At 46.6% G+C, this 245,212-nt stretch overlaps 10 protein-coding genes, 1 non-coding gene and 1 pseudogene across 21 annotated transcripts; 9 read left to right on the top strand and 3 right to left on the bottom strand.

Moving 5' to 3' along the window:
- The first annotated feature begins 31,091 nt into the window (after positions 1-31,091).
- On the top strand, positions 31,092-32,090 carry LOC105727695 (ras-related protein Rab-18-like). Its single transcript, XM_064366787.1, has 3 exons — positions 31,092-31,283; positions 31,520-31,628; positions 31,813-32,090. Exons 1-3 carry the CDS (start codon positions 31,092-31,094, stop codon positions 31,944-31,946), a joined length of 435 nt encoding a protein of 144 aa, XP_064222857.1. The 3' UTR covers positions 31,947-32,090.
- Positions 32,091-43,580: 11,490 nt separating this feature from the next.
- NICN1 (nicolin 1, tubulin polyglutamylase complex subunit) lies at positions 43,581-50,217 on the top strand. 2 transcript variants are annotated; one of them, XM_012467726.2, is made up of 6 exons: positions 43,581-43,800; positions 46,597-46,773; positions 47,038-47,151; positions 47,908-47,979; positions 48,286-48,390; positions 48,465-50,217. In XM_012467726.2, the coding sequence occupies exons 1-6, from the start codon at positions 43,669-43,671 to the stop codon at positions 48,504-48,506; spliced, it is 642 nt and encodes a 213-aa protein (XP_012323149.1). In that variant the 5' UTR covers positions 43,581-43,668; the 3' UTR covers positions 48,507-50,217. The 2 variants fall into 2 exon arrangements, with proteins under 2 accessions (XP_012323149.1, XP_064223170.1); XM_064367100.1 differs by lacking the exon at positions 48,286-48,390.
- Positions 50,218-50,317: 100 nt separating this feature from the next.
- Positions 50,318-56,931, top strand: AMT (aminomethyltransferase). 2 transcript variants are annotated; one of them, XM_064367098.1, is made up of 9 exons: positions 50,318-50,804; positions 50,894-51,061; positions 51,854-51,934; positions 53,968-54,099; positions 54,502-54,580; positions 54,882-55,027; positions 55,138-55,318; positions 55,702-55,857; positions 55,953-56,931. In XM_064367098.1, the coding sequence occupies exons 1-9, from the start codon at positions 50,715-50,717 to the stop codon at positions 56,129-56,131; spliced, it is 1,212 nt and encodes a 403-aa protein (XP_064223168.1). In that variant the 5' UTR covers positions 50,318-50,714; the 3' UTR covers positions 56,132-56,931. The 2 variants fall into 2 exon arrangements, with proteins under 2 accessions (XP_064223168.1, XP_064223169.1); XM_064367099.1 differs by lacking the exon at positions 51,854-51,934.
- Positions 51,942-54,061, top strand: LOC105727692 (ubiquitin-ribosomal protein eL40 fusion protein-like; annotated as a pseudogene).
- Positions 56,932-57,229: 298 nt separating the features above from the next.
- Positions 57,230-62,166, bottom strand: TCTA (T cell leukemia translocation altered). Its single transcript, XM_012467728.3, has 3 exons — positions 61,724-62,166; positions 61,248-61,302; positions 57,230-59,238 (listed from the first exon to the last, which is right to left on the bottom strand). Exons 1-3 carry the CDS (start codon positions 61,944-61,946, stop codon positions 59,196-59,198), a joined length of 321 nt encoding a protein of 106 aa, XP_012323151.1. The 5' UTR covers positions 61,947-62,166; the 3' UTR covers positions 57,230-59,195.
- Positions 62,167-62,409: 243 nt separating this feature from the next.
- Positions 62,410-115,362, top strand: RHOA (ras homolog family member A). The gene is made up of 5 exons (XM_064367097.1): positions 62,410-62,553; positions 95,272-95,429; positions 102,865-102,985; positions 112,545-112,675; positions 114,132-115,362. The coding sequence occupies exons 2-5, from the start codon at positions 95,274-95,276 to the stop codon at positions 114,303-114,305; spliced, it is 582 nt and encodes a 193-aa protein (XP_064223167.1). The 5' UTR covers positions 62,410-62,553; positions 95,272-95,273; the 3' UTR covers positions 114,306-115,362.
- LOC135270901 (U6 spliceosomal RNA) lies at positions 68,721-68,827 on the top strand. The gene has a single exon (XR_010339055.1). It is a non-coding gene; the product is annotated as a U6 spliceosomal RNA (small nuclear RNA).
- Positions 115,363-116,166: 804 nt separating the features above from the next.
- GPX1 (glutathione peroxidase 1) lies at positions 116,167-117,258 on the top strand. Of its 2 annotated transcripts, none has more exons than XM_012471387.2 (2): positions 116,167-116,430; positions 116,687-117,258. In XM_012471387.2, the coding sequence occupies exons 1-2, from the start codon at positions 116,182-116,184 to the stop codon at positions 117,044-117,046; spliced, it is 609 nt and encodes a 202-aa protein (XP_012326810.1). In that variant the 5' UTR covers positions 116,167-116,181; the 3' UTR covers positions 117,047-117,258. The 2 variants fall into 2 exon arrangements, with proteins under 2 accessions (XP_012326810.1, XP_021523245.1); XM_021667570.2 differs by having other exon boundaries at positions 116,668-117,014.
- Positions 117,259-131,901: 14,643 nt separating this feature from the next.
- USP4 (ubiquitin specific peptidase 4) lies at positions 131,902-191,490 on the top strand. 7 transcript variants are annotated; one of them, XM_021667587.2, is made up of 22 exons: positions 131,902-132,019; positions 135,125-135,252; positions 139,627-139,757; positions 143,117-143,243; positions 144,218-144,363; positions 144,493-144,554; positions 157,203-157,343; positions 158,231-158,348; positions 163,139-163,312; positions 168,515-168,673; positions 171,361-171,585; positions 172,798-172,881; positions 173,459-173,553; positions 175,808-175,999; positions 177,218-177,306; positions 181,864-182,091; positions 183,856-183,926; positions 184,191-184,309; positions 184,945-185,094; positions 187,745-187,848; positions 190,672-190,760; positions 191,126-191,490. In XM_021667587.2, the coding sequence occupies exons 1-22, from the start codon at positions 131,919-131,921 to the stop codon at positions 191,282-191,284; spliced, it is 2,892 nt and encodes a 963-aa protein (XP_021523262.2). In that variant the 5' UTR covers positions 131,902-131,918; the 3' UTR covers positions 191,285-191,490. The 7 variants fall into 7 exon arrangements, 6 of the variants coding, with proteins under 6 accessions (XP_021523262.2, XP_064223162.1, XP_064223163.1 ...); XM_064367092.1 differs by lacking the exon at positions 157,203-157,343; XM_064367093.1 differs by lacking the exon at positions 163,139-163,312.
- On the bottom strand, positions 158,933-160,709 carry LOC105727688 (large ribosomal subunit protein eL31-like). The gene is made up of 2 exons (XM_064367322.1): positions 160,690-160,709; positions 158,933-159,311 (listed from the first exon to the last, which is right to left on the bottom strand). Exons 1-2 carry the CDS (start codon positions 160,707-160,709, stop codon positions 158,933-158,935), a joined length of 399 nt encoding a protein of 132 aa, XP_064223392.1.
- A 481-nt stretch (positions 191,491-191,971) lies between the features above and the next one.
- CUNH3orf62 (chromosome unknown C3orf62 homolog) lies at positions 191,972-198,152 on the top strand. Of its 2 annotated transcripts, XM_012467717.2 has the most exons (4): positions 191,972-192,745; positions 193,079-193,493; positions 194,862-194,953; positions 197,661-198,152. In XM_012467717.2, the coding sequence occupies exons 1-4, from the start codon at positions 192,427-192,429 to the stop codon at positions 197,924-197,926; spliced, it is 1,092 nt and encodes a 363-aa protein (XP_012323140.1). In that variant the 5' UTR covers positions 191,972-192,426; the 3' UTR covers positions 197,927-198,152. The 2 variants fall into 2 exon arrangements, with proteins under 2 accessions (XP_012323140.1, XP_012323143.1); XM_012467720.3 differs by lacking the exon at positions 191,972-192,745 and having other exon boundaries at positions 192,832-193,493.
- A 10,594-nt stretch (positions 198,153-208,746) lies between these two features.
- IHO1 (interactor of HORMAD1 1) lies at positions 208,747-241,331 on the bottom strand. The gene is made up of 7 exons (XM_012467716.1): positions 241,276-241,331; positions 232,577-232,751; positions 227,921-228,084; positions 222,544-222,592; positions 222,296-222,383; positions 210,260-210,363; positions 208,747-209,916 (listed from the first exon to the last, which is right to left on the bottom strand). Exons 1-7 carry the CDS (start codon positions 241,329-241,331, stop codon positions 208,747-208,749), a joined length of 1,806 nt encoding a protein of 601 aa, XP_012323139.1.
- Positions 241,332-245,212: the final 3,881 nt, after the last annotated feature.

Raw genomic sequence — 245,212 nt, 5'->3', positions numbered from 1 at the left:
ACAAGAGCGAAACTCCGTCTCAAAAAAAACAAAAAAAAAACAGGGCCGGGCGCGGTGGCTCAAGCCTGTAATCCCAGCACTTTGGGAGGCCGAGGCGGGTGGATCACGAGGTCAAGAGATCGAGACCATCCTGGTCAACATGGTGAAACCCCGTCTCTACTAATACAAAAAAAATTAGCTGGGCATGGTGGCGCGTGCCTGTAATCCCAGCTACTCAGGAAGCTGAGGCAGGAGAATTGCCTGAACCCAGGAGGCGGAGGTTACAGTGAGCCGAGATCGTGCCATTGCACTCCAGCCTGGGTAACGAGAGCGAAACTCCATCTCAAAAAAAAAAAAAAAAAAAAAAAAAAAAAATTAGCCAGGTGCTTGAGCTTGGGAGGTTAAGACTATAGTGAGTACAGTGAGCCATGATCGCACCACTGCACTCCACCCTGGCCAACAGAGTGAGACCCTATCTCAAAAAAAAGAAACAAGCAGCATCACTCTTCAGACCTCACTGACCATTCAGAGATGCCAGAGTAGCTCTCTGTCTTCCTTTTTGGGGTTGGTCTTGCTAGATGAAGTATAAGGACTCATTGTGGTGGCCTACAGGGCTCCAGTACCCATGCCCAACCATTCCCAGAGTTCCAGTGGAGAGAGGGGCTCTACTTGAATTATCTGGCACCCAAGGATAGGATAGGCCCTTCCTAGTACTAAGGACAGAGAGAAAGAACCAAAGTTTGTCTAAAGCCCTGATAGCCAAATCCTTTCCAGTCCTTGCCTTCCCAGGTTTGGGGTTCAGGTGAAGGTGCTGAGGCCCCAGGCTGACTGGGATGCTTTCCTCCTCCCTCTTCTCCAGCCCTCCAACCTTGGCAGATCCCAGACCAGAATAGCCTAAGCTCTGGGCTTCATTGCTGTCTTTCTTCCTTATTTTTGGAGTAAGGATTCCCCAAACCCACTGTTCCTTCAGACCTTAGAAGTCAGGAGGCTTGGCTAGCCAGACCTGAACAAGCCACTTGGGGGGTCTAACCACCCCCCAGCAGAACCCAACCAGCCCCCACTGGAGTCCATACCAACGTTGAGATAGAACTAGCTGTCTTCAGCCGGGCGCGGTGGCTCAAGCCTGTAATCCCAGCACTTTGGGAGGCCAAGGCGTGTGGATCACGAGGTCAAGAGATCGAGGCCATCCTGGTCAACATGGTGAAACCCCGTCTCTACTAAAAAAAAAATACAAAAAATTAGCTGGGCATGGTGGCGCGTGCCTGTAATCCCAGCTACTCAGGAGGCTGAGGCAGGAGAATTGCCTGAACCCAGGAGGCGGAGGTTGCGGTGAGCCGAGATCGTGCCATTGCACTCCAGCCTGGGTAACAAGAGCGAAACTCCGTCTCAAAAAAAAAAAAAAAGAAAAAAAAAGAACTAGCTGTCTTCATGGTGCCCTAGACTGGGTTGGGGTTGTAAAGTTAAGGCCTCATTACTCCCTTTAGTTCTAAGAGTCAAGGCCTTTACCCTCAGTAGGAACTGCGCAGCCCACGCTAGAGCTCAGCACAAGGTCCCCAGTAACTCACCTTCTGAACCCCAACAGAGCCTAGGCCACTCCAGGCCAGGCTTGGTGCTTACAACCAGTTGGAGGGTGGAGCCAAAAGTGAAGTCCTGGCCAAGCGCAGTGACTCGTACCTGTAATCCCAGCACTTGGGAAGACCAAGGCAAGTGGATCATTTGAGCTCAGAAGTTCGAGACCTGTCCATGGCCAAACCACCCTGAATCCACCTAATCTCATCTGATCTCAGAAGCTAAGCAGGGTCAGGCCTGGTTAGTACTTGGATAGGAGAAGTTTGAGACCAGATTGGGCAACATGTTGGCAAGACCGCCATCTCTACAAAAAATTTAAAAATTAGCCAGGCATGACGGCATGCACCTGTGGTCCCAGATACTCAGGAGGCTGAGGTGGATCACTTGAACCTGGGAGGTAGAGGTTGCAGTGAGCTGTGATCATGCCATTGCACTCTAGCCAGGTGACAGAGCAATTTCCTGTCTCAAAAAAAAAAAAAAAAAAAGTTCATGGTGGCTCACACCTGTAATCCCAGCACTTTGGGAGGCTGAGGCGGGTGAGTCACAAGATTAGGAGTTTGAGGATTTCCAGCTCTTTGGAATCCCCTCCCACATACTGGGAGCTCTCAAAAAAAATAAAAAAAAAAAGAAGAAGAAGATCAGGAGTTTGAGACTACCTGCCCAATATAGTGAAACATCATCTCTACTAAAAATACAAAAATTAGCCAGGCATGGTGGTAGGCGCCTGTAGTCCTACCTACTCAGGCAGCTGAGGCAGGAGAATTGCTTGAAACTGGGAAGTAGAAACTGCAGTGAGCCGAGATCACGCCACTGCACTCCAGCCTGGACAACAGAGCAAGACTCCGTCTAAAAATAATAATAATAATAATCCCAGCACTTTGGGAGGCCGAGGTGGGCAGATCACCTGAGGTTGGGAGTTTGAGACCAGCATGACCAACATGGAGAAACCCCATCTCTACTGAAAATACAAAATTAGCTGGGCATGGTGGTGAACACCTGTAATCCCAGCTACTCAGGAGGCTGAGGCAGGAGAATCACTTGAACCCAGAAGGTAGAGGCTTTGGTGAGCCAAGACTGCACCATTGCACTCCAGCCTGGGCAACAAGAGCAAAACTCCTTCTCATAAACAAAACAAAGCCGGGCGCGGTGGCTCACGCCTGTAATCCCAGTACTTTGGGAGGCTGAAGCGGGTGGATCACGAGGTCAAGAGATCGAGACCATCCTGGTCAACATGGTGAAACCCCGTCTCTACTAAAAATACAAAAAATTAGCTGGGCACGGTGGCGCTGCCTGTAATTCCAGCTACTCAGGAGGCTGAGGCAGGAGAATTGTCTGAACCCAGGAGGCGGAGGTTGCGGTGAGCCAAGATTGCGCCATTGCACTCCAGCCTGGGTAACAAGAGTGAAACTCTGTCTCAAAAAAATAAAAATAGGCCGGGCACGGTGGCTCACGCCTGTAATCCCAGCACTTTGGGAGGCCGAGGCAAGTGGATCACGAGGTCAAGAGATCGAGACCATCCTGCTCAACATGGTGAAACCCCGTCTCTACTAAAAATACAAAAAATTAGCTGGGCATGGTGGCGCGTGCCTGTAATCCCAGCTATTCAGGAGGCTGAGGCAGGAGAATTGTCTGAACCCAGGAGGCGGAGGTTGCGGTGAGCCAAGATTGCGCCATTGCACTCCAGCCTGGGTAACAAGAGTGAAACTCTGTCTCAAAAAAATAAAAATAGGCCGGGCACGGTGGCTCACGCCTGTAATCCCAGCACTTTGGGAGGCCGAGGCGAGTGGATCACGAGGTCAAGAGATCGAGACCATCCTGCTCAACATGGTGAAACCCCGTCTCTACTAAAAATACAAAAAATTAGCTGGGCATGGTGGCGCGTGCCTGTAATCCCAGCTATTCAGGAGGCTGAGGCAGGAGAATTGCCTGAACCCAGGAGGCAGAGGTTGTGGTGAGCCGAGATTGCGCCATTGCACTCCAGCCTGGGTAACAAGAGCGAAACTCCGTCTCAAAAAAAAATAATAATAAATAAATAAATAAAAATAAAAACAAAACAAAACTAAGGCCTAGGTTACTCCCAGGAGCAGCTACTCAAAGAACCCATGTGGTATGGATTTGGGAGGACTGATCAAGAGGCAAAGAATGAGGATCTTCGGGCCTGTCAGTCCCCAACTCTCTAAGGCCTTCAGCCCCCAGTGTTTCCTCCACTTAAACCCTCAGCCTGAGGCTCCAGGAAGATTATCTGATTAAGTATCTGATACTGAAGTCTGAGCCCTTGATGCCAGAGGCCAATTTGCTTGGCCCCACATTGTAACCACCACCTAACAGCAAGTGGCATATAGCAGAGGCTCAATTTTGGTTTGGGAAGGAAGGAAGCAAGTTCCTACTTGCTTGACCTCCTCAGAAGTTATCTCCAAGGGTTCATGCCTTGTGCAAGACCCAAGGCAAATGTCCTAGTGTTTGCTTGGGACTCATGTGACTTAAACTAAGACCATGGTTCTAGTCAGAACAAATCCAACGGACATTACCTGGCCCAAAATTTCCTATGGTCCTCGGATTCCAGGGCTTTTTACTCTGGCATGTTTTCAAGAAGCCTAGGGTCAGGGACCAGTGCTCATCCTCAGATTCTTCCCATGGGAGGGAGGCCCCTGCTGCTGATTCCTCTCCAGGCCTGATAGAGAAGGGCAGGGGCCAGTGCTGGTGAAGGGTGGAGGCTCCTGACCCAAATGCCAGACCCACAGGCCTGCCTGAGGCAGGGGGCTAGCAAGCAGGGCCAGCCAAGTCAGGGCAAGGGAGGAGCCCCTTTTGTCTGGATTTAACAGAAGGCAGATTGTTTGGCCGCTCTGGCAGAAAGAAAAGACTGATAAGTTCATCTGGGAGAAACTGCCAGTAGGCGTGTTTGTGGGTCACCACCAGCCTTCCCGGAAGCCAGTTCCTCCCCTTGCAGGGCCCTCCACTCCAGCACTTCCACCAGACCCCTCCATACATGGCTGGCAAAGAGCCTTCCTCCAGTCAACTGGGCCACAGCTTCCACACCTGTCTCTGTAGGAACATAGGGTCCTATGGGACAGGAACCCCATAGCAAGGGGGAGTGTTGGTTGAATAACCTAAAAGACATCTTTCCCTGTGAGTGGATGTATATGTCCAATGCCCCCTCCCTTAGCTACATTCCGCTCCCTGATAGCTCTGGGATAAGATAGTCCCCCAAGGCTGACTTTGCATGGCTATTCCCAAAACACTGCGTCTGTGGCCTTGAGCACTGGACTAAACATTAGATTAGGTTCAGTCTAGCCAGGCAGTCAGTGGAAGCAAGCAAAACTGGGGCGGTCTCTTTGTTCATTCTCTTCAGTTACTGACCAGCTAGCCCCTAAACCCAGAGTCATGGGGACACCACCACATTTGTCCAGTTTAACAGAATTGTTCTGTTCTCCATTGCATGGAGAACAAATCTAGCTCAGTTCAAATCTGGCTCAGGGGTCAGCCAGGGGCGTTTCTTTCTTTCTTTTTTTTTTTTGAGACAGAGTTTTGCTCTTGTTACCCAGGATGGAGTGCAATGGCGCGATCTCGGCTCACTGCAACCTCCACCTTGCTCACCGCAACCTCTACCTCCTGGGTTCAGGCAATTCTCCTGCCTCAGCCTCCTGAGTAGCTGGGATTACAGGCACGTGCCACCATGCCCAGCTAATTTTTTTGTATTTTTTTAGTAGAGATGGGGTTTCACCATGTTGACCAGGATGGTCTCGATCTCTTGACCTTGTGATCCACCCGCCTTGGCTTCCCAAAGTGCTGGGATTACAGGTGTGAGCCACCGCGCCAGGCCAACCAGGGGCGTTTCTAGGGCAGAAACACCTCTTCCTTTCAGAGATGGCCAGATCTTATCTGGGCCTGTCCTTCTCATCAGCCTGGGCACCCCTCTGTGGCCCTTTAGTCAGAGACACTTATGGGCCACCAAGCAAACACTGACTCTGACCCTGTTGTCATGGCTGATGAGTATGCCCCTGGAACACTGGAAAGTGTTGGATCCAGGTGAAAAAGGCTTTGCCTCTAGGCTGAGTGCTGACAGAGACAGGAAGGGCCTCTGAGAGCCCTACCTCTAGTCTAGGGAATCCTCAACATTTCTGGGATAAATGAGAGCGGTGTTCTGGCCATCTTGAAGTGAACTAATAAAGCAATAAAAGATGAATGTTAGCTAATCAGTCACATTCCCCAGTTTGTCCACGTAAAGAATGAGCCCCTGCTGAGGCCAGGCACAGAGGCTCATGCTTGTAATCCCAGCACTTTAGGAGGCCAAGGTAAGCAGATTACTTGAGGTCAGGAGTTCAAGACCAGCCTGGCCAACATGACTGAAACCCTGTCTCTACTAAAACTACAAAAATTAGCCAGGTGTGGTGGCAGGTGCTGCACCTATAATCCCAGCTACTTGGGAGGCTGAGGCAGGAGAATTGCTTGAGGCCAGGAGGCAAAAGTTGCAGTGCGCCAAGGTTGCACCACTGCACTCTAGTCTGGGCCACAGAGCAAGACTCTTAAAAAAAAAAAAAAAAAAAGGCCAGACACGGTGGCGCGTGTCTGTAGACCCAGCTACTCGGGAGGCTAAAGTGGGAGGATCACTTGAGCCCAGGAGTTCTGGGCTGTAGTGCTCTATGCCGATCGGGTGTCCACACTAAGTTCGGCATCAATATGGTGACCTCCCAGGAGCAGGGGACCACCACATTGCCTAAGGAGGGGTGAACCGGCCCAGGTCAGAAACGGAGCAGGCCAAAACCCCCGTGCTGATCAGTAGTGGGATCGCACCTGTGAATAGCCACTGCACTCCAGCCTGGGCAACATATCGAGACCCCATCTCAAAAAAAAAAAGAAAAAAAAAAGCAAGACGCGGTGGCTCATGCCTATAAACCCAGCACTTTGGGAGGCTGAGGCAGGCGAATCACAAGGTCAGGAGATTGAGACCATCCTGGTCATGGTGAAACCCTGTCTCTACTAACATACAAAAAATTAGCTGGACGTGGTGGCATGTGCCTGTAGTCCCAGCTACTCAGGAGGCTGAGGCAGGGGAATCCCTTGAACCCGGGAGACGGAGGTTGCAGTGAGCCGAGATCATGCCACTGCACTTCAGCCTGGCAACAGAGCAGGACTCCGTCTCAAAGAAAAAGAAAAGAAAAGAATAGCTGGTCGTGGTGGCTCACACCTGTAATCCTAGCACTTTGGGAGGCTGAGGTGGGTGGATCACCTGAGGTCAAGAGTTCAAGACCAGCCTGGCCATCATGGTGTAACCCCATCTTTAAAAAAATAAAGAAAGAAATAAAGAACAATCCTCTGCTGAGACCTACAGCCAAGTTCATTGTATGACTTTACAAAAGCTGGTTGCCCTCTCTAAGCCTCTTGGTCACCTCATCATCAAGTGACCTCATATGTGGGCTGTGGTCCTGCCTGCTCACTGAAAGTGACAGAAGACCAGATTATGCGACTGAGTCAGGGCCAGGGTGAAACATTCATCCATGCCTCCTTGTTCAATCCACAGATATTCACTGAATTTATTTATTTATTTGTTTTTTAATTTTTAATTTTTTTGAGACGGAGTCTTGCTCTGTCGCCAGGCTGGAGCGCAGTGGTGTAGTCTTGGCTCACTGCAGCCTCTGCCTCCCGGGTTCAAGCCATTCTTCCACCTCAGCCTCCTGAGTAGCTGGGACTACAGGCTCGTGCCAAACGTCTGGCTAATTTTTGTATTTTTAGTAAAGACGGGGTTTCACCATGATGGCCAGGATGGTCTCAATCTCTTGACCTCATGATCCACCTGCCTCGGCCTCCCAAAGTACTGCATTTATTTATTTATTTATTTTGAGACGGGGTTTCACTGTGTTAACCAGGATGGTCTCCATCTCCTGTCCTCGTGATCCGCCCACCTCGGCCTCCCAAAGTGCTGGGATATGTGCCCAGCCCCTACTGAGTCTATTTTATGCTGGGAACACAGCAAGAAATAAAAGAGACAAGCCCTGCCATTGTAGAGCCCAAATTCTAAACAAATAACATAGACAGTAAATAAAATTAGTAAATACAAAATGTAATAATCAGGTAGTTACAAAGGGGATGAGAGGGAAGAGGGGAACCAGGGTGTACTATGTGGTGCAGAATATGAGAAATTCACTCTTTTTTTTTTTTTTTGAGACGGAGTTTTGCTCTTGTTACCCAGGCTGAAGTGCAATGGTGCAATCTCGGCTCACCGCAACCTCTGCCTCCTGGGTTCAGGCAATTCTCCTGCCTCAGCCTCCTGAGTAGCTGGGATTACAGGCATGCGCCACTATGCCCAGCTAATTTTTTATATTTTTAGTAGAGACGGGGTTTCACCATGTTGACCAGGATGGTCTTGATCTCTTGACCTTGTGATCCACCCGTCTCGGCCTCCCAAAGTGCTGGGATTATAGGCGTGAGCCACCGCGCCCGGCTGGCTAATTTTTTTTAAATATGGAATTTCGCTTTTGTTGCCCAGGCTGGAGTACAATGGCGCAATCTCAGCTCACTGCAAGTTTACTGCAACCTCTGCCTCCTGGGTTAAAGCGATTCTCCTGCCTCAGCCTCCTGAGTAGCTGGGATCACAGGTGCCCACCATGACGCCCAACTAATTTTTTTTTTTTAGTATAGATGAGGTTGCTTCTTCATGTTGGTCAGGCTGGTCTCAAACTCCCAACCTCAGGTGATCTGCCTGCCTCGGCCCCACAAAGTGCTGGGATTACAGGCCTGAGCCACCGCACCCAGGCTTTTTTTTTTTTTTTTTTTTTTTGAGACGGAGTTTCGCTCTTGATACCCAGGCTGGAGCGCAATGGCGCGATCTCGGCTCACCGCAATCTCCGCCTCCTGGGTTCAGGCAATTCTCCTGCCTCAGCCTCCTGAGTAGCTGGGATTACAGGCACGCGCCACCGTGCCCAGCTAATTTTTTGTATTAGTAGAGACGGGGTTTCACCATGGTGACCAGGATGGTCTCGATCTCTTGACCTCGTGATCCACCCGCCTCGGCCTCCCAAAGTGCTGGGATTACAGGCTTGAGCCACCGCGCCCGGCCCCTTTTTTTTTTTTTTTTTTTTTTTTGATACAGTCTTGCTCTGCCACCCAGGCTGGAGTGCAGTGGCATGATCTCGGCTCACTGCAACCTCTGCTTCCTGGGTTCAAGCAATTCTCCTGCCTCAGCCTCCTGAGTAGCTGGGATTACAGGCACGTGTCACCACACACAGCTAATTCTTATATTTTTAGTAGAGTGGGGGTTTCACCATGTTAGTCAGGCTGGTCTCGAACTCCTGACCTCGTGATCTGCCTGCCTTGGTCTCCCAAAGTGCTGGGATTACAGCTGTGAGCCACCACACCCAGTGTCAGCACTAGATTTAACCAGGCTGGGCTTTGTCAGAAATGTAGGATCCCAGGAGCAAGGGGCATAAAAGCTGAACGATGGAAGCAAGGAGGAGGAGGAGAAGACAGAGGGTGAGAGGGCCAGGGCAGGCAGTGCCCTCAGGCCTCCAGGAAGGAATGCAGTTGGGTGAGGGGTGAGGGAACAGCAGCTGAGTGGCAGGCCTACAGCCCTTCCTTCCCCTGTAGGTGGAGAAAGAAATGAGGAAGCACAGAGGGGGATGGGGAGGAGAGATCAGGCAGAATCGGGGCAGAGATGGGGGTCATGTGGAGGAGGGGCAACAGGCGCCAAGGAAGTCAAGTCAGAACAAGCATTTAGAGAGAAAATGTCTCACTTTCCCTACCTCCAGCTTCCCTGGAATGCAGAGAGGCCACTCCCCTCCTTCCAGCCCCAGGAGAGAAAGGTCTAAGGGGAAGGGACTTGGTGGAGGAAGGGCTCCATAGGGCCTGGATAACTCCTGTTGTACTTTGTATGTGAGGACTTCAGGGCAGACCCAGCATGGCCCATCAGAGAGGGCCCAGTGTCAACTACCTGGGGAAAGGAAACCCATGGAGCCGGCCAATGGCAGAGATGGGGAGAAAGGAAAGAGTGGAGAAGAGTGGGCAGTTGGGGAGCAGGGAGCAGAGGCAGAAGGTCCTGCCCTAAGATGGATTCCAGGGCAACCCCCCACCTGCCTCCCCCTGAGCTACTGCCTGACACCAGCACGCAGGAAGCCCTCAGGACAGGTGCAGGGTAACCTGGTAGGCACAAAGCCCCAGTCAGCTGTCCCATCCATCTCTGGGATGCTCTGGGCCGGTGACCCTGAAACATCCCCCCAACAGCTGTCACTTAACCAAGCTGGACAGAAGTTCTGGCTGGGGTCTCCTGCAAATAGGTCTGACCCTCAGGAAAAGGTCTATGTCCATCAGATGAGTTAACTATGCTGGACCTGGCAAGGGACCCCAGCGACTAGGAAGGCCTGGAGTGGGAAGTATCAGGGGCTGAGCTCAGGACTGGCCCTTAAGGTAAGAAAGAGAGAGACCCCAGCTTGAAATTCAGGCTGTGGGCCTTCAAGGGTGGGCATGACTGGCTATGAGCATGGTAGTGGCTCTCTGCAGAGGCACTGACATGTCCCCAGTGCCATACAAAAACCCATTCATGGTGTGTGGAGGGTTTTCCCAGAAAAGATTAAAAGAAATATTTCATCATCTCCATGCCCTGGGATACTTAAAAGAATGTAGCAGCTGATACAGTGTAAAGGTGAAAACACTTAAGTGTGAGGAAGGCTGCTCCAGGGCCCAGCAGCTGCTCCTCCTACTTTGGGGAAATCCCAGGGAGAAAGCCTGGCCTCAGCTGACCCCCTACCCAAAACCCCCCTGTACTCACTCTGCTGCCTGGGGCTCTCAGCAATTAGTTCAAGGTCAGCAGCACTGAGGCCCTGGGCGGCAGAGAAGTGGGAAATCCCAGGCCTCCTCAGGACACCTACAACCACCGGGAACAGACTTGTTTCTAGTAAGAACCCTCACCTCACAGGAGGCAGAGCCCAGGGGTACCCAGGCCCACTTGCTCTTACAGTCAAGGTCTTACCCAGGGTCAAGGCCCCAAGGCTGGGTGTATACAAGCAGGTGCCCTGGTCCCTGCCTCTGACTGACTGTGGGGCCTGTAGGGCCTTGGGCAAAGACCTCTCTCTGTATTCTTCCACTCCTGTGGACCAGAGCTTTCCAAAGGGCCCTTAGCAATCCTAGGTTCTGTTTGCTTTTCTTTTTTTCTTTTCATTTTTAGACAGAGTCTCACTCTGTCACCCCAGCTGGAGTATGCTGGCACAGTCTCTCCACCTCCTGGGTTCAAGTTATTCTCCTGCCTCAGCCTCCCGAGTAGCTGGGATTACAGGTGTGCACCACCACACAGGCTAATTTTTGTATTTTTAGTAGAGACAGGGTTTCGCCATGTTGGCCAGGCTGGTCTTGAACTCCTGACCTCAGGTGATCCGCCTGCCTCGGCCTCCCAAAGTGCTGGGATTATAGGCATGGGCCACTGCACTCAGCCTTCTTCTGTTTGCTTTTCTTCCTAGGAATAGGATCAAACCACAGGAGTGGATAAGAAAAGAGGAGGGTGAGGAAAGAGGAAAATTCAATCCGGGAATGAGGCGAGGGGAGGGGTCTGAGAGGGGGCAAGCAGCCTAGGAAGATGGCCTTTAGGGGAACCTCTGGAAGGAAGAGGAGAGCACTTGGTTCCCTCCCTACTCCAATCGCCCACCCATACATTCTTTCCCTGAAGAATTCCAGCAGCATTTGTATTCATGAGAACCAGGCAGTCTGTTTGGTATGGACATGCTTCTATCCCTGTTTCCTGGGTCCCCTCCCTTAACTCCCTCCCACTCGCACCAGCTCTCCTTTCCCATGCCCATGCAACTAGAGAGCTTCCTCACCTGCTGCTGCCAGGCCTCCTCCCTCCCTCTTCCTGCAGCTGTTCCCAGACAACTGGATCAGGGTGGGACACTGTCCCTGGCTGACCTGCCAGGACCTCCTCTTCCCTTGTCTTGATGGCTCTGCTGCCCACCCTTTCAGATGTCCTTGGCCTCAAATCCTGGAGACCCTGGCACCCACTGGCCACCACAGACATGGGTTGCCTACCCGCTTGCCTTGCCAGCAGCAACAGCTGCTGCTGTTCTCAGGCTCCTCAAGGGCCAAGGTCTCCCTGCCTCCTATCTGCCTGAGGTGCCAGCCTCTACCCTGCACTCCCCTCTTTTCTTCTTGGGCCTTGGTTGTCTGAATACCTTCTCCCTCCGAAGAACAGTGGTGTGCAGAAAGGAGGGGCTACAGGGCCCTGTCCTCAGCTGGAGAATCTGTGTGCAGCACACTGCTTATCCAGTCCACTGTGGCAGCAACCAGAGCTAACTTTCAAACCCAAATCTACCTGTGATCCTGCCCTGCTCAGTGTTCTTCCCAACTTCCAGCTGCTGGAGGATAAAAATCCCTCACTTCCCCCGAGACCAGCCTCCTGGTCCTATCCCCTCCACTTTACTTACCTCCTCCTGCTTCTTCACCCTCCACTTCTCCCCATACCTCTCTACTTCCACTTCTTTCAATACCTACCCCAACCTCTTTCCTCCAGCTTTTCTTTGCACATAACTCCAGCCACGTGGTGCCTCTTTAAGTTTCTATAAACATGTCAGGCATCTGCTGGCTCCCTCAAGGCTTCCCACATGCTAACCCTTGACCCATAACTGTCGTTGTTTTTTTTTTTTTTACGACACAGGGTCTCCTCCCTCTGTTACCCCGGCTGGATTGCAGTGGTGCAATCACCACTCACTGCAGCTTTGACCTCCCAGGGCTCAAGCAAGCCTCTCACCTCAGTCTCCTAAAGTGCTGGGATTATAGGCATGAACCACCTCACCTGACCCATCTGTAGCTTTCTTTACCCACTTGACCTACCTCAGTCTTGCTCATTCTGTCTCAGCTTCTGGAATGGGCAGAGTTTCCATGCACTAGACCCCCACTTAGCCCACTATATAATTATGTGTGAGATTATGTGTAATTTTTTTTTCTTTCTTTTTTCTTTTTTTGAGACGGAGTCTCACTCTGTTGCCAGGCTGGAGTGCAGTGGTGCAATCATGGCTCACTGCAACCTCTGCCTCCCAGGTTCAAGCAATTTTCCTGCCTGCGCCTCCTGAATAGCTGGGATTACAGCCTTGTGCCATCACGCCCAGCTAATTTGTGTGTGTGTGTATTTTTAATAGAGACGAGGTTTCATCGTTTTGGTCAGGCTGGTCTCAAATTCCTGACCTCATGATCCACCCGCCTCAGCCTCCCAAAGTGCTGGGATTACAGGTGTGATCCACCACACCCACAAGGTTATCACTAGGACATACCAGAGAGTGTGTGTCTGTCTGTTTTGTTTCCCCATCCTGGGAACCCCTAGCACCGGAGACAGTGCCTGGCACTTAGAAGATACCCGATAAAATTGGAATTGTCCAAAGTCAAAATTACAACAGATGAGATCAAGCACGTTCAGGGTGGTATGGCTGTAGACAGAAGTCAAAATTACAACAAATTTAGTTACTGATCGAATTGGTTTTTATTTGCCACTCAAGGATTGGGACAGGCCAGGTATGGTGGCTAATGCCTGTAATTCCAGCACTTTGGGAAGCTGAGGCAGAAGAATTGCTTGAGCCTAGGAGTTTGAAACCGGCCTGGCCAATATGGCAAGAACTTGTCTCTATTTAAAATATATATATATATTTGGGACAACCTCCATTCTATAAAACAGAGTGGGGCTCCCACTGGGCAGGAGCAGAAAAGTAGGGAAAGTTTATAAGGTGAGAACAAGGAAATAGAATAGAAAAAAAATTGGTTAACATCGGATTACTTTAGGATTAAAGCAGAGGGAGCGTCCTAATTACACTAATACAGGTAGATTAGAATTTCCTGTTTTTAGAAAAAAAACACTCATCTGGCCGGGCCTAGTGGCTCACGCCTGTAATCCAAGCACTTTGGAGGCCAAGGCGGGCGGATCACCTGAGATCGGGAGTTCAAGACCAACCTGACCAACATGGTGAAACCCCGTGTTGAAAAAACAAAAGAAAAAAAAACTCATCTGTTTTGGGATATATCTGCTTCCTTAAAGTTTCAGCTTAATTACATGGCATTTAACATCATTGACTCCATTTTGGTTTGGTCTTATCTGTTGAGGCCTAGTGCAGGCACTTAGTTCAAAACAATGGCCTTCCATAATGTTTTTTTCTTTTTTTTTTTAAGATGGGGTTTCACCATGATGGCCAGGCTGGTCTTGAACTCCTGACCTCAGGTGATCCACCCACCTCAGCCTCCCAAGTGCTAGGATTACAGCGTGAGCCACCGCACCCAGCTTTTTTTTTTTTTTTTTTTTTTTAAAGACAGGGTTTCACCATGTTGGTCAGGCTGGTCTTGAACTCCCGACCTCAGGTGATCCACCCGCCTTGGCCTCCAAAGTGCTTGAATTACAGGCGTGAGCCAACATGCCCAGCCCAATTTTTTTTTTTCAAGATGGAGTCCTACTCTGTTGCCTAGGCTGGAGTGCAATGGTGCGATCTCGGCCCACTGCAACCTCTGCCTTCCGGGTTCAAGAGATTCTCTTGCCTCAGCCTCCCGAGTAACAGGGATTGCAGGCGCGCACCACCACCCCCGGCTAATTTTTGTATTATTAGTAGAGACGGGGGTTTCACCCTGTTGGCCAGGCTGGTCTCAAACTCTTGACCTCGTGATCTGCCCGCCTCAGCCGCCTGTGCTGGGATTACAGGCATGAACCACTGCACTGCACCCAGCCCCATAATTTTATTTAACACAATGAGTGCATAAACTCTGTGTGTGTGTGTGTGTGTGTGTGTGTGTGTGTGTGTGTGTGTGAAATAGCGTCTTACTCTGTCACTCAGTCTGGGGTGTAGTGTTGAGATCCTGGCTCACTGTAGCCTCAACCTCCACATGCTCCAGTGACCCTCCTGCCTAACGGCCTCTAAGGTAGCTAGGACTATAGGCACGCACCACCACACACAGCTAATTTTCTAATTTTTTGTAGAGATGGGGTTTTGCCATGTTACCCAGGTTGGTCTCGAACTCCTGGGCTCAAGCAATCTGCCCACCTCAGCCACCCAAACTGCTGGGATTACAGGCATGAGCAACAATGTCCAGCCATGAATACACTTTTGATTGAAAATTAGGCCTCTAGGCCTGGCACAGTGGCTCATGCCTGTAATCCCAGCACTTTGGGAGGCTGAGGTGGATGGATCACCTGAGGTCAGAGATTCGAGACCAACCTGACCAACAAGGTAAAACTCTGTCTCTACTAAAAACACAAAAATTAGCCAGGCATGGTGGTAGGAGCCTGTAGTCCCAGCTACTCAGGAGGCTGAAGCAGGAGAATCGATTGAACCTAAGAGGCAGAGGTTGCAATGAGCCAAGATTGTACCACTGCACTCCAGCCTGGTCGACGGAGTGAGACCCTATCTCAAAAAAAGAAAATTAGGACTCTTGGCTGGGTGTGGTGGCTCATGCTTGTAATCCCAGCATTTTGGGAGGCCAAGGTGGGCGGATCATCTGAAGTCAGGAGTTCGAGACCAGCCTGACCAACATGGAGAAACCCTGTCTCTACTAAAAGTACAAAATTAGCCTGGCATGGTGGCACATGCCTGTAATCCCATCTACTCAGGAGGTTGAGGCAGGAGAATCACTTGAACCTGGGAGGCAGAGGTTGTAGTGAGCTGAGATCGTGCCATTGTACTCCAGCCTGGGCAAAAAGAGTGAAACTCAGTCTCAAAAAAAAGAAAAAAAGAAAATTAGGACTCTTGTTGGGTGCAGTGGCTCATGCCTGTAATCCTAGCACTTTGGGAGGCTGAAGTGGGTGGATCACCAGAGGTCAGGAGTTCAAGACCAGCCTGGTCAACATTGTGAAACCTCATCTCTACTAAAAATACAAAAAATGAGCCGGGCATGGTGGCACGTGCCTGTAATCCCAGCTACTCAGGAGGCTGAGGCAGGAGAATTGCTTGAACCTGTGAGGCAGAGGTTGCAATGAGCCAAGATCACCCCATTGCACTCCAGCCTGGGCAAGAAGAGCGAAATTTCGTCTTGGAAAAAGAAAGAAGAAGAAAAAATAGGCCTCTTGGATCTCTTAGTCTGTTCTAGGGACTCCAGGAGTCTGTAGCCTCCTGGAGAGACCTTCCAGGGAGTCCTATTGGCATTTTTGAACCCAAACTCCACAAGCTTGCACACCTTCAAGTACGTTCAGGGAGGTTTAGCTACCTGCAGAATAAATTAAGCCCCACCCTCATCCCACCCTGGGTAACAGGGACTTGTCCTGGGTTGGTCAAGACTTACCAGTCTGCCGGGCGCGGTGGCTCACGCCTGTAATCCCAGCACTTTGGGAGGCTGAGGCGGGTGGATCACAAGGTCAAGAGATCAAGACCATCCTGGTCAACATGGTGAAACCCCGTCTCTACTAAAAATACAAAAAATTAGCTAGGCATGGTGGCACGTGCCTGTAATCCCAGCTACTCAGGAGGCTGAGGCAGGAGAATTGCCTGAACCCAGGAGGCGGAGGTTGCGGTGAGCCGAGATCGCGCCATTGCACTCCAGCCTGGGTAACAAGAGCGAAACTCTGTCTCAAAAAACAAAAACAAAAACAAAAAAACTTACCAGTCTCCTCCTCTCTCCTTGACCCCCTATGGATACTCTCACTTGTGAGGGTTCTTCTTCTTCCACCTATCCAAATTTTGCCCATTCCACTCAAGAACAACACACCCAAGACTTCCTGACATCTGACTCTGTAGCGTCCAGCTCTACAGGGTCTTTGGGAGCCCTTTCTACTGGTGTGGAGACGAGAAATTGTAGAAATAAACAACACAAGACACAGAGACAGAGAAAAGAAAGTTTGGGCCCAGGGGTCCACTGCCAACCAAAGCGTGGAGTCCAGTAGTGGCCCCGAGTGTCCGCACATTCTGACTTTTATTGAGCACAAAGCTGGGGGCAGGGTAGGTAGGGCATGGCACTGGTGGTCAGTGACTGGGGGCAGGGTAGGTAGGGCATGGCACTGGTGGTTGGTGACTGGGGGCAGGGTAGATAGGGCATGGCAGTGATAGGGTCAAGTACATCACATGTCATACAGGTAGGGCTCGGGAATTTCTAGTAGCCGAGATGAGGGAAGGAGCATAATGCGTCAGTACTTTTTCCATACTGGTCAAGAAAGAACAGACATTAAGATTTACATTACACCAGGCGCAGTGGCTCACGCCTGTAATCCCAGCACTTTGGGAGGCCGAGGCGGGTGGATCACGAGATCAAGAGATCGAGACCATCCTGGTCAACATGGTGAAACCCCATCTCTACTAAAAATAATACAAAAAAAAAATTAGCTGGGCATGGTGGCACATGCCTGTAATCCCAGCTACTCAGGAGGCTGAGGCAGGAGAATTGCCTGAACCCAGGAGGTGGAGGTTGCGGTGAGCCGAGATCGTGCCATTGCACTCCAGCCTGGGTAACAAGAGCAAAACTCCGTCTCCAAAAAAAAAAAAAAAAAAAAAAAGATTTACTTTACTTTTACTGATTATCTCTTCTAAGAAAAAAGGAACCAGGTGCAAAAGCGGAACATGAGAGGGGACATGAAATGTGAGCACTGAAGCACAACGTCACATAGAGACAAGCCCCCGGATGTCTGCAGGCCTACCTGACAGCGTCAGGCCTACCACAAGAGCTTAGAGAAGCAAAGTTTTCTCCTAACTCCCCCGAGGAAGGAGAGGTCTCAGCCATCTTGGGTGTCTCCTTCCCTAGCTGGCTAAATAGCAGGCGCTTTCCCAGCTCTGGGGCCGCTGCACAGCTGAGGCGCCCTCCAGCAGCCCTTACAGGGGCGTGACAGAGGGCTTAAAGCATCTTGCCTTAGGGTCATTCATTTCACAATGTTGCCCCAGGTTCACACTTCCAACCTGAGAGGTATTAGTAAAAGAATTAGGATCACCTATGAATAACTAAGATCACATAGGAATAACTAATAACTACTATGGTTTTATTTCTAGTTACTTTCTTCTTCATTATTTATATGGAAATAGGCTGAGGCCTCTGGCTCCTGCCTATACACTTATGGGGTCTCCCCGCTACATGACTCCCCATTGTCTAGGAAACCTCAAGCTTCTAGAAGGCAAAGATTGCCCTTGATAATAACAGTTACCATCACTGAGCTCTGTCCTATACTGTGGGCACACAGTATCTCACCATGTCTTCCAACAACCCTCTGTCGCAGTTATTATTGGCCTCACATTACAGATGAGAAAGCTGAGGCCCAAAGGTTAAATTACTTACCAAAGGTCATGTAGCCAGTAAATGGCCAAGAGCTTGCTGAATGAGTCAATGAATGGATACAATTTCATCAAAACTGTAGCTACCAGGACCTATCCAACCCTGGGGCCCAGGACACAAAGGCCTTGGAGTCACCTAAGGGGCTTCCAGGCCAGTCCAGGAGGAATAAGGCTAGGTTTATGTCCCTCTCCCACCTTTGGCACATGGCCATGAACTTACTTTGGTGGAGTCTTGACACTGTTGAATTGTGAGAGTAGTCAGGATCCAGAGACAGAGAGAAGAGGCTGCAGGGTAACCTTAGTAAGGAAGAAAAGGCAGAGGCCTCCAGGTTTGTTCACCCCCTTAAAAAGGCAGCAAAAAGACCTAGGGGCCAGTGGTTGAACAAAGGTATTCTCAGGGTGGCCTGATTATAGGATCTTCTGCAGTTCTGGGGTTTAATCTAAGCCCACTTAAGTAATTTTGTTGTTGTTTTTGAAATGGAGTCTCGCTCTATTGCCCAAGCTTGGAGTGCAGTGGCGCAATCTCGGCTCACTGCAACCTCCACCTCCCAGGTTGAAGTGATTCTCCTGTCTCAGCCTCCTGAGTAGATGAGATTATAGGCACCCACCACCATGCCCAGCTAATTTTTTGTATTTTAGTAGAGACAGGGTTTCACCGTGTTGCCCAGGCTGGTCTCAAACTCCTGAACTCAGGCAATCCACCCGCCTTGGCCTCCCAAAGTGCTGGGATTACAGGCGTGAGCCACTGTGCCCGGCATTATTTGTAATTAGGGTAAGGAATTGGGAGGAGAGCAGGGAAGTAGCCAAATCAAATTATAAAGCCCTTTACTTTAGCCGGGAGCCGTGGTGAGTGCCTGTAATCCCAACTACTTGGTAGGCTGAGGCAGGAGAATCACTTGAACCTGGGTGGCAGAGGTTACAGTGAGCCAAGATTACGCCATTGCACTCCAGCCTGGGCAACAGAGTGAGAGTCTGTTTCAAAAAAACAAAAAAAGCCCTTTACTGAGCACCTACTCCATTCCTAGACATTCAAGAAGGCCAAAAGCAGAGAAATAGAAGTCACAGCCAGGGCAGCTGAGAAGCATGTGTTTCTGCTCTTGGGCAGCAAAAGCTGCATCCAGGAAACAAGGAGGTGTGAGGACCTGGTCTGAGAAGGCCACATGGAGGAGGAGTCACTTCAGTGGAGTCTTGGGTGAGGAGAGCAGCTGAATTTCCTGCTGGCTTGGTGAACTCCCAGGAAGAGTTCAGCAGTAGCAGGACATGTCCAAGCCTGGCCAGATGGACAAGAATGGGGCAGAGGTGATTGCCCCAGCAGGCCTTGACCAGGCATACTAGACTTTGCTGGGACTTGCCTGACTGAGCAGAATAATCTGGAGTAGGGGTCAAGCAGAGGGAACACAGGGAACAAGATAGGGAAACTGGCAAGAGAGACAGCTGGGCAACCTCCGGCTGGGCCTTACATTGCCTCATACTAAGGTCATCTCATTCCTGATTCCTTTCATAATGGAATAAAATGTGCCCACAGAGAGGCCTATGGTGGGACCTGGGGGGGAGCCCAGTGACTTCAGCAGCAGGACGTGGGTCCCAGAAAATCCAGGGAAGGACAAGCATTCCTTGGCTCCCTGTTCCCAGCAGCTGCAGGAAGCTGCTCCAAGCTGCCGGCTCTTCCAGCAGCCCCCAAGGACCGGAGAAAATCTTGTTTCCTGCCCTCCCCCTGATTGGACACACAGAGTCCTGGATGGGGGCAGCTGAGTACTCCATGGCATGCCCCAGGGAGATCACGGGCTGCCAAACTACATTTAGGAAGATGGTGTGGGGCCTGTCTCGAGACCAAGCCTGGGAAGGGGATGCCATGGATCTCATACCTTATGGCAGGCTCCAACCTTCTTTATCTCCATTATCTGAAAAAGCTATAGACAATTTTTTCAGAAACACACCCTTTACACACACCATTTTGCTGTGATTTAAAAGAGTCTCTGAAAGTTCTGCAGTACTTACTTGCAGGGACTTCAGCCTAGGAGCCCCTGCAGTGTGCTTAAGGTCAGAGAAATTCCGGTCTGGTTCTGCCCAAACTGGCTGTGAGCCCTGGGCCTGCCCCTGGCCATTTTGACTTGTACTGCCCTCTAGAGCCCAAGGGGTTGGGCTAGGAAAACCTTGAGAGACTCACCTCCTCTGCCACCTGCTTAGAGCTACTTCAAATCATCCTAAAGGAGACAGGGGAAAAGAAATGGCAGCTTCTGGCTGGGTGTTGTGCCTTGTGCCAGTAATTCCAGTGCTTGGGGAGATCTAGGTGGGAGAATTGCTTTGCTTGAAGCCAGGAGTTCAGGACTAGCTCGGGCAGCATAGCAAGACCTTATCTCTAAGAAAAAGAAAAAAAAGTTAGCCAGGCATGGTGGCATGCATCTGTAGTCCCAGCTACTCAAGAGGCTGAGCTGAGAGGTTCCTTTGAGCCCAAGAGGTTGAGGCTGCTGTGAGCTATGAACATGCCACTGTACTCCAGCCTGGGTGACAGAGACTGAGTTTCTTATGTATGTATGTATGTATTTATTTTTGAGACAGGGTCTCACTCTGTCACCTAGGCTGGAGGGCAGTGGCTCGATCAGGTCTCAGTCTAGCCTCAACTTCCCAGGCTTATGCAATCCTTACCCTCCCACGCAGCTAGAACTATAGGCACATGCCTATAGCTGAGGCAGGGAGGCCGAGGCAGGAGAATTACTTGAACCTGGGAGGCAAAGGTTGCAGTGAGCTGAGATCAAGCCATTACACTCCAGCCTGGGCGACAGAGCAAGACTCTGTAAAAAGAAGAAGAAGAAAATAAGAAGAAGAAGAAGAGAAGAAGAAGAAGTAGAAGAAGAAGAAGTAGAAGAAGAAGAAGAAGAAGAAAGAATGAAGAGGAAGGGGTAGCTTCAAATCCAGGCGAGAAGCTAGTCCTGCACTTGTGAGTGCAGAGCTGTCCATGCACATTAGACCTGCCCAGACCCTTGACATTGCTTCCTTACCTTCTACCCGTCCAGATGAGTCTGGCTGCCAGCTTTTGGACCTCTGGAGGCTTTTGAGGCTCTGAGCTCTCATCCACAAACACACTCATCATCACCAACCCTTCTGTTTTTCTTTTTATTTATTGGCAGTATCAATCACTCACCACATTTACATATGTGTGTGTGTGTATGTGTGTTTGTATATGTGTGTGTGTGTATACATATATATATGTATTTTTTTTTTTTTGAGACAGAGTCTTGGTCTGTTGTCCAGACTGCAATGCTGCAATGCAGTGGCATGATCTCAGCTCACTGCAACCTCTGCCTCCTGGTTTCAAGCGACTCTCCTGCCTCAGACTCCCTACTATTATTTTTTCTTTTTTCTTTTTTTCTTTTTTATAATTTTTGTCTTTTTCTTTTAATGTGCATATCTCATCTAATTCTTACAGACTCCCTACTAGCTGGGATTACAGGCACAAGCCACCACATCCAGCTAATTCTTTGTATTTTTAGTAGAAATGGAGTTTCGCCACATTGGCCAGGCTGGTCTTGAACTCCTGACTTCAGGTAGTCCGCCCACCTGGGCCTCCCAAAGGACTGAGATTACAGATGTGAGCCACTGTGCCTGGCTTTTTTTTTTTTGGTTGGGGGGCGGACACATCTTGCTTTGTCACCCAGGCTGGAGTACAGTGGTGCAATCATGGCCTACTGTAGTCTTAAACTCCTGTGTTCAAGTAATCTTCCCACCTCAGCCTCCCAAAGTACTCATTTATTTTATTTTATTGAGACAGAGTCTCACTCTGTGGCCCAGGCTGGAGTCCAATGGTGCAATCTCGGCTCACTACAACCTCTACCTCCCAGGTGCAACTGATTCTCCTGCCTCAGCCTCCTGAGTAGCTGGGATTACAGGCACCTGCCATGATGCCCAGCTAATTTTGTGTGTGCGTTTTCAGTAGAGATGAGGTTTCACCATGTTGGCCAGGCTGGTCTCAAACTCCTGACCTCAGGTGATCCAGCCACCTCGGCCTACCAAAATGCTGGGATTATACTGCACTCCAGCCTGGGGGACAGAGTGAGACTCCATCTCAAAAACAAAGAACAAAACAAAAAAACCTCTTTGAGAGCAGAAACTTTGTTGTACATTTCTGTGAGAAAAGTGCTCAGTAAATAGTTTTTTATTATTTAATTTGTGTGTATATATATATATATATATATCCATATATATATATTTTTTTTGAGACAGAGTATTGCTCTGTTGGCCAGGTTGGAGTGCTGTGGTGTGATCTTGGTTCACTGCAGCCTCTGCTTCCTGGGTTCAAGCGATTCTCCTGCCTTAACCTCCAGAGTAGCTGGGACTACAGGCCATCACGCCCTGCTAATTTTTATATTTTTAGGAGAGACAGGGTTTCACAATGTTGGCTAGACTGTTCTCAAGCTCCTGGCCTCAAGTGATCTGCCTGTCTTGGCCTCCCAAAGTGTTGGGATTACAGGTGTAAGCCACCGTGCCCGACCTAAATTTAATTTTTTTTTTTTTTGAGATAGAGTCTCACTACATATTGCCCAGGCTGGCCTCAAACTCCTGGGCTCAACAATCCTCCCACCTCAGCCTCCCAAAGTGCTGAGATTACAGGTATGAGCCACTGCATCCAGTAAAATATTTGTTAAATAAGCAAAATCATAAAGCTAAAACTAGATTTACAATTTGGCAGAAGGATTCTTTTTTTTTTTAATTCTTTTTTTGTTTGTTTGTTTTGAGACAGAGTTTTGCTCTTGTTACCCGGGGCTGGAGTGCAATGGCGCGATCTCGGCTCACCGCAACCTCCACCTCCTGGGTTCAGGCAATTCTGCGTCAGCCTCCTGAGTAGCTGGGATTACAGGCACGAGCCACCATGCCCAGCTAATTTTTGTATTTTTAGTAGAGATGGGGTTTCACCGTGTTGACCAGGATGGTCTCGATCTCTTGACCTCGTGATCCACCCGCCTCAGCCTCCCAAAGTGCTGGGATTACAGGCATGAGCCACTGCGCCTGGTAATTCTTTTTTTTTTTTTTTTTAAAGACAGGGTTTCACCATGTTGGACAGCCTGGTCTTGAACTCCTGACCTCAGGTGATCCGCCTGCCTCGGCCTCCCAAAGTGCTGAGATTACAGGCGTGAGCCACCACGCCCGGCCTGGCAGAAGGATTCTATGATCACTCATCAGCTATATGGCTTTGAGCAAGTTATTCAATCTTTCCATTCAGTTTTCTTACCTTTCTACTCAGTTTTGTTTGTTTGTTTGTTTTTGAGACAGAGTCTTGCTCTGTTGCCCAGGCTGGAGTGCAATGACCCTATCTCGGCTGACTGAAACCTCTGCCTCCTGGGTTCAAGCAATTCTCCTGCCTCAGCCTTCCGAGAAACTGGGATTACAGGCTCCCACCACCTTGCCCAGATATTTTTTGTATTTTTAGAAGAGACGGGGTTTCACGATGTTGGCCAGGGTGGTCTTGAACTCCTCACCTCAGGTGATCCACCTGCCTCAGCCTCCCAAAATGCTGGGATTATAGATGTGAGCCACTGTGCCTGACCACCACTCAGTTTGTGACATGGGAATGATTATGATTTCTACCTTGAAGGGGAGTGAGTTGAAGTGAGAACACACACAAATCGGGAAGCTCTTGGTACATAGTAAATAGTAAATAAATGCTAGCAGTGATTATCGTTGCTATCATCATCCCACTTTATTCCTTTAACATTGCTAGAAGTTTTCTCCACTTGGATCAGAAACTTGATTGCCACTGGGCATCCCCTATACCATTGGACTTAGGTGCCATTTATTTACTACAAGTTTTGTTTTTTTTTTAGTTGGAGTCTGGCTCTGTCATCCAGGCTAGAGTGCAGTGGTACAATCTTGACTCACTGGAACCTCCTCCTCCTGGGTTCAAGTGATTCTCCTGTTTCAGCCTCACAAGTAGCTAGGACTATAGGCGTGCGCCACCACACCTGCCTAATTTTTGTATTTTAGTAGAGACATAGTTTCACCATGTGGGCCAGGCTGGTCTCCAACTTCAGACCTTAGGTGATCTGCCCGCCTTGGCCTACCAAAATGCTGGGATTACAAGTGTGAACCTCTGTGCCTGGCTCATTTATACATACTTACTCTGAGGGCAGGAGTTCTTACCTTGATGGCTGTGGGCAGCCTTTATGGATCTCTGGAAAGAAAGAGAGAAGAAAGGAGGAAACGCTGGGTGTGGTGGCTCACACCTGTAATTCAAGCACTTTGGAGGCAAAAGCAGGTGGATCACCTGAGGTCGGGAGTTCAAGACCAGCCTGACCAACATGGTGAAACCCCGTCTTTAAAAAATAAAAATAAAAAAAAGAAAAGAGGAAAGAAAAGTAGGAGGGAGGGAGGGAGGGAAAAGAGGAAGGAAGGAAGGGAGGCAGGGAGGGAAGGAGGGAGGGGAGTGGCTAGGCACGGTAGCTCACACCTGTAATCCCAGCATTTTGGGAAGCCAAGGTGGGTGGATCACCTGAGGTTTGGAGTTGGCGACCAGCCTGACCAACATGGAGAAACCCAGTGTCTACTAAAAATACAAAATTAGCTGGGCATGGTGGTGCATACCTGTAATGCCAGCTACTTGAGAGGCTGAGGCAGGAGAATCACTTGAACCCAGGAGGCGGAGGTTGCGGTGAGCCGAGATCGCAGCACTGCACTCCAGCCTGGGCGACAAGAGTGAAACTCTGTCTCAAAAAAAAAAAAAGAAAGAAAAGAAAAGGGCTGAGCAGAGAATGAGAGAATGAATGGGCTTGCAAAATGGGCAGAGAATGAATGGGTTTGCAAAACACTCTTTCAGCCACAGAATTCAGGTGTGGACTATGCAAAAGGGAACCTGTTGTTTTTTGTTGCCTTGGTAATATTAGGACATAAGAGCTGGGAAAAACCTTTGGAAAGTTGGGGATCCAAGGCCAAGGTAAGGAATATTATTCCAGGCCCCACCAGCTTTGGATAGAGGAGCTTGATTCTCAGAGGCAGGTGACGCTCCATCCTCCAGCAGGTGGCGCTAACTGGCTCGATTATATCTGAGGGTTGCCGGGTTTAGAGACTGTTCTGAGACCTGAGACGGGGACTGGACGCTGGAAATGGTGCCAAAGAATGGAAACCCATGCATTCACTAATTACATAAACATCAACTAAACACCTATGTGCCAGGGCCTACTCTAGGCGCTGAGAATTTGGCCATGATTAAGACAAAGTTAGGGCTCAAAACAGTTTCACATGATAAAAGATCAGAGATAGGTTAAAAAAAAAAAAAAAAAAGGCAAAGTCCCACTTTTACAAGGTATGCATTTTAGAGATGTGTTGTCAAATATGATAGTTACCAGCTACTGAGCACTTGAAATATGGCTAGTCAGCGGGTGCAGTGGCTCACACCTGTAATCCCAACACTTTGGGAGGCAGAGGCAGGTGGATCACGAGGTCAGGAGTTCAAGACCAGCCTGGCAAGCTCAGTGAAACCCCATCTCTACTAAAAAAATACAAAAAATTAGCCAGGCATGGTGGCACACCCCTGTAATCTCAGCTACTCGAGAGGTTGAGGCAGGAGAATCTCTTGAACCTGGAGGCAGAGATTGCAGTGAGTGGAGATCATGCCACTGCACTACAGCCTGGGCAACAGAGCTAGACTCCGTCTCAAAAAAACAAACAAAAAAACAGATGTGGTTAGTACAAATTGAGATGTACTCTAAGTGTAAAATATACACCAATGTCAAAGATTTAGTGTGGAAAAAAGTCTAAACCAATATTTTTTTTCTTTTTTTTTTAAAGATGGGGTTTCACCATGTTGGCCAGGGGGGACTTGAACTCCTGACCTCAGGTGATCCACCCACCTCAGCCTCCCAAAGTGCTAAGATTACAGGCATGAGCCACCGCACCCGGCCTAAACTATTATTTTATTTATTTTTTATTTTTTTATTTTTATTTATTTATTTTTTTGAGACGGAGTTTCGTTCTTGTTACCCAGGCTGGAGTGCAATGGCGCGATCTCGGTTCACCGCAACCTCCGCCTCCTGGGTTCAAGCAATTCTCCTGCCTGAGCCTCCCGAGTAGCTGGGACTACAGGCGTGCACCACCATACCCAGCTAATTTTTGTATTTTTTAGTAGAGACGGGGTTTCACCTTGTTGACCAGGATGGTCTCGATCTCTTGACCTCGTGATCCACCCGCCTTGGCCTCCCAAAGTGCTGGGATTATAGGCGTGAGCCACCACGCCCGGCCCCTAAACTAATATTTTAAACATTAATTTTTTTTTTTTTTTTTTTTTTTTTGAGATGGAGTCTCACTCTGTCACCAGGCTGGAGTGCAGCAGCTCAATCTTGGCTCACTGCAACCTCCGCCTGCTGGGTTCAAGCAATTCTCTTGCCTCAACCTCCCGAGTAGCTGGGATTACAAGCATGCACACCATGCCCAGCTAATTTTTGTCCTTTTTCTTTTTTTTAATTATTATCTTGGTCCTTGATTCATAATTTTTGTATTTTTAGTAGAGAGGGGATTTCACCATGTTGGCTAGGATGGTCTCAATCTCCTGACCTCATGATCTACCCGCCTCGGCCTCCCAAAATGCTGGGATTACAGGCCTGAGCCGACGCACCTGGCTCTTAAACATTAATTTTTATGTTGAAATGATCATCTTTTATATACAAATGAACTATCTTATTAAAATAAATTTAACCTATTTCTTTTCTGTTCCCAGCCTTTTTTTTTTTTTTTTTGAGACAGGGTCTCACTATGTTGTCCAGGCTAGAGTTTAGTGGCATGATCATGGCACACTGCAGCCTCCACCTCTCTGGTTCAAGCGATTCTCATGTCTCAGCCTTTCTGAATAGCTGGGACTTACAGGGAGACGCTACCACACCCAGCTAATTTTTTGTATTTTTAGTAGAGAGGGGATTTCTCTCTGTTGGCCAGGCTGGTCTTGAATTCCTGGCCTCAAGTGATCCATCTGCCTTGGCCTCCCAAAATGCTGGGATTACAGGCGTGAGCCACTGTGCCCAGTCAAGACTTTTATTTATTTAGTTATTTTAAGACAGGGTCAGGCTGGGCGTGGTGGCTCAAGCCTGTAATCCCAGCACTTTGGGAGGCCGAGGCAGGTGGATCACCTGAGGTCAGGAGTTCAAGACCAGCCTGATCAACATGGTGAAACCTCGTCTCTACAAAAAAAAAAAAAAAAGACAGGGTCTTGCTCTGTTGCCCAGGCTGGAGTGCAGTAGTACAGTCATGGCTCACTGCAGACTCAACCTCTCCAGCTCAATCAATCCTCTCCTGCCTCAGCCTCCCGAGTAGCTGGGATTACAGGCATGTACCACTATGTCCAGCTAATTTTTTTTTTTTTGTAAAGTAGAGATGGGGTCACCCCATGTTGCCAAGGCTGGTCTTGAACTTCTGGGTGCAAGTGATCCTCCTGATTGGGCCTCCGAAAGTGCTTAGATTACAGTCGTGAGCCACCTTGCCAGGCCTAAGAGAGACCATGATTATGAGTTATATCTATAGATGTTTATGGCATTAGAAATTAAAACTGAGAAAATTGGACGGGCATGGTGGCTCACACCTGTAATCCAAGCACTTTGGAGGCCAAGGCAGGTGGATCACCTGAGGTCGGGAGTTCAAGACCAGCCTGACCAACGTAGTGAAACCTCATCTTTAAAAAAAAAAAAAAAAAAAAACTGAGAAAAATTTAAACTATTTTTTTCTTTGTTTGTTTGTTTGTTTTTGAGATGGATTTTTGCTCTTGTTGCCCAGGCTGGTGTGCAATGGTGTAATCTGGGCTCACCGCAACCTCTACCTCCCAGGTTCAAGTGATTCTCCTGCCTCAGCCTCCCACCCACCTTGGCCTCCCAGAGTGCTGGGACTACAGGCGTGAGCAACCGTGCCCAGCCTGTTTGCTTTTTATTGATACAGGGTCTCACTCTGTCACCCAGGCTGGAGTGCAGTGGTGAGATCATACCTCACTGCAGCCTTGACCTTCTGGGCTCAAGCGATCCTCCAGGCTGGAGTGCAATGGCGCCATCTTGGCTCACTGCAACCTCCACCTCCTGGGTTCAAGTGATTCTCCAGCCCAGCGAGAGACTTCGTCTCAAAAACAAAAAAAATTAATAATAATAAAATAAAATAAACAATATAGGCCATGTGCAATGACTCATGCCTATAATCCCAACACTTTAGGAAGACAAGGCGGGCAGATCACTTGAGGCCAGGAGTTCAAAACCAGCCTGGCCAACGTGGCGAAACACTGTCTCCACTAAAAATACAAAAGTTAACCTGGTGTGGTGGCACATTTCTGTAATCCCAGCTACTTCGGAGACTGAGGCATAAGAATTGCTTGAACCCAGAAGGCGGAGGTTGCAGTGAGTAGAGATCATGTCACTGCACTCCAGCCTGGGTGACAGAGCAAGACTCTGTCTAAAAAAATAAAATAAGATAAACAATATACCAGTAAACCTATTCTATAAAAAATGTAAAAGAGAGATTCACTAGATTATCCAAAGGCCCAGAGTCAAAAGAAGTTAAGAAGAGCTGGACAGGCTGAGTGTAGTGGCTCGCTCCTATAATCAGCATTTTGGAAGGCAGAGATGGGAGGATCACTTGAGACCAGGAGTTCAAGACTAGCTTGGGCAATATAGTGAGACCTTGAATCTACAATAAAATAAATTAGCTGGGCCTGGTGTTGTGTGTGCCTCTAGTCCCAACTATTGAGGACCTGTAGTCTCAGCTACTTGAGCCTGGGAGGTAGATTTAAAGGGGAAATATGGCTGGGACAAATTTTGACAGTGCTAGGGGTGGTGGGAGGCCAAGTTGGGAAGATTGCTTGAACCCAGGAGTTTGAAATCAGCCTGAGCAACATAGTGAGACCCTGTTTCTACAAAAAAAAAAAATTAAAAGTTAGCCGACAGTGGTGGCATATGCCTGTAGTCTCAGCTTCTTGGGAGGCTTGGGCAGAAGAATTGTTTGAGCCCAGGAGATCAAGGCTGCAGTGAGCTATGATGGCACAACTGCATTATAGCCGGTGTAGCAGAGCAAGATTTTGTCTAAAAAATAGAAAAGGCAAACACATAAGACAATTATTATAAACCTATGTTAATAATCATAAAATGTGCCGGAGGCAGTGGCTCAGGCCTGTAATCCTAGCACTTTGAGAGGCTAAGGCAGGTGAATCACCTGAGGTCAGGAGTTAGAGACCAGCCTGGTGAACATAGTGAAACTCCGTCTCTACTAATAATGCAAAAATTAGCCAGGCATGGTAGTGCATGCCTGTGATCCCAGCTACTAAGAAGGGCTGAGGCAGGAGAATTGCTTTAACCCAGAAGGTGGAGGTTGCAGTGAGCCGAGGTCGCGCCACTGCACTCCAGCCTAAGCAACAAGAGCAAAACTCTATCTCCCAAAAAAAAAAAAAATGGCCAGGCAGTGGCTCATGCCTGTCATCCCAGCACTTTGGGAGGCTGAGGTGGGCAGATCACAAGGGCAAGATATAGAGACCATCGTGGCCAATATGGTGAAACCCTGTCTCTACTATACAAAAATTAGTTGGGCTTAGAGGGGCTTGCCTGTAATCCCAGCTTTTTGGGAGGCTGAGGCAGGAGAATCGCTTGAACCAGGCAGTCGAAGGTTGCAGTGAGCCAAGATCACACCACTGTACTTCAGCCTGGCAACAAATGGAGACTCGGTCTCAAAAAAAAAAAATCAAAAAATGTATTAACATTATTTTTTTCAGACAAGGTCTCACTCTGTCACTCAGGCTGGAATGTAGTGCCACAATCACGGCTTACTGTAGTCTCAACCTCCTGGCCTCAAGCGAACCTTCCACTTCAGCTTCCCAAGTAGCTGGAACCACAGGTGTGCACCACCACACTTGGCTATTTTTAAAAATATTTTTTTATAAAGACAAAGTCTGACTATGCTCCCTAGGCTGATCTCAAACTCCTGAGCCCAAGTGATTCTCCGACCTTGGCCTATCAAGATGTAACTTGTGACAATATTAACATAAAGAGAGAGAGACCGAAGTGTATAGGAGCAGAGTGCTTGTATACTATTGAAACTAGATGATATTCAAACTAATCTGTTATAAGTTTAAGATGCTAATTGTAATCCATGAGTTACTCACTAAAAAAATAACCAAAACAGCTGGGCATGGTGGCTCAAGCCTGTAATCCCAGCACTTTGGGAGGCCCAGGTGGGTGGATCACCTGAGGTTGGGAGTTTGAGACCAGCCTGACCAACATGGAGAAACTCTGTCTCTACTAAAAGTGCAAAGTTAGCCGGGTGTGATGGCACATGCTTGCAATCCCAGCTACTCAGGAAGCTGAGGCAGGAGAATTGCTTGAACCCGGGAGGCGGAGGCTGTGGTGAGCTGAGATCGCGCCATTGCACTCCAGCCTCGGCAACAAGAGCGAAACTCCACCTCAAAAAAAAAATATATATATGTATATACAAAAACAGAAGATATAATTGTTCACTGCAAAAAAATCAACTAAATACAAAAAAGACAGAAGTGGAAGAACTGAGGAACAAAAAATATATAAGATATATAGCAAACAATTAGCTAAGTGCCATAAATATATATATATTTTTTTTTGAGACAGGGTTTCACCATATTGGTCAGGCTGGTGTCGAACTCCTGACCTCGTGATCCACCTGCCTCAGCCTCCCAAAGTGCTGAGATTACAGGTGTAAGCCACAGCACCCGGCTGGATTAAATTTTTGTATTTTTAATAGACACAGGTTTTCACTGTGTTAGCCAGGATGGTCTCAATCTCCTAACCTCATGATGCACCTGCCTAGGGCTCCCAAAGTACTGGGATTACCGTGCCCGGCCTAAACTTGTTTTTTTTTTTTGAGATGGAGTCTTGCTCTGTCGCCCAGGCTGGAGTGCAGCGGCGCCATCTCGGCTCACTGCAACCTCTGCCTCCCAGGTTGAAGTGATTCTCCTGCCTCAGCCTCCTGGGTAGCTGGGACTACAGGCACGAGCCACCATGCCAGGCTAATTTTTGAATTTTTAGCAGAGATGAGGGTTTTATAATATTGGCCAGGCTGGTCTTGAAATCCTGACCTTATGAACATCCTGCCTCAGCCTTCCAAAGTGCTGGGATTATAGGCATGAGCCACCCCGCCCGGCCAGATTTTTTATGAAAAGAGAATTCTAGATGGGTGCAGTGGCTCGCTCCTGTAATCCCAGCACTTTTCGAGGCCAGGATGGGAGGATTGCTTGAGACCAGGAGTTTGAGACCAGTCTGGGGTCAATATAATGAGACCTCATCTCTATAAAAAGTTAAAACAGTCCCCCTGCTGAAAGACTGAGAGGCACACCCAGGCAGCCAGCTGAGCTCAGAGTGGAGTGGGGTCAAGATGGGTGAGGATGTGCTGACCACCCTGAAGATCCTCATCATTGGTGAGAGTGGGGTGGGCAAGTCCAAACTGCTCTTGAGGTTCACAGATGATACATTTGATCCAGAACTTGCAGCAACAATAAGTGTTGACTTTAAGGTGAAAAAAACTTCCGAGGATGGAAATAAGGCTAAACTTGCAATGTGGGATACTGCTGGTCAATAGAGGTTTAGAACATTAACTCCCAGCTATTACAGAGGTGCACAGGGTGTTATATTAGTTTATGATGTCACAAGAAGAGACACATTTGTTAAACTGGATAATTGGTTAAATAAGTTGGGAAGCATACTGTATAAAAAATGACATAGTAAACATGCTAGTTGGAATTGGAAGCATACTGTACAAGAAATGACATAGTAAACATTTCCTTATCAAATAAAATTGATAAGGAAAATCGGGAAGTCAATAGAAATGAAGGTCTGAAATTTGCACAAAAGCATTCCATGTTATTTATAGATGCAAGTGTAAAAACCTGTGATGGTGTACAACGTGCCTTTGAAGAACTTGTTGATTAGCTGGGCATGGTGGCGTGTGCCTGTAATCCCAGCTACTCAGGAGGCTGAGGCAGGAGAATTGCCTGAACCCAGGAGGCGGAGGTTGCAGTGAGCCGAGATCGCGCCATTGCACTCCAGCCTGGATAACAAGAGCGAAACTCCACCTCAAAAAAAAAAAAAAAAAAAAAAAGAACTCGTTGAAAAGATCATTCAGACCCCTGGACTGTGGGAGAGTGAGAACCAGAATAAACGAGTCAAACTGTCACACAGGGAAGAAAGCCAAGGAGGAGGAACCTGTGGTGGTTATTGTTCTGTGTTATAAACTCTGGGAAATTCCATCTCTTGCATATTTGATCAGATAGTGACATCTTTCTGTATATAAACTCTTTAACTGCTATTTTAGGGACCTTGCAGTTTGCACATAATTGTTTTATATCATAGCAGTAAATATTTGCAAGAAATCCCACTCATCAGCCCCAGGTAAAACGTTATGGTAAACATGCACAGTTTGCAGTCTGCGGTTTTTAATATAGCACAAAATAGGTGTTCCTTTATAAGTACATTCATTTTTATGATTTACATTTATCACGTAATTAAAAAAACCCATCTATCTAGTATATGTTGATACAGTCTGCTTTTGGTATCCTTTTTGCTTCAATACTCCTGTTAATTTCTGAATTACTTGGTACGTAGAACTCCTAGAACCACAGGGAAGAATAGAGGTATCATCAAATGTGGCAAATTTTCTTTCAGGAATAATAAAGAGCATGATTCCACAGATTTTCTAGGATGTTTGAGATTGTTTATATATACATATATATATATTTTTTTTTTAATTACTTTTTTTATTTTATTTTTATTTTTTGGAGACAGAGTTTCGCTCTTGTTACCCAGGCTGGAGTGCAATGGCACAATCTCGGCTCACCGCAACCTCTGCCTCCTGGGTTCAGGCAATTCTCCTGCCTCTGCCTCCTGAGTAGCTGGGATTACAGGCACGCACCACCATGACCAGCTAATTTTTTGTATTTTTAGTAGAGACGGGGTTTCATCATGTTGACCAGGATGGTCTCGATCTCTTGACCTCGTGATCCACCTGCCTTGGCCTCCCAAAGTGCTGGGATTACAGGCGTGAGCCACTGCGCCCGGCCCCAATTTAAAATTTATTTTTTTATTTTTTTTTATTTTTATTATTATTATTATTTTTTTTTTTTTTGAGACAGAGTTTCGCTCTTGTTACCCAGGCTGGAGTGCAATGGCGCGATCTCGGCTCACCGCAACCTCCACCTCCTGGGTTCAGGCAATTCTCCTGCCTCAGTCTCCTGAGTAGCTGGGATTACAGGCATGCGCCACCACGCCCAGCTAATTTTTTGTATTTTTAGTAGAGACGGGGTTTCACCATGTTTACCAGGATGGTCTCGATCTCTTGACCTCGTGATCCACCTGCCTCGGCCTCCCAAAGTGCTGGGATTACAGGCTTGAGCCACCGCACCCGGCTAAAAATTTTTTTTAATAAAGACAGGGTTTCACCATGATGGCCAGGCTGGTCTTGAACTCCTGACCTCAGGTGATCCGCCCGCATTCGCCTCCCAAAGTGCTGACATTACAGGCGTGAGCCACCACGCCCGGCTGAGATTCCTTTTTAGTATTAAGCAAAATTCTCATTGCAGAATGTAGCCCAGGCCAATTTATAACTAAATCTCTATTTGTTCTGATGATGTTTCTAAACAGCATTGGTAGGTTAAAGAAACTTGGTATTTTTAATTTACTTCAATGATTAGCTCAGTTGCTTAATTGGAGTTTTAATCCTGTGATATGTACATTGGATTCATGACTCTGTGCAGAATTTTTAGTTATATGGTGTTTGGCAGAATGACAATAAAGTTTTTGCCCATTTTGGTTTCAAGAGGACATGAATGGTGTGTTTATTCTAACTCCTAGTACTAACCACTTTTAAAACCAACATCTTTTTTTCATAAATGTTGGTAGTGTTTGTCCAGGCACCTCAATTGTAGCTTGTGTAATGTTGATGAATATCTGTATCTTATGGCTTCCATAATGGCTAGTTGATATTCAAAAACCTATTTCTGTGTTTTGAGGGGTAGGGGAAAAAAAGGCATATTGCTTCCAGATTCTGATGCGTGAGGGAAAATGCTGTCACAGTGAAAATCTTGACAATTTACTGTAACAAGTAACCAACAGTTTATCAAAACCAACTAGTACAGACTAATAAGTCTTTTTCACAGTATTCAGTTTTCTCACCTCTTGCTATTGTATATTGTATATTGTATATTTTTTCTTTTTTTTATTTTTATACCCACACCCCTTTTATTCTTTTTTTATGTATATAGGATATTTTTTCACTCATGTGTTATTTAATTTACATTGATCTCCGCTATTTTAACTCCCCAAATAAGTTATTTGTCCTTTAAGGTTGGTTACTATAATACTTAATTTCTGGGCAGTTTGTTCTCTGTATACAATTGCAAATGATAAGCATTTTAGTGAGTGACCACCTTTGCAATATGTTTGTTAATGGATTTACTTCATGTTGGGTTCTTTCTGAAATGCACATCTTCACATATAAAAACCTCACATTCTGCTTGATTTTACACTTCTTAGTCTATGTTACATGTGGTTGAAGGTTTTATACATTCTATATGGTTTTACTAAATATAAAATATTTACTATTAGAAATTTGGAGAAAGAACACTAACACATATACTTGTGACTTGCTCATGTTACATTAAAACTTGAGATTTGTGTATTTATGTAGTCTGTATTGACAAGACTTTTATGTTTGGGGTTTTTTGCTCCTTGAGCTATATAATAATCTGTGTATTGCATTTTTGTCTTGATTTGGTCTAAATTTGAATACATAGGAATTACTTGAATATAACAAAAATGAATTTTGTTTGATAGATTTATATTGTAACCTTTTTCTAGTTCTTAAATAAATATAGCCTGCTTTCCCTAGATGCATTTGTGCAGGAAGTATATACATTTCCCATTACTCTAATAGGCTGAGGAATATTTAATACTATGTTATTCAAATTATATTATGTGGCTTTCATTTTATTATTTTGTTGCAGGCTTAGTATTTTGTAGTAGAGGTTTTTTAAGTGAAACAATTATAATATCTAAAGTCGGGCACTTGTGTAACAGGGTTTTGTTAATTCTTTTCAGAATCATTGAAGCAGTGTTTTGTTTTTTTTTTAAATTATCAAGACGGGGTTTCACCATGTTGGTCAGGCTGGTCTTGAACTCCCGACCTCAGGTGATCCTCCCGCATTGGACTCCAAAGTGCTTGGATTCCAGCGTGAGCCACCACGTCCGGCCTGAAGCAGTCTTAAAGGGTCTTTTGCAGATGGTACAAATTAGAACAATTAGAATATAGTATTTTGAGTTCTAAGAGTACTGAGATTGACCCAAACAAATAAAGAACTATTCAATTAAAAAAAAAAAAAAAGTCAAAACATGGCAGGGCTTGGTGGCTCATGCCTGTAATCCCAGCACTTTGGAAGGCTGAGGCCGGCGGATCACAAGGTCAGGAGTTGCAGACCAGCCTGACCAACATGGTGAAACCTTGTCTCCACTAAAAATACAAAAATTGGCCGGGCGCGGTGGCTCACGCCTATAATCCCAGCACTTTGGGAGGCTGAGGCGGGTGGATCACTAGGTCAAGAGATCGAGACCATCCTGGTCAACAAGGTGAAACCCCGTCTCTACTAAAAAATACAAAAATTAGCTGGGCATGGTGGCACAGGCCTGTAGTCCCAGCTACTCGGGAAGCTGAGGCAGAATTGCTTGAACCCAGGAGATGGAGGTTGCGGTGAGCCAAGATCGCGCCATTGCACTCCAGCCTGGGTAACAAGAGCGAAACTCCGTCTCAAAAAAAACAAAAAACAAAAAACAAAAATTAGCCGGGCATGGTCGAACATGCCTATAATCCCAGCTACTCAGGAGGCTGAGGCAGGAGAATTGCTTGAATTGGAGAGGTAGAGGTTACAGTGAGCTGAAACAGCGCCATTGCACACCAACCTGGGTGACAGAGCAAGACCCTGTCTCCAAAAAAAAAAAAAAAAGTAAAAACATTAATCAAGCATGGTGGTGCATGCCTACATGCCTATAGTCCTAGCTACTCAAGAGGCTGAGGTGGGAGGATTGCTTGAGCCTGGGAAGCAGAGGCAGTAGTGAGCTGAGATCACGCCACTGCACTCTAGCCTGGGTAACAGAGTGAGACCTGTCTCAAAAAAAAATAAATAAAATAAATAAAAGAGAGTATTAAATTGTATTTATAGCAAGCCATTGGTTTGGGCAGAGCTCCTGTACTAGGCCCAAAAGACCAAACTAAAATTGAGTTACTTGTGCTGAAGTGCCATTCTACCAAGCTGAAACTAAACTCCTTACCTAATCTTCCAAGAAATCAGGAGAGAGAACAGCCAAATCTCCAAACAAGCCAATTTTAGACAACATGATAAAGAAATTCCCTCTATTTTAACCTCTACAAAGAAAGTACCTTTGAAAGAACCAATCCACTTTTGTTCACTGTTTCTGCTTTCCTCAGCCCTTTTCTGCCTACACAGCCAAACTCCTCTGCTCAGTTCATTAGAACACTGATTCTATTCTATTTTATTTTATTATTATTTTTTTTGAAACAGAGTTTCGCTCTTGTTACCCAGGCTTAAGTACAATGGTGCGATCTTGGCTCACCGCAACCTCCGCCTCCTGGGTGCAAGCAATTCTCCTGCCTGAGCCTCCTGAGTAGCTGGGACTACAGGTGCGTGCCACCATGCCCAGCTAATTTTTGTATTTTTAATAGAGACAGGGTTTCACCTTGTTGACCAGGATGGTCTCGATCTCTTGACCTAGTGATCCACCCGCCTCGGCCTACCAAAGTGCTGGGATTATAGGCGTGAGCCACAGCGCCCGGCCTATTTTATTATTTTTTGAGACAGAGCCTCACTCTGTTGCCCAAGCTTGAGTGCAGTTGGGCAACCCTGGTTCACTGCAACCTACACCTTCTGGGTTCAAGTGATCCTTGTGCCTCAGCCTCTGAAGTAGCTAGGATTACAGGCATGTGCCACTACACCTGGCTAATTTATGCATTTTTTGGGGAGAGACCATGGGTTTCACCATGTTGGCCAGGCTGGTCTTGAACTTCTGGCCTCAAGTGATCTACCTGCCTCAGCCTCCCAAAGTGTTGGGATTACAGGCGTGAGCCACCATGTCCAGCCTCATTCTAATTTATAGAATGAGGTGTTGCCTGATTCTGGAATCATAATAAAAGCCAGTTAAGATCCTTAAACTGCTGGGCGCGGTGGCTCACGCCTGTAATCCCAGCACTTTGGGAGGCCGAGGCGGGTGGATCACAAGGTCAAGAGATCGAGACCATCCTGGTCAACATGGTGAAACCCCGTCTCTACTAAAAAAAAAATACAAAAAATTAGCTGGGCATGGTGGCGCGTGCCTGTAATCCCCGCTACTCAGGAGGCTGAGGCAGGAGAATTACCTGAACCCAGGAGGCAGAGGTTGCGGTGAGCCGAGATCGTGCCATTGCACTCCAGCCTGGGTAACAAGGGCGAAACTCCGTCTCAAAAAAAAAAAAAACAAAGAAAGATCCTTAAACTAGGCCAGGCGTGGTGGCTCACGCCTGTAATCCCAGCACTTTGGGAGGTGGAGGTGGGAGGATCACCTGAGGTCAGGAGTTTGAGACCAGCCTGACCAACAGGGAGAAACCCCATCTTCACTAAAAATACAAAATTAGCCAGGTGTGGTGGCGCATGCCTGTAATCCTAGCTACTCCAAAGGTTGAGGCAGGAGAATCACTCAAACCCGGGAGGCAGAGGTTATGGTGAGCCAAGACCGAGCCATTGCACTCAGCCTGGGCAACAAGAGTGAGACTCTGTCTCAAAAGAAAAAAAAAAAAAAAATCCTTAAACTCATAGGCCTGCACCTATAGTCTCAGCTACTCAGAAGGCTGAGATGGGAGAGTCACCTGAGCCTAGGAGTCTGAGGCTGTAGTGAGCCACTCCACTGCATTCTGGCCTGGGCAACAGAGAGACTCTATCTCAAAAAAAAGAAAGAAAAAAGAAAAAAAAGAAAAGAGATCCTTGCCAGTCAAGGTGTCTCATGCCTGTAACCCCAGCACTTTTGGGAGGCCAAGATGGGTGGATCAGCTGAGGTCAGGAGTTTGAGACCAGCCTGGCCAACATGGCAAAACCCCATCTCTACTAAAAATACAACAATTAGCCAGGTGTGGAGGTGTGCCTGTAATTCCAGCTACTCGGGAGGCTGAGGCAGGAGAATTGCTTGAACCTGGGAGGCAGAGGTTGCAGTTAGTGGAGATCACACCATTGTACTCTAGCCTGAGCAAGAAGAGCAAAACTCCGTCTTGACAAAAGGAAAAAAAGAGATCCTTAAACTAAGTTTGTTGTGATTTTGGTTTTGACAAGATTGGCAGATTGGATTAACAGACAAGATCCAGCTATATGCTGCCCCCAAGAGGCTCACTTTAAATATAAGGACACTTTCAAGACCAGCCTTGGCCATACCTTGAAATCTAATCTCTACAAAAAATACAAAAATTAGCCAGGTATGGTGGCCTGTGCTTGTAGTCCCAGCTACTCAGGAGGCTGAGGTGGGAGGATAGCTGAGATCATGCCACTGCACTCCAGCCCGGGCAACAGAGCCAGACCTTAGCTCAAAGAATGAATGAATGAATTAATTAATTAATTAACACAAAGAAATTGTAAGAAAAGGGGCCAGGTGCAGTGGCTCACGCCTGTAATCCCAGCACTTTGGGAGGCCAAGGTGGGTGGATCACGAGGTCAGGAGATCGAGACCATCCTGGTCAACATGGTGAAACCCCGTCTCCACTAAAAATACAAAAAATTAGCTGGGTATGGTGGCGCGTGCCTGTAATCCCAGCTACTCAGGAGGCTGAGGCAGGAAAATTGCCTGAACTCAGGAGGCGGAGGTTGCGGTGAGCCAAGATCGCGCCATTGCACTCCAGCCTGGGTAACAAGAGCGAAAACTCCATCTCAAAAAAAAAAGAAAAGAAAAGAAAAAAAAGAAATTGTAAGAAAAAAATAGCTCAGAGCAGTCTGAGCTATCTGGTGTGCAGAGAGACTTCAGTTTGGAACTTCAGTCATGCCCCCTCCCTCAAGCCCATGCCTGGGGGGAGTTGTTTAAGGTTATTTTGGGTCAGGCACAGTGACTCATGCCTGTAATTCCAGTGCTTTGGGAGGTGGAGGCAGGAGGATTGCTTGCGGCCAGGAGTTTGACACCAGCCTGAACAACATCCCGAGACCCTGTCTCTACAAAAATATTAAAGAAAATAAACTTTGCTGGTAGCCTGAGCAGGTAGTCCTATTTACTCAGGAGAAGTACTTGAGCCCAGGAGTTTGAGGCTGCCATGAGCTATGATTAACCACTGCACTCTAACCTAGGTGACAGAAGCAACAACTTGTCTTAGAAAAAAAAAAACAGTCATAGGTAATTCTTGACTAATAGCCTCACCCATTTACTTCATGTTCTTGGAATCTGTGATATAATGAAACAATGGGGCCTGGACGGGGTGGCTCAGGCTTGTAATCCCAGCACTTTGGGAAACTGAGGCAGGAGGATTGCTTGAGTCCAGGAGACTAGCCTAGGCAACATAGTGACACCCTGTCACAATTAAAAAAACAAACAAAGAAAAACAATGTATAACCAATCAACTGGCTTATGTTATTGTAATGTAAGTTAATGGTAACTATGGGTCAAGATGGCCGGGGGAGACCTATGTTAATTCTAGCTAAATAATTATAAGCAGCCGGGCGCAGTGGCTCACGCCTGTAATCCCAACATTTTGGGAGACCGAGGCGGGTGGATCACAAGGTCAAGAGATCGAGACCATCCTGGTCAACATGGTGAAACCCTGTCTCTACTAAAAATACAAAAAATTAGCTGGGCATGGTGGCGCATGCCTGTAATCCCAGCTATTCAGGAGGCTGAGGCAGGAGAATTGCCTGAACCCAGGAGGCGGAGGTTGCGGTGAGCAGAGATCCTGCCCAGCCTGGGTAACAAGAGCAACTATATTATTGGTGTAATTAGAAATCAAGCAGCAACAGGAGGCCGAAGGTAAAGACCATCTGAGAGCACAGTAACACCGGGGAGCACTGCGGGGTGGTTGCGGAGCAGGCAATACTGCTTTGGTCCCATGAATGGCTTCTCAACATGGAGACTACATGAGGGTCTTGTAAAGAGGGCTTGTGCAAAGGACTCTGAGAAGGGAGGCAACCTCTGCTCACAAGATCCAGGAGGGTCTTTGCAGATGGGAGCTGGTAAGGAGGAGAAAAGCCTTGCATGGCAGAGATAACTAGATCGCCTCAGGCTCTGCCTAGGTTCTCTGAATATGGAGTGATTTTAATTGCTCTATGTCCTCAATGCTCAGGAGATAAAAGCTCCTTGATGCATTGGGTGTGGTTAGACCTGGTGGTTCCTTATCCGCTATACTTCTGATACAGCTGCACCCTGATAACAATCGGTGATAAACTCAGAGTACTAGTTTAGCATGTCTTAGAAGGATCTCAAGTGCTGTTAAATGCTCAGAGCACAGGCCAGGCGTGGTGGTTCACGCCTGTAATCCAAGCACTTCGGAGGCCAAGGCGGGAGGATCACCTGAGGTCGGGAGTTCAAGACCAGCCTGACCAACATGGTGAAACCCCATCTTTAATTTAAAAAAAAAAAAAAAGAAAAGAAATGGGTGTCTCGGCCGGCGCAGTGGCTCACGCCTATAATCCCAGCACTTTGAGAAGCCGAGGCGGTGAATCATGAGGTCAAGAGATCAAGACCATCCTGGTCAACATGGTGAAACCCCATCTCTACTAAAAATACAAAAATTAGCTGGTCATGGTGGTGCACACCTGTAGTTCCAGCTACTCGGGAGGCTAAGGCAGGAGAATTGCTTGAACCCAGGAGGCGGAGGTTGCGGTGAGCCGAGGTAGCGCAATTACACTCCAGCCTGGGTAACAAGAGCGAAACTCCATCTCAAAAAGAAAAAGAAATGAGTGTCACTATGTTGCCCAGGCCAGTCATGAACTCCTGTACTCAAGCAATCATCCCACCTTGCCCTTCCTTTTTTTAAATTTATTATTATTATTATTATTTTCTTTTTTTTGAGACGGAGTTTCGCTCTTGTTACCCAGGATGAAGTGCAATGGCACGATCTCAGCTCACCGCAGCCTCCGCCTCCTGGGTTCAGGCAATTCTCCTGCCTCAGCCTCCTGAGTAGCTGGGATTACAGGCACGTGCCACCATGCCCAGCTAATTTTTTGTATTTTTAGTAGAGAAGGGGTTTCACCATGTTGACCAGGATGGTCTGGATCTCTTGACCTCGTGATCCATCCGCCTGGGCCTCCCAAAGTGCTGGGATTATAGGCGTGAGCCACCGCGCCGGGCCGCCCTTCCTAACTGTTGTGATTATAGGTGTGAGTCTCTTTGCCCAGCCTTATTGAAAGCTTTTGGACATGGCTGTAAAACAGAGAGACTCAATGAGGATTTCACACTGAAAAATCAGCCTGCAACAGCTGGGCAGTGGATTGAAGGGAGTGGAGTGAAAGTGGCTGTTTACCAGCAAGTTAAGAGGTGAAACTCATGTGCAGTGAGGGGCTGCACAGGTCTATGTCTGCTGGTGGCTGTGCTCACAGAGATGGAACCTAAGACCAGAGCTTGTCTGTATTGTCCTGATGCCCAGGGGTCCATACTGTAATCCGTGGGATTTGGGAAGACCTCTGCTTCAGCCCAAGCAGGCTTCCTAAAGCGGAAAAATCTCAGGAACACGAAGGGAGCTACTCAGTGAATCATTACCCTGGGTCAAAATGGAGATGGCAATGGCCAGTCCAGGAGTCCAACATTAGAAATTATTTTCCCCTGACAACACCCAAGGAGGAGGCAGGGAATGTTTTCTGTCATGGAAGGTCACCAGGCCTGGAGTGGGAAGGCCCCGTTCCTCTAGGCTATTCCTTGGGCTGGTCTGGAATCATGCACCTGGGCTTGTTTGACCTCATGCCATGAGAGCCCCATGGGCTGTGCAGGACCTGTGTCTCTGGGGGCCCTCAATACAGAGGAGGCACAGGTTACCTGAAGTTGACCATTGCCTGAAGGGTTCTGACCTGTGAGATGGGAGCCAAAGAGAGGCCAGGGTTCCAGTTTTACTCCACACTGCTTCCCTGGTTTGGGGAAATCTCTGGACCTCTCTGTCTCAGCTTTGTCATCTGTAAAACAGGCTTAAGTGACAATCTCTGAGACATTTTTCCACAAATATCTGGAAGAATGGCAATGATAAATATGATGGTAAATTGTGTGTGTGTGGTTTTTGTTTTTTGAGACAGGGTCTCACTTTGTCACCCAGGCTGGAGTGCAGTGCTACAATTTCAAGGTTCATTGTAGCCTTGATCTCCTAGGCTCAAGTGATCCTCCCACCTCAGCCTCCCGAGTAGCTGGGACTACAGGCCCACCCTCCCACACCCTGTTAATTTTTTTTTTTTTTTTTTTTTGAGATGGAGTCTTGCTCTGTCACCAGGCTGGAGTGCAGTGGTGCAATCTCAGCTCACTGCAAACTCCACCTACTGGGTTCAAGCGATTCTTCCACCTCAGCCTCCCGAGTACCTGGGATCACAGGCGTGTGCCACCACACCCGGCTAATTTTTGTATTTTTAGTAGAGACGGGGTTTCACCATGTTGGCCAGGATGGTCTCGATCTCTTGACCTCGTGATCCACCCGCCTCGGCCTCCCAAAGTGCTGGGATTACAGGCGTGAGCCACTGCGCCCGGCTTTTTTTTTTTTTTTTTGAGACAGAGTCTTGCTCTGTTGCTCAGGCTAGAGTACAGTGGCAGGATCTTAGCTCATTGCAACCTCTGCAATGAGGCGAAAGTCTGCCTCAAAATAAATAAATAAATAAATAAATAAACAAAACTAGCAGGATGCGGTGGCTTGTGCGTGTAGTCCTAGCTACTCGGGAGGCTGAGGTTGGATCCCTGGAGCCTGAGAAGTGGAGGCTGCAGTGAGCTGTGATCGGGGCACTGCACTCTAGCCTGGGTGATTGAATAAGACCTGTCTCTAAAACAAACATAAAATCCCAAAGTGGTTGGAAATCAGCAATGGATGAGGCTTCAAAGCACTCCACATCCTTGTCAATCTTTAATTTTGGCCTAATGACTGTGCGGAGGTTCTAAATTGTATTTTCCTTTATAAATGTTAAGTAACTTTTCAATGGGCTTATTGGCTATCTAATTTTGCAAAGCGTGTGTTCAAATCCTCTTTGTTTTCCAATGGCTAATACGTATTTTTCAGGTTAATGTAGGCTAGTCACTGCTGATTTGTGTCGATGGCTTTATGTGCTTTAACAGACTACCGCCCTACGTAGTGAAAGAAACCCAAAGGGAGCCGAAAGGCTTGCAAACAGAAAGGCAAGGCAGCCGCTGGGCGCGGCCCGCGGGTACGCTCTAAGATTTGCGCAGTGATTAGCTGAAGAAGAACTTCCGTGGGAGGAGCGCGGTGACTCACGCCTGTGATTCCTGCACTTTGGGAGGCCTAGGCGGGCGTATCACTTGAGGTCAGAGGTTAGAGACCAGCTGGGCAACATGGTGAAACATAATTTAAAAAAAAATCCGTTTTCACACTACTAAGACATACCTGAAAAAAATTAGCCGAGCATGGTGGCAGGCGCCTGTAATCCCGCTACTAGGGAGGCAGAGGCAGAAGAATTGCTTGAACCCGGGAGACGTAGGTTACACTGAGTAGAGATGGCGCCACTGCACTCTAGCCGGGGCAACAAAGCGAGATTCCGTGTAAAAAAAAATAAAAAGAAAGAAAGAAAGAAAAAAACTTCCGCAGGCACTTCCGATTCCCGGCCCACCGTGAGCTTCGGTGATTGGCTGGACAGGCGGTTCGCGGAGCCTCCCGGGAGTTGTAGTTCTTGATGGTCGGCTGAGGATGCCGGGAAGGGCTGGTGGTCCGAGGCCTGGAGCGGGGGTTGCAGTTAGTCGCGGCTGCTGGCACCATGTCCCGCGTTTTGGTGCCTTGCCATGTGAAAGGCACCGTAGCCCTGCAGGTGGGCGACGTACGGACCTCCCAAGGCCGGCCTGGCGTGCTAGTCATCGATGTCACCTTCCCCAGCGTCGCTCCCTTCGAGGTGAGCAAGCCTGGTGGGCGCTACCGAGGCTCCCGGGCGGGGCCGACCTGGAATCTCGGTCGTTTCCTAGGCATTTAATCTTTTACAGGAAAGCCTCTGCAGCCTTCCTTGCCCTTGCAAATTGGTTAATCATTAATTTGTTTAGTCCTTCAGTTAACACATTTTCCCTAGAATTGATCTTCCTACTCTGTTCTCTGCTGTCTCTTGCCCACGTCCAGGACAGCGCTGGCATGCAGGTGCTGAGAGTGGGCTAGGTGGTGCTAGAAATACCAAATAGTGAACCAAAATAGAAGTTAGGGGTCATTTTGGCCCTGGCCACTGTTGGGGATCGCTAAGAAATGATTTACCCGAAAACCTGCCTCCTTCCCTTTCTTATAGTCCCTGCCAGAGGTCAAGTACCTCATCACCATTCCCCCAATGACTTGAGTTGCCAATCTCCAGTCTCCAGTTGCACCACTTAAGCGTCAGTTGGTAGAGGGACTGGACACTGCATGACTCAACGCAGAGGGCAAAACCTACCTCAGATGGCATGGCATTGAGAGCCCTCTATGTCTGTGCCCCACTTGTCTCTCTGATTTTTTTTTTTTTTTTTTTTTTTGGGACGGAGTTTAACTTTTGTTGCCCGTGCTGGAGTGCAGTGGTGTGATCACTGCAACCTCTGCCTCCTGGGTTCAAGCAGTTCTCCTGTCTCATCCTTCCAAGTAGCTGGGATTATAGGAACCCACCACCATGCCCGGCTAATTTTTTGAATTTTTAGTGGAGATCAGGTTTCACCATGTTGGCCAGGCTGGTCTCGAACTGCTGACCTCAGGTGATCCACCTGCCCCAGCCTCCCAAAGGGGTGCGATTACAGGCTTGAGCCCTATGCCCAGCCCTGGCTCTTTGTCTCATGAGCTTTGTGCTGTAGCGTGTGGTTCTCCCCCAAGCTGTTCCTTACTAGCAGCTGGGAAACTTAATTAAGGAACCCAACTTTAGGCTGGGCGCGGTGGCTCAAGCCTGTAATCCCAGCACTTTGGGAGGCTGAGGTGGGTGGATAACGAGCTCAAGAGATTGAGACCATCCTGGTCAACACGGTGAAACCCCGTCTCTACTAATACAAAAAAAAAAATTAGCTGGGCATGGTGGCACGTGCCTGTAATCCCAGCTACTCAGGAGGCTGAGGCAGGAGAATTGCCTGAACCCAGGAGGCGGAGGTTGCGGTGAGCCGAGATCGCACCATTGCACTCCACCTGGGTAACAAGAGCGAAACTCCGTCTCAAAAAAAAAAAACAAAAAACCACTTTGGAAATCCTGATTTAGTAGATTAAGGTGGAGCCTGGACAATTTATTTGGTAACAAATTTTCTTTTTTTTTTTTCTTTTATATATATATATATATATTTTAAAGACAGGGTTTCACCATGTTGGCCAGGCTGGTCTTGAACGCCTGACCTCAGGTGATCCACCCGCCTCGGCCTCCCAAAGTGCTGAGATTACAGGCGTGAGCCACCACGCCCGGCCTAGTAACAAATTTTCTTGGGTGATTCTGGTGAGTATCCAATGACAAGAACCATTGCAGTAGCCAAGCTGAATCACTGGCTGTTCCGGTGGTACACCAGGTTCTCTCACCCTCTTGTAATTATTTGTATATGCTACTTTTTTTTTTTCTGATTCTTCTGTATATGCTACTTTTATATTGTCTACATTTTTTAAAATGTATTTATTTATTTATTTTGTAGAGATGGGGTTTCACCATATTAGCCAGGCTGGTCTCAAACTCCTGACCTTGAGATCCACTTGTCTCAGCCTCCCAAAGTGCTGCCGCCTCCGCCTCCTGGGTTCAAGCAATTCTCCTGCCTCAGCCTTCCGGGTAGCTGGGACTACAGGCATATGTGAGCACGCCCAGCTAATTTTTTTGTATTTTTAGTAGAGATTGGGTTGCACTATTTTGGTCAGGATGGTCTCAAAGTCCTGACCTCAAATGATCCACCCGCCTCAGCCTCCCAAAGTGCTGGGATTACAGGCGAGAGCCACCGCACCCACCTATGTTATCTACATTTCTTAGTCCACTTGGTGAACTCTCCTTCAGGCCTCATATGCACATTTTCTGCCTCTTTCAGGGTTAGAGCTCTGCCCTCTAGGAGCATCTTGGACATGTGGCAAGATCTGTGGTCATGGTTTGTTTCCATGACCTACTCATTTAGACTGTGAGCACCTTTAGGAAACCAGAATCGGCTGGGCGCTGTGGCTCACACCTGTAATCCTAGCACTTTGGGAGGCCGAGGTGGGTGGATCACCCGAGGTCAGGAGTTCAGGAGTTCACGACCAGCCTGGCCATCATGGTGGAACCCCATCTTTAAAAAAAAATAAAGAAATAAAAATAAATAAAAAGGAAACCAGAATTGTCTTTGGGCCCCAGTGATGCTTGTTGAAATTGTTAATTTACTAGAAGAGTGCGTTCAAAAAGGAAGAGGCAGGTGGATCACCTGAGGTCAGGAGTTTGAGACCATCCTGGCTAACATGGTGAAATCCTGTCTCTACTAAAAACATAAAAAAATTAGCCTGGCATGGTGGCACGTGCCTGTAGTCCCGGCTGCTTGGGAGGCTGAGGCAGGAGAATCACTTGAACCCAGGCAGGGTGGAGGTTGCAGTGAGCTGAGATTGCGCCACTGCACTCTAGCCTGGGCGACAGAGCAAGATTTCCTCTCAAACAAAAAAAAAAAAAAAAAGGGAAGGAAGAGGTGGTGCCTTTGACCTTTGAGCTTTTCAGTCCCTGGGCCTGGGTCTGACTTGTTGCAATGGGTTGTATGTGCTCTAGTTGCAGGAGATCACGTTTAAGAATTACTACACAGCTTTTCTGAGCATCCGTGTCCGTCAGCACACCTCAGCACACACACCGGCCAAGTGGGTGACCTGCCTGCGGGACTATTGTCTGATGCCTGACCCACACAGTGAGGAGGGAGCACAGGAGTATGTATCGCTGTTCAAACATCAGGTCAGCTGGGCCTCAGGATGGCCAGGGCAGCCCAGATGAGGACTTACCACAGGTGGGGGGAATGGGTCAATATACTAAGAGGGAAGAGGGGGCCAGTCTGGCCTGGACTGTGACTGTGAGGCAAGTGCCTTGGAGGGACTGAGGGACTACTGTTCCTTCCTTCCCAAAGGCCTGCGGGGTGGGCAGCATTTTGGCTCATTGTTGGTTGAGAGGCTTCTGGGCAGTGAGCTGGGTCCTCGCTGGGTCCTTGTGTGTGTGTGTCAGATGCTGTGTGACATGGCCAGAGTATCGGAGCTACGCCTGATTCTGCGGCAGCCATCACCACTGTGGCTGTCTTTCACAGTGGAAGAGCTGCAGATCTATCAGCAGGGACCAAAGGTAAGTGACTAGCTCAGCTGCTGGCTGGCCCTTTACCCAGAAGGCTTCTATGACTGGGAAAGCTAGGTGGTGGGGTGGGTAATGGGTAAAGATGGTGAAGGAGGCCTTCATGGAGGTTAGCTTGATGTGAATGCTGGAAGCTCATGATGAGCGGTGAGGCCATGTCCCCATATCCCTTGACCTTTGGGGCTACCAACTACTTTCAGAGCTGGAGCCTTTAGGTGCTAGGAGACGTTTTTATTTTTTATTTTTTTTGAGACAGAGTTTCGCTCTTGTTACCCAGGCTGGAGTGCAATGGCACGATCTCGGCTCACCGCAACCTCCGCCTCCTGGGTTCAGGCAATTCTCCTGCCTCAGCCTCCTGAGTAGCTGAGATTACAGCCACGCGCCACCATGCCCAGCTAATTTTTTGTATTTTTTGTAGAGACAGGGTTTCACCATGTTGACCAGGATGGTCTCGATCTCTTGACCTCGTGATCCACCCACCTTGGCCTCCCAAAGTGCTGGGATTACAGGCGTGAGCCACCGCGCCCGGCTTGGCAGACACTTTTGAGCTTGTGTTTCTGCGGACTCTGTCTGCACAGCAGGAGAACTTAGGTAGTCTGACTGCCCCTTTAGGTTTCTGTGGGTTCCCTAAACAGAGTTTTCCCAGTGTCTGAGGCTCAGGGGCCCTTCTCTCTGCTCCTAGGACCTTGGAATCTAGTCCCAGAGCTGTCTACTTTGTCTCACTCAGGGCAGTTCATCTTTGCTTTGCAGAGCCCCTCCATGACCTTCCCCAAGTGGCTCTCCCACCCAGTGCCCTGTGAGCAACCTGCACTCCTCTGTGAGGTAAGCCCTCACCCTAGGTAAGAACCATGTGTGAATGGCTCTAGTGTCCAGCACAGGCCAGGTGGACCCCTTCCTATAAAATTCTGGGGCTGGGCCTAGGACCCTTGGGTACTATCTTCCTCTTGGGGTGGGATTTGAGGCTTCTCTGGTGTGGCACTGGGCTGCCTACTGAACATCAGGCCCTAACCTCATGTTTCATAAGCCATCCGAGAATGTTACTGGTCTCAGCTGGAGGGCCCCTAGCCCAGGTTGGCCTCTCTGGAGCCCTAAGGGCACCATGGCCACTGACCCCTCCTTCTGGAGCAGGGTCTCCCAGACCCCAGCAGGGTATCCTCCGAGGTGCAGCAGATGTGGGCACTGACAGAGATGATCCGGGCCAGTCACACCTCCGCGAGGATCGGCCGCTTTGATGTAAGTGATCGCTTCCCTCTGCTTGGCTTGCTTTGTCCTGAGCAGATCAGACCTGATGGTCTTTTATATTTCAGGTGGACGGCTGTTATGACCTGAACTTGCTCTCCTACACTTGAATGGTGGTTCCCAGCCAAGATGTTGGCCTTTCTGTGCCCACCCAGACTTGGTTTGGGCCACCAGAGGCTGAAGTGTGTTTCCTGTGCATTCCAAGTATTGCCTGCGTGCCTGTTCTGTCTGGGCCACATTCACAGATTCAAGATTCTTGAGGGCTTACTGTGTTGCTTCAGCATGAGCTCCTGGCAGGGGTGTGCTCTGTCTTCACCTGGCTGCAACTAAATTCTTCCTTCTACCCAAAAACACTCCAGTTAGTTGTACTTACTAAGAACCCCTGAGTGCCCTCTGCTCCTCCTGCCAACGTGCACATTCCTGTCTTCTGCCTGCTCCCTCACCTCAGTGCAGTTGGGCTGGGCTGATCTCCTAGAACCTGCTCCATTTATGGACCTGGAAAGGCATTGCTGCCATGGCACTTGGAACACTTGAGGAAGAAACAGAAACCTTATTTCTTCCTGTGTGTCCCCTAGTGGTTTTCTTTCCCTTTGTGTTATGTCACAGAAAGAAATTTTCCGCCTAAACTCTTCTGCTGCCTGCCTAGGAAGTAAAGCTGAAGATTTGGGCAGCCTGAGTCTCTTGGTTTCTGAGCTGGCTTCTGAATATATGTTAAAATGGGTGTGCCTGTAGGGCCTGGGCAGGTGTCTCTAGCAAAGCCAGAGCCTGAGAATAAGAACTGGGACCTCTCTGCCATCTGATATAGCCCAAAGCACATCCCTATCCTTTCTGCTAGTTGCCCCTTTGCTTTTTTTTTTTTTTTTTTGAGACGGAGTTTTACTCTTGTTGCCCAGGCTGGAGTGCAGTGGTGTAATCTCCGCTCACCACAACTTCTGCTTCCCGGGTTCAAGCGATTCTCTTGCCTCAACCTCCCAAGTAACTGGGATTATAGGCATGTACCATGACGCCTGGCTAATTTTGTATTTTTAGTAGAGATGGGGTTTCTCCATGTTGGTCAGGCTGGTCTAGAACTCCGACCTCCACCTGCCTCAGCCTCCCAAAGTGCTGGTATTACAGGCGTGAGACACTGTGCCTGGCCTGCCCCTTTCCAAGACACATGCTCGGCATGATGAGAGCTCAACCATGGTGGGAAGTGAGTCCAAATAAGGGTTCTCATTGGTGGCTTTTTTGTTTTGTTTTTCTTTTTGTGGAGAATGGGGTCTCACTATATTGCCCAGGCAGGTCTCAAATTCCTGGGCTCAAGCTCTCCTCCCACCTCTGCCTCCCTAAGAGCTGGGATTACACCTGTGAGCCACAGCGCCCGGCCTCATTGGTGCCTTTTAAGAGGCCTAGGTCCTCCATTAACTCAGACCAACGATTAAGTGATGCAGGCTGCTTTTCCTTCATGTGAGAAAATCCTGTGTCTCTCTGATTCTTCCTGGCTTTGCCCCTGGTGGCTGTTATGAAGCAGTACTGGAGTATGTCTTGGACCTGGAAAATTGGACATGTGTGGCGCTCAACAGTTTTCTTGGGGGAGTTCAGTGACCTTTTGGTGGCTACCCTCTGCTCTCACCCATGAGTTCCTGCAAGTGGTGACTTTACCTGCAAGGTTACTTACACAGCCCCACTCAGCTGCTTCTGAAAGGGTGATGGAGCAGTAGTCTTCAGTGTGTGTTTGAGTGAAGAGGACCTTGTGGTAGCAGGGACCATGCTTCATTTGTGGCTGTGTCGGCAGCCCAGATTCTGGTATGCAGCAAGATCAATAAATACTTGTGGAATGCATGACTGCTGGCTGACCGTGTCTGCCTGGTGGGAGAGCTGGGGACCCCTACGTGAGGGCAGACTACTGTGGTGCTGCTAGCCTGCCAGGCTGGCTCCACCCAGCTGTGACCTCTTCACTCTTCCCACCCCTATTTGACCTTACTCTTGAGGTCCTAAATGTGAGATTGAGACCTTTCAGCCCTTTCTAGAACTTTGACCCTTTGGAGACAGGGCAGTTCTGCAGGGGGCGGTCTAGCCCCTGGCTCTGTTCTGGGCAGCCCAATCAGCTCTGGATTGCCTGAGCTTCCCTGAAGAGCCAGCCGGAGGCAGTTTCCCTGATTTGGGAGTTCCCGCATTCTCTGCTCTAAATCCCAGCCTGCCCTTGGGGCTGCCCGCCCCCTCCTTTGATCCTTTGCTCTGGAGCGAGACCTGTCCAAGCAGAGGCCTGGACTACATCTCCCGGCGTGCCTGGCAGTGTGGTGGCCTCTGTGCGCCGTCTGTACTCGTTGCTGGCGACGATGCAGAGGGCTGTAAGTGTGGTGGCCCATCTGGGCTTTCGCCTGCAGGCATTCTCCCCGGACTTGTGTCGTCCACTCAGTTTCGCACAGGTGGGATAGAGGGTGCTGATCTTGGAGGGTGGGGGAGGGAAGCGGCTGGGGGCTAGGGTCCTGGTGGCACTAAGCCCAGCCCCCTGCAGGACGTGCTCCGCAGGACACCGCTCTATGACTTCCACCTGGCCCACGGCGGGAAAATGGTGGCGTTCGCGGGTTGGAGTCTGCCAGTGCAGTACCGGGACAGTCACACTGACTCGCACCTACACACACGCCAGCACTGCTCGCTCTTTGATGTGTCTCATATGCTGCAGGTGAGTCAGGGGAGCACGCTGGCTGCCTGATCAGGCCTTCCTCCCCACTTACAGTGGTGCCCTCCTTGGGTTTGTTTGCTGGGAGCTGGATTCCAAGGACAGCCCCCCAGAAGAGCTAGAGGTCATGGGGGTGTCATGGATAGGTCAATGGCCCCAAGGAAATGAGCTCAGAGGGCCTCATCATCTCTAGCCTGCTCTGACTAAGTGGTGTACCTTAATGTCTTGAGTTTTCTGTGGGTGACACCCACTCTAATGTATTGGGCTGGGTGTTGGTTTGAAAAGGGTTATTTCAGGAAGATGCGAGGTCCTGTCCAGTTCCCTGGCAGTCCCCCTGCACAGGGTGACTGGGGGAGGTCAGGAAATCAGAAGGTGATCCTTTGCCACTTGTAGAACCAAAAGACTGGTTAGTCACTTTGGCTGGGCTGGACTGCACCGTGGATGGCAGGGAGGATGCATCCTTGCTTTCTTTTTTTTTTTTTGAGACGGGGTTTCACTCTTGTTACCCAGGATGGAGTGCAATGGCGTGATCTTGGCTCACCGCAACCTCCGCCTCCTGGGTTCAGGCAATTCTCCTGCCTCAGCCTCCTGAGTAGCTGGGATTACAGGCACGCGCCACCATGCCCAGCTAATTTTTTGTATTTTTAGTAGAGACGGGGTTTCACCATGTTGACCAGGATGGTCTCGATCTCTTGACCTCGTGATCCACCCGCCTTGTCCTCCCAAAGTGCTGGGATTACAGGCGTGAGCCACCGCGCCCGGCCCTGGCCTGAGGCTTTCAATCTCTTTCCCCAGACCAAGATATGTGGTAGTGACCGGGTGAAGCTGATGGAGAGTCTAGTGGTTGGAGACATTGCAGAGCTAAGACCAAACCAGGTGGGCCCTTCTTTTATTTCTGCTCTATGAGTTTTCTTAGTCACGAGGCAGCAAATGGGCAGAGTCCCTACCTCAGGCTTAGGGGCACAGAGATGAGTCAAACACGGCTTCTCAGGCTTGCAGTCTTGGAGAACGAAATCTCTTGAGTCATTTCCAGAGACCCAGCCATTTGTAGGGAGGAGAATATCCCAGCCTTACCACATTAGGCCAGGAAGCCAGAAACCAAGGTCAGTATTCTGCTCTCTGATCATCCCTGCTGCCTAACCCTTCTCTATTCAAAGTGTGGTCCCTAGCCAGGCACGGTGGCTCACGCCTGTGATCCCAGTACTTTGGGAGGTCAAGGCAGGTGGATCACCTGAGATCAGAAGTTCGAGACCAGCCTGGCCAACATGGTGAAACCCCGTTTCTACTAAAAATACAAAAATTAGCTGGTGTGGTGGTGTGCACCTGTAGTCCCACCTACTCAGGAGGCTGAAGCAGGAGAATTGCTTGAACCCGGGGAGGCAGAGGTTGCAGTGAGCTGAGATCGCACCACTGCACTCCAGCCTGAGTGACAGAGTAAGACTCTGCCTTATAAAAAAAAAAAAAAAAAAAAAAGTGTGGTCTCTAAACCAGCAACCTTGGAGCTTGTTAGGAATATACTCTCAGGCACTGCTCCAGACCTGCTGAATCAGAACCTTCATTTTAACAAGATCCCCAGGTGATTCATGTACCCTTAACCTCAGGTTCTTTGTCCATCTAGAGGGGAGGCTAAGGCCAGTATTTTGGGGGTACTGCCATGGAGTACTTAGGAGAGCCTGGGATCATCAAGATGGCCTTTGAAGCTTTTGTTCTATGGGTTGGCACATGGGCTGAGTTGTTCCAGGTTTGGGTAGGTGAAGCAGCAAGTCCTAGGTGTTATAGATTAAGCATGAGATGGGGCTCTCAGTAAAGAGTGGGGAGGGGGAGGCGGCTGAGTTGCAGATGCAGAGATGCAGATCTTTGTGAAGACCCTCACAGGCAAGACCATCACCCTTGAGGTCGAGCCCAGTGACACTATATTGAGAATAGTGTCATGACCAAAGCCAAAATTCAAGACAAGGAGGGTATCCCACCTGACCAGCAGCGTCTGATATTTGCCGGCAAACAGCTGGAGGATAGCCGCACGCTCTCAGACTACAACATCCAGAAAGAGTCCACCCTGCACCTGGTGCTGCGCCTGTGAGGTGGCATTATTGAGCCTTCCCTCCGCCAGCTTGCCCAGAAATACAACTGCGACAAGATGATCTGCCGCAAGTGCTATGCTCACCTGCACCCCTGTGCTGTTAACTGCCGCAAGAAGAAGTGTGGCCACACCAACAACCTGTGCCCCAAGAAGAAGGTCAAATAAGCCTCTTCCTTCCTGGAAGGGCAGCCTCCTGCCCAGGCCCCATGGTCCTGGAGCCTCAATAAATTGTCCCTTTGGCCAGGCGCGATGGCTCACACCTATAATCCCAGCACTTTGGGAGGCCGAGGCAGGTGGATCACGATGGTCAATAGATTGAGACCATCCTGGTCAACATGGTGAAACCCCGTCTCTACTAAAAATACAAAAAATTAGCTGGGCACGGTGGCGCGTGCCTGTAATCCCAGCTACTCAGGAGGCTGAGGCAGGAGAATTGCCTGAACCCAGGAGGCGGAGGTTGCAGTGAGCCGAGATCGCGCCATTGCACTCCATCCTGGGTAACAAGAGCGAAACTCCGTCTCAAAAAAAAAAAAAAAAAAAAATTGTCCCTTTGGTTGACTGGAAAAAAAAAAAGAGTGGGGAGGGGTGCAGAGGTCTTACCAGATCAGTGAAGTACCTACCCCAAGGTAGGGAGGGGATGAAAACTTACTTGGTACATGAGGATCAAAGACCGTGGACTTGGTCCCAGTCTTGCTCTTTGCACACTCTGAATCCTTCACATTATGGTTCATAACCTTGTAGTAGCTAAGTGGGTCCAGGGGTGTGTCTGGTTCACCCTTGGCCTTGGCCTCCTGGACCTGGAGGCCAAAACGTTCCACTTTGGTCCTAGGGGACACTGTCGCTGTTTACCAATGAGGCTGGAGGCATCTTAGATGACTTGATTGTAACCAATACTTCTGAGGGGCACCTGTATGTGGTATCCAATGCTGGCTGCTGGGAGAAAGATTTGGCCCTCATGCAGGTACACCCCCTCTGTGTTCTAGGCACCTTGTCTTCCTTGTTCATACAGCAGCATCCTCGTTGTCCAGGACAGGGTTGGCGCAGACAAGGGGCCTGGAAAATGGCTTTTTGAGTGAATGAATAGCTATGAGACTTCAGAGCAGGCCCTCTGGAGCATGCCAGAGTTTGGTGGTGGGGGATTACCAGGGATGGGGAAGGGGGCCTTGGCTCCTCTGATGAGGATGTGAGGTGGCAGACCTGGGCTTGGGTGACCTTGTAAGATGGGAATCAGCCCACTACCTTTTTTTTCCCCCCTTCCTTCTCCTTTCCACTATCTTACTACTGTTCAGCTCTGCAGTGTCCAGCCCATGGTAGGTGCTCAGTAAGTGGCCCCAGATGCTCATGTGGTGTTTCTGTCTTTTAGGACAAGGTCAGGGAGCTTCAGAACCAGGGCAGAGATGTGGGCCTGGAGGTGCTGGATAATGCCCTGCTAGCCCTGCAAGGTGAGAGGGCTGGGCTGAGGTTGGAGCCAGCCTTTGCCTTCCTGGTTTCGTTGACTGCTTAGCACAGAGGCCATACCAAGGAGGTATAGAAAGTGTGATATTTGTGTGCCATAATTTTAAGTTTGCTATCTTGCCCTCCTCCTACCTACCACAAGGCTTTATGGGCTAGGGACAAGGCCATCTTTTCCCACTTGCAGAGTAAGACTTGCTCAGGGCTTGTTCTGGTCCCTGAATAAGGCTTTAGTCCAGCTTTGAGGGGTGCCGGGACCTGGATACTTGGTCACTGGCTCCCTGGGCCCAGGCCCCACTGCAGCCCAGGTGCTACAGGCCGGCGTGGCAGATGACCTGAGGAAACTGCCCTTCATGACCAGTGCTGTGATGGAGGTGTTTGGTGTGTCTGGCTGCCGTGTGACCCGCTGTGGCTACACAGGAGAGGACGGTGTGGAGGTACGTCAAGAAGTGGGTGTAGGAGGCAGTTCAGGGCACGAGATGGGGGTGAGGGGTAGGGGGTGTGCGGTACAGAGAGCTTCTCATCTGCCCGCTGTTGTTTCATACAGATCTCGGTGCCAGCAGTGGGAGCAGTTCACCTGGCAACAGCTCTTCTGGAAAACCCAGAGGTGAAGCTGGCAGGGTTGGCTGCCAGGGATAGCCTGCGCCTGGAGGCAGGCCTCTGCCTGTATGGGAATGACATTGATGAACATACTACACCTGTGGAGGGCAGCCTCAGTTGGACACTTGGTGAGCTGGGCCAGCACTAAAAGGAGGGGGTTCTGGAGGTTGGGGTGACCCTTAATAAGACTAGCCAGCCCATGACTCCTCCTAAGGTTGTGTAGCCTGGAGCAAGTGACTCAGCCTTCCTGAGCCTCCTTTCCCTGAAGGTGCCACTGTGGCTTGCCCATTAGAAACTGAAGATGCTCAGCAGGTGGGCAGTATGGCCTTTAGAGGGCAGGAGAGGTGGTTGGTTGGCTGACTCACGGCAGTGCAGGGGAGGAATAGAGCTTGGAGTAGCCCAAGCAAAGGGGTCGTGACGCTAGATGGGTGTTACTTGAAGTCCTCATAAGGGCCTCCAGTGGCCAGGGCTTCTATGTGCTGTGGCTTATGTTTCATGTGTCATTCTCCAGGGAAGCGCCGCCGAGCTGCTATGGATTTCCCTGGAGCCAAGGTCATTGTTCCCCAGCTGAAGGGCAAGGTGCAGCGGAGGCGTGTGGGCTTGATGTGTGAGGGGGCCCCGATGCGGGCACACAGTCCCATCCTGAACATGGAGGGTACCATGATTGGTAGGTGGACCAGGGAAGCTGGGAAGCCCTGTCTCTTCCCCAGGAGGGTGGGGGCACTTGCAGGACAGTGCTGATGCATGGCTTATGCTTGACAGGTACTGTGACTAGTGGCTGCCCCTCACCCTCTCTGAAGAAGAATGTAGCGATGGGTTACGTGCCCTGCGAGTACAGTCGTCCAGGGACAAAGCTGATGGTAGAGGTGCGGCGAAAGCAGCAGATGGCTGTGGTCAGCAAGATGCCCTTTGTGCCCACGAACTACTATACCCTTAAATGAGGATGGCTTAGGCTGGGGCTGTCCCCTCCAGGAATCTACAAGGGGTTAGTCAAGAAGCTGAGGCAGAACTCACTAGGGTTGGGCAGCTAAGGTGGAGGCTGATTCTAATTGTCTGGTTGAGGGGCCATACCACCTATTCTCCCCACCTAACTCATGCCACTCTAGCTTCCTTCAGGACCCTGCTTCTGAGTGGTGGACCAGCTCAATGTCTTGTTTTAGTCCATGATCCCACTGACCTACTCTTACCTGCTGGAGGGTAATAAGCAGCTTTGGTTCTGCCATCTCTCCCACCCTGCCAGGTGCTGGCTGTGGAGCAAAGGCTCACCTTTGTGGGGAGGATAAAACCTGCCCAACCTACCTCACCATGGTTCTTCACATTGCAAAGGGTAGTAACATGGGCAGTGTGGACTTAGGCTATCCTCTCCAGTTTGCTTTCCATAAATGCAAATTGTCCCTACTGCCAGTCAGAAATAATTGGTGACTCATAGTAGGGCTGCTATGCCTATGTGTAAACTTGGGGATGGCTGAGGGAACAATGATTTACTCTTCCACATTTCCAAGTTGGTCTAGTGTGCTGCCCAGTAGCAAACCATGGCAGGCTAACCACCTGTTCTGAGCTCCAGGGCTGTTGTAGGGCAGGGTGAGCTTCCTCCTGGACTTGCCTTACCCTGGGCTGACCTTTGCCCCATTATCTATTAATGGACTCCACTGAATTCTGAAAGAAAAATTAAACTTCCTTCTGCACTGGCATGGATGGAAAAAAAAAATAAAGAAAAATTAAACTTCCTTTTTACTTGCCATTCTCTAGCTTCATTGTTCTTTGTTCACGGGGTTCCTGAAATGCCAACCCAATGCCTGCTTTCCTGGCTTCCAAGACAAACTTAGAATAGGTTCCCCTTGAAAGGGGCCAGTCTATGAATGGAGATATTGCCCCTGTTGGGCACCCCATCGCTGCTCCTCCAGGAAGCTGGCATCACCTCTCCCCTCCCTGCAAGTTATTGTATCTGGGTACCAAGGGGGAATGGCCTCCAGGATGTTCCCTCTCTCTGCCCCTGTGCATGCACACCCTTGTTCTGTCTGAATAACCACAACAACCAATGCGCTTCCATGTTTAATAAGCCACATCCTCAGTTGAGCCTGGGGTGAAATGTGAGAACCTGATTCTGTGCAGTAGTATTAGAGGGTTGGCCTGGGGCTGTGAAGAGCATCATGCTCAGTATAGCTGCAACTCCAGTGCACCTCTACCACAAAGATGGCTTAGGCAAAGGCAGCGTGACATCCAACAGAGGGGAAGTAGGCAGGGGTCACTAAAGTGGCTGGTGGCCCAGCAGATAGAGGCAGAAGTATGGCCATCAGGGAAGGAGGCAGGTCCAGGGTTACAGTGCTTCCAGGTACTGGTGTTTTTTTTTTTTTTTTTTTTTTTTTTTGAGACGGAGTTTCACTCATTACCCAGGCTGGAGTGCAATGGTGTGATCTCGGCTCACCGCAACCTCCGCCTCCTGGGTTCAGGCAATTCTCCTGCCTCAGCCTCCTGAGTAGCTGGGATTACAGGCACGCGCCACCATGCCCAGCTAATTATTTTTTTTTGTATTAGTAGAGACGGGGTTTCACCGTGTTGACCAGGATGGTCTCGATCTCTCGACCTCGTGATCCACCCGCCTCGGCCTCCCAAAGTGCTGGGATTACAGGCTTGAGCCACCACGCCCGGCCGTTTTTTTTTTTTTTTTTTTTAAATATTGCTGAGTCCTGATGAAAGGTACTGGTGTTTCTATAGGGGCATTTGTCACCCACACTTTTGGAAACTCCCCTGGCCTTTTGTGACATGGCAGGACTGCCTGGTTCGTGAAGGTGGAGATGCTAGTGGGGAAGAGCTGAGCCTGTGAGGTGGTTTGTACCAGGTCTAGATGGGAAATGATGAGGCTGCAGGCTATGATGGGGCCACTGTGCACTAACTGCTTGGTACCATCCTATGAGGGGACAAGGTACAGACTCAAGTTCCCATAGGTACTTAAGCATTGGGGGGTAGGAGGCCACCCCCGGGGTTCAGCTGTGCTCCTTCAGGCACCCAGCTTACCCCCAAGAAGGACTGAGAGGAACATGAATAGGACAGTTGGCAGATGACAATTTCCTTTGCCTGGCTCACAGGAGATGTCTGGTTGGGCCAGGGATGTGGGTGTTTGGTGCCTCCATCTGGATGGTACCTGCAGGGACACCACACTGCCTTATACCTGAATGGCTAGCTAAGTAACCACAGAGCTTCAGGTCTGGCTCAGGTCAGGATTCCCTGGCTCCTTGCCAACAGAGCAAAATGAGATTCAGAAAACTCAGGGCTTAGGAGAAAATAGACCTGCCTTACAAACCCCAGAGCTGGTTAACCTCAGGCTTCCTCTCAGGAATTATTTTTTTTTTACACGGAGTCTTGCTCTGTCACCCAGGCTGGAGTACAATGGCACAATGATATTGTCTCACTGCAACCTCTGCCTCCCAGGTTCAAGCAATTCTCCTGCCTCAGCCTCTGGAGTAGGTGGGATTACAGTCGCCTGCCACCATGCCTGGCTAATTTTTGTATTTTTAGTAGAGATGGGGTTTCAACATGTTGGTTAGGCTGATCTTGAACTCATGACCTTGTGATCTGCCTGCCTTGGCCTCCCAAAGTGTTGAGATTACAGGCTTGAGCCACTGCACCCGGCCAACTCAGGAAAAATTTTTATCGGGTTATATTTCAGGGGAATGTGAAGAGGGACAGAAAAAGAAACTCAAGACAAAAGAACTGTTGGCCTTCCCAACTCAGAGGCTTCCTGAGTTGTCACCCCTGAGAGAGGAGGAACACAATTTCTCTACTTAAGGCACCCAGAAAAGGTACAGGCAAACTTCACTTGCCCAGTGCCTGGGCAAGAGAGCAAGGCCAAGGGGCAGAGGAGGCTCAGCCCCGCGGGCACTGGGGTACTCCCTGCTACCAACCCTGAACCCCTGGCAGTTGTCCCTGGGGTCTGGTAAACAGCAGAACTCAGTGTAGAAGCCAGCAGACCCAGTGATGCCCTTGGAGACCCTCTGCTGCCTTCTGTTATTCTCTGTGGGTTTTGAGAGGTTCGTTTGCTGCCATTTCCCTGAAAGTGATGGAGAGAGAGAGGGGGGTTATTCCATGGGCAGAACAGTAGCTGAAATTGGCTCTCCCAAACTCCTTGGGGGCTAAGCTAGGCTCACTAAGGTCACGTAACAATCTAGACCTCTCTGCTGATCTCCCACAGCCCGCCTGGGGCCTAGCACCTTCTCCCTGCAGACCCATTCTTCCTCCTGGTTCTACATGTGAGTATGGCATTGCCATCCTTCTCTAGTTTTTTTATTCTTTTCATTTATTATTATTATTACTCTTTTTCTTTTTTTGAGACAGAGTTTCATTCTTGTTGCCCAGGCTGGAGTGCAATGGTGAGATCTCAGCTCACTGCAGCCTCCACCTCCTGGGTTCAAGCAGTTCTTCTGCCTCAGCCTCCCAAGTAGCTGGGATTACAGGCGCCTGCCAACACACCCAGCTAATTTTTATATTTTTAGTAGAGACAGGTTTTGCCATATTGGCCAGGCTGGTCTTAAACTCCAGGCCTCAGGTGATCTACCCTCCTTAGTCTCTCAAAGTGCTGGGATTACAGGTGTGAGCCACCATGCCCTGCCTATTTATTTATTTTATTTTATTTTTTGAAACACAGTTTTGTTCTTATTGCCTAGGCTAGAGTACAATGGTGTGATCTCAGCTCACTACAACTTCTGCCTCTTGGGTTCAAGCGATTCTCCTGCCTCAGCCTCCCATTTAGTGGGGATCACAGGTGTGCACCAACACACCCGGCTATTTTTGTATTTTTAGTAGAGACAGGGTTTCTCCATGTTGGTCAGGCTGGTCTTGAACTCCCAACCTCAGGTGATCTGCCTGCCTCGGCCTCCCAAAGTGCTGGGATTACAGGTGTGAGCCACCACACTCGGCCTATTTTTTTTTTTTGAGACAGAGTCTCACTCTGATGCCCAGGCTAGAGTGCAGTGGCTTGATCTCGGTTCACTACAACCTCTGCCTCCCGGGTTCAAGTAATTTTCAGGCCTTAGTCTCCCAAGTAGCTGGGATTACAGGCATATGCCACCATGCCCACCTAATTTTTTTCTAGTAGAGACAGAGTTTCACTATGTTGGCCAGGCTGGTCTCAAACTCCTGACCTCAAGGATCTGCCCATTGTGGCCTCCCAAAGTGCTGGGATTACAAGCGTGAACCCCCAGGCCTGGCCTCTTCTCTAAGACAGAAACCTGGGCAGTGGCAGCTTTTCTAACTGACCTTTAGCCCTCACTCTTGGACCCCTTTATCTACTTGCCATGAAGTAGGCAGTTATAAAGGCAAATTAGATCAGATCACAGCCTTGCTGAGTTAGTCTTTCAATTGCTCCCAGGGTCCAACAAGCTCTCACGTTCAAGCTCCAGCATCACAGTCTCATCTATTCTTCTAATATATCACCTTTATCCTTCCCTTTTAGCCTTGCTCTATCCATTCCCTTTGCCTGGTATACTTTGTCAGCCTGTGGCCTTTGATCTCAGCTTAGGTGTCTTTCTTGGGAGAAGCCCTGACCACCCTTGCCCCATGCACTACTGCCCTCTCCTAATAAATTCCTGGTTCCCCCTGAGCAGGGCCTGGGGTTGTCTTTGTTCTCTGGGCCTAGTGTGGCCCCCACCATGTGATAGGGGCCCAGAGATTATCTGCATGAATGCCCTGATTAGTGAGGCCATGTTTTACAGAAGAGGAGGCTGACCCTGATGAGGTCAGTGTGCTAAGGACAGAGATTCCTGCCTTCCCAACTGAGGGGATTGTGTGGAGCAGAATCCAACAAACCTGCTATTTCATCTCTTTGAAATTACGACAATACCACCACCCATCCTACAGGCTGCTGAACAGCATGCTGATGAACTGTCCAGACCCTGGTGTCATCCAAACTTGAAGCCTGAGCTCTATGTGCAGACTTGAAGCTTGCTGCAAAGGCCATTAAGCTGGTGGGCTTATAGCCTGAGAACTCCCCTCTCTGTCACTAGGACAGGAGTGTCCTTGGAACGCCAAGCATGGGGGTGCGTTATGGACAAATTTACTCACCACGAAGGGAAATGCGTGGAGCCATCAGGCGTGGATCCATTCTGACCACCCAGACCTGGAGGCAAAAACACATCCAGGGCTGCAGCAGGCTGGGGTTGGGATCTGAGCAGGCATCAGCCCAGGTCAGGTTAGAGGCCACTGGTATTGTTTGGTGGAGTCTGGTGAGGGTCCTAAGGGACTAATGGTATTGTCAGGTGAGAGTTCCGAGCAATAGATACAATGCGATGGGTGGACTGGTGGAGATTCTGGCGTAAAATGGTATGGTGGCATGAGTCAGGGTACAACGTTAGGTTCTCCCATCCAAGTACCCTGCTTAGCTTCCGAGATCAGATACATTCAGGGTGGTAAGGCTGCAAACCAATACGATTTATAAAATCTCATGAGCCTCTTGCAGGATAGTGGGGAACCCAATAGTACAGTTCAGAGAGGGTAGAGGCGGGGGCAGCCAGCCCACGGAGGTTCGTAGGGAGCCTCACCTGGACGGTGATACAATCCGGTCACCGTATTCCCGTAGAACCCCCACGCCAGCTGGATGCCCAGGAGACTTAACACCAACCACAGTAGCAACAGCTTGAAGAGGGTCACGCGCATGTCCTGTGCCTCCCACTCCCGCAAGAACTCGCTGCCCAGCGCGCCCAGCACGCCCAGCACCGTGGCCGGCAGAGCCTGCAAGGCCTGCCCAGACCAGGGTTCCGCCATGACTGGCCCACGCCCCACCCGGAGTACTGTCACCGTAGTCCCCAAGACGCAGGCGTGCGGTCTTCCCGGGCCCGGCCCGTTAATGCGCACGCGTAAATTCAGGCAGGGAGTGGACTACTTCGCATGCGTGAAGAGTTGGCAGTTTGGGGAGGAGTAGTAAAACCGCGCACGCGCACCTAGACCCACCCAGCTTGCTTAAGGGATGAGCGACTCCGGGAGTATAAAATAGCAACCAGGTCTTTTATAGCCCCAGAGTTCCCGTGATGCCCCACGCGGCTGCAATGATTGGTTAACCGTTTTGCTTTTAGGGCGTGGATGAGCTCCCGAGCAATCGTGGATGAGCTGTGAGTGCGCGCGCGTGTGCGGGGCCGCGAACGGGGCCGGCTCGAGCCCGCTGGGCACTCGGGAGCGCGCACGTCGTTCCCCGCCCTCCCGCCGCCGCCCGCCCTCGCTCTCTCGCGCTCCACTCCCGCTGCCCGCGGTCCTCCGTCGGTTCCCTCGTTAGTCTGCGGTTTCGTCTTAAGCTGCCCGTCTTCGTCTCCGAGCTTGCGACTCGCGGACCGGCGTCCCCGGCGCAAAGAGGCTGGACTCAGATTCGTTGCCTGAGGTGAGCAGAAGGGTTCCCTTCAGGCGCCGCGGCGCCCCAGGTCGGCCCGCCCGGCACTCTTCCGGCCCGCAGGCCGCCGCCCCGCCGCGGCCGCGCCCCACCGGCTGCTTCTGGCTCAGCCACCCCTGGCCCCTGACCCTTGACCTGACTCCCAGCCCCGGCCCCGCGTCCCAAAGCGGCGACCCCGCCCGCGCAGTCCCCGGAAGCGCGCCCTGTAGTCTCCAGTGCCCCTTCCCCCGCCCGGCCCGGCCTGGCCTGGTGGAGCCCAAGCCGCCCGCCCGCCCTCGGTCCCCGGCGCTTCCTCTCCCGGCAGCCGGGCAGGGCGGGGGCTCTAGGCTGGGCCCCGCGACCGCGCAGTGTGGTCGGTCGCTGAAAGCGCGCGTGGCTGTTGGAGTTGAAATGGGAAAGAAACTCTTTACAACTCCATTTGCCTTTTGCATTTAACGAAAAAACATGATCACCGTTTTATATTGATTGAAGTCCAGTTATACTTTGGGTAGGTTTTCTTTTAATGCAGACTTCTTGAAGACTGTAAGTAAAAGATTGTATTGAAAGCTTGGGGGTCTGGTCTATGGCCATATCACCCCGAACGCGCCCGAACTCACCTGAAAGCTTTGGGGTCTGTGTTGAGTGGAAAAGGGGTTATTTTCCAGTTGAAAAAAAAAAAAAAAACTAAATGATTTAAGCGATGTTGCATGAAAATAGATGCAGTATGCTTAGTTTAAGTCGTTGTATTGATTAGGAATCACCTAAACATTCTGTATCTTAGTTATTGATTGGATCTACAGTTACAGGTCGTCTTCATTGAATAGCACCATTTACATACAAATTGATTTGTTCACAAACCATGTTTAGTAGTTTACGGTGAAAAATTGGAATCCTTTTTACCTCAGAGTTGGTTACACTTGTGTTTTTTAATAGTTCTAATTTTAAATTTCTACCTCTGTTGACTTGTTGGGTTCTTTTTGTCTCGAAGAAAGTCTTTTAAAATAAACGTTTCTTGCAGGTGTGTAAGCCGATTATGTTTCACTCTGCCTTTCTGAAGGAGAAAAAATTCAAAAACCAAAAAACTTCCATAATTTCAAATGTTGTATGTAGTGGGAATTTTTCAGCCACTTGGTGTCACCCACCCAGATGTGTAATGTGTACCATGTGGATGATTGTCACCTTAGATGTGGCTAGATTGGTGGAGATACTGTTCTGAGCATTTGGCACAAGTGACATTGGACTGAAAAAAGACTAGTTTTTAATTGTAAAGAATGACTTCTTGAAGGATCTCTGGATAACTTGTCTCAATTGGTTCCATCTACTTTTGTGGAGCACTATTGGCTCTTGGAGACATTAAATATGTAAAGGTGCACCTTGGTTTGAGTTGAAGTCTAGCGCTAGACTTACGCTCTCTGTTCTCATAAAAATCTGTGTTGGAGGGAAGAAGAGAGTAAGAATACTTTGTAGTTCTTGAATTTTAGATCGAAGAGGAATCTTTCAGGACTGAGTGTCCAGCAAATGATGTCAAACCCCATTCGCAGATGAGCAAAGTGAGTCCCAGAGACTTAAGTAAATTTCCCAAGATTATATATCTAGTCAGGAGCAGACCATAACTGTCTTCTCTTTTAAGGTATTATTTTCCATTTACTCCCGATCAGTTGGCCTGCAGTCAGCTGAAATTCAGGACTTGCAGCTTATTCCAGTGTTTCTTCTTTTATACCTTGTTGATGGTGAATAGTTCTGAAAATTCAGAACTGTAAGAAATTCTATTCTGTTCAAATTCAGAACTGTAAGTAAAAGGCTGTATTGAAAGCTTAGGGGTCTGATATACAGCCATACCACCCTGAACCCGCCGGAACCTGTCTGAAAGCTTTAGAGTCTGTAATGAGTGGAATAGGGGTATTTTCCAGTTGGGGAAAAACAAAACTATAATGAATAGAATCTGAAAAATTCATTTGCCAAACAAATTTCAGTACATTAGCTTTCTTTCATAGCGTTCTCCCCTTGTTAAGTAGATGGTCCTGCCTTCAACTGAGGGAGCTAGATGAATGTACAAGGGTCCCTGACTGGCCTAATCGTGGCTTTGTTTGGATTTTTTTTAAGGGACCAACTTTTAGAGCAAGGCCCACACTTCACTGCTTCAAAACCAAGATATTTAGGTCAGGCTAAGATATATATATATATATTTGCTCAGGACATGCTGGAAAGGCTAAGATAGTTTTAGGTAACTGTGGGCACTTTTAACTATTGATTTGGGGTACTGCATATATAAGTAAACAGTTCCCTCTGCACATGTATGTGGTGGTGGTGGAGTGTTTTCATAGTCTTGATTTCTTTCCATTTGTCAGTTAACTCCTTTTAAAGGTTTAATCTGGTCGTGTGGGGGTGTAAGTTATTAGGAGAGTAAAAACAGGTAGTTCTTCAAGTGTTTCTTGTCCGTGGGGTGGAGTCCATGCAGTGACTAGAGAAGGCGCTAGTTTGTGTCTTCTTAATTGTCTTAGAGAGCCGAGAGATTTATGTCAACTCTGAGAAGAAAGACTGATAGTTCAGCTTCTAAGAGAGCTAATTTGAGCCTCCTGGCCTTCTGTAGATAGCACCTTGCGTTTAATTGCATTATGGTATTACTAGTGATTATGATAAATGGTACATAGTCACCGAATTTTTTTGTTGTTTGTTTTTTTATTATTATAAACTTTTTTTTTTTTTAAAAGATGGGATTTCACCATATTGGTCAGGCTGGTCTCGAATTCCTGACCTCAGGTAATCCACCCTCCTCAGCCTCCCAAAGTGCTAGGATTACAGGCGTGAGCCACCGTGCCCAGCTTTTTTTTCTTTTTGAGATGGAGTTTTGCTCTTGTTGTCCAGACTGGAGTGCAGTGGTGCCATCTCGGCTCAACAAAACCTTTGCCTCCTGGGTTCAAGCAATTCTGCCTCAGTCTCCCAAGTAGCTGGGATTATAGGCACATGCCACCATGTCTGGCTAATTTTTTGTCTTTTTAGTAGAGACAGAGGTTTTACCATGTTGGCCAGGCTGGTATTAAACTTTTATCTTGTGATCCACCCTCCTCAGCCTCCCAAAGTGCTGGGATTACAGGCGTGAGCCACTGTACCCGGCCTCTATTTTTATTATTTTTAAGATGGAGTCTCACTTTGTTGCCAGGATGGAGTGCAGTGAGTGGTGTGATCTCTGCTCATTGCAACTTCTGCCTCCTGCGTTCAAGCGATTCCCCTGCCTCAGCCTCTGGGAGTAATGGGATTACAGTTGCCTGCTAATAAGGCTGATTAATTTTTTTTTTTTTTTTTTTTTTGAGATGGAGCCACCCGGCCTGGCCTTAATTTTTGTATTTTTAGTAGAGACAGGGTTTCACCGTGTTGGTCAGGCTGGTCTCGAACTTCTGACTTTACATGATCCTCCCGCCTTGGCCTCCCAGAATGTTGGGATTTCAAGTGTGAGCCACTGCAGCCTGCTGGAAGAGAGATTATTATTAATGTAAATTCTAGGGAAATATGGGCATTCTCTTTTCCACTGATTTTGAGACCTTTGTATTACTCCAGAACTTTTCTCTGTATTTACTTTCCTACTTCTCCATCAGATAGTTCTCTAACTTCCTGTCTGTTTTCTAAGCAACATACTCTTTCTTAGATGAACATGTATTTCCAAACTTCTCCCTTACTTAACCTTTAAAGAGATGAACTCACTGTTTTACATACATACTTCTCTTACTGTGGACCATTCCCGTCTTATCCCTACTTTTCTTTCTTTCTTTTCTTTTTTTTTTTTTTTTTGAGATGGGGTCTCGCTATGTTGCCCAGGCTGGAGTGCAGTGGCTATTCACAGGTGCGATCCCACTACTGATCAGCACAGGAGTTTTGACCTGCTGTGTTTCTGACCTGGGCCAGTTCACCCCTCTTTAGACAACCTGGTTGTCCGCCACCCCTGGGAGATCACCATATTGATGCCTAACTTAGTGCGGACACCTGATCGGCATAGTGCACTACAGCCCAGAACTCCTGGGCTCAAGCGATCCTCCCACCTCAGCTTCCCGAGTAGCTGGGACTACAGGCACGCACCACTGCACCCAGCATTACCCCTACTTTTCTTCTTTTTTTTTTTTTTTTTGGTAGAGTTTTGCTCTTGTTGCCTAGGCTGGAGTGAAGTGGCAACCTCCCAGGTTTAAGCAATTCTTCTGCCTCAGTCTCCTGAGTAACTGGGATTACAGGTGCCTGCCACCACACCCAGCTAATTTTTGTATTTTTAGCAGAGACAGGGTTTCACCAGGTTGCCCAGGCTGGTCTCAAACTCCTGACTTCAGGTGATCCACCTGCCTCCATCTCCCAAAGTGCTGGGCTTATAGGTGTGAGCCACCGTGCCTGACCAGCCCTTTTCTTTTTTTTCTTTTTTTGAGACGGAGTTTTGCTCTTGTTACCCAGGCTGGAGTGCAATGGCTCAGCTCACCGCAACCTCCGCCTCCTGGGTTCAGGCAATTCTCCTGCCTCAGCCTCCTGAGTAGCTGGGATTACAGGCACGCGCCACCATGCCCAGCTAATTTTTTTGTATTAGTAGAGACGGGGTTTCACCATGTTGACCAGGATGGTCTCGATCTCTTGACCTCGTGATCCACCCACCTCAGCCTCCCAAAGTGCTGGGATTACAGGCTTGAGCCACCGCGCCCGGCCCACTTCTTATATTTTTAATAGAGATGGCGTTTCACTATATTTGCCAGGCTAATCTTGAACTCCTAAATTCATGGTCTGCCTGCCTCAGCCTCCCAAAGTGGTGGGATTACATGTGTGAGCCACCGTGCCTGGCCCCAGATATTTTTAAATGGTTATCAATAAGGGAAATAGATGTGTGTGTATTTATGTATGTATGTATGTATGCATGTATGTATGTATGTATGTTGGAGACTGAGTCTCACTCTGATGCCCAGGCTTGAGTGCAGTGGTATGATCTTGGCTCACTGCAACGTCTGCCTCCTGGGTTCAAGTGATTCTCCTGCCTCAGCCTCCCAAGTAGCTGGGATTACAAGTATGTGCCACTATGCCCAGCTAATTTTTATATTTTTAGTAGAGATGGGGTTTTGCCTTGTTGGCCTGGCTGGTCTTGAACTCCTGACCTCAGGTGGTCCTCAGGTCTCAGCCTCCCTAAGTGCTAGGAGTACAGGCGTGTGAGCCACTGTGCCTATCCAGATGTTTTTAAAAAATATATATATATATATTTATTTATTTATTTAGAGATGGAGGTCTTGCTATGTTGCCCAGGTTGGAAGGCTGACTCATAGCACACTTACAGCCTTGAACTGCTGGGCTTAGGTGATCTTCTCATCTCAGCCTCCGAAGTAGCAGAGAGCTGAGATCACAGGCTTATGCCACCTTGACTGGTTCCAGAGGTTTTTTTTTCAAAATTTAATTAACTTATTTAGAGACAGGGTCTCATTCTGTCACCCAGGCTAGAGTGCAGTGGTATGATCATGGCTCACCGCAACCTCGAATTCCTGGACTTAAGCAGTGTACCTACAACAGCTTCTCAAGTAGCTGGCCCTACAGGTGCAGACCAGTATGTCCAGCTATTCCTGCCCCCACCACCCCCCGCCCCCGCCCCCGCCCCCAGAGATGGAGTCTTGCTTTGTCTCCTGGGCTGGAGTGTGGTGGTACGATCTGTGCTCCCTGCAGTCTCTGCCTCCTGGATTCAAGCAATTCTTCTGTCTTAGCTTCCTTAGTAGCTGGGACTACAGGCACGTACTACCATGCCCTGTGAATTTTTTGTACTTTTAGTAGAGGTAGGGGTTTCACTATGTTAGCCTGGATGGTCTTCTCCTGACCTCGTGATCCACCTGCCTCGGCTTCCCAAAGTGGTGGGATTACAGGTGAGAGCCACTGCACCTGGCCAAATTTTGTATTTTTTGTAGAGACGGGGTTTTGCATGTTGGTCAGGCTGGTCTTGAACTGCTGACATTAGGTAATCCTCCTGCCTTGGCCTCCCAAAGTGCTGGGATTACAGTTGTCAGCCACTGTACTCAGCCTTTTTTTTTTTTTTTAATTGTAGCCACAGGGTCTCTCCATGTTACCCAGGCTGGTATTAAACTCCTGGGGTCAAACAGTCCTCTTCCCTCAGCCTCCCACAGTGCCTTGATTATAGGTTTGAGCCACTGCGTCCAGCCCATGAAATTTTGAAATTTGTGCTCGCTTCGGCAGCACATATATTAAAATTGGAATGATACAGAGATGATTAGCATGGTCCCTGCGAAAGGATGACATGCAGATTCATGAAGCATTTCCGTAGTTAAAACAATCTTTAAAAAAAAAATTTTTTTGAAATTTAATTAATAACATGATAAGAATCCTTGTCTTGTATTTTCTGCAGAGCGTACAGAGGAGTAGATGGAGAGATGGAGATTTTTTTCCCCGCTATTATCTGCTTGCATCACCTCTTTGTTTTTTTTTTTTTTTTTTTTTGAGACGGAGTTTCGCTCTTGTTACCCAGGCTGGAGTGCAATGGTGCGATCTCGGCTCACCGCAACCTCCGCCTCCTGGGTCCAGGCAATTCTCCTGCCTCAGCCTCCTGAGTAGCTGGGATTACAGGCACGCACCACCGTGCCCAGCTAATTTTTTGTATTTTTAGTAGAGACGGGGTTTCACCATGTTGACCAGGATGGTCTCGATCTCTTGACCCCGTGATCCACCCGCCTCGGCCTCCCAAAGTGCTGGGATTACAGGCGTGAGCCACCGCGCCCGGCAAGAGGAGGGTTTGTCATGTTGGTCAGGCTGGTCTTGAACTCCTGACCTCAAGCAATCCACATGCCTTGGCTTCCCAAAGTGCTGGTATTACAGGCCTCTTTGTTTTATTTTTTTGAAGCAGTGGTCACTCTCACCCAGGCTGCAGTGTAGTGTTGAGATCTCAGCTCACTGCATCCTCCGTCTCCTGCGTTCACGCAATTCTCTTGCCTCAGCCTCCCATGTAGCTGGGATTACGGGCGTGTGCCACCATGCCTGGCTAATTTTTGTGATTTAAATAGAGACCGGGTTTCACCATGTTGGCCAGGCTGGTCTTGAACTCCTAACCTATGTAATTCTCCTGTCTTAGCCTCTGGGCTGGCCCTTACCACTTTTTTTTTTTTTTTTTTTTTTTGAGATGGGAGTTTCGCTCTTGTTGCCCAGGGTGGAGTGCAATGGCGGGATCTCGGCTCACCGCAACCTCTGCCTCCTGGGTTCAGGCAATTCTCCTGCCTCAGCCTCCTGAGTAGCTGGGATTACAGGCATGCGCCACCATGCCCAGCTAATTTTTTTATTTTTAGTAGAGACGGGGTTTCACTTGTTGACGAGGATGGTCTCCGTCTCTTGATCTAGTGATCCACCCGCCTCGGCCTCCCAAAGTGCTGGGATTACAGGCGTGAGCCACCGCGCCCCGCCCCCCTTATCACCTTTTTGAAAATGAAGGGTTCTTAAACAACTCTGTGTCAATTCTGTTGTGTATTTGGTGAACTGTGGCTGAGAGGCTGCAATTTTGAGGTCAGAAGCATTTATTTGATACATACCAGCTATGCACACTTTATCTTTCAAGCTTATTATTTAGAAAGTTACATTTTTCATCACATTTTCCAATGTTACTTGATTTTGCATCTTTTTTTTTTTTTTTTTTTGAGACAGAGTCTTGCTCTATCTCCCAGGCTGGAGTGCCAACTCACTGCAACCTCTGCCTTCTGAGTTCAAGCAATTCTTGTGGCTTAACTTCTTGAATAGCTCTATTACAGTCGCCCCCACCACCCCCAGCTAATATTTGTATATTAGTAGAGACAGAGTTTTACCATGTTGGCCAGGCTGGTCTCAAAACTCCTGACCTCATGCGATCCACCCACCTCAGCCTCCCTAGAGTGCTAGGATTATGGATGTGAGCTACTGCTCCTGGCCAAGGTTTTTAACTTCTGAAGCTTATAGCTGCTCTAAATCACAAGGACTCAATTCCATTATTTAAAAAAATTGCTTCTTTTGACTTCAGGTATGTGGTTGAACATTCTAACTTTTGTTATGTGTACATTTTTATTTTATTGTATTCTCATGGCTGTTGTATCCTACTCTGTGTTGCAGATGCGTTGTGATTCTCTGGTATCTTTTCTATGGACCTAGAGATCACATGTTCTACTACCAGGGTACCTTTTTGTAACTCTGTTTGTTGTTGGGGATATAGGCTTTGAGAGGTTAAGGAAGTACATTTAAGGTAGATATTTAATGTTGTAACACTTTGTTCTTTTTTTTTCTTTTTTTTTTTTTTTAGAAGTGGGGTTTCACCATGTTGGCCAGGCTGGTCTCGAACTGCTGACCTCAGGTGATCCGCCCACCTCAGCCTCCCAAAGTACTGGGATTACAGGCGTGAGCCACCGCGCCCGGCTCTGTAACACTTTGTTAATGCTTTTCTTTGTACAAGATAATTTTATTTGCTATGGCAACTTTGTTGGAAATAACCTTGTTCAGAGGGTGTATGTGTGTGGAAAAGTTTTTTTCTGGATGAAATCTCTTGTTTAACTTTTCCAGTTACTCATAGTGAAGCTCTGTTTATCTTTGAAGATCTTAAGTTCCGAAAAGGAAGGCAGGATGTGTGTGGTGGCTCACACCTGTCATCCCAGCACTTTGGGAGGCCTAAGGTGGGTGGATCACCTGAGGTCAGGAGTTCGAAACCAGTCGGGCCAATACGGTGAAATTCGATCTCTATTAAAAATAAAAAAATTAGCTGGGTGTGGTATCCAGCACCTGTAATCCCAGCTACTCAGGAGGCTGAAGCAGGAGAATCGCTCAAACTTGGGAGGCAGAGGTTGCTGTGATCTGAGATTACTGCACTTCAGTCTGTGACAGAGCAAAAGGCCATCTCATGGAAGGAAGGAGGGAGGGAGGGAGGGAGGGAGGGAAGGGGGAAGGAAGGGGAAAAGGAAGGGAGGAAGGGAAGAAAGGGAGGAAGGAAGGGAAGGCAATAGAGTATCTTATTTAAGAGCATGGATTCTGGAGAGAGACTGACAGTTAAATACTAGCTCTGATACTTGATGGCCTGAGACCCTTGACTGTAATATGACCCCTTTGTGATTCAGTTTTTTCTTCTGTAGAAAGGGAATAGTAAGGGAGCTCTTTTAGAGTTCAGCGAGAGAGAAGCACTTAGCTCAAGTGCTACACATGCAGCCCTTCAACTAACTTTGGTTTTGTTTTTTTGTTTTTTTGTTTTTTTTTGAGACGGAGTTTTGCTCTTGTTGCCCAGGCTGGAGTGCAATGGCCTGGGCTTGGCACATTGCAACCTCTGCCTCCCAGGTTCAAGCGATGCTCTTATCTCAGCCTCCCAAGTAGCTGGGATTACAGGCGCCCACCACTACACCTGGCAAATTTTTATATTTTTAGTAGAGGCAGAGTTTCACCATGTTGGGCAGGCTGGTCTCGAACTCAGCCTCAGGCAGTCTGCCCACCTCAGCCTTCCAAAGTGTTCGAATTACAGGCGTGAGCCAGCATGCCCGGCCCATGCCCAGCTAATTTGTGTATTTTTAGTAGATAAGGGGTTTCATCATGTTGGCCAGGATCGTCTCTATCTCCTGACCTCAAGATCCACCTGCCTCAGCCTCCCAAAGTGCTAGGATTACAGGTGTGAGCCACTGCACCCGGCTTTTTGTGTTTTTTTTTTTTTTTTTTTTTTTTGAGTCAGAGTCTCACTCTGTTGCCAGGCTGGAGTGCAGTAGCGTGATTTTGGCTCACTGCAACCTCCACCTCCTAGGTATGAGCAATTCTCCTGCCTCAGCCTCTTAAATAGCTGGGACTGCAGGCATGTGCCACCCTGCCCGACTAATTTTTGTATATTTAGTAGAGACGGGGTTTCACCATGTTGTCCAGGATGGGCTCGATCTCTTGACCTCATGATTCGCCCACCTCAGCCTCCTGAAGTGCTGGGATTACAGGGGTGAGCCACTGAGCCCAGCCTTCCCCCTACCCCCTGACAGATTCTAGCTCTGTCGCCCAGGCTGGAATGCAGTGGCACGATCTTGGCTCTCTGCAACGTCTACCTCCCAGGTTCAAGTGATTCTTCTGCGTTAGCCTCCCAAGTAGCTGGGATTACAGGTGCCTACCACCATGACCAGCTAATTTTTTTGTAGTTTTAGTAGAAATGGGGTTTCACTGTTGGCCAGGCTGGTCTCGAACTCCTGACCTCAGGTGATCCACCTGCTTCAGCCTCCCAAGGTGCTGGGATTACAGGTGTGAGCCACAGCTCCTGGCTCTATTTATTCATTCATTTATTTTTGAGACAAATTCTCGCTTTTGTTGCCTAGTCTGGAGTACAATGGCATGATCTTGGCTCACTGCAAGCTCCGCCTCCTGGTTCAAGTGATTATTCTGCCTCAGCCTCCCAAGTAGCCGGGATTACAGGTACCTGCCACCACACCCGGCTAATGTTTGTATTTTTAATAGAGATGGGGTTTCACCTTGTTGGCCAGGCTGGTCTCGAACTCCTGACCTCAGGCAGTCCACCCATCTTGGCCTCCCAAAATGCTAGAATTACAGGCATGAGCCACCGCGCTTGGCCTAATTTATTTATTTTTTATAGAGATGAGGTTTTGCCATCTTGTCCAGGCTGGTATTCAACTCCTGAGCTCAGTTCTCACAAAATGTTGGGATTACAGGTGTGAGCCACTGCATCTGACCTAGTTTTTTTGTTTTAAGAAATATATATACTTGGTAAAAGTAAAATCCTACAATAAGGTTTACAATAAGCACATACAAATTCTTAACCAGCTCACTGGGTGCTTACCTAATGGTTCATTCTTCTCTGTAAGTTTTGCCGGACGAGCACTGTCTTAGAGGAGACGTAAGTTGAAAATTAGACCAAACAAAGTCAAATCCTGATTCTCTGTATTCATTGAAGGTTAACCTTATAATATTTATAATATTAACTTAACAATATTATAAGTAACAAAATATTTATTGGAATATAATATTTATAATCTTATAATATTTATTTTATTTTATTTTTGTTTTTGGTGCCCTGACTCGGATACGAATAATATTTAAAAAGATGATTTCACGCTCTTATTTAGGGAACCTGAAGGTATGTTACCTCAGGGAGTGTTCCTTACCTCTCTGTCCCCAAAGAACTTAAATTTGAAGTGATTTTTACTTGGCAGTCAGTTGAAGATTTTCTTCATTGCTTGCTGCAATATGTGTTACGCCTGCTGCTCTTGATCTCCAAGTGCCCTTACTGCTATAGAAGGGAAAGCTCTTAACTAACAGCAACCCTTGGCAGCCACTTTATCAGGGTAACCAAATAATGGCATTACAGGTTGAGTATCTGAAATGCTTCAAAATCCTTTTTGGGTGCTGACATGGGATTCAAAGGAAATGCCTAGTGGAGCATTTTAGGCTTAGAATTTTTGGATTTGGGATACTGAACCAGTAAGTATAATGCAGATATTCCAAAGTCTGAAGAAATTCTGAAATCTGAAGCGCTTCCAGGCCCAAGCATTTTGAATAAGCAGTACTCAACCTATACCAGGCTCAAGTTCGTTATGGACAGATAGATGGATGATAGTTGGGCTCTTTCACCAGGAATTTCCCATGCAGCCAGTAAACAAAATAAACAGCTTTATGTTTTCAACTTCATTTCCTTTTTTTTTTTTTTTGAGACAGAGTTTCGCTCTTGTTACCCAGGCTGGAGTGCAATGGCGCGATCTCGGCTCGCCGCAATCTCCACCTCCTGGGTTCAGGCAATTCTCCTGCCTCAGCCTCCTGAGTAGCTGGGATTACAGGCTTGCGCCACTATGCCCAGCTAATTTTTTGTATTTTTAGTAGAGACGGGGTTTCATCATGTTGACCAGGATGGTATCGATCTCTTGACCTCGTGATCCACCCGCCTCGGCCTCCCAAAGTGCTGGGATTACAGGCTTGAGCCACCGCGCCCTGCCCATTTCCTTATTGTTTAATTTTTTTTGTATTTTCTGAGACAGAGTTTTGCTCTTGTTGTCCAGGCTGGAGTGCAGTGACGTTATCTTTGCTCACTGCAACCTCTGCCTCCTGGGTTCAAGTGATTCTCCTGCCTCAGCCTCCTGAGTGGTTGGGATTGCAGGCGCCCATCACCACGCCTGGCTAATTTTATTTTTGTATTTTTGTAGAGACGGGGTTTTGCCGTGTTGGCTAGGCTGGTCTCAAACTCCTGATCTCAGGCGATCTGCCTGACTTGGCCTCCCAAAGTGCTAGAATTGCAGGTGTGAGCCACTGCGCCTGGCTCTATTTCCCAAATGTTTAATGGTGTTTCCTCTGTGTGAGGCACAGTCCTGGGTGTGGGTGAACTTGGAGTTGATAAATAGGATAGGTTTCTACTAATTGGCACTGAAACCGTTTTGGGGTTTTACTTATTTTTAATTTTTTTTTCCTGTTTTGAGACAGTGTCTCACTCTGTTGCCCAGGCTGGAGTACAGTGGTGCCATCTTGTCTCAGTGCAACCTCTGGCTCCCGAGTTTAACTGATTCTTTCACTGTGGCATCTGAAATAGCTTGGATTACAGGTGTGAGCTGCCACGCCTTGCTAAGTTTTGTATTTTTAGTAGAAACGGGGTTTCGCCATTGGTCAGGCTGGTCTTGAACTCCTGGCCTCAAGTGATCCACCTGCCTCAGCCTCCCAAAGTTCTAGGATTACAGGTGTGAGCCACTGCACCTGGCCAAATTCTTGACCTACTAAAATATCCTAAGGGGTAGCCTCACCAGTATGGTGCACAGCTGATTGACTATGATGCGCAGTCAATATATTGTGAAACCATTTTCTTTTTAAAATCTTTGTGCCACAAATTGATTATATAATGTTTCTTTGCTTCTAGAAATTTGTTTTTTCAACAGCTTATTTGAGCCCACCACTCTGTGTGCTTGTGCCGGTGCTTGTCCGACAGTGGTGAATAAGACGGATATGTTTCTTACATTAATGGCGTTTGGCAAGTAGAAACTTTGTAGGGAAATTATGTGCCCTTATTTTAGACAAATCTGCAAGTCTGATTGGTCAGTAGCACAGTTCACAGCAGTTTAGAAAAATGCATGCTGCCGGGGGCGGCGGCTCACGCCTGTAATCCCTTCACTTTGGGAGGCCAAGGCAGGCAGATCACAAGGTCAGGAGTTCGAGACCAGCCTGACCAACGTGGTGAAACCCCGTCTCTACTAAGAAAGAAGAACAAAAAAAAGAAAAATACAGCTTGAGTGAGAAGGTGGTGTATGTAGCCTGTGTATGAAACCCCGTCTCTACTAAGAAAGAAGAACAAAAAAAAGAAAAATACAGCTTGAGTGAGAAGGTGGTGTATGTAGCCTGTGTATAAGAATGTAGGAAAGCCAGGCATGGCGGCTCACGCCTGTAATCCCAACACTTTGGGAGGCCGAGGTCAGGGGCGGGGAATCACCTGAGGTCAGGAGTTCGAGACAAGCCTGACCATGGAGAAACCCTGCCTCTACTAAAAATATTTAAAAAATTAGCTGGGCATGGTGGCGCATGTAATCCCAGCTACTTGGGAGGCTGAGGCAGGAGAATGGCTTGAACCTGGGAGGCGGAGGTTGCGGTGAGCCGAGATCACGGCATTGCACTCCAGCCTGGGCAACAAGAGCGAAACTCTTGTCTCAAAAAAGAAAAAGAGAGAGAGAGAGAATGGTAGGAGTTGGGCAGGGCTCAGTGGCTGACACCTGTAATTCTCGCACTTTTGGAGGCCGAGGCGGGCAGATCACTTGAGGTCAGTAGTTTGAGACCAGCCTGGCCAACATGGCAAAATCCTATCTTTACTAAAAATACAAAAAAAAAAAAAAATTAGCTTACTATCTTAGATTTGTCTTAAAAGAAAAAAAATTTAGCAGGGGCGTGGTGGCAGGTGCCTGTAATCCCAGCTACTCAGGAGGCTGAGGAAGGAGAGTAGCTTGAACCCAGGAGGTGGAAGTTGCAGTGAGCCGAGATTGCGCCACTGTACTCCAGCCTGGGAAAGGAGAGCAAAAACTCTGTCTCAAGAAAAATTATAGTAAAACCCAAAGCATATAATCACCCTCAGCCAAAACAATAAAACATCCTAAAATTTGGGCTCTTAAACCATGATTTCTTCTTCCTTTTTCCAAGTAGCTGGAATTACAGGCATGTGCCACCACGCCCAGCTACTTTTTGTATTTTTAGTGGAGATGGGGTTTCGCCATGTTGGTCAGGCTGGTCTCGAACTCCTGATCTCAGTAGCTCTGCCTGCCACAGCCTCCCAAATTGTTAGGATTACAGACATGAGCCACCATGTTGTTGGGTTTTACTATGATTTCTTAAGTCAGTTTCTTGGGATTCATGGTTATTTCCTTATCTGCAGTATGACACTTTGTACCTAAACTTCAACCAAAATACTTTTTGTACTGCTTACGTTGACACCACTCCGTCTTGCAGAAACTAACATCAACAAAACCCACATTTGGGATGAAGATACTATGTATACCAATCTCATCATTTCTCTTAATGAAATTCACAGGACTTTTTTCCTTTTTGGAGATGGAGTCTCTGTTGCACAGACTGGAGTGCAGTGGGGTGATCTCTGCTCATTGCAATCTCCCTCTCCTAGTTTCAAGTGATTCTTCTGCCTCAGCTTCCCAAGTAGCTGGGACAACAGGCACGCGCTACCACGCCTGGCTGATTTTTGTATTTTTAGTAGAGAAGGGGTTTCGTTGGCCAGGCTGGTATTGAGAAGTTTAGTCTCCAAAAGACTAGACATTTGCATTTATTTAGTATTTTTATTTTATTATTATTTATTATTGCTATATTTTAGACAGAGTCTCGCTCTGTTGCCAGGCTAGAGTACAGTGGCGCGATCTCGGCTCACTGCAGCCTCCACCTCCTGGGTTCAGGCAATTCTCCTGCCTCAGCCTCCCGAGTAGCTGGGACTACAGGTACACGCCACCACGCCCAGCTAATTTTTGTATTTTTAGTAGGGATGGGGCTTCACCATGTTGGCCAGGATGGACTCGATCTCCTGACCTCATTATCCGCCTGTCTTGGCCTCCCAAAGTGCTGGGATTACAGGCGTGAGCCACCAAGCCTGTCCATTTTTTATTTTTTGAGACAGTCTTGCTCTTTTGTCCAGGCTGGAGTGCAGTGGTGTGATCTCATCTTACTGCAACCTCCACCTTCTGGGTTCAAGTGATTCTCCTGCCTCAGCCTCCACAGTGGCTGAGATTACAGTACACACCACCATGCTAATTTTTGTATTTTTTTTTTTTTTAGTAGAGATGGGGTTTCAGGGTATTGGCCTGGCTGGTCTTGAACTCCTGACCTCATGATTCTCCTGCCTTGGCCTCCCAAAGTGCTGGGATTACAGGCATGAGGCACTGCCCCCGGCCTAACGTATATTTTTTTGTGAGTCTTGCTGTGTTGCCCAGGCTGGAGTGCAGTGGTGCAATATCGGCTCACTGTGACCTCCACCTCCACGGTTCAAGTGATTCTCCTGCCTCAGCCTCCGGAGTAGTTGGGATTACAGGCATGCACCACCATGCCTGCCTAATTTTTGTATTTTTAGTAGAGATGGAGTTTCACCATGTTGGTCAGGCTGGTCTCAAACTTCTGACCTCATGCGATCTGCCTGTATAGGCCTTCCAAAGTGAAGAGATTATAGGCATGCACCACTGCACCCAGCCAACATTTGCTTTTGTAATAGCCATCTGTGGCTATTACAAATCCTAGCACTTTGGGAGGCCAATTCTGGTGGATCACGTGAGGTCAGGAATTTCAGACTAGCCTGGACATCATGGTGAATCCCCATCTCTACAAAAAAATACAAAAATTAGCTGGGCGTGGTGTCACGTGCCTATAATCCCAGCTACTGGGGAGGCTGAGACAGGAGAATTGCTTGAACCCAGGAGGCGTGGGCCGAAGTGAGCTGAAATTGCACCACTACACTCCATCCTGGGCAACAGAGCAAGACTCCGTCTCAAAAAAAAAAAAAGAGTCATCTGTACAGTACTGGTTTATAATAACTTATTTGGGAAAATAATTAGAAAACAAAGTTGCAACTGGATTATATAATTGAGGCATATGATGTCAACAAGGTAAGTGTTAGGAATGGAATGACTTCTAATCTGTTGTGTCCTCTGTGTTTACAGTTACCTATCATTTTAAATGTCATTTATTTTGTCATTCTGATTTATTATCAAGCCCCTGGAAAGTGAGATTATCTTTTGAATTTTCTGTTTGGTGTCAAAAGTGTCTAGGATTTTATTTTATTTTTTTCTTTTTACTTCTGTAATAAAATTCCTCTTGGCAGGTATTTTATGTTTTTAAAGTAACAGATGCAGGCCAGGTCCAGTGGCTCATGCCTGTAATCCCATCTTTTAGTGAGGTCAAGGCAGGCAGATCACTTGAGGCCAGGAGTTTGAGAGCAGCTTGGCCAACATGGTGAGACCCCATCTCTACAAAAAAATACAAAAATTAGCTCAGCCTGGTGGCGTGCGCCTGTAGTCCCAGCTACTCAGGAGGCTAAGGCAGGAGAATCGCTTGAACCCGGGAGGCAGAGGTTGCAATGAGCTGAGATTATGCCACTGCACTCCAGCCTGGGTGATAGAGCAAGACCTTGGCTCAAAAATAAATAAGTAAATAAATAAAATAAATGAAAATAAAGTAATAGATGCAGTACAAATGTTAAAATTAAGATATGTCCAGAGCTATGCTGTGTAGATTCCTTCTTGGGCGGTTGAGAGATGGTAGAAAGCTTGCTGTAATCATCACTGTTTCTTTTGCAGAATTTGATCTTTGCAGAATCATGAAGTAAAATTATAATTATCTTAAGTATGTTGAATTAGTAATTTTTTTGAGACGGAGTTTTGCTCTTGTTGCCCAGGCTGGAGTGCAGTGGCATCATCCTGGCTCACTGCAGCCTCTGCCTCCTGGGCTCCAGTGATTCTCCTTCCTCAGCCTCCCAAGTGGCTGGGATTACAGGCACCCATCACCATGCCCAGCTAATTTTTGTATTTTTATTAGAGATAGGGTTTCACCATGTTGGCCAGGCTGGTCTCGAACTCTCGACCCAGGTGATCTGCCCTTCTGAGCCTCCCAAAGTGCTTGGATTACAGGCGTGAGCCATTGTGACCGGCCCAGTTGAATTATAACTACTTATTTCTTGGCTTGAGAACTGTTTTGTGTCTGCTTATAATGATTGATTGGCTGATAAATGTCTTTATAATACATTCATTATAACCTGCTGGCACCACCTCAGCCTTCTTTTGTGCTTTATTATATGCCAAAAGTGAGGTGAAAATTGTGCAGAGGCAGATTTGCTATGAGTGTAAGAAAAGAAGTATTTTAAAATGCATGGTTTGTAAATAAGTTATCGAAATTATTCAGCTAATTTAAGTTGTATTTTATTTATTTATTTATTTTTTGAGGGTTGATACACTTTATTTTTCTTGTATAAAAACCCTATGTTATAGCCACAGCTGGAGCCTGGGTCCTCTGCATGGAGACTGTGGTGTGGGTCTTAATGAGGTGGTCAGTGAATTCCTGATAGGGAGACTTGGTAAATACAGTCTCTTTCTAGAGGTCAGGGGTCACGTAGCTGTAAGTCTTAGAGATGGCATCAAAGGTAGCCTTGACTGGACAGCAAAAGAACCCCAGAAGGATCGGTGGTATGCCTAGGAACAGAGAGGCCATTCTGGGCGGGTCTGTTGTGCATTATTTATTTAGTTAGTTTTTAGAATCAGGTTCTTGCTCTGTCACTCAGCCTGGAGTGCAGTGGCACCATCATAGCTCACTATATCCAACTCTTGGGCTCAAGTGATTCTCCCCTTTCAGCCTCATAAGTAGTTGGGACTACAGGCATACACTACTGCACCTGGCTATTTATTTGTTTTTTGAGACAGGATCTCACTCTCACACCCAGGTTGGAGTGCAGTGGTGTGATCACAGCTCACTGTAGCCTTGACTTCCTGGGCTCAGGTGATTATTCCACCTCAGCCTCCCGAGTAGCTGGGGCTACCGGTGCAAGCCACCATGTTCAGTTGGCTAATTTTTGTATTATTTTCTAGAGACAGGGTTTTGCCATGTTGCCCAGGCTGGTCTCAAACTCGTGGGCTCAAGTGATCCATCCACCTTGTCCTCTAGAAGTGCTAGAATTATAGATACAAGCCACCTTGCCTGGCTGTTTTCTTTTTTTTTTTTTTTAAGAGATGAGGTATTGCTATATTGTTGCCCAGACTGGTCTCCAATTCCCAAAGTCCTGGGATTGCAGGTGTGAGCCACCGCATCTGGTCTGGAGTTTTACATACTATGTGTTGTTACTTGTAGATCTTATTTGTAAAGAAGTAACTTCCTACTTGAATGATGAGATTTAAGGCCAATTCAGAAGTAACTTAGGGATAGTAAATTCGAAGGCTAGTGTCTAATAGTAATTTGGACTTTTGAAAGTTTCTTTTCAAAAAGGTAGAAAATTAACTCTTTCCTATACCATCTCCCCACTCCACCTTTTTGGTAACAGTCTTGCTCTGTCAACCAGGCTGGAGTGCAGTGGCATGATCATAGCTCACTGCAGCCTTGAACTTCTGGGCTCAACTCCACCTACCTCAGCCTCCTGAGTAGCTAGGACTACAGACACATGGCACCAAGTCCCAATATAGCTTTCTTTATACCAGAACAAAGTATTAAGTATTCAAGCTCACACAGGCATGAAACAGCACCAAATAGATGAAGTGCTATAGGAGTTAAGGGATGAAGAAGAATTTGTAGTGAAGTAGTTAGGGAGCCATGGAGGCCTCTGCTGGTGAGGATGTAACTCTTGGCCTTAAATGAGGTAGAGGGGAATGTTATGAGTAGTGGGAATCAGCCCATGGCCTCAATACAGATAATCTTGTTTTATCTCCTTATAGGAAACAGGAGGTGGGGGGTGGCCGGTTTTGGTTAGACTAGGGGAGATGGGGGAGACGGGGGCAGTATGCTTCTGTAGTGTCTGGAGATCAGATCCCAAGATTGATTTTTGCGTATGTATTGCTTTATTTCTTGACCCCTTCATGTTATCTATATGTGTTTTTCCAAGTCCGTATATTTAAAAATTGTAACTTGTTCAAAACAGTAGTTTCATTTGATAAATTCAAAAAGTGCAAAAGGATATATGGCCCCTAGAGGTGCCTGCTGTGTTTCTTGTGGGCCAGTGCATATAATCCCAGCAACTGAGGTGAGCCCAGGAGTTCCAGTTTCTGTGTATTATTCTAGAGACAGTCTGTGCATATACCAGTGTTTATTGTTCCTCAGTGAATATTTATTGTGTACCTCTATCAGGTCCTGTTCTGTATATCTGTACATCCTGCCATTACACAATGGTATGATAGCATATTACATACTTGGCACCTCACCCTTTTCATTTAATAATCTTATTTCTGAGATCATTCATTAATGATCTCTGAGACAAGTTTTTTTTTTTGAGACGGAGTCTTGCTCTCTCATGCAGGCTGTAGTGCAGTGGCCCAATCTTGACTAACTGTAACCTCTGCCTCCTGAGGCATCAGTTCTTCTGCCTCAGTCTCCCAAATAACTGGGATTACAGGCATGTGCTGCCAGTATTAAATCCTTTTAATACTCAAGACAGCAAAATTCTTTGTTCGTTTTTTTTTTCTTTTTTTCTTTTTTTGAGACGGAGTTTCTGTCGCCCAGGCTGAAGTGCAGTGGCACGATCTCGGCTTACTGCAGACTCCACCTCCCGGGTTCAAGTGATTCTCCTGCTTCAGCTTCCTGAGTAGCTGGGATTACAGGTGCCCCCTACCATGCCCAGCTAATTTTTTTTTTTTTTTTGAGACGGAGTTTCGCTCTTGTTACCCAGGCTGGAGTGCAATGGCATGATCTCGGCTCACCACAACCTCCGCCTCCTGGATTCAGGCAATTCTCCTGCCTCAGCCTCCTGAGTAGCTGGGATTACAGGCACGTGCCACCATGCCCAGCTAATTTTTGTATTTTTAGTAGAGACGGGGTTTCACCATGTTGACCAGGATGGTCTCGATCTCTTGACCTTGTGATCCACCCATCTCGGCCTCCCAAAGTGCTGGGATTACAGGCGTGAGCCACCGCACTCGGCCCATTTTTTTGTATTTTTAATAGAGATGGGATTTCACCAGGTCAGCCAGGCTGGCCTTGAACTCCTGACCTCAGGTGATCCACCCACCTCGGCCTCCCAAAGTGCTGGGATTACAGGCGTAAGCCACCATGGTTGGCCTGACGGCAAAATTCTTTAAACCCCCACTGGGGCTTAAAAATCTATTGATACTACTACCCTTTCACTGCCTGTCACCTTCAGTTTATTAATGTAATTACTGCCTTTTATATATTCTCAACTCCCTGTCCTCTCTCTCGTTTTATCTTACCTGGCAAAATCTCAGCCCTTATTTAAATCTTACTTTTTTTTTTTTTTTTTTAAAGATAGACTCTTGCTCTGTCAGGCTGGAGTGTAGTTGTGCAATCTCAAGGCTTACTGCAACCTCTGCCTCCTGGCTTCAAGCTGTTGTTGTGCCTTAGCCTCCCCAGTCGCTGGGACCACAGGAGTGCACCACCATGTCTGGCTAATTTAGTAGAGACGTGGTTTCACCATGTTGGCCAGGCTGGTCTCGAACTCCTCACCTCAAGTGATCTGCCCACCTCGGCCTCCCAAAGTACTGGGACTACAGGCATGAGCCACCTCGCCCAGCCTAAATCCTACTCTTTACCTATTATTATGTGCTTATGACCGAATGTAATGAAAGAAGAAATTCACTGACTTGTCTCACTTTGAACTCATGACCCCTGACCTCAAAGGTGGCTGCTTTTAGCACTGCCTAGCGATCCCACTGAGATTGCTTAGTTTATTTATTCTCCTGCCTTTAAGGTTAATATAGCACCATCTCCTTTAGTTCAAACCTCTTGTTCCCTTTCCTTGCCTCTATCAACTGTCATGATCTTGCTTCTTACTTAATTGAAAAAATGGAAGCAATAGTAAGAGTCTATCACTGTATCTATTGACATAGCTCCATTTGGCTGTTGTGGTCTGCGTCTTCCTCTATTCCTGTGGATCAGTCCCTTGGGAGTCCATTGTTCTACCTATGGTCAGCCCTTCCACTTGGCAAGCTAAATCTCATTCCCCTGTAATCTCATAATGTTGCTCTGGCAGTTCTCCCTTCTCCTGCATCATCATTTTCTGCATGCAGTCCCTTGGTCAGACCTTAATACTCCACCTAGCTGCAGTTAATGCTAGGACATGTAGTCTTTATAACTGGCAGTCATGTGACTATAAAGGGGAAAGCTATCTGACATGGACCTTGAAGATCGAGTGATCCCAGCTCACTGCAGTTTCAACCTCCCAAGCTCAAGCGATCCTCTTGCCTCACCCTCCTGAGTAGCTGGGACTACAGGCCCGTGCCACAATGCCTGGTGAATTCTTTGTATTTTTTTGTAGAGACAGGGTTTTGCCACATTGCCCAGGTTGGTCTCAAACTCCTGGTCTAGGAGTCCATCCACCATGGCCTCCCAAAGTGCTAGGATTACAATTGATTACTAAAGCCAACTTTGTAGGCAGTGGGGCACAGTAATTAATGTGTGTGTGTGTGTGTGTGTGTGTAGAGAGAGAGAAGATACCTAATCGATTTTATCATTGAAATGTCTCTGAATTATGCAGATGCCAAAATTTGAGCAGCTTTCTATTTGTCTTTGCTTTGTTGAACTGTTAGGTGACTTTTTCATTATTCATTAGAGAAAATTTTCTCATTTCTCTAGGCTGAGGCAGGGGAATCACTTGAGGTCAGGAGTTTGAGACCAGCCTGGCCAATATGGTCAAACTCCGTCGCTACTAAAAATTAAAAAATTAGCCAGGCATGGTGGTATGCACCTGTAATCCTACTTACTCAGGAGGCTGATGTAGGAGAATCGCTGGAACCCGGGAGGTGGAGGTTGCAGTGAGCCCGACACTGCACCACTGTACTCCAGCCTGGGCGAGAGAGCAAGACTCTTTGTCTCAAAAAAAAAAAAAAATCATGTATTTTAAAGATAAATTCTAAATGCTTCCGTCCATCCTTTACACTTCCTTCTTAGTCACTCTACCACCCACTACTGCAGTGTAACGCTGATCTTCTCCTTGCTGGGCCCAGTGGCCTTGTCTCAACTTTTCAGAGAGAGCTTCACTCTGTTACCCAGGATGGATGGAATGCAGTGGCATGATCACGGCTTACTGCAGCCTCGACCTTCCAGGCTAAATCAATTCTCCCACCTCAGTATCCTGAGTAGCTGAGACCACAGGTGCACACCATAATGTTTGGCTAATTGTTGTAGAGATGGGGGTTCCATCATATGGCCTAGGCTGGTCTCAAATTCCTGGGCTCAAGCGATCTACCTGCCTTGGCTTCCCAGAGTGCTGAGATTACAAGCGTGGGACACTGTGCTGGCCTTTTTTTTTTTTTTTTTTTTTTGAGACAGCCTCAGCCTCAAGATCAGTTGGGACCACAGGTCCCTTGTCACAAATTCTTATTGCCCCTGATCAGTCTCACACAAACCACTTCTTTTTTTTTTTTGGCAGTCTCACTCTAGTCACCCAGGCTGGAGGGCAGTGGTGCAATCCTGGCTCACTGCAGCCTCTGTCTCCTGGGTTCAGTTGATCTTTTTGCCTCAGCCTCCCTAGTAGCTGGGATTACAGGTGTGCACCACCATGCCCTGCTAATTTTTGTATTTTTAGCAGAGATGGGGTTTTACTGTGTTAGGCTGATCTCGAGCTCCTAACTTCAAGTAATCTGCCCCCCTCAGCCTGCCAGAATGCTGGGATTATAGGCAAGAGCCACCACGCCCGACCCCCTAATCTTTTGTATTAATATCTATGACTCCTTTGACCTTTTCTGAAATAGATTTTTTCAGCATCTCTATTAACACACTATCAAAATTTGTAAATTTTCCTTGGAATCCTAGACAGAAGATTAAGCCATGTGTTTTTCCAGCCTAACTTTTGTGTTATATCTGTAGTTTCCTTTTACATGTTGACTAGTTCAAACTGATTAACATCCCAGGTAAAGTGTGAATTAAATCCTGACATGGGGCCAGGCGTGGTGGCTCACACCTGTAATCCCAACACTTTGAGAGGTTGAGGTGGGTGGATTTCTTGCAGTAAGGAGTCAAGACCATCCTGGCCAGTGTGGTGAAACCCAGTGTCTACTAAAAATACAGGAATTAAGGCCAAGAGTGGTGGCTCACGCCTGTAATCCCAACACTTTGGGAGGTTGAGGCAGGTGGATCACGAGGTCAGGAGTTCAAGACCAGCCTGGCCAAGATGGTGAAACCCTGGCTCTACTAAAACTACAAAAATTAGCCACACATGATAGCAGATACCTGTAATTCCAACTACTCAGGAGCCTGAGGCAGGAGAATCGCTTGAATGCGGTGGCAGAGGTTTCAGTGAGCCAAGATCACACCACTGTGCTCCAGTCTGGGCTGTAGAGTGAGACTCTGTCTCAAAATTTAAAAAAAAAAAAATTAGCTGGACATGGTCCGTGCCTGTAATCCCAGCTCCTCAGGAGGCTGAGACATGAAAATCGCTTGAACTCGGGAGGCAGAGGCTGTAGTGAGCTGAGATCATGCCACTGCACTTCTAGCCTGGGTGACAGAGTGAGAGACTCTGTCTTAAAAAAAAAAAAAAAAAATCCTCACATGAACCCTCAAAGCTGATTGCTTCTCACAGTCTGTGGCTACTATAGATGGACGGGCACCTGTCAATAAAGGAGGGGAAGCCTCCTTTTGTGAAACTGATTTGCCTCTGTCTTCTAAATCAGTGTGTGGACTTGAGCCTACTAATCAAGTCTTACTATTTTTTCTTTTTTTTTTTTTTTTTTTTTTTTGAGACGGAGTTTCGCTCTTGTTACCCAGGCTGGAGTGCAATGGCGCGATCTCGGCTCACCGCAACCTCTGCCTCCTGGGTTCAGGCAGTTCTCCTGCCTCAGCCTCCTGAGTAGCTGGGATTACAGGCACGCGCCACCGTGCCCAGCTAATTTTTGTATTTTTAGTAGAGATGGGGTTTCACCATGTTGACCAGGATGGTCTTGATCTCTTGACCTCGTGATCCACCCGCCTCGGCCTGCCAAAGTGCTGGGATTACAGGCTTGAGCCACCGCGCCCGGCCAAGTCTTACTATTTTTTCTATAACTTTTATTTATTGTAAGTTGTTAGCTATTGGAATTTTGGATAGAACAGAGCTCCTGAGGCTATTCACTGCTGTAAGAAGTAAGAAGTGTCATGACTCTGTTCAGCAGAGGAAGAAGTCTATTAAGGACATGTGGCTGGAAATAGATCTGCCACTCAAAACCTATTCTGGAGTGAGTCCTTCCAGGATGGGCCTAGGGCATCTGAGAAGCACAGCAGGTTCCTTTCAGGAAGTACTGCTGAACCCCTAACTGAGCTCACACATTGTTCCTGGGTTCTTCCTGGAAAGTCCCCATTACCCTCATCCCTAGGCAACCACTAAGCTACTTTTTTTTTTTTTTTTTTTGAGACAGAGTCTCGCTCTGTCACCCAGGCTGGAGTGCAGTGGCATGATCTTGACTCACTGCAACCTCCGCCTCCCGAGTTCAAGCAATTCTTTCACCTCAGCCTCCCAAGTAGCTAGGACTACAGGTGGACGTCACCATGCCTGGGTAACTTTTTTAAAAAATTTCTGTAGAGATGGGGTTTCACCACGTTGGCCAGGCTGATCTTGAACTCCTGACTTCAGGTGATCCACCAGCTTCTGCCTCCCAAAGTGTTGGGATTACGGGCATGAGCCACCATGCCTAGCCATTACTTTCTGTCCTTGTAGATTTACCTATTCTGGATATTTCATACAAATATGGTAAGAAATATGTGGTTCTTTGTGACTGGCTTCTTTCACTGAGCATAGTATTTTCAAGGTTCATCCATGTAGCATGTATCGGTACAGTATTGTACTTCATTCCTTTTTATTGCTCAGTAGTACTCCACTGTATGTCTATACCACATGGTTAGGTATGTAGCTCAAATAGGATTATTTTGTTGATTAAAAGCTAATGAATAAAGATTTCAAAATGGGATACATTAAATTAATTGTAGTGGGCTGAGCATGGTGCCTCACACCTGTAGTCCCAGCACTTTGGGAGGCCGAGGCAGGCAGATCACTTGAGGTCAGGAGTTCGAGACCAACCTGGCCAATGTGGTGAAACCACACTCCTATTAAAAATGCAAAAATTGGGCTGGGCGCGGTGGCTCACGCCTGTAATCCTAGCACTTTGGGAGGCCGAGGTGGGTGGATCACGAGGTCAAGAGATCGAGACCATCCTGGTCAACATGGTGAAACTCCGTCTCTACTAAAAATACAAAAAATTAGCCGGGCATGGTGGCACGTGCCTGTAATCACAGCTACTCAGGAGGCTGAGGTGGGAGAATTGCCTGAACCTAGGAGGCGGAGGTTGCGGTGAGCCGAGATTGCGCCATTGCACTCCAGCCTGGGTAACGAGCGAAACTCTGTTTCAAAAAAAAAAAAAAATGCAAAAATTAGCCGGGCATGGTGATGAGTGCCTGTAGTCCTAACTAAGGAGGCTGAGGAAGGAGAAATCACTTGAACCCAAGGGCAGAGCTTACAGTGAGCTGAGGTCGTGCCACTGCATTCCAGATTCTTGCTCTGTCACCCAAAAAAAAATTTTTTTTTTTTTTTGAAGCGGAGTTTCACTATTGTTGCCCGAGCTGGACTGCAAAGGCATAATCTCTGCTCACCGCAACCTCCATCTCACAGGTTCAAGCAATTCTCCCGCCTCAGCCTCTTGAGTAGCTGGGATTACAGGCAAGCGCCACCGCCTGGCTAATTTTTTGTATTTTTAGTAGAGACGGGATTTCACTGCGTAGGCTGGTCTTGAACTCCCAACCTCAGGTGATCCGCCTGTCTTGGGCTTCCAAAGTGTTGGGATTACAGGCGTGAGTCACTGCGCCCTGCCAAAAAAAATTTTTTTAAAATAGTTATACTAGTCCCTTAGGATATTTGCTTTTGGTCAAGTCAATAATTATTTTAAATTTTCAGTTTAATTGAGGAAGATGGTATAAAGTTACATATTAAACGCTTGACCAAATGAACAGCTTCATTGAACAGGTCCACATGGCCTTCAGGAAGTTGTCCAGGGAAATGTGAGTAAGCATCATAGTCACACAAATGTGAGAAAATCATCAAAGACTGCTGTGTGAAATGCAGAGAATTGCACATTAATGCATGGTTGTGATTTACCTACTGAAGCATAACCAGTAGCCACGGTAGCATCTGAAGAACATCTGATGGACACACCACTCCCGTACTCTGCACCCAAATAAGCAAGGCAGGCAGGTGCACTTAGACTTGTAAAAAGAAGTGTGAAAAGGGTTGGCCTTCACTTATTCTTCCTGTAACAGAGCTTCCTGAAGCTCAGAAAGCCACAACTGGCTAAGTGTGGTGGCTCCACCTATAATTCCAGCACGTTGGAAGGCAGAGACAGGTGGATCACTTGAGCCCAGGAATTTGAGACCAGCCTGGGCAACATGGCTAAATGGCTAAACCCTGTCTCCGCAAAAAAGAAATACAAAAAAATTAGCCAGGAATGGTGGCAACTACTCGGGAAGCTAAGGTGGGAGGATCACCTGAGCCCAGGAATTAGAAGATGCAGTGAGCCAATGACAGTAATTCTCCCAGCTACTTGGGAGGCTGAAGTGGGAGGATCACTTGAGCCTGGGAAGTGGAGATTATGATATGCCATGATAGCACCACCGCACTCCGTCCTAGGGGACAGAGTGAGACCCTGTCTTAAAAAAAAAAAAAAAATTAAAAAAAATTTTAAGGGTTACCGTTACTCGTATATTGTTACTGGTGACTTAGATGTAACTGACTTTTGGTTAAATAAATCTCTACTCCAAACTCTAAGTTATTTCTGAGACTAAACCTAGCCTAGAAAATGACACATCTGGAAGAGCTCAGCATGATTTCCTTTCTTAAGCTGATAAGCCATATACTCATAAAGACGCTGGATTATAGGAAAGTGGAAAGGAGAGATAATTCTGCAAAACTTTTTTCTGTGTTTTTTAAGGAAAAAACAGCAAGTTTGATTTTTTGTGCTTGTACTTTTTACTTCTTCTCAACATCCATGTTTGTATTGCCAGACTCCCAGCATCCCAGAAATCACCTAGGCTTTCATTTTGTCCCATAATCACTTGTAATTTTTGTCTTTGTCACCATCAGTGGCTAAATGATTTTATAATTTTTCTGGGCCAAATGTTCTTCATTGAATATCTGCAACCTCCATCTCCCAGGTTCAAGTGATGCTTGTGCTTCAGCCTCCCAAGTAGCTGGGATTATAGGCATGTGCTACCACGTACAGCTAATATTTGTATTTTCAGTAGAGATGGGATTTTGCCATGTTGACCAGGCTGGTCTCAAACTCCTGACCTCAAGTGTTCCTTCCATCTTCGCTTCCCAATTTTCTGATTACAGGCATGAGCCACCGCACCCAGCCTTTACTGCATGCTCTTGTTTAAAGATTTGTATTGAGCACATTTCCCTATCATCTATATGCTTCTTATTGTGCTTTCATGTTTAGCAGTATCTTCAATCTACTGCCATTTTGCAAAAAAAAAAAAAAAAAAAAAAAAATTGTTAAATCATTAATTAGATCATTTTGTGGATTTGGATAAAATTCTATTATCTCTATATATATATACTTAGTTTAGGTACATATTCACTGCCTTGTGTAATACTGTGCTGAGAATTCACAAATGAATTCAGGAGGGCAGTACCGTCAGCCCTCTTGAGGTTTTTTTGTTTTTATTTTTTATTTTTGTCCTTTTTGTTGTTGTTGTTAGCCCTCTGAGTTGGTACCTCAGTGGGTTGTCTTATCCATTCTGGTTGGGGAACATACGCTTTAGACGACACAGTTTTGATAATGAGTATATATTCTTTAGGATTAGTTTGTCTGTAGGAAACAGATACTTGAAAAATACCACCTTAAACAAGGTGGTCATTTATTTCTTATTTTTATATGGAAGAAGCGTGGAAGGTAGGCAGTCTTAGGGCTGAGATGGTGGCTCCCAAGATCACCTGAGATCCAGGGTCCTTTTGCATTCATTCTCACGTACCAGGATGGCTGCTTAGAAACCAGCCCTTATAGCCAGGTGCAGTGGCTAACACCTGTAATCCTAGCACTTTGGGAGGCTGAGGTGGGTGGATCACAAGGTCAGGAGGTCAAGACCATTCTGGCCAATGTGGTGAAACCCCATCTCTACTATAAATACAAAAATTAACTGGGTGTGGTGGCATGTTCCTGTAGTCCCAGCTACTTGGGAAGCTGAGGAAGGAGACTTGCTTGAACCCGGGAGGCGGAGGCTTCAGCAAGCTGAGATCGCTCCACTGCACTCCAGCCTGGGTGACAGAGCAAGACTCCGTCTCAGAAGGGAAAGAAAAAAAAAGCCCTTACTTCAGGTTTAAGCAGCAGGAAAGGAGGAAGAGAATGAAGAAGGGCATGTGACTTCACTTTAAGAAAGACTTCCTGGAAGTCCCACAACATAGTGCTGATTCACATCTTATGGTACATGGCCATGTCTGCAAGGGAAGCTAGGAAGTGTAGTCTACAACAAAGTATATAACTAAAAATTGAAGTATGGTTTAAGAGAGAAGGGTGGGAATTGTGGTGGTTGACCATCACTGTCTGCCAGATAGAAACAATCTGCAGATTTCTGATTTTTTTTCCCCCACTGGGTACGAGAGGGGTGGAAACAGCTTTATTGAAATATAATCTACATACCTTAGAATTAACCTATTTAAAATGTGAATTATATATACTGTGGGCTGGGTGCAGTAGCTCACCCCTGTAATCCCAGCACTTTGGGAGAAAGGCAGAGGCAAGTGGATCGCTTGACCTCGGGAGTTCGAGATCAGCCAGGGCAACGTGGCGAAATCCTGTCACTACTGAAAATACAAAAAGTTAGCTGGGTGTGGTGGATCACTTGAGCCTGGGGAGGCTGAGGTTGCAGTGAGTGGACATCACACCACTCCACTCCAGCCTGGGCAACAGAGTGAGAACCTGTCTTAAATAAAATGTGAATTATATATACTGTAATCAATAGTTGTTAGTATATTCATAGAGTTGTGCAGCCATCACCACAATAATTTTGGGAAAATGTTGTTACCTGAGGAAGAAACTCCATTATTTCATTAGTCATTTTCCATTTATCTCCACCCCTCAAATCCCTGCCCTAGGCAACTATCAGTCTATTTTCTCTCTGGATTTGTCTATTCTGGACAATTTTATATAAGTGGAATCATGCATGTTGGTTTTTGTGACTCTGTTCTTTTACTTACATAATATTTTCAAGATTGATAGTATACCATATTATCAATACTTTATCCTTTATTGCTGAATAATATTCCATTCCATTGTATGGATATACTGTATTCATCAGTTGGATATTTGGGTTCTTTACATTTTTTTGACTATTATAATGAATAATCCTGCTATGAATATTTATGTAGAGGTACAAGTTGCTATGTGGACATATTTTTTGTTTCTCTTAGATGTATACCTAGGAATAGAATTGCTGTGTCATACCTACTCACATCCTTTGCTCTTTTTTTTTTTTCCTCTGTCATCCAGAATAGAGTGCAGTGCCACCATTTCGCCTCACTGCAGCCTCCACATCCCAGGTTCAAGCAATACTCCTGGCTAATTTTTTTTGTATATTTTAGTAGAGATGAGGTTTTACTGCGTTGCCCAGGCTGGTCTCAAAACAACTCCTCAGCTCAGGCAGTCCACCCGCCTAGTCAGCCTCCCAAAGTGCTGGGATATTATAGGCGTGAGCCACCACACCTGGCTCCTTTGCTCTTTTTTTTTTTTTTTTTTGAGATGGAGTCTCACTCTGTCACCTAGACTGGAATACAGTGGCACGATCTTAGCTCACTGCAAACTCTGCCTTCCGAGTTCAAGCAATTCTCCTGTCTCAGCCTCCCAAGTTGTGGAACTACAGGTGTACGTCACCAAGCCCAGCTAATTTTTGTATTTTTAGTAGAAAAGGGGTTTCACCATGTTGGGCAGGATGGTCTCGATCTCTTGACCTTGGGATCCACCTGCCTCGGCCTCCCAAGTTCAAACGATTTCTCCTGCCTCAGCCTTCCTAGTAACTGGGATTACAGGTGCCCACCACCACATTAGGCTACTTTATTATTATTATTATTATTATTATTATTATTATTATTTAGAAATGAGGTTTTGCCACGTTGGCCAGACTGGTCTTGAAATCCTGACCTCAAGTGTTCTGTTCACCTCAGCCTCCCATAGTGCTGGGATTACAGGTGTGAGTTGCTGTGCCCAGCCCAAAAAGAGTTCTTCATGACTTAAACCTTGCAAGAGATCCTGAGCCAGATCACCAACCTAAGCTACTTACTTTTTTGTGGTTGAGTCCTAAGAGTTTGTTTGAGACAGGGTGTTCCACTCTGTCACCCAGACTGGAGTGCAGTGTGCAGTCATGGCTTACTGCATCCTCTACCTCCTTGGCTCAAGTAGTCGTCCCACCTCAGCCTCCTTGGTAGCTGGGACCACAGGTGCATGCTACCACACCTAGCTGATTTTCTTTCTTTCTTTATTTTTTTTTTGAGACAGAGTTTCGCTCTTGATACCCAGGCTGGAGCGCAATGGCGCGATCTCGGCTCACCGCAATCTCCGCCTCCTGGGTTCAGGCAATTCTCCTGCCTCAGCCTCCTGAGTAGCTGGGATTACAGGCACGCGCCACCGTGCCCAGCTAATTTTTTGTATTAGTAGAGACGGGGTTTCACCATGTTGACCAGGATGGTCTCGATCTCTTGACCTCGTGATCCACCCGCCTCGGCCTCCCAAAGTGCTGGGATTACAGGCTTGAGCCACCGCGCCTGGCCGATTTTCTTTATTTTTTTTAAAGACAACGTCTTATTCTGGTTCCCCAGAACCAGAGTGCATTGATCCAGAACCAGAGTGCATTGATGCAATCTCAGCTCACTGCAGCCTCAACCTCCTAGGCTCAGGTGATTCTCCCACCTGAGCCTCCTAAGTAGCTGTGATTAGCGTGTACCACCGCGCCTGGCTAATTTTTTTGTATTTTTAGTAGATACAGGATTTCACTATATTGCCCAGGCTAGTCTTGAACTCCTGGACTAATCTGTCTGTGTCAGCCTCCCAGAGTGCTAGAATCAGGCGTAAGCCACTCTGCCTGGCCCTTTTCTTTCTTCCCTCCCCTCTCAGGCTTCCGTCCATCCTTCCTTTCTCAGTGTCTGACTGTGTTGCCAGGGCTGGTCTCTAACTCCTGGGCCTGAGTAATCCTCCTGCTTCAGCCTCCCAAAGTATTGAGATTACAGATAAGAACTACTGTGCCTGGCCTCAATTGAATTGACTTTTTAATGTTAATGTTGTATCTTGCAACCTAACTGAACTTGTTTATTCTAAAAGGTTTTTTTTTCCTTTTCTTTTTTTTTTTTCAAAATGGAATTTTGCTCTTGTTGTTCAGGCTGGGGTGTAATGGTGTGATCTCAGCTCAGCGTAACCGCTGCCTCCTGGGATCAAGCAATTCTCCTGCCTTAGCCGCCCGAGTAGCTGGGATTACAGGCATTTGCCAACATCCTTGGCTAATTTTGTATTTTTGGTAGAGAGGGTTTCTCCATGATGGTCAGGGCGGTCTCAAACTCCTTATCTCAGGTGATCCGCTGGCCTCAGCCTCCCAAAGTGCTGGGATTACAGGCGTGAACCACTGCACCCAGCCTATTCTAAAAGTATTTTAATGATTCTTTAGGCTTTCCCACATTGTAAGATCATCTCATATACGAATTGAGATAGTTTTACTTCTTCCTTTCCAATTTGGGTGTCTTTTATTTCATTTACTTATTGCCCTGACTAGGACTTTCAGTATCTTGATGGGTAGAAGTGACAAGAACAGGCCAGGCGCAGTGGCTCACGCCTATAATCCCAACAGTTTGGGAGGCCTAGGTGGGCAGATCACGTGGTCAGGAGTTTGAGACCAGCCTGGGCAATATGGTGAAACCCCGTCTCTACTAAAAATACAAAAATTAGCCGGGTGTGGTGACGCGTACTTGTAGTCCCAGCACAACCCAGGACACCGAGGTTGCAGTGAGCCAAGATCGCACTAGTGCGTTCCAACCTGGGCGACAAAGTGAGACTCGGTCTTAAAAAAAAAGGAATGGCGGCCGCGCGCGGTGGCTCACGCCTGTAATCCCAGCACTTTGGGAGGCCGAGGCGGGTGGATCACGAGGTCAAGAGATCAAGACCATCCTGGTCAACATGGTGAAACCCCGTCTCTACTAAAAATACAAAAAATTAGCCGGGCATGGTGGCGCGTGCCTGTAATCCCAGCTACTCAGGAGGCTGAGGCAGGAGAATTGCCTGAACCCAGGAGGCGGAGGTTGCGGTGAGCCGAGATCACGCCATTGCACTCCAGCCTGGGTAAAAAGAGCAAAACTCCGTCTCAAAAAAAAAAAAAGGAATGGCAAGAACAGACATCCTCGTCTTGTTCCTGATCTTAGGGAGCAGACCTTCTTTTCAGTGTTTTACCGTTAAGTATAAAATGTTATGAGGTTTTGTTGTATAACGTTTTGGTGCCAGGTGGATCAGTGTACTAGAATTTTGAATTTGAGTATGCTATTAGAGGCTTATACCCCATGATTAAAAAAGAATGTGTCATAGCCTGAGGCTGCCTATGGCTTCTTGTGCATTCCAGATAATCCTGTGGTTTGTGTTTCAGCAATGGCTGCCATTCGGAAGAAACTGGTGATTGTTGGTGATGGAGCCTGTGGAAAAACATGCTTGCTCATAGTCTTCAGCAAGGACCAGTTCCCAGAGGTGTATGTGCCCACAGTGTTTGAGAACTATGTGGCAGATATCGAGGTGGATGGAAAACAGGTGAGTATACTTTTCATAACAACTGGTGCCATTTTCTGTGTTAGATTGTTTACGGAGCATGTATAGAACTAAGAGCTTTTTGCTGTTTCAGTATACAATATAACAAAAATGTTGGAAAGAATAATCCATTCTCATACTGCCATCTTAGTCCAAGTTTGTTTGGATTTTTTTGAGACAGAGTTTTGCACTGTTGCCTGGGCTGGTATGCAGTGGCATGACCTTGGCTCATTGCAACCTCCCCGCCTCCCAGGTTCAAGCAATTCTCCTGCCTCAGTCTCCTGAGTAACTAAGATTACAGGCACCCACCACCACCCCTGGCTAATTTTTTGTATTTTTAATAGTGATGGGGTTTCACTATGTTGGCCAGGCTGGTTTTCAACCCTTGACCTCATGATCTGCCCACCTCAGCCTCCCAAAGTGCTGGGATTACAGGCGTGAGCCACTGTGCCCAGCAAAGTTTGTTTGTTTTGTTTTGTTTTGTTTGAGACTTGTCTCATTCTGTCACCCAGTGCCATGACATGATCTCAACTCGCTGCAACCTCTGCCTCCTGAGTTCAAGTGATTTTCCTGCCCCAGCCTCCCAAGTAGCTGGGATTACAGAAATGTGCCACCGTGCTCAGCTAATTTTTTGTATTAAATAGAGATGGGGTTTCACCATGCTAGTCTCGGACTCCTGACCTGAGGTGATCCACCCACCTCGGGCTCCCAAAGTGCTGGGATTACAGTAGTGAACCACTGTGCCCAGCCTCCCCCCGGGTTTAAGGAATTCTCCCTCTTGAGCTTCCCCAGTAGCTGGGATTACGGGAATGCACCACCACGACTGGCTAATTTTTGTATTTTTAGTAGAGATGGGGTTTTACGACGTTGGCCAAGGTTGGTCATGAACTCCTGACCTCAGGTGATCTGCCCACCTCAGCCTCCCAAAGTGCTGGGATTATAGGCATGAGCCACTGTGCCAGGACCTTTTTTTTTTTTGAGATGGAGTTTTGCTCTTGTTGTCCAGGCTGGAGTGCAGTGGCATGATCTTGGCTCACCATAACCTCCATCTCCTGGGTTCAGGCAATTCTCCTGCCTCAGCCTCCCAAGTAACGTGGTGAGTATGTGCCACCACGCCCAGCTAATTTTGTATTTTTAGTAGAGACGGGACTTCTCCATGTTGGTCAGGCTGGTCTCAAACTCTTGATCTCAGGTGATCCACCCAGTTCGGCCTCCCGAAGTACTGGGATTACAGACATGAACCATAACGCCAGCCTGTTTTTTTTGTTTTTATTTGAGATGGAGTCTTACTCTGTTACCCAGGCTGGAGTGCAATAGCGCTATCTTGGCTAACTGCAACTTCCACCTCCTGAGTTCAGGTGATTCTCCTGCCTCAAGCCTGGCTAATTTTTTTTTGTTGTTCCACCCAAATCATCTTCAAACGCTTAGCTATTTTTTTGTATTTTTAGTAGATATAGGGTTTCACTGTGTTAGCCAGGATGGTCTCTTATCTCCTGACTTCTAGATCCACCCGCTTTGGCCTCCCAAAGTGTTGGGATTACAGGCGTGAGCCACGGAGCCCGGCTGCTTACATTTAATTTTAAAAGATTTTTTTTAACTTTAACATAAAGCAGCCTGCCACAATTGTGTTATTTTGTCATTGATGGTGAGAATAGTGCTTCCCCATTTCTGTCCTAAAAGCCCTCTGGTAAGAGTGGAACAAAGCTCTTTTGGAATTGGAGGGGTTTTTTTGTTTTTTTTTTTTTCTAATTTTAGTTTTTTTGTGTGTGTTTGTTTTTTAATTTTCTGCTTCCTTTTGTTGTCTAAATAATGCTTTAATTAAGAGACAGGAATCTTACTTTGTCTCCCAGGCCTTGAGTGTAGTGACATGATCATAGTTCACTGCACCCTTGAACTCCTGGGCTCAAGTGATCCTTCCACCTCAGCTTCCGAAATAGCTGGCACTATAGGTATGTGCCACCACACCTGGGTAATTTATGTTTTTAGAGATAGGGTTTTCCTATGTTGACTCAGCTGGTTTTATTTATTTATTATTATTTTTGAGACAGAGTCTTACTCTGTCACCCTGGCTGGAGTGAAGTGGCACAATCTCGACTCACTGCAACCTCTGACTTCCAGGTTCAAGCAATTTCCCCTGACTCAGCCTCCCGAGTAGCTGGAATTATAGGCATGTGGCACCAAGCCTGGCTATTTATTTTTATTTTTATTTTTTTGTATTTTTAGTAGAGATGGGGGTTTTACCATATTGGCCAGGCTGGTCTTGAACTCCTGACCTTGTCATCTGCCCACCTCAGCCTCCCAAAGTGCTTGGGATTACAGGTACCTGGCGACCCAGCTGGTTTTAAACAGCTGGGCTCAAGTGATTCTCCCATCTCAGCCCCCTTAGTGGCTGGGCTTACAGGTACGAGTCAATGTACCCAGCTCTCCTATACATCTTTTGAAGTGGGTCAACTGAAAGAAAAAAACCCTGGGAGGTTGAGGCAGGAGAATCACTTGAACCCAGGAAGTCGGAGGTTGCAGTGAGCTGAGATCGCGTCACTGCACTCCAGCCTGGGGACAGAGCAAGACTCCGTCTCAGAAAACCCCAAAAACTAGAACAAGGTACTCTTCTCCAACATTCTCATTTTTCTTGGGCATTCAGTTATATATCCCATATGCTGCTAACACTTGATATATTACCTTTCATTAATTCATCCCCTTTCTCCCCTCTTACTCTTTGTTTGTTTGTTTGGAGACAGAGTCTCCTTTGGTCACCCAGGGTGGAGTGCAATGGCACAATCTTGGTTCACTACAAACTCTGCCTCCTGGATTCAAGCGATACTCCTGACAGCCTCCCGAGGAGCTAAGAATACAGGTGCCTGCCACCATGACCATGCCTGGCTAATTTTTGTATTTTTAGTAGAGATGGGATTTCACCATGTTGGCCAGGCTGTTCTCGAACTCCTGACCTCAGGTGATCCACCTGCCTTGACCTCCCAAAGTGCTGAGATTACAGACGTGAGCCACTGCTCCTAGCCACTTCTTACTTTGCTGCATTACTTCTTTCTTTTTCTCCCAGGCTACCTGGCCTCCGTTTGTGGCACTGTGTGAGGAATGTGGGTTAGACCAGCTGCTCAGAACTCCAGGGTCCCTCATTGTAGGGTTTCCTGATAGTTCTTTGACCATCAGTAAGCTTCCTGACCTTTGAGCCTTCCTCATTTATAAAACGATTTAAGCCATTTTATAGGTAACCTCAAGGTTCTGTGAAGTAACATAAAGTGTTTGGAAGCACCAAAGCGCTTTATAAATTGAGGTGAATACTACCATGCTCAAAACCCTCTTTCTTAGTTTGTAGTCTTTTTTATTCAAATACAGAGTGAGCCACGATGGTTGCTCTTTCGCTATTAGGAACTCTAAGATACTTTCTGGCCCAAATATAGATGGAAAAAATACAATAAATACCAGCCTAACAGAGCTTTTGGATATACTCTGAAGGTGGCCCACCAATGCAGAGTGTTAATTCAGCCTCAGTACTCTGCATGGATGTTTGGACATAGGTGTTTTTGTGGTCCTGATAGGAAGACTGGTTTTATGTGGAGACAGGGCCCAATTGTAACAAACTAGGTAGAAATGTGCTGAAGTCTTCAGAATTGGTGTCAAGTAATAGCCCTTTTACCTAACTTAGATTGATACAACATATATAGAAAGATCCATTGGCTTGGGGAAGCAATGTCAGGTTATTTTCATAGCTCATTTCTCAAAAGCCTAGTGAATGTGTATTACTGGTTGTGTCCTAACATTTTCTCCAGAGAGTGGCTGTTAGTTGTTGCATGTCTGTGACCATGAACTGGAATGATGTTTTCCATCTGTGGCAGTGTGTATGTTTTAGAGGCAGCAATAGCTCTTTGGTTCTCTTGGAAACATCATCTCTGCCTGGGCATCTTGGAACAACCAGAATCTTGCCCATAAGAAATTTAGAGACCTTGACCTGAAACCTTGAGGAATGGTCTGTGAGTATCTTGTGCTGCAAACCTTGAACATTACTGACCCTTGCAAGATAGGAGGACACTCCTCACTTGAGGAGAGTTCCCCAGAATAAAAGTGTTTGATTTTGGCCGGGCGCGGTGGCTCAAGCCTGTAATCCCACACTTTGGGAGGCCGAGGCGGGTGGATCACGAGGTCAAGAGATCGAGACCATCCTGGTCAACATGGTGAAACCCCGTCTCTACTAAAAATACAAAAAATTAGCTGGGCATAGTGGCGCGTGCCTGTAATCCCAGCTACTCAGGAGGCTGAGGCAGGAGAATTGCCTGAACCCAGGAGGCAGAGGTTGCAGTGAGCCAAGATCGCGCCATTGCACTCCAGCCTGGGTAACGAGCAAAACTCCGTCTCAAAAAAAAAAAGTGTTTGATTTTGAAGAGCATATCACAGACTAGCTGCCTGCCTCAGAGTCCCCAGGATGGGAGAAGGTGCTGTGTAGGAATGTTCATTCAACAATATGCAGTGCCAGGCAACCATACAAGATTGTAGGTGATCATGGTACCAAGAGCAGGCCTGCTCAAAGTGAAAAGGCCCCGTTTGATATGAGACAGGCTCAGCACCTTGAAAGCATTTTATCAGGTGCCAACAGAGGCTGAATATGTGACTGAAAACCATGGGGCAGAAGGGGCCAGGAGAGTGGGATTTGGCAGGGAGTAAACGAGCTCCATCATTGTGAAGGCAGACAGATTGTGATAATCAGGCATCAGTGTATCTTAGTTACACATGCCAGAATGATGGTGTGCATGACAGAAGTACAGTGGGGGCCTTATGGAGGTTCTTTGTGGTGCATCGTGGGGCAAAAGTTGGAGGGTGGAAGAGCCATCAATTTTAAGGCAGAAATCACGTAGAAACTGAAATTTGGGCTGTGAAGGTGCTAAGAGAAGAAGGATGTGTTGTAAGTATTGTAGGGAGACCTCTTCGGCCTCAAAGGGCCTCTGTACAGAGGATGTTGAACATGGAGTCTGGTGATAAGAAGGGGTAGCAAAGCTGGCTGTAGTGCTGGACAGTGTTGAATGGGACTTATGTTCAGAGACCAGGCATCAATTTTTGTGGGTCAAGATGGCCAGGGGCAGACCTATGTTACTTCTAGTTAAATAATTATAAGCTTGGTTTGCTTATTGTACACTGAAGTTTATACCCCAAACTAAGCTATATCAAATATTAGTGCAGTAAAATAGAAATCAGGCGGCAACAGGAGGCCTAAGGTAAAGACCATCTGAGAGCCTTGTAAAACCGTGGAACACCACAGGGTGGTTACAGAGCAAGAAATGCTGCTTTGGTCCCATGAATGCCTTCTCAACATGGATGCTGCATGAGAGACTTGTAAAGAGGACTTGTCTTGTGCAAGATCTCTGAGAAGGGAGACCTCTGCTCACAGGATCCTGGAGGGTCTTTGCAGATGGGAGCTTGCAAGGAAGAAAAGCCTTGCAGGGCAGAGATTACCAAACGCCACACACTCTGCCTAGGTTCTCAAAATGCGGAGTAACTTTGATTGCTCTGTGTCCGCAAATGCTCAGGAGATAAAAGCCCCTTGATGCCTTGGGTGTGGTCAGACCTGGTGGGGCCTTATCAGATATGCTTCCAAAGCCAAATGCACCTTGTAGAATTCAGTGTTGTAGGTTTGCGTAAGAATCACATCTGCTGGCAAGAATCACATCTGCTGGCACGGTGCGGTGGCTCACACCTGTAATCCCAGCACTTTGGGAGGCTGAGATGGGTGGATCATGAGGCCAGGAGTTCAAGACCAGCCTGGCCAAGATGGTGAAACCCCATCTCTAGTAAATAAATAAATAATCAATCACATCTGCTACAAATACTGCAGACCTCACCTCTCCCCCTGGCTATCTTGCCCACATTAGTTTCAGGGCCTCTCACAATAGTTTCAAGGCCTCCCCTTATCACCCCACCCCCACCCCTCAATTAACAAGTGTGTGCACCTAATAAAAGCCGGTGGAAACCAGAACTTGGGGCTAATGGTCCCATGCTTGCGTTGGTCCCCTGAACCCATGCTGTAAAATTCTACTCTTCTGTCTGTCTTTATTTCCTTTTCTCAGTCCCTTGTCACCGCCAAGACTAAGGGCACGAATGAACAGGGTCGGGGCTGGTACCCAACAAATTTACCCTTCCATTACAGGAGGGTGAGCATGTACCTGGATGTGAAAAGAGTGCTCTCTCTCACCTCACGTGATGCATTATTTCAGCCATTCAGACATTCTTGAGTAGTAAAGGCACAGCCAAAGGGCTTTCCTGTCATCTCAGGCCTTGCCTAACACCCAGCATTGTGTCTTTTCTTTCCTACCAACTCAGAATGCAGATTTGTCTCCATGTTTATACATTGCAGCAGAAAATTTACTTAGTGTGGTATCTCCCTTTCTTGCCTCTGTACCTGGTGGAATGTTATTTACAATTTTATATCTTCCCTCTTGTCTGTCTGCTTTCTTTCCTAGTACAATGTTATTTATAATTAAACGCCTATAAGCTACGTTATTTTTATTTATTTATTTTTTTTATTGCATTTTAGGTTTTGGGGTACATGTGAAAATCATGCAAGGTTGTTGCATAGGTGCATACGTGGCAGTGTGATTTGCTGCCTTCCTCCCCTTCACCTATATCTGGCGTTTCTCCCCATGCTATCCCTCCCCAACTCCCCACCCCTCCTCTGTCCCCCCCCACTCTCCCCCAGCTACGTTATTTTTGACTTGACATTTTGAATTATGCCACTTGGTTCAGTTCTAGTATCTGGGTTTTTTTTGTTTTTTCCTGACGGAGACAAGGTCTCACTGCCTAGGCTGGAGTGCAGTGGTATGATCTCTGCTTACTACAAGCTCTGCCTCTCAGGCTCAAGGAATCCTCCCACCTCAGTTTTCCAAGTAGCTGAGACTGCAGGTGTGCCCACCACACTCCGAAATTTTGCTTTCGTTGCCCAGGCTGGAGTGCAATGGTCTTGGCTTGTCGCAACCTCTGCCTCCCGGGTTCAAGTAATTCTCCTGGTTCAGCCTCCCGAGTAGCTGGGATTACAGGCATGCGCTACGATGCCTGGCTAGTTTTGTATTTTTTAGCAGAGATGGGGTTTCTCCATGCTGGTCAGGCTGGTCTCGAACTCCCAACCTCAGGTGATCCGTCTGCCTCGGCCTCCCAAAGTGCTGGAATTACAGGTGTGCACTGTGCCCAGCCCACACTCAGCTAATTTTTAAGGATTGCTTTGTAGAGATAGGGTCTCACATTTCCAATTTTGAGAAATTTCAACCTAAAATAAATTAAATGTACTCTCATTTGAGCTTGATGCTCTTAAAAGTAACTGCTCTTGTGTTTTACCGTTTTAGACTGTCATTTGACTGTACTATGGTTAGCGTCACTTTTTCTAAAGGTGAGTAGTAGGATTAACCTTGAGCTCTTATGGTTGTTTTTCCCATTACAGGTAGAGTTGGCTTTGTGGGACACAGCTGGACAGGAAGATTATGATCGCCTGAGGCCCCTCTCCTACCCAGACACCGATGTTATCCTGATGTGTTTTTCCATTGACAGTCCTGATAGTTTAGGTGAGTGGCCCTGCGCCCCAGTGTTTGTCACTGCAAGATGTATCCACCTAGGGCTGGGCGAGGCAGGTGCATCACCTGAGGTCAGGAGTTTGAGACCTGCCTGGTCAACATGGCGAAACCCTGTCTCTACAAATACAAAAATTAGCCGGGTATGGTGACATGCACCTGTAATCCCAGCTACTTGGGAGGGTGAGGCAGGAGAATCCGGGAGGCAGGGGTTGCAGTGATCCGGAATCAAGTCACTGCACTCAAGTCTGGGAGACAAGAAAATCTCTGTCTCAAAAAAAAAAAAGAAAGAAAGAAGGAAAATGTATCCAACTTGTTGAGGGTAGTTGCATGTGCCTGTAATCCCAGCTACCCAGAAAGCTGAGGTAGAAGAATTGCTTGAGCTGAAGAGTTTGTGTTTAGCCTGGGATTAGTGACCTGTGGCTCTAAAAAATAATTAGGTCCAGGTGCTATAACTCATACCTGTAATCCCAGAACTCTGAGAGGCCAAGGTGGGAGGATCACTTGAAGCCAAGAGTTTCAGATCAGCCTCAGCAACATAGCAAGACTCCTTCTCTATTAAAAATAAAGATTTTGGTCGGGCACAGTGGCTCATGTCTGTAATCCTAGCAGTTTGGGAGTCTGAAGCAGATGGATCACTTGAGCTCAGGAGTTCAAAACCAGCCTGGGCAACATGGCAAAACCCTGTCTCTACAAAAAATACAAAAATTAGCTGGGCCTGGTGGCGTGTGCACCTGAACTTCCAGCTACTTGGGAGGCTGAGGCAGGAGAATCATTTGAGACTGGGAATTGGAGGCTGCAGTGAGCTGAGATCATGCCATTGCATTCCTGCTTGGATGACAGAAGTGATATTCTGTCTCAAAAGATAAAAGATTTTAGCCGGGCACGGTGGCTCATGCCTGTGATCCCAGCACTTTGGGAGGCCGAGGCGGGTGGATCACGAGGTCAAGAGATCGAGACCATCCTGGTCAACATGGTGAAACCCCGTCTCTACGAAAAATACAAAAAATTAGCTGGGCATGGTGGCGCGTGCCTGTAATCCCAGCTACTCAGGAGGCTGAGGCAGGAGAATTGCCTGAACCCAGGAGGCGGAGGTTGCGGTGAGCCGAGATCACGCCATTGCACTCCAGCCTGGGTAACAAGAGTGAAACTCCGTCTCAAAAAAGATAAAGATTTTATTTGAAAATGATTAATTTGGCCAGACGCAGTGGCTCACACCTGTAATCCCAACATTTTGAGAGGCCAAGGCAATTGGATCACCTGAAGTCAGGAGTTCAAGACCATCCTGGCCAACATGGTGAAACACCCCGTCTCTACTAAAAATATAAAAATTAGCTGGGCATGGTGACACGTGCCTGTAATCGAGCTACTCGGGAGGCTGAGGCATGATAATTGCTTGAACTGGGAGGCAGAGGTTGCAGTGAGCTGAGATCACGCCACTACACTCCAGCCTGGGCTACAGGCCAGGTGTGGCTAAAGGCTCTGCGCGGTGGCTCATGCTGTAATCCCAGCACTTTGGAAGGCTGAGGTAGGCAGATCATTTGAGATCAGGAGTTTTGCCTTCACACAGGTTAACTCTGAAGACAGAGATGCTTTGGCTAAGCTGTTAAAAAATAAAAGTTTTTTTTTTTAAGAAAAAAAAAAGATCAGGAGCCTGGTCAACATGGTGAAACTGTCTCTACTAAAAATATTAAAAAATTAGCTGGGCATGGTGGCGCACGCCTGTAAGCTGAGGCAGGAGAATTGCTTAAACCTGGGAGGCAGAGATTGCAGTCAGCCAAGATTATGCCACTGTACTAGAGAGAGCAAGACTCCATCTCAAAACAAAAATTATTATTACTAAATAATATTAAATATTAATTAAAAAATCAAACTGTCTTGTAAACTAGATGAGTAAACTAAGATCGGGCATGGTGGCTCACTCCTGTAATCTCAGCACTTTGGGAGGCTGAGGCCGGCAGATCACCTGAGGTCAGGAGTTTGAGACCAGCCTTGGCAACAAGGTGAAACCCCATCTCTGCTAAAATACAAAAATTAGCTGGACATGGTGGCGTGTACCTGTAATCCCAGCTTCTCCAGAGGCTGAGGCAGGACAGTAGCTAGAGCCTGGGAAGTGGAAGTTGCAGTTAGCTGAGATCGTGCCATTGCAGTCTAGTCTGGCGACAGGTAGACTCTGTCTCCTAAAAAAAAAGATGAGTAAACTAGATGAGTTTGAAATACAAAGCCATCTCTTTTTGGGGAAAGATGTTTTTTGGTTGCCCAGTCTTAGCCTTTTTCTGAAGTGTCTTAGCTGTTAGAAGTTCGAATCTGATCATTTCATTAGCCCAAACAGCCACATCATTCAGAAGTCCGTGTTCTTTAGAAAAAGACTTAAGAATGCTGACCTGACATTCTGTGAAGCATGGCTTGAAACAGAAATGCTTTTGGTTTGTGCTGAAGATGATGAAGTATCTGTTAATAAACTTGTGGCTACAGCCCTTCCTGTCATGACAGGGCAGCAGGTGGGTCAAGGATGTTGTCATCATTACCACAAACAGCCTTTGAGTGTCTGCTTGTGGCCTGGGATTGGCTGGACAGTTAGGGTTAGTCTGATTGTGTTGTTACGGTTGTCCCCACCTTAATAATGATAAGTAGGGTGGCTCCAAGACATCGAGCCACTTGTTTAAGGTCATACTGGCCCAAGGAGCCAAGCTAAGATTGAGTCCTGGCCAGGCACGGTGGCTCACGTTTGTAATCCCAGCACTTTGGGAGGCCGAGGTGAGTGGATCACGAGGTCAGGAGATTGAGACCGTCCTGGCCAACATGGTGAAACCCCATCTGTACTAAACAAAAATAAATTAATAAAACATAACTAGCCTGGCGTGGTGGCCTTCGCCTGTGGTCACAGCTACTTGGGAGGCTGAGGCAGGAGAATCACTTGAGCCTGGGAGGCAGAGATTGTAGTTAGCCAAGATTGCGCCACTGCACTCTAGCTTGGGTGACAGAGCAAGACTCCGTCTCAAAAACAAAAAACACAAAGATTGAGTCCTCTGTGCAGTATGTCCCAGGACTGAGAAAGAGCAGATCATTTTCAGCAGTTGTGATTTAGTTTTGGTTTTATTTATTTATTTATTTTTTTGAGACAGTGTCTCGCTCTATCATCTAGACTGGAGTGCAGTGGCACAATCTCAGCTCACTGCAAACTCCGCCTCCTGGGTTCAAGCATTTCTACTGTCTCAGCTTCCCGAGTAACTGGGACTGCAGGTGCATGCCAACACACACTACTAATTTTTGTATTTTTAGTAGAGATGGGGTTTTGCCACATTGGCTAGGCTGGTCTCTAACTCCTGACCTCAGGTGATCTGCCTGCCTCGGTCTCCCAAAGTGCTGGGATTACAGGTGTGAGACACTGCGCCCAGCCTAGTTTTTTTGTTGTTGTTGTTTGTTTTTGAGGTGGAGTCTTGCTCTGTTGCCCAGGCTGAAGTGCAGTGGCGCACTCTCAGCTCACTGCAACCTCTGCATCCCGGGTTCAAGAGATTCTCCTGCCTCAGCCTCCCAAGTAGCTGGGATTACAGGTGCGCACCACCATGCCCGGCTAATTTTTGTGTTTTTTGGTAGAGATGGGATTTCGCCATGTTGGTCTAGAACTCCTGACCTCAAGTGATCACCTGCCTCGGCCTCCCAAAGTGCTGAGATTATAGGCGTGCGCCTCTGTGCCCGGCCTGTTTTGTGTTTTGACAGTCTTGTCCTGTTGCCCAGGCTGGAGTGCAGTGGCACAATCTTAGCTCACTGCAACCTCTGTCTCCTGGGTTCCAAGTAATTCTACTGCCTCAGCCTCCCAGGTAGCTGGGATTACAGGCATATACCACACACCTAGCTCATTTTGTGTGTGTTTGTGTGTATTTTTAGTAGAGCCAGGGTTTCACCATGTTGACCAGGCTAGTCTCGAACTCCTGAACTCAGGGAATCTGCCCGCTTCGGCCTCCCAAAGTGCTGGGATTACAGGTGTGAGCCTCTGTGCCCGGCTACCAACTTATTTTCTTTTTATATATGATATTTCTTTCACTCTCACCACTCCTATTTAATAGTTATTTATTTTCTTGATACAGACATTTGACTTCCCGTGACACATGTTACTGAGGCAAACTAATGGTGGGATTCCGGCCCTACTCTTTACTCAAGATAACTGAGCACTTTTAAATGGCCCATAGCAAAATCAAGCTGGGTCAATCAGCTCATCAAAAGGGTCCCACCTATCTATTAACTCTCCTGCAGTGATATCCAGTGAGTGCAGCATTCTCCAGCATCTAGGCCCTATCCTCAGTTGTGCGTGTACATCACAGAGGAGACCAATGTCTTTGTTCATTTTCTACTGTCGCTCTCTTCTCTAAGTCTTGCCCTCTGTGGGAGGGGCCAGAAGGAAACAAGTCATGACTATAGTAAAAGGCAGAGGTTGAAAACCAAAGACCTCCTTTGGGACTTACAGATTTTTTTTTTTTTTTTTTTTTGAGATGGAGTCTCGCTCTGTCGCCTTGGCTGGATTCGAGTGGCGCTATCTTGGCTCACTGCAACCTCAGCCTCCCGAGTAGCTGGGACTACAGACCCCCGCCAGCAAGCCCAGCTAATTTGTATTTTTAGTAGAGACAGGGTTTCGCCATATTAGCCAGGCTGGTCTTCAACTCCTGACCTTGTGAGCCACCACGCCCGACTAAGATACTGTTTTTAAAAGAGAAAAGTAACCAGGCGCAGTAGCTCATGCCTGTAATGGACACTTTGGGAGGCCAAGGTGGGTGGATTGCTTTGAGACCAGTCTGAACAACATGGCAATACCCCATCTTTACCCAAAAAAAAATATATATATATAGGTGTGTGGCACATGCCTGTAGTCCCAGCTGCTTGGGAAGCTAAGATGGGAGGCTGATTGAGCCCAGGAAGTTGAGGCCACAGTGAGCTGTAATCACACACTGCACTCCAGCCTGGGTAAGAGGAATATGCTATCTCAAAAAGAAAAAAATGAAACCTTATTTCTATAGAAAATTTAAAAATTAGCCAGTCATGGTGCACCTATAGTCCCAGCTAGTTGGGAGGCTGGGATGGAAGGATCTCTTGGGTCCAGGAGGTGGAGGCTGCAGTGAGCCGTAGGCACTGCATTACAGTCTGAGAAACAGAGCAAGACTCTGTCTTAAAAAAGAAAGAAAAGAAAATGGAGAGCTGATGTCAACCTAATAGACTTGTTTTTGTTTTTTAATTTTTATTTATTTTTATTTTACTCCACCTTGTATGTGACTTGGTTTTGTTTTTACCTGGCTAGATTTTAGACTGTGGCCTTAAGTCTGTGTAGGACAGTGAGTTTCATCAAGAATGAGAATCTATGTATAAAGTTGCAGCCCTGCTGCCAAGACTGTAACATAAAATAATATGCTTTTTGGAGCCTCTGCAGTTTCATTGTAGTTGGTCTAGAGTCTAGTCAAGACCTGGGATCGACAAACTTCCTCTGTAAAAGCCAAATGGTAAACTTTGCCGGCAGTATGGTTTCCGTTATAACTGTTTAACTTTGCCGCAGCTAGTCACCTCTGACTTTGTAACACAAAAACAGCCATGGAAAATATGTAAACTAGTGGATTTTGCTGTGTTACACTAAGTTTTACAAAAATACACTGCAAGTAAAAAAATGCTCATCATCACTGGTCATTAGAGAAATGCAAATCAAAACTACATTGAGATACCGTCTCATGCCAGTTAGAATGGCGAGCATTAAAAAATCTGGAGACAACAGATGCTGGAGAGGATGTGGAGAAATAGGAACACTTTTACACTGTTGGTGGGAGTGTAAATTAGTCCAACCATTGTGGAAGACAGTGTGGCGATTCCTCAAGGACCTAGAAACAGAAATTCCATTTGACCCAGCAATCCCATTACTGGGTATATATCCAAAGAATTATAAATGGTTCTATTATAAGGACACATGCACACATACGTTCACTGCAGCACTGTTCACAATATCAAAGACTTGGAACCAACCCAAATGCCCATCGATGATAGACTGGACAGGGAAAGTGTGGCACATATACACCATGGAATACCATGCAGCCATCAAAAACGATGAGTTCGTGTCCTTTGTAGGGACATGATGAACCTGGAAACCATCACTCTCAGCAAACTGACACAAGAACAGAAAATCAAACACCGCATGTTCTCACTCATAGGCAGGTGTTGAACAATGAGAACACATGGACACAGAGAGGGGAGCATCACACACTGAGGTCTGTTGGGGGGAACTAGGGGAGGGACAGTGGGGGATAGGGAGGTTGGGGAGGGATAACATGGGGAGAAATGCCAGATACAGGTGATGGGGATGGAGGCAGCAAATCACATTGCCATGTACGTACCTATGCAACAATTCTTTATGTTCTTTACATGTACCCCAGAACCTAAAATGCAATTTTAAAAAAATTATATATATATATGTATATATTAAAACTAAGTTCTGTTAAAAATAAAATAGACTGCAAGTTTAGCTAGGCATGGTGGCACACTACTGTAGTCCTGGCTACTTGAGAGGCTGAGATGGGAGAATTGCTTGAGCCCAGGAACTGAAAGTTAACAATGAGCTGTGATTGCATCACTGCACTCTAGCCTGGGCAACATAGTGAGATCTTGTCTCTATAAAAAATAAACATAATCCTGTAATCCCAGCACTTTGGGAGGCCGAGGCGGGTGGATCACGAGGTCAAGAGATCGAGACCATCCTGGTCAACATGGTGAAACCCTGTCTCTACTAATACAAAAAATTAGCTGGGCACGGTGGTGCGTGCCTGTAATCCCAGCTACTCAGGAGGCTGAGGCAGGAGAATTGCCTGAACCCAGGAGGCGGAGATTGCGGTGAGCCGAGATCGCGCCATTGCGCTCCAGCCTGGGTATCAAGAGCGAAACTCCGTCTCAAAAAATAAATAAATAAATAAACATAATCCAGCCTGACCAACATGGTGAAACACTGTCTCTACTAAAAATACAAAAATTAGGGCCAGGTGCGGTGGCTCATGCCTGTAATCCCAGCACTTTGGGAGGCTGAGGCAGGTGGATCACCTTTGTTCAGGAGTTTGAGACCAGTCTGGCCAATACGGTCAGTGAAAGCCCGTCTAATAAAAATACAAAAATTAGCTGGGCGTGGTGGCGTATACCTGTAGTCCCAGCTACTCAGGAGACTGAGGCAGGAGAATTGCCTGAACCCAGGAGGCGGAGGTTGCAGTGAACCGAGATCCCACCACTGTACTCCAGCCTGAGCCACAGAGAGGGACTCTGTCTCTTTAAATAAATAAATAAACAAATATAAACTCTAGGCAAGATTTTACTTCCTAACTCCTGATCTAGATAGATATTCCTTTCCTCTGTTTCTCTGGAATTCCCAAAGTCTCCCTAGAAACCCTACTGTAAATTCATATAATGTGATATGCTCTGATGTGATCACATTACTTTGGGGCTGGGAGTGATTATAGGTGATTAACATATTGAATTAAACATTTACAATTAAGTTTGGGCCAGGCTCGGTGTTTCATGCCTGTAATCCCAGCACTTTGGGAGGCCGAGGCAGGTGGATCACCTGAGGTCAGGAGTTCGAGACCAGCCTGGCCAACATAGTGAAAATCCTGTGGATACTAATACAAAACTTAGCCAGGCGTGGTGGCATGCACCTGTAATCCCAGCTACTCAGGAGACTGAGGCAGGAAAATTGCTTCCACGCAGGAAGCAGAGTTGCAGTGAGCTGAGATCGCATCACTGCACTCTAGCCTAGGTGACAAGAGTTAGACTCTGTCTCAAAAACACAAAGTTTGAAAATTTATTTACCAAAAGTGATGACAGGCAATTTATTCAAATTCTTCGTACCTTAAACTCGAGGAATGGGGTAGACTACCTATCTATTGGTATAATTTTACATATTAAGGAAATAATTTGAGCACCTACTAATAGAAGTTCTGTTCTAGGCCAGGTGCTGTGGCTCATGCCTGTAATCCCAGCACTTTGGGAGGCTGAGGCAGGTAGATCACCTGAGATCAGGAGTTGAAGACCAGCTTGGTCAACATGGTGAAACCTCATCTGTACTAAAAATAGAAAAAAAATTAGCCAGGCATGGGCAGGCACCTGTAATCCCAGCTACTCAAGAGGCTGAGGCAGGAGAATCACTTGAACCCAGGAGGCAGAGGTTGCAGTGAGCCAAGATCTCGGCACTGCACTCCAGCCTGGGCGACAGAGCAAGACTCTGCTCTAAATAAATAAACAAACTTCTATTCTAGATGAGAGAAGACAGAAGAGGTTCCCCTCGAAGCCCCCAAAAAAGTAAATCAGAAAATAATAGTAAACCCAATAACAATAAATGTTACAAATAACATTTGTAGAGGTGGGTCATGGTTGTATGCTGTTTGGTTTTATTTATTTATTTATTTTTCAGGAAGCAGACTAGGATATTTATTTTTAAGAGATGAAGTCTAATTTTGTCACTCAGGCTGGAGTGCAGTAGCAGTGATCATAGTTCACTGCTACCTTGAATCCTGGGCTCCAGGGATCCTCTCACCTCAGCCTCCCAAGTAGGTGGCAGCACAGGCACATGTACCACTACTGTACACTACTAAGTTTTTGTATATTTTTGTGGAGGTGGGGGTTTTGTGTTTTTTTTTTGTTTTTGAGACAGAGTCTCACTGTCACCCAGGCTGGAATGCAGTGTCTCGATCTCAGCTGACCACAACCTCCACCTCCCAGGTTCACGTGATTCTCCTGCTTCAGCTTCCCAAGTAGTTGGGACTACAGGCACTCACCACCACACCCAGCCGATTTTTGTATTTTTAGCAGAGATAGGGTTTTACCATGTTGGCCAGGCTAGTCCTGAACTCGTGACCTCAGGTGATCCACCCTCCTCGGCCTCCCAAAGTGCTAGGATTACAGGCTTGAGCCACTGCACCCGGCCAGAGATGGGGTTTAACCATGTTCTTGAACTCCTGACCCCAAGCTGTCTACTTGCCTCAGCCTCAAAAGTGCAGGCATTGCAAGTGTGAGCCACCACTCCTGGCCTCTTGGTTATTTTCAAAGGTCACTCTTCAGCTTATACCAGTAATCCCCATAGGGTAGAAGTTATGCTTGAGAGCCCATGAACAGGTTAGAAAAAGAGCATGTAAGACCCTGGTTCAGCTGCTGCCCTAGAAGAATGGGGACCCCTTCTGTAAGCTGTGTTAGAATCATCTAGCAGTGACAGATGTCTGTAAAGACCCTGCCTCTTTTGGACAGGAAGTACCACTGTGAAGCTACCTAGTGTTATGAATCTTTTGCTCCTCCAGAGGCCTTACTTGTGCCCCACCTACAGAGGAGCTCAGCACCACTCTTGACTGAGAAAAGCTGGTGGTTCTCTGTTTAAAGGAAAGGGATTATATTTGCTCTATTTTATGGTTTTGAAACTAGTGGATTTCATTAAATGTCTAGCATTCTTCTCAAGCAACAAAGTATCTATGCAATTTCACTAGGGCTCTGGGAAAGTCTTCAAGGTAGAATTGTATGTATCCCCAAATTCTGTACATTTTTCTTTCAGAAAACATCCCAGAAAAGTGGACCCCGGAAGTCAAGCATTTCTGTCCCAACGTGCCCATCATCCTGGTTGGGAATAAGAAGGATCTTCGGAATGATGAGCACACAAGGCGGGAGCTAGCCAAGATGAAGCAGGCATGATCTGGGGCAGGGTTCTGTCTTGTAGTATTCTTCAACTAGGGCCCCAAGGTTGGAGGTTTGGGGAGCCCAGCAGGAACTTTCACAGGCCAGGCTGTTTTAGAGGCACAGAAGCCCCTCTGTGGCCCTCTGGCCCTCAGTAATTGGGATCTACACAGAAGGATCCCTAAGATATAGATCACTAGTCCTGTGAGATGGAATGTCTTTTATGAGGTAGTGCTATGTCTGCAAGGACTACTGGCCTGAGAATGAACCATTTCATCAGTAGTCAGTAGGCAATGCTTCTAGATAGAGGAACTCTTTTCCTTTTTTTTTTTTTTTTTTTTTTCCTTTTTTTGATTGAATCAAGTGATTCTCCTGCCTCAGCCTCTGAAGTAGCTGGAATTACAGGCATGTGCCACCACACCTGGCTAATTTTTGTATTTTTAGTAGAGATGGGTTTCACCATGTTGGTCAGGCTGGTATCGAACTCCTGACTTCCTGTGATCCTCCCACCTCAGCCTCTAAGTGCTGGAATTACAGGGGTGAGCCACCACCCGGCCCTGTTAGACTCGATTGCCTTCTTCAGCTCTTACTTTGGTACATGTGAGGCCAAAGACAAATAAGTGGCAACTGGAAAGATAAGGAAATCATGAAGGCTGGGAGTCCATATAGAAAGCGCTAATGCCTTCCTTCTCCCCCACCCCCAATGTCTTTTTAAAAAGTGATGATGGAAGTGGCATCTTGGCCTCTCAGTAACCAGGTGACCTAATGGCAGGGCTTCCTCACTGCAGGAGAAGCATTGAGATCTTCAACCTAAGTTCTCTTACTGAGGTTTTTGTTTGAATGTCAAGGGTAGGCTCTATTTCCTTCCATGAGCATTCAGTCCTAGATTGGTAGCTTGAGCAATTTTGCCCTTGATTGGCTCCTTAACCTTCCAGGGTGCTTCTGATCTCTTTTCTTTTTCTACTTCCCAGAGAAGACCATGTTTAATAGAGATTTTATGTTTGGTAGGGGGTAGTCACCATATGTCAGTTTAAAAATTTCGTAACAGAGCACTCAAATCTGGGAGTTTAGCAGCTTTTAAAAGTATTTTAGGCTGGGTGCGGTGGCTCACGCCTGTAATCTCAGCACTTTGGGAGGCCAAGGTGGCAGATCACAAGGTCAGGAGTTTGAGACCAGCCTGGCCAAAATGGTGAAACCAATCTCTACTAAAAATACAAAAAAGCGGGGCGTGGTGGCACACGCCTGTAGTCCAGTTGCTTGGGAGGCTGAGTTAGGAGAATCGCTTGAACCCGGGAGGTGCGGAGGTTACAGTGAGCTGAGATCGTGCCATTGCACTCCAACCTGGTCAAGAAGAGTGACACTCGGTCTCAAAAAAAAAAAAAAGTCTTTCAACTGAATTTGAATACTCTTTACTTAGCATATGTATGTCACACTATTAGCTAAAAACACTATTTTTTCTCTTTGCTAGGAACCTGTGAAACCTGAAGAAGGCAGAGATATGGCAAACAGGATTGGTGCTTTTGGGTACATGGAGTGTTCAGCAAAGACCAAAGATGGAGTGAGAGAGGTTTTTGAAATGGCTACGAGAGCTGCTCTGCAAGCTAGACGTGGGAAGAAAAAATCTGGGTGCCTTGTCTTGTGAAACCTTGCTGCAAGCACAGCCCTTATGCGGTTCATTTTGAACAAGTGCTGTTTATTAATCTTAGTGTATGATTACTAGCCTTTTTCATTTATCTATAATTTACCTAAGATTACAAATCAGAAGTCATCTTGCTACCAGTATTTAGAAGCCAACTATGATTATTAATGATGTCCAACCTGTCTGGCCCACCAGGGTCCTTTTGACACTGCTCTAACATCCCTCCTCTGCACTCCCACCTGATACACCAGGCACTAATTCAAGGAATTTCATAACTACTTGCTTCTTTCTAGAAAGAGAAACGGTAACTTTTGTGAATTAGGCTGTAACTACTTTATAACTAACATGTCCTGCCTATCACCTGTCAGCTGCAAGGTACTCTGGTGAGTCACCACTTCAGGGCTTTACTCGTTAACAGATTTTGTTGGCGTAGCTCTGGGGTGGGCAGTTTTTTGAAAATGGGCTGAACCAGAAAAGCCCAAGTCCATGCAGCTGTGGCAGTTACAGTTCTGTGGTTTCATGTTAGTTACCTTATAGTTACTGTGTAATTAGTGCCACTTAATGTATGTTACCAAAAATAAATATATCTACCCCAGACTAGATGTAGTATTTTTTTGTATAATTGGATTTCCTAATACTGATATTTGTCATCCCCAAAGAAAGTGTATTGGTTTTTTAAAAAAGAAAGTGTATTTGGAAATAAAGTCAGATGGAAAATTCATTTTTTAAATTCCCGTTTTGTCACTTTTCCTGATAAAAGATGGCCATCTTACCCCTTTTAGGCCCCATGTATCTCAGTACCCCTATCTGGAGCTGGGCTCAGTAATAAGAATTGGTTTCATTCCTGAGGCAATTAGACACTTTGGAAGGTGGCATAACCTGTCTCACCTGGCTGTAATTCACAGTGCTCTTTTCTCCTCACTGCATCCAGGTTCTCTCCCAGAGTAGCCACCAGTTCTCATGGGTGGCACTCAGTCTCTCTTCCCTCCAGCTGACTAAACTTCTTTTCTGTACCAGTTAATTTTTCCAACTACTAATAGAATAAAGGCAGTTTTCTAAACTTACTGTATCCTGGTGTTTATGTCACTCTCTCCAGGGCTGGGGGGCAGGAGGACGCAAGGACTTCCTGACCTAGCTCACCCTGGAGAGGTTTGTTAAGGGTTCAAAGGACTAGCTTGTGCCCCGCCTGCCACCCACGCAGCAACTAACCTGGTCCCTCCAAGCAACATGGAAATAATTATCCTGGACCACATTCTAGTTCAGATTAGGGGGTGGGGTGAATGCAGCCTATTGAGGCCAGACAGGGAAGACAGGCCGTGTTTCCTTGGCCCTGACGAGCTGTTGTGCTCCACTTCAGGAGGCTGGGGTGGGGCTTTGTGGATTCTTATCTTGTTAGAAAACCTGCACGAGACCGGAGGCCTAGATCCCTCTGGCTGTGCCCTAGACTGCTGGTAACATGGCACACAGTACGGAAGGGCTGTGTGCGCGGGCAGCTGCTGCTGCCACCGCCCACCAGCCTCCTATGCCGAACCCCACACCCTAATTGAGGAACCTCTGAGAAAGAAGAGAGCCCTCCAGGGCCTGGGCCCCCGAAGTGTAACCCGGACCGCTGCCGCCTAGTTGCCTAGATCAGACCGGGCAAGCCCGCGGCTCCTCCCGTCTTGGGCGGAGCCCGCGTCGCACTTGGGCGCACCCTCCAGCCTTTTCCCGGCTGAGGGGCCGAGCCCGACGGGGAGGGCGGGTGCCGGACGAGGCGGGACCTTCGGGTCCGGAAAACTGCTTGGGTCACGTGGCCCACCGCAGACCAGTTAAAAGAGGCGCCTCCTGGCCGCTCACTGCTGGTTCGGGGCGCTCCCTTAGCTTCTCGAATAGCTGCGCCATGTGTGCTGCTCGGCTAGCTGCGGCGGTGGCCGCCCAGTCGGTGTACGCCTTCTCGGCGCGCCCGCTAGCCGGCGGGGAGCCTGTGAGCCTGGGTTCCCTGCGGGGCAAGGTGCTGCTTATCGAGAATGTGGCGTCCCTCTGAGGCACCACGGTCCGGGACTACACCCAGATGAACGAACTGCAGCGACGCCTCGGGCCCCGGGGCCTGGTGGTGCTCGGCTTCCCGTGCAACCAGTTTGGACATCAGGTGCGCCGGGCGGGGCGGGACGCGCGAGGACGGGCGTGCAGTGGTGGCTGGGGGCGCCGCAGGCCAGGTGCGCGGAGAGTCTGGCTACCCGCTGTTTCCCTTCTGGTGCTTGTAGATGCTGGAATGACGGTCCGCCCTTGGAATTGCGCATGGAGGGCAAAGTCCCGGTGACTCATAGAAAAACTTCCTTGTTTGTCGTTAGAAAGTTTCCCTCCCTCTCTCGATCCCGGCTCCCAGCTGCCCTTCTCTCCCGTAGGAGAACGCCAAGAACGAAGAGATTCTGAATTCCCTCAAGTACGTCCGACCTGGTGGTGGGTTCGAGCCCAACTTCATGCTCTTCGAGAAATGCGAGGTGAACGGTGCGGGGTCACACCCTCTCTTCGCCTTCCTGCGGGAGGCCCTGCCAGCGCCCAGCGACGATGCCACTGCGCTCATGACCGACCCCAAGCTCATCACCTGGTCTCCGGTATGCCGAAACGATGTTGCATGGAACTTTGAGAAGTTCCTGGTGGGCCCTGACGGTGTTCCTGTGCGCAGGTACAGCCGCCGCTTCCAGACCATTGACATCGAGCCTGACATCGAAGCCCTGCTGTCCCAAGGGCCCAGCTGTGCCTAGGGCGCCCCTCCTACCCCGGCTGTCTGGCAGTTGCAGCGCTGCTCTCTGGGGGATTTTCATCTATGAGGGTGTTTCCTCTAAACCTACAAGGAGGAACACCTGATCTTCCAGAAAATACCCCCTAGAGAATGCGCGCTGGTCCTGTCCATCCCAGTCTCTCTGCCAGACCAAGGCGAGTTTCCCCACTAATAAAGTGCCAGGTGTTAGCAGAACTGTGTGTATGTCCTGTATCACTGCCAACTGGGGATACTTTTTTTTTTCCTTTTTTTTGGGGATACTTTTTCTAACCTCATTGTCATAGTGGTGGGAACTTAACCGTCTTCCCCTTATCCTAGCCAAGTTTAAACTTTGTCCTTTTGTCTGCAGTGTGTAGGATCCACTCTTTTTTTTTTTTTGAGACGGAGTTTCGCTCTTGTTACCCAGGCTGGAGTGCAATGGTGCGATCTCGGCTCACTGCAACCTCCGCCTCCTGGGTTCAGGCAATTCTCCTGCCTCAGCCTCCTGAGTAGCTGGGATTACAGGCACGCGCCACCATGCCCAGCTAATTTTTGTATTTTTAGTAGAGACGGGGTTTCACCATGTTGACCAGGATGGTCTCGATCTCTTGACCTCGTGATCCACCCGCCTCGGCCTCCCAAAGTGCTGGGATTACAGGCGTGAGCCACCACGCCCGGCCTACGATCCACTCTTTGCTTTGTGGGAAATCTGGCTTCTGGCCTGCATTTCTGCCTTTGCCAGAACATGGCATAGGGCCATCCCAAGGCCCAGTTAAAACAAAGTCCTTACTTCAAAAAGAAGACACAAGGCAGGGGTTGACTGCCTAACTCAAATAGTAGTAGACTTCTCAGTATTTGCTCCACACTGAAATGACAACAAGATAACATGAGCCCCCACTCACATTCGGAGTCTATGTCCTCTCCTAGTGTTAGGCCCACACAAGCCCATTTTACACAGTTGGAAGCTCATGCAAAGTTATAAATTCTCTGTTACTTGGCTAGATCTTTCCATACTGCTACCAAGTGCTTGTATCTGCTGTGAAGCTGTTCTTAAAAGTTTCTGCCTCATGTATTTGAGAGTGAGAAGACTACAATGTAACTGGCCCTTCTGAGTTTGCCCTGCCAAACACTTAGGTGCAATTGCACATTCAGGCCCAAGATAAGGGCTTGTCTTTGAAGCCAGCTTCTGCTTCTCAGGCACCACTCAGGTCCTGCCTATCCATCTGTTGACCCTGCTGCCAGTAATCTTTCAAGACAGATATGGAGCCATTTCCTACCACAGTGCAGGGAACTGCAGGGCCTGGGTGTAGCTTCTGCTTGGGCAGGCAGGTACCCAGAGACGTGGCAGTGCTGTTCACCCAGCTGAATGTGGGCCAGAGGTTCTGAAGTCCCAGCATTTGTGTTCAAATTGGTAACTCAAGGCCCTTCTTATGTCTGAACCAACTCTCAAGGACCTTTCCTCTTGCCCTAAGTAGGGATCTGTGCTGCTGCCCTCCTACTTTGTATGCCCTTAGGTCACTAAGGATTGTAGGGCCTTCTGCACCTGCTCTGGCTCCCTCTCCTCCCTCCTCAGAACTCCCGAACAGTCCCACCTCCCTCTGGTTACAAGACCTCTTCACCTCAGCCTTTGAGTCCACCTTGAGATAACCCAGGCAGAACTGTCAGCTTCCCCTTTGGACATCAGTCTACCCGTGTTGTTCCTTGGAACTCTGAGGAGTCACACTCTGTCGCTCAGGCTAGAGTGCAGTGGCACAATCTCAGCTCACGGTAGCCTCTGCCTCCCGAGTTTAAGTGATTCTCCTGCCTCAGCCTCCCTAGTGGCTGGGATTACAGGTGCCCACCACCATGCCTGGCTAGTTTTTATTTAGTAGAGATGGGGTTTCGCCATGTTGGCCAACCTGGTCTTGAACTCCTGACCTCAGGTGATCTGCCCGCCTAGGCCTTGCAAAGTTTTGGGATTACAGGCGTGAGCCACTGTGCCCAGCCAGAGTGAAATGTTTTTATTTATTTTTTATTTTTATTTATTATTTTTTTTGAGACAGAGTCTCACTCTGTTGCCAGGTGCCAGGCTGGAGTGCAGTGGCACAATCTCGGCTCACTGCAACCTCTGCCTCCCGGGTTCAAGCAATTCTCCTGCCTCAGCCTCCTGAGTAGCTGGGACTACAGGCGCGCACCACCACGCCCAGCTAATTTTTGTATTTTAAGTAGAGACAGGGTTTCACCATGTTGACCAGGATGGTCTCGATCTCTTGACCTCGTGATCCGCCCGCCTCGGCCTCCCAAAGTGCTGGGATTACAGTCTTGAGCCACCGTGCCTGGCCAAAATGTTTTTATATTAATAGACCAATATATATTCTGGACCCTTTGATGGCTAGCCCCAGTCCCCCTCCTAGACTGTTAACCTCTGAGGGGGGCAGATTAGTCATTCACAGATGGAATGAAGACTCCTGAGTGGCTGGTTGCAGTGGCTCACACCTATAATCCCAGCACTTTATAATCCCAAGTAATCTGAGGTGGGCAGATCACTTGAGGCTAAGAGTTGGAGACCAGCCTGACCAACATCATGAAACCTCCATCTCTACTAAAAAACTAGCCAGGCATGGTGGTGGGTGCCTGTAATCCCAGCTACTCAAGAGGCTGAGGCAGGAGAATTCGCTTGAACCCGCGAGGCTGAGGTTGCAAGAGCCAAGATCATGCCACTGCACTCCAGCCTGGGTAACAGAGCGAGACTCCATCTCAAAAAAAAAAAAAAAAAGTGACAGACTGAAAAGAGGTCAAGAAGCAGCTGGTTAAGGAATAAACAGATGGCAGGTGGGCAGGCAGGGAGTATAGTGTGTGAGAGCCTGAGATGGGAAGGTGGCATTATTAACTGAGTCGGCAACAGGAGAAGCAGGTTTTGGGGGTAGGTGCTGAATTGGAATGTCTAGCGACCTAGGGTCCTACTCAGTGTTCTATGAGCTGGACCTGAGAGAAGAGACATCCCACTTCAAGTCTCCCCTTTCCTGTACAGGGTCAGTGTGGGCTAGGCCACACTCTCTGGTTAGGCTACCAGGATGGGAACCCAGAACTTTCCAAACAGATTCAAACTTCTTCCCTCCAAGATGCCTGGTGATTCAGCCCTCCTTGCCCTGTGCCACCCCCACCCCCTCAGTTTATGCCTTGGGCTACCAGTAAAGGGAACTTTTTTTGGTTTCCCCTGAAATTACTCAGTTTCAGTAAAGGGAACTTCTGAACTCCTAGTATGCCTGATCCTGGCTCGGAACATTCCTCTCAGACTTCAAGCTGTCTACCTCCTCCCTCAACTAGAAGTCCTTTTTTTTTTTTTTTTTTGAGAGGGAGTCTCGCTCTGTTGCCCAGGCTGGAGTGCAGTGGTGCTATCTCAGCTCACTGCAGCCTTCACCTCCTGGGTTCAAGCGATTCTCTAGCCTCAGCCTCCGAAGTACCTGGGACTACAGGTGCCTGCCACCATGCCCAGCTAATTTTCTTGTATTTTTAGTGGCCAGTCCTTTCTAACTCTCTCTTCTCCAGGAAGATTCAGAAAAGACTTTACTATTGGGTGGGCAAGGTGGTTCACACCTGTAATCCCTGCACTTTGGGAGGCCAAGAAGGGCGGATCACCTGAGGTCGGGAGTTCAAGACCAGCTTGACCAACATGGAGAAACCCTGTCTCTACTAAAAATACAAAATTAGCCAGGCGTGGTGGCGTGTGCCTGTAATCCCAGCTACTCAGTAGGCTGAGGCGGGAGAATCACTTGAACCTGGGAGGCAGAGGTTGCAGTGAGCCAAGATCACACCATTGCGCACTCCAGTCTGGGCAACAAGAGTGAAACTCCATCTCCAAAAAAAAAAAAAGACTTCACTATCTTCCCCTAACACACACAGACACACACACTCTCACATATACACATCCATGCAACTGCTATTGCTCTGACCGGTACCAACTGCTATTGCTCTGTGAATCAGCAGCTCAAATGAACAAGTTAAAGAGTAAAATGACATTCAGCCTGTGTGAAGTCCTGGCTTTAGGCAGAAATGGCTGCAGAGCATTTTTTGCACAGAAAACACATACAGCATTTAGGCCACTGACCTAGGTTCAGAAACTTCCATTTTAGCAGTTCTTGCAGAAGGGCTGCTTTGGAGTTCTTTTTTTTTTTTTTTCCAAACATTAAATCTGATAAAATTAGGTCAGGCATTTCTTGCACAATTAGCAGTTGATCAAATGACTTCCTTAGTCTGACTCAATGTAGTCCTATAAACAACATTTAAAACAAGTTTATTTTCAGGCTGGGTACAGTGGCTCATGCCTATAATCCAAGCACTTTGGGAGGCTAAGGTGGGCAGATTGTTTGAGCTCAGGAATTTGAAAACAGCTTGGGCAACATGGTGAAACCCTGTTTCTACAAAAAAACGTACTGGCTGGGTGTGGTGGCTCACATCTGTAATCTCAAAACTTGGGGAGGCTGAGGCGGGTGGATTATGAGGTCAGGAGTTTGAGACCAGCCTGGCCAATATGGTGAAAACCCGTCTCTACTAAAAATACAAAAAGCCGGGCATGGTGGCACACACCTGTAGTACCAGCTGCTCGGGAGACTGAGGCAGGAGAATTGCTTGAACCCAGGAGGCAGAGGTTGTAGTGAGCTGAGATTGCGCCACTGCACTCCAGCCTGGGTGACGAAGCAAGACTCTGTCTCAAAAAAAAAAAAAAAAAATAGAGCCAAGCTTGGTGGCACATGACTGTGGTCCCAGCTACTTACTTGGGCAGCTGAGGCAGGAGGATTGCTTGAGCCCAGGAGGTTGAGGCTGCAGTGAGCCATGACTGTGCCACTGTACACCAGCCTGGGAGACAGAGTGAGACCCTGTCTCAAAATAAATAAAACAAGTTTATTTTCAAAAAAGTATGCCTGGCATGATAAATCTAATAAATCTTACATTTTGGCCGGGCGTGGTGGCTCGCACCTGTAATCCAAGCACTTTGGAGGCCAAGGCGGGTGGATCACCTGAGGTCAGGAGTTCAAGACCAGCCTGACCAACATGGTGAAACCCCGTCTTTAAAAAAAAAAAAACAAAAAAAAAACCTCTTACATTTTAACTTTTGGATAAGATAGAGTAAAAAATACTGGCTAAAGTCCTGGTCTCCTGAGCATCCTTTGTGGACTGCATCATATACCCCCAAAGGCAAAAGGGAATATTAAGTATGCCTTTGCTTTCTACACTAGTTGCTTAAGTTTCCTTCCCAGAGAAGTATCTGCGAGCATGATTCTCTATATTCTTGTGACACTTTTATCACGTAACATACAATACTGTATTACATATGTAACAATCCTCCATCCCTAACCACACTGTGAACCCCTGGAGGGTAGGGACCATGAGCACATAATAGATACTCAAGTACTATTAGTCCAGTGAAGAAATATAGCTGGATAATTCTTTCTTTCATTTAAGCAAGAAGTGCCTATTGAGAATTTGCACTGTGCAAAGGGCAAATGATACGTGCAGATTAACATCTAAATACTGGTTGATGGTTAAGACTGTGATGGTAATAGAATTAGAATAGGAAGACAAGACACTGGCAGCACCTGGGCCCAGGCTGCCACACCCTCTCTGCCCAAAGAGGGCTGGCCACCAACACAGTGGCATAACCAGAATGGAATCTGTCCATTGGTACAACTCCCCAGTGTAAAAAAAATGATCCCACTTCCTCTCTGTGAGACTTAACTTGTTCAGTTTTTTGCCTCACTTATCTTCCACAGTAACCTAATCCTTATATAACAGAGGTTAGAAATCACTGAGAAGACGTTTAATTCTTCTAAAGTGTATTTCTAGAGTCTTTCTTTTCACAGTCCCCTGGGCAGGTTAAGGAGGCACAAGTGAGAAGGAACCAAAAATATTTCTCCCCTGCTGCCACTTCCAATTAAAGTATGTCCAATATTTGTGAATACTGCCATGTGTGCTCTGTTAGTGCTGATCAAGTGAGGACCATAAGTAATTGGGAGAAGTAAGTCCTGTCAGGTGTAAAGAAAGCTGTAGTAGGAGCTAAGACAAAAACCTTATGATTTGGAATCAAATAAAGCTTAAAGTTTACACACCCAGACATTATGAATCTTTTTTGGGACAGTTTTGCTCTTGTTGCCCAGGCTAGAGTACAGTGGCACTTCTCGGCTCACTGCAACCTCCGCCTCCTGGGTTCAAGCAATTCTCCTGCCTCAGCCTCCCAAATAGCTGGGACTACAGGCATGCGCCACCATGTCCAGCTAATTTTGTATTCTCAGTAAAGACAGGGTTTTACGATGTTGGTCAGGCTGGTCTTGAACTGCTGACCTTAGGTGATCTACCTACCTCAGCCTCTCAAAGTGCTGAGATTACAGGTGTGAGCCACTGCACCAGGCCCGACATTATGAATCTTTAATTAGACATCACAGTCCAAGATCAAGCAGTATGTGACCAATAAGCCAGGTTTTCTTCTAGTTCCCTTCCTGCTTTCTCTTCTGTTCTTGTAGCCCAAGGTCCTCTGGTAATGGGTGGATTGTCCACTTCTGGGATCTTGGTGTCCAACTGGACCTATAATTCTCTCTAGGATAAAGTGGCTCAACATAGAACACATCCCTGAGGCCAAGATGTTTCCTGAGCTGAATCACTGACCCTTGTCATTTCCTCCCAAGTCCCTAGTTCATTACCACGACAGTAACACGCAGGCAGATGTTCATTGTTTCCAGTTCTCTTTTTTGTTTTATTTTTGAGACACCCAAGCTGGGTGTCACCCAGCTCTATCACCCAAGCTGGACTGCAGTGGCATGATTACAGGATCACAGCTCTCTTCATCTTCAAACTCCTGAGCTCAAAAGATCCACCCACCTTAGCCTACTTAATAGATGGTTTGATGGGTGCACATCACCATGCCAGGCTAATTGTTTTAATTTTAAAATTAAAAAAAAAAAAATTTTTTTTTTGATGTGGTGTCTTGCTCTGTCACCTAGGCTGGAATGCAGTGGTGTGATACTGGCTCACTGCAACCTCTGCCTCCTGGGTTCAAGCAATTCTCCTGCCTCAGCCTCCTGAGTAGCTGGAATTACAGGTGCGCACCACCAAGCTAAGCTAAGTTTTGTATTTTTATTTTTATTTATTTTTATTATTTTATTTTTTTTTGAGACGGAGTTTTGCTCTTGTTACCCAGGCTGGAGTGCAATGGCGCGATCTCGGCTCACCGCAACCCCCGCCTCCTGGGTTCAAGCAATTCTCCTGCCTTAGCCTCCCGAGTATCTGGGACTACAGGCATGCGCCACCATGCCCAGCTAATTTTTGTATTTTTTTTAGTAGAGACAGGGTTTCACCATGTTGACCAGGATGGTCTCGATCTCTTGACCTCGTGATCCACCCACCTCGGCCTCCCAAAGTGCTGGGATTATAGGCGTGAGCCACCGCGCCCAGCCCAAGTTTTGTATTTTTAGTAGAGACAAGATTTCACCATGTTGGTCAGGCTGGTCTCGAACTCCTGACCTCATGATTCGCCCACCTTGGCCTCCCAAAGTGCTGAGATTACAGGCGTGAGCCACTGAGCCCAGCCAATTCTTTTTTTTTTTGAGACAGAGTTTCGCTCATCACTCAGGCTGGAGTGCAATGGCGCGATCTTGGCTCACTGCAACCTCCGCCTCCTGGGTTCAAGCAATTCTCCTTCCTCAGCCTCCCAAGTAGCTGGGACTACAGGCACACGCCACCATGCCCAGCTAATTTTTGTATTTTTAGTAGAGACGGGGTTTCACCATGTTGACCAGGATGGTCTCGATCTCTTGACCTCGTGATCTACCCGCCTCGGCTTCCCAAAGTGCTGGGATTATAGGCGTGAGCCACTGCGCCTGGCCCAATTTTTTTTTTTTTAAAGACAAAGTCACACTCTGTCGCCCAGGCTGGAGTGTAGTGGCATTATCTTAGCTCACTGCAACTTCCGCCTCCCAGGTTCAAGCAATTATCTTGCCTCGGCTTCCCAAGTAACTGGGATTATGGGTGCCCACCACCATGCCTGGCTAATTTTGTATTTTTAGTAGAGACAGAGTTTCACCATATTGGCCAGGCTGGTCTCAAACTCCTGACCTCAAGTTATCCACCTGCCTTGGCCTCCCAAAGTGCTGGGATTACCGGCATGAGCCACAGCGCTTGGCTCTGTTTTATTTTTTGTAGAGACTGGGTCTTGCTTTGTTGCCCAGCCTGGTCTCAAACTCCTGGCCTCCAAAGTAGTAAGATTATTGGTGTGATACCACCGAACCCAGCCTCTAGTTCTCAATTAAAAAAAAAAAATACATTTGGCTGGGCACAGTGGCTCAAACCTGTAATCTCACCACTTCGGGAGGCTGAAGTGGGAAGATCACTTGAGCTCAGGAGTTCAAGTCCAGCCTGGACAACATAGCAAGACTCTCTTTTTAAAAAATACATAAACAGGCCGGGAGCAGTGGCTCATTCCTGTAATCTAGCACTTTGGGAGGCTGAGGTGGGCGGATCACAAGGTCAGGAGTTCAAGACCAGCCTGGCCAACATGGTGAAACCCCATCTCCACTAAAAACACAAAAATTAGGCAGGCCAACCAGGCACAGTAGCTCATGCCTGCAAATCCAGCGCTTTGGGAGGCTGAGGTGGGTGGATCATGAGGTCAGGAGTTCGAGACCAGCCTGACAAACATGGTGAAACCCCGTCTACTAAAATACAAAATTTAGCTGGGTATTGTGGCACACACCTGTAATCCCAGCTACTCAGGAGGCTGAGGCAGGAGAAACTGCTTGAACCCAGGAGATGAAGGTTTCAGTGAGCCAAGATTGCACCACTGAACTCCAGCCTGGGTCACAGAGTAAGACTCCATCCAAAAAAAAAAGAAAAATACATCAACATAAATTAATTTTTAAAAAGTCGGGCGCGGTGGCTCACGCCTATAATCCCAGCACTTTGGGAGGTCGAGGCAGGTGGATCACAAGGTCAAGAGATCGAGACCATCCTGGTCAACAAGGTGAAACCCCGTCTCTACTAAAAAATACAAAAATTAGCTGGGCATGGTGGTGCATGCCTGTAGTCCCAGCTACTCGGGAGGCTGAGGCAGGAGAATTGCTTGAACCCAGGAGGCGGGGGTTGCGGTGAGCCGAGATCGCGCCATTGCACTCCAGCCTGGGTAACAAGAGCGAAACTCCGTCTCAAAAAAAAAAAAATGGGCCAGGTGTGGTGACTCACACCTGTAATCCTAGCACTTTGGGAGACTGAGGTGGGAGAACTGCCTGAGCTCAGGAGTTCATGACCAGCCTGGGCAACATGGTAAAACCCAGTTTCTACTAAAAATACAAAAAACTGGCCAGGCACAGTGGCTCACACCTGTAATCCCGGCACTTTGGGAGGCTGAGGTCGGCGGATCACCTGAGGTTGGGAGTTTGAGACCTGCCTGATCAACATGGAAAAACCCTGCCTCTACTAAAAATACAAAACCCGTCGGGCACGGTGGTGCATGGCAGTAATACCAACTACTCAGGAGGCTGAGGCAGGAGAATCACTTGAACCTGGGAGGCGGAGGTTGTAGTGGGCCGAGATCGCGCCACTGCACTCCAGCCTGGCGCCTGGTGACGGAGTGAGACTCTTAAAAAAAAAAAAAATTAGCCAGGCATGGTGGTGTGCAACTGTAGTACCAGCTACTCCAAAGGCTGAGGCAGGAGAATTGCTTGAACCCGGGAGGCAGAGGTTGCAGTAAGCTGAGATCACGCCACTGCACTCCATCCTAGGTGAGAGAGTGAGACCCTGTGTCTAAAAAAAACCCAAACAAACAAACAAAACGGGGCTCATGCCTGCAATCCCAGCACTTTGGTAGCCTGAGGTGGGTGGGTCACTTGAAGTCAGGAACTTGAGACCAGCCTAGCCAACCTGGTGAAACTCAGTTTCTACTAAAAACACAAAAATGGGGCTGGGCGCAGTGGCTCACGCCTGTAATCCCAGCATTTTGGGAGGCCGAGGCGGGTGGATCACGAGGTCAAGAGATCGACACCATCCTGGTCAACATGGTGAAACCCCGTCTCTACTAAAAATACAAAAAATTAGCCAGGCATGGTGGTGCGTGCCTGTAATCCCAGCTACTCAGGAGGCTGAGGCAGGAGAATTGCCTGAACCCAGGAGGCAGAGGTTGCAGTCAGCCGAGATTGCACCATTGCACTCCAGCCTCGGTAACAAGAGCAAAACTCTGTCTCAAAAAAAAAAAAAAAACCACAAAAATAGCTGGGTGCAGTGGCTCATGCCTGTAATCCTAACACTTTGCGGGGCTAAGGTGGGCAGATCAGAAGGTCAGTAGATTGAGACCATCCTGGCTAACATGGTGAAATCCTGTCTCTACTAAATATAAAAAAATTAGCTGGGCATGGTGGCATGGTTCTGTAGTCCCAGCTACTGGGGAGGCTGTGGAAGAATAATCACTTGAACCCAGGAGGTGGAGGTTGCAGTGAGCTGAGATGGTGCCACTAACCTCCAACCTGGGCGACAGAGTGAGACTCAGTCTCTAAAAACACACACACACACACACACACAGATTAGCCAGGCATGATGGTGCTCACCTATAATCCCAGCTGTGAGGCTGTGGCAGGAGAATTGCTTGAACCCCGGAGGTGGAGGTTGCAGTGAGCCAAGATCATGCCACTGTACTCCAGCCTGGGCCACAGAGTCTCTGTCTCAAAAAGCAAAACAAAACAAAAAATGGCTCAGCACTGTAGCTCATACTTGTAATCTCAGCACTTTGGGAGGCAGAGGTAGGCGGAGCGCTTGAGCCCTGGCAGGCAGAGCAGAAACTGCAGTGAGCCAAGATTGTGCTACTGCACTCCAGCAGGGGTGACAGAATGAGACCCTGTCTCAAAAACAAACAAAAAACCCCACCATTTATTTTTATTATTTTTTTGAGACAGTTTCGCTCTTGTTGCCCAGGATGTAGTGCAATGGTGTGTGATCCCAGCTCACTGCAACCTCCACCTCCTAGGTTCAAGCAATTCTCCTGCCTCAGCCTCCTGAGTAGCTGGGATTACAGGTGTATGCCACCACACCTGGCTAATTTTTGTATTTTTAGTAGAGATGGGGTTTCACCATGTTGGTCAGGCTGGTCTCGACCTCCTGACCTCATGATCTGCCTGACTCAGCCTCTCAAAGGGCTGGGATTACAGGCATGAGACACTGTGCCTGGTCACCCCCACCACTTAAATCAAACAAACTCGCTAACAAAGTTTAAAGACGTTGGAAATAAAAGTGACCTTGTAGTCCAGGCGCCGTGGCCCATCCCTGGAATCCCAGCACTTGGGAAGCCAAGAAGGGAGTATCCCTTGAGGCCAGTAGTTCAAGACCAGCCTGGGCAACATGGTGAAACTCCATCTCTACTGAAAATACAAAAATTAGCTGGGCATGGTGACGCAGACCAATAGTCCCAGCTATTTGGGAGGGTGAGTTAGGAGGATCACTTGAGCCCAAGAGGTTGAAGCTGCAAGTGAGCCATGATTATACCACTGCACTCCAGCCTGGGCAACAAAGACTCTGTCTCAGAAAAAAAAAATGTTGATCTTTTAACTATGGAGTTCACTTTATTCTTCACATTTCAACTGCTGGCACTTTGTAATCTTTTATTTCTTTTTCTTTTTTTTTTCTCCAAATACTCAGATATCAAGAAGAATACTTTGTAATCCTAATATTAATTTTTAAGGAATTACCAATAATTAGTGCACTATTTTGATAGCTATTAAAAGCACTCAATTCCTGACTTAAAATATTTTCCAAATTTTTCATTTTGATAATTAGGTTTTGTCCCCTTTTCAAGTGGTGCTGAGGACTTGTCCGACTTGTCCTCCTCAAGACTGCCGTAAACAGTATAGGAGAAATTGCTAAAAAAAGAAGAGGGAAGCACTCTGTAATGTAGATTCTGAAGTGGTATCAGTAACCAACTTTCATTTTCCATAAATAACAGGACTAAAGGTAGTGTTTCTTGTTTGATAACTTAATTTTAAGAGTTTCAGCAGGGCGTAGTGGCTCATGCCTATAATCCCAGTACTTTGGGAGGCTGACGGGGGTGGATCACCTGAGGTCAGGAGTTTGAGACCAGCCTGACCAACACAGTGAAACCCCATCTCTACTAAAAATACAAAAATTAGCCAGCCATGGTGGTATATGCCCGTAATCCTAGCTACTCAGGAGGCGGAGGCAGGAGAATTGCTTGAATCTGGGAGGTGGCGGTTGCAGTGAGCTGAGATCACGCCACTGCACTCCAGCCTAGGGGACAGAGCAAGACTCCATCTCAGAAAAAAAAAAAAAGCTTCAAAGCACTTTCATAGAAGGAGACTTGTCAGGGTTGGCTCTGCAGATGTAGAATCATTATGTGGTGGTAACTCTTATCTACAGGGGATTAATTGCTATGTGGTTATTTAAGGCAGTTTTAATTCCACATTTACTTTCTCCTATTATCTATCCAACTGCCAAGAGGCCTTCTTTATCAGATGGTGTGTGATGGATGCCCCAGGGAGTACAAATTCACTTCAATTAGCCAAACCCAACATAAAAATAGTAAATCTGTTCAAATTACCTACCATATTTTCACTGGGCCAGTTCCCCTTCCTTCACCCCTGACACAAAATATAGCTCATCTTTTCAATAGGAATAGGACAGAAAAATAATAAAATAGACAAGGCTCATGTGTTTCTCCTCTTCCCCCTCACAGCCACCTCCATAGTGAGAGGTTCCTAATGGTTCTGTGTCTAAGTTACACCACTGTGGGTATGAAGCACCCTCAGCCATTTGTCTCTGCTCCAAAACTTCCTACAATGCCTGCCTGCCTTTTAAGGCAGAATATATTCTCCCTGGCCTCCTTTCTAGCTTTAGATCCCCTTAGGCTGTTGTGCCTGGCTCAACTGTCCTAGTCCCCATTCTCTGATCCTGTCCTGCCTGTTCCAGAAATTCTCTTCTGATCCATTTAGTCTTCACTCCTGTAACATGCATACTCATCTTTATTCTGCCAGCATTTTTTTTTCAATACCACACTCAAATGCTACTCAAGTCAAAGGCTTCCTATGAGAGTGGGGGCTGTGCCTACAATTTTTTTTTTTTTTTTTTTTGAGACGGAGTCTTGCTCTGTTACCCAGGCTGGAGTGCAGTGGCGTGACCTGGGATAACTGTAACCTCTGCCTTCCGGGTTCAAGCGATTCTTCTGTCTCAGCCTCCCGAGTAGCTGGGACTATAGGTGCACGCCATCGCGCTTTTTTTTTTTTTTTTTTTTTTGTATTTTTAGTAGAGACAGGGTTTCACCATATTGGCCACGCTTTCTTGAACTTCTGACCTCGTGATCCCACCCACACCCCAGCTAATTTTGTATTTTTAGTAGAGACTGGGTTTCCCCATGTTGGTCCGGCCGGTCTCGAACTCCTGACCACAGGTGATCCGTCCACCTTGGCCTCCCAAAGTGCTGGGATTACAGGCGTGAGCCACCGCGACTGGCCAGTTCACACCCTTTATTTGTATTGTTTACTTTTTTTTTTTTTTTTTTTTGCGACAGGGTCTCACTTTGCCAGTGTAGTGGCGCCACCCCGGCTCACTGCAACCTCAACCATAAGGGCTCAAGCGATCCTCCCACCTCACCCTCGGGAGTAGCTGCGACCAGATGCACGCCACCGCCCGGCTAATTTTTGTATTTTTTGTAGAGACGGGATTTCGCCATGTTGTCGAGGTTGGTTTCGAACTCCTGGGCTCAAGCATTCCTCCCGCCTCAGCATCCCAAAGTGCTGGGATTACAGGCTTGAACCATTGCACCCGGCCTGGTTCACCCCCTTTAATGGCACTTACCACATACTACTAGGCACTGAGGTTATTTCCGAACCATCTCTTCTCCTCTACTAGATTGTACGAGGACAGGAACTAGGTCTTTCTTTTCTCTGAGGGCAAGAACTGTTAAGAGAGTGAATGGAGACTTATCTAGGCCAACTGTCTGACTTCCTCTTTCCTCTGGATTTATTTCTCCCTCCAGGAGGAGGGCTGTGTGTTTGCATGAGCGGGTCCACTGGCAAACAGTGTTCAGGACGTTGTATCTAGTTCAAGGAACTAAGATGCTTGAGTACCCAATGTGGAGTACCTCTCCTTCCCCCATTGCTATTGCCCCTCTGCGGCTGCTTGGCAAGTAACTCTGTATGAAGAGCTGACGGAATTCTGTAGTGGGCCAGGTGGCTCTGGCGTCCAGATTGTTTAAGTCGACCGTTAATCACTACAGAACACCGTTGAGTCTTGGTCCCAAGGCGCTGTGCACATGGCACTTCCCGAAATCACTGTAGGGCTGCTGGAGCAGGAGCTTCGATCCCATGTTTGGGCAGCTGACTCGGCTAAGGCCTCCAGCTGAAAACGGAATGGCAGGGGTGAGAATGAGCAGACCTAGCTACGGTGCTTCTCGCACCTGGCGTGCGTTTATTTAGGACCAGGATAATCTCGAAGGCCGGGCTGGGGTGCCGGACCGGTCGTGATGGGGCTTGCTGTCTGACTCCCTGAGATCGGCGGGCTGGACAGAGCTTCGGAGTGTAACGCCGTCCTGAGCGGAAGAAGGGAAGCCCCACGGCCGCATAGGGGGCGGCCAAGGCACGGCCAGCAGTGCGGGAGGAAGTAAAGGCTGCTGCTCCCCGCCTACCCCTCTCCAGTCTGTCTTTCCGCGCCACTGTTTGCAGCAGAGGAAGAAGGCGCGAGCGGAGAGGGGAAAAAAAAAAAAACGGCGGCCTCAAGAGCCGAAGGCCGCTGCGCAACGTGGGGCAGGGGCGGGCGGGCGCGCGTGCGTGCATGCGTGCGTGCGTGGGCGCGGTCTATAGCACGCCCGGCGCGGGGCGGATGTCCGGGCCGGCTGGTCCGGGGCCGCGGACGAGATGGCGGAAGGTGGAGGCTGCGGTGAGCGACCGGATGCGGAGACTCAAAAGTCCGAGCTTGGAGCCTTAATGAGGACCACACTCCAACGCGGGGCGCAGTGGTGAGCACCTGGCTCAACTGTGCGGAGCTAGGGGTTGAGTGTCAGGCCCTTAGGCCAGCCCCCCTTTTCTCGGTTAGAGTAGGGGCCGGGCGGGGATGGTATTTAGTGGTCCTGAAAGAGTAGCCTGACACCTGCCCCTCAGGAGAACTCCAGGATCAGCTCTGCGAGAGCGCAGGCGAGAGCTCGGGGTCTTGTCTGCTCTTTTAGAGCCTCGGGGCAGGCCTGGCGGGGCCAAGGTGAAGGATCTGGAGAAGGGGAGTGTCGGCGGGCCCCTGAGAGTGGGGAGAGCCCTTTACCATCGAGGACTCGCCGTGTGACCTTGTGCGAAAGTGTCACAGACCTGATTCCTCCCTGTTAAAACCAGGATAGCAATATTTGGCTCACTGCCCTCAGTGGGTTGAGGCGAATATCAGAAGTAGATACTTTGTAACTTGTAAACTGCCAACAGATGTCAAGGTCAGAAGCTGAACAAGCGTCTTAGAACTCCAGCTTATTTTGGTAGCAAATGTCAAAAACATTTGTGGCAGCAGTATCTCAGAGTAGGAGAGGAGGATAGTCTAGGTCCTGGAGCTAGATAGAAGATGAAGAGTCCAGAATTTAGAAAACCAAGGCTGAGTTGTGAGCAGTCTTAATAGATTGTTTCGTAGAGGGGACAATACTTTGTACTACTGGAGAGATTCCTGGGTGATATTATTGCGTGGGAGTAGAAAACTAGGGCTAGACTTTGCATTGAGTATGATTGAGTGTTACCTATCTTTAAGAAACCATCTGCAGAGGAATTGAGCGGGAGAATAGAAAAATAGGGTTTAGGAGGAGTACAGATACAGCTTAGGTATTCACCTTGAGCTAGCCAGTTTATGTGTTCACAGATACAGTTTAGGTATTCACCTTGAGCTAGCCAGTTTGTGAAAGGCAGAGCAATCAGAGGTACTTTTTAAATTAACCTCTATAGGGTTCATAAAGGTACTTTTTAAGTTAACCTCTATAGGGCTCCTCAGCAGAAGCAGAGGAAGTTTAAGATACACTAAAATCACACAGTAAAATTGTATGGAAGTTATTGCTCAAGGGATTTGGAAGAAAAATAGCATTTTAGAGTTGGATGTATTTATGAATCCTTGTGACCTCTGGGAAGCTGCCTGACTTCGCACGTTTGTTAGAAAATTTGAAGGATCCACCAATATATTAGTTGATGCTTTGTTGTCCCACAGATTTTTCCCTCTTTCTGTTTTAGTTGTAAAACAGCATAACGATACTTAAAAAATATGAACAAGTCTTGTGCAGTGGCTCATGCCTGTAATCCCAGCACTTTGGGAGGCTGAGGTGGGAGGATCACTTGAGGCCAGGAGTTCAAGACCAGCCTGGGCAACATAGCGAGACATAGTCTCTACAAAATAAAAATAAAAAATAAACTGGCTGGGCATGGTGGTATGTGCCTGTAGTCACAGCTACTCAGAGGCTAAGGCAGGAGGATCACTTGAGCCCAGGAGTTTGAAGCTACAGAGAGCTATGATTATGCCACTGCACTCTAGCCTGGGTGACCCTCTCTCTAAGGAAATAAATAAATAGATAGATAGATAAATAAAATACCAGATTTACTTACATTTAAGTACAAAGTGGTAAGTTGAATATGAAGCACAACTTAATGCTTTTGACAAGATTAACATACCTAAGCACTATTATATATACATGTGTATGTATATGTATATATATGTACATATGTTGCATACTTTTTTTTTTTGAGACAGTGTTTTATTACTGGAGTGCAATGGTGTGATCTCAGCTCACTGCAACTTCTGTCTTCCAGGTTCAAGTGATTCTTGTGCCTCAGCCTCCCGAGCAACTGGGACTACAGGCATGCGCCACCATGCCCAGCTAATTTTTGTATTTTTAGTAGAGACGGGGTTTTGCCGTGTTGCCCAGGCTGGTCTTGAACTCCTGAGCTCAAGTGGTCCACCCTCCTCAGCCTCCCAAAGTGCTGGGATTACAAGTGTGAGCCACCACACCTGGCTTTGTGTGTACATTTTTGGATCTTATTTGGTCCTTAAGGGAAGACTAACGTGGGTGGTATTTCTTTCTCTTTTTTTTGTTTTTTTTTTTGAGACAGAGTCTCGCTCTGTCGCCAGGCTGGAATGCAGTGGCGCGATCTTGGTTCATTGCAACCTCCACCTCCTGGGTTCAAGTGATTCTCTTGCCTTAGCCTCCTGAGTAGCTGGGACTACAGGTGCGCCCTATCACGCCCAGCTAATTTTTGTATTTTTAGTAGAGATGGGGTTTCACCATGTTGGCCAGAATGGTCTTGATCTCTTGACCTTCTGATCTGCCCACTTCAGCCTCCCAAAGTGCTGGGATTACAGGTTTGAGCCATTGCGCCCAGCCTAGTGAGTGGTGTTTCTAACCTATTTTCAGAAAGAACATTAGTTTAGTGTTGTTTATGTCAAGCAAAACAGTTTAACCAAACTGTCTGCTTGGACAGGGACCTCTATAAAGATCATTATGAAATTAATGACTTGTTTATTAACAAACATGATTTTACCCATAGAAAGACTCCATTTAGGCTGGGCGCAGTGGCTCATGCCTGTAATCCCAGCACTTTGGGATGCTGAGGCAGGAGGATCACTGAGGTAAGGAGTTTGAGACCAGCCTGGCCAACATGGTGAAACCCCATCTCTACTCAAAATACAAAAAAATTAGCTGGGCGTGGTGGCACATGCCTGGAATCCCAGCTACTTGGGAGGCTGAGGCAGGAGCATTTCTTGAACCTGGGAGGCAGAGGTTGCAGTGAGCCAAGATCATACCACTGCACTCCAGCCTAGACAACAACGTCGTCTCAAAAAAAAAAAAAGACTCCATTTAAATGAGCATTTTGAAGCCTCTTATTTTCTTTCTTTTATTCACTTTTGAACAATCATTTCACTTAATGGATGCATATCCTGGGCCAGACTCTGCCATGTGGGGCCTGAGCCCTGCTCTTGCTCTTGCGAGAGTGTTTTTTAGTGAGGATTACATATGCCCCAAGTGGAAGGGACCATAAAAAAGATTAAAGAAGCAGCTGCAAAATTTTTAATCTCAGCTTTTCTGCTACAGTAAATTTTTGTCTCTCTCTAGGTATCTTATTGACAGCCGGTGGTTCAAGCAGTGGAAGAAATATGTGGGCTTTGACAGCTGGGACATGTACAGTATGGGTCAACATAACGTATTTCCTGGCCCAATTGACAACTCTGGGCTCTTTTCAGGTATAGTAAATGTTGCTTTTCTAGCTAAACATTTACCTGGGCAAGTGATCTGATGTTATGTGCATCTGTAAAATGGACATTGTGAACTTTCCTAGTGTAAGGAGTTAGAAACAAGAATCCTCAATTTGCATCTTTAGCAAAAGCCTTTGCAAACCCTTAATGAGAAGTTAAGCTACTTTTTTCCACCTAAATTAAGTGTGTCTGACAAGACCATCCTTCTAACATTTTAACTTTTTCTCTTTGCAGTTCTTCTAGATATTTCACATTTTAAGTTACTATATGGAATGGAAAGAAATAGGATGTCATTTTGAAATTGTATCTGAAATTTAAGAACTAGAATTTTTGGGCTAGGCACGGTGGCTCATGCCTGTAATCCCAGCACTTTGGGAGGCCAAGATGGGTAGATCAACTGAGGTCAGGAGTTCAAGACCAGCCTAGCTTGAACTAGAGAAACCCTCTCTCTACTAAAAATACAGAATTAGCTGGGTGTGGTGGTGCATGCCTGTGATCCCAGCTACTTGGGAGGCTGAGGGAGGAGAATCACTTGAACCTGGAAGGCGAAGGTTGTGGTGAGCCAAGATAGCACCATTGCACTCCAACCTGGGCAACAAGAACGAAACTTTGTCTCGGAAAACGAAAAGAACAAAGGAAAACCAGAATTTTTTGTTACCTTTGCAGTGGGAAAAATTGTAAAACTGTGGACTTTCATCAAGAATTCCTGTGATGGTTGTTTTTATCATAGTACTAGTGTGAGGAGAGGTTGAAGGTCAGTAGACAGTTATGACTGTAGTCAGCTACCAATGGGAACTGTGGGGAAAGTATGTAACATACTAGAGCTTTGCTTGCACTTGTACATGTACCGAGATGACAGAGTCAGCTTTTCCCAGGCTTGCTTCTGCCTGACTTCAGACCTCTTTATAATCATAATAGAGGTGATCTATCTTGTGTGTCAAAAATCAGGGCAGTGCCGGGTGCAGTGGCTCATGCCTTAATCTCAGCACTTTGGGAGGCTGAGGTAGGCGGATCAGCTGAGGTCAGAAGTCTGAGACCAGCTTGGCCAACATGGTAAAACTCCATCTTTACTAAAATACAAAAAAGTAGCTGGGTGCCATGGTGGGTGCCTGTAATCCCAGCTACTCGGGAGGCTGAGGCAGGAGAACCGCTTAAACCTGAGAGGTGGAGGTTGCAGTGAGCCGAGATCACACTGCTGCACTCCAGCCTTGAGACACTGTCTCAGGGAAAAAAAAAGGAGACCGGGCATGGTGGTTCATGCCGGTACTCCCAGCACTTTGGGAGGTCGAGGCCGGTGGATCACGAGGTCAGGAGTTCAAGAAAAGCCTGGCCAAGTTGGCGAAACCCTGTCCCTCCTAAAAATACAAAAAGTAGCTGGGCATGATAGTGGGCACCTGTAACCCCAGCCACTCTGGAGGCTGAGGCAGAATTGCTTGAACCCAGGAGTTGGAGGTTGGAGTGAGCCGAGATTGTGCCACTACACTTCAGCGAGACTCCATCTCGAAAAAAACAAAAAAGAATCAGGGCAGCAGGAAGGCAGACAAGGCATGAAACTTGATCTGCATACCTAAGACTAACCTGGATATTTTAATTTTATTTTTACTTTTTGAGACAGGGTTGGTTGCCCAGGCTGGAGTGCAGTGGCGCTACCTCGGCTCGAGGCAACCTCTGACTCCCAGGTTCAAGCAATTCTCCTGCCTCAGCCTCTTGGGTAGCTGGGATTACAGGTGCCTGCTCCCATGCCCAGCTAAGTTTTTGTATTTTTAGTAGAGACTGGGTTTTACCATGTTTGCCAGGCTGGTCTCGAACTGCTGACCTCAGGTGATCCTCCCACCTTGGCCTCCCAAAGTTCTGGGATTACAGGCGTAAGCCATCATGCCCTGTCTTTTTTCTCATTTTTATGAAACTGAGAATTCTTAAAGTTTTAAATTCAGGTATACCTGGGTTTATTGTGTTTTTATTTATTATATGTTGCAGATACTGGTTTTTTAACAAATTATGTAGATACTTGGAAACCCTGCCTTGAACAGTCTGTCAGTGTCAGTTTTACAACAGCATGTGCTCCCTTCATGTCTCTGTTACCACATTTTGGTAATTCTCACAATACTTCAGAGTTTTTCATTATTATTTTTTGTGGTCATCAGGAATCTTTCATGTTGCTATTGTAATTGTTTTGGGACATCATGAAGGGAGCCCATATAAGACAGTGAACTTATTTGGTAGTTATTGTGTGTATTCCCACTGCTCCACCAACCAGCCATTCCATCTCTTTCCTCCTCAGGCTTTCCTATTGCCTGAGACACAATGATATTGAAATTAGGCCGCTTAGTAACCCTAACATCGGCTTCAAGTGAAAAGAAGAGTTGCATATCTCTCACTTCAAATCAAAGCTAGAAATGATGGGTGTGGTTAAGAAATCCAAGATAGGTTGTAAGCTAGGCTAGGCAGGTTGTGAATGTAAATGTAAACCTCCTGGAGTTAAGTGAAACTTTCACCTCAGCCTCTTGAGTAGCTAGGACTACAGGTGCTTGCCGGCAAGCCTGGCTCATTTTTGTGTTTTTTTTTTTTTTTTTTTTTTGTAGAGACAGCGTTTTGCCATGTTGCCTGGGAGACCGAAGAACCCAGGAAATGGTGGTTGCAGTGAGCTGAGATTGCGACACTGCACTCTAGCCTGGGCGACAGAAGTGAGACTCCATATCAAAAAAAAAAAAAAGGCTGGGGGCAGTGGCTCACACCTGTAATCCTAGCACTTTGAGAGGTTGAGGTGGACGGATCACGAGGTCAGGAGTTAGATACCAGCCTGATCAACATGGTGAAACCCCGTCTCTACTAAAAATACAAAAATTAGGCGGGCGTGGTGGCATGTGCCTGTAATCCCAGCTACTAGGGAGCCTGAGGCAGGAGAATCACATGAACCCGGGAGACAGAGGTTATAGTGAGCTGAGATACTGCATCTCAAAAAAAAAAAAAAAAATGCTACTCGAGTGAACAAGTGAGTGATAAGAGAGTGAAACACCCTTATTGCTGATATAAAGTTTTTTATTTTTGTATTTTTTTCTTTTTGAGAAAAGGTGCCACTCTGTCACCCAGGCTGTAGTGCAGTAGCACGATCATGGCTCACTACAACCTTGACCTCCCCACCTCAGGTGATCCCCCAACCTCAGCCTCCCGAGTAATAGACTACAGGTGCCACCACACCTAACTAATTATTACATTTTTTGTAGAGATGGGGTTTTGTCACATTGCCCAGGCTGGTCTTGAACTCCTCAAGGTGAGCTCAAGTGATTCTCCCGCCTTGACCTCCTAGAGTGCTGGGATTGTAGGTGTCACCGTACATGGCCTAAACAACAGATTTGATTTGATTTTATTTTTTTTGAGATGCAGTTTCACTCTTGTTGCCCAGGCTGGAGGGGAATGGCGCAATCTTGGCTCACCGCAGCCTCCACCTCCTGGGTTCACTTGATTCTCCTGCCTCAGCCTCCAGAGTAGCTGGGATTACAGGCATGCGCCACCACGCCCAGCTAATTTTGTATTTTTAGTAGAGATGAGGTTTCTCCATTTGGTCAGGCTGGTCTTGAACTCCTGACCTCAGGTGATTCACCCACCTTGGCCTCTCAAAGTCCTGGGATTACAGGCGTGAGCCACCGCACACAACCGGTCTGGATTTTCTTACTTTGTGATCTGTCTACCTTAGCCTCCCAAAGTTCTGGTATTACCGGTGTGAGCCACTGTGCCTGGCCTGGAGTTTTTTTTTTTTTTTATTTTTTCTTTTACTTTTTTGACCATTATCTTGATCTTGAAGAGTTTTTTTTTTATCCTCTTCTCTCCCTCCAATTATAGAAGAAATACAAGTTCCTCATCAAATGTTCAGAAAACATGAATAAAGACAAACGTCTGCTCTGTATAATGACCAGTAGCAGAATTTTGGAATTTCTTTTTTTTTTTTTTTTTTTGAGGCAGAGTTTCACTCTTGTTACCCAGGCTGGAGTGCAATGGCGCGATCTCGGCTCACCGTAACCTCCGCCTCCTGGGTTCAGGCAATTCTCCTGCCTCAGCCTCCTGAGTAGCTGGGATTACAGGCACGCGCCACCATGCCCAGCTAATTTTTTGTATTTTTTTAGTAGAGATGGGGTTTCACCATGTTGACCAGGATGGTCTCGATCTCTTGACCTCGTGATCCACCTGCCTCGGCCTCCCAAAGTGCTGGGTTACAGGCGTGAGCCTCCACGCCCGGCCTGAATTTTGGAATTTCATACCTATTTCTGTAAATAATTTTCTTCTTTTTGAAAAACATAAAAATCATATAAAACCATCATTTCTGGGGTGAGGAGCTGTGACTTACATGCTCTTTTTCTTTTTCAGATCCTGAGAGTCAGACCTTGAAAGAACACTTAATTGATGAACTGGACTATGTATTGGTCCCCACCGAGGCCTGGAATAAATTACTAAACTGGTACGGCTGTGTAGAAGGCCAGCAGCCCATCGTCAGAACAGTGAGTTAATGTGAATTGTCCCACCTGCTCGTCACTGTCTGCAGGTGCTTTCTGTTGGACACTGACTAGTGTTTGTTTCCTAGGAAAATGAATATACCTGAGTGGTTGAATAGTGGTGCTTGAGGCCTTGTTTCTGGTTCTCTTTAGGAAATTGTGGTTGTGAGTGAAGTTGCTCACCCAGGATGTTATAGTGAGTGACCTCTCAACATCAGAGCTGCCCAGTGGCTTGGAATGTGCCCAGCAGTGCTGTAAGATCACTGTCTGGAAGATTCTATGTGAGAAAGTTCACTAAGGGCATATGGACATATAGTTAATGTCCTGCCTCTTATTTATCTTGTTTTTTTTTTTCTTCTTTCTGCACTGTGGTTTGTAGCGTCCTATTTATCTTAAAACACATTTATGATACTGCTTTACCATGTATGCCTAAGAGTTTTTGATCAGTCCAGGTGCAGTGGCTCATGCCTATAATCCCAGCACTTTGGGAGGCCAAGGTGGGTGGATCATAAGATCAGGAGTTCAAGACCAGCCTGGCCAAGATGGTGAAACCCCATCTCCTAAAAACTACAAAAATTAGTCTGGGCGCGGTGGCTCACACCTGTAATCCCAGCACTTTAGGAGGCCGAGGCGGGCAGATTACAAGGTCAGGAGTTCAAGACCAGCTTGGCCAACATAGTGAAACCACCGTCTCTGCTAAAAATACAAAAATTAGCTTGGCATGGTGGTGTGTGCCTGTAGTTTCAGCTACGCGGGAGGCTGAGGCAGGAGAATTGCTTGAACCCGGGTGGTGGAGGTTTCAGTGAGCCGAGATCGTGCCACTGCACTCCAGCTTGGGCAACAGAGTGAGACTTCATCTCAAAGAAAAAAAAAAGCAAAAAACTACATAAATTAGCTGGGCATGGTGGCAGGCACTTGTAATCCCAGCTACTCGGCAGGCTGAGGCAGGAGAATAATTTGAACCCGGGCGGCAAAGGTCGCAGTGAACTGAGATGGCCCCACTGCACTCCAGCCTGGGTGATGGAGTGAGACTTCATCTCAAAAAAAAAGAGTCTTTGATCAGACTGTTGAGTAATTTAAAAAGCTGGCATTTATAGCCAAGAGAAAATTTAACCTCTTGAGGGAAGGCAGGCCCTGGAACAGATACCAGACTTTTTTTTTTTTTTCCTTTTTTCTTTAATTTTATTTTTTAAAAAACGGATACCAGGCTGTTAACTCCTCTTATAGACAGGACTCATGAAAAAGAAGACCACCACCCCTGACACCTATAGTTGTTTGCCTGTCCTTCCTAAGGGAAAATCACAAGAGCCTACATGTCTGGTGATATTTAGGAACTGGGTAAATTTCTCATTCTACCAGGTCTGTAGTTCTCTTTCTTATCAAAGTAAGGAAGTGCTACAGTTCTGACACCATGCTTCTGAGAGTCACTATTCAGGGCTAAACTGTATTTTTCTCTAACTTGAAATCTGGGACCCTGAGAGGGGTTAAGTATCAGAAGGTCAGAGGTCGTCAGGCATGGTGGCTCACTGCTGTAATCCCATCATTTTGGGAGCCCAGAAGTTTGAGACATGGTGAGATCTTGTCTCTACAAAGAGTTAAAAAAAAATTAGCCGGGCATGGTATATATGCCTGTGGTCCCAGCTACTTGGGAGGCTGAGGTGGAAGGATCACTTGAGGTTGAGGCTTCAGTAAGCCATGGAGATTGAGGCTTCAGTAAGCCATGTTCACGCCACTACACTCCAGCCTGGGTGACAGAATGAGACCCTGTCCCCAAAAAAAAAATCAATGAAAGGTTAGAGGCATGCCAGCTTTTTGTTAAGGGCTTTACCTATATTCTCTAGTCTTCTAATTTAACAAACCCTGCAAGGGAGGAGACATCATGATCCCACTGCAGATAAAAAGTGATTTGCCTTTTGTACGGTGTCTGGCTTTATGAATGAGTTGTGGCTCTTTTCTTGTAATTAGTTCTGAAGTAATGAGTTAATTAGCTTTTGATCTTTGGGTAATGACAAGCTAGTGACTGTCCCAGTGCCAAATTATAGATATGAAAAGTAGTTTCATAGGGCCGGGTGTGGTGGCTCACGCCTGTAATCCCAGCACTTTGGGAGGCTGAGGCAGGTGGATTGCTTGAGGTCTGGAGTTTGAGACCAACCTGCCCAACATGGTGAAACCCCATCTCTACTAAAATACAAAAATTAGCTGGGTGTGGTGGCAGGTGCCTATAATCCTAGCTACTAAGGAGGCTGCAGAAGGAAAATTGCTTGAACCCAGGAGGCAGAGGTTGTAGTGAGCCAAGATTGTACCACTACACTCTAGCCTGAGTGACAGAGCAAGACTCTGTCTCAAAAAAACAAAAAGTAATTTCGTATATTCAGACTTATATTTTAAGGGGAAGGGTAGTTGATTAGAATGTCCTTTTGCCATGTCTGAAACAAGACCTCTGTGTTGAAAGCTGACTTCCTGAGACCTGCCTAGATGCCCTAGTGTGGTATTAAAACCACACTAGGTTTTAAAGGAGGAGCTTGGCACAGTGGCTATTGCTTATAATCCCAACACTTTAGGTGGCCAAGGCAGAAGGATTGCTTGAGCTCAGGCGTTCAGGACCAGCCTGGGTAGCTTGTCGAGATGCCATCTCTATAAAAATAAAAATACCAGCTTGTGGTGGCACATGCTTGTAGACTCAGCAGCTGCTTGGGAGGCTGAGGTGGGAGGATCACTTGAGGCCAGGAGTTTGAGGCTGCAGTGAGCTGTGATTGTGGTACTTGCACGCCAACTTGGGTGACAGAACAAGACCCCATCTTAAAAAAAAAAAGCAGTGAAGAATAGGCTTCTCTGGTTTCGTCAAGATACTCTTGGTCTTAGTTGGTAGAAAAAAGTGTATTTTGTTGTTTTTTGGGACAGAGTCTTGCTTTGTTGACCAGGCTGGAGTGCAGTGGCACAATCTCTGCTCACTGCAGCCTCTGCCTCTCTGGTTCAAGTGATTCTCCTGTCTCAGCCTCCTGAGTAGCTGAGATTACAGGTACATGCCACGATGCCCAGCTAATTTTTGTATTTTTAGTAGAGATGGGGTTTCACCATGTTGGTCAGGCTGGTCTCTAATTCCTAATCTCAAGTGATCTGCCCATCTTGGCCTCCCAGATTGTTGAGATTACAGGCGTGAGCCACTGCACCCAGCCAGAAGAAAGATTTTTAAACTCCTGGTCTAGGCACTGGTGGCTTTAAAAATCTGTCCTTTCGATCCCTTGATCAGTAAAGGAAACTGATTATCATGAATTTTCTGCTTTTTGCTACTGGTAAGATATGTTACATCCAGGACTGCCCAGCTGCAAAACCACTGCACCCTCACCCCTGCCTCTTGTTCATAGGTCGTGGAGCATGGCCTGTTTGTCAAGCACTGCAAAGTTGAGGTGTATTTGCTGGAACTGAAGCTCTGTGAGAACAGTGACCCCACAAATGTGCTGAGTTGCCATTTCAGCAAGGCAGACACCATTGGTGAGAGGCTGGGCTGGGGTCCCTGGTATGTGGTGAGAGAGTGTAGGACATTGTGGCTGATGGGAGGGAAGCTGAGTTGCCTTCTTTAGATTTGTTACCCAGATCCTCTTGAGCTGTGGTTGCCAGTCCTAACCTGGGAGCCTATTCCCTGTTCTTATGGAGATAACACTGGGCCTGCTCCTTGACCATTTGTCTGTGATGATGAAGATAAAGAAATGTAATCCAGAGAAGTTTAAACGTAACTTATTTAAAAATCTCAGCAAGGTTTACAGTGAGCTGCAATCCCATCACTGCACTGCAGCCTGGGCATCAGAAAGATCTCGTCTTAAAAAAAAATCGTGGCTGGGCATGGTGGCTCACGCCTATAATGTCAGCACTTTGGGAGGCCAAGGTGGATGGATCATGAGGTCAAGAAATTGAGACCAGCCTGACCAATATGGTGAAATCCTGTTTGTACTAAAAAATACAAAAATTAGCTGAGCGTGGTGGCACACACCTGTAGTCCCAGCTACTTGGGAGGCTAAGACAGGAGAATTGCTTGAACCTGGGAGGCAGAGGTTGCAGTGAGCCAAGATCATGCCACTGAACTCCAGCCTGGGTAACAGAGTGAGACTCTGTCTCAAATAAATAAATATATAAACAAAAATAAAGAAAATAGATAAAGCCAGAAAGTGGCAGAGCTAGCTTTTGAAGCCATATCTGAGTTGACTCCAAAGATAAGCCTTCTTACTTTCTATGTTGCTTTTGTGCTATAAATGAGACACACGTTAGAGAAGGAGAAGCATAGGGAGACTTTCCAGGTATGAGTGCAAGAGGCCACCCGTGGGAGATGATTGGCCTTAGGAGTCATTGGGAGTTGACTCAGAGCACCTGTGAGCATCTGAAAAGGCAGGAGGATGAGCATTAGTTTGCCATGGCTGTCTTTAGCCTTGCATGTGGACAAAGCCTCAAGTGATGTTTCTCTCTGTTCCTAGCAACCATCGAGAAAGAGATGCGGAAGCTGTTCAACATCCCTGCAGAGCGTGAAACGCGGCTCTGGAATAAATACATGAGCAACACCTACGAGCAGCTGAGCAAGCTGGACAACACTGTCCAGGATGCTGGGCTATACCAGGGTCAGGTAGGAGGGCCCAGGCCATTCCCCAGCAAGTAGCTTTGCCAGTGTGTGTGGCCAGATACTTTCGGCTTCTAAGCATGTTGGAAGTGCAGTGGTTTGAACTCTCTTCATTTGATTTCCCCTTTCACTCAGGTGCTAGTAATTGAGCCTCAAAATGAAGATGGCACATGGCCCAGGCAGACCTTGCAGTCAATGTAAGTGAATGTTTTTTCCCTTGTCATAGGTTCACGTGTGTAAAAGAGACAGTCTTTCCTAAGGCAGTACTTGTACTAAGAAAAATTAGGTCTGATTCAGATGAAAAATGCTTATTCAGTTGTGTATCCAGAGTTCATGCTCCTGGATGAAGACCCTGGCTTTTGGTAGCATCTAAGGGAAACCTGTCAGGATATCTGAGGGATCTAGTGGTCAGGGGTTCGAGACCAGCCTGACCAACATGGTGAAACCTGTCTCTACTCAAAAATACAAAAATTAGCTGGGCGTGGTGGCGCACACCTGTAATCCCTGCTACTTGGGAGGCTGAAGCACAAGAATCACTTGAACCCGGCAGACGGAGGTTGCGGTGAGCCAAGAGTGTGCCATTGCGCTCCAACCTGGGCGACAGAGCAAGACTCCATCCCCCAAAAAAAAAAAGGCCTGGTGTGGTGGCTCGATCCTGTAATCCCAGCACTTTGGGAGGCCAAGGCGGGTGGATCACGAGGTCAAGAGATCGAGATAATCCTGGCTGACACAGTGAAACCCTGTCTGTACTAAAATACAAAAAGTAGCTGGGTGTGGTGGCACATGCATATAGTCCCAGCTACTCAGGAGGCAGAGGCAGGAGAATTGCTTGAACCCAGGGGGCGGAAGTTGCAGTGAGCCGTGATCATGCCACTGCACTCCAACCTGGCGACTGGCGACAGAGCAAGACTCTGTCTCACAAAAAAACAAAAGTGATAGTTGAGGCGCAAGCACGGTGGTTTATGCCTGTAATCTCAGAACTTTGGGAGGCCGAGGCAGGTGGATCACCTGAGGCCAGGAGTTTGGGACCAGCCTGGCCAGCATGGTAACATTCTGTCTCTACTAAAAATACAAAAATTAGCCAGGTATGGTGGCAGGCGCCTGTAATCTTAGCTACTTGGGACACTGAGACTCAAGTCGCTTGAATCCAGGAGGTGGAGGTTGCAGTGAGCCGAGATCATGCCACCACACTCCAGCCTGGGTGACAGAGCAAAACTCTGACCTCCCCACCCACAAAAAAAAGGTGATAGTTTGATTCCACCTGTTTCTGCCCAGTGGCCTGTTACTCATTGTTGCCTTGGGAGCTTGCTGGGGTAATTGTTCAGCTACAAAACTTGGACTACAGCCACATCTATCTCAGGAGATGTTCATGTGGTTTATGGAACTGTGCATGTTCTTAGAAAGGGAGATAAAGAAGTGATGAATTTTTCTTACAGTATAACTTTTGGAAATTACATCAATGTTCCAGTAGTTATGGGAACAATATTGGGCTCTGTCCCTTTCCCTCTGTCAGGCCTTGGACTGTGACCATTACATAGTAGTGGGCGTCTAGCTCATTTGAAAACCATGAAAACTGTGAACTCTTAAAAGAAGAAGTGTTAGACCCCCTGGAGCCCAGTCATGGACTCCAGTTTAAGAAACCCTGGTTTCCAGTTCCTGACAAGATGAATAAAATAGCATGGTAGGCATAACTGTGCTCACTCTCACCCCAAGATGTCTGTATTCTAATTCCCAGCATCTGTTTCACAATCTGTGACTATATCGGGTCACATGGCAAAAGGGAGTTTATAGATGGGATTAAGCACACAATGGTGGGTGCCTGTAGTCCCAGCTACCTGACAGGCTAAGGTGGGAGCATTGCTTGAATCCAGGAGTTTGAGGCCGTAGTGAGCTATGATTCCACTGCACTCCAGTGTCACTGCACTCCAGCCTGGGTGACAGCAACAAGATGTCATCTCCATTAAAAAAAAAAAAAAAAAAAAGGCTGGCCTGTAATCCCCAGCACTTTGGGAGGCCGAGGCGGGTGGATCACGAGGTCAAGAGATCGAGACCATCCTGGCCAACACGGTGAAACCCCGTCTCTACTAAAAATACAAAAAAATTAGCCAAGTGTGGTGGTACGCACCTGTGGTCCCAGATACTTGGGAGGCTGAGGTGGAAGAATCGCTTGAACCCGGGAGGCGGAGGTTGCAGTGAGCTGTGATTGTGCCACTGCACTCCAGCCTGGAGACTCTGTCTCAAAAAAGCAAAACTCCGTCTCAAAAAAAAAAAAATTTGTTCACCGGAGAGTAAAGGCAAGCCATATAGTGAGAGAAGATATTTGTAATACACATCTGACAAGTTGTGTTCAAAATTTTTTTGAATTTCCTGAGACAGAGTCTTGCTCTGTTGCTCAGGCTGGAGTGCAGTGGTGCCATCTCAGCTCACTGTAACCTCTGCCTCTCAAGTTCAAGTGATTTTGATGCCTCCGCTACCCGAGTAGCTGGGACTACAGGCACCCACCACCATGTCCGGCTAATTTTTGCATTTTTAGTAGAGATGGGGTTTTACCACTTTGGCCAGGCTGGTCTTGAACTCCTGACCTATAGTGATCTGCCTGCCTTAGCCTCCCAGAGGGCTGGGATTATAGACATGAGCCAACACTCCTGGCCCTGTATCCAGAGTCTCCTAGTCAATACTAAAAAGTCAGACAACAACAGTAAAAAAAGAGGCAAAAAATGTAGAATTATATGCGCATTCTGCTACTCAACAATCCTCTTGCTAGGCATTTAACTAATAGAAATATATCCCATGTTCTCTTTTTTTTTTTTTTTTTTTTTTTTTTTTTTTTTTTTTAAAGACAGAGTTTCGCTCTTGTTACCCAGCTGGAGTGCAATGGCACGATCTCGGCTCACCGCAACCTCCGCCTCCTGGGTTCAGGCAATTCTCCTGCCTCAGCCTCCTGAGTAGCTGGGATTACAGGCACGCGCCACTATGCCCAGCTAATTTTTTGTATTTTTAGTAGAGACCGGGTTTCACCATGTTGACCAGGATGGTCTCGATCTCTTGACCTTGTGATCCACCCGCCTCGGCCTCCCAAAGTGCTGGGATTACAGGCTTGAGCCACCGCTCCCGGCCTCCCATGTTCTCTTAAATACATATTACAGGATGTTTGTGCTAGCACTGCTTGTCATAGTCACAAACTGGAGCTAACCCAAATGTCCACCAAAAGTAAATGGATAAACTACAGTAAGTGTATGCACACAATGAAATTCTGTATAGCTGTGCACAATAGTGATGAGTCTTATGAAAAATGATGAATGAACGAAGGTGGACACAAAGCAGGGCATAATGATTCTGTTGAAATAAAGCTTTATAACAGGAAAAATTAACCTTGGGGACTCCAGGTCAGGACTGGTTAGTGTTGGAAAGAATTGTGACTGAAGTGTGAGGAGGACACCTATGGGCCTGGGGCTTGTCCTGTTTCTTGGTTGGGGTACTGGTTACATGGATGTATCACTTGGTGTAAATTTCTTGATTTATTCACTCATGAAAAAATAGAGCCTCAGTCTGTCACCCAGGCTGGAGTACAGTGGCATTATCTTGGCTCACTGTAACCTCCGTTTCCTGGGTCCAAGCAATTCTTGTGCCTCAGCCTCCCGAGTAGCTGAGATTACAGGTGCATGCCACTTACGCATAGCCAATTTTTGTATTTTTAGTAGAGACCAGGTTTCACCATGTTGACCAGGCTGGTCTCAAACTCCTAGCCTCAAGTGATCCGCCTGCCTCAGCCTCCCAATGTGCTGGGATTACAGTCATGAGCTACTGCGCCTGGCCACTATACATTCATGAGTTATGTACATCTCTATGTAATACTTCAATTAAAAAGTTTAATAATAGGTGGGGTGCAGTGGCCAACATGGTGAAACCCCATCAACAATAAAAAAAAATTGGCCGGGCATAGTGCTCACACCTGTAATTCCAGCACTTTGGGAGGTCAAGGCGGGCGGATAATGAGGTCAGGAGATTGAGACCATCTTGGTCAACATGGTGAAACCCCATCTCTACTAAAATATAAAAATTAGCTGGCGGCGGTGGTGGTGTGTGCCTGTAGTCCCAGCTATTCGGGAGGCTGAGGCAGGAGAATCGCTTGAACCTGGGAGGTAGAGATTGCAGTGAGCCGAGATCACACCACTGCACTCCCACCTGGTAACAGAACAAGACAATGTTTCAAAAAAAAAAGTTTAATAATAATAGGCCAGGTGCATGAAATCCCATCTCTATTAAAAAACAGAAGAAAATTAGGTGCAGTGGCATAAACCTGTAATGCTAGCTCCTGGGGAGGCTGAAGCATGAGAATGGTGGTAGGGATTGCAGTGATCCTAGATCATGTCAGTGCACTCCAACCTGGGTGATAGAGTGAGACTGTCTCAGGAAAAAAATAAAAGTACAACAATAATAATAATAAGCTTTAAGAAAGCAGCTAATATCTGTAATATTCCAGAGGTAAATTCTGGGTAATGCCAACATAGGCGAGGGAGCAGGAGCTAGTATAGAGCAGACCAGAGGAGAGAGAGAGGAGAATGTCCTGAACTGCTATTCTTGGGGGTGAGAATGGTGAACAGTTGTAAGTTTAAGTAATTTATGGGGAAAAATAAAAATAGAGATCCTAATAAGGTAATAGAACAACTAATAGAAATGGAAAATTGAATGTATAACTTTGAAACATGCTGTGTCAGGAAAGGCTTGCTGGCAGATAAGAAAAACCTGCAAATTAGCGTGTTAAGCAAGATGGAGGCTTACATCTTTCTGAAAATAATTTCTGATGTAGGCAGTCAATCCATTGCTGATATAGCAGCTCCATAGCATTATTAGAAACCCAGCTGTTTTGTTTTTTTGCTTTACTGTGTGTGGCTTCTCCTTCTACTTCAAAGGTGGCCACTTCTGGCCCAGGTGACTGCTAGAACTGCAGTAATTAGACCTGCATTCCAGTAGTGGGGAGAGGAAAGAGGGAAGGAGGACCTACCCCTTCCTTTTTAGGACATTTCTCAGAAATCATACATCAAACCTTCATTTACATCTTAGTAGCCAATCATATGACAATACCTGGCTTCCAGGGAGGCTGGGATGTTCCGTATAGCAGGACTGCATCATGTCCAGCTAAAAATTGGAGTTCTCAAACTAAGGAAGGAGAGGAAAATAGGTATCAGGAGGTGACTAGCAAACTGCCACACCCGCAAAAGGAAAGTTAATGGAAAGCAAGAATGAAGGGGGAAAAAAAACCTAAGAAGCATGGTAATTAGAAAATATGTTAGTACATGTGGAAAAAGGAGAGGGAAAAAAGAAAACCTGAAATAAGGAGACTGAATTAAATTCAGTTAAGTCTGATAACAGTATTAGAATCACCGTAGATGAGTTAAATTTACCAACCTAAAGAGACTCTCAGATCAGACTTTAAAAGACAAACCATGGCAGGGATACAGTGGTGTGTGTCTATAGTCCTAGCTACTCAGAAGGCTGAGGAAGGAGGCTCGCTTGAGCCCAGGAGTTTGAAGTTACTGTGAGCCATGATTGCATCATTGCACTCCAGCCTCTGCAACAGAGTGAGACCCTGTCTCTTGGAAAAAAAAAAAAAGAGTCAGGCGTGGTGGCTCACATCTGTAATCCCAGCATTTTGGAAAGCTGAGGTGGGAGTATTGCTTGAGGATAGCAATTTAAGACCAGCCTGGTCAACATAGCAAAACTCCTGTCTCTACAAAAAATTTTTTTTAATTAGCTGGGCATGGTAGCTTGTGCCTGCAGTTCCAGCTACTTGGGAGGCTGAGATGGGACATCCCTTGAGCACAGGAGTTTGAGACTGCAGTGAGCTGTAATTGTGCCACTGCACTAGGTGACAGAGCAAGAGCTCGTCTAAAAATAAATAAATAAATAAAAGCCTGGCACAGTGGCTCATGCCTATAATCTCAGCACTTTGGGAGGCTGAGGCAGGTAGATCACTTGAGGTCAGGAGTTCAAGACCAGCCTGGCCAACATGGTGAGACCCCCATCTCTACTAAATATACAAAAAATTAGCCAGGAGTGGTGGTGTGCACATGTAATCCCAGCTACTTGGGAGGCTGAGGCAGGAGAATCGCCTGAACTCAGGACATGGAGGTTGCAGTGAGCCAAGATTGCACTATCACTTTCCAGCCTGGGTGACAGAGCGAGACTCTGTCTCAAGAAAAACATAAGACAAAAAATAAAAAAAACATATTTTGTAATACGTTGTGTGTCAAAGACACAGAGAAGTTGAAATTAGGGGAATGAAAATAGTAGTTCACACCTGTAATCCCAGCACTTTGGAAGGCTGAGGCAGGCTGATTGCCTGAGGTTAGGAGTTCAAGAGCAGCCTGGCTAACACGGTGAAACCCCGTCACTACTAAAAATAGAAAAATTAGCCAGACGTGGTGGTGCACGCCTGTAGTCCCAGCTACTTGGGAGACCGAGGCAGGAGAATTGCTTGAACCCAGGAGGCGGAAGTTGCAGTGAGCTGAGATGTTGCCACTGCACTCCAGCCTCAGCAACAGAGCAAGACTCCATCTAAAAAAAAAGGCCAGGCGCAGCGGCTCACGCCTGTAATCCCAGCACTTTGGAGGCCAAGGCGGGTGAATCATCTGAGGTCAGGAGTTCAAGACCAGCCTGACCAACATGGTGAAACCCCGTCTTTAAAAAAAAAAAAAAAAAAAAAAGGGAAAACATATATCAAGGGAATATGTCGTCGAAGGAAAGTCACTAGTTGGCTTAATGACTTTTAAAACCTACCAGTAGAGTCAGTTTTATATATTTGTGTTGTTTATCCCTGCACAGTCCTTCCTCCAATTTTATCTATTTCTTGGCAGAGGATAGTAAATGTTTCCATGGATGGTTTCCTTGGTGGTTGTTTTTTGTTTTTTGTTTTGTTACCCAGGCTGGAGTGCAGTGGCATGATCTTGACTTACTGCAACCTCTGCCTCCCAGGTTCAAGTGATTCTCCTGCTTCAGCCTCCCGAGTAGCTGGGATTATAGGCTCACACCACCACACCTGGCTAATTTTTTTGTATTTTTAGTAGGGACAGGATTTCACCACATTGGCCAGGCTGGTCTCAAACTCCTGACCTCAGGTGATCTACCCGCCTTGACCTCCCAAAAGGCTGAGATTACAGACATGAGCCACCATGCCTGGCTGGTTGTTTATATTTAACTATTTTTTACTGGTGAGGGCCAACTTGTAAATTCTGAGCATTTTCAGAGTTTTCTCTTCCATGTGAATTGCTGCAGCTAACTTAGTATTCATTTCTAAGGGTTTCTGTAGACCTGACTTTGTCTCTTTCCATCTGTTTCTCTCTTGCCCTTTAACTTCACTTGCCTGAGGTCTATAAGGCCCTTCAAGGCAGCCAGCCCAGAGCCAGAGGAGATTGGTGTCCCTGAGGTTAAGAAAGCCACCTTTGTGTATAGATGGGGTTAAGAGGGTTGGGGTAGAGTCACAGCTTGACTTTTGAGAAGGCAGCAAGTATTCTGACTGTTAAGAATTTATTGTGGCTGGGCACTGTTGGCTCATGCTTGTAATCCCAGCACTTCGAGAGGCTGAGGTGGGAAGATTGCTTGAGCCCAGGAGTTTGAGACCATCCTAGCCAATATAACGTGACCCTGTCTCTTAAAAAAATAAAACTAGGTCTGGCGGCATGGTGGCTCATGCCTATAATCCCAGCACTTTGGGAGGCCGAGGCAGGCGGATCACCTGAGGTCAGGAGTTTGAGACCAGCCTGGCCAACATAGTGAAACCCTGTCTCTACTAAAAATAACAAAAATTAGCCGGGTGTGGTGGCACATGCCTGTAATCCCGGCTACCCAGAAGCCTGAGGCAGGAGAATTGCTTGAACCCAGGAGGCAGAAGTTGCAGTGAGCTGAGACTGCGCCACTGCACTTCAGTTTGAGTGATAAGAGTGAAACTCTGTCTTAAAAAAATAAATAGGGGGATCCGGGCAGCGTTGACCCAGCAGGGTATGGTACTGCAGAACTACAACAACGAGCTGGTTGAGTGCATAAAGGAGCTGTGCCAGAAGCAGGAGGAGCTGTGCCAGCAGATCCAGCAGGAGGAGGATAAGAAGCAGCGGCTGCAGAATGAGTTGAGGCAGCTGACAGAGAAGCTGGCTCGCGTCAACGAGAACCTAGCACACAAGATTGCCGTTCGCAACAAGTTTCACCGGATCATTGCAGAGATGGAGGCCACCTTCCTCCAGATCCTGGAGAGCTCCCAGACTTTGCTTAGTGTCCTGAAGAGGGAAGCTGGGAACCTGACCAAGGTTACAGCCTTAGACTAGAAAAGTAGCAGTGGCAGGGACAGCTGACCAGACCACGGGCGGGGCCTGCCTCCATGCATCCCTCACCTCAGCCCCGGCAAGTCTGTCCTCAGAGCATCTTTGTTCTTCATGGCAGCAGCTGCCTTCTCTCACTGTCTTAGGTGCCAAGAGGGGCAGCTGCCAACCTCCACTGGTATCAGTTACAAGCCTGGGGCACAGCCCACTTGGGGGAGTCCTGGCTTCATGCTCACATGGGCTGTGGGGATGGTGGGCTCCAGGTCAGCTCTGCAAGGGGCCTGTCTCTGAGGCACATACACTCCTGGGCTGCCAGGGAGGCCCTGGTTATAGTCTGAGCACCTGCGGGGGGTCCCCTCACCTTGTCCCTCCTCAGCCAGCAGAGGTTCAGGGCAGGAGGCAGGAGTTCTTCTTCACCCCAGAACCCAAACCTCAGGGCTCACCCCTGTGGCCTGTGACTGTCAATAAAGATTATCTTTGTAAAAAAAAAATTTTTTTTAATAAATAAATAAATAAATGAAAAATAAAATTAGCCAGGTGCAGTGGCTCACGCCTATAATCCTAGCACTTTGGGAGACTGAGGTGAGCAGATCTACTGAGGCCAGGAGTTTGAGACTAGCCTGGCCAACATGGTAAAACCCCGTCTTTACTAAAAATACAAAAAGTAACCAAGCATGGTGGCATTCACCTATAATCCCAGCTACATGGGAGGCTAAGGCATAAGAATTGCTTTAATTGGGGAGGCTGAGGCATGAAAATTGATGGAACTGGGGAGGCAGAGGCTGCAGTGAGCTGAGATCAGACCACTGCCCTCTAGCCTGGGTGACAAGAGTGAGATGCTGTCTCAAATAAACTAATCAAATTAAGAGTTTATCATTATCTTAATTATAATTCCAGGTACCAGACTCTTGATACTTAAGGTCAATCTTAAAGGATGGACTCATCCTCAGAGCAGCATTCAATCTGGAGAACATCTGAGAAGCAAGTAGAGTACAGTAGATAAAGGAGGACAGGCATTGGCTCTGCCTGGTTTGCCCAGAGCCTCACATTGGGCCTGGGCACAGGGATGTTACAGGGCCCCACCATGGTTTCAGGCACATGTTTGAGTTGTAATTGATAATCAACTGACATGCCTGGTGAGCAGGACATATCAGTGGGAAGGTGCCTGGGAGTCCAGAGGCTTGACTACAGTGTCTCTTAGGAGCAGAAGGATCCTTGATTGGAGGCATGGTGTCTGTTTTCAGAGTGTGGCATGAGACCCAGTCAGAAATCAGAGTGAGATCTTGTCTTACCTAATACATATGCCTGAGATTCAGACATTTCCCCTGGCTGCCTATTTTCCATCCTATAATGCCCCAGGATGTGTTCCACAGTTGGCCTGAAGGTCTGGGAACAAGTCCCTGCCCTAGTGCTCAGCATTGCCCAGATGCAAGTAAATTTTCTGAACAGAGGTTTTGCTTTTGACTTGTCTGTCAAAAATAGAGTTTTCTTTTTAAGAGATGTGGTCTTGCTTTGTTGCCCAGACTGGAATACAATGGCATGATCATAGTTCACTGCAGCCTAAAACTCCTGGGATCAAGGGATCCTCTCACCTTAGCCTCCCGTGTAGCTGGGACTGCAGTCATGTGCCACTATGCCTGGCTTCTTTTGTAGACAGGATCAGCCTCCCAAAGTGCTGGGATTACAAGCATGAGCCATTGCACCCAGCCTAAGGTAAGAGGTTTTTTTTTTTTTTTTAATCTTACTGTGTAAATTTTCAAGCATATAAAAAGTGTCCTTATAGGCCCTTGATTTGGTTTCTTTTTGATTGAATTTACTATGAAAACTACTGGCAGTATTTTCTAGAACATTTTAACAAATGTCAAAATTTTTCTTGAATTTCTATCACCCAGAAATGTTGTCTCTTTAAGAAATTGACAGGTCTTGGATATTTCAAATGGTTTGTATGGATTTTTGCCCCCTTTTTAAAAAAAATCAATAAATAGAGACAGGGTCTTGCTATGTTGGCCAGGTTGGTCTTGAACTTTTGGCCTCAAGCAATCTTCCCACCTTGGCCTCCCAAAGTGCTAAGATTACAGGCATGAGCCACCAGTCCTGGCCAATTTTTGCCCTTTGAAGCTCAAGAAAATAGATAAGTTACTAATGAATAGTTACTGAAAAGAGGAGTGTCATACCATACATCTGAAGTTCTATGAGTTGGAATTTGAATTTCACTGTTATCTCTTACCTGCCTTCAGTTCTGAGATGACTGAGTTTGCCATTGCATATCAGACGATACTTGGGCAGCAGACTTTCCTTTCTTCCTGAATAGGAAGCTAGGAAATCACATTGGACATCTCACTGGACAGGATTGGACACGCGCATACTTAAGTCTCACATGTGGTGAATGAGAGTACTCTTGGCTGTGATGCATCTCACTTAGTGCAGCTGCTCGAGTTCTTAGACTCCTTTGCAGCATAAGGATGAAACTGTGTGAACCAAATACTCTTTAGTATTAGAAAAGGGTACATTTCCTTATGGGAAGGGAAGAGACTGGGGTGCCCTCTTTCTCCCTCTTTGTGACCTCATTGTGGAGCAAAACCGAGTTCCAATACCTATTTAGTCCCTGTATAGTTTCCTGATGTGCCCGCTGCTGCTATGCAAGATCATACCTTGTCTTTGCTGCCACGTTTTTTCTTCTTACAGGGAAGCCAGGTTGAGATCAGATCCCATGAGGGTGAGCACTTTGTGGGGACAGCACATCTTAGTCATTTCCTGTATTCTAAAAATAACCCAGTATTCTACAAGGGAAATCCCAGTTTTATATTTGAAACAATGGAGGAGGATTCAGTTTCTTTTTTGGCTGAGTGCAGTGGCTCATGTATGTAATCCCAGACCTTTGGAAGGCTGAGGCGGGAGGATTGCTTGAGTCCAGGAGTTTGAGACCAGCCTGGGCAACATAGGGAGACTGTTGCTATGTATTACAAAAAAAAAAAAGTAAAAATTAAACATTTAAAAGAAGATGTACTTTCTTCTTTATGTCCAGATTGATGAAATTGATCTCAATTTAGAATTTGGGCAATTACCCCTTGAATTAATTAATTTGAAAGTAGGAATAAATCTAAAATAAGAGTGTGAAAAATATTAAAACATGAGTTTGATCAGGTTACACTTGGCAAATTTGAAGAAAGAAAATTCTCCATGGAAGGCATAGTGAAACCAAATTGCCATTTTTCTGTTCTCATATCCTTATAGCCAGCTATTTAATTTGCATCAAGCCTTTTTGGGGAAAATCATTTCTTATTGCCATTTTTCTTCCTTTTTTTTTGAGATGGAGTTTCACTGTTGTTGCCCAGGCTGGAGTGCAGTGGCACAGTCTCGGCTCACTGCAACCTCCACCTCTCAGGTTCAAGCAATTTTCTTGCCTCAGCCTCCCAAGTAGCTGGGATTACAGGCATGCGCCGCCCTGCCCAGCTAATTTTTTATATTTTTACTAGAGACAAAGTTTCACCCTGTTGGCCATGCTAGTCTCTCGAACTCCTGACCTCAAGTGATCCACCCACCTTGGCCTCCCAAAGTGGTGGAATTACAGGTATGAGCTACCTTACCCAGCCTTATTGCTACATTTTTTTTTTTTTTTTGCCTTTCACTGGGGAGCCTAACTCTTAAAATTCAGGGAAGCTTATGATTTGTAAATCAAACCAGGATGCTTGAAGATCAGACTTCTGGTTTTTTGTTTTGTTTTTTTTTTAGAGTTGGAGTCTCACTCTGTTGCCCAGGCTCGAGTGCAGTGGCACGATCTCGGCTCACTGCAGCCTCCGCCTCCTGGGTACTTGGGACTACAGGTGCACACTGCCATGCCCGGCTAATTTCTTTCTTTCTTTTTTTGAGATGGAGTTTTTTACTCTTGTTGCCCAGGCTGGAATGCAATGGCAAGATCTCGGTTTACCGCAACCTCTGCCTCCTGGGTTCAAGTGATTCTCCTGCCTCAGCCTCTCGGGATTACAGGCTATGTACCACCTTGCCTGGCTAATTTTGTATTTTTAGTAGAGACGGGGTTTCTCCATGTTGGTCAGACTGGTCTCGAACTCCCTACCTCACGTGATCTGCCTGCCTCAGCCTCCCAAAGTGCTGGAATTACAGGCATGAGCCACCATGCCCAGTCTGGCTAATTTCTTTTGTATTTTAGTAGAGACTGAGTTTCACCATGTTGCCCAGGCTGGTCTTGAACTTCTGAGCTCAGGCAATCCGCCTGCCTTGGCCTCCCAAAGTGCTAGGATTACAGGTGTGAGCCACCAGATCCAGCCAGCCTTGTGGTTTTTCACAGTGAAAGGGTATGTGATGGTGTGGACTGATGTGACAGGAAGACCAATTAATTTCTGGACTCTCACTTAAATAAAATTTATCTTGAAGTAGTATGAATACAGGCTTTTTGTAATTTATTTTGAATTACTGAATAAGAACATTTATTTCTTGAGAAGAGACCTAAGCCATTGGATAGGGCTAGCTCTTTGCAAAAAAGTCAGTAGCATTGTTTCTGCTTCTTTCTCCCAGATCAAGCACTGCGCCTAGCAGAAATTTTGCTACCTCTCCAAAATCATCAGCAAGTCCCTATTCCTCAGTGTCTGCCTCTCCCATTGCAAATGGTGATAGCACTAGCACCTCTGGGATGCACAGTTCCGGTGTCAGCAGGGGGTAAGAGCAGGTTCTTACACTCTGCTTCCTTTCCCTCAGTCCTTTCCCAGGCTGTATCTTGAGAGCTCATCTGCTGCTACACAAAGCATAGTGGGATTAGAGTTCCTCATGGGAACATGCTGCATGTAGTTCTCACTCCATTTCACACCTATAGTGCTTCCAAGTTCTAATCTGTGTTGCTTGTCCTCCTGTGAGCTGGTGTTTTCCCCACAGCCTACATCACAGGCAGTCTAACGGGTTCACTCCATTTGTTTATGAAGGGATGGGCTGGCACATATGGCAGAATAGTTGTGAAGGAGCAGTGCTCAGCTGTGAATGGCCATGATCCTTTCTCTAAGCATTTCAGGCACCTGCCACATGGCATAGATGGGGAAAAGAGGGCGAATAAGGTGAGGAAGTGTGCATGAACGCTCAGGGCCAGGCAGGGCTGGGCGTGGCCTGGTGGTTGGTAGCAGATGCAAGCTCTTGATAACAAATGTTCTCTAAAGTCACCTGGCAAAATTAGCATTTGCCAGAGCCTAATAGGAAAATTCAAATAGTATTTCTTTCCTTAAGATGTGCTTACCGGCTGGGCATAGTGGCTCACGCCTGTAATCCAAGCAGTTTGGAGGCCAAGGCGGGTGGATCACCTGAGGTTGGGAGTTCAAGACCAGCCTGACCAACATGGTGAAACCCCATCTTTAAAAAAAAAGATGCTTACCAACTGCAAGCATGTCAAGTCAAGGGTGGGGCAGGTCTGGAGGGCAGGAGAGGGGGTAGAGGGAACTTGGATCATGGGCTTGCTACCACACATAAGCTCTAGAGGCCCCCATATGAGCCTCAAAAAGCATCTTGAGGGCATGTGTTAAGCACTTGCTTTTATTGCTGATGTGTGTTGTGTTTTCCAGTGGATCTGGCTTTTCTGCTTCATATAGTTGTCAGGAGCCACCGTCATCTCATATACAACCTGGGCTCTGTGGACTCGGAAATCTGGGAAACACCTGCTTCATGAACTCCGCTTTGCAGGTAGAGGAGAGAACTTCCATTCAAATAACATGGCATCTTGAGGCTTGGGTGGGAGCAGCCTGTAAAGGTCCTGGGTGGATACTCTCCCAGGAGTCTCTTCCTATCCTTTGTTAGTGTTTCAGTAGTCTCTACCAGGGCATCTCCCACTAGGTGGTACAGAATGACTTCATCAGTGTTTGTGGTCCCCAGATGTCTTCATAGTCAGTTCCATGTTTTTTTGTTGTTGTTGTTGTTTTTGTTTTCTTTTGTTTTTTGAGACGGAGTTTCGCTCTTGTTACCCAGGCTGGAGCGCAATGGCATGATCTCGCCTCACCGCAACCTCCGTCTCCTGGGTTCAAGCAATTCTCCTGCCTCAGCCCCCTGAGTAGCTGGGACTACAGGCATGGGCCACCATGCCCAGCTAATTTTTGTATTTTTAGTAGAGACGGGGTTTCACCATGTTGACCAGGATGGTCTCAATCTCTTGATCTCGTGATCCACCCGTCTCGGCCTCCCAAAGTGCTGGGATTATAGGCGTGAGCCACCGCGCCCGGCCATGTTTTTTTTTAAGGCAATTTTATAACTTTATTTGATGTATTTGATAATCAGCGGTTAGTTCTCATCCACATGGACTGTAGATTTTTGAAAGTGGTAACAGGTACATAGGTAACCAAAGTATACAGCTTATTTGGTGAATCTTCATCCTCATTATGTTTTCTGGACAACCGCACCCGGATTCGGTATGGGACATTCCTTATTCCTTTGGCCCAGACAGCTTTGTTGAGCCCGGTATCAATGCACACATCTGGAGTTCCCATCTCCATGGCAAATTTCTGAATTTCTTTGAGTGCCCGAGGGGCACACTTCTTGAAGCCCACTCCATGGATGCACTCATGAATGTTTTTGGTGTATTCTTGGGTTACCACCTCGTTGATGGCAAAACAGCCCTTTTTCTTCTTGCCACCCTTCTTTGCAGGAGCTATTCTGTGGGGTCCAAGTTAGAAAGGTTTTTTTTTGTGACAGAGTCTTGCTCTGTTGCCTAGGCTGGAGTGCAGTGGCACAATCTCAGCTCACTGTAACCTCTGCCTCCTGGGTTCAAGCAGTTCTCTGCCTCAGCCTCCCAAGTAGCTGGGATTACAGGCACCCACCACCACGCCTGGCTAATTTTTGTATTTTTACTAGAGATGGAGTTTCACCATCTTGGCCAGGCTGGTCTTGAACTCCTGACCTCTTGATCTACCTGCCTCGGCCTCCCAAAGTTCTGGGATTACAGGCGTGAACCACTGTGCCGGACTGTGTTTGATTTTATAGTAAAATTATTTTGAATTTTATTGACTGTTGAGGTATGATCTGTCTAGGAAATATTGGAGTGCATGCCTGATTGGTCTCTGATAGGATGAGGAAAACTTAACAGCAGCTCACTGTATGCCTTGCTGAAGGCTGACTACCTTTTCACTAAAAATAGCTGTCCCACCCCCTGCTCCTTACTAGAGAAAATCCAAAATCCTGTCTTTGAAACTTTGTTTATTGGTCAGGCACAGTGGCTCACACCTGTAATCACAACCCTTTGGGAGGCTGAGGGGGTACGATTGCTTGAGCCCAGGAGTTTGAGGCCAGCCTGGGCATCATAGCAAGACCCTATCTCAAAATGGGAAAGAAAAGAAACCTCGTTTATTCATGCCTCAAATACTTGGCATATATTATGTGACAGCACTGTGATAGTCATGGTCTACAAGGAGTTGAAGTCCAGTTTTAAAGTTAGGAGGGCACAGTCCCCAAGACTGCCCTCATTTTTGAAACCAACTGAAAGTTTGCAGGTTCCCAATACCACCTTTAGTTTTGATAATTTGTTAGAAAGAGTCACGAAATTCACTTAAATTTATTATACTCAGGATGATGGTTTATTGTAGTGAGAGGATGTAAACTCAAATCAGCCAGAGGAAGAGGCATATAGGGCAGAGTTGAGCATGGTTCAAAATGTGAAGCTTCTGTAATTCTCTTTTTTTTTTTCTTTTTTTTTTTTTTGGAGACAGAGTCTTGCTCTGTTGCCCAGGGTGGAGTGTGGTGGTGCAATCTTGGCTCACTGCAGCCTCCACCTACCTGGTTCAAGCAATTTTCCTGCCTCAGCCTCCCAAGTAGCTGAGATTACAGGTGCCTGCCCCAACGGCCGGCTGATTTTTTGTATTTTTAGTAGAGACGGGGTTTCATCATGTTGGCCAGGCTGGTCTCAAACTACTGACCTTGTGATCCACTCGCTTCAGCCTCCCAAATTGCTAGGATTACAGGCGTGAGCCACTGTGCCCAGCCCACTGTCCAGAGTTTTTATTGGGGCTTTGTAATATAAATATGATTGACCAATTACCCATGTGAACTGATAATCATGTGACCCAAAGCCCCCACCCTAAGTCATTGTTGGTTTTTCTGGAGTGGCTAACCCTCCTCACCCTAAGACTAGACTATACAGTTCTGGTCAGCCTCCTCTCCACCTCCAAAATTGTATTGTTAGATTATCCAGTATGACCCAAGGCCCACCAGGCAAACAGACAGTTCTATCAGGCATAACATTCCAAGGGCAAATAGATTACCTCCCAGAAGCCAGGGGCAAAAGCTAGACCTTCTCTTTGGGCAAAGCAAAATTGCGCAAAGATCCTGCCTCTAAAATATATATATTATATATTTTTTAATTTATATATTTATATATTATTATATATATTTTAGAGGCAGGATCTTTGGGCAATTTTATATATATATTTTAGAGGCAGCATCTCTTTCTGATGCCCAGGCTGGAGTGCAGTGACATAATAATAGCTCACTGTAACCTTGAACTCCTGGGCTCAAGTGATTCTTTCACTTCAGCCTCCCAAGTAGCTGGGACTACAAATGTGTACCAACAGGCCTTGCTAATTGTTTTTGCTTTGTGTGTGTGTGTGTATGTTTCTTTTCTGGAAATGGGGTCTCACTTATGATGCCCAGGCTGGTCTTGAACTCCTGGTCTTAAGAAGTCTTCCTATGTTGGCCTCCCAAAGTGCTGGGATTATAGGTCTGAGCCACTGCACTTGGCCCAATATTCTTTACATAGGGACTCAGTGGTAAGCAAACCAGAAATGGTTTTTGTCCTTATAAAATTGAGTCTGGCTGGGCACAGTGGCTCACGCCTGAAATCCCAGTGCTTTGGGAGGTCCAAATAGGAGGATCACTTGAGCCCAGGAATTTGAGACCAAGCCTAGCTAACATAAGCAAGACCCTGTCTCTAAAAAAAGACTTACATTCTAACTTTTTTTTTTTTCTCTCTTGCCCAGTCTGGAGTACAGTGGTGCAATCTTGGCTCACAACAACCTCTGCCTCCCAGGTAGCTGAGATTACAGGCATGTGCCATTACGCCCAGCTAATTTTTTGTATTTTTAGTAGAATGAGGTTTCACCATGTTCGCCAGGAAGGTCTTGAACTCCTGGCCTCAAGTGATCTGTCTTCGTTGGCCTCCCAGAGTGCTGGGATTACAGGCATGAACCACCACACCTGGCCTGCAGTCTAACTTTGAAGTTTTTTTGGAGTGTGAGGGAAAAGATAAAACATTTTTTATTTATTTATTTATTTTTTTTAGACAGAGTTTCGCTCTTGTTACCCAGGCTGGAGTGCAATGGCGCGATCTTGGCTCACGGCAACCTCCGCCTCCTGGGTTCAAGCAATTCTCCTGCCTCAGCCTCCCAAGTAGCTGGGACTATAGGCGTGGGCCACCACACCCAGCTAATTTTTTTGTATTTTTAGTAGAGATGGGGTTTCACCATATTGACAGGATGGTCTCGATCTCTTGACCTCGTGATCCACCCGCCTCGGCCTCCCAAAGTGCTGGGATTATAGGCGTGAGCCACCGCGCCTGGCCAGATAAAACATTTATTAAAAGATTAGATAACCTTTGGGTTTTGAAATTATTTTCGACTTGTGGTGAGGTGGAAATAGCCTAGTACTGAAGAAGGGATGTGATTTGGCTTTTCATGAACAAGTTTTTCCAAATCTTTATACCCTCAGTTTTCCTCAGCTATCGAGAGAGTGTGATAATGAGTTTTATAGTTCTAAATGTAAATATTAGGGCAAAAAGGGTTAAAATTCTATGATTTAAGGTTCCATCTCATAATGCTAGGAAAAAGAATAAACCCAGGGAAGTAGAAGGAGAGAAATTATAGCGATAAGAACAGAAACTAACGAAAAAGGCCAGACATGGTGGCTCACGACTGTAATTCCAGAACTTTGGGAGCCTGAGGCAGGTAGATCACCTGAGGTCAGGAGTTTGAGACCAACCTGGCCAACATGGTGAAACCTCATCTCTACTGAAAATACAAAAATTAGCTGGGCGTGGTAGCTGTCTCCTGTAATCCTAGCTACTCAGGAGGCTGAGCTAGGAGAATTGCTTGAATGCAAGAGGTAGAGGTTGCAGCGAGCTGAGGTTACACCATTGCATTCCAGCCTGGACAACAAGAGTGAAACTCCGTCTCAAAGAAAAAAAACAAAACTTTTTCATTAAACAAGAATTATTCAATTATTCAGCCTTTTTCCTGAGGTAGTTTGTTTCAGAGACAAAGTCTTAGCCAATGCGTATGAGGTCCTCTAAGACCACGTTCCTCAGAGATTAGCTGTGAGGGGTCCACCAGCTTGGCCTCCTTGAGGCTGTGCTTTACTGTTGTGAGCCTTCAGAGAATCTCCTTAGTGCCTCATTTTTTTGGGTTTGTCCCTCAGTGACCCTTTAGAACTTGGTTTATCTTGTATATCTGGTACTGTCTAGAAGGCGTGTGAGCCCTCATCATGTTCTATTTCAGTGTTTGAGCAACACGGCACCACTGACTGACTACTTTCTCAAAGATGAGTATGAAGCCGAAATCAACAGAATCAACCCCCTGGGGATGAAAGGGGAAATTGCAGAAGCCTACGCAGACCTCATTAAGCAGATGTGGTCTGGAAGGGATGCCCACGTGGCACCTCGCATGTTCAAAGTAGGTATAGATATATATACAGGTTGAGTATCCCTTATCTGAGATGCTTGGGACCAGAAATGTTTCGGGACTTCCGATTTTTTAGGGTTTTTGGAATATTTATGCTTACTAGTTCAGCGTCCCCATTCCAAAATCCCAAATGTTTCAATGAGCATTTCCTTTGAATACCATGTCACTGTTAGAAAGGTTATGGATCTTTGAGCATTTTGGATTTCAGATTTTCAGATAAGGGATATTTTCCTGTGCTTCCTTTTTCCCACTTTGGGTAGAGTGGTTTAGTGTTGTTTTGAGGCATTTCTTTCGTTGCATTTGGGATTAAGATGGGATCTGATGGCTGGTCGCCGTGGCTCGTGCCTGTAATCCCAGCACTTTGGGAGGCCAAGGCGGGCGGATCACCTGAGGTCAGGAGTTTAAGACCAACCTGGCCAATATGGTAAAACCCTGTCTCTACTAAAAATACAAGAATTAGCTGACTGTGGTGGTGCACGCCTGTAATCCCAGCTACTAGGGAGGCTGAGGCAGGAGAATCACTTGAACCCGGGAGATGGAGGTTGCAGTGAGCTGAGATCACACCACTGCACTCCAGCCTGGGTGACATAGTGAGACTATGTCTCAAAAAAAAAAAAAGATGACATCTGAGACTAACAGCACCACATTGTCAAACGCTTTTTCTGTCATTCAGTCATTTAGCACACCCCTAACTGTCCTCAGTGCCACCTCTGGGTTGGGGATGTCCCAGAAGTTATTTGTAAACTAGCTCCTCAGAATGCTGTATTCTGTGGTGGCAGTGTTTAAATAGTCAGTTTCCTAAGCCAGACTATAAAAATTCAGTTTCTTGGAAAGCTGAGGTAGGAGCATCCTTTGAGCCCAGGAGTTTGAGACCAGCCTGGGCAACATAGTAAGACTCTGTTTTTGTTTTGTTTTGTTTGAGACAGAGTCTCACTCTGTTGCCCAGGTTGGAGTGCAGTGGTACGATCTTGGCTCACTGTAGCCTCCACCTCCAGGGTTCAAGCGATTCTCATGCCTCAGCCTCCTGAGTAGCCGAGACTGCAGGCGTGCGCCACCATGCCTGGCTAATTTTTTTTGTTTTGAGACGGAATCTTGCTTTGTTGCCAGGCTGGAGTGCAGTGGTTCGATCTCGACTCACTGCAACCTCCGTCTCCCACGTCCAGGGAATTCCCCTGCTTCAGCCTCCTGAGTAGCTGGGACTACAGGCGCGGGCCACCACGCCTGGCTAATTTTTTTTTGTATTTTAGTAGACTTGAGGTTTCACTGTGGCCAGGATGGTATCCATCTCCTGACCTTGCGATCCACCCACCTTGACCTCCCAAAGTGCTGGGATTACATGAGCCACTGCACCCGGCCTAATTTTGGTATTTTTAGTAGAGACAGGGTTTTGCCATGTCAGCCAGGTTGGTCTTGAACTCCTGATCTTAGGTGATCCTCCTGCTTCAGCTTCCCAAAGTGGTGGGATTATGGGTGTGAGCCACTGTGCCAGCCGAGTCTGTGTTTCTTTAAAAAGAACAAAAAAGGCCAGGCAAGGTAGCTTATGCCTATAATCCCAGCACTTTCAGAGGCCAAGGTGGGTGGCCTTGAGGTCAGATTGAGACCTAATTTGTTATCTGGTGACAGAGCGAGACTTTGTCTCGAAAAAAAAAAAAAAACACCAACAAAAACATTAGCTGGACATGATGACATACTGGTAGTTCCAGTTACCAGGGAGGCTGAGGTGGGAGAATTACTTAAGCCTGGGAAGTCAAGGCTGCAGGGATCTGTGATTGTGCCACACTCCAGCCTTGGTGACAGAGACCCTGTCTCTAAAAAAAAAAAAAAGGAAAAGAAAATTCAGTTTAACTTCTAGTATCATCTGAAAGCTGTTTCCAGGTTCTTTGAGCCTGGATTCTATAGCCTCTGTGGTTTGAGTTGGGATCCCCTGAGTCAGGAATTGGGCTCACATTCTTGGAAGGTGATGTGAGGGACAGTTATCACTGGGATCCTTCAGCCAGGAAGGTTTAAGAAGACCTGGGTGAAGTACAATGGACAATTGGAGGAACTTGGGCTTTCCATTGCCCCAAATGCTTTTTCCTGCTGAGGTGAAGGTGCCTTGCTGTAGGGTCCAGCCCTACAGGGTTCTGTGAGCCCCTCCTGGCTGGTGCAGAGATGAGAAATTGTAGAAATAAAAGACATGAGACACAGAGATAGAGAAAAGAGAGTTTGGGCCCAGGGGTCCACTGCTACCCAAATCGCGGAGACCAGCAGTGGCCCCGAATGCTGGAACACTCTCACTTTTACTGAATTGCAAATCTGGGGGCAGGGTAGGTAGGGCATGGTCTTGGTGGTCAGAGACTAGGGGCAGGGTAGATAGGGTGTGGCAATGATAGTGTCAAGTACATCACGTGTCATTCAGGTAGGGGCTCAGGAATTTCTAGCACCTGAAGTGAGGTAAAGAGCATAATGCATCAGTACCTTTTCCATACTTATCAAGAAAGAACTAAAGCATTAAGATTTATGTTACTATTACTGACTATCTTTTCTAAGAAAAAAGGAACCAGGTTCAGAAGTAGAACATGAGAGTAGACAGGGAACGTGACCACTGAAGCACAGCATCGCATAGAGACAGTTAAGCCCCCAGATGTCTGTAGGTGTACCTGACAGCCATCAGGCCTTACCACAAGAGCTTGGAGAAGCGGAGTTTTCTCCAAACTTCCCCAGGAAGGAGATGTCTTGGCCATTTTGGACATCTCTTTCCCTAGCTGGCTAACAGCGGGCGCTTTCCCAGCCCTGGCACTGCCGCACAGCCGAGGCGCCCTCCAGCAGCCCTTATGCGGGCGTGACAGAGGACTTAAAGCATCTTGCCTTAGTGTCATTCATTTCACAGTGTCACTCCAGGTTCACACTTCCGACCTGAGAGGCATTAGTAAAAGAATTAAGATCAACTATGAATAACTAAGATCACATATGAATAACTAGTGATTACTACAGTTATATTTCTAGTTACTTTCTTCTTCTTCATTATTTATGTGGAAATAGGCTGAGGCCTTTTACTCCTGCTTCGGCGCTTATGAGATCTTCTCCCTACAACTTGCCCCTTCCCCTTCCCCAGTAGATTTAAGCTGAAATCTGAGAGATCCTATTTAGCCTGTACCACTGGGATTCATGGAGCTTCATGAAGCATATGATAAAAAAAAGACATGCATATTTATGATTCAGAGAGGAAAGAAAAAAATAGCATCTTAGCTCATTGAGAAAATTAAAATCTCAGGTGGTTTGTTGAAATTGAAAACTAATTCCCTTTCATCCCCTTGGTCACATTAACCCCTGGGAAATATGTAAATGACTGTTCACATACGAAGTCACAAAGAAACTAGAATTGGGTGGCAACAGCTGGGTGCAGTGGCTCACACCTGTAATCCCAGCACATGGGGAGGCTGAGGTGGGCAGATGACTTGAGGTGAGGGGTTCAAGACCAGCCTGGTCAATATGGTGAAACCCTGTCTACTAAAAATACAAAAATTAGACAGGCATGATGGCGCACTCCTGTAATCCCAGCTACTTGGGAGGCTGAGGCATGAGAGCTGCTTGAACCTGGGAGGCAGAGGTTGCAGTGAGGCCAAGGTCGTGCCACTGCACTCCAGTTTGGGTAACAGAGCAAGACCCCCCTCTCAGAAAACAACAACAACAAGAGAATTAGATGGCAACACACTGTGCTGAAGCTAATGTAAATAAACGACTGGGAGGCAGTGTTTAGGGATGTTAGAAAAGTATGGCGCTTCCTCAGTGATGGATGTGTTATATATCTGCACTGTAATGTAGCCACTAGCTCAGGCACCTCTGAGCACTTGAGATATTGTTCATTTGACCAAGAAACTGAATTTTTAATTTTTTTTTTTTTTTTTTTTTTTTTTTAGACAGAGTCTTGCTCTGTCACCAGGCACCAGGCTGGAGTGCAGTGGCACAGTTGCAGCTCACTCCAGCCTCCTTCTCCTGGGTTCAAGCAATTCTCCTGCCTCAGCCTCCCGACTAGCTGGGACTACAGGCAAGTGCCACCACGCCCAGCTAATTTTTGTATTTTTTAGTAGAGACAAGGTTTCACCATGTTGGCCAGGATGGTCTCGATCTCTTGACCTTGTGATCTGCCCGCCTTGGCCTCCCAAAGTGCTGGGATTACAGGCGTGAGCCACCTTGCTCGGCCTTTTAATGGTTTTTAATTGTAATTAATGTAAATTTAAATTGCCACATGTGGCTAGTGGCTATAGTATTAGACAACAGCTGTAGAACAGTGGTTCTCCAATTTTTTTTTTTTTTTTTTTGAGACAGAATCTTGCTCTGTCACTCAGGCTGGAGTGCAGTGGCACGATTTTGGCTCACTGCAACCTCCACCTCCTGGGTTGAAGTGATTCTCCTCCCTCAGCCTCCCGCATAGCTGGGATTACAGGTATGCACCACTATGCCCAGCTAATTTTTGTATTTTTAGTAGAGACGGGGTTTCACCATGTTGGCCAGGCTGGTCTTGAACTCCCAACCTTAGGTGATCTGCCTGCCTTGGCCTCCCAAAATGCTGGGATTACAGGTGTGAGCCACTGTGCCTGGCCAGTTCTCCATAGGAAGCTTCACAGTCTCTGGGAGTACTTAGTACAACCCAGACTGCTAGTCCCATCCCCAGAGTTCCTGACTGAATAGATTTGGTGTGGGGCCTAAGAATGTGCATTTCTACTAAGCTCCCAGGTGATACTAATGCTGCTGGCTGGGGACCATACTCTGAGAATCCCTGAGAGTAATAGTGGACATATAGTATTTAGGGACCTGAGGGCTGTCATATACAGGAGGATTCCTCCAGCTGATTAAAGTATCATTTGTAATGTCCTTATGGAGTTTAAGACTCTGAACCAAAGAAGGACATGTTGGAGAGGGATTCATGTCAGTACTTGGGTGTGGTTATTCAGGGTACCCCACCCCACTTCCCTAGGACTTAGCAGTAGCCCAGGTTCCAGGTTCATCCTCCTGGCTCTCTGACCTAGGGCTTCTCTCTGGTGGGAACCACTGGCCTCCTGTAGGCTCTTCAGGAGTTAATTGAACTAGTCAACCAAGTGTTCTCTCTCTCTGCCCCAGCTGACTCTGCAGGTTATTTTTGATGACAATTCTCATTTGATTTCACATATTCTTTACATATTATACCTTCTGATGCAGATGCTTTTGTTGTAGACCCAAGTGGGACGTTTTGCTCCTCAATTTTCTGGCTACCAGCAACAAGATTCACAGGAGCTGTTAGCCTTTCTTCTAGATGGATTGCATGAAGATCTGAACCGAGTGAAGAAGAAACCCTACCTGGAGCTGAAGGATGCCAATGGGCGGCCAGATTTGGTATGCTGTTAACCATGTCTGAACAATAATATGCCAAAGAAGCAGCCTCCTATTGAGAATGCAGGGATATCCTTCTGGTCTTTGAGTGTTGCTGCCAGGGTCCTGGTTGCTTCTCACTGTAGCTAGTTATAGGGATATGGTCTCTGGTCAGAAAGGGGCTAACTCTAGTTATTGCCTTTTTTTTTTTTTTTTCTAAATAGAGACAAAATCTTGCTATGTTATCTAGGCTGGTCTCCAGCTCATGAGCTCAAGCAGTCCTCTCATCTTGGCCTCCCAAAGTGCTAGGATTACAACAGGCATGAGCCACTGTACCTTAATTACTCCTAATGCTTCCTCTTGGGCTTTTTCAAATTAGAGTGAGCTTGTTTGATATTTTACTAGTGAACTAGGGACTGAGGACACTCTGAAAACTGTAAAGTGCCTATAGTGAGGACCCCTAAGATTATGACTCACAATAAAATTTATCGATGATTACTTAAATAATTTGTTATTAATATCATTAGGACATTACAGTTTTTGCCTTGATTTTCTGATCAGTGAAAGAGGATTTTAGTATTTCAGCTACCCTAACACATTGGGATAATCAATTTGAATGCTTTAAAGTAACATTTAGACCTTCTTAGAAAAACTATGAGTTAGCTGAACTGTAATATAGATAAAAACTTTATTTTTTATTTATTTATTTATTTTTTTATTTTGAGATGGAGTCTTGCTCTGTTACCCAAGCTGGGGTACAGTGGTATAATCTTGGCTCACTGTAACCTCTGCTTCCTGGGTTCACGTGATTCTTCTGCCTCAGTCCCCCGAATAGCTGGGATTACAGGTGCGTGCCTCCATGCCCAGCTAATTTTTTTATATGTTTAGTAGAGACAGGGTTTCACTGTGTTAGCCAGGATGGTCTTGATCTCCTAACCTTGTGATCCACTTACCTCAACCTCCCAAAGTTCTGGGATTACAGGTGTGTGAGCCACTGTGCCCAGCCAAAACTGTTTTTTTTTTTTCTTTTTGAGACGGAGTCATGCTGTGTCTCCCAGGCTGGAGTACAGTGGTGCGATCTTTGCTCACTGCAACCTCCACCTCCCAGATTCAAGCGATTCTTCTGTCTCAGCCTCCTGAGTAGCTGGGACTACAGGCACGTACCACCACGCCTGGCTAATGTTTGTATTTTTATTAGAGATGGGGTTTCATCATATTGGCCAGGCTGTTCTAAAACTCCTGACCTTGTGATCTGCTCACCTCAGCCTCCTAAAGTACTGGGATTACAGGCATGAGCCACTGCACCCGGCCTATTTTTAAAATGTATTTATTTATTTTGAGTCAGGAGTCTTGCTCTGTTGCCCAAGCTGGAGAGCAGTGACGTGGTCCTGGCCCACTGCAAGCTCCACCTCCCAGGTTCAAGTGATTCTCGTGTTTCAGCCTCCTGAGTAGCTGGGACTACCACGTACCACCACGCTTGGCTAATTTTTGTATTTTTTTAATTAAAAAAATTTTTTTTGAGACAGAGTTTCACTCTTATTTCACAGACTGGAGTGCAATGGCACGATCTCAGCTCACTGCAACCTCCACCTCCCAGGTTCAAGCCATTCTCCTGTCTCAGCCTCCTGAGTAGCTGGGATTACAGGCATGCGCCACCACACCTGGCTAATTTTTTATTTTTAGTAGAGACAGGGTTTCTCCATGTTGGTCAGTCTGGTCTCGAACTCCTGATCTCTGGTGATCCACCTGCCTCGGCCTCCCAAAGTGGTGGCATTACAGGCATGAGCCACGGTGCCTGGCCAATTTTTGTGTTTTTAGTAGAGATGGGGTTTCACCTTGTCCAGGCTGGTCTTGAACTCCTGACCTCAAGTGATTCACCTACCTCAGTCTTTCAAAGTGCTGGGAGTACAGGCTTGAGTCACTGCGCCCTGCCAAAAATCTTACTTTAGATCACTGGAAACACATGGGGAGTTTTCCATGCCCTGGCCATGTCTCTGTATCCACAGTGTTCTCTAGGATTCTGTTTCCTCTTTTTTTTTTTTTCTTCTTTTTCTTTTCTAGGGAATCCAGAAGCATAGGATTCTGTTTCCTATCAGGACACAGAGACCCCTATTTTCCAATAGATCCTATGTTGCCAGCCTTATTAAGTGTGGGGATTAGGACGAGGCACAGTGGCTCATCCCTGCAGTTCCAGCACTTTGGGAGGCTGAGGTGGGAGCATCACTTGAGGCCAGGAGCTCTAGAACCATCTGGTCAACATAGTAAGACCCCCATCTCTACAAAACCTAGAAAAAAATTAGCCAGGCATGGTGGTGCTTGCCTATGGTCCCAGCTACTTGGGAGACTGAGGCAGGAAGATCTATTTGAGTCCAGGAGGTCGAGGCTGTAGTGACCCGTGATTACGCCACTGCCTTCCAGCCTGAGTGACAGAGCAAGACCATGTCTCAATCAATCAATATAATATAAATTTGAAATATATATATGTGAAATATATGTCTGTGTGTGTGTTGGGGTTGGGATTGGATATAGAGCTGGCATGTGGTGTGAGTATGATACACTAAGAATAGTCCTGGCCTTGCTTGTTCTTGACCAAGCTCTTTGCTGTACAGATTGCCACCTGATTCATCTCCAGGTTTGCTCTGAGTCATTCTGGATACAGGGGCAAGGGACTGAGAGATGTTGAGAATGTCCTGTTTATCCCTTTCACGCAGGTGGTGGCAAAGGAAGCCTGGGAGAATCACAGGTTGAGGAATGATTCTGTGATTGTGGATACTTTCCATGGCCTCTTCAAATCTACTTTGGTTTGCCCAGAATGTTTTAAGGTTTCTGTGACCTTTGACCCATTTTGCTATCTAACACTCCCATTGCCCTTGAAGAAAGATCGAGTTATGGAGGTTTTCCTGGTTCCTGCTGACCCTCACTGCAGACCTACCCAGGTAACAGAATCCATACCCTCATGGTGCCCCTCGCTGCAAGTGGTCTTCAGATCCCAGTGGGACTGCTCCTGTCTGCTGCATTGGCTGCCCCTGAGTCCCCTTGGTACTTGCCTGAGTATGGACCCTTGGCCTCCATCAGAACTTCATGTAATTCCGTCTCATTCAAGACCAATTGTGAAGGTCTTTGGGGCTTCTCTGCTTCTCTGTCACTTTTATTTTTTTTTGAGACAGAGTTGCTCTGTGCTCAGGCTGGAGTACAGTGGCACGATAGCTTGCTATAACTCTACCTCCCAGGTTCAAGTGATTCTCCTACCTCAGCCACTCCGTAGCCAGGATTACAGGTGTGTGCTACCTTGCTCAGCTAATTTTTGTATTTTTAGTAGAGACATAGTAGAGACAGGGTGTTACCATGTTGGGCAAAACTCCTGACCTCAAGTAATCTGCCCATCTTGGCCTCCCAAAGTGCTGCGATTATGGGCATGAGCCACCATGCCTGGCCTCTGTCACTTTTTTGGCCATACTTCATTCATGCGAGTAAATAACCTGATCTGCTTAGTGGTTCTTGAATCTGAATGCTGGGGAACCAGAAGCAGGGTACCTTTCATACTCAGATATACCCTCAAGTCAGGTAGGAGAGCCTATCCAGAAGATTAGGTCAGATGAGAGGTGTGAGCAGCAGGTCTTAGTGTCTAACCCTGCTGATGGCTCACTGAGTAATTGTACTGCTTAGTCTTCTGGCTTTGGTTTTTTTTTAATCTCTAAAGAAAGAGGCCAGGGTTGGTGGCTAACACCTTTAATCCCAGCACTTTGGGAGCCTGAGGCGGGAGGATTGCTTGAGGCCAGGAGTTTGAGACCCTGTCTCTACAGAAAATAAAATAAAAAAATAAAGGTAGGACCAGATGGCAATTTAAATTTGTATAATTTTAGCAGTTCTTTAGAGGAAATAGTGAAGTACTCTAAATAATTAAGAATAAAATAAAGCAATGTTTGGAAGAGAGGGATGGCCCAGCCCTCATGCTGCTGCTTATGTATTGTGGAGGGTGCAGACAGAGAGGTCTTGCTCGTTTGCTCTGCTGCTGACTCATCTGTGCCCTGACCTCACCATACCCTGTTTTTGGAAGGGCTTCTCTGCCCTTGGTGATGCCTGCTTCTCCTAATTCATTTCCCACCCTTTGTGGGGCACCCCTGTGACCTTGACCATCTCTCTTGCAGTACCGCGTGACTGTGCCGCTGATGGGGGCTGTGTCTGACCTGTGCGAGGCTCTCTCCAGGCTGTCTGGCATTTCTGCAGAAAATGTAAGGCCGGGTGATCAGTGGCACTCGGACTATTTGGGATATTTCATAGCATTTAGAGTTTACTTTTATCCTTGAAGCCACTTTTTGGGAGTAGTTGTTATTGGCCAGCGCAAATGTGATTATTTGTGTGTGTCTGGATACCTCACTCACTATGCATACTGTGGCTGAGACTGTCCCTTCTATCTCCAGGAAACACCATCTTTTCTTCATTGGGTTCACACTAGCCATGGTCAAAGGGGAAGGAGTAGGGCTTTGCTGTCAGTACTGTGTGATGAGGGTGGCATAGAGACTGCAGGCTACGGAATACTCCAGAGGCTCTGAACAACTGCTAGTCTCTGGTTAGCACCACACTCCTCACCCTTCCTGCCACTTGAGGGCAGATGCTACCAGCATGTTCAATTCTGATGGCAGCCATACTTGACCCTGAGCTCTCTGGGGCTGTTTGTGTGGTGGTTTCTCTAGAGGCACCGCTTGAGTACGGTGTTTTATTATTTATTTCATTTGTTTCTGGGTTTTAAGCAGTTAGTAGGGGCACTCTTAGTTATTCTGTGATCTTTCTGTTACTGTTGATTCTTAGATGGTGGTCACAGATGTGTATAATCACCAATTCCACAAAATATTCCAAATGGATGAAGGTTTAAACCACATCATGCCTCGGGATGACATTTTCGTGTGAGTACTCAGCAGTTTCTGCTGCAGGTCAGGTCAGAGGACACATCTAGAGACTTTGCTGCATTCATATCTCCAGAACAAAAATTTGGTCAGTCGGTGCTCATGTGGATTGGCCCTGACGCCTGAGTGCAAGAGATGGGTGTTGAGGGCATCATGGGCAGCCATCAGTGCTCAACCCCTCCTGCCCTCCAGAGCTAGACATTCTGATAACTCTCTTCAGCACAGATACAGCCTTTTTTCAACAGTTGTTTCCTGTGAAGAAGGCTGATTCAGTGCTCCTACAGTTGGTCCTACTTTCAGAGATGCCTTTCTCAAGAGGAGTCACAGCTGTGTGACACAGCAAGATGGTAGTTGGGGAGTGGTACGGAAGGACTTGTCCTTTCTCAGCCATGGGCCGTGGCTTCTCAGCAGTACCACGATACTACCTACCATTCCCAATGCAGAAATGATAGGGAGGGCTGATTTAGACAGCTGTTTTCAGCTCAAACATTCTGTAAGCTCTGAGACTGAGTTTTTTCATCTCTGTGAGGAGAACATGGAGTAATAACTTCCTTGACGCTCCCATACATGAACTTGCCTGCCATTCCCAGACAGCCATTTGCTAGGAAGTGTGGAGCACAGCCATACTGTCCCTCCTCTTTACCTCACTCAGAAACTTGCCTCTGCTGAGAAAGGGTTTTAGGATTTTGTTTTGGTTTTTGTTTTTGGCTGAGGAATTCAAAGGAGATAGCTCTTTCCCTTTATATTTTTGGGCCTATGACTTCTAGAACACTCTAAAAGGAATAGTTATTAGCCACACCCAAGATCTATTTTTGTTCTCAGTTGCATATAGACACAGCCAAGAGCTTGCACTGTGCCAAGGGCTAGGACATGGGAAAGTCTGCTTTCATAGGCATTTGTAATCCCAAGCACTTAACATGGTCTTCGTAAATTCCAGAAACTAGTTTTTTCACACACTTGAGCTGAAAGGAACTGGATGTTTACCCTGTGGGGAGCTTAGCAGACCACCAGCAAAGGAATTTTCAGAGGGCCTAAGGGCCAACCATTGGAAAAGCAAATTCTTTTATAGATGAATTGACAATTGTTTTATGAAAGCAATAGTAGCATCTGGTGATTTTTTTTAATGTGTTATACACTGTCTACAAATTATTTAATTCTCACCACACCCTTTAAAGTAGGTAATCCCATTGTCCACTGAGTAAATAGACTAGAAGTTAGGTGCTTATTACTGGGTCATAGCAGCCAGAAAATGGCAATGTGGACCTGGAACCCGGGCCAGCTGTACTCCAAGGCGTGGTTCTTGACCACTATGCTGGACCACAGTATTTACTCCAGAGTGCACCTTGGATATTTTTGTGTATTCTTAGAAATTCCTCCTGCATAAACCTCAGTCAGGACTGTTTGCTAGGCATTTGGCATTTGGGGAGGGGGGTGTGTGTGTGTGTGTGTGTCCCTGCACGCACGCGCTTGTGCATGCGTGCATGTTTAGTTTCAAAATTTGAATCGGTAAGTTTGTGTCTCCCCCTGTAGGCAGAGGGAAAGACTACAGTCAGTTGCCAGCAATTTTGGTAACATCTGTTGCAGGATAAAACATCTATAAATCTCCTCATTCCCATGTATTCACTAAGTAAGACACAGTTTTTCAAAATCATTGATTTATATCTAGCAGTTTCTTTGATTATCTCTGATGTTTTTCAAAATTAGTTATGATTCTTTTACTTCAGTGTTTTTGAACAAAGACAACAGTTAGTTTTATAAATTTGCTTGCTGATTTGGAAAAAAAGAGCCTTTGGCTAATATCTTAGGTGTACATCTTTGTATAGTATTTGGTCTTATTAAAGGGAAGGCACTCAATGCATTTTTTTAAAGTTGAGCTCTTTCATGACAAAAGATGAACTTGGTGGCTGGATCCAGCTATGTGCCTTTGTGTTCAGAGTGATGATCTGAATGACGGCTGTTATCTGTGTTGGGTCCCAGTTGAGGGACCACAGAATTTGAGGCCATGGTTGGAAGAAGGAGTGTCATGGTTAGCCCTCAGCCCCAGGCTATATAGGTTCACATTGTGCTGACAACGGTCCTTGGGATTCCTGACTCAACCTCTAGAATCATCTTGGAAATAGTTATAGCCACCTTTTCTACTCAAATAGGCTCTGTCCCAGTAATCATAGCCCTGGCTACCACATAGCTTCAGCTCAGATCTCTGTTGTTCATAGGCACCTACTCCTAAAGGTGCCCTCTTGTGTGATTGATGCAGGTACGAGGTCTGCAGCACGTCCGTGGATGGCTCAGAATGTGTCACGCTTCCAGTCTACTTCAGGGAGAGGAAGTCCAGGCCATCAAGCACTTCCTCTGCGGCAGCACTGTATGGGCAGCCATTGCTGCTTTCCGTCCCCAAGCAAAAGTTAACCCTTGAGTCTCTGTACCAGGCCGTTTGTGATCGTATCAGGTTGGTGGCAGGAATGTGATTTGGTTGTTATCTGAGAAAAAGATATACCCGGTAATAGTAGTGGCAACCCCTGCCAAGTGGCTGTGTTGATCCCACATGCTCCCCTCTGTAAGAAATGCACTTATAGGCCGGGCATGACAGCTCATGCCTGTACTCCCAGCACTTTGGGAGGCCGAGGTGGGTGGGATCACCTGAAGTCAGGAGTTCTAGACCAGCCTGGCCAACATGGTAAAACCCCATCTCTACTAAAAATGCAAATATTAGCTGGGTGTGGTGGCAGGCACCTGTAATACCAACTACTCAAGAGGCTGAGTCAGAAAAATCACTTGAACCTGGGAGGTGGAGGTTGCAGTGAGCCAAGATTGCACCATTGCACTCCAGCCTGGGTGACAGACCGAGACTCTGTCTCAAAAAAAAAAAAAAAGAAAGAAACAACGAAATGCACTTGTGCCAGACCCTGGATGGGCCAGGGCAGGTGTTGTTGGGATGAGCCACCTGGCACATTTTAGACACCATGACCCTGGGAGTCCAGTCCTCTTAGAATCATGTTAGGGGGGCTAGTGCTTTGATGGCATTTGTATTCTATTTCTGAAGTGTTCCACTATTGCTCTGAAGCTGGAAATTAGGATTATTGGGAAATACCTTCAAAAATGATGGTGATGGTGCCACATGACATTCACATAAGACTGGAGACAAACTGTTCTTAGAGTGTTCATTGGCTTGATTGATTAGACACCGAATTTCTTGTGGGTTTTTTTTTTCTTTTTTCTTTTTTCTAGATGGAGTATTGCTCTGTCGCCCAGGCTGGTATGCAGTGGTGCGATCTTGGATCACTGCAACCTCCATCTCCTGGATTCAAGCAATTCTCCTCCCTCAGCTTCCCTAGTAGCTGGGATTACAGGCATGTGGCACCACGCCCACCTAGTTTTTTTATTCTTTGTAGCAATGGGGTTTCACCATGTTGGCCAGGCTAGTCTTGAATTCCTGACCTCAAGTGATCCACCCACCTTGGCCTCCCAAAGTGCTGGGATTACAGGCATGAGCCACCACACCCAGCCCAGTGGATAATTTTAGAGTACTTTTATTTACATAAATTGCTTTATGTAACTGTTCATATAAATTATAATCTACTACTTAGCTGCATGATGGAAAAAATAGGTAAATGTTACAACTAACAAACAATCTTTTTTTTCCCTTCTCTTTTTCTCTTTTTTGAAGCCGCTATGTGAAACAGCCTTTGCCTGATGAGTTTGGCAGCTCACCCTTGGAGCCAGGGGCCTGCAGTGGCTCCAGGAACAGCCATGAAGGTGAGCATGCACCATGCTGTGGGGCTGTGACTGACCAGATACCTCCTGATTTCCCTCTTCTTCTAAAGATGTTATACACATGGGAGAAGGGGATTAGGACAGGGCTGGGGCTCTGCCTGCAGCAGCAGACCTGGGAGCTAGATCTGCACCATTCCACTCTGCCAGTTCCTGTTGTCCAACTTTGCTACCTTGTGGAATCTTCCTTTTTTTTTTTTTCTCCAGACAGGGGTCTCATTCCTGTCACCCAGGCTGGAATGCAGTGGTGCAATTATAGGTCCCTTTAACTTCAGACTCCTGGGCTCAAGCAGTTGTCCCACCTCAGCCTCTGGAGTAGCTGGGACTACAGGTGCATGCCATGACACTCAGCTAATTTTTAAATTTTTTGTAAAGAGGCGGGGGTTTTGCCATGTTGCTCAGGCTGGTCTTGAACTCCTGGCCTCAAGCGATATTCCTGCCTTAGCCTCCCAAAGGGCTAGGATTACAGGCATGAGCCACTGCGCCTGACATATCATTCTTCTTTTGGAACTTAGGTGACTCAGTTGCTTTATTTCTGTAAAACCATATATGTCTTTGAAGTTAGTGCTGTACATTTTTTTTTTTTTTCTTTAAGAGTAGGGTCTTGCTTATCACCCACCCAGTCTGGAGTATGGTAGTGTGATCATGGTTTACTGCAGCCTCAACCTGCCAGACTCAGGCTGTCCTCCCACCTTGCCCTCCCAAAGTGCTGGGATTACAGGTGTGAGCCACTGTGCCTACCACATAAATTCTCAGTTGCAGATAGGTGTGATGGCTGATGTCTGTAATCCCAGCACTTTGGAAGGCCAAGGCAGGCAGATCACCTGAGGTCAGGAGTTCAAGACCAGCCTGGCCAACATGGACCTTGTCTCTACTAAAAATACAAAATTAGCTAGGTGTGGTGGTGTGTGCCTGTAATCCCAGCTACTCGGAAAGCTGAGGCACAAGAATCGCTTGAACCCAGGAGGCAGAGGTTGCAGTGAGCTGAGATTGCGTCTCTGCACTCCAGCCTGGACAGAAAGAGCAAAGCTCTGTCTCATTAAAAACAACAACAACAAAAACGGCGGGGCACGGTGTTTCACGCCTGTAATCCCAACACTTTGGGAGGCCAAGGCGGGCAGATCACAAGGTCAGAAGTTCAAGGCTAGCCTGGCCAAGATTGGTGAAACCCCGTCTCTACTAAAAATACAAAAAAAAAAAAATATTAGCCAGGTGTGGTGACAAACATCTGTAGTCCCAGCTACTTGAGAGGCTGAAGCAGGAGAATCGCTTGAATCTGGGAGGTGGAGGTTGCAGTGAGCCAAGATCGTACCACTGCACTTCAGCCCGAGCAACAGAGTGGGCTCTGTCACCCAGGCTGGAGTGCAGTGGCACAGTCTCAGTCCACTACAACCTCAGTCTCTTGGGTTCAAGCGATTCTCCTACTTCAGCCTCCCAAGTAGTTGGTACTATAGGTATGCACCACCATGCTCAGCTAAATGTTTTTTTTGTTGAAACAAAGTTTCGCTCTTGTTATCCAGGCTGGGAGTACAATGGCACGATCTCAGCTCACTGCAACCTCTGTCTCCCCAGTTCAACTCATTCTCCTGCCTCAGCCTTCTGAGTAGCTGGGACTACAGGCATGTGCCACCACACTCAGCTAATTTTTATATTTTTAGTAGAGATGGGGTTTCACCATGTTGGCCAGGATTGTCTTGATCTCTTGACCTTGTGATCCACCTGCCTTGGCCTCCCAAAGTGCTGGGATTACAAGCATTAGCCATCATGCCCGGCCTAATTTTTATATTTTTAGTAGAGACAGGGTTTCATTATGTTGGTCAGGCTGGTCTCGAACTCCTGACCTCAGGTGATCCGCCCGCCTCGGCCTCCCAAAGTGCTCAGATTATAAGTGTGAGTCACCGTGCTCAGCCTAAATTTTGTATTTTTAGTAGAGATGGGGTGTCTCCATGTTGGCCAGAGCCACTGTGCCCACCTGAGAATTGACTTTAAAAATAATGATCACAAGTCTCTGAAATCAAGAGATATTCCAAATTAGTTTTGGCATTATAGGATTGGGTAAATTTTATTATATTTCGATTCTTTTTTTTTTTTTTTTTTCCGAGACAGGTTCTCACTTTGTCACCCATGCTGGAGTACAGTGGTGCAGTTGAGCTACTGGGCTCAAGTGATCCTCCCACCTCATCCTTTTGAGTAGCCAGGACTATGAGAATGTGTCACCATGCCCAGTTAATTTTTTTTGTTTTGTTTTGTATAGATGGGGTCTTCCCATGTTGTCCAGGCTGGTCTTGAACTCCTTGAGCTCAAGTGATCAACCCACCTTGGCTTCTCAGAGTGCTGGGATTATAGGGGGTGAGCCACCAATATTTGGCTTCTCTTTATTTATTTATTTTTCTTCGTTAAGATGGAATCTTGCTCTGTTGCCCAGGCTGGAGTGCAGTGGGGTGAGCCACCAATATTTGGCTTCTCTTGAGCTCAAGTGATCAACTCACCTTGGTGTCTCAGAGTGCTGGGATTATAGGGGGTGAGCCACCAATATTTGGCTTCTCTTTATTTATTTATTTTTCTTCATTGAGATGGAATCTTGCTCTGTTGCCCAGGCTGGAGTGCAGTGGTGCGATCTTGGCTCACCGAAACCTCCACCTCCCGGGTTCAAGCGATTCTCCTGCCTTAGCCTTCTGAGTAGCATGTTTAAAGTACACGCGCCCCCGTGCCTGGCTAATTTCTGTACTTTTTTTTTTGAGGCGGAGTCTTGCACTGTCGCTGTAGTGCAGTGGTGTGATCTCAGCTCACTGCCATCTCCACCTCCTGGGTTCAAGCAGTTCTCTTGCCTCAGTCTCCCAAGTAGGTGGGACTACAGGCATGCATCACCATGGCGTTTCACCATGTTGGCCAGGATGGTCTCCATCTCCTGACCTCGTGATCTGCCTGCCTCGGCCTCCCAAAGTGGTAGGATTACAGGCGTGAGCCACTGCGCCTGGCCGGGTAAGGACAGAGTTCTTACAAGTATGAGGGTGCTGCTCATTCTTTGAGCAGGATTGAGGCAGTTTTGGGTTCTCTCCTTCTCTGAGAGGCAGCAGGCATGGCAGGGTCTTCCTTGCCAGTGTAGGAAGGGGACAGGCTTATTGTGTGTAAAGCGACAGCACCGTGTCTCAGGAGTTAAGGTGGGAAAGGAACCTCCATGAGAGCCAGGGGTTGTGGGCTTTTAAATAGCACATCCTCTTTTTCTCAGAATTTCCATTTTTACTGATCAAATATATAGACTTTGTTTTAAATATGCTCTTCCTCTGTTACTTTTACACCACCTTTTGGTGTGGTCTCCATCTTTGGTGAATTTACTTATTTGATACTTAGACTTTCCCCTTAGACTGTGTGCTCCCCTTATGGAGCCCTGGGACTCAGCATGGTACCTGCATCTAAGAGACCTTCAGTAAATACTAGTTGAAGGAAAATTCAGGATAGGTTTTTTTCTGGAGGAACTGAATACTTTTACTTAATATTTGTGTTTATTATAATATTTGAAAATAGCCAGGCATGGTGACTGATGCCTATAATCCCTCACTTTGGGAGGCTGAGAGGGCAGATCACTTTAGGTCAGGAGTTTGAGACCTGCTTGGTCAACATGGCAAAACCCTGTCTCTACTAAAAATACAAAAATTAGCTGGATATGGTAGTGGATGCCTGTAATCCCAGCTACTCAGGAGGCTGAGGTAGGAGAGTCACTTGAACCTGGGAGGCGGAGGTGGCATTGAGCTGAGATTGTACCACTGTACTTCAGCCTGGGCAACAGAGTGAGACTCTGCTTCCGAAAAAAAAAAAAAAAAATTGACCTTTAAGTTGTGTTTCTTGGCTGTGCACGGTGACTCACGCCTGTAATCCAGTACTTTGGGAGGCCGAGGCAGGCAGATGGTGAAGTCAGGAGGTGGAGACCATCCTGGCTAACATGATGAAACCCCATCTCTAATAAAAATACAAAAAAATTAGCCGGGTGTGCCTGTAATCCCAGCTACTCAGGAGGATGAGGCAGGAGAATCTCTTGAACCTCGGAGGCGTAGGTTACTGTGAACTGAGATTGCGCCACTGCACTCCAGCCTGGGTGACAGAGTGAGACTAAATAAATAAATAGATAAAGTTTCTCACTAAGCTATCTTCTTGAGTGTTGAGTATATGTTTCATTTAAGCCCTTTTCTTTCTGGGCCTAATGGTATAGTTGCAAGAGTGAGACCATGTGCTGTGATGGCCAGTAGACAACCAAGTGGGGAGGGCCCTTTTAGGATGGCAGGACTGCTGAATCTCGTTGTGCCTGCAGGTGGCTCATGTCAACTCTCTGAGCCTGGCTTCCTCATCGTGGAATAGCAGTGCCCACTGCCTGTCTTGCAAGGGTGTGGTGAGGGTCACTTGTGAGTTCAAGTTAAATGCAAAGGATTAACTTCACATACGCAGAACAAAATCTGGAAGGAAACACCACAGTTACATATTAAACAAAATTTTTAACATTGAAATGGTGGGAAATTATATACCTGTTGTTTTCCATTTATGTGCCAGGAGAAGATGAAGAAGAAATGGAGCATCAGGAAGAAGGCAATGAGCAGCTTTTAGAAACGGAAGGCAGTGGGGAAGATGAGCTGGGAAATGACCCCAGTGAGGCCACCCAAAAGAAGATCGAAGGCCAGCCCTGCCCAAAAAGGCTTTTTACCTTCAGTCTTGTGAACTCCTATGGAACAGCTGACATAAATTCACTTGCAACTGATGGAAAACTACTTAAACTCAACTGTAAGCACTTTCTCTGACCTTTCAAGCTGAGCTTTAGGGACTTAGGATCTGTTTGAAAATCCTCGCACTTGACACTCTCTGCATTGGGCTTTCACAGTCTCTGTGCCTCCAGGAGCAGACACTTGTATGATCCTTGGCTTCAAGCCCCCTAAGGACTGTTCCAGAGATCCCCCTACCTTTCAGGCTTTTCTTCTCGGTCCTCGATGACCTCGGAGGAAAGTAGGTCTCCCTCCACACCCTCTACTCTGTGGGAGTTTGCTGTGGGTCAGTAACCTTTCCCATGGCCACCCTTGGCAGCAACACTTCCCCATACTCACTCACTTATAAGAATAAATGCCTATTTATTTTGTTCATTAATACTCACGAAATGTGACCCACTCAGAGGATGGTCATGGATTTTGTAGCATCACCGACACATGGAGGTTGTAATGGGGACTGCTGTACTGACAGGAAGAGGCATTCCGAGGGGTTGTGTGCAAAGCACAATTGGCCAGTGAGGACACCTGTGCCAGTTGGGGGAGAGGAAGCATCTCTGTCTTACAGCTCCCTTCATTGGAGGAGAAACAAGTTAATTAGCTGTTTTGTGTTTTTTTGAATGGGTGGTATACCTTAGTTTTAATTTTTAATTAATTTATTTATTTTTAATTTTGTTTTTTGTTTTGAGACAGAGTCTTGCTCTGTCACCCAGGCTAGAGTGCAGTGGCACAATCTCTGCTCACTGCTACCTCCGCATCCTGGGTTCAAGCCATTCTCCTGCCTCAGCCTCCCCAGTAGCTGGGATTACAGGCAGGCACCACCACGACCAGTTAATTTTTGTACTTTTAGTAGGGACAGGGTTTCTCCATGTTGGCCAGGCTGGTCTCAAACTCCTAGTCTTGTGATCCACCCACCTCGGCCTCCCAAAGTACTGGGATTACGGGTGTGAGCCACCGCGCCTGGCCTAATTTTCTTTTTCAATTAACAGTTTTATTGAGATAGTTTTGGGTCAGTCTCTGCAGCTCTGTCCTCTGTGGCTTCGCCCTCTGTGGTACAATGCCTTCCAATTTTATTTTTTTGAGACAGGGTCTCACTCTGTTGCCCAGGCTGGAGTGCAGTGGCATGGTCTTGGCTCACTTCACCCTTTGTCTCCTGGGTACAGGCAATCCACGTCAGCCTCCTCAGTAGCTGAGAATACAGCTTTGCACCATCACACCCAGTTAGTTTTTGTAGAGACAGGGTCTCACTATGTTGCCCAGGCTAGAATGCCTTGCAAGTTTAGCCACCTTCTCAAACTCCAGTCTTTGACTCTTCAGCTTAGTCTTCCCCTCTCTCTCTCCTATGCCAAGTCCTGGAAACTGCCTGCAGGCAATAAGCTAGGATGATGTAGGGGTCTCTTTTTTTCCCCTTCTCTCAGGGATCTCCTTTTTGCTCTATCCAAGGTCTGAAAACAATTGTTTCATCAATTTTGTCGGGTTTTTTTGTGGTTTATGATAGGATGATAAATCTGGTCCCTATTACTTCATCTTGACCTGTGCCTTTTCAGAATTCTCCATAGTTAGTTCCTTTGTAGCTTATTTGTATCACTGAGGAAGTCTTTGCCAAAGGCTTTTTGGGGCTGGGGGTCAGAAGGGCTGGCCCATTGCAAAACATTGCTGTTGGCAGTGGTTGCTAATGGGGGAGTAGGTGTTGGGATAGTGTGGCCTGAGTGTGGTCCTTCTCCTATCACTTGGAGAGCCTCTCCTGTTGCTTGCTGTCCCATATAACAAGTGACATTTTGGTCCTCAGCTCGATCTACACTGGCCATCGATTGGGACAGTGAAACTCGGAGCCTTTACTATGATGAGCAAGAATCTGAGGTAGGTTCCTCAGGGTTCGTGATCAGTAGTGTTTGCTGGTTTCTGCTCTGGATGTGGACTGGGATCATTTTCATTAGTTGGACAGCAATTTAACAAGTTATGTTTAAGACTGAGAAGGAAAAGCACTTGAAGATTTTGGCATTTTCTGTTCAGAGACTCTAGAAAGGGTACTGCATTCCACGTGGGAGAGCCTCTGTAGGCCTTCGTGTCTTAAGCCAGTAAGATCTCTTTCTCCAGCAGAACTGAGTGCTTTGTTTCTCACAGGCCTATGAGAAGCATGTGAGCATGTTACAGCCTCAGAAGAAGAAGAAGACCACAGTGGCCCTGAGAGACTGCATCGAGCTCTTCACCACCATGGAGACCCTTGGGGAGCATGACCCCTGGTATGCAGCTCCTCACTCTCTGGGCAGAGGCCCCACACACCCCAGGACTCAGATCTGCTAGGGCCCTCTGTGCACATAAACTCCTTTGTATGGCTGGGCGCAGTGGCTCATGCCTGTAATCCCAGCACTTTGGGAGAGGGAGGCGGGCAGATCACGAAGTCAGGAGATCAAGACTGTCCGACCCAACATGGTGAAACACCGTCTCTACTAAAAATACAAAAAACTAGCTGGGCATGGTGGTATGCACCTGTAGTCCCAGTTACTCGGGAGGCTGAGGCTGGGGAATCACTTGAACCTGGGACACGGAAGTTGCAGTGAGCCGAGGTCGCACCACTGCACTCCAGCCTGGGTGACAAGAACGAGACTCTGTCTCAAAAACAAAAAACTCCTTTGTATTTGGATGTGTCACTTTTTTTATATAGCCATCCCCACAACATAGTCCTCCGTGAGTTGAAGTTTCCTAGGAAAGCCATCACCCTATTTTGGAAGACAGGTCCATGTCTGGAAGTAGTAGCGTTGAATGCTGACTGAAAGGATGGCAGCTGTCATGGGACTGCAGCTGTGCCTCCATGCATGAGTGCCCAGGTGGCACTGGCTGCCTGCCTGCCCTACTAAGTGGAGGTTTCTCTTTTCAGGTACTGTCCCAACTGTAAGAAGCATCAACAGGCCACAAAGAAGTTTGACCTATGGTCCTTGCCCAAGATCCTGGTGGTCCACCTCAAACGTTTCTCCTACAACAGATACTGGAGGGATAAGCTTGACACAGTCGTAGAATTTCCAATCAGGTGGGTCATGGTGACTACATTGTTAGGAACATTTAAAAACAGGCAAAAAAATCTTGACACTGATTGGCTGAGTGGTTTGCCACCAAAAACTTTTCTGAGTAAAGATGTGTGTTGATGGGCTCTAGGAGGTCAGAGTTCAGCTGTAGATATCCCTCCCGTCCCTATCCTCCCGTCTTTGGGGAAGAGACTCTCCAGTGGAAGTATTTGCCCAAACTCAGGCTGCTGCCAGTCAGTCCTGTCCCTTATGCCACCTAACTGGCTTGTTTTTCCTGTCCATCATCTGTCACAGGGAGCCTCACAATAGGGGACAAGGCAACCAAGAATAGCCTGCCAGGGAGAGTTGGATTTCTTATTGGGTGCTACAAGTGGGCTGCAGACCTGCCATGGTTCTGTCCCTGGGAAAGGGGCTGGGACTGGCTGTCTACTCTTATCTTCTCAAGCCCCATATAGAATGTAGCTGAGAATAGGAATGTAAGTCAACAAGACAGGAGTTCCAGGCTGGTCTTGGTGGCTCAAGCCTGTAATCCCAGCACTTTGGGAGGTCGAAGCAGGCAGATCACCTAAGGTCAGGAGTTCGAGACCAGCCTGGCCAACGTGGTGAATCCCCATCTCTACTAAAAATACAAAAATTAGCCAGGCATGTCATAGCAGGCACCTGTAATCCCAGCTACTCGGGAGGCTGAGGCAGAATAATTGCTTGAACCTGGGAGGTGGAGGTTGCAGTGAACCGAGATCGTGCCACTGCACTCCAGCCTAGGTGACAGAAAAAGACTCAGTCTCAAAAAAAAAGGGGGAGCTGGGTGCAGTGGCTCACGCCTGTAATCCCAGCACTTTGGGAGGCTGAGGTGGGCGGATCACAAGGTCAAGAGTTCAGAACCAACCTGGTCAACATGGTGAAACCGCGTCTCTACTAAAAATATAAAAATTAGCTGGGCATGGTGGTGGGCACCTGTAATCCCATCTACTTGGGAGGCTAAGGCAGAAGAATCATTTGAATCCAGGAGGGAGAGGTTGCAGTGAACTGAGATCACACCATTGCACTCTAGCCTAGGCAAAGATTCTAAAAAAAAAAAAGGAAAAAAGGAGTTCCCTGGTGGGGCACAGTAGCTCACGCCTGTAATCTCATCAATTTAGGAGGCCAAGATGGGAGGATCACTTGAGTCTAGGAGTTCAAAACCAGCCTGGGCAACATAATAAAAATTCATCTCTACAAAAAATAAAAAATATATTTAAAAAAAAATAGGCCTGGTGTGGTGGCTCACACCTGTAATCTCAGCACTTTGGAAGGCCAAGGCAGGCAGATCACATTATCAAGAGATCGAGACCATCCTAGCTAACATGGTCAAACCCCGTCTCTACTAAAAATACAAAAATTAGCTGGGCGTGGTAGCATGCGCTGCTACTCGGGAGGCTGAGGCAGAAGAATTGCTTGAACCTGGAGGCGGAGGTTGCAGTGAGCTGAGATCGTGCCACAGCACTCCAGGCTGGTGACAGAGCAAGACTCTGTCTCAAAAAAAAAAGGCTGGGTGCAGTGTCTCATGCCTGTAATTCCAGCAATGTGGGAGGCCAAATCAGGTGGATCACTTGAGGTCAGGAGTTGGAAACCAGCCTGGCAAACATGGTGAAATCTTGTCTCTGCTAAAAATACAAAAATTAACTGGGTATGGTGGTACATGCCTGTAATCCTAGCTACTTGGGTGGCTGAGGTAGGAGAATCGCTTGAACCCAGGAGGTAGAGGTTGCGGTGAACCAAGATTGCACCACTGCACTCCAGCCTGGGCAACAGAGCAAAACTCTGTCTCAAATAAAAAGGGAGTTGCCCACAAAATACAGATTTTAAAATGGTTTCTGGGGGAATGAATATATACATGAAGTATAGCATGTCAGCAGGAGACTGCAGGTGATAGATAATAAGTATTTGTTGTAAAAATTCTTTCTTCTATGTGTTTGACATTTTTAAAATAAAATGTTGGAGGAAGAGAGCTTCTGGGTCCTGTTTTGGTTGAGTTTAAATTATTATGGCACCAATTGTAATTCTGTTAATAGCCATTTCTGCATACTTGCTGAAGCCCTCTGTGCGTGTCTCCAGACCCCTCATCACCATTTTATCTGGTGCTGGAGTTACCCGGAATTTTCTCCCATTTTCTTTTTTCTTTTTTTTTTTTTTGAGATGGAGTTTCACTCTTTTTGTCTAGGCTGGAGAGCAATGGCGCGATCTTGTCTCACTACAACCTCCGCCTCCTGGGTTCAATTGATTCTCCTGCCTCAGCCTCCCAAGTAGCTGGGATTATAGGCATGTGCCACCACACCCAGTTAATTTTGTATTTTTAGTAGAGATGGAGTTTCTCTATGTTGGTCAGGCTGGCCTCAAACTCCTGACCTCAGATGATCAACCTGCCTTATCCTCCCAGTGTTGGGATTACAGGTGTCAGCCACCACACCCGGCCCCACTTTCTAGCCTGAATATGTCAGTTGTCAGAACACAGACCTTAAGGCCCCTTCTGTTGTGGTCTGTTCATTTATTCTGTCTCAAATAGTTTGAGTGCCTTCCTGTGTTCTGCCCTGTTGTGTAACAGAGGTTGCTGGGTTACTGTAACTCCTTTGTCTGGGTTTAACATATTCAAGAGCTGTTTTTGTGTTTTGTGCTTAGAGGATTGAACATGTCTGAGTTTGTCTGTAACCAATCAGCAAGGCCTTACGTGTATGACCTCATTGCCGTGTCCAATCATTACGGAGCCATGGGGGTTGGCCACTGTAAGTATTGGTATCTGCTTCCTTCTGAGATGTTGAAATGCACTCAACCATCATCTCTTCACCAGTGGACCAGGCATTGCCCTAAGTGCTTTGCTTATGCAGTTCCATAGGCTTCACGCTGCAGGCTTTCTTCATACTGATTCATTCCCCTCTCTTCTTTTTTAAATTCTTTTTTCCATTTTCATATTCTTTAATTCAGTACCCCCACCTCTGGGACTCTATCCTAAAGAAATAACTTGACATTGGGGAGAAGCTTTATACACACAAATGTTCACCTGCTTATAACACTGAAAAGTTAGTAACAGCATTGGTGACCAATTGGCACTACTGCCCATCTACTTGATGAAAGAATACACAGCCATTAAAAATAAAATTAGGCCAGGCATGGTGGCTCATGCCTGTAATCTTAACACGCTGGGAGGCCAGAGTGGGAGAATCAGTTGGGACCAAGAGTTCAGGACCAGCCTGGCCAACAATGCAAGATTCTGTTTCTTAAAAAAAAAAAATTAGCCAGATGTGGTAGCACCCCTGTAGTCCCATCTGCTTGAGAGACTGAGGCTGGTGGATCCATTGAGTCTGGAAGATTGAGGCCGCAGTGAGCCATGATTGTGCCACTGCCCTCCAGTCTGGGCAACAGAGCAAGACCTATCTTTTTTTTTTTTTTTTTTTTGAGACGGAGTTTCGCTCTTGTTACCCAGGCTGGAGTGCAATGGCGCGATCTTGGCTCACCGCAACCTCCGCCTCCTGGGTTCAAGCAATTCTCCTGCCTCAACCTCCCGAGTAGCTGGGACTACAGGCGCGCGCCACCATGCCCAGCTAATTTTTGTATTTTTTAGTAGAGATGGGGTTTTACCATGTTGACCAGGATGGTCTTGATCTCTTGACCTCGTGATCCACCCGCCTTGGCCTCCCAAAGTGCTGGGATTATAGGTGTGAGCCACCGCGCCCGGCCAAGACCTATCTTAAAAAGATAAAAAATAAATAAAAATTAAATTAGTACTAACCTGGTGAAATGCTTATGGTATGTTAAATGAAAAACAGCTTTGGTGGCTCATGCCTGTAATCCCAGCACTTTGGGGGGCCGAGGTGGGCGGATCACAAGGTCAGGAGTTCAAGACCAGCCTGAATGATATGGTGAAACCCTGTCTCTACTAAAAAAAAAAATACAAAAATTAGCTGGGCGTTGTGGCACGTACCTGTAGTCCCACCTACTTGGGAGGTTGAGGCAGGAGAATCACTCGAACCCAGGAGGCAGAGGTTGCAGTGAGCCAAGGTTGCGCCACTGCACTTCAGCCTGGGCAACAGAGCAAAACTCTGTCTCAAAAAAAAAAAAAAAAAAAAACTACACAAAATTATATCATTACAAGACGTATTATCACAACTGTATTAACCAACAAGCAAAGAAACTCTGATGGGCCGAGGGATGTGAGCCTAGAAGGAGAGACACCAAAATGTTAATTTTACTTTTTTCCTCTTTGCTCCAGTTTTTTTGCAAAATTTCTATAAGATTTCCTTTTTTTTTTCCTTTCTGTCACACAGGCTGGAGGGCAGTGACACAATCTTGGCTCACTGCAACCTCCACCTCCCAGGTTCAAGGATTCTCCTGCCTCAGCCTCCCAAGTAGCTGGGAGTACAGGCACACACCACCGTACCCGGCTAATTTTTGTATTTTTAGTAGATGGGGTTTTGCCACATTGCCCAGGCTGGTCTTAAACTGCTGGGCTCAAGCGATTCACCCTGCCTTGGCCTCTCAAAGTGCTGGGTTTAGAGGTGTGAGTCACCACGCCCAGCCTGTGTTCATTTTTAATTGCTAATTTTTGCACACAAACATACCATTTGGGCAAGTTTCTCATCCTTAGTTTTCTCATCCATGAGGTTAGGCTGGTTGTGTGAGGGTCCACATTGGACCTACAGTGAGAAGTTCGATTGAAAGCCACCACAGGGCTCTTTCCATTGCTGCTATTGTGCGAAGCCTGGGAACCTTCTCTGTTGCCCTTCCCCATGTTCCTCACCACCACTTTGTGCAGTCAACGCTATGATGAGGAAACTGAGGCTGAAGTGTTCAACACCTTACCTAAAGCCACACAGTAAGTTGACACTGGAAATCAGATCTCCATTGGATTCTGTAGATTCTGAAAGTCTGGATGGAGTAGGAACTGGGCTGGGATTGCTGTAATAAACACATCCTACTTGGAAATAGTGTAAAATCAAGACAGGAAGCATTGCCTATGGGAAATGCTTGAATCATTGTGGGAAACTGTTACCCAACCACAGACTCTGAGAAAGATAAATTTTTAAGGCATGTTGTTCACATCCCAGCTCTTCAAACCCGAACACCCAATGTTCCCCTAACTTGGATTATTCTGCAGGCCAGAGGCACTAGGCATTCTGCTGATGTTAGTAGCCACCTGCCTAGACGAAGTGGGGGAGATTGACTTGGTATGCCCTTGTGTGAGCTGTTGTTTTGCTTAAATCTTAGAAGTTTCAGCTCCTTTTATGGGTTCCCTGGCTCTGGATTATTGCACATAGCCATCCGAAGATTGGCACTGAACAGCTCTATTTTTTGGATTAGTTTCCCAAAATTGTAGTTTAAAACCTTGGTCCCTGACAGCTCCATTTTTAGCCTTTAGATTCTTTTTGAGAAGGAACAGATTAGAAAAGAAGGTGAGTTGTCTTTTGGTTGTTGAGACACACACTGTAAACTATTTTTAATTTTAGGGGTTTTGTTTTGGGGATTTTTGTGTTTATTTAGTGCAAGCCTAATAAGCTAGCCTAATTAATCCTCTGGAGAGTGCTGGACTATTTTCTTTGTTGACTTGGCAGACACTGCATATGCGAAGAACAAACTGAATGGGAAATGGTATTACTTTGATGATAGCAATGTGTCGTTGGCCTCTGAGGATCAGATCGTGGTGAGTAGGCCATGATACGTGGTTCTTCCTTGTCTTCATGGATTAAAGCTGGGAAGGTCCTCTCTCAGGCTAGTTGGTTATTTCATCATCCTGATGTGACAGTGAGAGCTAGGTGTGACGGAGCTGGCTGCCATTCCTTCAGGGACCGTTGTAAATGAGAAGCTCAGCTCTCCTCAGAGTTCTCTGCACAGTGCTCCTTCCATTCCCTACTCCCTGGCAGGGGTAGGGCAGCCATCCTCACGTGGAAGGGTCTCCTCTGTGTTGGATATGGCAGATCTTGAAGGTTCTGGACAGCTAGAGAAAAGCTGGGGAAAATGGGTGATTTTTCCAACCAGTGAATGGTCTTTCCCTCTCTTGTGTTTTAGACTAAAGCAGCTTATGTGCTATTTTACCAGCGTCGAGATGATGAATTTTATAAGACACCTTCACTCAGCAGTTCTGGTTCCTCTGATGGAGGGACACGAGGAAGCAGCTCTCAGCAGGACTTGGGGGATGACGAGGCTTGCAGCATGGACACCAACTGATGCTGACTCCATGATCCTGCCACCCTGCAGCACCAGCGTAATCCACCAGGAGAACATCTTTGGCACTCTGCAGACTGCTAGTGTTCTGTTTAAAAACCAGATGAAGAAATGCCCTTCTTTTATGAGCAGAAGGAAAAAAAAAAAAAAAGACTGTTTGCCTAGAAGAGGCTATGTCAAGAGGCTGAATTATTTTTCTTTTTAAACAGGTGGTGAGAAATTTCTGTGAAACCTTTGAAGCTGAGAAGTGGGGTGGGATGGGGGTACACAATGGAGTATGTCTGATGGATCCCAAAGAATGGAGAGGAATACAGGCACTGAGTATGGAGGATCCTGGAGACCCACCCCACCTGCAGGGCTGCCCTGAGCTCCTGGATTTCTGGTTCTGGTGCCGATACTGGTCACCTAAGTAGTCTGCTCACAGTAACCCAAGCCTCAAGTAAACTCCCCTCTCTCCTTTGCTATGTGCACACATACGGGTTTATAATTTTCTGAAAGTTAGCCACTGAAGCCCATTTCTCCTTTGAGTCATCTTGTAATTTCCAGCTTTCTCCTTGCTAAAGAAATGAAGATATGGCCGGGCGCGGTGGCTCACGCCTGTAATCCCAGCACTTTGGGAGGCCAAGGCGGGTGGATCACGAGGTCAAGAGATCGAGACCATCCTGGTCAACATGGTGAAACCCCGTCTATACTAAAAATACAAAAAATTAGCTGGGCATGGTGGTGCGTGCCTGTAATCCCAGCTACTCAGGAGGCTGAGGCAGGAGAATTGCCTGAACCCAGGAGGCGGAGGTTGCGGTGAGCCGAGATCGCGCCATTGCACTCCAGCCTGGGTAACGAGCGAAACTCTGTCTCAAAAAAAAAAAAAAAAAAATAAGAAGATATTTAGTGTTGGGGGTCTCTGGCCCCTCAACTTCCTGTGGAACCCAGCAGTTCTGTTGACCCCCACTATCCTAGATGAATTAAGACAGTTAAATACTGTGTGGAACTTTTATTAGATAACACTTAAAGGATGTAAGTACATAAAACTGCCCGGTTCTGTGTCCGTCAGTCGTTTACATGTTGGCGTGAGAACAGAAACCTTTGTGGGAGCTGTCAGCTTGGAAAGGGCTCCAGTTCATGTGGATTTAGGGTAGTAATACATTATGGTGTTACGCAGATGCTTTCCAGCCCGGGCTCTTTCCTCAACCCTGCCAAGACTTCTCCCCGGGCCCCCAGTCCGAAAGCCCCGTCCCCACTCCCAATGGGGGCCCAGCCGCTGCGTGTGGGGCCACCAGACCTTAACCGGTTGTACGGGTCTGGGCTTTTATTGTTTGACCTTTAACCTGACCTGTGGGTGTTCGGGGCCTGCCGGTGTCGGGCGCGTGCGTGCGATGACCGTTGGGAGGGTCGGCGTCGCCGCGCTGCGGGTGAGGACAAGGACTTGGCTGCCGACCTGTCCGAGGGCGGGCTGCGAGTTGCGGGGTAGGGCCGGCGGCCTGGGAGCCACGGTGGGGCGGTGGGCCGTGGCGGGGCGGGCTAGGAAGCTGCTGGAGGGGAGGGGAGGGGAGGGGAGGAGAGAGGAGAGGAGAGGCGGGGCGTCCTTAGGGCTTCTGGCAGATCGCGGGTTCCTCCGCGAGAGCCGAGAACCGCCTACTCTAAGAGGAAAGCCCGAGGGTTGTGCGTCCTGCTATAGCTAGGGCCACGCTCCAGGAAATCGTGGCCATTTCGGGGTGGTTTGCAGCCTGATTTGTAACATCATTCTTGTGTTGCCCTGTGCATTTCCAATGCATTACATAAAGACATGGTCGCTTTTAGGAGAAATGTCTGAAAAACTAAGAAGATGCAGAAAGGAACTGACTGCAGCCATTGACCGGGCCTTTGAAGGAGTCAGTAATTCCCAGGAGTGTACAGGCCAGCAGAGGTTGGAGCCGGGCCCCGCTCCGCTTTCCTTCACGCTGCCCGTGCACAGGCTCCTCTGCAGAAGACATCCTCTGGCAGCTTGCTCCTCTGCTGCTCCTTTTGCTGCTGTCTCCTGTGCTCCTGAGAATGAGAACCCTGCCTTTACACCAAACCGTGTCCCGGTAAATGCAGAACCACATGCTCTGTGCCCTGAGAGAAAACCTCTGACCAGCAAGGAAAATGTATTGATGCATTCCTCCATTTTGGCACCTGAGAGCGAGTTTCGGAGAACTGCAGGAGAGGGGACAAACTGGAGAAAAGACAGTTTCAGGTGATTCTAATTTTGATAGCTTAACAGCTACAATTAGGGGATTCTTGTTTCTGCAAAAATGGTTGAAGAGCCTAGATTTAGTTCATGACAGTGCTCTTGCCTCCTCTTAGCAGCTCTGTGACTATATTTGGGGAGTTCATAGACATTCTTCAGAATCCGGCCTAGGAAACAGTTATATTTTGTGTATGTGTCCCAGGTGAGGGGCTAGTTGTCAATCGCTGATGTCAAACCAGTCATGGAAACCACTTTGCAGTACCCAAAGGGGTAGTGGGTATAAAATAACCTGGTTTTTAAAATAACCTTATTTTTTAAGTTGCAGAAACAAAAGTCTTAATTCCATCTTAACTCCTGTGTTTGAACCTGGACACTGGGGCCTTTGGTACCCTCCTTTGCCCATGTTACTGAGAGGGTGAATTGAAAGCTGAGCCCTTCTTCCTGGCTTCATCCTTGCCTCTGCTCCCCACTCTAACCCCAGAGGTTTTTGGACCATCACTAGGTCTCCTCTAGACTTTCTTCTCCCAAGTAACTTGAAATTACCTGGTCCCAGGCACCTTGACTTGGAGAAGGAATGAACATATGAGATGAAACTTCAAAAGTTCTGCCATCTTGACTGCTTCATAGGCAAGGAATAAAGAGCTCATTTAACTGGTTCAACTCCACAAAATTTTTTTTCCTTTCATCTCCACAAGTATTTATATTAGTACTCATAAATAGTGCAGGCCTTGCAGGGTGCGGTGGCTGGCTCATGCCTGTAATCTCAGCACTTTAGGAGGCTGAGGTGGGTGGATCACTTGAGGTCAGGAGTTTGAGACCAGCTGGGATGTGGTGAAACCCCATCTCTACTAACAATACAAATATTAGCCAAGCGCTGTGGTGCATGCCTGTAATCCCAGCTACTCGGGAGACCGAGGCAGGAGAATTGCTTGAATCCAGGAGGCAGAGGATGCAGTGAGCTGAGATCTTGCCACAGCACTCCAGCCTGGGCAACAGAGGAAGACTCCATCTTAAACAAAAAAAAAATGCAGGCCAGGCGAGGTGGCTTATGCCTGTAATCCCAGCACTTTGGTGGCTGAGGCGGCTTGAGCCCAAGAGTTCGAGACCAGCCTTGGCAACATGGCAAAACCCTGTCCCTAAAAAAGAAAAAAATTTAATACAGTCCGTGATGCTCATGAGTCATTATGATAATGCTGTTAGTCAATTTCTCCACTGATGTGGCAGTTTCTGATTGTCCTCTAATCAAAGCAAAAATGACAAGGTCACCATTAAGTTTCTGTCTTTGAGATTATCTAAAACTGAGTTTCAATATTTTCTTGAAAGAGAATCTAATTCCCCACCTTTTCTCCCTCCTCCCCCACCTGGGAGCTACAGGAAAGATATGGAGACAGATTTGAAGGCTGACTCAAACGTGCCACTCAACAATTCTAGCCAAGAGGTCACAGAGGATCTGCTTGATGTGATTGGTGAGTACAGAGGGCCAGTCCATTCTCTCCTTGGGAAAATAGGTCCTTCACATGGGTCCCTGAGTCAACAAATACCTCAGATTTAAGAAACACTTTCTTCTAGCTTGGGTACCATAGCGAGATCTGTCTCTAAAACAACTTTTAATTAGCTGGGCACAGTGTTGTGTACCTATAATCCCAACTACTAGGAAGGCTGAGGTAGAAGGATCACTTGAGCCCAGGAGTTCAAGCTATAACCACACCACTGTACAGCAGCCTGGGCAACAATGCAAGACCCCATCTCAAAAAAAAAAAAAAAACCCACCACCACCACTTTTTGCAGGGAGAGACAGAGTCTCATTATGTCACCCAGCCTGGAGTACAGTGGCGCGATCACAGTTCACTGCAGCCTCAACCTCCCTGGGCTCAGAGGATCCTCTCAGCTCGGCCTCCAAAGTCGCCATAGTACTATAGTAGTACTATAGGTGCATGCCACCATGCCTGGCTAATTTTTGTATTTTTTGTAGTGACAGGGTTTTGCTATGTTGTCCAGGCTGGTCTTGGAACTTCTGGGCTCAAGTGATGCGCTCACTGTGGCCTCTCAGTGCTGGGATTACAGGCATGGGCCTTATATTTTTATTTGATTGATTTGTGTTGCTCACAGCATACTCAGCATTGAGAACTGAATGTTAACAAATCTTTTCCCCATGTACCCCAAAACCTAAATTGAAAAAACAAACAAAAAAACCAAATCCTTTCCCTTCCCCCATACAACTGATCATCTAGTAAGGTGATACATCAATCAGGTCATTTCATAAATGTCTAGATACACTTGAGTCCCTGAAGGCAAGGGATGGTGACCACTAGGACATGGTGATTGAGCTTAGATTTTTTAGGAGACTGGACAGAAGCAAAAACGAGGAGAGTAGTCCAGCGAGGGTAGGTAATTGAAGATCGGGAGAAAAGGGCTGGGTGCAGTGGCTCACATCTTTAATCCCAGCACTTTAGGAGGCTGAGGTGGGTGGATCACTTGTCAAGAGCTAAAGACCAGCCTGGGCAACATGGCAAAACTCCTTCTCTACTAAAAACACAAAAAATTAGCCAGGTGTGGTGGTGCACGCCTGTAATCCCAGCCACTTGGATGGCTGAGGCATGAGAATTGCTTGAACCCAGGAGGCAGAGGTTGCAGTGAGCCGAGATCGCACTGCTGCACTCCAGCCTGGGCGTCAGAATGAGAACGAGACTCTGTCTCAATTAAAAAAAAAAATTGGAGAAAAATTAGAAGCCAAAAGCTTTCCTATAATTCTACCACCCAGAGATAACCACTGTTAATATAGTATAACATATATCCTGTCAGACTTTTTTTTCTACATAGAAATCTGTATGTTCTATATGTGAACTACATGTGCTCTATTTTTTATTTATTTTGTCTTTTTATTATTAGTAGTAGTATTTTTTATAAATAGAGACAAGGTCTTGCTTCGTTACCCAGGCTGGTCTTGAACTCCTGGTCTCAAGTGATCCTCCTGCCTCAGCCTCTCAAAGTGCTGGGGCTTACCAGCCAATGTGCCCTGTTTTTACAGGCTTACCATGCCAGTGTGTCCTGTTTTTACAGGGTTACCAGCCAATGTGCCCTGTTTTTACAGGCTTACCATGCCAGTGTGCCCTGTTTTTAAACAACTCATACTACATAGTGGACAAACAGCTCCTAGTAAAGGGCTTTATAGCCTTGGGTGCTGCCTGAAGCTGTTGTTTCTGAAAGGTCTCCAGGTTATGGGGAGGAAAAGGAGGGCTGGTAAGGATAGGTACTCACCCTGGGCCACAAAGTAAAACCCCTGCCAGCCTGTGACTTCAGTGGCCTGCTCCAGTAGCCCCAGGAGGTGAACTGAAATCATTACTGCCTCTACCCACCATCTTCCTTGGCCTTCACCAACATCAGGGAGCATTTTTTTTTTTGAGACAGGGTCTCACTCTGTTGCCTAGGCTGGTCTCAAAACTCCTGGCTGCAAGTCATTCTTCTACCTCAGCCTCCCAAGTTGCTGGGACTGCAGGTATACACCACCACTCCTGGCTAGGAACATTTTGGTTGTTACCCTAAAGACCTTGGTTTTTTTTTTTCACATTGTGTCTTGTCATCCCTGAGAACCAGGACAACCATGTACATTTCTTTTTCTTTTTTTTTTTGATACTGAATCTCGCTCTGTCTCCAGGCTGGAGTACAGTGGCGTGATCTCGGCTCACTGCAACCTCAGCCTCCAAGGTTCAAGTGATTACCCTGCTTCAGCCTCCTGAGTAGCTGGGACTACAGGCGCACACCACCATGCCTGGCTAGTTTTTTGCATTAGTAGAGACAGGGTTTCATCATGTTCGCCAGGATGGTCTCGATCTCCTGACCTCTTGATCCGCCTACCTCAGCCTCCCAAAGTGCTAGGATTACAGGCGTGAGCCACCGCGCCTGGCCAACCAGGTACATTTCGGTATCCTCCCACTTATACCTTTCTTGGGGACTGGCATATAGTTGGAACTCAGTAAATGCTTGGGCCTGAAAGGAGGATACCAAACCTACCTTAATTTGGCAGTCTAGCAGCTTACCTGCCCTGGGGCAGAAATGTCTGCTTTTCCACAATCCCTGAAGAATGACAACCCATTAATGGTTTTTAACTTGTGCCTGAAATGTCTTCAGGAGCCTTCCACTGGAATTGTAAAGCTGAATGTTCTTATTTTTAAGACCATACAAGCATCCGAACTATCGAAGAATTGGCTGGAAAAAGAGAATTTGAAAACGAATTGAACCACGTGTGTGGCCATTGTCAAGATTCACCCTTCGGGGAGGAAGCCTGGGCCCTGCTCGTGGACAAGAGTCCTCAGAAGGCCTCAGATACTGACTCTGGCAGCCTCAAACAGGCTTTTGATGATCATAACATCATTGAGACTGTTCTGGACTTGGAAGAGGACTACAATGTGATGACCTCTTTTAAATATCAAATCGAGTAAGGACAGTTGATCTAAGCCTTAGAGCAGGAGGTGGCCCTTGAGCCTGAGCAGAAGCAGCCACAATGGCTGTCAGGGGCCACATTTCTCAAAAAGTTGGCAGAACCTGAATTACCAGACCGTTTTTAATTCCCAGTTGTGTCCCTTTTTAAGCTGTGAGACCAGTTTTTTGAATTCTATTTCTTTGAAGTGTTTCCTATTATTATTATTTTTTACTTGACATCTTGAATCTGTTTTTTTGATTGATGTTCAGTATACCCAGTATCCAAGGTAGGTGTGGGTCGTGGGCCTCTGCTGTGTCTCTTGGTGTTCTTTTCCATGGGCCTCTAAAAAATACAGGAGTGGCTGGGTACAGTGGCTCACGCCTGTAATCCCAGCACTTTGGGAGGCCAAGGCAGGTGGATCACTTGAGGTCAGGAGTTCCAGACCAGCCTGGCCAACATGGCGAAATCCCATCTCCACTAAAAATACAAAAATTAGCCAGGAGTGGTGGCATGCACCTATAGTCCCAGCTACTCAGGAGGCTGAGGCAGGAGAATTGCTTGAACCCAGGAGGCGGAGGTTGCAGTGAGCCAAGATTGCGCCACTGCACTCCAGCCTGGGTGACAGAGCAAGACTCCGTCTCAAAAATAATAATAATTTAACTGGGCGTGGTGGTTCGTGCCTTTAGTCCCAGCTACTTGCGGGGCTGAGGCTGGGGGGATCACTTGAGGCCAGGAGGCGGAGGTTGCAATGAGCTGAGATCACGCCACTGTACTTCAGCATGGGCGACAGAGTGAGACCCTGTCTCAAAAAAAAAAAGGAAACCGAATCTCAGGGAAGTGCCCACCTCCTGAGCTAGTAAGAGAGGAAGGAATATGGGGGTGAGGCAGAGCTGGCAAAAGGCTGTTTTTTGTTTAGTTTTTAAAGACTAGTGAAGTTTAGTATAAGAAGTGGGGAAAGAGTAGAACAAGGAGTTAGATCCATAACTGTGAATAGTCAATTGAGATAACTCACTACCTTTGGACTAGCCAGGGCTGTTTATAAGCGCTAATGCCTGAACAAACCAAAAGCTGGGAAGAAAGGGCTAACAGCTGAGTGACTGCCCAACAGGCTCTTTTAGGCCAGTGACTCTGGCACAGGGCAGGCTTCCCAGCCAGCAACACCCCTTACCACAGGTCTAGTGATTCCTTTGGGCTCGCAGGTGGAGGCTACACACCCACTCCTTAGCAGAGCTTGGCCTAGCACCACTGGTGCCTCAAGAACTATGGCATGGTTAGACCCTGGCCACTTGATTGGATGTGACTTCCCAGTGGGCATGGCCTGGTTCCCAACCAGTTATGGCCACTGCCACTGCCCTGTCTGGGACAGTAGTAGAGGTCAAGGCTAACTAAAGGCTCCTTCCAGGCCACCTACCACTCAGTCCCTGCAGGAGGTAGCACGCTCAATAAGCATTCACAGCCTGTGGAGTCAGAGGCCAATTTCTTCTCCCTGAGCAAGAAGAATGGAAGCAAATGAGAAGTGCTCACAGCATGCTTGACTGCCCCTGCTCAGGTGAAGAATAGGCTCTCTGGATGGAGAAATGTCAGGCTAACTTGATACTCAGAAAAACAGGTCTCAAAACAATGCCTTCCAAAGAATACATATGGATGTGGATGGATACTCTCCTATAGATGAGGTGGAGCTTAATTCCTGTCCTTCCTCTCATATTTCCCACCTCGTTACCACCCTTTGAAGATGAACTAGACTTAGTGATTCTTCCCATGACTAAAGTAAGAAAAGTCACAAACTTATAGTGGGGAAGCCTGGCAAACACCTAACCAAGTGATGTCATGAGAGGGGTGCATCACTTCTTCTGGTATTCCTACCAAAAACCCAAATTCCCAGTATATGATCGTGAGACAAATGTCAGACAAATCCAGACCTGAGGGACATTCTACAGGATACCTGCCAGAACTCAAGACTGTCAAGGTGGCCAGGTGCAGTGGCTCATGCCTATAATCCCAACACTTTGGGAGGTCAAGGCAGGCGGATCACTTGAGGTCAGGAGTTCGAGACCAGCCTGGCCAACATGGCAAAACCCCATGTCCACTAAAACTACAAAGATTAGCCAGGTGTCATGGCATGTACCTGTAGTCATAGTTACGCAGGAGGCTGAGGCAGGAGAATTGCTTGAACCCAGGAGATGGAGGTTGCAGTGAGCCAGGATCCCACCACTGCACTCCAGCCTGGGCAACAAGCAAGACTCTGCCTCAAAAAAAAAAAAAAAGAAAAAAAAAAAGACTTGAAGTCATGAAAAATAAAGAAAGGCTTGGGCCGGGCATGGTGGCTCACACCTGTAATCCCAGCACTTTGGGAGGTCAAGGCAGGTGGATCACAACATCAGGAGTTCAGGACCAGCCTCACCAATATGGTGAAACCCTGTCTCTACTAAAAATACAAAAATTAGCCAGGTGTGGTGGCGCAAGCCTGTAGTCCCAGCTACTTGGGAGACTGAGGCAGGAGAATCACTTGAGCCCAGGAGGCGGAGGTTGCAGTGAGCCAGGGTCGTGCCACTGCCCTCCAGCCTTGGCGACAGAGTGAGACTCCATCTCAAAATTAATTAATTAATATTAATTAATTAATTAATTAAGGAAAGACTCCAAAAATTATCTACAGACCACTAAAGACTAAGGAGACACAATGGCTAAATGCAACATGGAATCCTGGAGTGCATCCTGGAACAGAAAGAGAACATTATTGGAAAAACTGATAAAATTTGAATAAAGTCTAGTGTTTAATGTATTGACATCAGTTTCTTAGTTTTGATAAATGTGTCAGAGTTCTGTAAGATGTTAACATTGGAGAGCCTGAGTGAAGGGTATATATGAGGTATCTTTTCTGTAAATCTAAAGTTATCCCCAAACTAAAAATGTACATAATTGCACTTTGGATCAAGTGGAATTGATCCTAAGTTTGTGAAAATGTGTATGAGCTCACATGTGCAAAAAAACTGTTGGGGGTAGTGGATAAGAGGGTAGTCTTTCTGTCAAATGTATTTTCTAATTTATCTGTAGTGAACATGTATTGCTTCTGTAAAGACAAAAGCAGGGTTTTTTTTTTGTTTTTTTTTTTACTATTTTGTCCTTTATTTTACATTTCAGAAATACCATTTTAATTAATTACTTATTCATAGAGCTGTGGATGGCACTCTTCGTTTTTTTGTTTTTTTTTTTAAGGCAGAGTTTTGCTCTTGTTGCCCAGGATGGAGTGTAATGGTGCATCTCAGCTCATCACAACCTGTGCCTTCCGGGTTTGAGCCATTCTTCTGCCTCAGCTTCCCAAGTAGCTGGGATTACAGGCATGCGCCACCACGCCTGGCTAACAAAAGCAGTTTAAAAACACTCATCTCCAGTCAACTAGCCACAGACATCCTTCACCAGGTACCTGTCCAGACTCAACCTTCAGTTTCTGGAGTGGAGCCTAGTGCCATAACAGGAGGGCTTGGCAGGACCATGACTCGGGGGCAGTCATTTTTTGGGGGAGCTGGATCTGCAGGAGCTGGATTCTCTAGGTCTGAAAGAGCTGTTTCTCAGAAGCTCAGTTAGTTCACTGGTTTACTGGTCAGGGCCTGGCCCCTACCAGGTGGGGCTTTGCAGAAGTGGCTGTATTAAATGGGGTTCTAGCCAGGCTTGGTGGCTCACACCTATAATCCCAGCACTTTAGGAAGCCAAGGTGGGTGGATCACTTGAGGTCACGAGTTTGAGACCAGCCTGGCCAACATGGTGAAACCCCATCTCTACTAAAATTACAAACATTAACCAGCATCATGGTGCATGCCTATAGTCCTAGCTACTCGGGAGGCTGAGGCAGGAGAATCGCTTGAACCCAGGAGGCGGAAGTTGCAGTGAGCTGAGATTGTGTCACTGCACTCCAGTCTGGGCGACACAGCAAGACTTTGTATCAAAAAAATAAATAAATAAATAGGGATCTATCCCTAACTCTAGAAGACTTTGAAATAGATTTTTTTTTTTTTCCTACCTGGAGTAGAGACTTGGGAATGAGGGCCCAGCACAGGGTGGGGGTGGAGAAGAAGGGAGAGTAGAGGCTCTCCCTGGCCCGAGAGACAGGTATGCCTTTGCTTAAGCAAAGCCTTTATGTAAAAATTCAGATTTGCCAAACAGGCAATTCATCCTGGAATCCTTGAATGTGGAACTTTTCCTCACTGTAGAAATGTAGCTGTACAGTCAAAGCAGGTGAGCCCTGAGCCTCTCCATGCCAGTCCCAGATTAGCAGGGAGTGGGCACATAGGCCTCCTTATTTCCCTGGTGACACAGACTACTCCTGTCTCTGCATCTTGGGCTCCCTGAGGTGCCCAAGAACTTCCCGCCTTCATCGTCTGTGTCTAGGCAGTGGGCAGATACATGCTCATTTGCTCAGAACAGGGTTTGGGGAGCTCTTCTCCAGGGATTTAGTTGGAGGGAAAACAGAAGCCCAGAATTTTAATAAAACTTCCTTAGGTTTGCAAGGAGCTAGGACCAAAGCCTTCTCAGGGAGACTCGATAGTTGACCTTGGTCATGACTGAGAAACTTAAAATGTTTTACATCATTCAGTTCTCTCCCCCACAGTTCATCTTGGCAAGCCAAACAATCACTGAATTGTTTCCGTGGAAACACCAAACTGCAATTTGGATTACCAGAATCAAAATAGAAACAAGACAGCTTCAAAAATAAATAGCGTTGGAACTTGCTAGTCACAAACTGCAAACTGAAGCCATAGCACAAGGCATATGAGAAGCTGGACCCATCCAACCTTATGACAAGAGGTTTCCAGGATCCATGGCTGCATCCCACCAGTGTTCATGCCAAAGCCACTTGAAACCAGGGTTGCAAGCCAACTGATGATAAACTTTGTAACAATACTTAAGGGAGGAGCTGGTCTTTAGATGCTTCTAGAAGGAGAGATTTTCGAGCTGGAGGGGAAGGCTAAGAAGAAATAGCAGGAACAAGGAGAGAGATAAGTGAATGGTGGAGTGAAGTTCCAGCAGGGAGCAGAGTCACAGCTGAGGCCTGGGAGAAAAGCAGCAATTCTTCCAAAGGGGCAATTCAAGACGTCTGGCTGCAGGCTGGAAATGATGACCCTGCCCTCGGTTCATTCGGATTCCTGTGTTCCCCACACTCACAGGCATCACTGCCTGTGTAGCTACATGGATCTGATTCTAGATTCTGAACTCTTGCCACTTGAGCTCTGGGAGCACTTACCTTAGCACACCTCTGTCTCTAAGGCTCAAGTCACCACAATTGGGCATGGGGACCTACCTTCTCATCTCCAGGGCTCAGGGCTCCCCTTACCCATCCCTCTGCTACTCCCTCCCTCTTAGGATAGATAGGGGAGCCAACTTCTGGCACACCTGCCCTGATTCCTTGGCATTCTCCTGGGCCCACCCCACCACCAACTTTCAATCCCAGGGATGATTCCAACAGCATCAGGAGACCAGGAGGAAGGAGACGACAGACAACCTGGGGTCCTGTGTCCCTCACATTTTCACTCAGGAATGTGATGATAGAGTAACACCATTCTGCCACCTGGTGAAATTGTGAGTTGTCAATGTTCAAAAGTGGATGAAGAAGATTTGCAAAAGGGACCTAGCTCAGGCCAATCTCTGTCCTGAAATGACTAGACCAGGGGCTCACCTGGTTTCAGAGTGCTACTTTTTCCTTTTTTTTTTTTTTGAGATGGAGTCTTTCTCGCCCAGGCTGAGGTGCAGTGGTGAGATCTCGGCTCACTGCAACCTCCATCTCCTGGGTTTAAGCGATTCTTCTGCCTCAGCCTCCCAAGTAGCTGGGATTACAGGTGCCCACTACTATACCCAGCTAATTTTTGTATTTTTAGTAGAGACGGGGTTTCACCAGGTTGGCCAGGCTAATTTTTGTATTTTTAGCAGAGATGGGTTTCACCATGTTGGCCAGGCTGGTTTCAAACTCCTGACCTCAAGTGATCTGCCCACCTTGGCCTCCCAAAGTGCTGGGATTACAGGCATGAGCCACTGTGCCCGGCCCAGAGTGGTACTTTTTTTTTTTTTTTTTTTGAGAGGGAACCTCGCTTAGCCTCCCAAAGTGCTGGTATTACGGCATGAGCCACTGCACCCAGCCTTAGAGTGGTACTTCTGATTGAGCCACAAGATGTTTTAATGTTGTAGCAAAGACCAATGAGTCATGCAAACCATGGGAGGCCTTGGGAAGCCAATACACCTGATTATAGATGATTATTGAAAAGGCTCTGGGCCAGGCACAGTGGCTCAAACCTGTAATCCCTGCACTTTGGGAGGCCACAGTGAGAGGATTGCTTGAGTGCAGCAGTTTGAGATCAGTCTGGGAAACAGGGAGACACCATCTGTATTTTTAAATTGTGTGTGTGTGTCAGGGTCTCACTCTGTTGCCCAGGCTGAAGTGCATGCAGTGGCTTGATGCCACCTCACTGCAATCTCCGTCTCCCGGGTTGAAATGGTTTTTCTGCCTCAGCCTCCCAGGTAGCTGGGATTATAGGCGTCTGCCACCACACTTGGCTAATTTCTGTATTTTTTGTAAAGATGAGGTTTTGCCATGTTGACCAGGCTGGTCTGGAACTCCTGAACTTAAACGATCCATTTGCCTCAGCCTCCCAAAGTGTTGGGATTACAGGCATGAACCACTATGCTTGGCCTATATTTAATTTTTTTAAATAAAAAACTTTAAAAAAAGAAAAGGCTCTGTCATCCTGAGACAAACTGTGGCTAAGGCTATTTGCATTCTCCTGGGAAAGTGTGGGAGAACATTAATATTTTAGGTTCCAACTAAATATTTAGAGTGAACAAAGGTTTACTCAGGAAATCTATTTGAAAATGGATCCCAGCAGTAGTGGGGAAGGACTCTGTGTTCTAGGCTGTCCGGAAATTGCCTGATTTGATGAAGAGTTTTGGCCTCAGGCCTGGCATAAACTCGCTCATTCCTATAATCCCAGCACTTTGAGAGGCTGAGGTGGACAGATGGCTTGAGCCCAGGGGTTGAAGACCAGCCTGGGCAACATGGTGAAATCCCATCCCTAAAAAATATAAAAATTAGCTGGGTGTGACCAGGCGCAATGGCTTACACCTGTAATCCCAGCACTTTGGGAGGCCGAGGTGGGCAGATCACCTGAGGTCAGGAATTCGACACCAGCCTGGTCAACATAATGAAACCCCATCTCTAATAAAAATACAAAAATTAGCTAGGCATGGTGGTGCACACCTGTAATCCCAGCTACTCAGGAGGCTGAAGCAGGAGAATCACTTGAATCCAGGAGGCAGAGGTTGCAGTGAGCTGAGATCATGCCATTGTACCCTAGTCTGGGCGACAGAGTCAGACTCTGTGTCAAAGAAAAAAAAGGCCAGGCACAGTGGCTCATGCCTCATCCCAGCACTTTGGGAGGCCGAGGCAAGTGGATCACGAGGTCAAGAGATTGAGACCATCCTGGCCAACATGGTGAAACCCTATCTCTACTACAAATACAAAAATTAACCAGTGTGGTGGTGGGCGCCTGTAATCTCAGCTACTCAGAGACTGCAGCAGGAGAATCACTTGAACCCAGGAGGTGGAGGTTGCAGTGAGCTGAGATTGCACCATCGCACTCCGGCCTGGGCCACAAGAGTGAAACACCATCTCAAATAATAATAATAATAAATACATTGATATATGTGAATGTGGAGACAATTTGGTACTGTAGTCAGCCTAATTTCCATCCTTGGGCTGTGGCTGGAGTTGTATCAGAGGGAGAAGGCCCTGGGTAGCTTTTTGAGCCCCAGGTCCATAGACGTCCCACCACATCTGCCCCTGGGTAGCCACATACAGCTCCAGCAGCATCTGAAGAGCCAAAAACGTTGATTGCCCCAGGGACATGCTTGGGCTGTGTCACCCTCACCAAATCTGGCAGGAACACAGTAGTTAATTTTTATTTTAAGCCTTAGGAATAAATTAAGAAACAACATCCTTTTCTGATGATCATCAGAGACAGGCAGTGTAATTTTAATTAACCCAGTCTTATTAGGAAATAAGTTTACTGTTCATTCTACAAAGACACTTAACTCATGGAACACTGAGTCACTCTGACCTTTGACTTCATTACACAAAATGAAATACTTCTGAAGAAATACAGAATTTCTTAACTCACAGCAGGATCAAAGAACAAAGGGTCCTGCTTTGGCATTTCAAAGTTGGACACAGTTCTCAATAAGAAGGCCAAAGTCATAAATACTAATGGAGTCTCAAGTCTGAATTCAAATGACTAATCATTAAACTGTTCAACTTAGAGTAATAAAAGATTTCTAGATACAGACCCCTCCGGCATTTAGTCAGTCTATGAAAGGCTAGAAATAGCCCATTGTGTGGCTGAACTCCTTCCGTATCTTCCTTGCACAAGCAACGAAATCCAGCAGGGAAAGCAGTGGAGCTGGCAGAGGGCAGGGTGAGAAGACACCCAGTGAGGACCGAAGGGAGAGGAGGGGCCAGGGCAGCCTCGTGTACAGCTCATACCTGAACTTCCTTGGTCTCAGAGAGGTTTGCTGTGCTTGCCCATGGCTCCCTACAGGCCACAGGAGGCCCTTGGTCTGGAAATGAGAGTGAGAGCAGTTTAGGTGTCTGGCAGCCCTGCCATAGGTGTCCCAGGAAAATTCTGCTCCTCCATAATGAGACTTCGATGGGACACACATCCCTGAAAATAATGTAAAAAATAAAAAACAAGAATCATAGCTTTCTACAGTAGTCCACTCAGTGGCCCCAAAGTCAGCTACCGTACTGGCTTGGAAATGGGCAAATTCTGAAACTATCCATCCCATGAGGAGCTTCACCTTCATATAATATAGGAAAAGGAAAAACCAGTTTGAATGGGTGGTGTTTATTCAAACTCATCTTGTGAGAGCTTTAGGAACTAAAAAGATGATATGTATCTGATTTTTGTTTTTAAGAGACAGGGTCTTGGTCTGTTACTCAGGCTGGAGTGCAGTGGCACGGTCAAAGCTCACTGTAACCTCAAATTCCTGGGCTAAAGTGACCCTCCCGTCTCAGTCTCCCAAGTAGTTGAGACCACAGGTACACACTGCCACATCTAGCTGATTTTTCTTTCTTTCTTTTTTTTTTTGGTAGAGATGGTGTCTCACCATGTTGCCCAGATTGGTCTGAGCTCCTAGCCTCAAGCAGTCCTCCTGAGTCAGCCTCCCCAAGTGCTGGGGTTACAAGTGTGAACCACTGTGCATGGCTTCTATTTGATTTCTTAGGTAAACTTAAAATATTAAACTGAGACATAAGTTTGATAAATTTGAAAGAAAAAATAGGTCGGGAGCAGTGGCTCACGCCTATAATCCCAGCACTTTGGGAGGCAGAGGCGGACGGATCACGAGGTCAGGAGTTCGAGACCAGTCTGGCCAACATGGTGAAACTCCGTCTCTAGTAAAAATACAAAAATTAGCTGGGTGTGTTGGCAGGCACCTGTAATCCCAGCTACTTGGGAGGCTGAGGCAGGAGAATTGCATGAATTGGGGAGACAGACGTTGCAATGAGCTGAGATAGCACCATTGCACTCCAGCCTGGGTGACGAAGCAAGACTGCATCTTGAGGAAAAAAAATATACACACACACACACACACACACACACACACACACACATATATATATATATATGTTTTTAAATGTTTTATCTTTATTTCTGATTACAAAAAAATACATATGTGTTACCAAAATTGAAAAAATAACTTTTTAAAATAGGCTGGGCATGGTGTCTCACGCCTGTAATCCCAGCACTTTGGGAGGCTGAGGTGGGTGGATGACCTGAGGGCAGGAGTTCAAGACCAGCCTGGCCAACATGATGAAACCCTGTCTCTAATAAAAATACAAAAATTAGCCGGGTATGGTGGCAGGTGCCTATAATCTCAGCTACTCAGGAGACTGAGGCAGGAGTATTGCTGGAACCCAAGAGATTGAAGTTGCAGTGAGCTGAGATCACGCCATTGCACTCCAGCCTGGGTGGGCTGACAACAGTGAGACTCTGTCTCAAAAAAAAAAAAAAAAACTAACAACAACAACAACAACAAACAACTTCAGCAAGATATAAATGGAAAGCCAAAGTCCCATATAAGCCCACTGCTCTTCAGGAAGGTCTGCACTATTAATAGTTTTAAGAGTGCTTGAAAAACAGAACAAGGGAAAAAGCAGCCAGGAAGAAAAATGGCTTGTGAGCAGTGATGCTCTGGACATTTGTTAGTGCATGTCACCTCTTTCACTGGCAGCCTTATCACTCTTTCTCTGTTCACAGGAAGATTTAGGGTGTCCTGTAATATGTCTACTGATCAAAAAATGCAAACATTCTGGCAGCATAAGTGGCTAAAAATAAGAAAGAAAAAAAAATCCCAAGGCCTGAAAATGTATTGGTTATATGTAGGGAATATTTTAAAGACCCAAAAATGTTGTTTGGAGTCATGCTGCTACAGCTACAGTTTTTTGAGAGCCCTTCTGCTACACAGTATTCCATAAGGAAGCCTGCCTGCCTTTCGCCAAGTACAAGCACCCTCCTCCAGATGCCCCACCACCAGGCTGCTGCCTCAGCTCTCATCACCACCATTTTTACATTTCATTCCAATAAATAAGGATGCACTTAACCCTATGTCCTTGTCATGGGCAGCACCTGGTATCCAGAGTGCTGGATCTTCCCTTGCCCCTGCCCCCCAGTGACCCCTCCTCAGCAGGGCCTCTGACCCTGGGGGTCCTTGGTAGGCCTCAGGGACTTGCTGCTGTTGGCCAGACCAAATGTTCTGCAATTTGTCTTTCTAGCTGAGACCAATAAACCAACTGTGGACTGGTCAGAAGCCATCATCACTGCTATCAAAACCCAGGTCATAGAGCAAATTATTCCCTGTCTCCTTGCATAGAGAGGTCTCTGAACATCCAAGATTGAGGTCACTGAACCAGCTCATCTGGTGGTCCCCTTGGGGACTGCTGGAAAGTAGCTTGTTGTCTTGGGAAGAGCACCTGCTGAGCTGTAAGTGTCTTCCCTGAACTGCCCTTGTTGTCTTATTGGGCATGACTGTTCCTCCCAGAATAGGGCAGACTGGTTTTCTAGGGCTCCTGGGATACTGCAGATGCAGAGGCTGAGCAAGGGGTTCCTGCTGCTGCCTGAGGAGGGGGCTTTGTGGGTCAGAAACTGCAGGCTGAGGACTCTGATATTTGGAATTGAATGTACAGGTCCGGTTTGGGATTTGTTTTTGCTTCCTGGCTAGGAGCTTGCCTCTGTGGGCCCTGTGGGCCTTCCTGGGCTGCCGCTTCTTGCCTTTCCCCCTCATTTCTACAGTCTCATCTTTCTGTTTAGTCACCAGCTGTTCACATGGGCATGGGTCACACAAAAACATACTTTGGGCTTGATATTTTTGGCAGGCATTCTTAGTGCTGGTTGAAATGCTGTTTATCTCCAGGGATGTGAGCTGTGAGGCTCCTTGGGAAACCAGGTCCCTGTCACTAGGAACCTTATGTCCTGGGATGCTGAAACCATGGTTTTTGGCACCTGTTTTAGTAATAGCCCAGTTCTTGCAGTTAGTCTGCACTGCCTTGTCCTTTACCTGCCTATTTCTTTCATGGGATCCAAATGCTGGCAGTGCAGCCTCTTCTTGGAGAGCATCATTCTTTGCTCCTTCACCCCAGACACCAAATTCTCCAGGCTGTAGGGAGCCCATACTAGGATTCCATGAAGCAGGGAGGGCCTGGGCCTGCCATAAAACTGGTTCCTCAGAGGTGTGTTTTTCCTGCCTGGTGAGATTGAGGCTCTGGGCCAAAGGTGGCGATGTTTGAGCAGCACTGTCTTTCACATGCCCAGGTACTAGAGGCACTGAGATCAATCTCTTCAGCTCTGCTAGGACACTGGGCACATTCAGCTGGCCTAGTTGCTCACACAGCTGCTGAAGTTCCTTACTCTGCTGAGCAACTAAAACTTCAAGGTGCTTGAGGTTGGACTTCATTTCTGTGAACTCTGCTTGTCTCTGGGGCGAGAGGCAATGACAAAGAGAGTAACGGACAATGCAAGTCAGAAAGCACAATAAAACATGAAAACAGACCAATGGATGTGCCAGCAGAACCAAAGCTTGCTCCTTTCAGGGAACCTCCCAGGGTAAGCACAACTACACTCTGGAGTTGAACCCCTGGGGCCCACATCATGTCAAGAAACCTTGGGGAAAGAAGCTAGCCTATATATTGGCCCATTACCAAGTGGCCTGTGCTGGCCTTTTGTCTTGGCTGAAAGTTTGCGACTTTAAAGGTTTCTCTCTTGGTCTAGTTACAACGCCCAAAACACACTTAAGGAAAAAGGCTGGGGTTTACACTTACGGCTTCAAATCTTTTCTTCATCTCAAGGATGGCCTGCTCCATGTTGCGTTTGTCCTGCACTGCCTCAAACACCAGTTCATTCTGGGCCTGCACAGTCTCCTGTACTAAATACAAAATGATGACAATTCACCTCCTGAAGACTATGTATGGTATGTCCCATCTGCCCAAACCACAGAACCACAGTACCACAGTAGTGAAAAGGGAGGAGCTGGATGCAGACCAGAGTGGTTCCTCCAGTCTCTCCTTCCCTCCCTCCTTGACAAGATCCTGGCTGGGCAGACCTAACCTCAGCACCTGCTGGGAGCCCTGAGAATCAGTTGCCCAGACAATAGCACAAACCACCGTGGCCTGCCTTCTTGGTCCTGTCATCAGAGTGAACTTTGTAGAATGTAGGTGTCATCACGCCCTCTCTGAAACCTTCATTGAAACTTTTTTTTTTTTGAGACAGAGTCTCGCTCTGTCGCCCAGACTGACGTGCAGTGGCACAATCTCAGCTCACTGCAACCTCCACCTCCCAGGTTTGAGTGATTCCCCTGCCTCAGCTCCCGAGTAGCTGGGATTACAGGTGTGCACCACCATGTCCGGCTAATTCTCTTTTTTTCAAGATGGAGTCTCACTCTGTCACCCAGGCTGGAGTGCAGTGGCGCGCTCTCAGCTCACTACAACCTCCACCTCCCAGGTTCAAACAATTCTCCTACCTCAGCCTCCTGAGTAGCTGGGACTATAGGTGCACGCCACCACACCCAGCTCATTTTTTTTATTTTTAGTAGAGATGGAGTTTCACCGTGTTGGCCAGGCTGGTCTCGAACTCCTGACCTCAGGTGATCTGTCCGCCTCAGCCTCCCAAAGTGCTGGGATTACAGGTATGAGCCACTGCACTTACCAATTTTTGTATCTTTAGTAGAGATGGGGTTTCACCATGTTGGCCAGGCTGGTCTTGAACTTCTGACCTCAGGTGATCCGCCTGCCTCCACCTCCCAAAGTGCTGCGTGCGATTACAGGCATGAGGCACTGCGCTGGCCCACTAAAACTTTCAATGGCACCCCAATGGCCACTGAACAAAATCTAAATCTTCAAATTGGCTAACAAGATCTGAGCTCTTCCCTTTACCCATTTATCCTCCCCTCCATGTCTCTGGACTCTCTTTTCTCTCTCACCATTGGCCTTTGTGCAAAGTCTTAGCTTCAAGTACCCTGCTTCTGTACCTGTCATCCTACCCCTCCCCCTAATCACGACCTTGGTCCAGCTAATTCCTAGTCTTCCTTCTACTTTCAGCAGTCACCTCCTCAGAAAACACCATTTGCCATCCAGCTTGGGTGTTGCTTCTCTCTGCTGGTAGCACTGTGTGTGTTCCCTACCATCATTTGTTGCCTTCCACTTATTTATCCCCTACTTACTCTTGGACCCAAATAGACTTGGGGACCTGAGTGCTAACTACATCAGGACTGATATTGATTTCCCTCTTTTGCACACTAAGATTCTATACACACACACTCCAATTTAATGACACATTGTGCTGCAATTTATTGCCATACTCTTGCAAGGCTATAGGTCATATGAAGATGCTTTGATATTTATTCAATGAATGTTTAATAAGCATATACTATATGCCAGGTCCTATAGATATAACAGTTATCAAGACAAAGCTAGCTGGGCATGGTGGTTCATGCCTTTGGGAGGCTGAGGTGGGCAGATCACCTGAGGTCAGGGGTTCAAGACCAGCCTGGCCAACGTGGTAAAAACCCATCTCTACTAAAAATATAAAAATGAGCCAGGCATGGTGGTGGCTGCCTGTAGTCCCAGCTATTTGAGAGGCTGAGGCACAAGAATTGCTTGAACCTGGGAGGTGGAGGTTGCAGCAAGTTGAGCTAATGCCATTGCACTCCAGCCTGGGTGACAGAGCAAGACTTCGTCTCAAAAAATGACTGGGCTCAGTGGCTAATGCCTGTAATCCCAGCACTTTGGGAGGCCAAGGAGGGCGGATCATGAGGTCAAGAGATCGAGACCATCCTGGCCAACATGATGAAACCCCTGTCTCTACTAAAAATACAAAAATTAGCTGGGTGTGGTGGTGCACATCTGTAGTCCCAGCTACTCAGGAGGCTGAGGCAGGAGAATTGCTTGAACCCAGGAGGCGGAGGTTGTGCTGAGATTGTGCCACTGCACGTCAGCCTGGTGACAGAGCAAGACTCCATCTCAAAAAAAAAAAAAAAGGAAAGAAAAGACAGATAAAGCCCTCTTGAAATTGCAATCTTAGAGAAAACAGGTCGTTAATGAGTATACTGTGCTTGAAACCATGTAACATGTAGACACAGTCACTTTCAGGGTTAAGACTTCCCTAAGAAACTAATATTTAGCTGAATTTTCATACAACTGTGGAGGAAAGTATGTTACCAACAGAAGAAAGAGCATGTTCCAAAAAGAGGAATTATGAGATCAGCATGGCTGAAACATGGTGAGCAAGGGGCCCAAGAGCAGGCCACAGCTGTGGGGAGGCAGGTCAGAGCTGCACAGAGGGGTGTGTAGGCCATGGCAAGATTGGTGGACTTAATTATTTTTTCCTTTTTTGAGACACAGTCTCATTCTATTGCCTAGCTGGAGTGCAGTGGCGCATTCTCAGCTTATTGCAACCTTTGCGTCCTGGGTTCAAGTGATTCTCCAGCCTCAGCCTCCGAAGTAGCTGGGATTACAGGCATGCACCACCATGCCCAGTTAATTTTTTGTATTTTTAGTAGAGATGGGGTTTTGCCATGTTGGCCAGGCTGATCTCAAACTCCTGACCTCAGGTGATTCACCTGCCTCAGCCTCCCAAAGTGCTGGGATTACAGGCATAAGCCATCATGCCTGGCTGAGTTTAACAGTTTTATCTGAAAGTTTATTGCCAGACACTGTGCTACATGGGAAACAATTTTGAACAAAACTGTCACCTACGTGAATTTTACAGTCTAGAAGGGGGAAAAAATAACAAACAGGTTGGGTACAGTGGCTCACACTTGTAATCCCAGCACTTTGGGAAGCCGCCAATGTGGGAGGATTGCTTGAGCCCAGGATTTCTAGACCAGCCTGGGCAACATAGTGAGATCCAGTCTCTAAAAAATAAAAAATAAAAATTAGATGGGTTGGTTGGTATGTGCTTGTGGTCCTAGCCACTCGGGAGGCTGAGGTGGGAGAATTGCTTGATCCCAGGAGGTCAAGGCTACAATCAGCTGTATTTGTGCCACTGCACTCCAGCTTTGACAACAGAGGGAGATCCTATCTGAAAAAAAAAAAAAAAAAAAAGGAAGAAAAAAGCATTAAGAAATGGTACATTGTGTATTTTACCACAATTTTTAAAAAGTGGGTCCAGGGCTGCCCCACCCCACTGGCAATGCTGACCGCCTTCTGGAAACTGCATATGCCTTACTCCCTCAGTGTGTAAATTCATGAACACTGATGGATAACAACAGAAACTGGTATTAAAACAGTAGGAATCCACAATTTTGCACAATAAGCTTTGGAAAATGTTTACTGTACTCTGCCTAAAGTTGGGACAAAACTGAACAAACAAGATGAATTTGGTGGCCAGGTGTGGTGGCTCACACCTGTAATCCCAGCACTTTGGGAGGCCAAAGCGAGTGGATCACCTGAGGTCAGGAGTTCAAGAGCAGCCTGACCAACATGGATAAACTGCCTGTCTACTAAAAATACAAATTAGCTGGGCATGGTGGCGCATGCCTGTAATCCCAGCTACTCAGGAGGCTGAGGCAGGAGAATCACTTCATCTTTGGAGGTGGAGGTTGCAGTGAGCCGAGATCTTGCCATTGCACTCCAGCCTGGGCAACAAGAGTAAAACTCCATCTCAGAAAAAAGAAAAAGAAAAAAAGGCTGGGTGCGGTGGCTAATGCTTCATGCCTATAATCCCAGCACTTTGGGAGGCCAAGGTGGGCAGATCATGAGGTCAGGCATTCAAGACCAGCCTGACCAATATGGTGAAACTCCTTCTCTACTAAAAATATAAAAATTAGCTGGGCATGGTGGCGCACGCCTATATTCCCAGCTACTTAGGAGGCTGAGGCAGGAGAATATCTTGAACCCAGGAGACAGAGGTTGCAGTAAGCCGAGATCACAACATTACACTCCAGTCTGGGCAACAGAGTGAGAGACTCTGTCTAAAAGAAAAAAAAAAAACGATGAATTTGGTGCTTTGAGAAGCTTGAAAACTGCTAAAGAACTCTATTCTCTGATAGGAGAAGTAATCAAAATTAATGAAGCTCTTGCAGAAAATATTGGACTTGTCAACAAATCTTATTAAGATGGTTGGCTGATCAATGTGACACTAAGCAACTCTTCAGAACCACTCAAACTAATGAGTAAAGAAGCATATAAAAACTAAGTAAGGGCTGGGTGAGGTGGCTCACGCCTGTAATCCCAGCACTTTGGGAGGCTGAGGCAGGTGGATCACCTTAGGTCAGGAGTTCGAGACCAGCCTGACCAATATGGTGAAACCCCGTCTCTCCTAAAAATACAAAAATTAGCCAGGCGTGGTGGCGTATGCCTGTAGTTCCAGCTACTCAGGAGGCTGAAACAGGAGAACTGCTGGAACCCAAGAAGGGAGGTTGCAATGAGCCAAGGTCGCACCACTGCACTCCAGCTTGGGCAACAGAACCAGACTCTGTCTCAAAACAAACAAACACTAAGTAAAATATATTGAGAAGTGAAAATGAAACCTCTAAATAAACTAGTATGAAAACAATTTTTTTTTTTTTTTTTGAGACAGAGTCTCGCTCTGTTGCCAGGCACCAGGCTGGAGTGCAGTGGCACAATCTCGGCTCACTGCAATCTCCGCCTCCCGGGTTCAAGCAATTCTCCTGCCTCAGCCTCCTGAGTAGCTGGGACTACAGGCGCACGCCACCACATCCAGCTAATTTTTGTATTTTTAGTAGAGACTGGGTTTCACCATGTTGACCAGGATAGTCTCGATCTCTTGACCTGGTGATCCACCTGCCTCGGCCTCCCAAAGTGCTGGGATTACAGGCTTGAGCCACCACACCCGGCCAGTATGCAACAATTTAATCTAGCATATTTAATTTATTTATTTATTCATTTTTTGAGACGAAGTCTCACTCTGTCACCCAGAGTGCTGGGATTATAGGCGTGAGCCACTGCGCCCAGCCACAGTTATTGTAAATTAGTGATAGAGTACTTAAAATTGCAACTTTTAGCAATAACAATGGGAAAAGAAACTGTTGGCAATACTGCTATTGAAAGAAAATACCCCTTAACTTTCTAATTTTTTTTTTGAGACAGAGTCTCCCTGTTGTCTCCCAGGCTGGAGTACAATGGCATGATCTCGGCCCACTGCAACCTCCACATCCTGTTCAATTGTGTTCAAGCAATTCTCTGGACTCAGCTTCCTGAGTATCTGGGATTACAGGTGCCTTCTACCACGCCTGGCTAATTTTTGTATTTTTAGTAGAGATGGGGTTTCATTATGTTGGCCAGGCTGGTTTTGAACTCCTGACCTCAGGCAATCTGCCCACCTCAGCCTCCCAAAGTGCTGGGATTACAGGTGTGAGCCACTGCGCCTAGCCAACTTTCTAATTATTACAGATAAACACAATATGCATCTTTTTCACAATACTCTATGATTTTTAGGCTAGGCTCTAGGCTCTAGGCTCTGGCTATAATATTCAAAGTTCATGACATTTTCCATGGTAAAAATTAGTTATAAAAATTCTATAATTTGGCTGGGGGCAGTGGCTCATGCCTGTAATCCCAACACTTTGTGAGGTTGAGGCAGGTGGATCCCTTGAGATCAGGAGTTTGAAACCAGCCTGGACAACATGGTGAAATCCTGTCTTTACTAAAAATACAAAAATTAGCCAAGTGTGGTGGTGGGCGCCTGTAACCCCAAGTACTTGGGAGGCTGAGTCAGGAGAATCACTTGAACCCGGGAGGTAGAGGCTGCAATGAGCCAAGATGGCAGGAACTGCACTCCAGCCTGGGCAACAGAGCCAGACTCTGCCTCAAAAAAATATACGTATATTTAATGATCTTTCTGTTACCAATAACTGGGAGTGAAGACAAGTTTTTGTCAGTTGTACAGTGTCAGGTGAAAAAGAATACTATCTTGGCTGGGCGAAGTGGCTCAGGCCTGTAATCCTTTAAGATTACACTTTGGGAGGCCGAGGTAGGGGGATCACATGAAGTCAGAAGTTGGAGACCAGCCTGGTCAATAGGGTGAAACCCCATCTCTACTAAAAATACAAAAAATTAGCTGGAAATCCCTTGAACCCAGGAGGCAGAGGTTACAGTGAGCTGAGATCTTGCCACTGCACTCCAGCATGGGCGGCAGCAAGACTCTTTCTCAAAAAAAAAAAAAAAAAGGAAAAAAAAGCTGGGTGTGGTGGCTCACGCCTGTAATCCCAGCACTTTAGGAGACTGAGGCAGGCAGATCATGAGTTCAGGAGTTTGAGACCATCCTGGCCAACATGGTGAAACCCCATCTCTACTAAAATACAAAAATTAGCTGGGTGTGGTGGCGGGTGCCTGTAATCCCAGCTACTCAGGACGCTGAGGCACGAGAATTGCTTAAACCTGGGAGGCAGAGGATGCAGTGACCCCAGATTGCACCACTGCATTCCAGCCTGGGTGACAGAGCAAGACTCCATCTCGGAAAAAAAAAAGAAAGAAAAACAATACTATTTTAATTCTGTTTTATACTCCATTTGCTGGTGCTGTTTTTTTTGTTTTGTTTTGTTTTTGTTTGTTTTAATCAGTGAAACAACAGCTTTGCAGCAAAATAAGAAACAATCATTCAACTTTTTTTTTTTTTTTTGAGACAGGGTCTCTGTCACATAGTTTGAGACTCTGTCACCTAGTTTGTAGTACAGTGGCACAATCATGACTTGCTGTAGCCTTAACCTCCCAGGCTCAAGAAATCCTCCCACCTCAGCCTCCAAGGAAGCTGAGACCACCGGAACACACCACCACATCCAGCTAATTTTTAATTATTTTTCTGTAAAGACAAGGTCTCACTATATTGCCCAGGCTGTTCCAGAACACCTAGGCTCAAGCGATCCTCACTTCAGCCTCTCAACATGTTGGGATTACAGGCGTGAGCCACCTGCTCCCAGCTCATTTTCTAAGACAATTTTTTTTTTTTTAAGACGGAGTTTCGCTTTTGTTGCCCAGGCTGGGTGCAATGGTGAGATCTTGGCTCACCACAACCTCCACCTCCTGAGTTCAAGTGATTCTCCTGCCTCAGTCTACTGAGTAGCTGGAATTACAGGCATGCGCCACCATGCCTGGCTAATTTTGTATTTTTAGTAGAGATGGGGTTTCACCATGTTGGTCAGGCTGGTCTCGAACTCCTGACCTCAGGTGATCCGCCCACCTTGGCCTCCCAAAGTGTTGGGATTAGAGGTGTGAGCCCCCACGTCCAGCCAAAGAATTATTTAGAAAGGAAATTTTCCCATATTTCTCACCACAGGTGCAAGTTAAATTCCATGTGTCAATCAATTAGAAAGAGGCTGTTTACTTAGGGTATTGGATTCCAGCTCCTCAACTCAATTAGTCAAATATTCTTCAGACATCCACATAGATATTTATAGTAGAGAGCAAATGTAATTATCCTTCCCTGGAGAAGTTCCTAAATAGTAATGTTTCTTAGCAACAGTGGACATTACCGACCCTCACAAAAGCAGAGCATGAGAAAGGCAAGAAAAGTGTTTGATTCTGGATTAAGTGCTCATGAAACATCCATCTGTGGTCTCATACATTGAGTTCTTGTCCCCAGAGCAACATATGTTTGGAGTCTTCCCTTTTACAGGAGCTTTTGTATCAAACTCATTACTTCCAAAGTCTATCCATATTTTTTCTTTAAAAAAAAATTTAGTTATCCAAATAACTCAAAACTGTAACAGTATAAAAAGGCATACAATGAGAAAAAAAGATTTAATCTCTCCTCTACAGAACTTGGTCTCACTTCCTGGATTTAACAATATTATCAGTTTCTGGAATTTTACATTAATACATGTGCATATCTGTATATACATCCTAGGTCCTATATCTGTATGTGTATGTATGTCTAGAAGAGTATTCATTTCATTTTTGCTTTGACTATAAACATTAGATATTTTTAGCTTTTATGTAAAAATGCCATTTAAAATCTATTTCCATATTCTAAACAATATCTGTTTTCCTGTTAAGATGATTTTTTTTCTTTGAGAGGGAATCTTGCTCTGTCACAGGCTGGAGTGCAGTGGCACGATCTCAGCTCACTGCAACGTCCGCCTCCCAGGTTCAAGCAATTGCCCTGCCTCAGCCTCCCTAGTAGCTGGGACTACAGGTGCATGCCACCATGCCCAGCTAATTTCTTGTATTTAGTAGAGATGGGGTTTCACCATGTTGGTCAGGATGGTCTCGAACTCCTGACCTCGTAATCTGCCTGCCTTGGCCTCCCAAAGTGCTGGAATTACAGGCCTAAGCCACCGCACCCAGCCAAGATGATTTTTAAACAATTTGTTTCTATTTTAGCAATTTAACAAGGCTTCAGTTGAGATGAGATCAGATTGTGATGCAACTTAGAAATGAATGCTTTTCCCTGATGGCCAGTGATTTTCCTTTTACTCTGTAGTTTCATTCTCCCTGAGGTGCTGATGAGCGCCTGAGGAAAGATCTAGAAACCTCATTGTATAAGATGAGACCACCTCCAACTTTTTTAGGGATACTCTTCCCAGTTTTCACTGGCTGGTCACACTTCCTGACAAGATGTATCCTGGAGCACATGAATAGCACCTTGTTGTTGTTTAAATTTAACAATGAACAGATATTTCCATTCTACCATGTTCATATAGATGGATCTCACTCTTCTTAACAATTATATCTATTTTGCTTAGAAAGGCTTTTCCCTTTCTAAAATTATAAAAGTGTTGTCCATGTTATCTTCTAGTTCTTTTTATTTTTAATATATTTTATTATTTTTTGAGATGGAGTTTTGTTCTTGTTGCCCAGGCTGGAGTGCAGTGGTACGATCTTGGCTCACCACAACCTCCGCCTCCTGGTTTCAAGCGATTCTCCTGCCTCAGCCTCCTGAGTAGCTGGGACTACTAGCATTCGCTACCACGCCAGCTAATTTTGTATTTTTAGTGGAGACAATGTTTCTCCATGTTGGTCAGGCTGGTCTCAAACTCCCAACCTCAGGTGATCCGCCTGTCTCAGCCTCCCAAAGTTCTGGAATTACAGGCGTGAGCCAACGCGCCAGGCCTTAGTTCTTTTAATAATTTAATCACCAGACTTAATATATGAGGTAGGATATAAGTGGCTCTGATAATTCACTTTATTACTCTGGTCCTTAGTGTCCTCAGCTGAAGAACAGGAAGAGTTAGATTAGATGGCTACAGTGACCCTTCTGGCTGGGCATGCTGACTGGGAAAATATTTCATGACCTCATCTGTGAAGGCACCAATTACATAGTAACACAAGACAACACTTTCACATAGTATCTTTACTTCCTCATTCCCTGATGAGCGCAGTGAATAGAGACTGAAAGCCTGCAGAATGCACTGAGGTGGAGTTCAGTGCTCTAGGATAGCTGGACTGAACCTGGCCATATGCTACAGGATTTGTCTGGTTCCTCTCTCAATGATTAATTTTCTATTCCTCATCATTTCCTACCAAGAAAGAGAATTATTCTGGATAGGCTACTTGTGCCCATTTTCAAGAATGACCTATCCTTCCAATTCATATGATGCTGTGTTTGTTACTGTTTGTCCTCTCAGTATGGCTCCCTCTCCTAAGTGTTTTTTTTTTTTTTTTTTTTTGAGATGGAGTCTCACTCTATTGCCCAGGCTGGAGTGCAGTGGCACCATCTCGGTTCACTACAACCTCCACCTCCTGGGTTTAAGCAATTGTCCTGTCTCAGCCTCCCAAGTAGCTGGAATTACAGGCGCCCGCCACCATGCCTGGCTAATTTAATACATTTTTAGTAGAGACAGGTTTTCACCATGTTAGACAGGCTGGTCTTGAACTCCTGACCTCAAGTGATTCTGCCACCTTGGCCTCCCAAAGTGCTGAGATTACAGACATGAACCACCAAGCCCAGCCTTGAGTCTTTTTTTTTTTTCATTTTATTTATTTAGTTTTAGTATTTAGAGACAGGGTCTCACTCTATCTCTCAGGCTAAAGTGAAGTGGCACCATCTCAGCTCACTGCAGCTTCAATCTCCCAGGTTCAAGTCATCCTCCCACCTCACCCACCCTAGTAGCTGTGACTACAGACATGTGTCCAATGCCCTGCTAGTTTTGTTAATTTTTTTTAGAGACAAAGTCTCCCTATGTTGCCCAGGCTGGTCTCAAACTCCTGAGCTCAAGCAATCCACCCACCTCGGCCTCCTAAAGTGCTGGGATTAGGCCAGGTATGGTGGCTCACACCTGTAATCCCAGCACTTTGGGAGGCCGAGGTGGGTGGACCACGAGGTCAGGAGTTCAAGACCAGCTTGGCTAACAAGGTGAAACCCTGTCTCTACAAAACAAAACAAGAAAAGAAAATTAAGGAACCACTGGAGCAAAGGATCAGGATCCCTTGTGCCTACTATAAGCCAGAATCAGTTTTAGTTCTTTCTCCACCTTGATCTAGTGTTGGGGCCTTGGGCACTTCCTTTCCCTTTTCTAGGATTTAAATGTCACACTTTTGCTACAATCCTTTTTTGTACTTCACCCAGTTTTTTTACTGTTATTTATTTATGTGATACAAAATCTCGCTCTGTTGCTCAGGCTGGAGTACAGTGGCATGATCTCAGCTCACTGCAACATCCGCCTCCCGGGTACAAGTGATCCTCCTACCTCACGCTCCCAAGTAGCTAGAATTATAGGCACCTGCCACCATGCCCGGCTAAATATTTTTGTATTTTTAGTAGAGACGGGGTTTCGCCATTTTGGCCAGGCTGGTCTCTAACTCCTGACCTCAAGTGATCCTCCTGCCTTGGCCTCCCAAAGTGCTGGGATTACAGGCATGAACCACTGCACCCAGCCCACCCAGTTTTAAATGTAGAACAAAACCAGAGTGCTTTCCTTAGGTACTTATAAATGAGTTACTCTATCATGTTATACACAGGAAGCATCCCTGATTTGCTTCTGTTCTCTGTCTTGCTACTTTGTGGGGGTAACAGTCTTAAGACTTCCAGAACAAGTTTCCAAACAGATACATAGTTGACCTGTGTGTGGGATGTCCAGGTTGAAAGCTAGCAGACAGTACAGTGCTTCTATGCAGACAGCTGGGGATTAATTTTTAGGCCACACAAAGGCATCAATTTTTGTAAATCACGAGCAGTCCACCCCATGGCATTTGAATAAGTTGATTTCAACTTGTTTAAAATAAAAAATAAACACACAGACAAATGCAAACAGGTGCAGATACACAGTCATCAGCTCATCATTTTCTAGGAAACAGGTAGTTCTAGAGAGGTATTCACCTAAGGAGAACTGTATATTTGTTCTCTTCTGTTTATAGGGCAAGGGCCATGGTTTCATCTAAATGTAAATCACTAATCGGTGGGGCACAGGGTTTTATAAACTACAAACCATAACTGAAATTAAGAATGATGCTGTGATTCACAATAACACAGCTCCCACTGAAACTAAGGCAGCAAGAAGAGCAGCAGATACTATAGTATTTCTAACTCCTAAGGATACAGTCAGTGTCTCTATAGACAGCACAGGCAGCAATTCATTTGGGACTCAAGGATGTTGCTGACTCACTTCAGGCAGTGAGGTGAGAAACCTAGCAGAGCTACCTGCCCTGAGGCAGCATGGTTACCAGGTGGGGGATGAGTCCTTCACAAAAGGCATCATGGGATCAGAGCATTGTCATATAGAGGTGGGTCCCACTACCCAGCTCAGTACGCTCCATATCTCTTCAGGACTAACCCTATATACCCATCCTCTCATCTGAAACTCTGTAAGGAACCTCACCACTGGAAACCAGGCTAGGGTCAGAAAGTTCATGTTCATCATTCACCAGTGCCCTCTGCTGATACCTTAAACATGAGGCACTCACATGTCTTGGCCACAGTCTCTAAAGAATCCAAAATAGATTGGCTTCTTGAACTGAGATGTTCCTCTGACTTTTCCACAGATGTCTGCAACTAAGAAACTCAAAATTATGAAAGAATTCACAACCTGTTGCCTTATTTTAGTATCTTAGAGAATTGTCATTTAACAATAAATTGAAAGCCAGTACAAAATAAATATTAAACTTTTAAAAATATAAGACATTCTAATTCCTTAAAAAGTAGCTGTACTTACCCTGTGAATGCTTTCTCTAACATGAGAAACAAAGTTGTATAGAGTCTCACTAGAATAGGGGGGAAAAAAGAAAACAAATCTTTGTGAAATATTGAAGTGATAAGTTACAGAAATCATTCCATGAATATGGCAGACCTCTACCTAGCATAGCATCAAAACATTGCTTGAGTAGATTTGGAGACTTGACCCTAAGAGACCTTAGTGCCAAGCAGGGGAAAAAAAAGAGAGAGAGGGAGAACACAGACTTCCTATGACCACTGCTAAGGCAAATAACTTTTTTCTTTTTAAAGTCCATATTTACATATTTATGTATAAATATTAATATGAAAATATTAATTTCTAATGAAAAATAAGCTATTACAGTTATTCCTCAACTATACATCCTGCTCTTAAAAAGACTCAGACACAGGCCAGATGCGGTGGCTCATTCCTATAATCCCAGCACTTTGGGAGGTTAAGGCCCGTGGATCACCTGAGGTCAGGAGTTTGAGACCAGCCTGGCAACATGGTGAAACCCCATCTCTACTAAAACTACAAAAATATTAGCCAGGCATGGGGGCACGTGCCTGTGATCCCAGCTACGAGGGAGACTGAGGCACCAGAATTGCTTGAACCCAGATGGTGGAGGTTGCATTGAGCTGAGATCGCACCGCTATACTCCAGCCTGGGCAACAGAGCAAGTTTCCGTCAAAATTAAAAAAAAAAAAGAGGGCCGGACTCGGTGGCTCACACCTGTAATCCTAGCACTTTGGGAAGCTGAGGTGGGCAGATCACGAGGTCAGGAGTTCTAGACTAGCCTGACCAACATGGTGAAACCCCATCTCTATTAAAAATAAAAAATTAGCCAGGTGTGGTGGCGCATGCCCGTAATCCTAGCTACTCAGGAGGCTGAGACAGGAGAATAGCTTGAACTGGGAGGTGGAGGTTACAGTTCATGCCAAGATCATGCCACTGCACTCCAGTCTGAGTGACAGAGAGAGACACTGTCTCAAAAAAAAAAGAATTCATACATTATATGATGAGAACTCAAGGACATGAAGAGAAAATCAACAGATATTGGAGCATAGTTGAGGTGAAGGGTGGAGGAGGGAGAGGATCAGAAAAAAATTAACGATTGGGTACTACGCTTAGTACCTGAGTGATGAAATAATCTGTAGAACAAACCTCTGTGACAAGAGTTTACCTGTGTAACAAACCTGCACATATACCCTTGAACCTAAAATAAAAGTTAAAAAAAAATTCACAGAAAATTTTAAATGTAAAAATTAAGGCCGGGTGCAGTGGCTCATGTCTGTAATCCAGCACTTTGGGTGGCTGAGGTAGGTGGATCACAAGGTCAAGAGATCGAGACCATCCTGGCCAGCATGGTGAAACCTGTCTCTACTAAAAATACAAAAATTAGCTGGGTGTGGTGGTGCATGCCTATAGTCCCAGCTACTTGGGAGGCTGAGGCAGGAGAATCGCTTGAACCCAGGAGGCAGAGGTTGCAGTAAACCAAGATTGCACCACTGCACTTCAGCCTGGCAATAGAGTGAGCTCCATATCAAAAAAAAATTTTTTAAAGAAAATTTCGGGGCCGGGCGCAGTGGCTCACACCTGTAATCCCAGCACTTTGGGAGGCCGAGGCGGGTAGATCACCTGAGGTCAGGAGTTCGAGACCAGCCTGACCAACATGGTAAAACCCCGTCTCTATTAAAAAAAAAAAAAAAATTTCATGCATTCTATTCTTTTTTATTGTTGTTGTTGTTTTGGTTATGTTCTTTTGTTTGTTTGAGACAGAGTTTCATTCTTGTCACCCAGGCTGTAGTGCAATGGCACAATCTCTGCTCCCTGCAACCTCCGCCTCCCGGGTTCAAACAATTCTCCTCTCCTGTCTCAGCCTCCTGACTAGCTGGTATTACAGGCACCCACCACCGTGCCTGGCCTCATTCTATTCTAGACTCTAAAATAAATACTATTGTCTAACTTCCTAATCCTGATGATATGAAAATAAACAAATCAAGGGGCAGATGTTTAGGAAAAGTAAGTGTAACATTACTTGAATATTACATATCTCTTAGAAATCCTCTAGTTTTTATTTTTCAGAGAGAAGAAAATTGTGATAGACTCATGCAAATTTACCAAAATCACACTGACAAGAAAGCAAATAAAGAATAACTAGGAGGCAGGGTATGGTGGCTCATGCCTGTAATCCCAGCACTTTGGGAAGGTGGGACGGGAGGACTGCTTGAGCCCAGGAGTTCAAGACCAGCCTGAACAACATAATGAGACACAACCTCTTAAAAAAAAAAAAAAGAAAGAAAATTGGTCAGGTGCAGTGGCTCATGCCTGTAATCCCAACACTTTCAGAGGCCGAAGCAGGTGGATCACCTGAGGTCAGGAGTGCAAGACAGACCAGTCTGACCAACATGGTGAAACTCGTCTCTACTAAAAATACAAAAATTAGCAGGGCATGGTGGTGCATGCCTGTAATCCCAGCTACTTGGGAGGCTGAGGCAGGAGAATTACTTGAACCCAGAAGGCGGAGGTTGCAGTGAGCCAAAATCGCACCACTGCACTCCAGCCTGGATGATAGAGCAAGACTCCATCTCAAAAAAAAACAAAAAACAAAAATTAACAAAAACAAACAAACAAAAAACAATTAGGTGGGCATGGTAGTGTGTGCCTCTGGTCCTAGCTACTTGGGAAGCTAAGGTGGGAAGATTGCTTGAGCCCAGGAGGTTGAGGCAGTGAGTGTGACTGCACCAATGCACTCCCGCCTAGGCATAAGACCCTGTCTCTTAAAAAATAATAATAATAGGCTGGGCATGGTGGCTCACACTTGTAATCCCAGCATTTTGAGAGGCCACGGCAGGCAAATCACCTGAGGTCAGGAGTTTGTGACCAGCCTGGCCAAAATGGTGAAACCCGTTTCTACTAAAAATACAAAAATTAGCTGGAAATCACTTGAACCCAAGAGGTGGAGGCACAGTAAGTCGAGATCATGCCATTGCATTCCAGCAACAAGAGTGAAACTCCATCTTAGAATTAAAAAAAAAAAAAAAAAAAAAAGGCCAGGCATGGTGGCTCACGCCTGTAATCCCAACACTTTCAGACCCCAAGGCAAGTGGATCACCTGAGGTTAGGAGTTTGAGACCAGCCTGACCAACATGGAGAAACCCCGTCTCTACTAAAAATACAAAATTAGCAGCTGGGCGCGGTGGCTCATGCCTGTAATCCCAGCACTTTGGGAGGCTGAGGCGGGTAGATTACCTGAGGTCAGGAGTTCGAGACCAGTCTGACCAACATGGTGAAACCCTGTCTCAAAAAAAACAAAAATACAAAATTAGCTGGGTGTGGTGGTGCGTGTGTAATCTCAGCTACTCAGGAAGCTGAGGCAGGAGAATCCCTTGAACCCGGGAGGTGGATGTTGTGGTGTGCCTAGATCACGCCATTGCACTCCAGCCTGGGCAACAAGAATGAAACTCCATCTCAAAAAATAAATACATAAATAATAATAATAATAATAATAATAGCCAGGCGTGGTGGCTCACGCATGTAATCCCAGCATTTTGGGAGGCTCAGGTGGGTGGATCACCTGAGATCAGGAGTTTGTGACCAGCCTGGCCAACATGGTAAAACCCCATCTCTACTAAAAATACAAAAATTAGCTGGGCGTGGTGGTGGTTGCCTGTAATCCCAGCTACTTGGAAGGCAAGGGCAGGAGAATTGCTTGAACGCAGGATGCAGAGGTTGCAGCGAGCCAAGACAGTGCCATTGCACTCCAGCATGGGCAACAAGAGCGAAAAGCCATCTCACCAAAAAAAAAAAATAATAGGCTGGGCACGGTGGCTCATGCCTGTAATCCCAGCACTTTGGGAGACCAAGGTGGGCGGATCACGAGTTCAGGAGATCAAGACCATCCTGTCCAATATGGTGATACCCTGTCTCTACTAAAATACAAGAAACTAGCTGGGCATGGTGGTGGACACTTGTAGTCCCAGCTACTTGGGAGGCTGAGGTAGGAGAATCGTTTGAACCCAGGAGACAGTGGTTGCAGTGAGCCAAGATCACACCATTGCACTCCAGCCTGGAAACAGAGTGAGACTCTGTCTCAAAAAAAATAATAATAATAATAACTACTAGTAGTAGCAGTAGTATTAGATGAACTTTAAAGGCAAGAGTGCTATGAAATGGTTAATTTATGTGTCAATTTGACTCATCTAAGCAATGCCCAGATAGTCGGTATGTTTGTGAGAGTGTTTGCATAAGAGATTAGCATTTAGGCTGGGCACAGTGGCTCAACCTATTGGAAGGCTGACATTGGAGGATCACTTGAGGTCAGAAGTTCAAGAGCAGCCTGGATAACATAGTGAGACCCTGTCTCTACAAAAAGTAAAAAATTAGCCAGGCATGGTGGCACATGCCTATGGTCCCATATACTAGAAAGGCTGAGTCGGGAGGATCACTTGAGCTCAAGAGGTTGAAGCTGCAGTGAGCCATGCAGAGTGCATGATAGAGCCACAGCACTCCAGGCTGGGTGATAGAATGAGACTCTGTCCCAAAAAATAAAAAATGGAGATTAGCATTTTAATTGGTAGACTGAGTAGATGATTGCCTCACCTGTGTGGGTGGGCATCATCCACTCTTTTGAAGGTCCAAATAGAACAAAAAGGCAAAGGCAGTGCAAATTCACTCTTCTTCATCTGGGACATCCAACTTCTCCTGTTCTTGGACATCAGAGCTCCTGGTTCTCAGGCCTTTGGAGTCAGACTGAATTGCACCACTCTCTTTCCTGGTTCTCTAGCTTACAGATGGCAGACTTTGGAACTTCTTAGCCTCCATGATCTCATGAACAATTCTTAAAATAAATCAATCTATAGTCTGGGTATGGTGGCTCACGCCTGTAATCCCAGCACTCTGGGAGGCAGAGGCGGGTAGATCACGAGGTCAAGAGACCGAGACCATCCTGGCCAACAGGGTGAAACATCATCTCTACTAAAAATATAAAAATTAGCTGGGCATGGTGGCGTGCACCTGTAGTCCCAGCTACTTGGAAAGCTGAGGCAGGAGAATCGCTTGAACCTGGGAGGTGGAGGTTGCAGTGAGCTGAGATTGTGCCACTGCACTCCAGCCTGGTGACACAGCAAGACTCCATCTAAAAAAAAAAAAAAAAAATCAGTCTATAAATCTCTTGATCTCTCTCTCTCTCTCTCTGTGTGTGTGTGTGTGTGTGTGTGTGTGTGTGTGTGTGTGTGTGTAAGTCCTAGAGTTTGGTTTCTCTGGAGAACTCTAATACATGCTATTATGCTAAAATTGAATTAGATTACTGACACTCTATGTCCTATTTTGCTCAGAAAAAAATGAGTTGTCTCATCCACTTGAAAGGTTTACATACCTGTCACATTTGTCTTTTGCCCTTTTCTTTTTCTCCTCAAACTGTTCCAAGAGGCTTTTTGATTTTCCAACTGACAAAGGAGGAGGAAATAAACCTCCATCTTTTGTATCTCCTTCAAATAGCTGGGGTTTTGTCTGGTACTTTGCAAAAATGCTAGGTTCACCCTGTTAAATAAATGAAAAAAATATATAGCATTTCACACATAAAAATATTTATAGTATTCACTATTTTCTGTGCAATGCAGAATCACATTTAAGTGCAAACCATATTGCTGTAACGTAACATAGCAAGTAGTATTTCCATTTTATTTTTGTATATACCAGAAAATTATATTTAAAATAAAGCAACTGTTTTTATTAATATAGTTTCTGCCTTACCAGCCCAGAGAGATTTTAAATGTCAGCTAAAATAGCTTAGAATCAATTGCATAAATTTAAAGGCAAGAACAGAGAACCATTTATGCTATCTCTGAGACGATGTGTTAAAAGTTTTCATAATGATAAGTTTAACTCAAACTGCTATTGCTCAGCTGCTAGTGAACTAAACTCATATTGATAATTTTGACGTGGACTGGAAAGTGGGCAGGCTGACACATGGTGAGCCACTTTCTGCATTCTTAGGCTTTTGCCCTTTTCTTTTTCTCCTCAAACTGTTCCAAGAGGCCTTTTAATTTTCCAACTGACAAAGGAGGAGGAAATAAACCTCCATCTTTTTTTTTTTTTTTTTTTTTTTTTTTTTTTTTTTTTTTTTGAGACGGAGTTTCGCTCTTGATACCCAGGCTGGAGCGCAATGGCGCGATCTCGGCTCACCGCAATCTCCGCTTCCTGGGTTCAGGCAATTCTCCTGCCTCAGCCTCCTGAGTAGCTGGGATTACAGGCACGCGCCACTGTGCCCAGCTAATTTTTTGTATTAGTAGAGACGGGGTTTCACCATGTTGACCAGGATGGTCTCGATCTCTTGACCTCGTGATCCACCCGCCTCGGCCTCCCAAAGTGCTGGGATTACAGGCTTGAGCCACCGCGCCCGGCCAACCTCCATCTTTTGTATCTCCTCCAAATAGCTGGGGTTTTGTCTGGTATAAAAACATTCAGGGAGGTCATTTATTCCTTCATATCAATAGATACCAATTTTTGTACTGAAATACTTATCTCAGAGCATACTTCACTAACTTAAAGCACCAACTTAATCTTATTTGTTAAATCCCTATTTGATGCATGTAAGTCTGTATATAAAACTTGAGCCCAGGCCTGTTGCAGTGTCTCATACCTGTAATCCCAGCATTTTGGGAGGCTGAGGCGGGCGGATCACCTGAGGTTGGGAGTTCGAGACCAGCCTGACCAACATGAAGAAACCCCATCTCTATTAAAAATAAAAAATTAGCCAGGTGTAGTAGCACATGCCTGTAATCCCAGCTACTCAGGAGGCTGAGGCAGGAGAATTGCTTGAACCTGGGAGGCAGATGTTGCAGTGAGCCGAGATTACACCATTGCACTCCAGCCTGGGCAACAAGAACAAAACTCCATCTCAAACCCCACTCCCCACCAAAAAAACAAATGTAAGCCCAGGAGTTCTAGACCAGCCTGGGCAACGTGACGAAACTCCATCCCTACAAAAAATGTAAAAATTAGCTGGGTGTGGCCGGGCACCATGGTTCACACCTGTAATCCCAGCACTTTGGAAGGCCAGGGCCGATGGATCACTTGAGGTCAGGAATTAGAGACCAGCCTGACCAACACAGTGAAACCCCGTCTCTACTAAAAATACAAAGATGAGCCGGGCATGGGGGCAGGCACCTGTAATCCTAGCTAGCTACTCAGGAAGCTGAGGCACAGGAATCTCTTGAACCCAGGAGGCAGAGGTTATAGTGAGCTGAGATTGCACCACTGCACTCCAGCCTGGGCGACAGAGTGAGACTCTGTCTCTGTCTCAAAAAGACCCAAAAACCCAAAAAACTGCATCTAGTTATGGGTGCCCCCAAAATCAAAATGTTTTTGACTGACACGAAAAGACAGGTTGATCTCAAAAATTCAGGCTGGGCATGGTGGCTCATGCCTGTAATCCCAACACTTTGGGCAGCTGAGGAGGGTGGATGACCTGAGGTCAGGAGTTCAAGACCAGCCTGGCCAACATGGTGAAACCCTGTCTCTATTAAAAATACAAAAATTAGCCAGGTGTGGTGGTGCACGCCTGTAATCCGAGCTACTGGGGAGGCTGAGGCAGGAGAATTGCTTGAACCCGAAAGGCGGAGGTTGCAGTGAGCCGAGATCATGCCACTGGACCCCAGCCCAGGTGACAGAGCAAGACCTCATCTTGGGGGAAAAAAAAGGAAAAGAAAAGTTAATCTCAAAAAAATCAAGGATTCAAGAGACTCTGTTCCTCATTTTGGCCTTTACTCATTAACCTAGGCCTCAGAATCCTCATCTCCTTCTTCTTCAAGGACATAATGTAGTGTAGTTAGCTAAAGTATACAAAATACATGAAGTTTCTTATTTAAAAAAAGTTCAGCTGGGGGCGGTGGCTCATGCCTGTAATCCTAGCACTTTGGGAGGCTGAGGCGGGTGGATCATGAGGTCAGAAGTTTGAGACCAGCCTGGCCAAGATGGTGAAACCCAGTCTCTACTAAAAATACAAAAATTAGCCAGGTGTAGTGGTGGGTGCCTATAATCCCAGCTACTCAGGAGGCTGAGGCAGGAGAATCACTTGAACCCAGAAGGCAGAGGTTGAAGTGAGCTGAGATTGCTCCACTGCACTCTAGCCTGGGCAACAGAGTAAGACTCCATCCTAAAAAAAAAAAAGTCCATCTAAAATAAAATTTATGTTTTTTTATTTCTATTTTATGAAAACTATTTTTACTTATAAAATTCTCTATCTATGGAATTTTGTTCTGGAAGCTCAGAAAAAAAAAAAGAAAGAAATTCTTACAAACAATAGTATGACTAGCCTTAGGAAATGTCATACAATATTTGCCTCTCCCTTGAGGTGGGAGAATCACCTGAGCTGAGATGTCAAGGCTGCCGTGAGCTGTGATAGCACCACTGTAGTCCAGCCCAGGCAACAGAGTGAGACCCCATCTCAAAAAAAAAAAATATATATATATATATATATATAAAATAATCACTTGACCACCCCTAGGGAGAGGCAAATAGATAGATTGATAGATATAGATAGATAGATATAAAATATATATATTAAAAAACTAGCCGGGCATGGTGGCGTGTGCCTGTAGTCCCAGCTATTCAGGAGGCTGAGGCTGGAGGATCTCTTGAGTCCAGGAGTTCTGGGCTGTAGTGCGCTATGCCGATCAGGTGTCTGCACTAAGTTCGGCATCCATATGGTGACCTCCCAGGAGCAGGGGACCACCAGGTTGCCTAAGGAGAGGTGAACCGCCCCAGGTGGGAAATAGCAGGTCAAAATTCCCGTGCTGATCAGTAGTGGGATTGCACCTGTGACTAGCCAGTGCACTCCAGCCTGGGCAACATAGCAAGACTCTGTCTCTTAAAAAAAAAAAAATAACTAGCCTTAGAAATATATATATATATATATGTATATATACACACACACACACACACACACACACATATGTTTGTGTGTGTATATGTGTGTATATATATATATATTTGCCTCTCCATAGGAGTGGTCAAATGATTGACACTATTTTATGTTGCTTTGTAATAGAAGAAACTGCAGGCTGGGTGTGGTGGAATCACACCTGTAATCCTAGTACTTTGGGAGGCCAAGGTGGGCAGATCACCTGAGGTCAGGAGTTTGAGACCAGCCTGGCCAACACGGTGAAACCCCATCTCAAAAAAAAAAAAAAAGAAGAAACTGCAAATATAAATGTTTTCATTTCAGACTATCAAGTCAAATGAGTCACTAATCAAGCACAAATCCCTTTAGGAGAGTAATCCTTACTCATGTACAATTCTAAAATATATTCCAACACAATAAGTAATTTTTTTAAGGCTGGAGAATAAATGTTGGGTTTTTTTTTGTTTGTTTGGTTGGTTTGGTTTTCTTGAGATGGTGTCTCACTCTGTCGCCCAGACTGGAGTAAACTGGCAGAATTACGGCTCACTACAGCCTTGACTTCCTGGGCTCAAGCAATCCTGCCTCAGCTACCACACTCAGTTAATTTTTGTACTTTTTGTAGAGATGGGGTTTTGTCATGTTGCCCAGGCTGGTCTCAAACTCCTGGGCTCAAGGGATTCACCCACATCAGCCTCCCAAAGTACTGGGATTACAGGTGTCTCAGCCACCATACCAGACCAGAATAAGTATTCTTTTTTTTTTTTTTTTTCTTTTAGACGGAGTCTTGCTCTGTCCCCAGGCTGGCATGCAGTGGCGTGATCTCAGCTCACTGCAACCTCCACCTCCCGAGTTCAAGTAATTCCCCTGCCTCAGCCTCCTCAGTGCTGGGATTACAGGTGTGCACCACCACACCTGGCTAATTTTTTGTATTTTAGTAGAGATGGGATTTCACCATGTTGGCCAGGATGGTCTCGATCTCCTGACCTCGTGATCTGCCCACCGTGGCCTCCCGAAGTGCTAGGATTACAGGCGTGAGCCACCATGCCCGGCCGGAATAAGTATCCTTTATAGTTTATCTTCATAATGACTGTGAAATGTGTGCAGAGCAATTCTGGAAATGAAACTCACCTCCAGAGAATTCTGTTGTGATTGTTTTGAATGTCTCAAGTAAGCACCAAAGTCCAAGGGTGCTGAAAGGGTTTCAGAATTTTCTGGACAGAACTGAGATCCAAAGAGGAACTGGGAATCACTGACACTGGAATAATCAGCTTGATTTTTATTCCAGTTGGATGGCTTCATGTTCCTGAAATTAAGCAAAAAAAGTATATCAAATGGATAAATATCCTGAACAAATGAAATCACAGTTCACGGCTGTCCATTTCAGAATATTCTGGGCAGAGTGTTAGCTTGTTCTGACTTTCAAGTCCCCTATACATTGCTAGTACTACCTACAAAGAAACACAAGAAAATTCTGAATACCACACATTTTTATTACAATCTAAGAACAACCAGATGGAAACTCAAACAGAAAGGACTGACACCATTATTCCTTATATAACAGCATTGTAAGCTATAACATCATTTTGGAAATTACAGTTCATAAAATTATAGAGAGAAGAGATTAAGAGAATGTTATAATTTTATTTTATTGTTTTGAGACAGAGTCCTACTATGTTGCCCAGGCTGGAGTGCAGTGGCGTGATCTCAGTTCACTGCAAACTCCACCTCCCAGGTTCAAGTGATTCTCCTGCCTCAGCCTCCTGAGTTGCTGGGACTAAAGGTACATGCTACCTCACTGGCTAATTTTTGTATTTTTAGTAGAGATGGGGTTTTACCATGTTGGCCAGGCTGGTCTTGAACTCCTGACCTCAGGTGATCTGCCCACCTCTGCCTCCCAAAGTGCTAGGATTACAGGCGTGAGCCACCTGCACTGGGCCAAAAATGTTATCTATTTATTTATTTTTTTTGAGACAGAGTCTTGCTCTGTTGCCCAGGCTGGTGTGCAGTGGTGCAACCTCCGCCTCCCGGGTTCAATCAGTTCTCCTGCCTCAGCCTCCCAAGTAGCTGGGACTAAAGGTATATGCTACCATACCTGGCTAAGTTGTGTATCTTTAGTAGAGACGGGGTTTCACCATGTGGGCCAGGCTGGTCTCAAACTCCTGACCTCAGGTGATCTGCCCACCTCGGCCTCCCAAAGTGCTGGGATTACAGTCATAAGCCGTCGCACCCGGCCAAGAATGTCATCTTTTTAAAACATCAATCTGTTCATCATTAAAATAGATAAATAAAATAAGGTACATGCATTAACTGATTCAGCAGCCAGAAGCATTAAGTTAGATTTAAATATAATCACGTGAGATTTTGAAACTTCTCAGAAACATAGTTTTGAGTAAAATAAAAGGTAAACATTGAATGAACTCTATTACAGATCATTTATGTAAATTTTTAAACCCAAATTATATACATCAAACAATTATGTAACTGAGTGTATAGAAGGTAATTGGAGGGTACATATTAATTCTAGAGTGTGTGCCTACAGGGAAGGAACAGAGCAGGACTGAAGGCAGAGAAAGAGCCATAACAAAACAATCACAGATTGGCTTTGTTTTGGACTGAATGTTTGTGTCTCTCGAAAATTAATACGTTGATATGATGGTATTTGGAGATGGGCCCTTTAGGAGGTAATCAGGGTTAGATGAAGTCATGAAGGTAGGGCTCTTATGATAGGATTGGTGTTCCTATAAAAAGGAACACCAGAAGCCGGGCTCAGTGGCTCACACCTGTAATCTTAGCACTTTGGGAGGCCAAGGCGGGCAGATTGCCTGAGCTCAGGAGCTCAAGACCAGCCTGGGTAACACAGTGAAATCCTGTCTCTACTAAAACACACTCACACACACACACACACTTAGTCAGGCATGGCAGCGTGTGCCTGTAGTCCCAGCTACTTGGGAAGCTGAGGCGGGAGAACTTCTTGAACCCAGGAGGCGGAGGTTGCAGTGAGCTGAGATCGCACCACTGCACTCCAGCCTGGGTGACACAGTGAGACTCCATCTCCAAAAAATAAAAAGGAGGACCCCAGAGAGGTAGCTTTTTCATGCTGCTCCTCAGCCATCCACCCACCCTCATGTGAAGACACAGGAAGAAAAGGGCTGTCTGCAAGCCAGGAAAATACTTCACCAGAAACCAATTATGTTAGCACACTGATCCGTGACTTCCAGCCTCCACCCAGTCTCTGGTACTTTGTTATAGCAATTTAGGCAGACTAATATAGGCCTCATCCATTCTAATGAATATGATCAACTTAGATCTGGGCATAGGAAGATCTTTTTTATTCTTTGAGACAGAGTCTTGCTTTGTTGCCAGGCTGGAGTGCAGTGGCATTATCTCAGCTCACTGCAACTTCTACCTCCCAGGTTCAACCGAGTTCCCTGCCTCAGCCTCCTGAGTAGCTGGGACTACAGGTGCGTACCACAACACCCAGCTAATTTTTTGTATTTTAGTAGAGATGGGGTTTCACCAGGTTGGCCAGTATGGTCTCTATCTCCTGATCTCATGATATGCCTGACTGAACCTCCCAAGTGCTGGGATTACAGGCTTGAGTCATTGCGCCCAGCCTGTTCATTAATTTAACAGCAACATTTATTGAGCACCTGGCTAGGAGGATCCATTTTAAAATGTTTTTGAGGGCCAGGTGCTATATTAAACTGAGATTGCGCCATTGCAATCCAAACTGCGACACAGCGAGACTCTGTCTCAAAAAAAAAAAAAAAAAAAAAAAAAAAAAAAGGCTGGGCATGGTGGCTCATGCCCGTAATCCCAGCACTTTGGGAGGCTGAGGCAATGGATTATGAGGTCAGGAGTTCAAGACCATCCTGGTCAACATAGTGAAACCCAGTCTCTACTAAAAAAAAAAATACAAAAATAAAAATACAAAAAAAAATTAGTGGGGCGTATTGGTGCATGCCTGTAGTCCCAGCTACTCAGGAGGCTGAGGCAGGAGAATTGCTTGAACCCAGGAGGCAGGAATTGCAGTGAACCAAGATCGAGCCACTAGGCGATGGTGTGAAAAAAAAACAAAAAACCCCATCTCAAAAAAAAAACAAAAAAACATGCTTTCCTTTTCTTTCTTCTTCTTCTTTTTTTTTTTTTTTATGGAGTCTCGCTCTTGTTGACCAGGCTGGAGAGCAATGGTGTGACCTCAGCTCACTGAAACCTCTGCCTCCCAGGTTCACACGATTCTCTTGCCTCAGCCTCCCAAGTAGCTGGGCACCCACCACCATCCCCAGCTAATTTTTTTTTTTTTTTTTTTGTATTTTTAGTAGAGATGGGGTTTCACCATGTTGGCCAGGTTGGTCTCCAACCCCTGATGTCACCTACCTCAGCCTCCCAAAGTGCTGGGATTACAAGCATGAGCTACCACGCCTGGTTACTTTTTTTTTTTCTGAGACAGAATTTTGCTCTTGTTGCCCAGGCTGGAGTGCAATGGTGCAATCTCACTGATCTCTTGAACCTCTGTTTCCTGGGTTCAAGCAATTCTCTTAACTCAGCCTCCCAATAGCTGGGATTATAGGCCTGCGCCACCACGCCTGGCTAATTTTTGTATTTTTAGTAGAGATGGGATTTCACCATGTTGGCCAGGCTGGTCTCAAACTCCTGGCCTCAAGTCATCTGCCCACCTTGGCCTCCCAAAGTGCTGGGATTACAGGCATGAGCCACTACGTCTGGCTTCTTTTCTTTTTTTTTTGAGACAGGGTCGCACTCTGCTGCCCAGGCTGGAATGCTGTGGCATGATCCCATCTCACTGCAACCTCTGCTCAGGTGATTCTCCCACCTCAGCCTCCCTAGTAGTAGGCATGCACCACCACACCCAGCTAATTTTTGTATTTTTTTGTAGAGACAGGGTTTTGTCATTGTAAGGTACATGGATGTGCTTTGGTCAAGGAATAGACCGAGGTGGATATCCAAGCCTGCATGACTCAGCGAGTTTGGCATGCAAGCGCACACCTCCACTTGTTATATAACCTGTTTGTGTAGGTTCATACTTGGCTCTATGCCACTATTGTCTATAAAAGGTATAACTCTCCTGCTGACGCTGTAGAGGGGTCTTTTGGGGGCTTAGCTTGGCTCAGCTCAACATGGCTTGACATGGCAAGCATGCTGGCGCCCAAAGAAAGAGAGAGAGAGAGAGAGGCAGAACTGTCCGTCTTTGCAGACGGACAGGAAGGAGCCAGGATACACTTCAGCTTGCTAGTGCCCAGAGAGAGAAAGAGTTAAGCTGTTGACCCTGAAGGCAAGGGAGCGCCAGCTGCACAGCTGTGCATGTGGGCAGCTGGCTCAAGCAGCCAAGACAGGGCGGACAGTGTGAGTAAGCTGCTAATAAGAAAGGCAGTGTGAAAGTAAGCTGCTAATGAGAAAGCTGCTGAATGAAACCATATTCATCTGCCTACGGACCCCTGAATGTTCTTTCTGCTCATCCACCCACTCCCCTTGGACTTCAGCAGGGACTGAACCCAAACCCCAGGAAACTGACAGTCGTGTTGCCCAGGCTGATCTCTATTAACATCTGTGCTCTGCCTTCTGTCAGATCAGTGGCAGCATTAAATTCTCATAGGAGTGCAAACTCTATTGTGAACTGCACATGCAAGAGATCTAGGTTGCGGGCTCCTTATGATAATCTAATGCCTGATGATCTGTCACTGTCTCCCATCACCCCTAAATGGGACTGTCTAGTTGCAGGAAAACAAGCTCAGGGATCCCACTGATTCTACATCATGGTGAACTGTATAATTATTTATTTTTCTTTCTTTCTTTCTTTCTTTTTTTTGAGATGGAGTCTCACTCTGTCACCCAGGCCAGAGTGCAGTGGTGTGTTCTTGACTCACTGCAACCTCTGCCTCCTGGGTTTAAGCAATTCTCATGCCTCAGCTTCCTGGGTAGCTGGGATTACAGGGGCCCACCACCACACCCGGCTAATTTTTATATTTTGTAGTAGAGACAGAGTTTCACCATGTTGGCCAGGCTGGTCTCAAACTCCTGACCCTAAAGCAATCCACCTGCCTCAGCCTCCCAAAGTGCTGGGATTACAGGTGTAAGCCACTGTGCCCAACCATTATTTCATTATATATTACAATGTTATAATAATAGAAATAAAGTGCATGATAAATATAATGCACTTGAATCATCCTGAAACCATTTCTCCATATCCTGATCTATGTCTTCCATCAAACTGTTCCCTGTTACCAAAGGTTAGGGACTGCTGCATTAAAACACACACCCAAATCAGTCCTTTATCAAAGGTTAAATTTAAAGTAATTACATAATATATAAGTACATATTCTGAACCAAAGAAATCTTTATATCAATACAAACTATTTGTTTCTATTTTGATATAAACATATTATTATTAAAACAAAAAGAAACTAAATAGCTCAGGATAGAGAAGGGTGATTATTGTTACTCAGCAATGAAATCAGTCCTAGTCCCATAGACAGTTGTTTTTGGATAAACATAGAAATTGACCTTTCTCCTGTTAAAACTTGAAATTTGTATTTGTTTTATCTGAGTTTCTTCCTCAGGAAAGGACCTTCAGGCCTTTCAAAAAAGTATTAAATAGGGAGGAGGAAGAGGAGGAGAAGGAAGAGGAAGAGGAGTGGAGGAAATAAAATTTTTTTAAAAAGTATCAGGCCAGGCGCGGTGGCTGACACCTATAATCCCAGCACTTTGGGAGGCCGAGGCGGGTGGATCACAAGGTCAAGAGATCGAGACCATCCTGGTCAACATGGTGAAACCCAGTCTCTACTAAAAATACAAAAATTAGCTGGGCATGGTGGTGCACGCCTGTAGTCCCAGCTACTCGGGAGGCTGAGGTAGGAGAATTGCTTGAACCCAGGAGGCGGAGGTTGCCATGAGCTGAGATTGCGACATTGCACTCCAGCCTGGGTAACAAGAGCGAAACTCCGTCTCAAAAAAAAAAAAAAAAAAAGAAGTATCAAATAACTGAAACTAACCAGATCACTGCACCAGATGCCTCCCTAGTTCTTGTCTTCTTACAAATTTTTACATTTCCTCCCTGCTATATAAACCTTTAGTTTCAGTCAGGGAGATGGGTTTGAGGCTAAGCTCCCATTTCCTCAGCTGTAGCACCCTTAAATTAAAGCCTTCTTCCTTGACAATACTTGTCATCTCAGTGACTGGCTTTCTGTGTGGCAAGCAGCAGGACCTAGACTGAACTCCTGGTGTTTTGGTAACAGAAACATCTCCTGAGATAAGTTAGGTAATGGGTTACACACATATATTGTAATATGAGTAACATAATCATTGCTCAAAAATAGTTCTCTGGCCGGGTGCAGTAGCTCACGCCTATAATCCTAGCACTTTGGGAGGCCGAGGCGGGTGGATCATGAGGTCAAGAGATCAAGACCATCCTGGTCAACAAGGTGAAACCCCGTCTCTACTAAAAATACAAAAAGTAGCTGGGCATGGTGATGCGCGCCTGTAGTCCCAGCTACTTGGGAGGCTGAGGCAGGAGAATTGCTTGAACCCAGGAGGCGGAGGTTGCGGTGAGCTGAGATCTCGCTATTGCACTCCAGCCTGGGTAACAAGAGCAAAATTCCGTCTCAAAAAAAAAAAAAAAGTTATCTGTTACTTTCCTCTTGAGCCAAATAGAATAATTAGCTAGGCTTGGTGGTGGGGGCGGTGGGGGGGACAGTTTTGTGAGCCTGCTAAAATTATGTAGGATTTATTTCTTAAAACTATGGGGCTGGGTGCGGTGGCTCACGCCTGTAATCCCAGCATTTTGGGTGGCCAAGGCGGGCAGATCACGAGGTCAGCTGATAGAGACCATCCTGGCTAACACGGTAAAACCCTGTCTCTACTAAAAATACAAAAAATTAACTGGGAGTGGTGGCATGCTCCTGTAGTCCCAGCTACTCAGGAGGCTGAGGCAGGAGAATCGCTTGAACCTGGGAGGTGGAGGTTGCGGTGAGCCAAGATCATGCCATTACACTCCAGCCTGGGTGGACAGAACAAGACTGCGTCTCAAAAAAAAAAAAAAAAAAAAACTATGAAGGCCAGCTGTGGTGGCTCACGCTTGTAATCCCAGCACTTTGGGAGGCTGATTTGGGTGGATCACCTGAGGTCAGGAGTTTTGAGACCAGCCTGGCAAACATGGCAAAACCCCGTCTCTACTAAAAATACAAAAATTAGTCAGGCATGGTGGCACATGCTGTAATCCTAGCTACTAGCGGGGCTTAGGCGGGAGGATTACTTGAACCTGGGAGCCGGAGGTTGTAGTGAGCCAAGATGATGCCATTGCACTCCAGCCTGGGTACAGAGTGAGACTCCATCTCAAAAAAAAAAAAAAAGAAAGAAAGAAACAGAAGGAAGAAGCTTCGTGACATTGGATTTGGTAATCTTGGATATGATACCAAAGGAACAACGCATAACAAAAACAAAAAAGTCCAACATACCAATTGGACTTCATTGGTATGTTGCCAGGAGTGGTGGCTCACGCCTATAATCCCAGCACTTTGAGGTGGGCAGATCATCTGAGATCAGGCATTTGAGACTAGACTGGGCAACATGGTGAAACCCCATTTCTACTAAAAATACAAAAATTAGCTGGAGGTGGTGGTGGGCGCCCGTAATCCTAGCTACTTGGGAGGCTGAGGTAAGATAGTAACTTGAACCCAGGAGGCAGAGGTTGCAGTGAGCCAAGATGGTGCCATTACAGTCCAGCCTGGGCAATGAGCGAAACTCCATTTCAAATTAAAAACAAAACAAAACAAAACAAAAAACTATAATCTGAAAGTAAAGACAGTTTTTCACCACTCCCTATCAACTGTAAGCATTTTTTTTCCTTTTTGAGAAATTAAAAACAGTGCTCTAGGTTTCTGAACAATTGATAACTCTTTAGGAAGGTGTTAAAGAGGAAAGAAACTATCCAGTGATAACAGCATAGCATAACTAATTACAAATCCCTTAAAAATGCACTACTTCTTGGGAATACTCACCAAGTTAGCAGTGGCAGGCTTATTGTAGAACAGTAGACACCAATGTAAATACCTTAGTGGAGTAGTTGAGAGGACAAAATCTCAACAAGCCTTGTCAATAGCTAGAGTGGCTCTTAATCTCCACAGTACCTATAAATTGCACTGTACAACTGAACATATATTTGAACATTGTCACGATTTTGCTCCTTGTTACTTCAATAGTAGTCACCCCAACTGGGCTGAGTGTCCAGATGTTGGAACTACCCTGACACTCACAGGCCCAGAGCTGGATATGAAGTCATTACTCAGTTAACACACAGAGCTGGGTTGGTACTACTTTTGTAATGGACAGAAGAAAAAAAAGCACAAGAAGATGTAGCAGAGACAGAGGAGAAGAGAAGAGGCTATATGAGGGTACCTCCATTATTATATGGAAAAGGGAACCCTTAATGGGAAGGGAACCCTCTTTTTTTTTTTTGAGATGGAGTCTCGCTCTGTCACCCAGGCTGGAGTGCTGTGGTGCGATCTCCGCTTACCACAAACTCCGCTTCCCAGGTTCAAGCGATTCTCCTGCCTCAGCTTCCTGAGTAGCTGGGATTACAGGTGTGCGCCACTGCATCCAGCTAATTTTTGTATTTTTTTAGTAGAGTTGGGGTTTCACCATGTTGACCAGGCTGGTCTGGAACTCCTGACTTCAGGTGATCCACCTGCCTTGGCCTCCCAAAGTGTTGGGATTACAGGCATGAGCCACTGCGCCCAGCCAGGAACCCTCTTTCTATGAATCAATGAAACCAGAAAATCCTCTTAAGGAGCAGAGAATATAACCAGAAAACTTACCCAGAGCCTGACGGAATACTGAGCATCTCTTTGATATTCCAGACATTAAAATTCATTTCTTATATTATACCTATTAGAAAGAACAGATGAATATTAAGAAAGTTAACAGTATAATTTTTCCAAAGATAAATAGTGATAGTGACTATTGTATGTACATGAGGACATTCCAGCAGCTTTATTCCCATCCAATTAGTGAAAATTTCTGTTACCTATGTGCCAGAAACAGGTATGTCTGTTGCTAAATTGCATGCAAATTCCCTTCTGCTGTTCAATTGCATACAAATTCCCATCAAAAAAAATTTTTTTTTTTTTAAGAGACAGGGTCTCGCTCTGTCTCCCAGGTTGGAATGCAGTGGTGCAATCATGGCCTACTAAAGCCTTGAACTTCTGGCCTCAAGCAATCCTCCCACCTCACCTCTGAAATAGCTGTGACTACAGGCCTATGCCACTACACCTGGCTAATGTGTTTTTTATTTGGAGTCTCCTGCTGTCCCCCAGGCTGGAGTGTAGTGGTGTGATCTTAGCTGACTGCAAACCTCCCCTTGGTTTCAATTGATTCTCCTGCCTCAGCCTCTCCGAGTAGCTGGACTACATGTGCACGCCACCATGCCCAGCTAATTTTTTTTTTTTTTTGAGATGGAGTCTCACTCTGTGGCCAGGCTGGAGTACAGTGGTGTGATCTTGGCTCACTACAACCTCTGCCTCCAGGATTCAAGCAATTCTCCTCCTCAACCTCCCGAGTAGCTGGGACTACAGGTGCATACCGCCACGACCAGCTAATTTTTTGTATTTTAGTAGAGAAGGGGTTTCACTGTGTTGTCCAGGCTGGTCTCGAACTCTGAGCTCAGACAATCCTCCCGCCTGAGCCTCCCAAAGTGCTGGGATTACAGGCATGAGCCACCGCCACCGTGCCCAGCCACTAATTTCATTTTTGTATTTTTAGTAGAGACAAGGATTCACCGTATTGGCCAGGCTGTTCTCAAACTCTTGACCTCAGGTGATCCACCTGTCTCAGCCTCCCAAAGTGCTGGGATTACAGGCATGAGCCACTGCGCCTGGCCTAATTTTGTGATTTTTTTATAGAGATGTGGTCTCACTATATTGCTCAGGCTGGTCCCTAACTGCTGGTGCAAGTGATCCTCCTGCCTTGGCCTCCCAAAGTCCTAGGATTCCGGGCATGAGCCACCATGCCTGACCCTCATCGCTTCTTTTCTTTTTTTTTTTTTTGAGACAGAGTCTCACTCTGTTGCCCAGACTGCAGTACAGTGGTGCTATCTCAGTTCACTGTTCACCTCCTGGGTTCAAAGATTCTCCTCTCTCAGCTTCCCTCATGAGTAGCTGAGATTACAGGCACCTGCTACCACGTCTGGCTAATTTTTGTATTTTTAGTAGAGGCGGGGTTTTGCCATGGCCAGGCTGGTCTCAAATTCCTAACCTCAGGTGATCCGCCCACCTCAGCCTCCCGAGGTGCTAGGATTACAAAAGTGAGCCACCGTGCCCGGCCTTTTTTTTTTTTTTTGAGACAGAGTCTGGCTCTGTCACCCAGGTTGGAGTGCAGTAGCATGATCTTAGCTCACTGCAGCCTCTACCTCCCAGGTTCAAGTGATTCTCCTGCTTCAGTCTCCCAAGTAGCTGCTGACCCCCATCAATCTTAATGCCAGGCAAAACCCAAAGTCATTTCTTTTTTTTTTTTTGAGATGGAGTTTCACTCTTGTTACCCAGGCTGGAGTGCAATGGCGCGATCTCGGCTCACTGCAACCTCCGCCTCCTGCGTTCAGGCAATTCTCCTGCCTCAGCCTCCTGAGTAGCTGGGATTACAGGCACACGCCACCGTGCCCAGCTTGTATTTTCAGTAGAGACGGGGTTTCACCTTGTTGACCAGGATGGTCTCGATCTCTTGACCTCGTGATCCGCCCGCCTTGGCCTCCCAAAGTGCTGGGATTACAGGCGTGAGCCACCACGCCCGGCCCAAAGTCACTTCTAAAACGGCAAATTTGCCTTCTATTTTCTGCTTTTTGGCCCCTTTCTCTTGCCATCCAATCATAATCTGCTATTAGAAAAGAACCAATAAACTCCATCTTTCATTGCTTGGTACAATGAATGACTTAATCTATTACCTCTCCTAAGAAAACTAGTTCTCCCTAGACTAGAAGACATTAAAATTCACACCTGTAATCCCAGCACTTTGGGAGGCCGAGGCAGGTGGGTCACTTGAGGTCAGAAGTTCAAAATCAGCCTGGCCAACATGACGAAACCCCATCTCTACTAAAAATACAGAAATTAGCTGGGCATGGTGGCACATGCCTGTAATTCCAGCTACTCGGGAGGCTGAAGCACGAGAATCACTTGAACCCAAGAGACGGTTGCAGTGAGCTGAGATCAAGCCACTGCACTCCAGCCTGGCCAACAGAGCAGGACCCTGTCTCAAAAAAAAAAAAAAAAATTGGAATGCAAAGTCAGCTGTGAATTTGGGCAGTAAAGAAGCTAGAGAAGGAAATACCCTCTCACAATTCTTATAAACAGTTGCTCTGCTTATTGACAACCCAACATGCTGTATACTATAGTTCATTATGATGATCATATAGCTTAAATTTCATTTTAAAAGCCCTTTTTTTTTTTTTGAGATGGAGTCTCACTTTGTCATCCAGGCTGGAGTACAGTGGCACAATCTCAGCTCACTGCAACCTCTGCCTCTCAGGTTCAATCGATTCTCCTGCCTCAGTCTTCTGAGTAGCTAGGATTACAGGTGTGTGCTACCACGCCCAGCTAATTTTTTTTGTATTTTTAAAAATATTTTATTTATTTATTTATTTGAGACAGAGTCTCGCCCTGTCGCAAGGCACCAGGCTGGAGTGCAGTGGCGCGATCTCAGCTCACTGCAAACTCCGCCTCCGGGGTTCAAACAATTTTCCTGCCTCAGCCTCCCAAGTAACTGGGACTACAGGCGCACGCCACCACACCCAGCTAATTTTTGTACTTTTAGTAGAGATGGGGTTTCACCATGTTGGCCAGGATGGTCTCCATCTCTTGACCTAGTGATCTGCCCAACTCGGCCTCCCAAAGTGCTGGGATTACAGGGGTGAGCCACCATGCCTGGTCATTTTTTTTGTATTTTTAATAGAGACAGTGTTTCACCATGTTGGTCTCAAACTCCTGACCTCATGATCTGCCCACCTTGGCCTCCTGAAGTGCTGGGAATACAGGCATGAGCCACTGTGCCCAGCTAAAAAGCCCATTTCTAAATTTTGTCTCTCCAATTTAACAAGAGCATTCATATTTATCAGATTATATAATTACAGCATCCGAAAAAATATGATTACCACACATATGGTGAAATAAAGACCATCAAATATAAAATACTGTCCCAACACAAACATAGATAAAATGAAACAGATGTTCTGAATATAACTTTCTTTTTTGAGATGGAGTCTCACTGTCTTGATCAGGCAGGAGTACAGTGGCATGATCTCAGCTCACTGCAACCTACACCTCCCAGGTTCAAGTGATTCTCCTGCCTCAGTCTCCTGAGTAGCTCCTGATTACAGCCTCCCGACACCACACCCGGCTGATTTTTAGTAGAGACAGCGTTTCACCATATTGGCCAGGCTGGTCGCAAACTCCTGACATCAGGTGATCACTTGAGGTCAGGAGTTCAAGACTAGCCTGGCTAACATGGTGAAATCCCATCTCTACTAAAAATACAAAAATGACTGTGGTGGTGCACACCTGTAATCCCAGCTACACAGGAGGCTGAGGCAGTAGAATCACTTGAACCTGGGAGGTAGAGGTTGCAGTGAGCCAAGATTGTGCCACTGCACTCCAGCTTGGGCTACAGAATGAGACACCATCTCAAAAAAAAAAAAAAAAAAAAATCTGAAATAATTGACAAAAAAAAAAAAAAATTCCTGGAACTAAGCAATTATAGCAAGTCACAGGA

Source organism: Aotus nancymaae, unplaced genomic scaffold (assembly GCF_030222135.1).
Source record: "Aotus nancymaae isolate 86718 unplaced genomic scaffold, 86718_ANA_hifiasm-v0.15.2.pri h1tg000067l, whole genome shotgun sequence".
Classification (NCBI taxonomy): Eukaryota; Metazoa; Chordata; class Mammalia; order Primates; family Aotidae; genus Aotus; species Aotus nancymaae.
This window is presented reverse-complemented; position numbering and strand designations above follow the sequence as displayed.

What these genes read in the sequence shown, in the direction of transcription:
- LOC105727695 (XM_064366787.1), top strand. Translation starts at nt 31,092, where the DNA reads ATGGGTGAGGATGTGCTGACCACCCTGAAGATCCTCATCATTGGTGAG. An exon ending in AACTTGCAATGTGGGATACT is followed by an intron (nt 31,284 to 31,519) that starts GCTGGTCAATAG and finishes AAAATTGATAAG; the next exon opens with GAAAATCGGGAAGTCAATAG. An exon ending in TGGTGTACAACGTGCCTTTG is followed by an intron (nt 31,629 to 31,812) that starts AAGAACTTGTTG and finishes AAAAAAAAAAAA; the next exon opens with AAGAACTCGTTGAAAAGATC.
- NICN1 (XM_012467726.2), top strand. Translation starts at nt 43,669, where the DNA reads ATGTCCCGCGTTTTGGTGCCTTGCCATGTGAAAGGCACCGTAGCCCTG. An exon ending in AACCTGCACTCCTCTGTGAG is followed by an intron (nt 47,980 to 48,285) that starts GTAAGCCCTCAC and finishes CTTCTGGAGCAG; the next exon opens with GGTCTCCCAGACCCCAGCAG. An exon ending in CGAGGATCGGCCGCTTTGAT is followed by an intron (nt 48,391 to 48,464) that starts GTAAGTGATCGC and finishes TTTATATTTCAG; the next exon opens with GTGGACGGCTGTTATGACCT.
- AMT (XM_064367098.1), top strand. Translation starts at nt 50,715, where the DNA reads ATGCAGAGGGCTGTAAGTGTGGTGGCCCATCTGGGCTTTCGCCTGCAG. An exon ending in GTCCACTCAGTTTCGCACAG is followed by an intron (nt 50,805 to 50,893) that starts GTGGGATAGAGG and finishes AGCCCCCTGCAG; the next exon opens with GACGTGCTCCGCAGGACACC. An exon ending in CAGCCTCAGTTGGACACTTG is followed by an intron (nt 55,319 to 55,701) that starts GTGAGCTGGGCC and finishes GTCATTCTCCAG; the next exon opens with GGAAGCGCCGCCGAGCTGCT.
- TCTA (XM_012467728.3), bottom strand. Translation starts at nt 61,946, where the DNA reads ATGGCGGAACCCTGGTCTGGGCAGGCCTTGCAGGCTCTGCCGGCCACG. An exon ending in CGGATTGTATCACCGTCCAG is followed by an intron (nt 61,303 to 61,723) that starts GTGAGGCTCCCT and finishes TTTTGCCTCCAG; the next exon opens with GTCTGGGTGGTCAGAATGGA. An exon ending in TCCACGCATTTCCCTTCGTG is followed by an intron (nt 59,239 to 61,247) that starts GTGAGTAAATTT and finishes CATCACTTTCAG; the next exon opens with GGAAATGGCAGCAAACGAAC.
- RHOA (XM_064367097.1), top strand. Translation starts at nt 95,274, where the DNA reads ATGGCTGCCATTCGGAAGAAACTGGTGATTGTTGGTGATGGAGCCTGT. An exon ending in TGACAGTCCTGATAGTTTAG is followed by an intron (nt 102,986 to 112,544) that starts GTGAGTGGCCCT and finishes TTTTTCTTTCAG; the next exon opens with AAAACATCCCAGAAAAGTGG. An exon ending in AGCTAGCCAAGATGAAGCAG is followed by an intron (nt 112,676 to 114,131) that starts GCATGATCTGGG and finishes TCTCTTTGCTAG; the next exon opens with GAACCTGTGAAACCTGAAGA.
- USP4 (XM_021667587.2), top strand. Translation starts at nt 131,919, where the DNA reads ATGGCGGAAGGTGGAGGCTGCGGTGAGCGACCGGATGCGGAGACTCAA. An exon ending in AGCAGCCCATCGTCAGAACA is followed by an intron (nt 139,758 to 143,116) that starts GTGAGTTAATGT and finishes TCTTGTTCATAG; the next exon opens with GTCGTGGAGCATGGCCTGTT. An exon ending in TCATGAACTCCGCTTTGCAG is followed by an intron (nt 158,349 to 163,138) that starts GTAGAGGAGAGA and finishes GTTCTATTTCAG; the next exon opens with TGTTTGAGCAACACGGCACC.
- LOC105727688 (XM_064367322.1), bottom strand. Translation starts at nt 160,709, where the DNA reads ATGATTATCAGTTCACATGG. An exon ending in ATGATTATCAGTTCACATGG is followed by an intron (nt 159,312 to 160,689) that starts GTAATTGGTCAA and finishes TGGACCCCACAG; the next exon opens with AATAGCTCCTGCAAAGAAGG.
- CUNH3orf62 (XM_012467717.2), top strand. Translation starts at nt 192,427, where the DNA reads ATGGTGTTACGCAGATGCTTTCCAGCCCGGGCTCTTTCCTCAACCCTG. An exon ending in GGCGGGCTGCGAGTTGCGGG is followed by an intron (nt 192,746 to 193,078) that starts GTAGGGCCGGCG and finishes GGTCGCTTTTAG; the next exon opens with GAGAAATGTCTGAAAAACTA. An exon ending in TGGAGAAAAGACAGTTTCAG is followed by an intron (nt 193,494 to 194,861) that starts GTGATTCTAATT and finishes TGGGAGCTACAG; the next exon opens with GAAAGATATGGAGACAGATT.
- IHO1 (XM_012467716.1), bottom strand. Translation starts at nt 241,331, where the DNA reads ATGAATTTTAATGTCTGGAATATCAAAGAGATGCTCAGTATTCCGTCA. An exon ending in AGTATTCCGTCAGGCTCTGG is followed by an intron (nt 232,752 to 241,275) that starts GTAAGTTTTCTG and finishes GCTTAATTTCAG; the next exon opens with GAACATGAAGCCATCCAACT. An exon ending in GCAAAAGACAAATGTGACAG is followed by an intron (nt 222,593 to 227,920) that starts GTATGTAAACCT and finishes CCCCTATTCTAG; the next exon opens with TGAGACTCTATACAACTTTG.